General features: G+C 38.1%; 2 protein-coding genes and 1 pseudogene across 5 annotated transcripts; 2 read left to right on the top strand and 1 right to left on the bottom strand.

Annotated features, from left to right (window-relative positions):
* Nucleotides 1–59,311: 59,311 nt before the first annotated feature.
* AGTPBP1 (ATP/GTP binding carboxypeptidase 1) lies at nt 59,312–200,260 on the bottom strand (the record flags this gene model as incomplete). Of its 3 annotated transcripts, none has more annotated exons than XM_079705796.1 (25): nt 59,312–59,489; nt 83,052–83,212; nt 87,387–87,563; nt 92,893–93,024; nt 94,067–94,196; nt 95,467–95,647; nt 96,683–96,836; nt 99,481–99,625; nt 103,067–103,154; nt 124,139–124,287; nt 124,373–124,459; nt 125,562–125,645; nt 134,851–135,566; nt 145,099–145,215; nt 150,176–150,273; nt 161,871–162,048; nt 163,614–163,822; nt 166,847–166,884; nt 172,781–172,874; nt 174,632–174,763; nt 175,367–175,513; nt 175,924–175,987; nt 180,355–180,449; nt 187,822–187,946; nt 200,229–200,260. In XM_079705796.1, 25 exons carry the CDS (start codon nt 200,258–200,260, stop codon nt 59,312–59,314), a joined length of 3,711 nt encoding a protein of 1,236 aa, XP_079561922.1. The 3 variants fall into 3 exon arrangements, with proteins under 3 accessions (XP_079561922.1, XP_079561923.1, XP_079561924.1); XM_079705797.1 differs by having other exon boundaries at nt 180,355–180,422; XM_079705798.1 differs by having other exon boundaries at nt 161,871–161,928; nt 180,355–180,422.
* On the top strand, nt 133,789–134,193 carry LOC307054207 (large ribosomal subunit protein eL33-like). Its single transcript, XM_079705799.1, has one exon. It carries the CDS (start codon nt 133,835–133,837, stop codon nt 134,165–134,167), a length of 333 nt encoding a protein of 110 aa, XP_079561925.1. The 5' UTR covers nt 133,789–133,834; the 3' UTR covers nt 134,168–134,193.
* A 1,700-nt stretch (nt 200,261–201,960) lies between the features above and the next one.
* On the top strand, nt 201,961–202,433 carry LOC307054329 (NEDD8-conjugating enzyme UBE2F-like; annotated as a pseudogene). The gene has a single exon. The product of its transcript is annotated as an NEDD8-conjugating enzyme UBE2F-like (transcript).
* The last annotated feature ends 85,925 nt before the right edge of the window (nt 202,434–288,358 follow it).

The following is a 288,358-nucleotide window of genomic DNA, read 5'->3' as shown; positions in this document are numbered from 1 at the left end:
TTCTTCATCTATTCATTTGTTGATGGATGCTTAGGTGTTTCTGTGTCTTGGCTATTGTAAACAATGCTGCAATGAACATAACTGCAGTTATGATAGTGATATCATTTCCTTCAGATAAATATTCAGTAGTGGAATTGTTGGATCATATGGTAGTTCTATTTTTAGTTTCTTAAGGAAACTTCATACAGTTTTCCATAGTGGCTGCACCAATTTGCATTCCTACCAATAATGCACAAGCATTTCCTTTTCTCCTGTCCTCCCCAACACTTTCATTTCTTATCTTTTGGTAATAACTGTTCTAACAGGTGTGAGGTGATAGCTCACTGTGGTTTTGATTTGCATTTCCCTGATGATTAGTGATGTTCAGCACATTTTCATGTGCCTGTTGGCCGTTTGTATGTCTTCTTTGGAAAAACGTCTATTCAGATCCTCTGCCCATTTTTAATTGGATTTTTTTTCTGAGTTTGTATGAGTTCTTTATATATTTTAGATATTAACCCCTTGTCAGATACATGATATGCCGATATTTCCTCCCATTCCATAGGTTGCCTTTTCATTTTGTTGATTCCCTTTGCTATACAGAAGCTTTTAGTTTGATATAGTCTCACTTATTTTTGTTTTTTGTTTGTTTGTTTCATTTTTGCCTTTGTTGCTTTTTCTTTGGGTGTCAAATCCAAAAAAATCATTGTTAAGACTGATATCAAGGGTTCTGGGTTTTCTGATGTTTAATTCTCTGGTCTAATTAGATTTAAAGGCATTAATGACTCTGTTTCCAGTGGTAAAGAAGGGACTGGTCTTTAGTGAAGCAATAAAACAAAACAAAGTATTGTTTACAACACATACTCTTTCTTAGCCCTGCTCTCTGTCAACTGAAACTGTTCTGGTTCTTGAAAGGTTTGCTCCAGACCTAAGATTAGAAATTATATAATACTTCCAATCGTGTGCCTGAAGCCTACAGTTAATGTATGATTTTCATGTTTTCTTTCATTTCTTAAAACTTAAACCTTATCTTGATAAATATATACATAATTTTCTAAGCTTTTTCCTTCCCTGGTTGATCCATGCTCTTTTTTTTTTTTCGGTACGTGGCCTCTCACTGCTGTGGCCTCTCCCACTGCAGAGCACAGGCTCCGGACGCGCAGGCTCAACGGCCGTGGCTCACGGGCCCAGCCGCTCCGTGGCATGTGGGATCTTCCCGGACCGGGGCATGAACCCGCGTCCCCTGCATCGGCAGGTGGACTCTCAACCACTATGCCACCAGGGAAGCCCCTCATGCTCTTGATTAACCCCATCATGCCATGTCATTTGGTATCTGCCTACCCAGAGCCCCTTCTAAGGAAAATCACTCTACCAACAGCCCCTGCCACCTAACCTTAAAGCACTTGGCCCCTTTACACCCTCGTCTTTGCAGATTGGGCTAGGAAGGGCAGGACCCTCGGGATCAGGGTGACACTGCAGAGGGACCAGGCTGAGTCTCTCTAATCTAATCTAATTCATCTCCTGGTGTCTCCTGGGACAGAGCTGTTGGGACAGCTTTTCCCCAGGGTCCCATGTTTGGAGTGGTCCCTGATAGCTCTCCTTCTTCTACACCTTCTTACCCCCACTCTATCTTGGAACATGAACCATTTTGAAAGTTGAAAGTGAAGTTGCTGCTGTGAGAAAATGAGTGTAGCGCAACATTCAGCTATGGACCTCACCAGTCGGCCATCAACTCACCTTATCCTTCTTCCTCAAACAGAAACACCTTTCTTTTCAAGTTGCTTTTGTTACAGAATTAAGGAAATGGCTGCTAGGGCTTGGTGAGAAAATCCACCAAATGTCCCAAGCGTTGCTAATGCTCAGAAAGACGGGCTTTGTGTATGTTCTTGTGAACAAAGTTTCCTCCCATTGGTGGAAGAAATGCCAGATACACCAAGCATGGATGGTTCCAAATTTATAGTTTCAACAGAGACAAAAAAAGAAGAAATTACCAGCAGAGACATGTCCTCTGGGAAAGATTTGGTAAATACTGAAGATTCAAGTCTCATCCCCCAATCCCATCACTGTGGGACCTTGTCAGCAAATTCATTGCCCTCCAAACCACCAAAGGAACACTTCTTTCTCACAGAAGAGCCCTTAAGAACCTCAAATGCAAAGAGAAAAGCATCTCAACAACAATGGTTTCAGGGGAGCTTTTCAGAAGGAAAATCTGCTCAACTAAAGATGGGGGATGGAGCTCTTCAGGAAATCTGTGACTCTGGAAGAATACTGGGACAAGGGAACTTTGAAGTGGTCCCTGAGGTTGCAGGGGACCACTAAATGGGCAAAAGATGGCAGGCTAGAAACTCCACTATCAAGTTACTTGGACGAAAGTCAAGCTTCCTAAAAAGTGTGAAACAAGAACAGATCATATGTCAGGAGCAAGTGTTTGAGATGCCTAAGTGAATGTACCTTGTGACGGAGCTTTGTGGGGAGGGAGAACTTGAAGAAATTCTGAGAATGAGTCCAGCTTGATCATCCAAAGCCTCGCTCACGTCAGCTAGAGCATATCTTCACAACAGGATACACAGAGATCTGAAGCTGTAAAGCATGATGGTTTAAAGCAGCTTTATTGATGCCACCAACTTCAACATAAAGGCAATTGTGGCTTAGCTGTGCAGAAGCCATGCTGTGAGGCACACGTGGGACCCCTGCAGCTATCAATGCCCATGGCCAAAGCCAGCAGTGTGACACTGGGTCACAGATGCGTAAGAACATGTTATTATGTGGGAACCACACTTTTTAGCAAGTTCAGAAGAGAAATTTTTGAATTAATAAAAAAAGAGAGAACTATGTTTTGAAATCCACTTGGGGATTCGATAAGTGACTGTGCCAAAAGCATTTTGAAACAACCTACAAAAGTGGATCTTGCAACTAGAATCCTGCTTGAGGAACTGTTAGATGACCAGTGGTTAGCAGGAAACATGCTTTCTCGGGCAAGATCAACCAATGTGCTGGAAATTCTTTAAGAGTGGAAAAACAACTCAAGAACTGATGAAGAAAACACAACAGATGGAAAGAAGAGCAATTGCTCCATTCGAGGACAATAGAGAAGTTACCAACCCAGGGGAAGTGGATCTGATGTCATAACACTTTGATGGAAGAGGAAAACCAGCGCTCTGCTTGTGAAAATGTAGCTCCTGTGACCAGAAAGAAGGTAAAATGGCCTATTTGGACATGTTCTCTTCAGCCTCCACATCTTGCAAACTCTTTCCAATTGGGCTCAAGGAAGAAGTAGAGAAACCCATTGTGATTTTGAGCCAAGGAATAGCAACCAAAGGCACTATTAAATCCAATGCCCTGTGTAGAACCAGAAAGTGTATAGTTTTCTCCTATGCTGACCAGTACAATGACAGGCTGCTCTTTCTAGTGATAAGATGAAAAGATGGGAGGGGAAAGGGTGGAGCTATGCTGAGCCTGTTAACCCGCTGAGTCCTACATCTGCTTGCATCCATTTAAAAGTGAAACTAGTTATCTCCAGAGCAGCATGACCTGCATAAGGGGGGTTAAAGGACAGCCACTGATGGGCTTGATGGCAGGCTGTGGCTGGAACCCAGTTGGGACAGATACAAGGGTTGTCTAGACAGGCAGAGACCCTCAAAGCAGTAAGGCCACTTGGGAAGACTTTGGGGTATACGTGCTCAGTTTTACTTATATCAAATTGTATTTAGTCACAATTATTTATAGAGGAATACAAGTGGCCAGATATGATCAGGGAGGTCCCAGATTAGATGCACTTTGCAAAAGAAGACTTTGTTAGGAAATCCCCTATAACCTTGACATAGGCTTTACAGGAAAGTGCTCTGGCCGTTCATACATGTTCTCATGGTTTTAGGTTGCTAGAGATTGCTCAAGACAACTTATTTTAAACTTGGAAAAATATATTTTCTAACTACTTACTATTAACCAGCTGCTAAATTCCCCATACATTGATAGAATTAATTAAAAGTAGATGTTGGGCTTCCCTGGTGGCGCAGTGGTTGACAGTCTGCCTACCGATGCAGGGGACACGGGTTCGTGCCCCGGTCCGGGAAGATCCCACATGCCGCGGAGCAGCTAGGCCCGTGAGCCATGGCCACTGAGCCTGCACATCCAGAGCCTGTGCTCCGCAACGGGAGAGGCCACAACAGTGAGAGGCCCATGTACCGCAAAAAAAAAATAAAATAATAAAGATAAGGCTGCAAAGAAAAACAGGTGCAAAAAAAAAAAAATTATATGTTAAGCTTACCTCCCCTGGCCCTTCAAAAAGTGAATTCTACAAGAGCAAGGAGAGATTCACTGCTAGTGGCAATGTAAATCAGAACAAATTTTCTGAAAGTTATGGAGCATATACCAAAAGGCCTCACAACATGCATATTCTTTGCACAATCATCTTTGGCCTTGGTTTTCTCATCTGTAAAATGAGAACAATGATGTCCCCTCCTCAGATTGCCATGGGACAACTGAAATTCTGTGTTCAGATCAGCTGAAATGAATAGCTGCTCAGTAAATGCCACTTCCATTTCTCTCTTACCTGTGGTAAAACCCCATCTTGTTTGCCACTGTGTCCCTTTGCTGAGGTCCTACATATGTACGACAACTTGGTGAATACCATGACTACTTGTGTTATTAGTTAGACCTGGTGCCTTGTGGCATGCGCTCTGAGATGGCTTTTAAACAGGGATGATAAGCAAGGTAAGTCTGAGGCCAAGAAGCCAGTTGCAAGCAGCTCATGAGACATTAAATCCATGATGTCCTCACCCTGTTAGCTTTGTTAGCTTTGTGTTCTGATCAAATAAGCCTAGAAGGAGATAGAAAATGCACCATGACTATCTGTGGTGTACCCAGGACTGTCACATGTGTGATCTTATTTAATGCCTACAGCAACCAGATGGAATAAAACATTATTAACTCCACTGTAATTGGTGTTACTGTAATGTAACATGGTGGATGAGGTCCGCAGCTCAGAGGAAATGAGTGGCTCCCACAAGGCAATCAGAGGTAGATCTTGGGTTTAACCCAGGTCTTCTGACTCTGAGACCCATCCAGGGTCACCACCCCAGGAGGACTTCTGATTCCATTTCTGACCCAGTCAGCACTTCTGTGTGCAGGCATCATGCTGGTTCTGGGAAGGCAGAGGGCAGTGAGCCAAAGCCCCGGCTCAGCACACAAACTTGTGTTTCCACTGGGGAGTCGATTTGTGGGGAACAAGGAAATGCACTGAGGGGACCCCCTGGGGTTGGATGGTCAGAAGATCCAAGGAGACCGTACTTGAAATGAGACCTGGAAGTATCAACCCTGTAAAGATCTCAGGGTGGGGAAGCCCTAGCAGAAGAGCAAAGGCCTTGGGGTGGATGGGGAGTGAACAGGGAGGGGATACAGGAGAAAGAAGGCCAGTGTGGCTGGAGCAGAAGGAAGAATGGAGAGTGTGAGAGAGGCAAGGGGTGACCAAAGTCTTGATCAGCCAGGGCCACGTGGACCAGGTTGGGTTGTACTCTGAAGTGTGGAGGGAAACCTTTAAAATGTTTTTAGCAGGGAAATGACACCATCCGATTCATAGTGTTTAGAGACTTCCCTGGCTTATGTGTGGGGAGTGGAGTGAGAGCAGTACCACCAGTTTGGGGGCTGTTACTGTACTTCCAGAGTGAGCTGGTTGTGCCTGGCCAAGGGCAGAATCAGGAAAATGCAGCAACGTGGACAATTTTACTATTTTTGAGGTATCACTGAGCCAACTTGCTAATGAGTTGAGTCTGTGATGATTGGGAATAAGGGTAGGGGTAGGGGAAAGAAAGAACTTGAATAAGGTGGGTGGTGAGGCCATTAACTGAAATAGGGAGGCCAAGGGGAGAAACAGGACGCTGGAGATGAAGAACTCTATTTTGGCTGTGGCAAGTTAGAGATGCTGGTTAGATACCCAGATGAATACAGGTAGGCAGCTGAACTGACCTTTTGCCCTATGGAGTCATCAGAGTTGGGTTGTATCAACTAGGAAGTGAGTATAGAAGAGAGTGAGTCTGGGTCCGTGTTTAGAAAGTTGGAGCAATGATGCTGCCTGCTCTGCCTTAAAGATGATCTTCACTAAGACTGAATGGGGTGAGTGCAGACTTCTGTTTCAACGTCAGGGATCATCACTAAGTTGCAAACACCACACCACCATTCCTTCTTCTTAGAGATAAGATGGCTGATGAAGAAAGATGGCTTTGTGGAGAAGCTCTCCTACGGTGAAGGGTTGGAAGGGGTGCTGGGGTGATCACCACTCTCCCATCCAGCACCAGCTGGTTTCTCTGGGTCCTGGCCTCATTTCAATGAGCCTGGGACAGCTAAAAATAGTTCATCTTCTTCCCCATCCTGTCCTTCTTTCTGTGAAGCCCATCACTATTGCATAGAAATATGTAACACGACGGAGCCCATCATGTTGTTGAGATGCTCATGAAACTTTGGGACAGTTGACCTGAGAAATGTGAGTAATGCCAGTGCTTCCTTTTCTCAAACTTTATAAGCACATGTTTCTCCATGGAGAATTTAACACATGGAAGTTTTCATTTTGTAATTTCCAGATGTTCTGCTGTTATCTATGAGGAAGACAAATACCATTTATATTCTTTGTTTGCATATTAAACACACACACACAACCGTCCTCCCATCTAGCTACAAAGCAGAGAATATTTTTTTCTTTCATCTTTATCTTTCCTCTCCCTTTGAATACAGATCAAGCATGGAAAATTTCCAGTCAAAGGAATAATTCTTCCCAAAGCTGTGATGCAAATGAGGAGGGGGTGGCAATGATGTACACCTGGATACAAGGCTGACCACTCATTCTGGCATCCAGGGGGGCAAACACTGGCCTGGGAAGGCTGCCCCCACACTGTGTTCACCCCTCCACAGCTTGTCCAGCCACTCAGCCACCCTGGGCTTCATCTCCCACCCTTCCAACAAAGAGGATGAAAGCATTCATTCTCTCCCCAAGGATGCCATGGAAAGGGCGTGTGAGAATCCACTGTGTGTGCTGTGTGGTCTGGGTCACTCTAAGATGGAAAATGTAGGAACGGAAGTATGAAAGTAAAAGACATGCTTTAAGGAGAAAGTCTTCTTTGATCTCACTTGGTGATTAAATAAATCAGTATTATTCACCCAATACGTATGTTTCCGACTCATTTCCTCAAAAACACTATATACAAATAATATTATAAATGTCTACGTACATCTATCTATGTAGAGACACACATACTTCTCACACGCAATTATACAAAGGACGCTGTAGGTTGCATGTATATTAAACATCTAGAAATCTTTTCTCAACTCGTACCCTGTGCCAGGGTCTATGCTAAGTGCCATGGTTTCAAAAATGAATAATGTGCAAAATATCTTTTCTTGTGGAGTTCACTAATAGTGGATAAAGAGTTCTAAACAATCTCGGCCTGCTTATCAAGTGCAACATTAAGCATTTTGTTCAGATATAGAGAACATTCAGGGGAGATTCAGAGCACCACTATCTTTCAGAAAATAGAGGCTGAATAATGGCCCCCAAAAATATCCACGTCCTTACCCCCGAATCCTGCAAATGTGTTACCTTAAAGGCAAAGGGACTTTGCAGATGTGATTATCCACGTGGGCCCAATGTAATCACAAGCCTCCTTATATGAGGGCTGCAGGAGGATCAGATTCAGAATAAAGAGATGTGACAACAGAAGCAGAAGTTAGAGGGATATGTTTGAAGATGAAGGAAGGGGCCACAAGCTGAGGAATGTGGGTGACCTCTAGAAGCTGGAAAAGGCAAGGAGCGGATGGCTCCCTCTGAAGCCCCCAAAAAGGTATCAGCCCTCCTAATATCCTGAGTTTAGACTTCCGACCTCCAGAACTGAGAGAGAATAAATGTATGCTGTTTTAAGCCTCTAAATTTGTGGTAATTGGTTATGAGGGCGACAGGGAACTATTGTATTGATAGAAGGCTAAGAAGGGATTCCTGGAAGAGGTCAACAGCTTGGGGCAGTCAGACAGGGGAGCATCTCAGCAGTGGGTGAGAGTGTAGAAGTAGATGTGCTACAGAGGCTTCGCTTTAGTGTTTTGTTCTGTTCTGATGGAAGAGGGTAGTGGAGAGGAGGGAGAGGTGACACTAAGCAGTCTGTGAAGGCCTTGCATGGGGAATATCAGTTATCTAAGGCCACAATAATGCTGCACAATACACGATGCCAAGACTGTAGCTTTAGACACCACCCATTTCTAATTTCTCACAAATCACTGGGTCATCTGGGGGGCTGTGCTGATGTGAGCAGACTCAGCTGATTTAGTTGGGCTTCTCACGCAACTGCAGTCAGACAGCAGGTGGGCTGTGGGATGGCTGGTCCAGGTTGATCTCAGCTGGGAGGTCTTGGCTCTCCACTCATCTCTCACATCCTTCCAGGGGGGTATCTTGGCTATGTTCTCTCAGTAGTAGCAGGGTCAAAAGAGAAGAAGCAGAAATTTACAAGCACTTTTCAACCTTCCTCTTGGCATAAAGATTATTACCATCCCTGGTGACCTAAATGGGAAGGAAATCCAAAAAAGAAGGGACATATGTATACATATAGCTGATTCACTTTGCTGTACAGTAGAAACTAACACAACATTGTAAAGCAACTATACTCCAATGAAAATTAATTTTAAAAAAAAGAAATAAGGGGAATTAAGAGGTTACAAACTTCCAGTTATTAAATAAATAAATCATGGGGATATAATGTACAGAATAGGGAATATAGTCAATAATATTGTAACAACTTCATAATGTATAAAAATATCAAGTCACTATGTTGTACACCTGAAACCAATATAATATTTTATGTTAACTGTAATTTAATTTTTTAAAGTAAAAAAAAAAAAGACTATTACCGACCCATTGGCAAAAGCAAGTCACAAGGTGCAATCAGTTGCTAAGGCTGCCATAACAAAGTACCACAGACTAGGTATCTTAACACAACAGAAGTTTATTTCCTCACAATTCTGGAGGCTAGAAGCCCAAGATCAAGGTGTTGGCATGGTTGTTTGTTTCTGAGTCCTCTGTCCTTGGCTTGTAGATGGCCATCTTCTCCCTGTGTCTTCACATGGTCTTCCCTCAGTGCATGTCTGGGTCCTAATTTCCTCTTCTTAAAAGGATACCAGTCATATTGGATTAGGGCCACCCTAATGACCTCATTTTAACTTACCTGTTTAAAGGTCCTATCTCCAAATACAATTACATTCTGAAGTACTGGTGCGGGGGTTAAGACTTCAACATACGAATTTGAGGGGGGGACACAGTTCAGCCCAGAACACATGGCTTAGTCCAGAGTCAGTGTGAGAGGCGGGTACCAAAGGGTGTGGACCCGGGAAAGCATGAAAATTTGGGAACACTAATGTAATCAATCTACCACACGAGGAATTGAGAATTTTGATTGAGATTCATTACATGATTGGAAGTCTGAGGATTTTTACCTGGGGAGTATAATAATAATAAATTGCATTTAAGGAAATTATAGTTCCAAATATATTTCTTGCTAAACAGAACATTGATTTACAAAATACTAATAAAAGTGGGTTCTAAATGTCATGGCTTTGATCCAACATACTGATTTCAGTTATCTATTGCAAAGTAGCCCAAACCTTAGTGGCTTAAACAGCCATTTATTAGATTTCATAATTTTATGGATCAGGAGCTTGGGCTGGACTAGCTAGGTACCGCAAAACCCTGAGAGAGAACTTCCAAGAGAGAGAAAGTAGAGGATTGCAGTCTTTAAAGGATGGGCCTGGAAATGGGCACAGAGAACCCTCCCCTGCACTCTATTGGTCAAAAGAGTCACAAACAAGACCCCTCTATTCATTTCTAAAATCCTGTTGCTTCCTCAGAAAAACGGGGCCTGAATAGCTGGCTTTACACGTTGTCCTTTTTGTACATGTTTGAGAAGGGCTTTACAAGAACGTGAGCAACGTTTCAAACCTATGTGGAACAAACAGCACATGACCTGGAAGGCAGGTTTGTGACCTCTTCTCCGTCCTGGGGAACTAACCCACACATCTATGCATGGCATCCAGACTCAGGGTCTCCCAGCCTGGGCTCCTGTGTTCCTTGGTGCTACCAGCAGCAGTGGGCTCCATACCCACTGAAAAGCAGTGGAAAGAATGGAGGATGACCTTCTGGCCCTTTCTTCTTGGTGTTATCATTCTACTAGCCCCCTCCAACAAAGGAGTGAGGGGCCCGGGAGAGCATCGTTCCAGCGCCTCTGCCCCATGAGAGCCTGGAGGTGGGGCTGGGCTCCTGGAAGGTTTTTTCCTTCCACTCATTCCTCTCAAAAGTGCTCACTTCCTCAGAATCTCCTCAACCCACCTCCCCTGCTCAAAAGAGAGAGGCAGTTAATCTTCCCGCTACACACGCTAGAACTTATGTCTGGGATTGGCCTTCCCCAAAGCGGACCCTGAGACGAGGACTCAAGTGCAAGAACTTAACTTGGGAGGTAATGCCAAGAAGCACCAGTACAGAGTGGGAAAGGGAAGGAACCCAGGAGAGGACGTGTTAACCAGCAGATAGCTATGATAGGCAGCCAGGGCTCACCCTTGCTGACCTCTGGGGATGCCGTAGAGGGTACCTCAGAGTTGACCCATGCATATGGGGTGGAAGCCGGGATATTGACTTCCAGCCCCACCGATCCTGGCTGACGACTGCTCTCAGGCGCCAACTCCCCTGCACATTGCACCTGCCCCAGGAATGGGCCTAGCAGCCAGAGACAGCCTCAGGCAGAGCCACAGATGCTCCTGTAGGAAGCTGCCAGCATGTGCAGGGCAGGAACAATAAGTGTTGAAGGGATAAAGATGGGGCACCAACCATGTCTGCCAGCAACTCATACCCGACGACCCACATTAAACCTCACATCATGGCCTTTTTTACCAATCACATCACTGAGACGTTTTTATCAAATAAGAAGAAAATCAAATTTTGAATGTAGTATGTGTCTTCAGCAAAATAAAATATAATGAGAGAAGTTAAAACTGTACAGAAAAGTAAGGAACCAAAAATAAAAGTCAGTCTCATCTCTGTCTCCGTACCCCATTCCACAGAGGTATCCACTCTCTTAACTATTTTCTGTTTTAAATGCTTGGTTATAATCATCCCTCTAAATCATATACTTAGGCAGGAGGTCCTCATTATCCAGGGACAATTGGCACCGGAAAAAAAGCCACTTAAAGTGAACCCATTTAAAATGGAGATCAAAATTTCACAGTAAATGGTGATTAGGAGATTATCTTGGAAACTGAAACTAAAATGATAAAAATAAATGTATTTTATTTAATTAAACTTTTACTATAATGGCAACTGTGCACTAATTCTTAGAAAGAATAAAGGATAAATCAAGCATTTATAGGGTTTGGGGAGTAATTCTGCAGACAAAATTGCATAATAGCAGGACAAGACATGATTCGTTTCATATCTGACTTTCACTATTTAATCATAGTATGGTCATTTTTGCAAAGAGCATTTGAAAATTTCATAAATTCCAAGCACTTCTCTTTATTGTGTGATATTCAAATGCATTTCCTATGAATGACTGCACTGTTGTCATCCTGCTCAGCTTTTCTCTTCTCAGTTGTCAACTGGTCTCACTCCACCATGTCCTTGTTTGTCCTTGACTTTGAGTGTCATTCACAAAGCAGTCCTGTATCACTTTAGAGTTTACATAAACTCCTACATCTTATCTAAGGTTTGCAATTGACTGAATTAATGTAATAGGTGCAGATAACTGCAAGTGTCAAGAAGGGAAGATGTTTTAGTAGGAACTAATTTTACCAATATTTATATGGTTTTTTAATATATGCATACTTTGACAACTTTTGATTCCCTACACAACCTCATAAGTACAGAGACCAGCATAATGAATATTCAGATAGCAGGGAGCACTGTACCTCCATTTCTTAACTTACCAACTTTGGACAATATCCACTGACATTCCCACGGTGAAAGACGGGAAATCACTGTCCTTGAATTGCCTGCTTCATCCCCACTCTCTGTACCACTGGATTTTTGTTGTATAATCTTATTCGTTCTTCTAGGTTTGCCTTTATACTTTTAGATGTACTTAAACTTCTATTTCCTGATCCAGAAACATTAACCTTCATCTCTTGACTCTGTCCCTGAGAACCACTATCTTGAGCCACCAGCAGAGCTTGCCCAGAGGACCTAAGAATATGGAGACACGTGTAAGAAGTCATGAGCACTGCTGTGCAGGCCCTTGTAAGGCAGTTGAAATAGCAGTTGATTCTGACCAGGTCTCTAGATCTGTTCTGTTTTCAGTTTCATGGGGAAACTGAAGTGGTCGACCGTGCCAGAAACACACATCCGTGCGCAGCAGAGAAACCATCTTTTATATGACAATCTATTACGAAAATAGGAGCTAACGTCAATGATAATTTTCAAACCAATGTGTCTATCCCTTAAAGTGAATTAAACCTAAAATCTGAAAGAACAGTAACCTTGAGGGCAGAAGTTTCCAAACCTGGTAACACATCCCAAGCACCAGAGAGCCTGATTTCCCAGCCCCACTTCTGGCCTCTGGGAGGAGGGCTGGGGAATCAGGATTTTCATCAGGAATGCCAGGTTTCTGATCCTTCTGGAGCCACTGCAGCCCAGGGCCTCACAAGAGCACTTCCGGACCACCTCTGTAGAGGCGGTCAGTTGTCCTGGCTAAAGCCACAGGCACTGAAGCGGGAGGAGGAGGGGTGAGAGAGGGGAAGACACGTAGTGTGTACCTCACCCCCACCTAGTGCCAGGCCAGACTCTCCATGTGTTTTGTCCCCTTTCATCCTCACAACACTGCCATGAAGTGTTAATATCCCCATTTCACAGATAATAAAACTGAAGCTCAAAGAGGTCAGGCAAATTATTCAGGTCATTTAGCTCATAAATGGAAAAACCAAGATTCAAACTCATGTAACTTGACTAAGCAAGACCATTTCCAGCTACAGAATGGAGAAGATGGTGTGATGGGTTGAATTGGGTCCCCTCAAATTTCATATATCGAAGCCCTAACCCCCAGTACCTCAGTTTGTGACTGTACTTTGAAATAGGAGATATTAAAAGATAATTAAGGATAAATGAGGTCATAAGTGTGGGCCCCAATCCAGTAGGACTGGTGTCCTCATAGGAAGAGGAAGAGACACCAGGTATGCAGCAGTACAGAGGGGAGAACCGTGAAGACACAGGGAGAAGATGGCATCTTCAGGCCAAGGAGAGGGGCCTCAGGAGAAACCAAACCCACAGCACCTTGACCTCGGACTTCCAGCTTCCAGAGCTGTGAGAAAATAGACGTCTGCTGTTTAAGCCAGCCCATCTGTTGTATTTTGTTATGGCAGCCCTGGCAAATGAATACAGAGGGAAAATGCAAAACACAAGGAGGAAGAAGGGAAGGGAAGGGAAAATAAAAGAAAGGGAAGCAGAACAAGTAAGGAGAAAGCGTTCATTCTTGGTTGCACTTGGGATTTGGGGGAGGAGCTTGCACAGCATGAATCTGTGGAAGAGCAGCGAACAAAACTTGGAGGAAGCCTCCTTTAACCACTGACAGGGAGGCCCCTAGAATGAGCTGCACAAGGACAAGAGCTCTCCACACGTGTCCCCATCCCACCTGAGCATCTGCGGGCCCCCAACAAGGGATGACCTCTGCTCCCCTGCCTCCTGCACTTGACATGACCGGATGCCCCAAATGGAGGCATCAAGAGGAAATCGTACAGAAGTCCGACTAAACAGTCAGATTCTGTTTTTCAAATGGGTTTTCAAATTCATCATGGAGGGATGGTTCACATCTGTGTTTTTCCCAACTTTGCAGCCCTGTGTTTTCCCCATCCTCACTGCTGCTGGTTCTGACTTCAAAGGTCCAGGGAGGTTTAAAGAAGCGAATTGAAGACAAGCAGCTTTGTCTCCATCAAAAGCGGATTCCACAAAGCAGCAGCAGCCCTGCACACAGAGCGTGTTGATTGCTCCACGTTCACAGTTAACAGCCTGTCAGCTGAGGAGGGGTCCGCCCTGGTAGGGCCGAGGCACCTGCCGAGGTGTGTTCACAGCAGAGGCTTCGATCTTGCTTTAATGTCATCTAATCATTAGAGGAAGCGGAACTTAAAAGAGATTCTGTCTGAGGATGCAAAGGGCTGAGCACCTCACACTAGTAGCTGAGAAAGTAGGGTCTTCAAAGATGTGATAAACTCATGACCACAGGGAAGTATTGTTAGTGCTGGGGAGAGAGGATTATTATTATTTTTTTTACTTTGCATTAGAGATTCCAAGAAAATAGGACAGTTTGCAGTTGTTTGTTTGTTTGTTTTGGCTTATAAACAACAGGAATTTATTTCTCACAGTTCTAAGGCTGGAAATGCACGATCAGGGAGCCAGTGTGGCTAGGATATGGCAAGAACATTTTTCGGGGTTGTAGATAACCAACTTCTCACTGTGCCCTGACGTGGTGGAAGGGGTGACGGAGCTCTCGGGGGTCTCTTTTATAAGAGTGCTAGGCCCAATCATGGGGGCCCCATACTTGTGACCTAATCACCTCCCAAAGCCCACCTCCTAATACTAACACGTTGGGTGGGTTTAGGATTTCAACATATGAACTGGGGGAAGAGGGAGACACAAACAGACCACAGCACAGGGCTTAGTTGCTCTGCGGCATGCGGGATCTTCCCGGACCAGGGCTCGAACCCGTGTCCCCTGCATTGGCAGGCAGGTTCTTAACCACTGTGCAACCAGGGAAGTCCCCTCAGGCCTATTTTAAACAGAAAGTCCTGTGCCAAGTACAAGACGGTGCCAGCCAGGTTCCAAAGAACACCATGCGTGTGCTCTTGGTTATCTTGGATTAGGGCTGGAGCTGCGGAAGGGTCAGGAAGAACTCCTGTCTAATCTTCCACAGCAGCATCTGGTCCCTCCTTACTGTTCCCACAGATACAACTCACCTGAGACTGCGTGTCATCTCAATCAGTCCCCCAAAGCCGGGCAAGTTCTCCACCCTGACTTCCAGCCACCACCCAACACCCTGTCCTGGATTTTGCTACAGATTTTTCATTTGAAAACACAGCTTGAGGTGAGCCATTCCCCCCTAGCTGACCCTCCTCTGGGTTCCTGCTGCCTATTCAGAAGTTCCAAGCATTGAACCTGGACTCAAGGTAATAAAAACAACTGGTGCCCTGCAGCTTTCCTGCACTCACTTCTCCCAGTTCCAGAGTCCAAGGAACAGACCATCCCAGCCTCAGTGGGTAAAACAACAGCTCTTTAACATGCCCATGGATGCTGTGGGTCAGGAGCCAGAAAGGCACAGAAGGACAGCTTACCTCTGCTCTGACATGTCTGGGGCCTGAGAAGGCTTAGAGGCTGGGGTGACCCTGTGTCAGGAGATTGGAGTCATCTGAACACCCAGGCCTGGGTCGGGAGGACAGGAGTGCTCGTCAGGGTGCCTCCGTGCAGCCACTCCATGTAGAGCAGCTTCCTCCTGCCCTGGCAGGCTCAGCAGGGTCGGGCTCCACACACGAGGGCTCAGATGCCATTGGTGAGTGTTCTCACCCACAGGGCAGGAACGGCAACTCCTCTCATGGCCCGGCCTCAGAAGTCCTGTGATGTCACTTCCACTGCATTCTGAGGACTACATACAGGGCATGGCCACAGGATTCAAAGGGAAGGAAATTCGACTACACCTCTCGATGGGGAGAAAAATATGGGCTCATATTTGGAGCATACGATCAGCCGCGTACCTTAGAGCCAGAGGACACGTTGGCTGTTGGCCAAGCGTGCCCACTCTCCCACCCCTTGTCCCTTAGCCCCAGCTGCCTAAGTCCGACACACCCCTCAAGGCCCATCACAAATACCACCTCCTCCATGAAGCCAGTGCCCCTGCCGAAACTAAACTCCTCCTCTCCACAGCCCATGCTGTAGCTGTTCTTCTCGGGTGTCTACCCTCTCCTACCCTGCAGCCTAGGTGTCTGGGCCTGCCCTGGCTCATGCCCCAATCTCCCTCTGGCCCTTCTGTGTCTGAGCATTGGACTGACCCACAGCAGGTTCAAACTCCATACATTTTCCAAGAGTGCACTGTGCACCGTGAGGGGCCAGAGTAATGGGAACAACGTGTGCCGAACGTGTGTCTGTGGATGAAATATGTCTCTGGAAAGTTTAGCAGCCTTTGAAAGCAGCCCAAGCCTGGCCCAGCCCCAGCTGGCAAGCTCTGGAGGACAAGCTGGACATGGTCACTTGTACTATCCAGGCCCACATTCTCACCCATGGCTCCTTTAATATGATGCTCTGAAACGAGGTTCCCCAACACTAGACAGAAATCACCTCCGGGGCTGCATGGGGCAGGCTGGCACACAAAGCTCTTGGCTGTACAAATTCTCGAGTCCTTTGGAGCCTCGGGTCAATCTGAGACATCTTTTCCATCTGGCCAATGGCACTCATGTGAAAGACTGTGGCTGCTCCATCTTCTTTTTTTCCCCAGCTTTATTGAGGTATAATTGACAAATAAATTGTAAGATATTTAAAGTGTACATCATGATGATTTGATATATGTATACATTGTGAAAGGATTCCTCCCATCCAGTTAATTTCCTCCATCTTCTTGATCAAGTTCTGCGATTTATACCCAGGGGTCAGATCCAGCCCATTGCCTGCATTGGTAAAGTTTTAATGGAACACAGCCATCCCATTCATTGCATTTTGTCTATGGCTACTTTCCCACTATAGTGGCAGAGTTGAGTGGTGTGACAGAGATCATGCCACCAGCAAAGCCTAGAATATCTCCTATCTGGCCCTTTAAAGAAAAAGTTTTGCCCAGCCCTTCTCTAGATGCTCCTGGATGCCCTCACCACCCCCCAGTCTAGAGATGGGTGTCAGGGAGGAAAAGGACCAGCTGGCATATGCCACCTTTCACTCCACTCAACCAAAAACATAGCCCAGGAGTTCAAACAGGGAGGAGAAGACTCCAGAAAGCCCACGAGAGAGAGTCCCACATAATGGATCAAAGGCATAACAAGAAAGAGACCCCTGGGACCACGAGGCCACCCAGCCTCTGCTTCTCCCATCTCCCCCTATAGAGGTGGGCAAGCTCCCTTCCCCCACTTTAGTAAGAGCTGGGATTGGTATTGTACTAAGGGAAAACCCAGAAAAAGAACAAAAAAAGAGGGTTGGGGTACATCGAAGTCTCAGGAGTGAACTTGTGTACAAACGAAGGAGCATGCTGCTGAGGGAAGGAAAGTCTAGCTCCAGAACTGCCCCTAGGCTCAGGGCCTGCAGCCCCTCTCCACCAGGCTGGGGCGCAGTGGCTGGCTGGCCATGAAAGCTGGGTCCTCACATAAGATTCAGGTCCACCATACAAGGTTCTGGTTCTCTGGGGTCCTTTCTCATCCCAAATCACAGCTGTCACCACTGTGCCAGGACCCCTCTTATAGGACTAGTAGACCCATTCTTCGTCGTCACGGTGAACCATCTGCCAGACGAGTCTCTACAGAGGGACACTCTATTCTTGCCTACCTGCAGGAGACAGATGGAGACCCTCCCCTGAGCCCAGGGAATGCTCAGATGCTTTCCTTCTCAGGGGATTAACTTGTAGACTTTTCTTTAAGGAAGGAAGCTTGCTGAATCCTAGTCCATAAGGCATTCCAAATAATGAGTTCCAAGAGAGAATCTGTCACTTGCCAGCTTTGTAACCTCAAGCAAAGTACTTAAATCTCCTGAGCTTCATTTTCTTTTTCTGGAAATGGGATAATAATACCACCTGGGATGGTTAAATGATATATATGAGGCCCTTGGCACACAGGATAAATGAAGGCTTTAAACACACAAGTGGAAACAGTGGCACGTATGTGACAGGGGAAGTTTCCTTCTCTCACAGCCCCCCTTGGGAATATCGCTGTTTTCTCCCTTTTAGCCCATTTCACCCAATTTGTCCCTATTTTTCCCCACAGAAATTCCTTTCTCTTTTATTCCATTCTTAAGGCAATAAAGAAAAGGAGATACATCTGTAAATTAAATTTCTATTTGATTAATAATACTATATTGAAATTATTATACTAAACTGAAATTTTACTATATTAAAATTTGGCAGGACAGTCCTATACCCCTGCTTCCTTTCTTTCTTACCCCAGACCAAAATTAGCCCCCATATGTGGAGCCAAGTTTATTTATGAATACATATATGTGTGTGTGTGTGTGTGTGTGTGTGTGTGTGTGTGTGTGTGTGTGGACCTGGTTTGCATAAAGATGTAACTAAATAAAACTTTTAAAATATTAGAACTGAATGTCAAAAGACCAGGATTCAAGTCCCTGCTTTACCACAAAAATTTTATATAACCTTTGGAGAGTCACTTGACCTTTATGGGCCTCAGTTTCCCCATCTGCAGCATAAGGGATTTCGACTAGATTTTATTATGTCCTTGCTGTATTATAGGATATACAATGTGAGAAAGGGATTTGGACAAAAGGATCTGAAGGCTCTTCTGATTTGGAGCCAATCAGTCATTGCTGAGTCAAAGCTGGCAGGCTCCCAGAAATTAGAAAAAAAATTTTTTTTTTGCCAATGATAGAATTTATTTTATTTTTTAATTGATTTATAATTAATTAATTATAAAATAATTAAATTGTTTTTAATTTTAGTAATTAAATTAATTAAAAATAATTAAGTTTTTTATAGTTGATTTACAGTGTTGTATTGAGTTCAGGTGTACAGTAAAGTGATTCATTTATACATACTTTTTTTTCAGATTATTTTCCCTTATAGGTTATTACAAAATATTGAGTAGAGTTCCCTGTGCTGTACACTAGGTCCTTGCTGTTTATCTATTTTATATATAGTAGTGTGTATATGTTAATCCCACACTCCTAATTTATCCCTCCTCCTCCCTTTCCCCTTTGGTAACCATAAATTTGTTTCCTATGTCTGTGGGTCTATTTCTCTTTTGTATGTAAGTTCATCTGTATCATTTTAGAAACCAGATTTTAGTTTGATTTCTTCTTATGTCAGTCCTCCTCATTTTTGCTCTCTCCCCTAATCATGTAAACTTCCCCTACAAATTTGCCCTCAGTCATCCTTCAAAGAAAAGAAAGTCTAAAAGAATCTGCAAAATCCCTGATTATTGGAACTCATCATTCTGTGGGTGTTGGGCATTTTCAGAACATACGCCAAGGACTGGGACTCTCAGAGGTGATCAGCTGTCTGCCATGGAGTCAAATGTGTGTGTGTGTGTGTGTGTGTGTGTGTGTGTGTATGATAAATATATGTATGTGTCCTTGGTTTGCATAATGAAGTAGCAAAATAAAAAGGAATTATTTCTAAAGGCATCATAAACGTCATCTTCAGCAACTTCCAGAAACCACTGACTGGGTGGTGTTAGTCCCCAGCCCCCAGTTAGTAGGTCTAGGCCAAGAGCCTCAAGTCCTTTGTCTGGGGTCCAAGAGCACTGCTCGATCTTCAGAGAACTGTCATCTCTTAGCAGAAGGTCAGGGAGGCACAGCAGAGCTCAGCGGCGGTGGTGAGTGGCCTCAGTAGCCGTGCCAGGACTTCTGCTTTCCCCGCTGCATCAGCTCATCCCTGTGCTGTGGACCACAGCCCAGCACCTAATGCACCCGTGCCCTCTACTCACTGTCCTCACCTTTACAGTTGGCTCTCAGCCAGGGAGGCCAAGCCTAACCCCAAGCAAGTCCTTCCTCTCAGGCCTCTCTGCAGCCCTTCTCTCCTCCCCTCTACCTTCCACATTCCTCATCAGTGATCTCTGAATTTCAAAAATAATCTGGCCACCCCTTGTTTAAAAATACTTCCTGGTAGCTTGAAATTCATTCTATGGCACTATGACATTCAAAGATTCAACCTACCCTTGCCACCATTATTTTTATGCCATAGATGCCTTCCCCACCATACACATGCAAACACACACATGCACACACACATACACACTACACACAAAGCCAGAAACATACTCATACATGCACAAACCCACATTCATACACACACCCAAACCCTAAATACATAAAGTCACACACTCATACATACACATAACACAAACATGCACACAACACACACACTCTCATACACACACACACATACACACTCCAGAGTCACCATTTGCTCAATGAACCCTCTTTGTGTTTGCACACAGTGTTCTATGAATCTGGACTTGAGACATCATCAGTCCAATGGTGGCCCCCTCTTCTTCTCCCAACTCCTCTATGATACAATTGTCTTTCTGGGCGGTAAATTATCTATTTCTATGTCCTTTTCCATCCAGACAGAGAGCTCTTAAGGGGTAAGGACTGAATGGGTCTTAGGATTGGAGCATAACAAGTCTCTCATAACAGGTTTGCTGAGCCTGTACCTCAGGTTGGGATCTGAAGCACAGACACTTGCTCAAGTATTATCACTGCTATTGACGTAACTCATCCTGGTCCCATTTCATTAGCACCCACCATGACATCTGCCCTGTTTGGGGTAAATGCAATCCTATTGACATTTTCTAGAACTCTCCATGTCCTTATTTTGCATATCTGTGTTAATGAGCAGCTTCTCCCCATTCATTCTCACCCATGTGGTGTGCAGATGAGTGAAAGATCACTGTGTACACTCCAGGAATGTAAGTAATCCCAGCCCGAGTGGACCACACAGCCCAGTCGCCAAGTGTATCCACAGGATTATTGCTCCTCTCTTCTGACCCCAAAAGTCATTGTCACCCATCTAGAACATTCTTAATACACAAATTTCTTCAATGGGATTTTTTCTTACCTTGCATTCTCTCTTTCTCTCTCTCTCTTTTTTAACAGACTTTGTTTTTTAGAGCAGTTTTTTTTTTTTAGAGCAGTTTTGGGTTCACAGCAAAATTGAGAAAGAGGCACAGAGATGTCCTACATACTCCTGCCCCTCCCCCGCAAGTCTCTCCCATTATCAACATCTCTCAACAGAGTAGAACGTTGACACAATATTATCACCACAGTCTACAGTTTCACTAGGTTTCACTCTTGGTGTTGGACATTCTATGGGTTTAGATAAATGTATAATGACATGTATTAGTCATTATAATATCACACAGAGTGGTTTCATTACCCCATAATCTGCTTACTCATCCCTCCCTCTCCCTAACTACTAGCAACCACTGATTTTTTATTGTCTCCATAGTTTTGCCTTTTCCAGAATGTCATATAGTTGGAATCATACACTACGTACCTTTTTCAGACTGGCTTCTTTCACTTACTCATATGCATTTAAGTGTCCTTCATGTCTTTTCATCGCTTGATAGCTCATTTCTTTTCAGCACTGAATAATATTCCATTTCCTGGATGTACCACAGTTTATTTATGCCTTCACCTGATGAAGGGTATCTTGGTGGCTTCCAAGTTTTGGCAATTATAAATAAAGCTGCTATAAATATCCACACACAGGTTTCTGTGTGGACATAGGTTTTCAACTCTTTTGGGTAAATGCCAGGATCATGATAGCTGGAAAGGGTATATGTAGTCTTATAAGAAACCATCAAACTGCATTCCAAACTGGTGGTACCATTTTGCATCCCCACCAACAATGAACAAGAGCTCCTGTTGCCCCACTTCCTCGTCAGCATTTGGTTTTGTCAGTGCTCTGCGTTTTGCCCATTCTAATAGGTATGTAGTGATATCTCATTATTGTTTTTTTTTTTCCCTTTTTTTTTTTATTAGTTTCTGCTTTATAACAAAGTGAATCAGTCATACATATACATCTGTTCCCACATCCCTTCCCTCATGCATCTCCCTCCCTCCCACCCTCCCCATCCCACCCCTCCAGGCAGTCACAAAGCACCGAGCTGATCTCCCTGTGCTCTGCGGCTGCTTCCCACTATCTATCTACCTTACGTTTGGTAGTGTATATATGTCCATGCCTCTCTTTCCCTTTGTCACAGCTTACCCTTTCCCTTCCCCATATCCTCAAGTCCATTCTCAAGTAGGTCTGTGTCTTTATTCCCGTTTTACCCCTAGGTTCTTCATGACATTTTTTTTTTTTAATTCCATATATATGTGTTAGCATACGGTATTTGTCTTTCTCTTTCTGACTTACTTCACTCTATATGACAGACTCTAGGTCTATCCACCTCATTACAAATAGCTCAGTTTCGTTTCTTTTTATGGCTGAGTAATATTCCATTGTATATATGTGCCACATCTTCTTTATCCATTCATCCGATGATGGACATTTAGGTTGTTTCCAGCTCCGGGCTATTGTGAATAGAGCTGCAATGAACATTTTGGTACATGTCTCTTTTTGAATTATGGTTTTCTCAGGGTATATGCCTAGTAGTGGGATTGCTGGGTCATATGGTAGTTCTATTTTTAGTTTTTTAAGGAACCTCCATACTGTTCTCCATAGTGGCTGTACCAATTCACATTCCCACCAGCAGTGCAAGAGTGTTCCCTTTTCTCCACACCCTCTCCAGCATTTATTGTTTCTAGATTTCTTGATGATGGCCATTCTGACTGGTGTGAGATGATATCTCATTGTAGTTTTGATTTGCATTTCTCTAATGATTAATGATGTTGAGCATTCTTTCATGTGTTTGTTGGCAGTCTGTATATCTTCTTTGGAGAAATGCCTATTTAAGTCTTCTGCCCATTTTTGGATTGGGTTGTTTGTTTTTTTGCTATTGAGCTGCATGAGCTGTTTATAAATTTTGGAGATTAATCCTTTGTCAGTTGCTTCATTTGCAAATATTTTCTCCCATTCTGAGGGTTGTCTTTTGGTCTTGTTTATGGTTTCCTTTGCTGTGCAAAAGCTTTGAAGTTTCATTAGGTCCCATTTGTTTATCTTTGTTTTTAGTTCCATTTCTCTAGGAGGTGGGTCCAAAAGGATCTTGCTGTGATTTATGTCATAGAGTGTTCTACCTATGTTTTCCTCTAAGAGTTTGATAGTTTCTGGCCTTACACTTAGGTCTTTAATCCATTTTGAGCTTATTTTTGTGTATGGTGTTAGGGAATGATCTAATCTCATACTTTTACATGTCCCTGTCCAGTTTTCCCAGCACCACTTATTGAAGAGGCTGTCCTTTCTCCACTGTACATTCCTGCCTCCTTTATCAAAGATAAGTTGGCCATATGTGTGTGGGTTTATCTCTGGGCTTTCTATCCTGAGCCACTGATCTATCTTTCTGTTTTCATGCCAGTACCACACTGTCTTAATTACTGTAGCTTTGTAGTATAGTCTGAAGTCAGGCAGCCTGATTCCTCCAGCTCCGTTTTTCGTTCTCAAGATTGCTTTGGCTATTCGGGGTCTTTTGTTTTTCCAAACAAATTTTGAAATTTTTTGTTCTACTTCTGTGAAAAATGCCAGTGGTAGTTTGATAGGGATTGCATTGAATCTGTAGATTGCTTTGGGTAGTAGAGTCATTTTCACAATATTGATTCTTCCAATCCAGGAGCATGGTATATCTCTCCATCTATTTATATCATCTTTAATTTCTTTCATCAGTGTCTTATAATTTTCTGCATACAGGTCTTTTGTCTCCTTAGGTAGGTTTATTCCTAGATATTTTATTCTTTTTGTTGCAATGGTAAATGGGAGTGTTTTCTTGATTTCATTTTCAGATTTTTCATCATTAGTGTACAGGAATGCCAGAGATTTCTGTGCATTAATTTTGTATCCTGCTACTTTACCAAATTCATTGATTAGCTCTAGTAGTTTTTCGGTAGCATCTTTAGGATTCTCTATGTATAGTATCATGTCATCTGCAAACAGTGACAGCTTTACTTCTTCTTTTCCAATTTGGATTCCTTTTATTTCCTTTTCTTCTCTGATTGCTGTGGCTAAAACTTCCAAAACTAGGTTGAATAAGAGTGGTGAGAGTGGGCAGCCTTGTCTTGTTCCTGATCTTAGTGGAAATGGTTTCAGTTTTTCACCATTGAGGACAATGTTGGCTGTGGGTTTGTCATATATGGCCTTTATTATGTTGAGGAAAGTTCCCTCTATGCCTACTTTCTGCAGGGTTTTTATCATAAATGGGTGTTGAATTTTGTCGAAAGCTTTCTCTGCATCTATTGAGATGATCATATGGTTTTTCTCCTTCAACTTGTTAATATGGTGTATCACATTGATTGATTTGCGTATATTGAAGAATCCTTGCATTCCTGGAATAAACCCCACTTGATCATGGTGTATGATCCTTTTAATGTGCTGTTGGATTCTGTTTGCTAGTATTTTGTTGAGGATTTTTGCATCTATGTTCATCAGTGATATTGGCCTGTAGTTTTCTTTCTTTGTGACATCCTTGCCTGGTTTTGGTATCAAGGTGATGGTGGCCTCGTAGAATGAGTTTGGGAGTGTTCCTTCCTCTGATATTGTTTGGAAGAGTTTGAGAAGGATGGGTGTTAGCTCTTCTCTAAATGTTTGATAGAATTCGCCTGTGAAGCCATCTGGTCCTGGGCTTTTGTTTGATGGAAGATTTTTAATCACAGTTTCAATTTCAGTGCTTGTGATTGGTCTATTCATATTTTCTATTTCTTCCTGAGTCAGTCTTGGTAGGTTGTGCATTTCTAAGAATTTGTCCATTTCTTCCAGGTTGTCCATTTTATTGGCATAGAGTTGCTTATAGTAATCTCTCATGATCTTTTGTATTTCTGCGGTGTCAGTTGTTACTTCTCCTTTTTCATTTCTAATTCTACTGATTTGAGTCTTCTCCCTTCTTTTCTTGATGAGTCTGGCTAATGGTTTGTCAATTTTGTTTATCTTCTCAAAGAACCAGCTTTTAGTTTGGTTGATCTTTGCTATCGTTTCCTTCATTTCTTTTTCATTTATTTCTGATCTGATCTTTATGATTTCTTTCCTTCTGCTAACTTTGGGGGTTTTTTGTTCATCTTTCTCTAATTGCTTTAGGTGCAGGGTCAGGTTGTTTACTCGAAATGTTTCCTGTTTCTTAAGGTGGGATTGTATTGCTATAAACTTCCCCCTTAGAACTGCTTTTGCTGCGTCCCATAGGTTTTGGCTCGTCGTGTCTCCATTGTCATTTGTTTCTAAGTATTTCTTAATTTCCTCTTTGATTTCTTCAGTGATCACTTCATTATTGAGTAGTGTATTGTTTAGCCTCCATGTGTTTGTATTTTTTACAGATCTTTTCCTGTAATTGATGTCTAGTCTCATAGCATTGTGGTCGGAAAAGATACTTGATACAATTTCAATTTTCTTAAATTTACCAAGGCTTGATTTGTGACCCAAGATATGATCTATCCTGGAGAATGTTCCATGAGCACTTGAGAAAAATGTGTATTCTGTTGTTTTTGGGTGGAATGTCCTATAAATATCAATTAAGACCATCTTGTTTAATGTATCATTTAAAGCTTGTGTTTCCTTATTTATTTTCATTTTGGATGATCTGTCCATTGGTGAAAGTGGGGTGTTAAAGTCCCCTATTATGATTGTGTTACTGTCGATTTCCCCTTTTATGGCTCTTAGTATTTGCCTTATGTATTGAGGTGCTCCTATGTTGGGTGCATAAATATTTACAATTGTTATATCTTCTTCTTGGATCGATCCCTTTATCGTTATGTAGTGTCCTTCTTTGTCTCTTCTAATAGTCTTTATTTTAAAGTCTATTTTGTCTGATATAAGAATTGCTACTCCAGCTTTCTTTTGATTTCCATTTGCATGGAATATCTTTTTCCATCCCCTTACTTTCAATCTGTATGTGTCTCTAGGTCTGAAGTGGGTCTCTTGTAGACAGCATATATATGGGTCTTGTTTTTGTATCCATTCAGCCACTCTGTGTCTTTTGGTGGGAGCATTTAGTCCATTTACATTTAAGGTAATTATTGATATGTATGTTCCTATTCCCATTTCCTTAATGGCTTTGGGTTCGTTATTGTAGGTATAGTCCTTCTGTTGTGTTTCTTGCCTAGAGAAGTTCCTTTAGCATTTGTTGTAAAGCTGGTTTGGTGGTGCTGAACTCTCTCAGCTTTTGCTTGTCTGTAAACGTTTTAATTTCTCCATCAAATCTGAATGAGATCCTTGCTGGGTAGAGTAATCTTGGTTGCAGGTTCCTCTCCTTCATCACTTTAATTATGTCCTGCCACTCCCTTCTGGCTTGTAGAGTTTCTGCTGAGAGATCAGCTGTTAACATGATGGGGATTCCCTTGTGTGTTATTTGTTGTTTTTCCCTTGCTGCTTTTAATATGATTTCTTTGTGTTTAATTTTTGACAGTTTGATTAATATGTGTCTTGGCGTATTTCTTCTTGGATTTATTCTGTATGGGACTCTCTGTGCCTCCTGGACTTGATTAACTATTTCCTTTCCCATATTAGGGAAGTTTTCAACTATAATCTCTTCAAATATTTTCTCAGTCCCTTTCTTTTTCTCTTCTTCTTCTGGAACCCCTATAATTCGAATGTTGGTGCGTTTAATGTTGTCCCAGAGGTCTCTGAGACTGTCCTCTGTTCTTTTCATTCTTTTTTCTTTATTTTTCTCTGCATCAGTTATTTCCACTATTTTATCTTCCACCTCACTTATCCGTTCTTCTGCCTCAGTTATTCTGCTATTGATCCCATCTAGAGTATTTTTCATTTCATTTATTGTGTTTTTAATTGATGCTTGATTCATCTTTAGTTCTTCTAGGTCCTTGTTAACTGTTTCTTGCATATTGTCTATTCTATTTCCGAGATTTTGGATCTGGGAAATAGAATCTTGGATCAGCTTTACTATCATTATTCTGAATTCTTTTTCAGGTAGACTGCCTATTACCTCTTCATTTGTTAGGTCTGGTAGGTCTTTATCTTGCTCCTTCACCTGCTATGTGTTTTTCTGCTTTCTCATTTTGCTTATGTTACTGTGTTTGGGGTCTCCTTTTTGCAGGCTGCAGATTCGTAGTTCCCGTTGTTTTTGGTGTCTGTCCCCCGTGGCTATGGTTGTTTCAGTAGGTTGTGTAGGCTTCCTGGTGGGGGGGACTAATGCCTGTGTTCTGGTGGTTGAAGCTCGATCTTGTCTTTCTGGTGGACAGGTCCACGTCTGGTGGTGTGTTTTGGGGTGCCTGTGGCCTTATTATGTTTTTAGGTATCCTCTCTGCTAATGGGTGGGGTTGTGTTCCTGCCTTGCTAGTTGCTTGGCATAGGGTGACCAGCACTGTAGCTTGCTGGTCGTTGACTGAAGCTGGGTGCTGGTGTTGAGATGGAGATCCCTGGGAGATTTTCGCTGCTTGATATTATGTGGAGCTGGGAGGTCTCTTGTGGACCCGTGTCCTGAAGTTGGCTCTCCCACTTCAGAGGCACAGCACTAACTCCTGGCTGCAGCACCAAGAGCCTTTCATCCACCCGGCTCAGAATAACAGTGAGAAAAAGTAGAAAGAAATAATTAGTAGAAGAAAGAAAGAGAGATTGAAAGAAAGGAAGAAGGGAGGTAAGGAAGGAAGAAGGAAGAAAGAAAGAAAGGAGGGAGGGAGGAAGGATGGAAAGAAAGGAAAGAAAGGAGGGAGGGAGGGAGGAATGAAAGCAAAAGGAAGAGTGAATGGAAGAAGGGAGGGAGGGAGGGAGGAAGGAAAGAAAGAAAGAAAGACAGGAGGGAGGGAGGGAGGGAGGAAGGAAAGAAAAAGAAAGTGGAAAGAAGAAGGGTGGGAGGGAGGGAGGGATGGAGGAAAGAAAAAGAAAGAAGGAAAGGAGGAGCGGAGGGAGGGAGGGAGGAAGGGAAGGGAGGAAAAAAAGAAAGAGCAGGTAAAGTAAAATAGAATAAAGTATGAAATATAGTAGCGTTATTAAAATTAAAAAGTAATTATTGAAAAAAAACACGGACCGAAAGAACCCTGGGACATATGGTGGAAGCAAAGCTATACAGAGAGAATCTTACACAGAAGATTACACATACACATTCACAAAAAGAGAGCAGGGGGAAAAATCAAAAATCTTGCTCTCCAAGTCCACCTCCTCGATTTGGGATAATTCGTTGTAAAAAGAGGAAAAGGGCGAAAAGTCTGAAATCTTGCTAAGTCCACCTCCTTAATTTGAGATAATTCGTTGTAAAAAGAGGAAAAAAAAGGGGGGGAAAGTCTTAAATCTTGTCCTCAAGGTCCACTTCCTCAATTTGGGATGATTCGCTGTCTATTCATGCACTCCACAGACGCAGGGCACATCAAATGGACCGTGGAGCTTTAATCCGCTGCCTCGGAGGCTGCACAGAGAGATTTCCCTGTCTCTGCTCTCACAGCTCCCGGGTCTCAGCCTTGGACCTGGCCCCGCCTCTGCGCGTAGGTCGCCGGAGGGCGCCCGTTCTTCGCTCAGACAGGACGGGTTTAAAGGAGCCGCTGATTCGGGGGCTCTGGCTCACTCAGGCAGAGGGGAGGGAGGGGAATGCCCTCTCCTCGCGCACCAGGCAACAAAAGGGAAAAAAGTCTCTTGCCTCTCCGGTAGCTCCAGACCCTTTCCCCGGACTCCCTCCGGGCTAGCACTAACCCCTTCAGGCTCTCTTCCTGCCGCCAGCCCCAGACCTCTCCCTGCGCTCCGACTGAAAGCCGATACCCGAGCCTCAGCTCCCAGCCCCGCCCGCTCTGGCGGCCGAGCAGACAAGTCTCTCGGGCTGGTGTGTGCCTGAGGGCACCGATCCTCTGTGCCAAAATCTCTCTGCTTTGCCCTCCACACCCCTGTTGCTGTGCTCTCCTCCGCTACTCCAAAGCTTTCCCCCTCCGCCACCTGCAGTCTCCGCCCGCGAAGGGGCTTGTAGTGTGTAGAAACCTTCCCTCCTTCACGGCTCCCTCCCACTGGTGCAGGTCCCGTCCATATCCTATTGTCTCTGTTTATTCTTTTTTTCTTTTGACCTACCCAGGTATGTGGGGAGTTTCTTGCCTTTTGGGGGGTCTGAGGTCTTCTGTCAGCGTTCAGTAGGTGTTCTGTTGGAGTTGTTCCACGTGTAGATGAATTTCTGATGTATCTGTGGGGAGGAAGGTGATCTCCGCGTCTTACTCTTCCGCCATCTTCCTCCGGCTCTTCATTATTGTTTTAATTTGCATTTCCCTGATGACATATGCTGCTGAACATTCTTTCATATGCTTCTTTACCTACTGTATATCTTCTTTGATGAGCTATCTTTTAAGATCTTTGACCTATTTTTTAACTGGGTTGTTTGTTGTCTTATTGTTGAGTTTTGAGTGTCCTTTGTGTATTTTGGATAATAGTTTTCTTTATCAGATATGTCTCTTGCCAATATTTTCTCCCAGTCTGAGGCTTCTCTTTTATTCTCTTATAAGTGTGTTTCACAGAGCAGAAGTTTTTAATTTTAATAAAGTCCAGCTTATCAACTATTTCTGCCATTGATCATGGCTTTGGTGTTGTATATAAAAAGTCATCACCGGACTTCCCTCATGGCACAGTGGTTAAGAATCTGCCTGCCAATGCAGGGGACACAGGTTCGAGCCCTGGTCCAGGAAGATCCCACATGCCGTGGAACAACTAAGCCCATGCACCACACCTACTGAGCCTGTGCTCTAGAGCCCGCGGGCCACAACTGCTGAAGCCCGTGCGCCTAGAGCCCATGCTCCACAACAAGAGAAGCCACCACAATGAGAAGCCTGCACACCGCAACAAAGACCCAATGCAGCCAAAAATAAATTAATTAAATAAATAAATTTTGTTTTTTTTTAAATCAAGGCAAGTTTGAGAAACTGCCAAAGCTAAGAAAAGCCTAAGGAGACATGACAGCTAAATATAATGTATCCCGGATAGGATCCTGGAACAGAAAAAAAAAGTCATCACCAAATCCTAGGTCATCTAGATTTCTTCCTATGTTATCTTCTAGGAGTTTTATACTCTTAAGCTTTACATTTAGGTCTGTGATCCATTTTGAGTTGATTTTTGTGAAGGTTGTAAGGTCTTTGTTTAGATTCATTTTTTTGCATGTGGATGTCCAGTTGTTCCAGCACCACTTGTTGAAAAGACTATCTTTTCTCCACTGTACTGCCTTTGCTCCTTTATCAATATATTTTGCTGCTTTGGCTATATTTATTGGGTCTATTTCTGACCTCTCTATTCTGTTGCATTGATCTCTTTGTCTACTCTTTTGCCAATACCACACTATCTTGATTACTATAGCAATACAGTAAGTCTTAAAGTTGGGCAGTGTCAGTCCTCTGATTTTGCTCTTCTTCAATATTGTGTTAGCTATTCTGGGTCTTTTGCCTCTCCATATAAACTTTAGAATTAGTTTGCTGATACCCACAAAGTAACTTGTTAAGATTTTTATTGGGACTGCAATGATCTATAGATCAGGTTGGGAAAAACTGACATCTTATCAATATTGAATCTTCCTATCCATGAACAAGTAGATTAGTGGCTGGGGGTGCAGGACAGGGGAACTGGGAGGAACAGGGATTAACAGTAAAGGTACATGAGTGAACTTATTAGGGAAATGTGAGTTATGGTAATGATTGCACCCCTTGGTAAGTTTACCCAAAAATAAAATCATTGGGGCCTCCCTGGTGGCGCAGTGGTTCAGAGTCCGCCTGCCGATGCAGGGGACATGGGTTCGTGCCCTGGTCTGGGAAGATCCCACGTGCCGCGGAGCGGCTGGGCCCATGAGCCATGGCCGCTGAACCTGCGCGTCCAGAGCCTGTGCTCTGCAATGGGAGAGGCCACAACAGTGAGAGGCCCGTGTACCGCAAAAAAAATTTAAAAAAAAAATAATAATAAAATAAAATCATCGAATTGAACACTTGAAATGGATGAACTGTAGGATATCTATACTATACCTCATAAAGTATTGTTTTACTTCTAAAATTCACAAGTTTGTATTTTAAAATCCTTTTTGCATGACTCTGCCTCTGAGCCTCACTAAATCAGCTGGGTGAACCATACTGCATTTTCACCTGATTATTGCCAACGGCTTTACACTAAAAATGCAGAAGCTTCAAATACAGAGCTAACACTTTGAATCCTACAAGACCTACGCAGAGAGATTTTTCTTTAATTAACAAGTCTCCAGCTTTGATACACCTGCAAGGTGTTCGTATTTCTGTAGGCTGGGGTCTAATTGCTCAGGATTTTTATCATACTTTCTTCTCTCTTCCTCTAGAGCCTCCTCCTGGGGAAAGAGAGACAGCTAGAGAGTCAGAAGTGTTTGAGGGAACCTGCAATAGGGGCCCTATTCATTCCTGCACTCCCCTTCCCCTAGCACATAGTAGAAGCTCCGTAGTTATGTGCTGAATAGAAAGGCAGGGCATTTGAATTTCATTTGGGAAACATACATGGTCTACCGCCCAAGCACCTCCAAGCCAGCAGCTGGCTAAACACAGCAACAGTGAGTCAAATTTGTGTCTGCAGGGGAAACAAATAATTAAAACAGATCGAAGACTCAATGTAATAATTAGAAACATGCTCATCGCTGTTCGGTAGCCGCTGAGGATCTCCACTCTCAAAGATGGAGAAAAGGCCACAGGCAGTGTTTTAAAACTGTCTGCACTCCCTAACCCCCTTCCCTTGGGTTTAGTTCTCTTTTTCAACTGAGGGGCTGACATTTCTTCTTGCCATATTTGCAACCAAAGGATCAGTCCCCTTCTTTCTCAGCCTGTTGGCCTCTTGTACATCCTTTAAGACAACATTAAATGCCACGTCCTCTGGGAAGCTGGTCCTGGTCCCTCGGGGCTCAGGCTCACAGCTGTTGGAGCACTTCCTACTGCTCTGCTCTATGAGCAGAGATGAGGCTGCTGACTCCACCCCAGGACCTAGGCCCCATGAGGGCAAAGCCAGTGGCACTCACCTCCTTGGCCTTTTGACCTCCCACAGCATGCGGGTACCCAGCCTGTGCACAGAAAGTCTCACTCAGATACACACCACTGACTCGACAGTGACAGTGTCTCTTGCCCTCCTGGAAGGGCCCATCACACGCCCCGCTGCCTTACGTATCCAGCCTCACTCGCCTCTAGAGTCACCAAGAAGAGAAAACATTCGGACCTAATATTTGCTCTGCCTCTAAACTGTTTGAGCTAGTTTTCACCTGGTTCCTCCCCGTCCAGAAGAAGAGACACCCTTCCTCCTCTGCAAAGCCATGCCTTCCATTCCATCCTTTTCCGTTTCTTTGTTGCATCAAATATCCACCATCTCACCTGATGCCCTCCGCCTCCTTCACTTCTTAACCTCTCAGGAAACTCCAGTCAACTTTGCCCTCGCCTCCCTCTCACACGCACCAGCATGCACACATGGCACTCACTGAGAGGGGACACGATGCAGGAAGGGAGGCTGAGAAGGGGAAACCAAAGAGGGAGGATCCAGGAGGGGACACTGGCACGAACACCATGACACATTGGCAGCCCCGGGCTTCTGCCATCAGCCTTCTCTCCAGGCAATCTCATTCCCCCTCTAAGTTTCCGTTAGGAGCAGCACGACCCACAGGCCACTCCTGTCTTTGTCTTCCCCGGAAGGGTCACCAAGCATGTAAACTTTACCCTTCCCTCCCTGCCCTTTCCATCCGTCCACCCTCCATGCCCATCTCACTTAACAGCACCCCACCACCTGCCTGTGGGCCACACACGGCCGCTCAGGGGGCCCCGTCATCAGGCACCAAGGCCCAGCCGCTAAGTCTCCAGACTGATTCTTGAATCCTTCTCTCCTGCCACTACTTTCTTGGCTCTCCAAGTCCCCAACAGGCAACCTTAGAGAGCTGACTCCAGCCTCACCTTCAGGTGACATTTGGTCACATCACCTGCTCATCTGCCTTCACTGGCTCCACATCACTCAGAAATTACTGTCCCAACCTCAGTGTGGCCTTCGAGACCTTCTAAAGCCCTCACTCGGAACCTTCCTGCTACTCCCGACCCTTCCAGCCTCACCAAATGACTTGCCCCTTCTTACCCCACCATGCCCACCCTGCTCCGTGTCTCTACAAGTGGTTTTATCCCCTTCTCATCTTTCGAGATCCAGCTCCCTTTCCTTGGCGCTCACAGTGCAGTCACAAATCTAGCACTTCCTGCCCTGCCTGAGTGGTCGATCTGTGTTTGCCTGTCTGTGTCCCCATCCAAACTGTAAGGATCCTTAAAGCAGGGACTCCAATTTGCTCACCTTCACATTGCAGTGCCTCATGTAATGCCTGGCACATAGTAGGCATCTTAATAGGTTTTAATGTTATTCAGTTATGGTAAAGTCAACAGATCGGGAGAGGATTGTCATTGAAAAAAATAGTTGATTACTCCCAGTTCCTAGGAGAAGAGGGCCCACCACACGCCAGGGGCCACGTGGAGAAGCACCAGGAACCATCAGGAGGCAGAGGGAATGAGAGGAAAATATGGATGAGAGACTTTATTGTGGTTTCCACAGAAAGTAATGGGCGAGGCAAGGCAAACAGGCTTAAAATTGGCTTGTTTGAATAGTTTCAGAGCACTCAGGTGGGGGAAGGGTTTTTCCTAATTGCCTGGCATTTGGCCCTTGGGTGATAGGGTAAATGGATAGTGGCCCTAAGTGTGAAAATCCAGTAAGGGAGGTAGTTGGGAGGTAGACTCTGGATTAATCTCTTTAGAATTGGAAAGGCACCCCTGGGAGGAGGACATGGGAGGCAATGAGGGAGACAAGACAGCAAGGGCAGGTGATTCAGACATATCTTCAGTTTGTCCAGAACAATGTGTGTCTGATATATGCACGCAGGGCAGATGTTAAAGCATCAAGTTTACAAGATGGTGGAAACGTGGTTGGGTGAATGGATGGATGGATGGATGGATAGATGCTCACGTGCTAGTAGTTTCAGACAGTCTAGAGAGATCACTAAAGCATTTTGATTTTCCATCCTTTAGTTTTTTGCATATTTCAGATATAGGAGAATTATGGTTTGTCTGTAAAACAATTTTCAGAAAAACTTGAGAACTAACAACAGTTTTGTTTCATAGCCTGGCTATGGTATATATATTTTACAGATACCATTTATTCACAACTTTTTCCTTCTAATTATGGTTAAACATAAAACTCACTGTAGTTCTAAATTGGGGGAGAGGAGTGGGGTGGGGAGGGGGAGTGTGGAATCTATACACCATCCCAATAAATGCAATAAAACTGCAATATCCTGGTTTTGAAGAGCTCATTTGCGCTGATAGAGTCCCAGTCCTGAGTGGGATGTTCAAGGTCAGATGGGAAGCGGACTTTAGGAAACTGAGGCTCAGAATGGTTCAGTGGCCTCAGAAATGACTGCGCTGAGACTGACACCCCAAGTGCCCTATGCCTGATGCCCAAGGCTCTCTCTGTCTCTCTGCAGCTACAGATACAAATGTTTGCCACCAATTAACAAATTACTGATGATTTCAAACCTAGTGCAAAGATGTTTCAAAAGGAAGCCACACTCTGGACACAGAGCCGGAAATCCAACTCTCAGACGCATCCCAGAAATATCCCTGCTGTGCGTCCCCCACTTTAATCTGTTTTCTGTGATTATAAGGGGATTTAAACTTTTTTTACAATGCCATTACCAATCTCATTAAAAAAAAAAAAAACCATCCTGCCAGGGTACATAATCCAAGTTAATATAAATCCAAACAAATACAAAAGGAAGAAAGATTGTATTTATAAGATGGAAGAGAGCAAACCATCGCCATTACTGAAATCTCATTTTCAATGGCTTTGGTCCACACTCAGAATAGCATTGAAGACCATTTGAGATGCTCAGAGGCGAATGTGAAGCTGAGATATCCACGTCTCCCAAAAGAAAGGCACAGGGGCTCGTGTAGCGTGGTCTTTAGCTGGGAGCTAATAAAAAGTGGGGAAATAAAACACATTACTGCAGTCAGGACAAATGAGACGGTATTTGGTTAAGCAGGCCACACAGTTTATTGCCTATTTCTCAGGCCCCAGTTCATTAAGCATTGCTGTTGAAAACCATGGTTGATCCAAGTTCTAAATGAAGCGGACACTCTTGGCAATGAGAGGTTTGGGTAACTGCAGACTAAACCTGTTTAGTTTTTTTCCCACAGGTGACAGAGCACAGGGAACAGAGACCAAGCAGTCAGCATGCCCAGCCCCTCAATCCGGGGACATACAGCAACCCTGCTCAAACAATAAGGCGTCATCAGGGGTCTGGGGGCCCTTGTGCTGCCACCATGTATCTCCAGCCTCCAACACCAAAATCACGTCTCCCCCGGCTTTGTTAGTTCACCGCTATTTTCTCTCTGCTGGGCTAATCGCAGCAGCCCCACTGGGGCAGTCGCTGTCTTCACCAAGGTGACCATGCTTTTCTCTTTCTGCCCTGCCACTGCCCCTGCACCAGGACCCCTGGGTATCTTGCCTCTGGATAAATTTGCTAACTTGCAGGAAAACTTCCACTTAAAAAAATATATATATCCTACTCCCCACCCCGACCCCTCAAAATTCCTTGAAGAATTTCTAATTCCAGCCCCAGCACCTGTTAAAAACATAGTCCCAGGTGATTGTAATGCATACTCCAGGATGGAAAGCCCTGAATATTATCTCTACTTATTATATAGACGTAATTATACTGAAATAATACTTTGCATACACTGGATTAGTTTGAATATGGACTAGACAATTGATGATATTATGAACTTATTGGTAATTTTCTTAGGTGTGATAACAACACTATGGTTGTTAGAAAGATTTAAGTACACACTTATAGAGATAGAGAAGTCATACATAGCAAAATGTAAATCACTGAATCTAGATGGAGCATATGTGGGTGTTCATTTTACTATTATTTCAACTTGTCTCACACTTTGAACATTTTCATAAGAAAACTTTGAAATAAGGAAAAAGTCAAATACATATTATTATAAAATACTTATTATAACTACAATTTTTTTAAAATATTAATTAATTAATTAATATTAATAAGTATTAATATTAATAAGACCTGGCTGCACCAGGTCTTATTTGCAGCATGCATGTGGGATCTAGTTCCCCGACCAGGGATTGAACCCAGGCCCCCAGCACTGGGAGCATGGAGTCTTACCCACTGGACCACCAGGGAAGTCCCTATAACTACAATTTATAATAAGAAAAAATTTTAATTTTTATTACATACAGATTTCCCATTTCAAGATAGGCTAATCATTCAGAAATCTAAGAGAAAGTGACCAAAAAAAGTGTCCTCTGCACAGACTTCAGGGAAGGCAGTCAGGAATGTTCCTCAAAAGCAATTCCACTGCTAAGAGTTTAGCCTACACAAGTAAGAAAACAAAGGGAGCTCAGACGTATGAAGAAGGATATTCAATGCAGCACAGTTATAAAAGCAAAAACACCCCTCGATTGCGGGCTGACATAGCCACAGGGTGGAGTAAGACTCAGCCATCACAATTTAGGTTACATATCCATGTGTGTTAACCTGGGGGAAGATGTACACAGTTGAGAAAGGCAGGTTAGGTACAGACAGGCAGACACATACAGACAGGGAGACATTATACGTTTTTTTTTTTTTTTTCTTTTTGTCTTCAGTCTTTGTTTCCTGAAAATTTTTAAATGCTCATTTATTACTTTTGTAATTAGTGGGGGGGGAAAGGCCATTTCCATTTGGGAACCAAAAGGACTCATGCCTTGTGACCCAGAGTAAATGAGTGGGGCACAGCATGTGCCACATGGCCCTGCCAGTCCCCGGGGAGACAAAGGATCGCTCTTGACAGTTTCCTTTTTTTTTTTTTTTTGATAGTTTCCTGTCACCCTTCCTGAGGGAACACGTGCACCCGGACCCCTCCCAGGGACAAGAGGGTGGAACCAGCATCCCAGCTCTCAGGCTCCTGCGAAGGAAGAGCATAGGGTGCCATTCTTCCCCTCCTCCCTCCAGGCTGCCAGGCTGCATTTCATAGTTTGACTGAAAGTGTGCCATTCCGTCTGTCTCTCTACAAACAAATGGAATATTCTGAGCTTCCAGCATTTGGAGGCACACAGCTTGCATGTTTTTATGAAGAAAAATAAACACTGTGTATGGTAACAACGGAGTCCTGATGGAGAAAACATGCTGCCATCCAGAAGTACTGGCACAGCCCAGGCCGCAGACTCCAGGCAGGTAGGGACCGGCCTGGCAGTGAGGGGGCACAGGCCTGGGGGCGAGGGGCATTGGAGGCTGTGTGTGCACGTGCCATCGGGAGGACACACTTATCTGGTCATGTCCCCACCGCTCCTGAAGAACAAAAGGCACATGTTGTTTATTCCAGTGGCGACAGTCAGTGGAGACGTCCAACTCCCTCTGGGCACCCAGTCACGACTCCCATCATTCAGGTTCGCCCCTTCCCCCCAACCCTCTCCCCACCTCCTCCGGCTGCTCTAGGGACTGGAAGGAATCGACGTGAGCTCACACATGAGTTTCCAACCCATTCCTTAGGCTGAGCAGTGGTTCTCAAAGGGCCGTCCTGGACCAGTAGCATCCACATTGCAGGGAGCTTGTGAGAAATCCAAAGGTGTAGGCCCCGCCCTGACCTACTGGAGGGGGGATGGGCAAAGGCAAAGAGCAAGAGCGTGGGCCCGGGAATCTGTACCCACTTACAAACTGTCCAGAAGGCTCACCCAGTGGGTTCTACGGACGCCTCTTCGGCCAGCACTGTGTCCTATGGACACTGCTCCCTGCAAGGGAGACTGGGTAACGTCGCTTTTTTTTTTTTTTTTTTTTTTGCGGTACGCGGGCCTCTCACTGCTGTGGCCTCTCCCGTTGCGGAGCACAGGCCCCGGACGCGCAGGCCCAGCGGCCATGGCTCACGGGCCCAGCCGCTCCGCGGCATGTCGGATCTTCCCGGACGGGGGCACGAACCCGTGTTCCCTGCATCGGCAGGCGGACTCTCAACCACTGCACCACCAGGGAAGCCCCCTAACGTCGCTTTTTCATTGGGCCCATTTAGTTGGGGCACAAACACACGCACATACACATCCCCAATAAACCAGGCTTCAGTCGGTGAGGAAAAAGGGAAAGAAGGCTGGTGGGAGGTGAGGTGGGGGGAGCCTGCTGCCTTTTGTGTCTCTTCTTCATCTTCCCTCTCTCGGCCTCTTATAGCAAACGAACCACGGAGAATGGTCCACCATCTACACTGGCAGACTGGAGGGTGCTCGAGTTGTGGGCTTTCCTGCGGGGTTAATCCACTTCATCCCTGATCACCTTCCGTGTAAGGGCAGGAGAAGGTAACCCCCTCTCTGTACTCTCTCTTTTCTCATCTTAGGATAATACTCCCTTTGGTGGCAGCTCACTCCTGTTGTTAGAAAGATGTCCTCACCAGAGCCCTTTCCATACGAGCTACGTGCTAGCAGATCCTGGTCTCTGTCCTGAGCAGGAGCTCTGTGTGTGGTGCCCACAGGGAGGGCATCTTTATTCAGCCTGCACAGCCGTGTCTGAGCTGAGGACCAGCCGGTCCCGCCACTGCTGACCTTACCAGCCTTCTCCTTCCCGCTTTCCACCTTCTAATCTGACCACACTGAGCACCTGTATCTTCTCCAGTACCTTGCGCCTGTCTCTCTCCAGGCTTTTGCATACTCTCTTCCTGCTGCTCTGAATTCTCTTCCCTGGCTTCAGAGTCTGAAGTTCATCCCACAGGTCCCAGCTCAGACATAACTTCCTCCAGGAAGACTGACCTGACCACACAAGCCCAGATGAGATGCCCATCCTCTGAGCTCCTCTTGTCCACCCCAGCCTGCTTGGCTATCGTGCATGGATGCTCTTCCCCACATCCCGTAGACCAATGACCCAAGACTAAAGCTGGACCAGCGGATGAAGCAAGCAGGTCTGAATACAAATGCTAGCAGTAGGCAGGAGCCTCGTTCTGATAAGAATAGGGCACCCTTCTCATAAGGGTGACTGACCTAACTGTCCCCCGGCACCAGGATCACCAGAGGGGCTATTTTTTGAGACTCTTTCTTTTGTAAAAAGAAGTCATTGGGCGGTAGTTGCTAAATGAGCAGTGAGCAGAAAGAAGATGGGAGGAAGCTGAATCAGTCTCTAGATTTTGCATGAGAGTCAAGAAATCATCACCCACCCCTACCAAAGTTGACCCATATTCTCCCCCTGAGAGCAATGGGCAGCTTGACTCCCAGGCCAGGCTCTGAAAGCAGGGCCTCATCTCTTCCACTGGTGCCTGATTCCCTTCCTTCTGCCTGGGGGTTTCCTACAAAAGCCTCTTGTGTGGCCAAGAGTGATGATCAACTGTCTCCAGCCTCGCTGTTATAAACAAACGAAGAACCCCAGGCGACATGCGGCAAACGTGAAATAGGTGTTAAAGAATACAATTCTCACCCAGAGGCCAGTGGACTGCCAGAGCCTCCCAGGAAGCTTGCACCTAATGCCAAAGCTGGCTTGGGCTGTTCTGGGAGTATTGGCCCAGAGAGGGGTTGACCTTCCTCTCTCCCCAGTCAGCACACGGACTAGGTCAGGCCCTCACTTGTCTGCAGATAAAACCACCGTTTTCCGCAGAGACATGAACCCCTATTCCCAAGGGAACAGAACGATCACAATCATGTTCTCCCCCCTGCTTTACCACCCCTCCTACGACTTTATTTCTTCCGGGTGCTCTTCCTCACTTAAAGGCTGTAGGCCAGAGTAGCTTGGGGAGATCTTTGCAGCATGTGTTCCCTAGTAAACAATGGTGAAAAGTAAAACCTGATCATGGAAAAAACAATGTCAAAGGAAAGGAGAGGCAAGAACAAACACTCTTTAACCCAGTACATGCCTTGCGCGGTAATAGCTTTTCTCATTCATTATCTTAATACCCACAACCATCTTCAGAGGTAGGTGTTACCATATTACAAATGAGATGATTGAAAATCAGAGAGGTTCAGTAATTTGTCCAAGATCACACAGAAGAGGCAGGAAATCCTAAAATGATCACCTTTTTTTTTCTTTTTCTCCTGACTTTAAGGTGGCTGGCCTTCTGCTCCTCTGCAATGTGAAGTCCATCTGCCTTCAGAAGACCCCTCTTCCCCTGCCAACGGCTCACCCCCTCCCACCCAGGCCCCTGGCTTGCAGGAGCCTTTGCGTCTGTTTGACAAACCACAGGAGAGAAAGCTGGTCCAGGCACAGGTCAAGCTGCAAAGCTTTTTGGGATGAGGGGTTTAAAACCCACCTTTTTTTGAATGATCCCAATTCTGAGAGAAACAAATGCAAACCAGAATTCTTTGGCTGCAGTCTGTTGGAATATCTGGACACTTTTCCCAGCATGTGACACCATTTTCCTTCCAGACTTCAATGTTAAAAATAGACTGGCAAACCCTTTGAACTATTGTCTCCTTCAAACACAATATGGATTGTATGTGTGTTTACCACTTGGAAGAAACGCCCTGTGAGACAAGACATGCTGACAGCCTGTTCCAGTGGCTAAGGGGATCCATAGACTTGTTGGACTTACACTGAACAGACACACACACCTGCACACACACACACACACACACAAGCCATTCTTACGTGGTACAACCATTCCAAACCAGCTGCTAGTTTTAAACAACCCTATGAGGTGATCAAATTGAAAAAACTCAGCAGGAAGCCACATTTTCTCTCTCCCATTCAGGTAGATCAGGCCAAAGTGCCTGATCAGGAAGAATTTTAAGAAGGTGCCATCTTAAAATTTCTAACTGCTTTTCTGCCTGGATGGGTCCAGCAGATTTTGTTCAAGGAAGAGTCGCTAGGTGACCTTCCTGGCTCTTTAAAGGTGAGGGCATAGGCCTGCCCTGGGCCTTAACAAAGGCCACTCCTTCTAGAACCACTTTCCATGCAGAGCAGGCTGCTGGAGAGACGTGAGGACATTTGCTGTAGAGCGAGGACACCTCCTGGGAGCACAGGGATAGGGAACTGACCTGAGTCTTTGAGGTTCATGATTCTAGAGCCTCTCGGTTGGACTGGAACATTCTGGCCATGGCCAGCTGGCAGGATAGGATCAAGAGTTAGTCAGAAAACAGGCGTTTGACTGACAAACCCAGCTCAATACCAGGACCAGCTGGCTGGGCAGCCCTCCTAAACCAGTTGCCCTGAACAAAACTGGCAGAACCTTCAGCAAGCATGTTAAGTGGTTTCCCTCAGAGAACCACAGAGGCTGCCAGGGATCTGAGAGAAGGGCTTGGGGGAGAGGCCTGACATTTGGAAACAGGGCTGATCCCTTTAAACTGAACAAACCCCAGGTGGCAAGGGAGACCCCAAGAAAGGTGGCTCTGGACGTTCTGTAAGGTGGGCAAGAGGGTGATTGTGGCTCACCTTGAACGTTACAGGAAGACGTCATGCCCATCACACCACTCCTGGGTCTGTGCCCCAAGCTGGTCAAGTAGGTCATTCAGGTTACACCCCGTGCCTCACACTCAGCCTGTAGTAGAGAAAGACTGGGTGTCCCCTGCTGGACTTCTTTCCACTCCAAAGACTGAGTGCCTTGCCTGCTTCTGGGGAAAGGAGTGTCGACTACAGAAACGAGCCCCGTTGAGGGTCACCAGGGAGCGCACAAGACGCCCAGTCAGATCTGAGCTTCAGATAAACAATGAATAAGTTCTTAGTGCAAGAATGCCCCAAATATCACACTGCTGTTTATCTGAAATTCAGGTTTAACCGGGCATCGTATCTTTTTGTCTGCTAAACCTGGCGGCCCCAGTCTCACTGCAGAATCTGCTGTGGGCCTGTTTTCGTTGTATGCGTCCCATGCACCGAACACAGTCCTCTGCCTTCTTCCCGTGAATCAGAGGAAGTGATTGGGCTGAGAGAGGATGAGGGTCGCTACCCTCATGGGTGTGATTTTTTTATTTAATCAGGAGGGGAGGAGGATATAAAAGAATTGAAGCCTTAGGAAAATAGGTTTGAAGACCCAGGAGGCCCACGGAAGCTGTGGACTTGAATTCCTACCGTTCTTTGTGCCCTGCTAAGCCCTGGGGCAACTTAATGATCCCATCTGTTATGGTTTTCTTTTTGAATCTTTTTTTCCCCCAAAACTTAAATCAACAGTAAGCAGGGCCCAAAGTCCCATAACCAAGCTGTTCACTCACCTGCTAACTGCCCCTGGTGAGGGCTTCACACCCACACAAATGTCCCCGTCCATCCCACATCCACATCAGAGAGGACCAGCTGGGAGGAGGAGTGGCTGGCCCTCCTGTGAGAGCAGAGGTGGGGTGGCCTGAAGGTCTAAAGGGCGTGCAACCTGTGGGAAGCTCTCCTGGCCACACCTCCCTTTGCGTCCTTGGGCCAGACCCAGTGCACCAGCTGGTACAACTGTTTTTGAGCATCATCATGCCCAGGGCCAGCAGGAAGTAGTGCCCAGCAGAAGAGCCTGCTTGAGTCTGTGCAAAGGCAACTGGAGACCCCAGCTGGGGAGGCCAGCCTCATATAACAGTGACCTCCAGACCCAGGCCGGCCCCAGGGACCTTCGCAGTGCAGGCCATCACCAGCCTGCTCCCCTCCTGAGACACCCCCACCTACCCATCTCTCCCAAGGGTCCCAGGACAGGAGGAGAAGCCCCAGTTTTGAAGGGGCTTTAAGGAACATCTATCTCCTCCCACTTCCCATCTCTGTCCTCATCCCTGCAGAGACGGGGAACTCACTCCTCCTAAGTCAGCATATCCCCCCCCCATTCATCTCCTTACATTGAGTCCAAACCCATCAGTGCTCACAGTTCCACCCAGACCCCACAGGGGCCCATCTAGAGCCCTGTAGTCCTTCTACTGTATGAAGCCTGCACCAGTTTATTGAGCAGTTCTCAGCTCTTTGGGGGTACAAGCATGAAACAGTTTCGTTTTTCGCCAAAGATTTTTTTATTGACATATAACTGACATATAACATTATATTAGTTTCAGATGTACAACATGATTCAATATTTGTATATACTGCAAAATGATCACCATAATAAGTCTAGTTAACATCCATCACCATACATAATTACAAAAACATTTTTTTTCTTGTGACGAGAACTTTTAAGATCTACTCTTTTAGCAACTTTCAAATATGCAATACAGTATTATTAACTATAGTCATCATGCTGTACTTATATCCCCAGGACTTACTCATCTTATAACTGGAAGTTTGTACCTTTGGACCGCCTGCACCCATTTTGCCCATCCTCCATCCCCACCTCTTGCAACTACCAATCTGTTCTCTGTATCTATAAGCTTGGTTGTTCTTTGTTTTTTTTAGATTCCACATATAAGTGAGACCACACAGCATTTGCCTTTCTCTGTCTGACTTATTTGTAATAGGGAAGAACAAATCTGACTCCATATTAGATCTGTTCCTTTTCCTGTGCTTAGTCATGCTGGCTTCACACGTTTTGTAAAAGAATGTTGCCTATAGCCTGAAATATACAGGATAGCCTCTTCTCAGGGCTCTGACCTTTGAGTCCATTCATATAGAGATAAAAAGTTGCAGAACAGAGAATAACATTTGTCATGTTGGAGGTTTACCAGGAATATCCTGACCTGACATATGTGGACAGCTGCAAGAACAAAGGAGTCCGACTTCAAGAAGTTTGCAACAACTAAGTTTGCACGCCCCTCCCTCACCTGGCCTTTGAAAGTGCCTTGCTGAAACCCTTCAGAGAGTTCGGGGTTTTCTGGGCATGAGCCAGCCATCTCCTTGCATGGCCCTGCAATAAACCTTTCTCTGCTCCAAACTCAGACGTTTCGGTTTGTTTGGCCTCACTGTGTATCGGGCACATGAACTTGCGTTCCGTAACAAGTTCACGTAACATAATGGTCAATAATTATTTTCAATCATACTGTGTCAAATCTCCCATTTCCTTCCCTCGATGACATTCTGAGTTCATACATATATTTAACTTTGATCCAAGCCTCATCTTCTCCCTCCTTCAGTGCTGACTTGAGGGAGACCCTGAGCACATGCAGTGAAGAGGTCATGGTTGAAATTCGCATCACCCCTGGTCTTTGGGGCCACGCCCCTCCAGCATGTGGGGGTGAAGAGCAGGGAGAGGCAAATGAGCAAGTGTTTCTTTAGTTCACTGGGTCCCGCTGTAGCCTTCTTTCTGTTGGTTGCCTCTGCTTATCGGACTGAGAGTTAGCTACAAGATTTGGTCCAGCTGTAAACCTCCTGGTTGGGTGGCACAGCTTTTCTGGCTCACATCGAGGGGCTGTTGGTGCCCTCTGGGGGCAGGTGTTTCAGGAGGCCTGTGTCTGCAGGTTCCTCCTCATGGCACAGTTCCTGCAATCTCCTAGTGCCCTCAGCTTGATACCCACCAAGGTTCTTGGCCTTCCCCAAGCAACAGAAATTGACTAGAAGCCAAACAAGAAATTCAGGCAACGCTTTACTGGGGTCCCTGCTGCAGCACTGGTGGCGGGGCGGAGCGAGAACAAACAACAGGTTCCCTTGCTTGCTCGCTCCCTGAGGCATAGGGGTGTGTCCAGGGGTCAGACCCGAGGGGAGGCTTCGGTGTTTTGCCCACCCCTCAGGCGGTGTTGAGGGCTGGGGGCATGCTCAGTACCCTGCTTTTGCTCCCAACACCCTGTTTTTTGCTCCTGGCTCTTCGGAAATGGCAGTTCAGTTGGTTTTAGTTTTTGTTTGTTTTAGCCTTTTGTATCTTTTGGTCCAGAATTTGCCCTAACTGCGCATGCACACTGTTATTTTTAGTCCCATATAGTTTCTTTGTATTTTGTAGCTCGAGGAGAGGTGTGTCCAGGTGCAAGCACTGCAGCACTGCAGCAAAGTGTCCCAGGTCCCAGGCCTGTCTCAGGCTCATGTCACCAGCATCCAGCCCGCGGCCCTGGAGTAGGGTAGGCCCATCTGCTGGGTGGCGCCCTCGAGGAGGACGCTGGAGAAGCATCTCCACAGCTGCTCCCACAGTTCTCCCTCCCTGGTGCACCAACACCGAAGCATCCCTGTCTCACCTTGCCTATCCCATCCACTGGCTCCGAGATCTCTGTTCACTGGTAATCTCATATGTATCGAAGGCACAGGTATGACCATGCTTAGTGAAAACAGCTGGAAAATTCCACCTTTCTGATATTAAAAAGTTAAAATGGCCAAGGTCACTCCAACAGAATGTAACATTGTAGTAGATTCAAAACGCAAGGAAAATAAGACTACATGGCTGAGAGCACTGTGGAGGTGTGCAATTCTCTCTCTGCATCTTGAAAATGATGCCCCACAAATATGGACAAAAAACTGGCTGAGCTATTCAAGCCCAACTGGGTCAGGCAACTTCCCAGAGCACCCGGCAGTTATGAAAGACAGTGCTGGGCTGCTTCGTGGTTTCATCTGCTATGTTTTTATCTCTTTTTCCCCCAAACTTAAACCAAACTGTTATTCCACATTGAGAATTCATCACACGGAAAGCCTTAAAATTCAACCCATTTGCACAATTTGACTTTTCTAAGTGAGGAAAGCATATTTTCCTCATTCTTGTACTCTCATAACTCAAAGGGGGTTAAAATAAACTTTCCATGCGCTCGCAATAAATAAAAAGCAGCACCTTGAAGCTGAAGCCAAACATGAAAACGTTTAACTCAAAAGCAACAGGAAAGGTGGTTAGTGTTGTTGTTTATCCAAGAAGTTGAGTTGCAGCTTCATTAGACACACTCATCACATGGGAGCTGGAAGGCTGGTGGGTTTTGTTTGTTTTCCCTCCTCTGGATTAGTTTTCTGTTGCTACACATTTAGCAGACTAAAATCACTCCAAATGTAGCCGATTAAAACAACACAAACATGTTACCTCAGTTTCTCTCAGTCACAAGTCTGGGCCCAGGAGCTTAGAGGGCTCTGCATGGCCTGAACCCACACAAGGCTGCAGGCAAGGTGTCAGCAGGGCTGTGATGCTCTGGGCACCAGCTGGCTTCTAAGTTCATTCAAGTTGTTGGCAGATTTCCTTTTCCTGGAGAACTGGAGTCCCACTCCCTTGCTCTGGGCCAGGGTCGCTCCCAGCTTCTGGGTTCGCCCGCATTCCTCGGCTCACAGTCTCCCCACTTCCATCTCCAAAGTCATCAACGGGTGCTTCAGATCTCTCTGACGGATCTTTCTGCCTCCTTTCTCTGAGTCCTCTGCCTTCCTCTTCTGCTTTTAAGGGTTCGTGTGATTACTTTGGCACAACCAAATAATCCAGGATAATGTCCCTATTTTGAAGTCAGCTGGTTGGTAACTTTAATTACATCTGCACAACCTTTCAGCAGTACCTAGATTAGTGTTTGATTGAATAACCAGGGAATGGGAATCCTGAGCGACATAACTAGCATTTTACTGATCACACTTTTCTTCCCCTCCCATTTGCTAACTTGGTTTTTAGTTTAATTTTCTTCTTGCATAGATGGAGATCCAAGCCATTTTAATACAAATTTCACTTCCTTTCCACTCTTCTGATTTGGGGGGTATTGGGGTGGCAGCATCTCTGCCATGGCAGAAAAACCACTGGACTTACGCACCACACAATCACATACCACACAACACATACAAATACATACCACACACACAACACATACAAGACACACATACCATATACACACCCCACATACACATATATACCACGTACACACAAACATACCACATACACACCTCATCACACACGCACACGCACACGCACACACACATCCTACGTGACCCATGCACATCTCTTAACAGGAGATCAGCTAGAAACTTTTAGATCAGGAAAAAAGATTATGAAAATGGTACCATTTGTTCAAATTACTTGGTTAATGAGGGCATTCCTGTAAAGACAGGTATTTTCCACTCACCCGCAATGGGAGGTAGAGGGGCAAATGTTCCAGAGGATGAGGGGCAGTCACCCAGATCTCCGTGAGGACTACCAGTAGAACGTGTCTCTATGTATGATCAATTTGTCAACGTTATCTGCCTTAGGTAAATATTCTGTAACGTGATTGCCTAAATTAAGGTGATTGCCTAAAATACCTTCCATTCATACATGTAACAGAAAGCGGAAACACTTTGTGGAGGTTTGAAGAACGTGCATGAGTAGACAAGGGGTTCCTCACTCTCCACTTCCCCAGGCTGACCCTCCTTAGGGACTCACTCAGCAAATTCATTAATCAGGAATTTGTCTGCAGTTCTGGTGGGAAGGAAAATTATTTGTCAATTGCCGTAAGACCTGCTAGCCTCGGAGAACTGCACTCTGTGACATATTGACGTAGCCTAGAATCCTTAGTTGAAACGTCAAGATCCATAGTGCACATGCACTCGTTAAATCCAAGCCCATGATGTCAGACAGAGCACAAGTAATTTTGGTGTGACTATCTCTGTCCGTTATCCCTCCTGGACTATGGAGTAGGTTGCAGCAGACCCTGGCTCAGAGGGAGGGTGGGTTTGTTTCTGAGGACTCCTAGTGGGCCTCTCACCCAGGGGCAGCTAGTGGTCTGAGGGATCTGGGGGTCAGCTACAAACTCATCCCCAAAGAAGGGAGTTGAGAGGCAAACCTAACAAACCCAACTGGTTGTTGGATCCAGAAGTGAAATCAGGGGTTGATACCCTCCCAACGATTCTTTAGCTTTCTAAAACATAACACTAATCCCGTTGCTTATTTGCTTAAGATCCATCTGTAGCTCCCCACTGACCTATGGAAACAAACTCCATAGCATAGCTTCCAAATCCCTTCATGACCAGAGCACCTCTCCACCTCTCCTCACCTTCCCCACCTCCAGCCTCTGTATGTCTTGTTCCCTCTGCCTGGGATACCTGCACCTTCCCCCACCTGCTCTGCCTGCACTCCCCCACTGCCAGCTCCCTTCTCCACTTTTCAAGCCCCAGCATTCTTTAAGATCCAGCTGGGTCTCACATCCCTGCACGTTCCCCAGAGGCCCCCTTCGGGATTGGTTGTTCCCGTGTGCCCCCTCGGCAATTCTGTTCCTTCTCCTGGCGTCATGTTCTGTCTTGCGTTGCTGTTGTTTATTGAAACCATGCTTATCTCCTCCATGGGCTCCCAGTTCCTTGCAGATAAGAACCACACCTTACTCCCTTTCGTGTTCCTTTCACTTACCACAGTGCCATACACATCAGTACTGAATAAAATTTTGACAAACGAATGAGTGAATGAATGCTCTTGATTAAGAGCTGCCAAGCTCATAGGCAGATTTTCTATGTGTCTCAAATCCAAAGGCAGGTGGAATTTCTCCTCCAAGAATAGAACAATTAAACCACTGAGGCAATAGGAAAGAAAAACTTTTTTGTTGTTGTTTGGATAGACCTACCAACAATAGAAAGTACAACTTCTAAACAAAGGATAGGAACATAAACATAAACATAAACCTTTGGGAAAAAAAAGAAAAAGCAGTCCTGAGGGGCTTTGCTACAATTCTGCAAAATAATCAAAATCTTAACCAGTATTTGGGCAATGACTTGACATTCTGTGCCTTTCAAAATACAAAATGTACCAGCACAACCACAGACCAATGATCAGACAACTAGAGTCACTGAAAAGTCCATTACCAAATCCCATCTGCCCAAATTCTCATTTCACATGCGCTATCATCTTGCTGCTCTCCTATGCCACCACTTAAAAGCTTCATGGAGCATGGGGAGTGCATATTTGGATGGTAGAGTATTTGCAATGATCCTTTAAGGTGCTTCCCAGAGCTATAAAGTCAAAGCTATAAATGGCAAGATGGTTAATGTAACTGTCAACAGAATATGAAACAACTCTGAAATTGAGTCAGTTCTGCTCATCCTCAAATGATGTGCCAGCAGAGTGTACACATCAGAAAAGATCTGATGAGGGGGCGGTTCAGGGAGCAGAGTTAGAAAGCTGAGTGGCCTCAGGCAAGCCACTTAAGCTCTCTTGGACTGAATTCATCTTAAAAATAGTGGGGGACTCAATGACCTCTGAGGGTCTTTTCAGCACTCAAGATTTTATGGAAGGACAGAAAATTTCTGAAATACTAAGTAGAATAAATGAGAGTCAAATGGCCCACCACCCACAGAATTACACTATTTACTGAGCTGTTATTTTTGTCCCGGGCTTTATACATGACACCCTACAAATTTGGGTTTCTATAACCTCACAAGTTGTAACAGTATTTGGTGAATTAATTAAATAGACAGTAAATTCTCCACCCAACGCAAACTATTCCAAATTAGTAAAGTAGACCTATGAAAGGGCATCCTCAGCCCCATAAGTTATTTAAATCAGATTCTACTCAAACAACGATGTAAGTGACCCCTCAAGCCCACACCAGGTCCTGTGCCCCTCCCAGCGATAACCCTGATAAAGGGAAACACTCATTTTCCCAGGAATATTACCATCAGTTTCATCAATAAGGACAAGAAAATAGAGACATGGGTCTGACAAAGATGCAAAGGCTGAATTAGCCAGGTACTAAGAGCTGTTGGGTTTGCCCTGCTAGTGGTTCACTGACGAAAGTGTCTCCAATTTCCACAAAGTCTAGTGACATTTTTGACCCCAAAGGAAGAGGCAATTTCTAGACAGTTTTAAGCAATATACAAAGACGATAGAATATCTCTTGCTTTCCTTTCCTCGGTTATAAATGTGCATTATTATCTTGTGGGAATAGAGTGAACTAAATTCCTGAGTTGCATCATTTTCTTTCAGCCAGTAGGTTGCCGCTCTTACTTCGGGCCTCTATAACCTCACCAGCTGTGATAGTAGTACTTGGTGAATTAATTAAATGGACATTAAATCCTCCACCCAATGCAAACTAATCCCAAGTTAGAAAAGTAGACCCATGAAAAGGCACCCCGGCTCCTTTGAACGAAGTCAGATAATTTGAAAGAATCCACAATTAATAAGATCCCAGGCCTCTGAAACTTGGACACAAAAGCAAATGTACTGTGGACAGCTGGCGAACACAGGGGTGGTGCTGATGAGCAGGGAGGCTAAAGATGAAAACAATCATTTGAAAGATCTGTGGAGAACTCGCACCTTGGGTGTTATTTCATATGTCCCTAGTAAGTTCCTAGGCAGGTGGCTTTGACTTGGGGTGGGGGCTATTTGAATATTAACATACCAAAGATGAAAGGTAAAGTCTTGCTCTGCTATGCCCAGCTTCTACCCCTTTGTCATCTTGTGTGGACTTGTAAAATAACACAATTTTTGAAACAACTTTCCACTTCTCTAAGTCTGCAAAAGTAAGTTTCATTGTTGCTGCACAAGTTGACACTTGCATACGGTGCAAAACTGCCCTGTGAGTCACAGCCCTGTCACTGCCCCTGGTTCTGCATTTTTTGGCCCATTGATTTTACTCATTAGAGTCCATGACTGTCTCCATACACAGCCCCCCTTGCACTACCTGTACAGTGGATCCCAGGCAGGTGCCTAAGGGGTAACGGACACGCTGTAAAGTATGGAACTTCCCTCAAGAGGGAACTCTCACAATCCATCTTTATTAATCAGTGGTTTCTCATCATGTTGATCATCTAGATTTATAAACAAGTAGCATAGGAGATATTTTAGACATATATATAATTATTATATAATTATATATATAATTATAATTATATAATAATAATTTATATATATATAATTTTTCTCAGGACCTGCTTTTTTCTTTCCTTTTAACAACAACAAAAGGTTTATGATGGGTCTAATTGGGGAACTGGACCATGTAGTGGCTGAATTGCTATCTGAATTCCATCACGCTTACCCACAAGGAGGCATATGACGGGGGACAGCCCATAAACAGAGCTACTCCTGGGAAGTTAAATGTGATGGCCATCCTGCTACAGTTCCTGAGTTAGTGAGGGTCCTGAGATTGGACTCAGAAGTATTGCACTATACCTGTTCCTTGAGGGTATAAGCAAAATGGCAGGCCCATGTAAATAAGCCATGCTTGAACCATACTGGCCATGAAATGTACTCCCTGGTGAGATACTGTGGAATCTGGGATGACAACTTTGTAAAACCCCTAATGCCAGTTCTTAGGGGTCACTTTCCTGCTTGACTTGAATAAGAATCAACTGATTTTCCAACATTTATTAGCTGCGTGATCTTTAGCAAGTTAGTTTCCGCATCTGTGAAATGGGGATAATAGTACCTGCCATAGGGTTGTTGTGAAGATTAAATAGACATACACATAATACATAGATTGGTGCCTGTAGCATCGTAGGTACTCTGCAAATGCTAGCCTTTATTATCATCAAAGCGAAAAGCATTATTTTATTCACTCCAAGTATAGGACAGATCGACATGCTTTGGAGTGGTCTTACTAAAACGTTTTGTAAATTTGATGGGCTTACCTGTAAAGATATGTGAAACTTCCCACGTCACATTAACTAGAAGTAAAGCAATGTAGAAGAGTCCTAGAGCTCTCTTCCTGTTCAGGATGCTTATGCTTTTGGGTTTGGTATACAAACCCTAAGAATGACCCATGGTGGATGTCTTCTACAATGCAGGCAAGAGTGCACCTTGTCAAAGTGGTACAGCGGCAGTTACCCAGCTTTCCAGCTGCTACTATGGCACTCACACCTTTAGAATTACCAAAACTTGAGGATGATGCAAGCCAAATTTAACCAGCCAATGAATAAAAAAATCTCTATAAAAATTTGGCCAAGGGGCTTCCCTGGTGGCACAGTGGTTAAGAATCCATCTGCCAATGAAGGGGACACGGGTTTGAGCCCTGGTCCAGGAAGATCTCACATGCCACAGAGCAACTAAGCCCATGCGCCACAACTACTGAGCCTGCGCTCTAGAGTCCATGAGCCACAACTACTGAGCCCGCATGCTATAACTACTGAAGCCCGCACATCTAGAGCCCAAGCTCTGCCACAAGAGAAGCCACCGCAATGAGAAGCCCACGCACCGCAACAATGAGTAGCCCCCACTCACTGCAACTAGAGAAAGCCCGTGCACAGCAACGAAGACCCAATGTTGCCAAAAGTAAGTAAATAAAATAAATAAATTTATTTTTTAAAAAATGCTATGAACTATACTTAAAAAATATTTGGCCAAGAACTCAATCATAAACTAATACAAATATAAAGCTGGAGTGTTTGGGTTATCTTATTCTTGTTTTGTATTATAAAAAGGCTATATTCCTCTAACTAAAATTCAATCTAGAAAAACAGGTAATTGTGGGCTTATTTCTAAAGCTTATTTGTTGGCCCTGTCAGTTAAAGTGATAATGAAGCTACAGGATAAACTATCTTCTCAGTAAAAACATAAATTCTTTAAAGAAAACAAAACAAAAATGAACTTTAGGTTAAGTCTATGAGACAAAATGTACTCTAGGTAAGTATGTTAGACAAAATTCTTTTCCCTCACCATCACAGGTATAAAAGCAGCCTTGAGGGAAAGCAGAAAAGAGAGAGAAAGGCTTGTACTAAACCATTACCTATTTTGTTAAACATAAAAAGACTCCAGGGTCTTTTTCCTTTAAAAAAAATAGATATATAGATATAGATATAGATAGATAGATAAAATGGTTAGAAACAAAAACTGGATGGACTGCCTTCCTCCTAACCACTCATAAAAATACTGATTTGGAAAATAGGAGAATCATTCCATGGGCGAAAAAAGAAAATGTTTCCATTGAGATCGTTTTCATGAAGCACCCAAGAGAGTGCTTCACACACCTGATACTGTCAGGTTTCGCTCTGCCCACCTACCTTGGGGACCCTGTGGTGCGTAGTGATAAAACAGTTGCGTATTTTTCCAGTGTCATCAAACTATCTACACAAGGCTGGCGGGGATGGCTCATTTGCAGAGGTGGCACAGGCCGTCGATTACTCCCTGTGAGAGAAGCACAGGGTAGTCGGCAAAGGGGCCGAGGGTGGGTCTGAGCCCCAACTCTGCTATATACTAGAAGTCCAGGTAAGTCATATGGCCTCTCTAAGCCCCACGTTCCTCACATATTAAATGGCAATGCTAATGTATCTGTTTATTAATAGTGTTTGAGTGGTGTTCAAATGAGGTAACCTTTAGGAAAGCACTTCTTAAACTTTAGAGCTGTTGAAATGCTCTTTAATCTATGAATCTTGTGTGGATGAAAGGCAGGGATCTGTAGTTCCAATCAGTGGGTGGATGGAAATTGGTAACTGAGTAATATTAAAGCTTTATCCCATTATATTTGCTCATTGGTCTGACTGATGTAACTCAACAAAGGGATCTCTGTTCCCTCTCAGCTTGCTCCCTGGGTCCATCTTGTTATATGATGCACCACTGAGGAGGTATTCACTTTCAATATTAATATTTCACAACACTTGTGTCCTCCATTACTACTACAGAGAACTTTCAAGATGCTGAAAAGTCAGCTGTTGGGATAATATTCTTTCTGAACAAACCAATAACAGGTCTCATCACTGGAGGAAACAATTCCTGAGTTTCAAGTAGGCAATGACAAAAATATGTCTTGTTTCTGGCCCAGTAAACTTTTCTGGCAGACACAAAGTAAAAATGAGTTTGTCTGACATGTTTGAGTGGATATCTGCTGGTCTTGCCTTCCCAGAGTATCTCTTCCTTTTAACACCTCTTAGGACATATGCTTTGGGTGGAGCCAGAAGGTTGCTGGGTTTCCAGGTAGGTTTCAGACATACACACCTGTGTAACAGACATATCTTTTCCAATAACAGAAAATTCAATTTTAAACAGCCTATGGTTTGAAGGTGATTTATAACTGACGCAATTGAGATTTCACATACAGCTTGACACAGGGCTCAGGTGAGAGAAAGACCCAGTTCCCCTCAAGGTCTTGCCTCTGTTCCTTCAACACTGGCTGTCTTGGGCACACTCTTCTCTCAGGGCTGTATGGTGGCTGCCAGCAGTATATCGTTGCTTACCAAGACAGGGTCTTTGTTCCAGCACTACCTTCGCAAGTCCCGACAGTCATTCTGTTTGGATTGGCTTAGATGGTGTGCCCGCCCCAGACGCTCAGCAGAAAGAACAAGCTGGCTGGCTCAGCTCAGGTCATGGGCTCCACTCTTGAAGTGGGTACCTCAGAACACACAGATCTTGAAGGCTGGTTAGGGAATGGGGAAACTGGATGTGTGCCCACAGCATCCTGTAAGTGATCTGGGTTAAACAGTGGTGTCGTTTTTGATATTTTTTCATCTTGTGTAGCTCTTCAGGAGGGGGAAATAAAGGTTGGCAAAGGTAGTTATCATTGGACACTCCTCTATATTAAATACAAATTATAATCCTTTAACAGCAAAATTTTTAGATTCCGAAATTTATCCTGTCCAATTCATGCACTGTTTCAAGTGCCCACATTTTGAAAGAAAAAGAAAACAGATGAAATGTCAAACATTTCTAAGAATTAAAAGGAGGAAAACAGGAGAAAAAACAATCATAGATAATACGAAGAATAGGAAAGCATAAGTAGTTTTAAAAAATAATGACACTGTATGGGTCGGGGTTTCGTACATAGCAGAGCAGCTCCCTCGCTGCGATCTATTGAAAGTCAGCCCTCGACACAAGAAAAGAAAAAAAAAATAATGACACTGTAAATAGAGTACATAACTTGACTTCACTATTTTACTATGAGCACTGAACATGAAAATACATTTTCAGTCTTAAAATTCTCTACTTAATCACACCTTCAGCTAGAGAAAAAAAGCTTACAGAGAAGTCAACCTATTTTCAAAGGTGTAGACTTTACATTTATTTATTAAACACTAGCCTTTCCACTTTAATTTCCAATAATGAGCATCTTTGCCTTTTATAATTTCTTCACATTTGCCATTTATCACAGATCTTTATGTGGCCTAAAAGTACACTAAAAATATTTGGCAGATCAGCATCATAATTACCCTGACTGGATTTTTCTTGCTGCTCACCTCATCTTTGCTGGGCACTCTATCAGTGGTGTCTTTGAGATGGAGAGTAGAATCCAGTTGATATTATAAAAATAAACCTTCCTAAATATTTGGAGCCATATCTCTTCAGCCCTTTAAAGCTGTCTGGGTTTACAGGTAGGAGGGCACTACAAATCCATTTCCACTTCACAGGGCTGAGTATGTTGTGTGCAGATGCACATCCACAGAGACCCCTTTAGTACTCACCAATGACAACCATGTCCCAGACTCCCAAATACCGCTCTGACTGGCCTGCATGATGCCTCAGATGCCACCATAACAGGGCCATTCACTTAGATTTAGGTACTGCATGTTTAGCAAACTCAAATTGAAAAAAACGTTGAATGACTCAATGCCCCCAGTAACCAGCCATGCTCTGAAGACTTGATCAGATTTGACAGAGGGTGCCAGCAGGTCCAAGAGCCTGAGTATAAAGAAGGCTTAGGAGGTAGAATGGGCAGAATAAATGGCCATGGGCCTAAGTTACTGTTCAGGGTCTAGAAAGAGGAGGCCACCACAAAGGCAGACCAGTATAGGTCAGTAGAAGTGCTTTATAAGTATCATTAATAGCGGAAAACAACTGAATTGTAACATTTCGAGGACTAAATCTTCAAAACACTAAGGCTCATAAAGAAAATGAGACTTTCTTCTTAGTTTCCTTTTTTCTATGCAGGAATTTGAATATGCTTTAACCAGAGAAATATTTACTTAATAATTAATGACAATATTCTGTCATGTAAAGTAGAATAGCCTTTCAATTAAAATATTGCTTCAACAGGTTTTTTGCTAATGGAGAGAACTAGGGTTTACATACAGGTACTAAACTTTCACCAAAATAAGAGAAAAATTCACTGATTTTCAATTAATATTTCGTAATGATTAAAATACATATGGGAAAATGAAAAGATTTAGAAAGATACATTTATAGTTTCATTACAGTAATTTATTTCTGGATCATGCACAAAAACAATTCCATTAGTACACTTATTGTATTATCCATTTCAGTGCTTATATTAATACGATCATCTTAATTTGCATACTTGAAATTCAGAAGTATCATATCCATTGCGGTTCATATGCTCTCCAAAGTGGAACTACAGCTTACTTATTTGTAATTAGGATTCAGACAAATGTCCATGTTTCTAAACATCACACAAAAACTGGCAAAAGTGGCAGAGACTGATTAAGAAAGATACTTAAATGCACAACAAAATCCTGTATTCAAACAACACTATGACTGCAATAAAGGAAAAGCCATTGTGAACCATAGGTTTTTGCCAGACAAATTTTATAAGCTCAAGAAAGACCGACCCTTGAGCTTTTAATATTCCTCATTTTGGGGAGAAAGGCAAAGAACAGCATCTCCTTCTTTGGTAAGAATATGAGGCTAGTTGTCAGGAGACCTGGGCTAAAGCCCTGGCTCTGTCCCTCAGTGACCCTGTGACCTCACCTGATCTCTGCCTATTTTCTCTATTCTGCAAATTAGCTTTTGCTCTCTGCAAACTGCGATGCTGAAAGAGCATCAGGTCATACCAGTGACTCTCACAGTTTGGCTCCTGCAGCATCACCACCTGAGAATTTTTAAGAAATGCAAATTTGGGGGACCCACCCCAGAAATCTGTGTTTTGAGAAGCAAGTCCAGGTGATTCTGATGCACACAATATATACCGTATACCAGGGGTCCCCAACCCCCAGGCCGCAGACCGGTACTGGTCCCCCGCCTGTTAGGAAACAGGCCGCACAGCAGGAGGTGAGCGGCGGGCGGGCGGGCCAGCAAAGCTTCACCTGCCACTCCCCATCGCTCCCCATAGCTCCCCGTCGCTCCCCATCGCTTGCATTAATGCCTGAACCATGCCCCCACCCCACCCCCACCCCCACCCCCGGCCCGTGGAAAAACTGTCTTCCATGAAACCGGTCCCTGGTGTCAAAAAGATTGGGGACCACTGCTATATACAGTTTGAGAACCACTGCATTAGATCAAAACTACAGTTAAGAAATTCACAGTTCTGAATTCAATGTAAATTAAATAAATCTAAATTCCATAATAGACTCAGTTTGTCGGCCACATTAATTTTCAGTATTATGGCACTGAAGGCACCTCAATCATTCTTTGAAAATCTAAAAAGACATAGCCACAAAGGTAAAATTTAGGGCCTTTTTAGCTACAAATAGCCTATGAAACTTAGTTTTACCCCTAATTAGGAAAGTTAGCATTTTAAAGTATTTTTTACTTTTCCAAAGCTATTTATTGTTAAAGAAAAAAGTCATTTCCTAACGATAAAGACCTTCTCTTCAATCTTGTGAATAATTATTTAATAAAAGGCATATTCAGGTTTGTGAATATACTAAAAGATATGCTTGATCTATAGAAAACATTATAGCAGTACATGGTAAGGGGTTTTTACACTGCTAACATAAGAAACACACGTTCTGAGTTATTCTGCACATTCTAGTAGCTGCAGTTGCCTTTCATACAAGACTACCTTGGTTTTTAATGTCTAGTTTTATAAGATCCAAGAGAAGTACACATACAGACATTGTGGCTCCATAATCCACCCTCTGAAAAAATTATAATTATATATGTAATTACTTTCTATATATAGAAATAATAACTTTATGAATTATTAGATAAATTATTAAATAAACAATACTTTACCTTGCTAAGGTATCCTCATCTTTCAGGTCACCACACATTAAGAGGGCTGGTTCAGTTTCACAATCTATTTAGTCTTTATTTTCTGACATCAATAAGAATTAGGCCATTTAGAGAAAAGACCTCATTATCAAGGCCCCTTGCTATGTTTTTAAACATGGTTCCTCTGACACCAAAAAGAAGCTACACTGTGGATGAAATGCCTCAAATAAAACAATGAAAATCATTGATTTGGAAAATGCAAAACTCTGAAAAATACTCTTTTATAATTTCTTTTCCATGATTACAGCTTTTTCAAAAAGGATTTTAGGGCTTCCCTGGTGGCGCAGTGGTTGAGAGTCCGCCTGCCGATGCAGGGGACACGGGTTCGTGCCCCGGTCCGGGAGGATCCCACGTGCCGCGGAGCGGCTGGGCCCGTGAGCCATGGCCGCTGAGCCTGCGCATCCGGAGCCTGTGCTCCGCAACGGGAGAGGCCACGGCAGTGAGAGGCCCGCGTACCACACAAAAAAATAAAAATAAATAAAAAAAAAAAAAAAAAAAAAAGGATTTTAAAAAATTCTCTTCTGGAATAAGTGAAGATAATGTTCCAAAACCAAAGCACCCAAGTCCTGGCAAGAGTCTGTTCATAAGTTATCTTTTTGGATTTGTTTTGTTACAACAGAAACTTAGTTCTTAAAGCACTTATCCAAAGACCCTGGACTTGTTTTATTTTACTTGAGGACAAAGACATTCCTGCAGCAGGACAGCTTAAACTCGGGAAGATGTCACTACAAGAAAAGGCTGAAATTCACTGCCATCTTCTAGGACTCGGTTACCAGTGTCAGCATGCCCTGAATTCACTTTAGCACATCTAATAACAGCACAGCTCAGGAGGTGCTATATAAGCTTCATATACATTTAACACTGGCTCATAGCCTCACTGAATTTTTAAAGCTTTTAAACAAACTGACTGCAGTGATAGACTAGGTGCAGCCATGAGACACAATTTTACAGAAAGGAACTGTTCAAGTATATTTTTTATGATAGATAGGTATACTTATACTATAAAAAACTTAACACTAGGGCTTCCCTGGTGGTGCAGTGGTTAACAATCTGCCTGCCTAATGCAGGGGACATGGGTTCGAACCCTGGTCCGGGAAGATCCCACATGCCTTGGAGCAACTAAGCCTGCGAGCCACAACTACTGAAGCCCGCATGCCCTAGAGCCTGAGCGCCGCAACTACTGAAGCCCACGTGCCTAGAGCCTGTGCTCCGCAATAAGAGAAGCCACTGCAATGAGAAGCCCAGACACCACAATGAAGAGTAGTCCTGGCTCACTGCAACTAGAGAAAGCCCACGCACAGCAACAAAGACCCAATGCAGCCAAAAATAAAGTAAAAAAACAAACAAACAAAAAACCTTAACACTAGTAAATTAAGCTTTTTTTTTTTTTTTTTAAATTTTTATCAATGTTTTCAGATGTCAGATTATCATAATATTCCCCCAAAGATTCTATAGACCAAATAATCTGAGCTGGTTAAAAAGGATGAAAAAATGAATGCAACATTTAATAGAGCTTTTATTTGTTTAACTTGGTAAATGTAGAATGTAATGGTTTCAAGGAAAACTCTGGAGTATTTCAGTCACAACTCAACAGTTAACATGATTTTGAAGAACACTCTTATCTTCACTATCTACCCACCCTTACACAGTCACATCTATAGGAATCCATGTACATACATATTAGTTTTCAACAACCCAGGATTCTCAACAACTCTAGAATTTAGATTTTATATTCTCACACACTTCAAAATTACCCATTTGATGCAGGATATAACCATAAGGAGATAAAAATTCATGCAATGATACTCAGGTTTTGAAAAAGTAAACCCAATATTTGATACTTCAATGCTATGTAAAGTGCATTGAATATCTAAAATAAAACAAGTGCCAATTTCATCATGAATTAATAACATACTTATTGTCTTGAAACCAAACAGGCCCAAGCTGCTTTCTGTCTTTCTGAGTCACCTCTCTATACACTCCTTGCTCTCAAACTTCCTGTGTAATGAAAACCAAGATATTTCATTTCTTCTATGCAGTTCACAAGAGATGGCAAAGGGCTCAAGGTAGGTATGATCTTGATAATTCAGAGTCAGAAAGTACGTCTTCTTGTGCAGAAGGTTCATAGTCTCCTGCATTTTCAGCCAATTCAATATCTAACTCATCATTACTTTCTGCACTGTAATCGACTTCTTCAAGGAATCGAGGTTCATCTTCATCCAAAACATAAGTGGTGGGGCTGTAGCCAAAGCACATGGAACACACAGATTTTGTTAGTTTTCAAGGCTCTAATACAAGATTATTGGGCCATACTGGATTAACTTTGATTTCAATATAATACAAGTAATTTGGGTTAATTTTTAAAATGTTACCCAAATGAACAAATTAAGAAATTTATAATAGCGGAAATCTATTGCATTGATAATAAAGGGTGAAATGCTGATTTCTAATTATCTGACAAGAGTGTCAATATATATGCTACAATTAGATAGCTACAAAAAACAATGAACTCGCTCATTAGGTTACTTCTTTGAAGGATTCCATCAATTTGTAGACTCTAAAAGTGTATTTTAATCACTATAAATCAAGTAACAGATAATTTCAACAGGCTTTATAAGAAACTGTGGTCTCTAATTGGTTCCTCCAGTAATGCCCTGAAACCACTTATTCTAAGGCTGTAAAGTAATTATTTGCCATAAAAACGGCCCATATACCCATCCTCACAGTTTCCACTGATCAAGAATAAAAATGAAAAACAAGTGAACACTCCATACCCAGATTAATTACTTTCCCTTGGGACACAGAAGAAGATATTTGCTAAAAGCACTAAGTGCTTCTAAATATTTCATTAGGCAGGTTGTTTGGGATTAAGACAACCCTTCCACTAGGGTAACATATTCTTTCCTCTTCAAAAAAATCACAGTATTCTGATTTCTCCCCATTTGGGAGATTTTACACACACACACACACACACACACACACACACACCCCCATATCAAAGACACACTACAGAAACATTTCAATGTCCCCATTTTGTGACCAAAACGATCTCAGCTTCATACAGCTATGTTTGTTTATATCCCACCTACTTCCCATTGCTGATACAATTAAAAGCTATAAAATCAGACAATAAAAGGGGAACAATAATCTTGTCAAATGAGCAGAGAAAGAGATGTTATTAGGCACCTAAAATGAAAGAATTCCTGCAACTGAATATTAAATTCAGTTCAGATATCTGGAAGTTTAAACAGGAAAGACAAGTTAATGGATTATATTGTTCTAATTTTCTGAGACAAGAAGACAAAACTCATCTGGTGAGAGTATCTTTTTTCCTAGAATTGTCTTAATCTTGTTAATTAAGGAAAAGAGAGTAACACATTGCAAAACCACCTTGATCTTATATAGTAAACTTCCTCTTAAACGCTGAGAGCTTGCACCATGATACAGTAGTCCTGATAAATCAAGCTGAGTGGTTTGGAAGATTGTGTAAGACTTTACAATACATCTAACATTCACAAGAACGATTTCACCATTATGCAACTAAAATATCATCACTCTGTTAGGTTTTTAGAAAAAAAAAAGTTGGATTAAAAAATTATTTGCCGGGCTTCCCTGGTGGCGCAGTGGTTGGGAGTCCGCCTGCCAATGCAGGGGACACGGGTTCTTGCCCCGGTCCGGGAGGATCCCACATGCCGCGGAGGGGCTGGGCCCGTGAGCCATGGCCGCTGAGCCTGCGTGTCTGGAGCCTGTGCTCCGCAACGGGAGAGGCCACAGCAGTGAGAGGCCCGCATACCGCAAAAAAAAAAAAAAAAAAAAAATTATTTGCCTTTAAAATGACAATTATTCTCTTTCTTTCTTTTGAAAAACTGTTAATTCATTCCATCTTGACCTTGGTGTTTCAAATTCTCAGGGTGTCCCAGGGAAGCTAAATACTAAAAAATTAATCAATTTGAACAAAGGGAAAGAGTTTAAAGAAAAAGCCTAGTCTTATAAACTGTAAGTCAATAAGGAAACTGAGGGAGAGGTTAATTTAGGGACAATAAAGATGCCCAGGATCAAGCCACAGAAGCTTCCAGAAAACAAGGAGACTTGGAGCTGGTATCAGATGCTGGCAAGAACTTTCAGACAGAGAAGCACAACCTGGAAGGCAAGCTACTGGAAATTTAGAAGAAATCCCACAATAAAGAACGTTCAGGGCTCTGGATACAGAAAATAATTTAAGACTGTAAGTTCTTGGTTTTGGCTTATTCATATGCCACCTGTGACATGAACTCCATTCACGTTCTGGCATCACCCATTCTAAGAGCCAGGAGTGGACTAGTTTCATATTCTTAGCCCACTGCTGTAACCCACACTGGCCCTGATATTTGACTCCTGTTTCTGTGGATCCTAACAAAATCATGTTCCTAGCCCAGCTTCATTAAGGACTACACCACAGCTGAAATATTCGGTACATCCTGCAATGGTAACGGGGCCATCAGTGCTAACTTATGGTGGGGAGCGGGGCAGAGGGGACAGGAGGGGTCAGTAGATCTGGGTTTAAGGAGCTAGGGGGATACTGAGATGGGGAAAGAAAAGGAAGAATACAACCCCCATCACTCACTGAAAGCAGCCTTCTTACTGGCATTTTAGATGTTCTTTTTTTAAAGCCCACCCTGCCCTTTCTCTATACACGCCCTTTGTACCCTGCACATTCTATCTGATGCTTCTCATATGCATTTGAAACCATCTATTGAGGGCCTGTCTTCTCAGTACTAAAGCATAGGTGTCTCTTGGCACCTCCTGCCGGTCGGCTCCCAGACTACCTGATACACTGTAGCCCTGAACAAATGTTTTCTGAGCTCTATGAGAAGCCGCAAGGTTGACAAGATCATCCATTTTCATATCACCCAATCCCAGTGATTTTACCTTAGTGAAAAAACTTAAGGCACAAGATCAGTCCTAACAACTCAGCTTTACTTTTATTAATAATTCCAACATATGTTTTGAGTGCCTTACAACTCAGGAAGTTCCTGCACACACATGATCTCACAATAACCTTCACTTCAGAGAAAGACTAAGGTAATTTGCCCTAGTGTTATAAAACAATCCCTTTATATCAGCAGACAGGAATTCAAATATTATTTTAATCATAAAAAAAGAAAGTCTAATTTTTTTATTGGGGTATAGTTGTTTTACAATGTTGTGTTAGTTTCTACTGTACAGCGAAGTGGAGTTCCCTGTGCTATACAGCATGTTCTCACTAGTTGTCTATTTTATACATATGAATGTATACGTGTTAATCCCAATCTCCCAATTCATCCCACCTCACCTTTCCCCTCTTGGTGTCTAATCAACATTTAATTATTTCCCATCACTACTACGTTGCTTTTCCCACCACTACTTCCTTGTTCCCCTCATTTTCTTCACAAATGTTTACTCCTTTTGCCCTGTTTTTGTTTCATTCTAATAGCTGTTCCCTATATACCTGCCTTAATATCCTTCTATTCTGGGTTTTAGAAACATTTCATTCTAAAAGAGAAGAGCATTTTAATTCAAAAACAAATCCTCCTCATGCTGCTTCAGGGAAAATATCAAAACTTTCCCCCAAAGGGCATTCTCACAGGACAACTCATTGAAATTCTCTGTTGTATGGTATCGTTATGATGTGGAAAAGGTTTATAATTCTGCTTCATTCAGATTCAGAAAGTTTTCTGGCTATCCTTATGTTAAACTATTAAGCACTGCACAAAATTAAACCTAAAAAATTCAGTGTCTCCCTCAAACGTACACTCATCTGCTGCCATTACAGCTGTTCTGACATCCAAGACACCAGAGTGTAGACCCTCAGCTCTGTTACCTGTTACCCTCAGCTCTGTTACAAGCACAGAGGAAACATGGAGTCAGCAAGTCTGGGTTTGTGCCTCTACTCCTCTGTTAATCAGCTGTGTGATCTTGAACAAGTCACTTTCTCCAAGCACTGGTTTTTCTCAAGGGTATAGCGGCGCCACCACCTCACAAAGTGGTCTGGCTCAAATTAGATAGTAAATGGGAAAGCATTTGAAACTCCTAAGCTGCACAAATATAAAATGTTATTATGACATTAATAAAACCTACCTTGTTAAAGAAAAAAGTAAATGAATCTTTCTCAATTCCTGAAGAGTCCAGGTGATGGGCTGCCCCAAGCCCAGCAGACTAAAAACGCTGCCTTACCTTTGTAACTCAGGATCCTCCCTTAACCCTGCACTCTTTTACAATTCTGAGACCAACCTACCTGTTTTCAGACAGTAAAATTAAAAAAAAATAAATGAAGATACCCTGGGGGAGAATTTCTGAAACTTATTTACAAACAGAAAAATATTCCATTGCCCACATGGTCAGAAATTTGTGACTTGCTGACTGTGTCTTTCTTGTGTTGAAATGTTAAGTCTAAGGTGAAAGAAAATCTCTATCTGCACAAATATTGGAGAGTATTTTACTTATATAATTTGATTCCTACCCTATAGCCTCTACTAAATATCACAAAGTTAACAAAATTATCGATAAAAAACACAAATAACAACTTCTGTCAGTCTTAAGTGCCACGGCATATATATAAGTACTTGCATACACATTCACATGCAACACACACACAGAGTGTACAGAATGTTTAAAAAGAGATTATTTATCTATTCGGAAAAAAAAAAAAGAAAGTCAGTTGCTAATTTACTGATACTTTGTTGGAAAAAAAGTGTAACAGTTGCCTTTGGTTAACAGTAAGTCACTAAACTCCAACTTAGTTTGCTATTGATCTAAAAACACTCCTTGTGCATAATGAGAGCGTTAAATGGTTAATTCTCAAATAATACAGGACAGCTCCAAAAACTGAAACCATTCCCTTTCAGTAATTTTGCTTAGTCATTTGGAAGATGCAAGATATAAGGAAAGTACAGGGGAATTTTGGAGTTAGACGCAGATGCAATTCCTGGTTCTGTCAGGAATTACTAGATGGATGACCTTGATAAATTCATCTCTGAGCCTCGATTTACACACATATGTAGAGGGGTTACAATTCCATCTGTCTCTGGTCATTCTCAGTAGAACATTAAAATCTCTGATATAACAATCCAACTTAACAGAAATTCGGAATGCGCACGCATGTTGGGGATCCCAAGACCACCCCAGGTTTAGTGATTTGCTAGGAAGATTTACAGGGTTCAGCACGGAGTTGTATTCAAAGCTATGACTTATTACAGTGAAAGGATACAAAGAAAAATCAACCAAGAGAAAAGGTGCATAGGGCAAAGTCCAGAGGAAACCAAGGGCAGGCAAGGGCAGTGGCTAAGAGGCAGGGTAGTCATCAGAGCTTTCAGCAATTTCAAAAGAATGCAGGCAAAAATTGGAGTTCAACAAACACATGAAAGAATGCTCAACATCATTAATCATTAGAGAAATGCAAGTCAAAACTACAATGAGATATCATCTCACACCAGTCAGAATGGCCATCATCAAAAAATCTAGAAACAATAAATGCTGGAGAGGGTGTGGAGAAAAGGGAACACTCTTGCACTGCTGGTGGGAATGTGAATTGGTACAGCCACTATGGAGAACAGTATGGAGGTTCCTTAAAAAACTACAAATAGAACTACCATATGACCCAGAAATCCCACTACTGGGCATATACCCTGAGAAAACCATAATTCAAAAAGAGTCATGTACCAAAATGTTCATTGTAGCTCTATTTACAATAGCCCGGAGATGGAAACAACCTAAATGTCCATCATCGGATGAATGGATAAAGAAGATGTGGCACATATATACAATGGAATATTACTCAGCCATAAGAAGAAACAAAATTGAGCTATTTGTAATGAGGTGGATAGACCTAGAGTCTGTCATACAGAGTGAAGTAAGTCAGAAAGAGAAAGACAAATACCGTATGCTAACACATATATATGGAATTTAAGAAAAAAAAAATGTCATGAAGAACCTAGGGGTAAAACAGGAATAAAGACACAGACCTACTTGAGAATGGACTTGAGGATATGGGGAGTGGGAAGGGTAAGCTGTGACAAAGCGAGAGAGAGGCATGGACATAGATACACTACCAAACGTAAGGTAGATAGCTAGTGGGAAGCAGCCGCATAGCACAGGGAGACCAGCTCGGTGCTTTGTGACCGCCTGGAGGGGTGGGATAGGGAGGGTGGGAGGGAGGGAGACGCAAGAGGGAAGGGATATGGGAACAGATGAATATGTATAACTGATTCACTTTGTTATAAAGCAGAAACTAATTAAAAAAAATTGGAGTTCAGAGCTGCGAAGTTTCCTGAAGGAAGGGAGTTACAGAGGTGTGACCCCCAACAATTCTGACCTAGAGGTATTTGACAAATTCTTAAAATACACAATGCAAGAAACGGAAAAGCAAAGCAGAAAGCAGAAAAACAAATAAAACAGAAAATAATAGAATTTTTGGCAGTCTTGTGGTGCTAAGGAAAGGAGAAACACTGGGCCTTCAATTGTGACCTCTGGAGGGCTACAGCTTAGAAAGGGGGGAGGGGTGAACCGAGGATTACACAAGCTTCATAAGTTTTGCAAACCCATCTCAAGTCAGCTCAGTTCCTCACTCATTTGGGGCGATCTGCCCTATTCTACGGCCTGCCGGAGGACAGAATGAATCCTCTTTGAATGAATATGTGCTCTTCTTATTCTGATATATTATATTCTTATTTTGAAGTCTCAAATAGACACCTATGTGAGAAGAATAACTTCATTCTTTGAAGAGCCTACCAAGAATTTAACACATAAATATCTATAAATGTATCTGGTCATCAAATGTCTTGTCCAGGCAAGACTTAGAGACTAACAATGACTAACTTGACACCTACCTGAATCTCAATGATAAGGATGATCGTTGCCTCCTCTTATGATAAGCCTCAAAGCTTTCATTATAGTCAAATCTGGCCTGTGGTCCTAAGTGCTCACTTAAGTCCCAGTTATTTTTCTAGATGATTTCAATTTCCTCTGTAGTTGTGGGTACAACAGCATTTCACTGACTTAGTACAAATGCACAAATGGTTCACTTTTAGTTATAAGCAACTATGATTTCCAGGGGACTTGGAAGTTGTGATATTATCTTCAATTACATGGAATGGTTTATCTGCCTAGAAAATATTCCAATAGCAATTATAGCTATAAGAATTTTCTACGTGGTAGTAATAAATGACTCTCATATGCAAATCAGACTCAAATATGTGCATCACAGTCACTAAAAAGGAAGATCCATTTTCAAGATTAGCTTGATTAAATGGTAAACTGTACATTAAAAATGATGCACATTAATATTAGGAAGCTTTACTATACTAGATATTGCTGTGAACATTTGGCCACAAATGATCTATACTGACAGAGACTCTCCTTGACCAAACTTGAGGCAGGGTCCTCTGAGTCCTCTGACTTGGCCCTGACCTGGGTCTCTGTCCTTAGTTCAGTGGCTCTGCCTGCTTACTCCAGGTTTAGCAAGAATCTTGCTGAGTCTGTTATTCCCTTACTCTCGGTATCTGATCACCCCGGCCTGCTTTCAGCAAAAATTCTGTCATGTCCGTTTACCCAGAATCTCCCTTACCCCTGATGTTTCCTCTTAGCAATTTTCCATCCACAAATCCCCACTCCATACCTCAGCTATAAATCTCCACTTTTCCATACTGTATTCAGAGTTGAACTCAACTCACCCCTACTGCAAAACCCCACCATAGCAGTCCTCCTGAATTAAGTCTGCCTTGCTGTTCTTTAACAAGTATCATGAATAATTTTTTTTCTTTAACAATATTAATTTAACTTTCTTGGAAGAAAAAGTTCTTATATACTTACAAATAAACACTAGCTTCACATAAAGAAAGTGTGGATAATATGGAGGTTACTATTTCATTCTAATGTTAATAGTGTGCAGCAATCAATATCTTTGTATTACTTTACCAATAACTTCCAGCTATCCTCTCTTATATTTCTAAGGACAGGGTAGAGCCTTCAACCAAGAACATTATGAAGTTAACTGGTCCATAGACCTGTACTCATTCCCTGTACCTTAGTACAAATGTACTCTACATTTATCAAAACACATCAAATTAGATTTTTTTTTTTTTTTTTTTTTTTTTTTTTTTTTTTGCGGTATGCGGGCCTCTCACTGTTGTGGTCTCTCCCGTTGCAGAGCACAGGCTCCGGACGCTCAGGCTCAGTGGCCATGGCTCACGGGCCTAGCTGCTCCGCAGCATGTGGGATCTTCCCAGACCGGGGCACGAACCCGTGTCCCCTGCATCGGCAGGCGGACTCCCAACCACTGTGCCACCAGGGAAGCCCCCAAATTAGATTTTTAAAGAAGCATTCACACAAAATAGAACTAATGTTAAGCATGTTTTAAAGGCTTTCTTCAGCTTAAGTCCTATTTATTTTATTAGTTGCATTAGGAAAAATTTCTCATCAACTTTTCTTATGTCTTTGTATATGCACAAAAAGGAATTAAGTAGTGATACATGGATGAATCTCAAAAACAAAGGTAACTGAAAGAAGCCAGACACAAAAGGTCACATATTGTATGATTCCATTTATTTGAAACATCTAGAATAGGTTAATTCATAGAGGCAGAAAGCAGATTAGTGGTTCAGGGGCTGAAAATGCTGCTTAATGAGTATGAAGGTCTCCTTCGTGGGTGATTAAAAAAAGTTTTGGTACTAGACAGAGGTGATTGATGGTTGCAAAATATTGTAAACAAACTAAATATTATTAAATTGTTCACTTTAAAAATGGTAAATTTCATGCTGTGTGAATTTCACCTCAATTAAAAAAAAAACAGGTCCAAATACAGTTTGATTATAAGACAGTAAGTAGGCTTCATTTAAATATGGCTATATTTTTATTACAATAAAATACTGTATAGAGTTTGGTATTTTTCAACTTCACTTTCCCATAATGTTTCAAACATACTTAAACTTAAAACCATATGCCTATTATCCTGAAATTTAGTCACCATCACAATTTCCTAATGAGAAGTATTGTTAAATGCTTTATCAGTTCTCAAATCCTTTAAATGAGGGTCACTGAGAATACTGCTTAGTTCAGGTAACAGGTAAAGTAAAAACATTTTTGCTAAGTTCAAAAACACTATATAGCTGTGTATGGTCAGGCCACTCAAGATGGCTGTTCTCTTGCTCCCTGTACATCCCCCACTCAAGGAGTGCCTGCCTCACCCACATCCTATTGGCATGACTGACCTTCCCTCTTAATCACAGAGCCTAATAAGTAACTTGCCCCACACCCCATCCTCCCACCCCTACCCCAGCTTAGTGATCTTCTACTCTTCAGATCAGAATGGCTCCACCTGCTAGTTTATCAAAGGGGCTGTGAGGGACAGGCTCTTCTGCTGGTTTCCCTGGTAACTGGTGAGCCAACCTGATGCCAATTCTCTGTGTAACTGGTAACACCCACCCCCACCACCGGTAGCAAAGACTGTAGGCATGTCCTGCCTGCTGTCTCTTTCCAGGACCTCGCATCAGACATGTAAGAGTCACTATCCAATAAACCAAGGATGTCTCTAGCTGTCTCTGGGCTCGCTCTTTGGTTTTAAGGCTGGGCAATTACAAGGCGTGCAGGCCTGTAGGGTGTAGCCTAACAAGCTTTAAGTTTTTAAATGAGTTCTACCAACATTCCCAGCTTTGACCTAAAAGAAACACACCCCCTAGGAAAGACATAATGCAGACTTAAGTGTTGTATGAAATGGAATTTTTATTACATAACAAATACAATTGGGTAAAATTAAAATGATTTGTTCATGGCAATTTCCAACAAATGCCTTAAGAATATAAAACATAATTAATTTTCAACCACAGGCTTCACTGAGAAGCAAGTTCTATAACTTATGGTAAACATAGTGGACCTCAAAGGCCACTAAGATGATGGGAAAAAAAATAACTTTTTTAAAAATGATAAACCCATAAAAAAAGAAAACTGGAGGGGAGATAATAGCAAAGAAGAGATATCAACAAAATGTTGGAGGATGGAGGAAGATGGATGAAATTAGTAGGCTTGAGTTCCAACTTCCTCCAATTTGCTGAGCATCTACAGTAGGGGAAGCCAAGGAAAAAATGCCGATTTGTATTACAAAGCCCTAGAACAGTTCAGGAATTGAAGATAATGGTTATATGGGGGAACTGAAAACAGAATTGGTTAAAAGGTATTATAAAGAGCAATTAGATCTTTAGATCCCCTTGCTTGGGCCATGCCCTAGTTCAAAGAGATGGAAAGTTGACTTTCTAAAGACTTTTTGTCAGAGAGGCTACTCACTTAGGGCAAAAGGCAGAAATGGGGTAAAGGTGAGGAGAGTAAGTGAAAGTCTGCTCAAAATAAGTCCTACTAGGCTCCCAGAATGCTGGCTTATGCGCCTGGGCAATATTTCTCAATTTTTAAAAATCATCCTCCTGAGTTCTTTTGGGTTTTTCCCCCCTAATCCCCCCTTAATTAACTACAATTAAGAATTAAAACGATAAATTTCACATCAGATTAGACCCAGCTAAAGGAAGCATGGGTGAATTAAACGTTGGTTAGAAAAAACATCCAGAAAAAAGCAGATGGACAAAAGAATAGAAACTTATTCAAGACAGTAAAAGACACAGAGGATATAGTAAAAAGGTCAAACTTAAAAGTAAATGGAGGGGCTTACCTGGTGGCACAGTGGTTAAGAATCAACCTGCCAATGCAGGGGACATGGGTTCGAGCCCTGGTCCAGGAAGATCCCACATGCCATGGAGTAACTAAGCCCATGCACCACAACTACTGAGCCTGCAAGCCTAGAGCCCATGCTCTGCAACAAGAGAAGCCACCACAATGAGAAGCCCACGCAGCGCAAGGAAGAGTAGCTCCCGCTCACCGCAACTAGAGAAAAGCCCATGCACAGCAACAAAGACCCAGTGCAGCCAAAAATAAAATTAATTAATTAAAAAAAAAAAGTAAATGGAGTCCCAGAAAGAGGAAGATAATGGAGCAGAATCAATGTTTGAAGAGAAAATGGTTAAGAATTTCCCCAAACTGATAGAAGACATCAAGCCACAAATTTAAGAAACCTTGTGAATCCCAAGCAAAATAAATAAAACCACATCTAACATAAACCCCTAAATAACTAAAGACTAAGAGAAATTCATAAAAGCAACTTAACCTTAAAAGATAGATCACATTCAAAGGGGCAACAATCAGACTAATGGCTGACTTGACAACTCAGTGGTGGAAGATTGAAGACAATAGAATGATCCCTCAACATGCTGAAAAACCTTTCTCTATCCAAAAAAACACCCCTGAAAAATGAAGGTGAAGACTTAAGGGTATTCTATGAGTAGAAGAAAAATGACCCCAGACAAAAACTGATACAAAGAAAGAAATGAGAAAAGGGGCGGGGAGTGGTGAGGCAGTAAATGTGTGGTGAGATCCAATGACTGCATAAAACAGTAATAACAGCTACAAAGTGTACAATGCTCATAGTATACTCTATCTGACAACAGCAGTACATATATTGAGAGGGGGTTAAATGGAGTTAACATATGAAGGATCTTATATTGTTCCAAGAGACAAAAATTCACATTTATATTGAGTTTGAATATAAATACGAATATATTTTTATATAATATAAATGTAAAAAGTTTAGTTTAAATAAATCAAAAAGAAATCTTTTCAAAAACACAGCGCAAGTGGAACAAACAAAGCAAATAATAAGCAGGTAGACTGAAATCTAAATATGTCAATAATTACAGTAAATGTAAATGAACTAATGTTCCAATTAAAAGATAACTGTCAGACTAAAATTTTACAAAAACAACTATATTCTGCTTACAATATATTCACATATAAAGAGACAGAAGGTTAAAAACAAACACTAAATGAAAAGAAAGCTAGTTATAGCTTATATACATGTAATACCAACATGGTTAAAGAATCTGTCTGCTTTTTAATATAAAGTCTTATATTCAGAAGTTTTAAGCATTCCAAGTAAAATAATTTTACAGATCAGTAGTTTTTAAGCTTTGTTCAACTTCTAATTGATTTTTAGATTCCAATTATTGTTTATAAAACTAAAGTATCTTCTATTAAATGAAGCAATGGTATATATACTAAATGGAACAACTGGGAAATTATTTTTCATAATTATCAAAGATTCACTTTGAATAAGTCTCTTACCTTTTTCTTGTTTATTTAAACAAACTCAAATGCTATGTGCCAAATACCTACGGGTTTATGGTGTTGTGAAGACTAATTATTTGTCATCTATAAATGAGTCACTGATTACCTTGACAAAGGCATTTAATGTTTACTATTCTTGCTTCTGCAATTATTCCAAGCTTACTTGATATAACTTGCCTATAGAAAATAAATTAGTTCAAAACAAATAGATACTCTATCTTGAGAAACAGTTAAACCTGAGGAAGATAAAATTAAATTGAGGGCTACTATGTGGAATAAAACCATCCACATTGTACACAGAAACAAAAGCATAAATTTGACAGGGGAAGATGGGTTTGAAAGATTTTTAAGGGTCAACTCACTAAAAAAAAATGGGAAGGACTTATATTCATTCAGATGATACCTCAGGTTCACATTAAGACCAGGAAACAGAAAGTTACTAAGGACAAAGAAAGGATACAGAAGAGTACAGACAATAAAGAGAAAAGGACAGGAAGGTAATCTTAGTAAAAGTAAGTGGTTTCCTAGTTCCATCTCTAATACCATCATTTGCCTTTTTCACTCCAATATGGAAACGTGGCTTCACCTGCTTCTGATTCCATATTCAATCATCAAGACCTCTCCATTGCCACCTGATACTGTCTCCTCAAACAATCATTGCCAGTTACCTCCTTATTTGAGCTCTCATCCTCCTCTCAAACATGAATGATTCCAAACAGTTTCCTCAAGGGTTTTCTTGTCTCTACCTTCTCAGCTTCAATCAAATCTTTACACTATTTTCAGGCAAAAACTACCAATTAGCATACTCCACCCAGTGGCTTCAAAACTGCCTACTGCCTAAAGGATAAAGTCTAACATCCTTATACTGATATTTAGGGTACTGTAAGACCTTTCCCCCAACCAACAAGCAATCCAACCCAACTGAATCTGAAAATCTATGTACCAACCTACCACTTCCTCAACTCAGTATGTGACTGGCACTATGCAAGGCACCATTAGACAGTGTTGAAAGGCATAAATATGGTCCCTGAGGTTAACTAGGAGTTAGCTAGGTAGGTGTGACTGACAGACTTCTCTCAGAAGCTGGTTTAGACAAGTACATGCTTTGAGACCCTTATTATCCTTGCTCTAACCACAGAGCAATGATAGATAAGATATAAAACAGGAAAACAAAAAAGACACAGATGCATACAGAAACAAGATAAACATCTCCTTGGCCCAGAAAAAGCATAGAGGCACAAAAATAGGTCATGGGTCTCCTGAATTCCAGGTCCAAGAGCAGGCAGCAGTAGCTCCTTCAAAATAACAGGGAGGCTTAAATGTCCTAGAGCCAGGGAATTAAACCCAGACTCATGGCAATCGAGCAGCTGGAGTGAGGCTTCCCACTTTAGAAAGGAGGCTGAAAATATAAGGCTGAGACTTCTGCCTAAGGCTAAGATTTTATAAAGTTGCAATTATTAAATCAGAAAAAAAGGAGACAAAGCAGCAAAGTCAGAACCCTCATGAACACAGTCACTTATCCAGCAAAATCCCCAGTATCGTTGAAGGATGGGAAGTAGGAAATACAAGACTAATAAAATGCTAGCGTAAGCTAATATAAGCTTGGACTGGAGCCTAGAGAGGGCCAGGTAGAAGCAACACAAAATCATTAAGGGATTAAGGGCAGAAACTTGAAAGAGCTGGGGGTTTGGGGGAAGCTCTCATTTAATATGAGCTTGCAAGTTACAAAACTCTTGAGAAACCATGATGAGCTTACCAACACAAAAATAATGGCATGATCTACAAATGACTATGGAAGTGTTTAGGGTCTTCAAAGAAGAGAAGAATAGTAGCCATAAGAATAAACAAGGAATCATGAAATTTAAAAATGCAGAAACAAAAAAGAACCAATTAGACGTGAAATATATAATCTTTAAAATAAAATACTCCCATGAGATAAACTTTAGACCAGAAACAACTAAATTTAGTGAATTATAAAATGCTACTGAAGAATTTACCTAGACTGAAGTAGAGATAGAAAATGTGAAAAAGTTGTTAAGAGACATGTGTGGAGAACAGACAGAGAAGCTCCAGTGTAGGAATTCTGGAAGAACAGAATAAAGGAATTGTCAAAGAAGCAATTTTCAAAAAAAAAAAAAAAAAAGGTTGAGATTTTTTCAAAATTGAAGAGTCCTCAAATTAAAAGTACATATTAAGTGTCAACCAAGGTATATTCTTTTTAATATACCACTCCTAAACACAATGCACTGAAACTGAATAGCACTGAGGATAAGGATAAAACCTTAAACAAGTGGAGGCATAGACATTTTGGTAGAGGAAAAAGCAGATGCAAAGACGCTGGGATGATAAAAAGATTTTCATGTTCTAGAATAGCACTACTCAAGGTATGGTCCACAAATTCTTTGTTATTGGTCCATGGCAACAAAAGCCTAGGAATTAAAATGAAGTGTTCAGAAACTTTTACAACAATTTTACATAAAATTATGTGTCTGGTGACTCTAATAACAGGAAATTGGAGCTTATATTTGCATTCCTTGGGGTGCCCTCTTCCATTTGTATAGTACTTCATTCTTACTGTATTTTAGTCAATTATCAATCCATAACAAATAGGAAAATAAAAACTAGACCTTTGCTAGTTTAGGAGCACTGCCATAAAAACTGAAAGATGGTCAGTGCAGTTGGAATGGTAAGAATACAGAGAGAGAGTAGGACAAGCTAAAGGGGGAAAGAAAGGTATAGATGGCTCATTCTGGACCTCAGAGACTCTGATAATGGATATAGGCCATATATGTGGAAAATAACTGAAGGACTTTAAACAGGACAGTGACAACTTCGTACAAAGATACTGGAGGATACAAAAAAGTAGGGAAAGACCAGGGAGGGGCTATTGGAGTAGAGCAGGCAAGAGATGATGGCAGTCTGGACCAGTGTAATGGCAGAAGTGGTGGAAAGAAATAGAAAGATCTGAGAAATATTTTGGAGGAGAAATCAAAAAGCCCCAGGTGATGGATTGGATTAAGGGTAAGGGAGAGAGAAGGAGATGCCAAGAATAAGATTTCTTACAAGGGCAACTGGGTAGAGGGAGGTGGATACAGATGAATGGATTTGTTTGGGGAGAGGTAGGGGAACAGAAGTCATGAGTTGAGTTTTAGACAAGTTAATTTTGTGTCCAAGTGTACGAAACCAAGTCGGAAGCTGGATACATAAGTCTAGAGCTCAGAAGAGAGGTCTGGAAGATTATATGTATTTTGGAGTTATCAAGACACAGATGTAATTTAAAATCACTGGAATGAATATCACTTATGGAAAGTGTGTAGGGTGAGAAGAAAAGTTGAAAGAGGAGAAAAAGCAAAGAAGATAGAGAAGAAACACTCAAAGGAAAGTTTTTGAACACCACAACCCCCATTTTTGGCCTCAACAAATAAACCCAACTGATCTGTGTTACATTTACTATAGCTTTTATTTCCAAGGTAATTGTTATCAGTGATTGCCAATGCACAGCAAAACTAAAGGATGATTATCAAAAGCTAGGAGAAAGAGGGAAAGGTGAGAAATATGTACAACTTCCCTCCCACCCATTTTACCAATAATGCAAATAATGACAAGAATTTACAATGATTCTTGAAAAGTTTCCAAGAAGCAATAAAAAGGACAGCCAAATGAGTAAGCAATCATTATTAAATAAGATTTTAAAATCATAAATGACAGTAGCTATGAGGAAAAGAGCTTTGTCAGTCTTGGTGGTGGGGGGGCAGTCTTAAAAGCAATAAGTTTATACCAATAATTCCATCAGAAACTTTGGAGCTAGCTAGTTTCATCTTCAGCCAACAATCAGAACCTCTCTCGTTCCTCCTTATTCACTCTACCCATATTAGAAACTAACTAAAACAAAAGAAAATAAGAATAACAGAAATCTACATTCAAGAAGCAGCATTTTGAATAACTGGACACCAGTGGTATACATTAAAAGTATCAACCTCAAAGAACCACCCCAGAAAGCTCTGTAGTCACCTTTTCCCTCAACTTACCATAATACCTGGCGCTTACAATACAGAAGTATTACACTAGCATAAGCTGCTAAACATTTTGAATTTTAATAACACTGCATAGGATATATCAGTTATCATTCCTTGCTTAAGAACATATACAGTTACTACTTCTCTTCTATAAAATCCACACTAACCTTCCCATGAAACTGAACACCTACTCCCATAATGCCTTCTTCAACATTAGCTTTTCTAAGCTCCAAGCAATCCTTTCCACCTTACCTAAATTAGTCTACTTCTTATTGCCAACTTTGTTTTCTTCATGTTAGCTCCTATTTCTTTACCAAGCCTCACCTACTATCTTTCAAGCCCTAGCCTAAAACTTACTAATTTAAGAAATTTATTCCACATAAATCCAGGTGATTTTAAATTATTTACTCAGTAACCTTTTTCTCAATATGTCTATGCAATTTTTAAATTTTGTTTTTTAAATATATTAATGTATTTTCTGTATTTTTTATAATTACCATCATGCCCCTTCACAAATGTAAATTGTGCTTTTTCTATTATACTGTCAGCTCCTTTCAGAACACTATCTTTTGGGGAATAACAAAAGTATGAAACACAATAAAGAGCTCATGCCATGAGACCATTATGTCAGGCTGGGAGAGGTGGCTGTTCTAACTAATGTGCAGGAATGAACAGAGTCAATAAAAATGAAGAATTAGGGGAATATGTTCCAAACAAAGAACAATAAAAATATCCAGAAGCAGATCTTAATGAAATAAAGGTAAGTGATTTACATGATACAGAGTTCAAAATAATGGTCATAAAGAGGCACACCAAAGTTAGGAGAGTAATGCATGAACAAAGTAAGAACTTCAAAAAAGAGACAGAAAATATTAAAAATTCCCAAACAGAAATGATAGAGCTGAAGACTATAATAACTGCACTGAAAAATGCAATACGACAGTTTCAACAGCAGACTAGATCAAGTGGAAGAAAGGATCAGCAAACCTGAAAATGGCAGCGGAATTTTTTTCAAACACAGGTGCAAACAGAAATAACGAAAGAGTGAAAATAGCTTAAGATATGCATTATAGGGGTTCCAGAAAGAGAGCAGAGAAAAGGAGGCAGAAAGGTTATTCAAGAATTAATGGCTGAACACTTCCCTAACTTGGGGAAAAAAAGAGACGTCAGACAGTTGGATCTAGGAAGTCTAGAGAGCACTAAAAAAGATAAATCCAAAAGGACCCACACCAAAACACATTATAATTAAATCATCAAAACTTAAAGACAGGGCTTCCCTGGTGGCGCAGTGGTTGAGAGTCCGCCTGCCGATGCAGGGGACACGGGTTCGTGCCCCGGTCCGGGAGGATCCCACATGCCGCGGAGCGGCTGGGTCCGTGCGCCAAGGCCGCTGAGCCTGCGCATCCGGAGCCTGTGCTCCGCAACGGGAGAGGCCACAGCAGTGAGAAGCCCGCGTACCACAGAAAAAAAAAAAAAAAAAAAAAACTTAAAGACAAGGAGAATCTTCAAAGTAGCAAGAGAAAAAGAAACTCATTACATACACAGGAACCCAGATAAGACCATAAACAGATTTTTCAGCAGAAACCTTGTAGGCTAGAAGGGAGTAAGATGATATAATCAAAGTTCTGAAAGGAAAAAATTGCCAATCAAGAATACTCTACCTGGCAAAGTTGTCCTTCAGAACTGAAAAAGAGATATAAGTTTTCCAGATAAACAAATGATGAAGGAGTTCATCAACACTAGACCAGTCTTAAAAGAAATGCTAAAGGAAGTTCTTCAAGCTGAAACAAAAGGATACTAATTAGTAACAGGAAAATATGAAAGTATAAAACTCACAGGTAAAGGTAAATATATAGTTAAATTCAGAATATTCTAATATTGCAATGGTGATGGGTACATCACTTATAAATGTAGTTTGCAGGTTAAAAGACAAAAGTATTAAAAATAAATGTAATTACAATAATTTGTTAATGGATATACAATGTGAAAAGATGCAAATTATAACATTAAACAAAATGTGAAGGAAGGGGAAGTTTTGGTATGCATTTAAAGTTAAGTAATTATCAGATTAAAATAGACTGTTTATATTTAAAATGTTTTACATAAGGGTGGTGGCCTTGGCAAAAAAGAAAAAAAAAAAGTTTTATGTAAGCCTCAATGCACTGCCAAAACCTATAGAAGATATACAAAAGATAAAGAATTCAAAGCATACCACTACCGTAAGTCCCCTACATACAAACAAGTTCCATTCCGAGAGCACGTTTGTAAGTCCAACAAAATTAGCCTAGGTACCTAACTAGCACAATCGGCTATATAGTACTGTACTGTAATAGGTTTATAATATTTTTCACACAAATAATACATAAAAAACAAACAAACACAAAAAATAAAATATTTTTAATCTTACAGTACAGTACCTTGAAAAGTACAGTAGTACAGTAAAACAGCTGGCATACAGGGGCTGGCATCGAGTGAACAGGCAAGAAGAGTAACTGACTGGAGGAGGGAGAGGAGAGATGAGAGATGATAGAACTGAAGGATCATCAGCAATAGGAGACGGAGGGCAAGCTGCAACTTCACTCATGCCTGACGCTGATGACATAGGTTCTGGTTCCTTTCTGGATTCAATTCTATCTACCCTCTTGAAAAAATGATCCAGGGATGTCTGGGTAGTAGCTCTTTTTTTCTCATCATAGATGACACAGCAGCACTGGATTGCATTCTGAACGGCTGCTGCAAACTTCGTGTACTGTTCTACATTCAGTTCCTGTGCCTCAAAATTAACAGTGCCTCCTCAAATAAAGAAAATCCCCTTGCCATTTCCTGTGTTGTGAATCTCTTTGGTTCTTCAGTTACTTCTTCTTCTTCTTGTCTCTCTTCATCCTTTCTCTGGGTCTCCAATTCTATCAGGTCTTCATTAGTAAGCTCCTCATGTGGCACAGCAAGGAGTTCAATGAAGTTGTTCCTTTGCAGATCTAGCTTGAAATAAAGATACTGTACTACTGTACTCTATACAGTACTATACAGTAAAGTACACAAAAACACAACCACTTGTAAAGGATGCACGCAGATGACAATGTACACCAGACACATGAACTAACTTACATGATTGGACATGTGAACACACGTTTCCATCTTTGAAAGTTTGCAACTTGAAGGTTCATGTGTAGGGGACTTACTGTACAGAAAATTATCAAATCACAGAGGAAGAGAGCAAGAGAGGAAGTAAGAAACAAAGGAATTACAAAATAACCAGAAAACAATTAAAATGACAACAGTAGGCCCACACTTATCAATGATTACTTTAAATGTAAATGGACTAAATTCTCCAATCAAAAAATGGAGTGGCTGAATAAATAATAAAAGAGACCCAACTATATGTTGCCTACAAGAGACACCTCTGTTTCTCAGTTTTAAGGACACACATCAACTGAAAATGAAGTGATGAAAAAATAAATTCAATGCAAATAGAAACCAGAAGAAAGCAGGGGTAGCTATACTTATACCAGAAATAAAAGACTTTAAACCAAAGACCAACAAGAGAAAATAATAAGGTCATTATATAATAATAAAAGGACTGGACTTCCCTGGTGGCGCAGTGGTTCAGAATCCGCCTGCCAATGCAGAGGACACAGGTTTGAGCCCTGGTCCGGGAAGACCCCACATGCCATGGAGCCACTAAGCCCATGCACCACAACTACTGAGTCTGTGCTCTAGAGCCTGCGAGCCACAACTACTGAGCCCATGTGCCACAACTACAGAAGCCCATGCGCCTAGAGCCCACGCTCCACAACAAAGAGAAGTCACCACAATAAGAAGCCAGTGCACTGCACGAAGAGTAGCCCCTGCTTGCCACAACTAGAAAGGAAGCCCGCGCGCAGCAACAAAGACCCAATGCAGCCAAAAATAAATAAACAAATAAATTAACTTAAAAAAAATAATAAAAGGATCAATTCATCAGGAGAATATAACAATTGTAAATATTTATGCACCCAACATAGGAGCACCTAAATATATAAAGCAAATATTAACAGATCTGAAGGAGGGAACAGACAGCAATATAAGAATAGCAATGAACTTCAAACACCCACTTTCAACAAAGGATAGATCATCCAAGACAGAAAATCAGTCTAACAAAAACCACTGGAATTAAACTACACATTAGACCAGACGGACCTAACAGATATATAAAACATTCTATCCAACAGCAAAAGAGTACATAAACACACATGGAACATTACCCAGGGTAAATCATATCTTAGGCTACAAACAAGTCTTAATAAATTTAAGAAGACTGAAATCATATTAAGCCCAACCACAATACAAAACTAGAAATTGATTGGGAATTCCCTGGTGGTCCAGTGATTAGGACTCCGTGCCCTCACTGCTGAGGGCCTGGGTTCAATCCCTGGTCAGGGAACTAAGATTCCACAAGCCGTGTGGTGTGGCAAAAAAAAAAAAAAAAAAAAAAAAAAAAGAAAAAGAAAGAAAGAAAGAAAGAAAAGAAAAGAAAAGAAAACTAGAAATCAATTAGGAAAACTGGAAAATTCACAAGTACGTGGAGATTACATATGTTCCTGAACAACCAATGAGTGAAAGAGAAATCAAATAATATCTTGAGAGAACTAAAAATGGAAACACAACATACCAAAACTGATAATATGCAGCAAAAGCAGTTCTAAGAGGGAAGTTTATAACAGTAAATACCTGAGAAAAGAAAGATCTCAAATAAACAACATAATTTTACACCTCAAGGAACTAGGAAAATAAGAACAAACTAAGCCTAGAGTTAGCAGAAGGTAGAAAATAACAAAGATCAAAGAGACATAAATGAAATAGAGACTAAAAAGAAAAAAAAATCAATAAAATTAAGAGCTAATTTTTTAAAAGATAGAATAGACAAACAGTGAGACTTTCCAAAAAAAAAGAGAGAAATTATAAATGAAAAAGGAGACATCACATCAGATACCTCAAAAATACAAAGGATCATAAGAGACCACTATGAACAATTATACACCAACAAATTGGACAACCTAGAAGAAATGGAAAAAATTCCTAGAAACATACAAGCTACCAAGACTGAATCATGAAGAAATTAACAGAAAATCCAAACAGACCAATTACTTGTGAGGAAACTGAATCAATACTCAAAAACCTTCCAAGATAACCCCAAGACTAGATGGCTTCAATGATGAATTCTACCAAACATTTAAGCAAGAAATAATAGCAATTATTTTCAAACTCTTCCCAAATTAAAAGAGGAGGGAACAATTCCAAATTCATTTTACAAGGTCAGCATTACCCTGATACCAAAGTCAGAGAAGAAATTTTAAAAACAAGAAAATTATTGGCCAAAATCCCTCATGAACTTAGATGCAAAAATCCTCAATAAAATGTATTAGGAAATCATATTCAACAATACACTAAAAGAATCATACCTAAACCATGATCACCTTGCACCCTGAGATGCAAGGATGGTTCAACATATGCAAATCAATCAATGTGATACACCACATTAACAAAATGAAGGATAAAAATCATATAATCATCTCAATAGATGCAGAAAAGCATTTGACAAAATTCACCATCCATTCATGATAAAACTCAACAAACCAGCATAATAAAGGCAATATATGACAAGCCCACAGCTAATGTCATACTCACAATGAAATACCAAAAGCTCTTCCTCTAAGATAAGGAACAAAACAAGGATGCCCACTCTCACCACTTTTATTCAACACCGTACTGGCTTGAGCAATTAGGCAAGAAAGAGAAATAAAACACATCCAAATCAGCAAGGAAAAAGTAAATTTTCTCTATTTGCAGTAGACAAGATATCACATAGAATCCCTAAAAACAGCACAACGTTAGAAGTAATAAATGACTTCAGTAAAGCTGCAGGATACAAAATCAATATACAAAACCCAGCCGCATTTCTATACACTAACAATGAAACATCAGAAACAGAAATCAAGAAAACAAACTTCCTATAGCATCAAAAATAATCGTTAGGAATAAATTAACCAAGAAGGTGGAAGATCTGTACACTGAAAACTGTTAAGACACTCTACTCTTATGTTCAAAGCAGTATTATTCACATAGTCAAAGTATGAAAACAATCTAACTGTCCATTGATGGATGAATGGATAAAGAAAATGTGGTATATAGATATACAATGGAATATTCAGCCTTAAAAAAAAAAGAAGGAAATCCTGTCATATGCTACAGCATGGATGAAACTGGAGGGCATTATGCTAAGTGAAATAAGCCAGACAAAGACAAATACTGCATGGTGTCACTTACATATGAAATGTTAAAAAAAAAAAAAAAGAATTGGAACAACTCAGAAACAGAGAGTAGGAAAGTGGTTGCCAGGGGATATGGGGCAGGCAGAGGACGCAATAGGGAGAGGTTAGTAAGAGTGATACAAACTTTCAGGTGTTGAGATGAATAAGGTCTGCGGAAGTAATGTATAACATGGTGACTATACTAGATAACACTGGATTGTATAATTGAAATTTGCTAGGAGAGCAAAACTGAAAAATATTCCCTCACACCCAGACACAAAGGTAAACATGTGATGTGATGGATGGGTATGTTAATAACTCAATGGGGTAAATCCTTTCACAGTGTATACATATACCAAATCATCACAGTGTACACTTTAAATATCTTACAATTTTATTTGTGAATTTTACCTCAAAAAGATGGGGGGGGGGAAAGAATACATGAAATAACTTAAAAGTAGGCTTCTAAACATCAATGAAAACTTTATTTATACTTATTTACACATAAATATATTTATATTTATTTCCATTATTGTTTAGCAAGTGTTTTGAAATATAGAGAATGCAGAGGATCACTGCCTCAATTATCACGTTATATAAGAATCGAGTTCTAATTAATGTTTTACTACACTAAAAACTACTAAATTGATATATATATATAACATAGCTTGGCAATAAATGAACAAATCTGATGTCAATGTCCAACAATAAAAATCATGTAGGTTCTATAAAATGGGACTATTCCTACCCATATGTATCAAACTATAAAATGCTAAACTCTGGTACTATGATTAAGAATTGTGATACTAAATTATCTCTGAGCCAATAACTGATCAAATTTTACATACACTGAATTTTAGGAGCAAAAGTTTACCTACTCAGAAGGATACTACTTGGCAGATGTAGTTATATTTTCAGAGGGATATTAAATTAGCTGTTTCTAGTAGATGTAACCAAAAGGTGACTGGAAAGCCATCTCATATTTGTAGATTATCAACAAAATAAAATTTCTTTTGAACTATGAATCTTGGCTCCAAGCCTTCTTAATTTACATATTATCTGATATAAGTAACGCTTTCCACACTGCTTATTTTTAAGTTAAAACTAAATCATTAAGATCACTAAAACAGCATCCCAAATATAAGGATATTTCATTAGAATTTTATCCAAATACCAATGTTAAAAGAAGCAAGACTTACGTATATTAATTCTAAAAATGCTCCTGGCTGTCAAAATCTCTGTGCCTTTCCTCTGTGTAACTAATTTAATGAAGTTTAACAGTATACTACCATATAACAAAAGAATAAAACAAGTATGTCTTACCTAGTTACTTTGCAGCTCGATTCAATCAAGTCATTTTCAAAGTCAAGCAGACAAGAAGGCAGATTATATTCCAGTGGGGATGTCAGTCTTTTCAAACGCAATAGACCAACACAAAATTTTGCTCCCATCTCTTCCAATTCTCGAGTACCAATCTGTAAACCCTAAAAATAAAGAAATAATAAACATGTAACTAGGACATTTGCTATCCTCTGGCTATATCTCATTAAAATTACATAAAAGGAATTTGTAACTATATTAATAAAATAAAAGCCTGGTACTTTGTATGAACCTAGGACTCAAAAGCACAGTGTCTTAACAACATAAGATTATTTTAAGTCACAAAGGAAACTGTCTTAAAAAACCATTTATAAAATGTCTATGCTCATTCACTGCGTGCAAACTATTTTCACCAACACACTGGGGAGGAAAAAACAGATAAACATCTTGTGGTTAAGTTATTCTTGGAGTTCATGGGTGAAATTATATTTTTACAAGATCTTGCTAGTACTTCTTGTAATCTACTACTTGTATGCCAATGTTGAAATATTATAGTGCTACAATCAAGGCTCCAATTTGTATACTTGAACATTACTTTATACATACTTTTCCTGAATGATAAAAAGAAATTGCTGAGTAAAAAACAAACAAAAGAAAGGTAACTATGTCAAAAAATAATCAGACAAATCTAAGCTAATGAGGCAGCAGTAAAATAAGTTTTTATGTTCCATGTCAGTTAAGAATGCCCATTTCAAAGTTGGTCTACTAATGCAAAAACAAAATTTTACCACAACCCTTTTTTAATCAATAGTTTCTCAATAAACAATATATAAGGTTTACCAAAAGTTAAACATTACCAAATAAAAGGATAGAAATGGACTGTAAATCAAGACGTTACTTATCATTTAATTTTCAGATAAAAATGAATCTCTAAAATAAATGCAATCTTTACACCAACAAAGGTTGCAGGCATAGATGAGAGCAGACTAGACTTTCAATGACCAGAATAAAAGCACACAGTAACTGAAGAGATAAATCATAAAAACTGTTATTTACTCTATGTAACACATGCCTTCATAATAATGATTGACTGATTGTTTAAATAGTTTGGCCATCTCCAAATATTCTAAGAAATGTGACCTAACTGACTTAGAAAATGCATTTGCCTTCTTAATCTAAAAGCTTTAGAAAGGCTATGCCTATTTCTGAATTAGCTCATCAAAAATAAAAATAAAGAATATTTAAAGCCTAAAATTCAGTAATATAAGAACATTCTTGAGGGTGAAGAGATTTGTTTCTTAAAATATTATTAGACTTACACAACTTATTAGATAATATTAACAAGTTTGAAAAGTATACATTATGTGTAGGGGGGAGGATGGGGGTATATGGGAATTCTGTAGTTTCCACTCAATTTTTCTGTGAATCTAAAACTGCTCTTTAAAAAGTTTATTGGGACTTCCCTGGTGGCGCAGTGGTTAAGAATCCGCCCGTCAACGCATGGGACACGGGTTCGAGCCCTGGTCCGGGGGGATCCCACATGCCGTGGAGCAACTAAGCCCATGCGCCACAACTACTGAAGCCCGCATGCCACAACTACTGAAGCCCACAGGCCTACAGCTCGTTTTCCACAGCAAGAGAAGCCACCGCAATGAGAAGCCCATGCACTGCTATGAAAAGTAGCCCCCGCTTGCCGCAGCTAGAGAAAGCCCGGGTGCAGCAATGAAGACCCAACGCAGCCAAAAATAATAAACTTATTTTTTAAAGTTTATTAATTAAAAAAAACTTTTAAAAAGTATATGTTAGGATCAAAGCACTGAATTTTAGATGTACAAAACTTAGCTTATTAGTAGCAGTAATAGGAGTTTTAAATCAATGTAACTCTATCAATGGAAATCACGTAAAGTATATATATGTCAATGTAAATCGTATAAAAGAGAAATGACTGTATATTAGGTATCTATTTTATTTTAAAAATTTTATAAAGTAATTTTTAGAAAACTCGTCTAATGTTTTATGTTTCAAAATATATTTTAGCAATTTTTTAAATGTGGTTTTTTCAATGACTAAATAAATTTATCAAAACACAAAAAGAACACTTAAAAAAATCCAATGAAAGTCTATCAGTAGAATCCAAATATAGTAAGAAAGTGCTACTATTATTATGCAACAGATGACTTCAAGGGGAATGCAAGTCTCAGCTTCCCTGACTTCTTCTCTCCCTACTCCCAGAGACTAGTTTCACAGACACTGACACTTTAATTTACTTTCTCCAGCTGGACTGCATCTCTTTAAGAACAAATAATTTATAGTCTATTTCCCTAAATCATAGGAACTACCTATGGTCCTTTACAAAAATGACTGTCAAACTATTTTCCATCCCACACACTTACAGTCCACTAAAGCAATGATTAGGAGGCAGGGTCTGTGGGCTGGAGTGCTCATGCTCCTCTCTTACCACAATCGTGCCTTTGGTAGTCTAGAAGACACTGTTTTACAATATTTGAAGAGATTTCAAAGGATAGCACATTTTGGAAGAATAGTATACTGTGGTCAACCCAAATCTTAGGGAAGAGTCATTCTACAGAAAGTACTGAAATTTCACTAATTTCTACCCATCTAGGCCCCCAAAGTTTGAATGCCAGTTGCAAAATCTATACAATTTTCTTCTAGTTTGTTACAGACTGGAAAAATCATTTAAGCTCGCCACTTGAACATTTTGGCATCAATCATAATATGTTTACATTTTTAATACTAACCAATCGGAAGATTTTTAACTCTTTCTAAACATAAAGTTATAATCACTTTTATGTGACGTATATGAAAATCACTATGAATTCAGATTCCTCTTGCCCATGTCAAAAAAACAAAACACAACAAAACAGAATGAGTGGAATAATTAGCATGACACCTGAAAAGCTTTTTGTGGCAAGGTAAGAAAAATAAATATCCGGGTTTACAGTTGCTTACCTAAGGTCCAATTCATTGCCTTTTAAGTTCTCAATCTTTTGTGGTACATACATACAATGGAATATTACTCAGCAATAAAAAAAGAACAAAATAATACCACGTGTAGCAACATGGATGGACCTAGAGATTGTAGTACTGAGTGAAGTAAGTCAGACTGAGAAGAACAAATATTGTATGATATCACTTATACGTGGAATCTAAAAAAATGGTACAAATGAACTTATCTACAAAACAGAAATAGAGTCACAGATGTAGAAAACAATCTTATGGTTACCAGCAGGGAAATGCGAGAAGGGATAAATTGGGAGATTGGGATTGACATATACACACTACTATATATAAAATAGATTAACTAATAAGGAACTACTGTATAGCACAGGGAACTCTACACAGTACTCTGTAATGACCTATATGGGAAAAGAATCTAAAAAAGAGTTTATATATGTGTATGTATAACTGATTCACTTTGCTGTACACCTGCAAGTAACAAAACATTGTAAATCAACTATACTCCAATAAAAAAAAATTTTTTTTAAGTTCTCAAACTTTAAAATTAAAAAATTCAAAGTCGGGCCTCCCTGGTGGCGCAGTGGTTGAGAGTCCGCCTGCCGATGCAGGGGATACGGGTTCGTGCCCTGGTCCGGGAGGATCCCATATGCCGCGGAGCGGCTGGGCCCGTGAGCCATGGCCGCTGAGCCTGCGCATCCGGAACCTGTGCTCCGCAACGGGAGAGGCCACAGCAGTGAGAGGCCCGCATACCGCAAAAAAAAAAAAAAAAAAAATTCTAAGTCACCTAACATTTAATTACTCTTAAATTTCAAAAGTAAAGTCTGAACTCATTGTTTCCCATAAAAGCCTACGGTACCATAGGAGGAGGAGAAGAGGAGTCTTAGTAAAGAAAAAAAAATTAGTAAAGGAATATACATTTAAAAGTCACATACACACAAAATCTAAATTTAAAAAACTTAGTGTAATGTGTTTATTTCTAAATGCATAAAAATATATTTACAACCAATAAATTAAAATGATAGAACATTTTATTAATAATGTAGTACTTGCACAGCTCATTAAAAATTACTAACCGTTATTTAAATGTGTATTACAGCATGCTTTCTTAAAAATTATGACTGTAAGTAGACTCAACCAAGATTTCATAAGGATCCAAAGCAAGCTATTTAGTTCAGAGAAGTAAAAAAAACAACCAAAACAAAAACTGTTCTTAAGATCGCATATAATTCAATTCCATTATTGCAAGTTACATTTAGCTCAGTATAACAAACATATAATTTAATACATACTTGAAAACTACTAGAGCATATATGGAAGACTTGAAATATTTTTATGGCTGGAAGTCCTGAGATGTTTTACCTTATATTTTCCCTGATCACAGCCACACAAAGTACTCTCCATGGTATAGCTTCTTTGTACTCCTATCTCTCTCCAAACTACAACACGTGCTGTAGATTCTTTAGATTTTTCTACTACGAAGCTACAGCTGCTCATGCAAAATGCTGGGGCAATATGGCTCAGAATCTTAGGCAAAGTCTGCAAAGATAAGAATGATAAAATATTTCAAGAGCTTTCTTTTTTTGTCATTTAAAATTATTTTAATTTCTAAATTTTGAAAAATTTTTATGAAAGCATAGTCATTAGAGCAGTCATGTGGATCTTCTTCCTATATCCCTTGCTATTCAAAACACTGAAAGAATCCTCTTACTAAATTAGACTTTTCTGCTTTCCTAGACAAATATTAATCAGAAAATAGAATGAACGAAAGGATAACATTCATAGTAGCAATCAATAAGTGGAATAAAACCATGTAAAAAAAACATGTTTTAAAGTACGAAAACATATTTCAAAAACTGAAGAAACTTTAGTCATGAAGATGGCTTGACTAAGAGATTTAACACTGTAAACGTCAATCACCCCTAAATGAAACAATAAAGCTAAAACAGTCACAGTCAAAATGCCCACAACATTTTTGCAACTTAAAATTATTCTCAGGTTCATGTGAAAATGAAATATAGCAGTATACCTTGGGGAATTCTGAAAGAAAAGGCTACGACTAGAGAAATAATCTGACAGATAATTACATATCTAACATTAGTTAAAAGATGATACTGGTATAGGAATAGATGCATCTTTAGAAAGAGAGTTCAGAATTAGAACCAAAGGTATTTGTTAAAATTAGTATTATTATTAGTGAGGAACATTGATCATTCATGAAAAGCTAACACAACTGGTCAGCCACTGAGAAAAACCAGCTGAAGTCACTCTCCATTGAACTAACTCTAATTAGATTGTGAATTTAAATTTTAAATTAATAAGTTAAAATTTTAAATGAAACTACAAACAGTAAACATAGAACTCTACTTTTAAAATCTTAGAATGAGAAGTCTTTCTAAGCCTCAAAACCCAGAAGCTACTTAAAAAAAAATCAACAAATATGATAAAAGTTTTAAATCACTACACATCATAAACAAAAAATTTTAATATAGAGTATACTTATAAAGTTATTTTAAAAACAATATTAGATACTTGTACAAAAGTAAGCAGAGAATATGAGAAAAGGCTATTTTTAAAAAAGAGAGAGGTCATAATTGGCCAAACAGAAAAAGATACTTGACCTCATATATTATAATTACAGATACACAAACTAAAACCATCAGATATTTTTTTCACCTGGCAAAGATGATAGTAAGATGTTTGGAGAAACAGCACTATCATTCACTGGGAAGTATCAATTTGTACAATCCTTATGAAAAACAATTTGGCAATATTAATGAAGTGACCACCACCAAGGGACAGTGAATAAATACATTTTGGTATAGCCATACAATAATAACAAAAATACACAATGAAAATCTTGTGTGGCTATCAAAAAGATTAAGACAGATCCAGATATGAGGACCTAGAAAGATGGCCAACAAACATGTGAAAAAAAAGTTGCTGTGGAGTGTTAAAAAAAAAAAAACACAAAAACTTGATATACTATGTTTATATACATCTATGAATGAATGTGCTTAGAGGTAAATCTCACAATACACATGGTGAAAGTGATGAATTAGTGATTAATTGAGAGAAGATGACTTTCACTCACTACTCTACATTTCTGGAGTGTTTCCATTTTTTAACATAACTCTAATCATTTTATTTATTTGAGAAAGGGGAAGAAGAGAGAGGACACCAAAAAGAAAATGTGCTTTGAAGTTTTGCTAAGGGTAGTGGTATGTTACTGAAACTTTTTTTTGGAAAATAACCTGGGGTGCTTGTTTAGGCGTAAATATAGTAAGAGAGACACTGTGACAAAATGAAAAGCACACAGTACGTAAAACAATAGATCTCCCTTCAGTCCTAGGCAGACCTCAAAACACACCCATACATGTGGAAACAAAGTAACAGATGGCTTTATAAAATTGGCAGAGGAAGGAGGTGCTGTTTAATAAACGGTACTGAGACAACTGGTTATACATGGGGAAACTAAAATTAGACCTCCACACTTCATACAAAAATAAATTCCAAATCGATTAAAAATCTAAATGTGAGAAGCATTTTGAGAGGAAAAGCTTTCAGTTTTTCAAACTTGAGTATGATATTAACTGTGGGTTTGTCATAAACGGCCTTTATTATGTTGAGATATGTTCCCTCTACACCAACTTTGATGAGAGTTTTTAACATGAATGGATGAATTCTGTCAAATGCTTTTTCTGCATCTATTGAGATGATCATGTGATTTTTATCCTTCCTTTTGTTAATGAGGCATATTACAATGACCGTTTTGTGAATATGAACCATTCTTGCATCCTTAGAATAAATCCAACTTGATCATGGTGCATGATCCTTTTTATATATTGTTGGATTCAGTTTGCTAATATTTTGTTGAGGAGTTTTGCATCTATATTCATCATAGATACTGGCCTGTAATCTTTTTTGTAGTGTCTTTGGTTTTGGCTATCAGGGTAATGTTGGCCTTGTAGAATGAATTTGGGAGTGTTCCCTCATTTTCAATTTTTTGGAGTAGTTTGAGAAGGATAGGTATTAGCTCTTCTTTACATGTTTGGTAGAATTCCCCTTTGAAGCTGTTGGATCCTGGACTTTTGTTTGCTAGGAGTTATTTTATTACTGATTCAATTTCACTACTAGTGATTAGTCTGTTCAGGTTATCTATTGCTTTGGCCAAAAAGTTCCTTTGGTTTTTAAGTAAAAATAAAAGACACATTTTTCATTTTCACCAAGAACTTTATTGAACAATGTATTCACCCTCTGGTTCCACTACCATCTGCCATTTTTCAGGCAACTTCATAATTCCATCTTCCCAAAGCTTTTTATCTTTTGAGCAAAGAACTGTTCCAGGTGCCTTTTATAGTTTTGGAAGACTGTATATTTCTAGGAATTTATCCATTCCTTCCAGGTCATCCAATTTGTTGGTGTAAAACTGTTCATAGTATTCTCTTATGTTTTTTGTATCTCTGTGATACTGGTTGTAATTTCTCCTCTTTCATTTATTTTGTTTATTTGGGACCTCTCTCCTTTTCTTAATGAGCCTGGCTAAAGGCTTATCAATTTTGTTCATCTTTTCAAAAAAGAAAAACATTGATTTTTTTCTATTTTTTTTTGGGGGGTGGCTGTCTCAATTTTATTTCCACTCTGATCTTTATTATTTCCTTCCTTTTGCTGACTTTGAGCTTTGTTTGTTCTTCCTTTTCTAATTACTTTGGATGATAGGTTAGGTTGTTTACTTGGGATTTTTCTTGTACAGGATACAAGATTAAAATACAGAAATCTGTTGCTTTTTTATATACACTGATAATGAACTATCATTAGTTCAGGAATCCAAAACTAATTCCATTTAAAACTGCATCAAAAAGAATAAAATACATAGGAATAAACTGAAAGACCTATACTCTGACAATTATATAACACTGATGAAGGAAATTGAAGATGATACAAAGAAATGGAAAGATATCCCTGTTCATGTACTGGAAGAATTAATACTGTTGAAATGTCCATACTACTCAAAGCAATCTACAAAATTAATGCAATCGCTATCAAAATATCTAGAATACCCAGGACATTTCTCAGAGAAGTACAACAAATAATCCTAAAATTTATATGGAACCACAACAGACTATAAAGCAATCTGGAGGAAAAAAAAACAAAACAAAGCTGGAGGTAACACTGACTTCCTGACTTCAGACTATACTACAAAGCTACAGTAATCAAAACAGGAATGTACTGGCACACACACTAAAAAACCCTGACATATTGAGCAATGGAATAGAGAGCCCAGAAATAAATGCACTAACATATGGTCAATTAATCTATGACAAAGGAGGCAAAAATATAAAATAGGGAAAAGACAGTCTCTTCAATAAGTGGTGGTGGGAAAACCGGACAGCTACATGTAAAAGAGTGAAATTAGAAACATTTTCCATACCACATGCAAAAGTAAACTCAAAATGAATTAAAGACCTAAATGTAAGGCTGGAAACCATAAAACTCACAGAAGAAAACATACGCAGAACACTCTTTCATGTAAGTCACAGCAATATTTTTTTGATCTGTCTCCTCAGGTAAAGGAAAAAAACCAAAAGTAAATAGCTAGGACCTAATTAAATTTAAAAGCTTTTGCACATCAAAGGAAACAACTGACAAAATGAAAAGACAACCTACGTAAAGGGAGAACCTATCTGCAAATGATATGACTGAAACAGGTTAATATCCAAAATATATAAACAGCTCATACAACTCAACATCAAAAAAAAACCCCAAACCACCCAATTAAAAAATGGGCAGAAGAACTGAATAGATATTTTTCCAAAGGAGACATACAGTTGGCCAATAGGCACATGAAAAGATTCTCAACATCACTAATTATTAGAGGAATGAAAATCAAAACCACAATGAGGTATCACTTCACATTGGTCATAATGGCCATCATCAAAAAGTCTACAAATAATAAATGCTGGAGAGGGTGTGGAGAAAAGGGAACCCTCCTACACTGTTGGTGGGAATGTAAATTGGTACAACCATTATGGAGAACAGTATAGAGGTTCCTTAAAAAACTAAAAATAAAGCTACCATATGATCCAGCAATCCCACTCCTGAGCACATATCCAGAAAAGACAAAAAACTCTAATTCAAGATGATACATGCACCTCAATGTCCACAGCAGCACTATTTACAATAGCCAAGACATGGAAGCAACCTAAGTATCCACCCAACAGATGAATGGATAAAGAAGATGTGGTGTATATTATACAATGGAATACTCTCAGCCATAAAAAAGAATGAAATTTTGCCATTTGAAACATCATGAATGGATCTGGAGGGTATTATGCTTAGTGAAATAAGTCAGACAGAGAAAGACAAATACTGTATATTATCATTTATATATGGAACCTAAAAAAATAAAACAAATGTATATAACAAAAGAGAAACAGACTCACAGGTATAAGGAACAAACTAGCCATTACCAGTAGGGAGAGGGATGGGGTAGTGGCAAGATAACAGTAGGCGATTAAGAGATACATACTATGTATAAAATAAACAATGCATGAACAATACAAGGATATACTGTACAGCACAGAAAATACAGCCAACATTCTATAATAACTTTAAATGGAGTATAATCTACAAAAATAGTGAATAACTACACTGTACACCTGTAACTAACGTAATATTGTAAATCAAGTCTACTTTAATTAAAAAAAGCAAAAAAAATTAGAAGAAACATTTAAAACGAAAAATCTGAAACAAAATGGCAAAATGGTAACATTTACTGAATCTGAGTAGTTCCCGTATGTTAAATTATTCTCTGTAGTTTTATGCATGTTTGAAATTCAAAAATTCCTGCCTTATCTGTAATAATTACCCTGTATCCCCCATCTTCCACAACATCACATGAAGCTGCATTGTCATTCGTGTGCCACACTGTCTCTTTGATGCTGCAGCCATACATAAATACATTCTTCTTTCGGGAGTGGCCATGATAATCACAATAAACCTTGAAAAGATAATATATTTTAAAAATAAAATCCTTCAAATTCATATATTGCCAAGTAAAGGTAGCTAATATGAAGCCAATAAACAGTTCTGTGTTCCTTTGTCCTTTTATTGTAACTGTGCCACCATTTAACAAGTAGAATCAATAAAAGTAATAATACATATCTACTTCTGGAAAGGATCTATGATTAATCCTAGAATGGCTAAATCCTTTGCAGGTAGGTCCTGCATCAAGCCACGAGTTCCACTCTTTCTTTTGTATCTACTATTCATCACTTAAAAAATAATAAATCCAATTATAGGTCAATCTACAGCTGCACGCATCACTGCCCCAAGGGTTGTTAAAATATTTACCTAATTTAAGAGAACATAAAAAATGCTTTCACGAAAAACATTTTAAAAGGAGTATGGTTTCCCTTTAATTTTTAAGAGCATCATTTAAAAAATAGAAAATGGACAGATTTGCATGCCAATTTTGCCCCTCTGCAAAGTGTTCTATCTTTCCCAAAGGAAGATTAACTCATTTAAAGATTAAAATAATGGAAACATTCTAAACAAAAGCTGCTGAAAACAGAAGAAATACACATACACAGTTCAGGAGAGCATCCCACCATGCCTATATTACCTTTCCTATGTGTATAATCGAGACTTACCTGCTTTAGAATTAGCTAAAGAGCTCAGAAATAATTTTCTACTAGTTTGAGAATTTGGAAGATATCTATTGTACTTTTACCTTGATATTGTTCAAACAGTGAAGTTAAATAGCTAAAACTTACAGCCAGGAGTTACCACTATTCATAAACAAAACAGAAAAGTAAAGGGCTCATGAGAATTATAAAAATTAAATCTAATGAAATAAGAATATGGATACATTGTATTAATTTGACAACATAATTAATACACAAGTGATAGATAACAAAGATGTTTTAAAGAAACTGCTTCTGAAATTAACACCCAGCTTTTATAACCAGAAAATAATCTACAAAATACTAACTTACAACAAAATCACCTCTTTGACTATACAAACAAATATTGCCACTTACCAGTGGTAAACGCTTCACTGCAGCCAGATATTGCAGCAGACCCTTGGCATGATAAATTGTAGGATGTAAATCTGGATTTGGACTTTGCCACTGTCTATTCAAATCCTCTCCACTTAAAGAACAGCGGTGACTACACATATGTAAACACAATGACAAACATTGGTACCAATAAACTCTTACATACACTTGATTTAATTTTATGATTCTATTCCACTAAATATTTCAAACAGGTATAAACGGTGTGCTCACCAGAATGCATATTATAGTCAGTAAGTAAACATTTATTTAGCATTTGCTATGTGCAAGATCTTGTGTTACATGCATTTAACTGTGGTAAGCTTGCAGTTTTATAAGTCAAAATTTTCAAGCTATAGGAAAAGTTCTCCATTCATGGTCATATTTTCCATTCTGACTACATAATAATCATTTCTTATGCTAACATTCTGTATTTTGATTGTATCAGTTATTATTAAAAGTGCTATCTGGGCCCTCCTTCTAAGAAAGATAAGTATTGTATATGAAAAGCACACATTCTTGCAAAAATTCAAATACATTTTCATTAATCATAGGTATTAAGTATTAAAGCCACTGAGCAAAAATTTAAGCAAATGGTCAGAAGGTGATAACAGAAATATAAACAGAATTCTAACTGGTCAATATGTTTCTGAATTAAAATTAGACATAAAATCTCATTTTAGTTCCATAATCATACTACCTAAAAAGAAATTATTCTATTTTTTTAATTCAAAAATTTCCTAAATATGAGAAATATTCATGGTTCTTTTATTGAATAAATAAATATGGTGTCCTCGACTTTGGAGATGCTCATGACAGTTAGACTAACTCCCCCCTTTCAGAAGCATTAAAGAGACCTTGGTCTAATTGACACAATAAATGAACTGTACCAACTATAAGCCACCTCCACTTAAAAAGTAACGTTCCAGTATTTCCACTCTAAAGAATTCCTACTCATATCAAGAAGAGGTTAGCAAACGGAGCCAATATTCCATATTAGTGGAAAGAGATCCCAGAAGATTCTAAATCTTAAAACAACCTAAGATCATGCCATGTCAAATAAAAAGGACTATAAGACGATGTGCTAAAATCTTTTTCATATCCCAATACTGTGATTTTTCTAAAACAATTCAAGCAGACATACATTTTATAAAATCATATTCTCATGAATAGATACAGAATTTCTCAAAATATCATAGTACTAATAATATACAAATTATATTTTCACTTAAAAATTTATCGGATTAATTCTTCACTAAATTTTTTTTGTTCTAGAAAAATCACTAATTTGTTTTTGAAATTAACATGGATGCTATTATTTCAACAAGTTTATACAGGACAGCCACAATAATCTATAATATTTCTATAACTATTGCTTAACTTACTTTCCATTGATGACACCATCTGGATTTAGCATAGGGACAATTTTAAAAATATAGGATTCTCGTAAGCTCTGAGCAGTAGGGTTATTACTCATGAGATACTCCAATGTTCCTTTCATTACCCAACTTGCATTAGTCTCTCCAGGATGCACCCGAGCAGATAAGAAAACGTAAGGGCGATTTCCTAAAGTAGACATAAAACCTCAAATTAAAATGAACGTCTACTAAAAGTCTGTATGATGTTTGACTTTGGGGCTCTGGAAATATTTCTACTCAATTGTGAATACTGATGTAAAGTCAAAGTATAACTCACTGTGCACCTATTATATACAAGCACTATACTAGGCCCGCTAGAAAAAACAGATATAAAACCCATATAAGTCATGTCTTATATGAACATAACACATTAAATAGTATTTGAGTCATTTATTTCACAATGATTAATCTAACACATAAAATTAATTTTTTAATATTATCTTGGTTTCATAAAGAATAAGTATCTGGGGAAAATAGATGAAATATAAATTTATTTTTCATAAAGTCATGGAAAAAAGAAGGAACATATAATCTTATTCCTGTTTTATAGTCACTATGATAAGCACAGAACAGTAGGTATATCTGCTCAGAGATTTACAAAGAAAAATATTTTTCACTATACATTTAGATACACAGGGCTACAAAATAACCATTCAGTTCATCTGCTCATATTTTCATGAATAGCAAGCTCTTTCTCTTTCCTGAAAATATTTTACCTTCTTAACAAAATTAGAACAGTTTTCTTATATGTATATATATATTTTACCATAGCTGTACATTTGAGGCAATTTAAAAACATAAATGGCAGGGAAAAACAAGTAGCTATTCAGTACTAGCATCAAAATACTTGATAGGTTTATGGTAGTTTTATTTATAAATAAAATTAATTGTAAAGTCTTAAACTGATGGTATAATTTGTTATACTATACTTTGGGTATGACTTCTAAGAATAAGAACTACAGAATATTAGTATCAAGAGACCTCAGAGGTCATCTCAGGCAGCTCCCTCATATGAGGAAACTGAGGCCCAGAAGTGGGCCCAAGCTAGGCAGTAACAGGACCCAGACTAGAACCCAAGACTTCTGATGCTTATTCCTAGTACTAATGCCCTTACGAAATAGTCATGAAGCAAAGAAAAATAAGTAAGAATGATTGGTATCGTGAGTGAAGAAGACAAACTTACTGAATTGACAGATATGTTCATAATAATTAGACTCTGGCATTGCTGTTATAGTCACCAAGGGACAGCTGTTTCCAGACAGGGTTTCACATAACACATCTTTTCGAAAATAGATTTGCTGAGGATTGTGTGCTGATTCCAATTTTTGAAGATGCATCTTAATAAAAATTTAAAAGCAAAGTATATAATCATTTAAAAACTCCCTATGATAAACAGAAATAAATGCATCCAGATCTTGAACATAACTAAAAGTGAATCAGATTCCTAATCCCTTCTCCAGGGATTAGGGTCCAGATGCAGTTAAATGTCAGTATTTGGGAACTTGAGAAAGGGGATAGATACAGTTTGGATACCCTTAATAGTGTGATATAACCAGTGGGGTCAGCAGCAGCAGCCTGTAAATAAGCACATTAGTATTTCTGTAGCAAAGCATATGAAGAGTCACGCTAAGTAGAATCAATATTCTAAATAAGCTCACATCAATTCAGGCCAGGCTTTGCTGCCAAATGGGTTATGAAAATGCTTTTGGTTTTCAAAGGCTTCTGAATGTTGAAATTTTGTGACTATAGATCTGTTAACGGCAACCTAAAATATGGAGAATGAATATTATGCAGCACAAGTTTTTTAACAATCTTTCCTGATTTCAAGATTAATAAAGGCTCATCGTAAAATGTCTGGAAGACACAGAAAGTACAAGAAAAAAATTTAAACACCCATAATTGCATCACCTAGATTACTACTAACAAATGCCAATATATATAAACAAAACTGTAATTACATGTAAGACTTTTTATAATCTGATTTTATCATTTAATAATTTATACATTCACATTAAGATATTCATAATTATAAATATTATGCCATATCATTAAACATGTTGAATATATGTCTTTTGAAAACACACATTTTAATGGTTTTAGTATATGGTCACACCAAAAATAAATTGTTCAATCCCTTATTTTAAAGATACTTAGTTGGTTTCCAAACTTTTGCCTATGTTCATTCACATAATCATGATTTACCATGTGGTCACTATTTCTGGGCTAGAAACTGTGCCAGGCATTGGGGATATAACAATGAATAAATGGTCCCTACCCTAGAAAAAATATACAGTGCTATGAGAGCTTGAAATAAAGGGAAGGGAGCCTTGCAGAGTCTGGGCAGGGAGGAAAGGTCTTCTAGAAAAAAATTACATTTAAAGTGAGATCCAAAGGATGAGTGAAATGGATAGAAAGTGCACTGTAGGCAGAAGGAAAGCATACAGGAAGACCGTGAAATAAGAAAAAAGAAGGACATTTCAAAGAACTGAAGAAGATTCATTATAGCTAGACCAGAAAGAAAAGGGTAAGAAATCGAGAATTTAACACAGAAGAAAGGGCCCGGTAGACCAGTCCTTCCCAAAGCATAGTATTTGGTAATTAAGGTAACTAAGTGATATGTGGATAACCTTTAAAAAAATTTTAATAGATATGTATTTTACTGTGAATTAGAAAAAAAGTTTAGTACATTAAACCTGTAATTCCACAGATATTAACTTAGGATGAGGATAATCTTTAAAGAGTGAATTAATTTAAAGTCTATTTAAAAATGAATATTAAGTAAGTAACAGTCCAAACAGTATGAATAAATGGCCAAAACTGTGCAAAATAGTGGAGAAATGACTGAATGAGCTATGGTAAGAATTTTAGACTTCATACAAATGGCAAGAGAAATCACTAAGGAATTTTAAGGAGCAGATTTATACGATTAGATTTGCCATCAAAGAGCCCTCTTGCTACAGTGTGATAAAACAGTGATGAAGAGGAAAGGGGATACAAGTGAATTTTGGGACACCAGTTAGAAAGAGATCGGCAAAAGTCCAGGTGAGAAACAATGGTAATGCATGGAAAAGGTCGTGGTAGTGGGACTGGAAGAAAGTAGGGGCATTTAAAATATATTAAAAAGGTAACATCAGTAAAGGACAGTAACAAATACCATGTAAATAACAACACTATATTTCTGATGCTATGTTATTCAGCACAGAAAGATATCAGTTTATACCTTTACTGTAGGTTGGAACCTTACTAAAATAAAGTGAGCCTCATTTAATGTTCTCGGCCTTGACATTTCTTCTGCTCTATGGACTATGTTTTTCTCTCATTTTCTCCTCTCTCATAATTTGGAATCTTGTTTCTAATCATAGTGTTCCAATTCCTTTCTGGGTAAATTGATCATACGAAGCTTCAAGATCCTTGATCATTAGGACAGACATTCTGTTCTGAGTATAAATCTGCCACGGTAATTACTTGAATTTTTTGTTTTACAACGCAAATAATCAAAAAATCTCAAAAGAACCCACAAAACAACTCTTATACCCCATATTCTAAGCAATCTGGATCTAGGACTCCATATGAAGACTCCATATGACTCCATTAGAAGAAAAGAATTCACAACAGAAAAACTTAAATTGCATATACATTTTCTACTGTTACATTTTCTGTGAGATTCAATGCTTTTCATTAAACAAGTAGAAATCTCACCTAGTTAAAATTTATAAATTGTGATTTGTAGATTTCTACCCAAAGTGGAAAGTAAAAATCATGTCATATTTCCATAGTATTTCTATTAAATAAAAATTAAGACTATATTCCCATTTTACTTTAATGATTTCAACAAATATTGTTATTATTTTCTAAAGTCATCAACCCTGAATCTTTTTCTTATCTTATTTAGATATTTAATTAAAGCAATTTTTCTTCAATTATCTGACACATACACATACAACACAATAATGGTCACAGTACAACTTAATGAGTTCTCACCTGTAAAGTTGAATACGTATATGGATAGTGATAAGCAAAATAGCACACATCATCTTTATGTGGAAAAATGACAGTGAATGTAATTGTATAGTAGGATTTTCCCTTTTGCCCACCTGCAGCAATTGAACTTCTTGAGAAGTGATTTCTGCAACAGAAATGCATTGTTTATTTCATCCACACAAAAATTCTGATTTTTCTTGCTATTTTAGTAAACAGAATTTCAGAAAAAAAAAAAGAAAAACCATGGCTTGTAAAAAAGTTTAACTTAAATACTCTTAAAAATTAGACTTGGGGGACTTCCCTGGTGGGCTAGTGGTACAGAATCTGCCTTACAATGCAGGGGACACAGGTTTGATTCCTGGTCACAGAACTAAGATCCCACATGCCGTGGGGCAACTAAGCCCGCACGTCATAACTACTGATCTCGCGTGCCTCAACTAGAGAGCCTGAGTACCGCAAACTACAGAGCCCACGCACTCTGGAGCCCGCTTACCACAACTAGAAAGAAGCCTGCGTGCCACAATGAAAGATCCCGCGTGCCGCAACTAAGACCTGATGCAGCCAAAAATACATTAAATTAATTAAATAAATAAATAATAAATAAATCTCTACAAAAAATCAGTATGTTTTTTAAAACAAAAATTAGACTTGGTACTAAAAAAGCAGTTAATTGCTATCAGCCAACATCATGACTTTCCACTTCTGGATTTACTAATTAAATAGAGCTACTACTCTATACATCAATAGAAGTTTTAGACCCCCATTCTTTGATAGCCATACACATTACTGGATCCAGGCAGTGATCACCATGGCTGCTACAACCATTGGATGAAAGGCTGACGGATCAGACGACAATACCTGAATTCACTGATCAATTTTAAAATTACAAAAGAATAAATAACCAGAGATGATATGTTTCCTAATATGATGCAACAGGAATTCCCTGCACCATCTATGAAGTACTCTTGTCAAAAATGAAACCTGAAACTGATAAAGCTTCTACATCTAACTATGAGTTTATAGGAGATAGGTGAGATAGAAGAATTCATTAACACCACAGGGATGCAATCAGCAAAATCCAAAATATGGAAAATCCTGCATGACAAATGATCTAATTTCTTCAATAAATAAAGGAGAAAGTTAAAAATAGAGAAGAAGGAAGCCTATAAATTAAGAGACTTAAAGGACATATGTGTGATCCCTTGGTTGGTATGATTTAAACAAACCAACTATAAAGTAACATTTATGAGACAAGTAAGTCCAAACATTGACTGGATATTTTATCTTATTAAGGAATTTTCTTAGGTGTGACAACGGCCTTGTGGTTAGATTGTCTTAAATATGTATCTCAAAAAGACAAAGACCTTTGAAGCATTTATGGATAAAATATATCTGGAAAAAAATAAGGATAAAATATGTCTTAAAAAATTCAGTGTAGAGGTAGGGGTGAAAGTATAGCTAAAATGAAACCATGTGTTGATAATTGTTGAAACTCAGTGATGAATACATGGGGCCTCATTATTCTATTATCCGCTTTTGTAAATGTTTGGAGATTTCCATAATAAAAAGTTTTTTAAATACATATTACTTTCCAGACATTAAGTATCATTGAGATATGATGACCTAAAGATGCTTTGGTCTATCAACTTCATTTCTAAAATTCCAAATCACCTTGTATTATTTAAGCCATGAACTGAAGAAAAGCCAGGGCCTACAGATTACTTATTCATGCACACAGACGTTCGAGGTAGATCACAACCTTAGAACTACCCTGGGATCAGACCTTCTAATATAATCTTATAAAAATCAAGCTTGCTATTAATGAAAATAAAAGAACACTGACGTAAAAGAATGATACAGTCTTCATTAACTTAGCCACTACATCTTGAATAGATACTCAATGACAAGGTGCTAAGAGTTGAGGAAAATGCAAAATAAGGTCCGGAAGTAGATCCTGCCAACTCTTTTACTCCAAAAGCTTAACATCTAATTGTGGAGGTATTTATGTCACCACATTACAGCTACATGGCATTTTATAGGTTATATTCACTCACACACTCGTGGAAAGTAGTTTTATTCTCATTTTACAGATGAGACAAACAAGTATCAAAGGACAGTGCAAAAATAGTAGTTTTTAATCCCCACTATCTGGATTTCAGGCTTGAGGAAAGCAACTAGAACAGTGCTTGTTACATAGAAAGTGGTTAATAAATATCTGTTGAATTGGCCTGAATTCCAATTCCAAATCTGGAAGTAGCCAAAAGAAAAAATAAAAACTAAACAAACAAAAATCCTTGCCATCACCCCTTACATAAAAAAGAAAAACCACCTGAGATGCTATGACGATTCACTTTACAGTGTGAAAAAGAAAAGCATTCATTGATTGATGATTTCTATTGTGCAAAAGAAAAGCATGAAAGAAATACTTTTTGAAAAACATTGTTTCACCCTTTAACAATTTAAATCACTCTGCCAAAATCTAACCAAGCACTTCCCAGATAATCACTGCTCCACTCCAACTTATGAGAAAGAGATAAATGATAAAGTATATTTATATTAGGCTACCATTAAAAGAAATATGAAATTCATTCAGGTGAAGAAGAATTACATATAACCTTATGCTTCTTTCCCTCATTTATTTACTATTTATTTTGCTAATAAAATGGGGAAAACCCTACTGAGATTAATTCCAAGGAATGATTTCTTTCTTAGAAAGCAATAGCACTTACGATCTAGGTTTTTCCAAAATCCTATCAAAACCATTAAAAAAAGTTTAATTTAAAAATTCTTCTTCTTCTAACAGATGAAACTAAGAGAAAAGGAACATTAGTGCTAGCTAAGCACAATATAAAATATAAAAAGTCAAAATCCACTAAACAGAAATGCCAGGATTAAAATTAATAACAGAGAAAAACAGGGATGTCAAGTGCATTCAATAGAGGATAGAAGTTATCTTGAAATGTATTACATGCAGAAACAGTAAAAATGGGAAGCAAGGCATATGATAATCCTAGATTACTTAGTCATGAATTGAAGAATAATCCAATTATTCCACTGAAGCAATAAATGATTTCTAGCACTTATTTTAACTTGATAAACAGATCACCTATTTGAAGTCAAAGTTGAATTGTGAAAGCAGAAGTAATGTAATTGTGGAATACATCTCCAAGTAAAATATTTTTGAAGTTAAAATGAGGTAAACATTTGTGTGCAGAAGAGAAAAGAATTACACTTAATATCACCAGAATAATAAAAAAAAAACCACTGTAAATTATTTCCTAGAGTTTCTAATTTCAGTCTTACTCAATGAAGTTTCCAGAGTTTTAAAGCTAAAAAAGTTGAGAACACATCTAAGTGGGGGAGGCAAGATTTGGACCTAAGTCTGTTGTCTGTCTACAAAACACGTTTTATTTCCACTAAATATACCCCCACATGGATCTCAAATTTTTAAAAACTCTGTTGGAAGTAATTCTAAACCATATCACCAAATTCAAAGAACACAATAACTTTTTATCTTTGAACTTAAATAAGACGAATTAATATTTCCTTCTGTAAACTGATGTCCTATTATTGTCAGAATACTTACTTATAGTAACAAATGTCAGTCCCCACACGAATCCACCATGGTCTAGCATTTAACGCTTCCTGAACCGAATACATGAGTGGTTGCATACCTTTGACAGAGAGAAAAAAAAGAGAAAATTCTTTTCAGAATGTTTGAGTTAAAAATTAATCTTGCCATTGTAGAAAGCACCAAACATTCAGGAAAGCTAAAAGAAAATACATTTTGGTTTTTCAGTATGCATTTAAAAAATCTGAGATCTTTCTTCAAAATCTCCTAAATCAATCAATGATATGTTTTATTTCTAGTTTTAACTAAAATGGAGTTACAACTTCAATGAGTGAAAAGTCATTAAACATTTTTCTATTATCTTTTCTATATTAGATCAATTATATACATTATAATTATAATGTATAATTATATATAATATATAAAAATTATATATATGTAATACATATTACACTAAAAATTATACATATATTCCTTATAACAAGTGAAAGAGACAAAAATATATATTAAATTAAGTATGATAGCCCCTCTAACTCTCCATAGATTCCCATCTACACCAAGGTAAGGAAAACAATGCCACTAAAATGGCATGACTGTTTTCTTCCTCAGCCTTCTCGATACAAATAGGTGTTTATAGCATGGAGAAGGAGAGAGGGGATGAGGAGGAAGAGGGACTGTTAACAAAAACAGAATTAAATATATAGTATATTTTCTTAGGTAGTTTTAGAAATATACTTTCCACATGCACTTTAAAGTCATTTTAAAGGTTTCTAGGTTTCTAACAGGAATTAATGAAATTCATATGTTAATTTTGGAAAGGTTCACAATTTTTATTGAGATCTCGTTCAACTTTCATTTCTTTATTTTCTTGATACAGAACCATTATGTTAAACTTATCTCTGAGTATTTTTATTAGTCTTTAATAGTCTCTTGGGTTTTCTAGGCATGCAAATCATATCATTTGTAACTTAAAATATTTTATCTCCTTTTTTAGTATTTATAACAGTTACTTTATTTTTTACTTTTATTATATTTAGAGAAATGAAACAACCTCAAAAATGATTCTGAATATAGTGGTAAGAACAAAACTCTGTCTTCATAATTTTAATCAAAATACTTTGCCATTCAATGCTATTATTTGCCTCTTGTTTTTTAACAAATCAACTTTATCTTATTTAAATAATAGAAAGAGCTAACACTGAATAATTTCTATGTGCCAAATACTGCTCTAAGCATTTTTACATACATTAAGTCATTAAATCCTCACAACAACCCTCTGTGGTAGGTGCTATGATTATTCCTGTAACTGGAGCAGTTTCTCCCATAATTCTTATAACATTGAAGTGTTTTTAATTATTTCATCAAATGCCTTTTCAGCATCCAGCAACAGAATCACATGGCTTTTCTCCTTTAGTCTCTTGATGCAATAAATTGATAGATTTCCTATTGTGAACTATCCTTGCATTCCAAGAAAATGCTATTCTTTTACTGTTGTATGATTAAATTAGCTAAATCTCATTTAGAATTTCTATATTTAAACATTGGTCTTTAAAAAAAAACTACCTTTACCAAGCATTGGTATAATATTATACTAGCTTCAGAAAAACATAATAAAAAGCTGTCCATCACTTATTAGAATAAAAGTAAAATCTATTTTTTTAGAAGTAAATATAATTTAGCTGGAATATCATCCTGATATGGTGACTAATAAATACATTTTTTATTTCCTTTTCAACAGTTATAGTCTGTTCAGAATCTTTACTTTTTGCAACCAATTTCAGCATTTCTATGTTTTGTTCTATTTCTCATTATTTTTGGCATTTTAAAAAATTCTCTTCTCTATCCTTTTGGTTTTATTTTTTGTTTTTCTAACATCTTGAGTACTTATTTTTTGAGTACTTAAAAACTGAGTCCTTGAGCAATAACTTATTTTCAGTCTTTTTTAATTTTAAATAATACAGTTATTAAAGGCATTCAATTTTCCTCCAAATACCAGTTTAGCTATGTCCCATAAGTCTATGAAGTGTTCTCCTTTGCTATACTTTCTAGATCAGAGCCATCCAATTAAACTTTCTGCCAGAATGGAAATGTTCAATATCTGCACTGTCCAATGTGGCAGCCACTAGCCATGTATGGCTATTAAGCACAGGAAATAAGCCTAGTGCCACTAAAGAACTGAATTTTAAATTCTCACAATAACTGTCTTCTAATCAGGTTGTAATTCTCGGAGATTTTGCTCTGCCTATGTGAGTGCCATGTGGTTATGGCTATTGTATTGTATAAGAGGTTAGTGTTCTGTATAGCAAATGAAACCATCAACAAAATGAAACAGCAACCTAACAAATGGGAGAAAATATTTGCAAATCATATATCTGATAAAGGGTTAATATCCAAAATATATGAAGAACTCATACAACTCAATAGCAAAAAAACACACAATCTAATTGAAAAGTGGACAGAGGATCTGAACGGACATTTTCCAAAGAAGATATACAGATGGCCAACATGTACATGAAAAGGTACTCAACATCACTAATCATCAGGAAAATGCAAATCAAAACCACCATGAGATATCACCTCATACCTGCTAGAATGGCTATTATCAAAAAGACAGGAAATAATAAGCATTGGTGAGACTGTAGAGAAAAGAGAACCCTTGTGCACCGTTGCTGAGAATGTAAATTGGTGGAGTCCCTATGGAAAACAGTATGAAGATTCCTCAAAAAATTAAAAGTAGAACCACTGTTTGATCCAGCAGTTCTACTCCTGGGTATTTATCCTAAAAAACTAATTCAAAAAGACATGCACTGCTCCCCACATGCTCATTGCACCATTACTTACAATAGCTAACACATGGAAGCAACTTAAGTATCCATTGATGAGTGAATGGATAAAGAAGATGTGGTATGTATATAATGTATGTATGACCGTGTGTGTGTATGTGTGTGTGTACATAGTGGAATATTATTTAGCTATAAAAAAGAAGGAATTCTTGCTATTTGCAACAACATGGACAGACCTTGAGGGCATTATGCTAATAAGTCGGACAGAGAAAGACAAATACTGTATGATCTTGCATATGTGTGGAATCTTAAAAAAAGAAAAAAAAACCCAAACTCATAGATACAGAGAACAGAATGGTGGCTGCCACAGGCAGGGGCTGGAGGGGTTGGTAAAGTGGTCAAAAGGTTATGAACTTCAGGTTATAAAACAACTAAGTCATGGTGATATAATGTACAGCATGGTAACTATAGTTAATAATACTACAGTGTGTATTTGTAAGTGGCTCAGAGAATAGATCTTAAGAGTTCTCATCACAAGAAAAATAAAGTGTAGTGATGGATGTTAACTAGACTTACTGTAGTGATCACTTCACAATATATACAAACATTGAATCATTATGTTGCACACCTGAAACTAATACAATGCTATATGTCAATTATATCTCAATGGGGGGGAGATTTGCAATTATTATAGCATCTTCAAGGACTGCAACTTGTAAATACACAATATCCAGTCAGCGTTTTTAACCCTGAATTATTCTTTGTCTGACATTAATATTACCACTTTTCCTTTACTTTATTTGCATGTACCTAGTTTATCTCTGCCCAGTCATTTCTTTCAACTTTATCATTTAATTAATAAACACACACACACATATTCTCTGACCCTACAAATTGTATAATTTTTGATATCTGATTTTTGAGGATATTTTGGCTCATTCATAGTCAGTAATGACAGACAAACATTTCATTTCATTCCTTCCATCTTTCTTTCTACTATTCATTAGTTTTTTTTCCTTCTTTACAACTTATTTCACTTGCTTGGTTACATTTTTCCACATTTCCTTTTCTTCTTCTATCATTTGAAAGCTTTCTTTTGTTTTTCTCAATTCCATTTCCCATCCTAATAGTTATGATTAATTGATATTTCTCTAGTATACTATTATCATATTAAATAACTAAGCAATCCCATCAAGACACATTAGCTTTCACTTCTCCCATATCACCCCTTTTAGAACATTTTCACTTAACACATTTTATAAATTTCAAGTCTTCTATCTTGAGATCTTTTTCCTCATTTATTTTTCTCAGAGAGGGTTCAGGGTAGCAGATTTTCTGAGTTCTACATATACACAAACATGCGGTTTGTTGGCCATGACAAACAAATGACAGATTTTGCAAAAGACATTTGGCGCTCCTCTAGCTTCTAGCACCACAGATGAGAGTCCAATACTAACCTAATTTTTTCACACTCAGAACAACATAGTGATCAAGAGCATGCAGTCTGTAACCAGACTACCTGGGTTTGAATTCCCACTTTACCACATGCCACATGCATGATCCTGGTCAGATTACTAAACCACTCATGCCCCCTTTTTCTCTTCTGTGGATAACAACCATGCTAGGTTGGTTTGTTGTGTGGATTAAGAGTATCACATGTGTTAGCACTTAAAGAAGGCCTGGAACATGATAAATTTTCAATAAACATTAGCTGCTGTTATTATCAATATTATTAAAGTACTGTAACCAGTTCTTTTAAAGTGGAAGTATGTTAAGATTTTCTCTTTATATCTGAAGCTCAGGTATTTCACTGATACATATAAAAGATTCCTGTCTTCCTTATTTCTTCCTAGGAGTCAGTGAGGTATTTCAATCGAAACTTCAACCTCTTCCAGGCACACAAAACTCATAATAATGGTTAATTATAATAAGGTGGAACAAGGTTCAGGCTGAAGTCAAAGGGCATAAAAGATTTATCTGAAGTGTTCTAATTTTATAAAAGACAATGTATTCTCTTATTACTTTTAAAATGATGGTCAATTCTGGTCACAGTGAAGGGAGCTATATTTGGAAATTCTGACTATAATGAAAACCATCTGAACAAAATAGGTTGCCCCAGTAAGAATAAATCAAATGAGGTAATCAGATTGAATAAATCACAATCTACTCAACCTAATACAGAAAGGCTATATTTGAGTAACTGATTTAGTCATTAGCCAAAGGATAAACTTTTATGTGTATAAAATAAATACGTTAAGAACTGTCAAGATTGTCACCTGAACACAGACGATCAAAATATTAAACTGCCAGAGTGAAACCAACATCCAATGGCAATAGCCTCTAATAATATTTATGTAAAGGCTTAAGTTGTACTGAGTACATGCTCAGTAACAAGTGCAGATACAATGAAAGACAAGGTGTTTTAGGCCCTAATCATCAAATGTATTGTGAATCACAGACTCAAAATTTTCAAGTTGAAGCTAACACCATCATTTAACAGATGAGGGGGAGCTTGAATAACCTGAAGGTACCTATCACAAGCTGCATATATGTTATCAGTAACTGTACAGAGAAAAAAACACATGCTTTTAATATGGCTGGTATCATAGCAGAGAGTCATACTAAAAACAGGAAGATGAGATTCTTGGTCTGAAGGGTAATGGTAGACACTTGAATCAGAATCACTCCACACATCCTCACCAAGACCAAACAAATAAATTCAACAAGTAGCACAAATAAAAACTACACATGCCCAGGCCTTCAGCATTACTGGAAGACAGAATATAACAGACTTCAAGTTGCCTTTATGTAGAAAAATGGGCAAAGATATACCACAGAAGTGGAAACAATAAAGGAGGGATTGAAATCATGAGCTCAAAGTAGATTGCAGGCTAAAAAACACTAAGTGACACGAAGAAGGAATTTTATGAAGTCACAATTCACAGTGAAAATATAGCAATACACAATATCTATGCACCAGATAAGACCAACCTCTTATATAAGGCAGAAACTACAGGAAATACAGGAGAAGTATTAGAGACATACTACTGATAGCAGATGCTAACACTCCACTCTCAGTACAAGACAGGCCAATTAAACAAAAATTAAGAATATTTATATAGATCTAAATAACATAATTAACAAGGCAAATCTTATATAGATATGTTGAACACTGTATCCTGATAGTAGAGAACATACCTTCTTCTAAGAGCATGTGGAATATTCACAAAAATTGACTATATAGTAGGTCAAAAGGAAATGTCAGTTAGTTCCATAAAAGAGAAATATTACAAACTCTCTGATCATCATGTAATAAAACTAAAAATTAAAATCAAAATGAAAAACAAAACAAAAATGGAGGATACCCATGCAGAGGCAAGGGAGACAGGTTGACTTGGGTGTCAGATCTTGAAAGGGGTGAGGAGGGCATCTGCCCGAAAGTGCAAAGGACAGACTGTTATGTACACTGGAATTGATCAAATAAATATATTAAGAATAGTAGAAGCCAAAATTCTCCATGTTGGAGAAGGAAGTTGTAAATATGGAAAGAAAACTAGAATAAACCCTGTGCAAGTGAAGGTATCAGTGTAACTTCATGGAGATACTGTGTGTGTGCTTATGTGTGTGTTTGTGCATACACACACAAAAATAAACATACACATACGTATAAATTACTACCAATGAAAATTTCTATATAAACGCTTGTATATACAAATACATATTCCCTAGCTCTGTCAATGGACAGGTCCAATAACAATGTACACACTATGCATACAGATTTTATTTTTAAAATACCATTCTCCAAACCAGAGCTCTTTGAAGAAACGACTGTTGAAAGGCAAGATGAGCCCTGAGCATCTTGTGCCAAAAAGCAAGGACACCCATAAAGAATGATGGGGATATGTCAAAAGAACACACAATGCAGCATGAAGAGATCCCAATGGCCAAATCCTGGGCAATTTAAACATCAAAATAAATAATGACAGCAACAAATTACAACCCACTGAGTAAAACAGTAAACAATTCTATACTGATATTAACATGTAAAATACTAACTACAAAGAGAAAAAAGGTAACTTTACAATGGAAAAGTCTGGCAGACACCAACTTAAACAAGTGAATAAATTATTACTATCAGTAATAAAACAAAATCCTGGGTCACCAAAACACACTGTCACTTCTGTGATGTTCCTCCCGAAGATGCTTAACTTAAATCAAATCATGAGGAACATGAGACAACTCCAAACTGAGAACCATTCTACAAAATAAGTGCTATAATTTTCAAAAGTGTCAAGGTCATGACCATTAAAGACTGCAAAACTGTTCCTGACTAAAATAGTCCGAAGAGGCTTGACAACTAATTTACAACATGTGGTTTGAGCTGAATCCTTGTGCTATTAAGGTCATTAATGGCAAAATAGGTGAAACTTAAATGGGGGGGGGTCTAAGGATTAGATGGGATTCATATATCAATGATAATTTCCTGATGTTGATAGCTATCCCATAGTTACATAGAAAAATGCCATGTTTGCACAAAATATACTGAAAGTGTTCTAGGGTGATGGGGCATCACTTTCGAAGCCCAACATGTAGATAAAGGGTACAACTTTTCTGTAAGTTTGAAATTATTTCAAAAAAAATATTTAGAAAACGATGATCATAAACTGAACTACCGTCTTCTTGACATATACTTTGTGCGTGGCATTTTATGTTCCTAATAGGATCTTCATAGTTCATTCATCCATTGCCTCATTTATTTAATAAATATTTACTGAACATCTACTAAATGCCTTACTATAAATAACAGAGGTCAGCAACAGACACTGTCCCTGATCTTGTGGAATATACAAACAATTTGCGGGGAGGGGCACATAGAGAGGAAAGGTATTAATCAGCCACATACAAAAACAACATTAAACTGTGAAGAGCACCCTAAAAGGAAAAAATTACAAGCAACATTTATCAAGGGGACTAAGCCAGTCTGGGGAGTCAGGGAAGACTTCTTTAGTCAAGAGATAGCTCAACTTCCAAGTATGGAATTAACTAATGTGAGCAAGGTGGGAATGCTACAGAATTGACTCCAAAATGCTATTTTGTTGCCTGGTTCCACATATGTTCAATTTATATAAGAGAGTGGTTAAAAATCTTCATATATCTGGAAGATATGGGGGAGGAAGGGCAGGGGGAGAAAGAGCTTGCAACTAAAGCTCTAAGTTACTAAAACGCAAGACTGCCATCTAGTGGTAATTTGAGCAAACCCCTTTCAAGTAAGGGGGGGGCCCGAGAAGGGGGAGGGAGTAACGAATTACAACAGTAGTATATAGTGACATAAATTCTCATATAGAAATTTATAAATAAGATCATTCATTGTGAGAAAACTAAGAAAACTAATATTTAATAGAATCACCTAAAAATTCTCCAAGAAAAGGGCAACTTGTGAAACAAAAGAAACTATAATTCTTCTCTTTTTTGAGGGACACTGCCAAAGAACAAGACCTCTATTGGGCACATCTGCTAGAAGAACCAACATGTAAATACTCCCCCAAGCAGCATGTCCCAATGGGGAAAAAAATTTTTTTTTATAATTTCCTAATTAATATTATTTCCTGACTTCAATCATGCATGGCAATTAAATAAATTCTTCCAGCTGAAGATGCTTCCACTGCAAATATCTTCAGTCATCATTATCATCCCTGAAGTGAATTCAATATGAATCTCATGACAATTAACATTAACTACATAGCTGGTTATCATTTCTTAAAATGTTGAATTCTAATTTACTAAAATATTGGCTTCTCCCTTCTTCTAACTCTGTTGATGTTCAGAAAAACCAAGATTTGCTGTATGTTGCATTACCCTAACAAATCTAATAGTAGAGTTCATTTGAAAATTACATCTACCTAACAACTCTTTCTACAGCTTCTACCAATCTCCTAGTTAAATACTTACAAGTATAGGAAAATAAAAGACTCACAACAGACAACTTCTTGTCAGAATCTGGGAGGAATCTCTAGTAAACTTAAGACAGATGGAGCAGGACTGAAAGAAATCCAGTACAGAATATGCCTCACAAACTATTTTTATATATACATATTTTGGTTTCCCACAGCTAAAAGAAGTATTGTACTACACCTTGTAGGCCCTTAAAGAATAACACATAAAGAAAATAAAGAACAGCAAAAATAGAAAACATTAAAAAAGTATCAATTATAAAAAGAATTTTGAATAGGTTAAAATCACATTTTAAAAGGCAAGGGTCGAACAAAATGCAACCTCTATTTACAAAAACAATCAGCATAGATGTATCAAACAAATTCAAATCAATGTAATATAAAAATACAATTCTGAGCAAAAGATACTGAATGGAATGAATGTGACTATTTTATACTGTTAATGGGTATACACAAAAGGAACAGGAAAAGTTATATATGTCTATGTGCCAAATGATACAGCATTAAAATAGAAAAAAATATGTATATATTTTAAATACGTCATTTTAAATGAGGTATTGACAGAAACATAATAGAAGTGAAAGACTGTTGAGTTTTCTTAAGCCTTGGGCAAGTAGACAAGATAAAAAATAAAAAGGATACAGAAAACTGAATAAACAAATTTATATCAATAAACTTAACAATGTATGTTAAATTATGTTGCCAACAAAGAATACATATTTTCCAAGAAACTGTGAACACTAAAACTGATCAGATATTAAGCCATAAAACTTATTTCAAATCATAAATTTCACATCTATGAACAAAATTGATTAAAATCTGAATGCAATGAGAAAAATTATAGCCAAAATAATTTAACCAACTAAAAATATAACAAACCCTTTTCTAAATAATTCTTGGGCCAAAAGGGATATGAAAACCAAACACAATTAGAAGTCATCTAGAAAATTACAAGGAGGTCTTAGTATCAAAATCTGGAGGGGAGGGGATACAGAATTAAGTTGTAATCGAGAACAAATCCAAAACCTAAACGCTTGCAGGAGACTTCCCAACATGGCAGAGTAGAAAGACCCTGAGCTCACCTCCTCTCAGGGGCACACCAAAATCACAACTATCTGCAGAACCACCTATGAAAAAGACTAGAACCTACCAGAAGACATCTTCTACAACTAAAGATATAAAGAAGAACCACAATGAGACAGGTAGGAGGGGGAGAGTCATGGTATAATCAAGACACATGCCCTTCAGTGGGCAATCCACAAACAGGAGAATACAATTGCAGAGGTTCTCCCCAGGGAGCAAGGGGTCTAAGCCCCACATGAGGCTCCCTAGCCCCGGAGTCCTGTGCCAGGAAACAAGCCTTGAGAATGTTTGGCTTTGAAGGCTAGCAGGGCTTAAATTCAGGGGGGCTGGAGGGCTGTGGGAAACAGACTCTATTCCTAAAGGACACACAGAAAATCTCACACGTTCCAGGGCCCAGGGAAAAAGAAGTAATTTGAAAGGAGCCTGGGTCAGACCTAACTGCTGATCTTGAGAAGTCTCCCAGAGAGGAAAGAGGCAACTGGAGCTCACCCTAAGGACACAGACACTGGGGGCTGCCATCTTTGGGTGCTCGTTCTATCAGACACTGGTGCTGGCAAGTATCACTGTGGAATCCTCCCTCTAGCTTATTAGCCCTAGGACCCCAGGACTCAACAGCCTGTAGTCACCAGTTCTGCGACACCTGAGGCCAAGCAACTAACTGGGCCAAGACATACCCCCATCCACCAATAGGCAGGCTGCCTTAAGAACCCCTGAACAGACAGCTTCCCCAGACATGGCTGTGCCCACCAGAGGGCCCAGGACCTGGCCCCACACACCAGTGTGCAAGCACTAGATCTGGGACTCCCAGGGCCCTACAGGCAGAGATTCCAAGACCCAACTCCACCTACCAGCAGGGAGCTGACACTGGCCTCAGGACCAGGCTCACATACCACTGGACAGGCACCAGCCCCAGGACCCACTGGGCCCAGCCCCTGCCTCAAAACAAGCCTGCTCTAGCCTCAAGACCAGTCTCACCCACCAGTGGGCACTCACCAGCCCCAGGACAACCTCAGCCCTGAAGCCTGCCAGGGCAGGACCCAGCCCAACCACTAGCAGGCCAGCACCAGACCTGGGACAGTTGAGCCCTAGTCCCACCTACCAGCAAGCCAAGACAAGTTTCAGGACACCACAAACCCTGCAGCCAGCTGTATCAGGAACCAGCCCCACCCTCCAGCGGTCTGACACCAGCTCTGGGACCCCTGGGCCCTCTAGCCAGACCCCAGGACCCAGCTCTGCTTGACAGTAAGGCCAAAACCAGCTCCAAGGCCTGACTTCAGCCACCAGTAAGTGAGCACTGGCTCCAGGATCTCCTGGACCCCAACTCTGTCCACCAGTGAGCCAGCACTAGCCCTAAGGCCCCCTGGGGTCCCACAGCCAGCCACCTCACGACCCAGCCCTACCAATCAGTGGCTGGCAGCCTCCACACAAGGAAGGACTTGGCAACCAACCAGACCAGGGGCCAGCCACACCTACCAGTCCACCCACAGTGGTCAGCCCACCACAACAGAAGGACACAAAAAGCCCATATCGGAGGCACCACTAGAGCACACAGTTCTAGTGACCAGAGAGAAGTACACAGCTGGGGAGCATAGAACATCTCCTACAAAAGGGTACTTTTCTAAGGTCAGGAAACATAACCAACATACCAGATACATAAAAACAAAAACAGCAACTCAGGCAAAATAAGTTGACAGAGGAACATGTTTCAAACGAAGGAATAAGATAAAACCCCAAAAGAAGAACAAAGTGAAGTAAATATAGGCAATCTACCCAAGAAAGAGTTTAAGGTAATGATCATAAGGATGATGAAAGAACTCAGGAGAAGTAAAGATGCACAGGGCAGGAAATTATAAGTTTTTAACAAAGAATTGGAAAATATAAAGAACAACCAAACTGAGATGAAGAACAAAATAAATGAAACAAAAATTACACTATAAGGAATCAATAGAAGACTAAATGATACACAGGAAAAGGATCAGCAACCTGGAAGACAAGAATAGTGGAAATCACTGACGCTGAACAGAAAAAAGAATAAAAAGAAATAAGGACAGTTAGAGACCTCTGGGGCAACATTGAGCATACTAGGATTCACATTATAGGGGTCCCAAAAGGAAGAGACAAAGGAGCAAATAATACATTTGAAGAAATAATAGCTGAAAATTTCCCTAACCTGAGAAAGGATACAGACATCCCAGTGCAGAAAGCACAGAGAGTCCCAAACAGGATCAACCAAAAGAGGACCACACCAAGACACAATGTTATTAAAATGGCAAAAACATTTTTAAAGGACAGAATATTAAAAGGAGCAAGGAAAAAGCACTAAGTTACATAAAAGGGAACTCCCATAAGACTATCAGCTGACTTTTCAGCAGAAACTCTGCAGGCCAGAAGGGAGTGGCATGATATATTTAAAATGATGAAAGGGAAAAACCTACAATCAAGAATATTCTACCTGGCAAGGCTCTCTTTCTGATTTGCTGGAGAGATCAAATGTTTTGCAGACAAGCAAAAGCTAAAAGAGTTCAGCACCAACAAACCAGCTTTACAAGAAATGTTAAAAGGACTTCTCTAAGTGAAAAAGAAAAGACTACAACTAGGAACATGAAAATTATGAAAGGAAAAAGCTCATCAGTAAAGGCAAACATACAGTAAAGGTAGTAAAGCAACATGTAAGAGCTAGTAGGAAGGTTAAAAGACAAAAGCAGTAAAATAAGCTATATCCACAATAAGCAGTTAAGGAATACACAAAACAAACAGATGTAAAATATATGATATCGAAAATGGTAATTGTGAGAAGAGTACAAATACATGGTTGTTACAATGCATTTGAAATTAAGAGATCACCAACCTAAAATAATCATGTATATAAATACAGATTGCTACATATAAACCTCATGGTAACAACAAAACAGAAATCTATAATAGATACATACACAAAAGAAAAAGGAATCCAAACATAATACTAAAGATAGTCATCAAATCATAGGGGAAGAGAACAAAAAAAAGAAACAAAAAAGACCTACAAAAACAACTCCAAAACAATTAACACAGTGGCAGTAAGTACATAAGTATCAATAATTACTTTAAATATAAATAGAATAAATGCTGTAATCAAAAGACAGAGAGCATCTGAATGGATGCAAAAACAAGACCTGTAATATATGCTGTCTACAAGAGACTCACTTCATATCCAAAGACACAAACAGATTGAAAGTGAGGAGATGGAAAAACGTATTCCACGCAAATGGAAATCAAAAGAAAGCCAGTGTAGCAATACCTGTATGAGACAAAATAGATTTTAAAACAAAGACTGTGACAAGAGATAAAGAAGGATATCATATAATGATCAGGGGATCAATCCAAGAAGAAAATATAACAATTACAAACATATATACACCCAACATAGGAGCACCTAAACACAAAGAGCAAATATTAACAGACATAAAGGGAGAAATCAACAATAACACAATATTAGTAGTGGACATTAACACCCACTTACATCAATGGACAGATCATCTAGACAGAAAATCAATAAGGTAACACTGTCCTTAAATGACACATTAGAGCAGATGGACTTAATAGATATATATAGAACACTCTGTCCAAAAGCAGCAGATAACACACTCTTTTCAAGTGCATATGGAACATTCTCCAGGATAGATCACATGCTAGGCCACAAAACAGGCCTCGGTAAATTTAAGAAAATTGAAATCATATCAAGCATCTTTTTTGACCACAATGCCATGAGACTACAAAAAAAAAAAAAAAACCTGCCAAAAACACAAACACATGGAGGCTAAACAATATGCTCCTAAACAACCAATGGATCACTGAAGGAAAAAAAAAAAAACTGGAGACAAATGAAAACAAAACACAATAAATCCAAAATCTATACGATGCAACAAAAGCAGTTCTAAGAGGGAATTTTAAAGTGATACAGCTTACCTAAGGAAACAAGAAAAATCTCAAATAAACAACCTAACTTTAAACCAAAAAAAAAAAAAAAAAAAACACCTAACCTTACACCTAAAGGAAAAAGAACAAACAAAACCCAAAGTTAGTAGAAGGAAAGAAATCATAAACATCAAGAATTAATAAAATAGGGACTAAAAAAAAACAACAGAAAATATCAGTGAAATTAAAGCTGGTTCTCTGAAAAAATAAACAAAATTGATAAAGTTTTAGCCAGACTCATCAAGAAAAAAAGAGGGCCCAAATCAATAAAAATCAGAAATAAAAAGGGAGAATTTATAAGCAACACCACAGAAATAAAAAGAATCATAAGAGATATGCCAGTAAAATGTACAAACTAGAAGAAATGGACAAATTCCTAGAAATGTACAATCTCCCAAGATTGAACCAAGAAGGAATAGAAAACATAAACAGAGCAATTACCCATAATGAAATTGAATCAGTAATTTAAAAACTCCCAAAAAACAAAAGTCCTGGACCAGATAGCTTCACAGGTGAATCCCACCAAACATTTAGAGAAGAGCTAACACCTATCCTTCTCAAACTATTCTAAAAAGTTGCTGAGGAAGGAATACTTCTGAAATCATTCTATGAGGCTAGCATCACCCTGACACCAAAATCAGACAAAGAGATCACAAAAAAGAAAATTACAAGCTAATATCACTGATGAACATAGACTCAATAATCCTCAACAAAATATTAGCAAACTGAATCCAACAATATGTTAAAAGGAGACCGTACACCATTATCAAGCGGAATTTATTGCAGGGATGCAAGGATGGTTCAATATCCACAAATCAATCAACGTGATACACCACGATGACAAATTGAAGAATAAAAACAATATGATCATCTCAAAAGATGCAGAAAAAGCTTTTGACAAATTTCAACATCCACTTATGATAAAATCTCTATAGGAAGTGGGTACAGAGGGAACATACCTCAACATAATAAAGGCCATATATTATTAGCCCACAGCTAACATCATACTCAATGATGAAAAGCTGAAAGCATTTCCTCTAAGATCAGAAACAAGACAAGGATGCCCACTCTCCTCACTTTTATTCAATATAGTATTAGAAGTCCTAGCCACAGCTTTCAGATAACAAAGAGTAATAAAAGGAATCCAAATTGGAAAACAGAAAGTAAAAATGTCATTGTTTGCAGATGACATGACATTATACATAGAAAATCCTAAAGATGCCACCAAAAAATGACTAGAGCTCTTCAATGAATTCAGTAAAGTTGCAGGATTCAAAATTAATATATAGAAGTCTGTTGCATTTCTATACACTAACAACGAACTATCAGAAAGAGAAATTAAGGAAACAATTCCATGTACCAATGCATCAAAAAAGAATAAAATACCTAGGAATAAACCTACCTAAGGAGGTAAAAGACCTGTACTCGAAAAACAAAAGGACACTGATGAAACTGAAGAAGACACAGATGGAGAGACACATCATGTTCATGGATTGGAAGAATCAGTATTGTTAAAATAACCATACTACCCAAGGCAATCTACAGATTTAATGCAATCCCTATCAAAATACCAATGGCACTGCTCACAGAACTAGGACAAATAAATTTAAAATTTGTATGGAAACATAAAAGATGCTGAATAGCCAAAACAATCTTGAAAGAGAAGAACAGAGCTGGAGGTACCACGCTCCCTGACTTCACACTACACTACAAAGCTTCAGTAATCAAAACAGTATGGTACTAGCACAAACATGGATACACAGATCAATGGAACAGACCAGGAGCCCCGAAATAAGCATGCACCCCAATGTTCATATTATTTACAATAGCCAAGATATGGAAGCAACTTAACTGCCCATGAACAGAAGAATGGATAAAGAAGATGTGGTGTACACACACACACACACACACACACATACACACAAATGGAATACTACTCAGCCATAAGAAAGAATAAAATTTGCCATTTACAACAACATGGATGGACTAAGAGGGTATTATGCTCAGTGAAATAAGCCAGACAGAGAAAGACAAATACTGTATTTTATCATGTATATGTGGAATATAAAAAATAAAACAAACTAGTGAACATAAAAAGAAACAGAATCACAGATACTGTGAATAAACAAACTAGGTTACCAGTGTGGAGAGGGGAGGTGGGAGGGGCAAGATAGGGGCAGGGGATTAAGAGGTACAAAGTACTATGTATAAAACAATTAAGCGTCAAGGATATTGTACAACACAGGGAATAGAGCCAATATTTTTAATAACTATAAATGGATTATAATTTATAAAAATTTTGAATCACTATGTTGTACACCTAAAATTAATATAATATTGTAAATCAACTATACCTCAATTTAAAAAAAACCCTAAATGCTTGATCATCAAACAAAAATAAACTTAAATAAATTTAAGCAAATAAACTAGAAGTTAGAAAGAGAAAAAATATCAACCTGCAGGGAGGACAAGGGAGAAATTAATAAATTAAAAAAGAACTTTTAAAGGAAATAATGAATAAAACTAAGAACCAGGTTTTTAAAATAGTAAAATAAAACAAATTATGTTTTACACACACACACACAAAAAGGAAAGCAAACAAGGGGACATGCAAGTACACATACTACAGATATTGCATACAACTCTCTGCTAGTGAATTCTGAAAATCTAAATATTACCTGTGTAAGAAAAAATAAATCATCAAGACTGCCTCAGTAAAAACTAGAAAACTAGACTATATGGAGTCACATAAAACTGAAGAAGTTATCCAGATGCTCCCTCTCCCCCACAAAAAGGGGCACAGAATCAGACTACTTTAGAGGTGCATTATTTCCAAGTTTCATGAAAACATATAAATGCTATTTAAACTGCTCCAGAACACTGGGTAGGGAAATAAAAGCTGTTCATTTAAGTGTTCAATGTTAGCATTAGCCTGCTTCCAAAACTATAAAAAGATAGTCCTCCAGTCAGGAAATTGTTTTGTCTAACTTATGACCAATGATGTAAAAACCTTTAAACAAAATACTAACAAATGCAAAATATTTGTATTAAAGATTAACTCACAGGGCAAAACAGACTAATTTCTGAAGCTCAAGGATGGTTTACTATTAGAAACATTATTAAATAATTATAATACAGCATATTAACAGCTCACAGCATTATATGGTCACACTGATAAATGCAAAAAGTGAAATAAAATATTTCTGATTTTTAAAAATTCGGTAAAAATAGCAATTATTTAGTATAAGAAAGAATATGTAGCCCAAAACGAGCTGACATACATAACATAAATACTAGCAGGATTTTCCTGGCGGTCCAGCAGGTTAAGACTTCACGCTCCCAATGCAGGAGGCGCGGGTGCAATCCCTGGTCGGGGAACTAAGATCCCGCATGCCACGGGGCACCACCACACACACAAAAAATACACACACACACACACACACACACACACACACACACAGCACTCACATTAAATTCAAAATTAAACAAGGATGCCCAAAGTCTCCTTTTAGTTTAAACAATCTCAAAGTTCCAGCCAAGCAATGAAACATATACGATATAACTAGGGATAAGGAGAAATTATAGGGACCTACCAAGAAAATTCAAAATATCAACTGAGAAACTGTGAGAACTAATAAGAAACTAAGGAGTCTGATTTTCAAGTAAACATATAAAAATCCTTAGCTTTCTTAATTATAAATAATAACAAGCTTGAAAATAGGGAGAAGTACGCTTTCACAACAGAAAAGAGAAATACATAAAATACTTAAGAATGAAGGTATACTTAAGAAATATATGGAACTTACAAAAAGAAAACTAAAAAATTTAGGTGAGAACATAAAAAACTTGAGTAAACAAATACACCATGTTCCTAAGTGGCAAGATCAAATACAATATAAGAAATCCAATTTCTCCCACATTATTCTATAAGTTTAATGCAATGGAAATTTGGGGCACTTGATAAAATTACTCAGAATGATATTCAGAATAAACTATTCAGGAAAAATAAAGTTAGAAAAAGTTGTTAAACTGTTTTTGAAAAAGACTACAGGATGTTAAACTATATTATAGTCAAAATAATTTAAAAAACAAAATGGTTCTAGAGCAACAATGATGTTACACAAGACTGAAAGGTCAGAATAATTAAAATCAAGTGGTGCTAGAGCAACACACAGCCCCCAAACAAATGCTAGTATATTGTGAAGGCCACAGCTTGCGAGAGTTGTGGTGTTTCAAACCAAAAGGGATACACAGTATGACTAACAGGTCAGAATAATTCCACCCAAATTCAGAAAGTCAGAAATTATGAATAAGCAATAGTGGGATACCTTAAACCAGTTTCTAATCTGTTTTTTTTTTCTAAACTGACCGTTTTCTATAACAATTATAACAGGGGAACAATGTACAATGTCTTCTGGGTCATGTTCCCTATCCTGTTTTTACTAGTGGGTCAGGAATACAGTTGCAAATGAGTTACAAGTGTAAACGTCTGACAACTCAATGAATTCATCAACAATAGCTTAAAACTCTTTTGAGAAAGAATTAGTTCAGCTAAAGCTGCTTAACTACAAACGATAGGATTACCTTAGATCCCAATTCACAGAATATACCAAAATAAATCCTGCATGGATGAAGTTAAATATAAACACTAAAATCATACTATCAAATGCTCTTCAAAGAATCTGAACTAATTCAACACTCCCACCAACACTGTAAGGACCCATTTTCCCTAGTCTTCACCAACATAAGTTCATTTCCTTTGAGAAATTCTACTTGGAGGAATATATGGCAAAGCAATAATCAGAAACATACACACAAAAAAATAATTAAGGATATCTATTGCAACACAGCTCCTAATTTTGAAATGTTGAAAAAGACAAATTCTCATCAATCTGTTATCATTTAAATAATTATTGTACATTACTCAACAGAATACTATACAAACATTAGTAATGACGTTGCTGAAAATATGTAATGGCATGGTGAAATGTTTTTACAATATATTGTGTAGTTTAAAAATATAGTTTACAAATGAGTTTTCATATTGTGATCCCAAATCTATAAAAGGGTAAAATTTAATTTTAAAATTATGTGAGTGTGAATAACTTTAAGGATGGCTAACAAAACGCTAAACAGTGGATTTTTTTCTTCTCTTTCCTTCTTAGAGATTGTTCTCTAAAGTGTATTTCCTAAAAAAAAATAAAAAATAAAAAGAAAATCACTACTTCAAAAATAAAATAAAATAAAATAAAATGTATTTCCTTTACCAAATTCCCTAATTTGGATAGTGAATCCCATAAGATCCACTGTGCCTAATCAGAAAAAAAAAAAAAAAAAAAAACCACATTTACAACTGGCAGACAAAGAAATTCCACTTCTGTGAATGTGTAACAAAATTATTATACACACAAATATTTAGTACAATGTTTATCTCAGTAGTATTTAAAATAGAAAATAATTAGAAACAACTTAAATTATAATAGGTTCACTAAACATTGTAATCATTTCATGATATAAGTCAAACCACAATGCTGTACACTTTAAAATTATACAGTGCTGTAGGGTCAGTTATATCTCAATAAAACTGGAAGGAAAAAAAAAACAAGTCCAACAAAAGAATGTTTGGATAAATGAGTTAGAGAACTTCCATAGGATGTCCATTAAACTCTGCTTCAGATGGATATTTAATAACCAGAAAAATACTGACAATATAAATATAATGGTTGGTTAAAATATAGACTATGAAACTGCATGGGTTGTGAGCATTATTTTTTTAAATAAATACATAACTATATGTATGGAAAAATCACATACTGCATTATTTTAAAAGCTGGAAAGAAACAACAAACATTAAAATATGTTTCTCGGGCTTCCCTGGTGGCGCAGTGGTTAAGAATCTGCCTGCCAGTGCAGGGGACATGGGTTCCAGCCCTGATCCAGGAAGATCCCACATGCCGCGGAGCAGCTAAGCCTGTGTCACAACTACTGAGCCTGCACTCTAGAGCCCACATGCCACAACTAATGAAGCCCGCGCGCCTAGAGCCCGTGCTCTGCAGCAAGAGAAGTCACCGCAATAAGAAGCCCGTGCACCACAACGAAGAGTAGCCCCTGCTCACCGCAACAAGACCCAATGCAGCCATAAATAAATAAATAAATAAATAAAATTTATAAAAAATAAACAAATAAAATAAGTTTCTCTGGATGACATACTGTTGATGGTTTTAATTTCCTTAACAACACTGTGTTTTCCAAATTCTCCACAAAGTGGGTTTGGAAAGGATGATATACATACAAAAATACCCAAAGGGCAGGAGAAACTTAAAAACTAAAGCAGCCATCTGTCTCATTGTTTTGATTTAGTTTTCCAGAATTTTATTCATTTTAAATTTAAAATGACACTAAAGGAAAAAATTATCACACAGAAGTATAGTTTTTTTTTAATAGAGAAGCACTGCTCCAAAATGTGTGCTTTTAAGTGTAAAAATTAAAATATTTTAATGAAGCTTAAAGTAGTAAGTACTATTTTATAAAAGTGAATAAATAAATACAGTTAGTAAAAATGCCATCTACCTATAGCACTAGTATTTAAAACCCTGGCTTTGGTATTCCAGTACAGCTATGTAAGATGTAACCATGAGAAGAAATCTGGTGAAGAGAACATGGAACCTTTCTGCAACTTCTACAATACTGTAACTTTTTATGAATCTATTCAAAATAAACAGTTAAAAAGAGACTGCTTTATGTAATCCTCTTCTGGATGAACAGACTTTATTAAAAACTTGATTTTAAGCAGCATACATAATAAATCTTTATAGTTGTATTCAATTTGGATGAAATCAACTCACTTATTACATTTTTGTTTGTTTGTTTGTTTTGTTTTTTGGGTTTTTTTTTTGCGGTATGCAGGCCTCTCACTGTTGTGGCCACTCCCGTTGCGGAGCACAGGCTCCGGACGCGCAGGCTCAGTGGCCATGGCTCACGGGCCCAGCCGCTCCGCGGCATGTGGGATCTTCCTGGACTGGGGCACGAACCCGTGTCCCCTGCATCGGCAGGCGGACTCTCAACCACTGCGCCACCAGGGAAGCCCCACTTATTACATTTTAAAGGGCTTGCTTTTATAAGGGTAACTCTTTTCACCAACAAAGCAAAGCTTAGTTTATGTCAAATCTTGCATAAATATCTGAATTTTGAAAACTAGAAAAAACAAAAGAACACTGAAACTTTTAAAAAACATTAGTAATTTTTAAAAAACTTCTATCCTACAGTTACAATGCCTGCATGCCCTCTAAATTGGGAAAGAAAACTTTCTGTCTTACCATAATTAAATTGACTGTTGGACTTTTCACAGTTAATGATGTTGAACCTATAAGCAATGCTTGGTCGCATTCCACTGACTTCAAAGTAAAACCACTGATGATAATGATTACTATTTATATCTGAGTTCAGAATAAGGTCATATTCATTTCTGAAAACAGAAAATAAACAAATTTGATGAAAATTAGGAAAATAATCTGTGCACATACAAAATGGGAAAATTTTTAATGACTTACTTTCTAATTTGAATTACTTTGCGCAGATTCCCAGATTCAAATTTGGAGTTAAACTTCAAAATATCTCCTTCTTCTGGAATGGTATAACTAAATGAAATTTTAAAGTAAGAATAATAAGATACATTGCATTTAAACAAGTGAGAAAAAAATAAAACTACACTACAGATTAAAAACACACCATTATTGCTGCATCACCCTCCTCATTATTTTTAAACCAAAGAACAAAACCAACACAAGCAAAATACAAACTTCAGCTAATATTTATAGACAAAACAATTATAAGTACGAGTAGAGATTTGTTCCCACATTTATAGTCAGTGTTAATCACAAAAACTTTAGAAATAACTAAGAAGTTATGAATAAGGTAGATTTGTTTTTCATTTTTGAGAATATTATTTCAAATTCAGTCATTAGCTCTGACATTAACTTTACCCTAACTCTCTAACAAAAATCTTTTTTAAATGTTTTATTTCTTCCAAATGAGACTACTGAAATATGAAACTGCCCCAAAATATTAGAATGTTGAGGGAGAGGAAAAACCCACGTGCAGGCTGATTAAATTTCTTATTTGATAAATAGTAGTCACCTTCATCATTTTTTATTTTCACTTATTTATTTATATTTAAACCATAAAATACAATGGTACCAGTGATAATCCTAAATTGGAAGTGACGTTAAAACATCAAGGATCACAAACAAATGGCTTCAAAGGTCAGGCAAGTAACTTAAAGGACTGAAGCAGATTGTAAGCAGTAAGAGACAAAAGAGAGAAGTGGGGACTGTGGAGAGTTAGGAAGCATATGTTCCTTCTAAAGGGGATGGTAATTTGTTGCCCTAAGGAAGGCTCAGTATTACAGGACAAAATTGCAGCATTCATGTGATATCTCCACTCTCTTAAGTGGAGGTATTTTCAGTTTTTAAAAATAAAGCATCAGTTTGTGACCTTTCCCTTATGAAACCCATTAAAAGCCCACCTAAGATCAAATAAAAGCTTTCGATATATTCAATTTAAGTAAATAAACATGACTTACATTACCATTACATCTCTGCTAAAAGATCAAAACGTAGTGAGGGTTAACTAACTAGGTGGAAGTTAACTATATTTTTTTGTCTTTTAAAAGAACACTGAAATTTTACAGTAGGAATAAAACCAATAAAAGTAAAACAAACAAACAAAAAGCATACTTACTTTGGGTTATCTAAGTCATATACCACTCGATCTATTATATCACTCTGATGTATTAGCCTCTCAATATCTTGGGCAATTTTTGTCCTGAAATCATAAAAAAGAAATTTGACCAAAATTCATTATTATCTCCCAAGTAAGTTTTGGATAAAAAAGCATAAAATGATTTAAAAAATTTCTTAAAGTAAAAATGATCAGTCCTCTACATATTTTGTGTACAAAAAAAAATCAATTCATAACAAGACAAAAGCCAGTATTTTAAAAGTCTGAGTTACAGAAAATAACTAGCTACAAGGCCAATAGTTTTTGGCAAAAAAAATCTTGAATGTCTATTATGCTTTTCTACATAGAAATTCTTAATCTAGCAGTTACGCATAATTTATTAATTTTTATTTTACAAAAAATAACTCATCACTCACAAAGCAGTATATCAAGAAATAAACCCAGTATCAAAGGATTATGATGTAAATCCTTGATTTAGAGTCAATGTCGTAACTTGCAAAAGTCAAATTCTTTCTAAAGAAACAAACTTTTAAAAAGCTATTAATTATAATAATAACAAATCCAAAATTTATATCAACCAGATCTCCAACAATGAAAGAGATGGCACTTACATACATACTATACCAAAAATTACAAGTGTTCAAGTATGGTGAATGACTAAATACATCCATTTGTCAAAATAATCTATTAAATCTTAAGGTTGATATCTACCACAAATGTGCAAAAAATTAATACATACAAAAGTCTGGGGCTTTACTTAAGGAAAATGGTATTAAAAGGCTGATATAATAGCTCAGTTCTACAGCAATGTTCTGTAATGTAAAACAAGGTAAAAAAGCTCGACACCTACAGGGCCAGCAGGTGATGTACCTGAGGAGACCTGTGGAAAACTGGGGAACGCAGGCTCTGTCTAAAAACAACTGAATGTTGCCAGGTAGGAAACAGAGGTTAAGGATGTCATACCAATTTTCCGAGAAACAGCAGAAACTTGGATCTCTATGTGGAATCTCTCAAATGTTAACTGTTGGCATTCAGTTAAAAAACAAAAACAAAAACCTCTGCAAGTGAAGCTAAAATCACAAGCAAGTTGAATACGGCCTACAGGCTACTGGTTTTCAACCTCTGACACTGCATTTTAGGAGATATAACTCCCCATTTATATTAAATTTAGATTAGACCTAAAACTAATACCTGAGGGAAATCTTGCCCTGCCCTCAGACCTCATTAATAAAGAGGACAATTAGCCTTTTATTCATACATTTGTGTTAAGCAGCACAGCTTTCATAAAAGATATCAATCCTTCGTTACTTTACCTCAGCTGCCTATTAAAATATATGGCTCTCTAGTCAAAACAAAACAATAAGTATTTTCTAGGTACCCTTGGGGACTATAACCTCAAACTTATTGACATTCATCATCAAAGGCTTGGCTCAGAAGAAAATAATTTGTGTTGGCTCAGAAGAAAATAATTTGTGTAAGGCAGTCTGAAAAATTTACAGCCCATTCAGTCTAGTAAATACTCAAAAGTTCACATGATATGTGGCCAACACCAAAATTGTACTTTTGTTAGGTTTCAACCAATACAGAACAACATTATGAGAAACAATTTAGTACACCTCATTGCTATATTTACTCAACCATCAGGATATTATGGGATATGTTGTTCGTTACATAAGTGTTCTCTGAGGACCCGTAGAAGATATTCTTCATGAGTATGGTATAACCACATATATATGATCACTATGTATGAATGCCTAACAGGACAGGCTCATGACGTAGACCAGGCTGACTCTTGGCTCTGTCATTTGCTAGCAATGTTACCTTGGATAAGTTCCTCAAGAATCCTAAGTTTCAGCATAGTCTTCCATAAAACAGGAGAAATAATAGCAATTTCCTCATAGAGCTGTTATACCATTAAATGACATAATTTATAAGCATATACACACTGCATACAAAGTGCTTTTTACTTATTTCTGTGTCTGGCCCATAAAAACCACCCAATATAAAAATTTTTTGCTAGTGTTGCTCCTACTAATACTTCTATTATCTCCATTCCAGAAGTACATGAACCATTCTAAATGTGATATAAAGAAATCCAAGGTTTTGCTTTCCTTATTTTGCTTTTGCCACAATTCCTTCACCTATGTTTTTAATTTTAAATTTCTCAACAGGTAATATATTGACCTGGTAAAAAAATCAAATATTACATAAAAGTATAAAATGAAGACTCTCACTTTCAACACAACCCACACTGTTCACTTATCCAGTTAACTACTTTTATTACTCTCCTTCCACAGCACCTTGATTATTTTATTTAATAATACATCTTGTAGCTCTTTCTATCAGTGTACAGAGATCTTTTTGTTTTTTAATCATTGCAAAGTATTCATAGAATGGATACACCATAATTTATTTAACTAGTCTCTGATCGATGGGCATTTGAGTTGCTTCCAATCTCAAAACAATGCTACAATGAAAAACTTTGAACCTAGATGTGCAAATTACATGCATATATGTACATATATATCATATATATATATCATAAATTTTCAGATGTGGGATTAATGTGTCAAAGGAATTTAATTTTGATAAACTCTGTCAGACTGCCCTCCACAAGAGGTATTATCAATTGAAAATCCCACTATCAATGTATGTGAGAGCCTGTTTCTCCACAGCCTCATCAATAGAATATACTGTCAAGCTTCCACATTTTAGCCAATTTTTGATATGTGGGAAATGATATCTCAGTACATTTTAATTTGCATGGTGGGACGGGGGGAGGGAGGTCCACGAGAGAGGGGATATATATGTACATAGAGCTGATTCACTTCGTTGTACAGCAGAAACTAACATAACATTGTAAAGCAACTATACTCCAGTTAAAAAAAAAATGTCTCTTACTTTGAAAAATGCTGAACATATTTCTGAGGTTAAGAGTCACCATGTTTCTTTGCCATTTTTTTCATTTTATTTTGCTGAAAGTATTTTCGTAAAATACCTTAAATGCTTTTTTAAAACAAGGTAACATGAATTATATTTTATAATAAAGTATCTATTATTATAAAATACAGCTAGGCAATTTTTCTAAAACATACAGAAAAACAATGTGAAGAAAATCAAAATGCTAATTTTATGTAATATGAATACAAGGAAAATACACCAAAAAATGCCAAGCACACTTTAAACTGAGATGCTTCATTTTAATTTTTGATCCAACTTAAACCAAAAATATGGATTTCAAGTAATCATCATTATGTATTTACAATAATTTTTTTTTAAATGTCAGTGCATTATCCACATTGAGATATGAATCTTATAATGGATTTTTCCCCTTCCAAATGAGGTGAAGAGATTTTTAATGAAATTTTATTCATTTATTGTACTTTCTTTTAAAAAGATCAGTGATTACATACAAGAAAGATTATTATAAAGTAGACATTCAAAATGACAAAAAGATATTTTCACTGAATAATTTTTAGGAATCTAATGCTTTCTTTTCTGAAAATGATAAAATAGTAAATCCTCATTAATTCTGACATCAGTCATTTACAATGTTACTGCACTCAGATAGGGACTGAGCTAAAAGTTGACACTTACAAAATGTTTATCATTTGCTGAAAAAATAAGTTTCAGAAGATGAGGCAAATAAGATAAACAAACTAGAATCAATATCCTCAATGTATTTCAAAAAAAAAAGGAAGCACTTCTGAGTATTTTAGTAATACCTATTACCTGGCCCATATTTGATATTTTATTACAAATACAGAACCATAAAGCCTTCAGACTACCTAGCTACAGGGGTCAGCAAACTTTTCCTATATAGGGTCAGACAGTAAATAGTTTAGGCTTTGCAAGGCACATGGTCTCTCACTACTATTTAACCTTGTCACTGTGGTGAAAAAACAGCCATAGATGGTACATAAACAAATAGGACTGGCTGTGTTCCAATAAAACTTTATTTATGGACACAAATATGAATTTCATATAATTTTAATGTGTTACAAAATATTATTTTTCTTTGGATTTTTTTGAGCCATTTAAACATATAAAAACCATTCTTCGCTGGTGGGCTGAACATAAATAGGCAGTAAGCTGTATTTGACTTGTGGGCCATAGTTTGCTATCCCTGGTCTAGATGAATTATCAAACTTTCTTGATCATGACCTTCAAGAAATACATTAAAAAAATCACAGCCCTACATACACACACATGCACGCAAGCGTACACACACATACACACACACAGCTGAAACAAAAAGTTTATAAAACAATATCTGGCTGCACTAGATGTGACACACTGTTATTTTCTCTTTCAATACTGGCTACTAATGGACATCAACCCACAGTTTCAAAAACAGTGATCTGCTTTTAGTTAAGAAAATTGGTATCTGGAGAAATAAAGTTATTTGCTCAAATGTACACACACAAAGTCAGTGGGAGAGCCCAGTCTAGAATCCATGTGCTTCGACTTGCTTTTCAGAGTATCCTGACCTGCCAAAACGCCTCACCATGCCACATGGCCTCCGCACTCTCAAATCAAGTCCAATTGTCCAAGTATTGCCGCTACAGGCATTTGTTCTTCCAGTCTCAAATTAATGTCACCTGAAGGAACAAATAATTCTGAAGTTTTCTACCCGTTATTCAAAAATGATGGGAGAAAAGCAGCTTTGACACATTGCATCTCTCTGCATCGGGATGACACTGCCCACCACAAATTCCACATAAATACTTGACAAATATTTGCAGAGTACATAAGATAAGGAGAAAAAGAGTAACAACCCTCAAATATGAGAGTACTGCTGCCTAGTATGTATTGATAATTCAGAAACATTTTAAGTATATATTTTTTGCATTAGTTATATCTAAAGCAATTAACATTACTGGGGAAAGTCCTACACATCTAAATAAACAGAATCATAATGTTTGGTTTCATTGACATAGAGTTATATTCCTGCGTCACATCAAATATCTGACACCCATGGAAATTTTGACAAATGATATGAAAATGGAAATTATGACAAATAAGATGAAAGGTGTTCTTTGCAACACTCACAGTCACACAAAATATATAATGATGCAGCAAAAAAGACTAGCAAAGGTTAGATTACTTCATAATTTCTGACTTATTTCTGTTGCAACAAATCAGAAGGCAAAAGAATATTTTTATCAAGGTGATGAAAATCAGTGGGGTAAGAAATCTTTGAAACTTCCAGGAGAAATGGATTATCTAACCCTCCAAGCTGTTTTAGGGTCCTACTTTTCTCATTGTAAAATTTCCAGAGTGGATGCAGGAAACCAGGTTGTAAATCATTGGGTTTTCTGTATTTTCATTTCCTTGAGCTCCATCTCCTATGCACTTTAACTTGCACCAACACACCCACCTTTAAAACACATATCCCAACTCTGAGTGACCTTTTTATCATTTATCATGCTGTTTAGTTTCAAAATTATATTTTAAAGCTTTGGTTTGAATAACATAACAAACTCGGTGGTACATTACCCTGTGTAGAGAGGCAATAGAAAAAGTCAATTACTTCAGGAAAAAAAATCTGAAGGTGGACTAATATACTCAAGAGGTCGAACTTCTAATCTGTTGATTAGATGTGTAAAGCAATTGCAATGTCTGTGTTTCAGGAAAGAGGTGAAAGAATTCACCATAAATGTGAAGAAAGAGGGGAGGACTGAGAAGAGCCACAGTAATTCCAGTCGGTATAAACTTCTCCTCTACCAGGAAAGGCACAGTCCTGGGGAGACAGCAAGTAGACTATGGGACTGTGGGTGGAATAATCTTCTCTTAAAGACCCAGCCAGGCAATGACAAAGCCCAACACTAGAAACAGCTGCTCAAAGAGGACAAGAGGCCACCAGAGTTGAGGGTGTAGCTCCCCACCGGCAGCACAGACATTTTGAAAACCCACAGAGTAGGTATAACAACTATTCGTGGCCATGATACATTTATTTGCAGTACAGCTACACTTAATTAAAACAAGTTTCTTTACTTATCAATATCAATAAATGTATCAACTGAAAAGGTGATCTAATGTTAATCAGAAGCTCTGCTTAGCAGGAATTTATGTCTTTTATTAGCAAAAATGGGTAAAATACTTAAATAAGAGTCTTGACTGAGAAAAGCTTTCATAACAAAGTCCATGAGGGGAAATAAGAAGGAACCTTGGTAGTTAAATTAAGGCTGAGAATCAGAGACCTATATAATAGTTATAGCCCAATTCCACAATCTTCCTTCCTTCTAATCTTACTTCAGATATTATAGGCTAATAAGGAAAATTAAAACTTTCAGACTGAGGCAATTTAATGAGGAAACTTGCTCTCAGCATTTAAAGAACACTTAAAGTTCAGGAAGTGCCTTCTGTAGCCAAGATGACATCTTTGACTTTCAGGAGATAGAGAGGCTAAGTGGTGATGCTGAAAAGGAGAAAAATCTAGCTGCTGACTGATTCTGACTCATGCCAGGCATGTCAGTTCAGGTCCTTCAAAAAGCAAATGCCAGACACAATCACAATCTCTTGCAGCCAACTGTGCAAGAGATCTATTAGGGGAAACACATGTGAAAAACAAAGGGGAGAGGGAGCAGTAGTTAGGCGTGAAAGGCCTTCAGGTCTGTCCAAAAAGCAGATTTTATCTCTGGGAAGAGAGAGAACACTGAGTAGGAGAGCCTCACACTGCAGTGCAGATCTGCAAAAGTCTCAGCCATGCCAACAAGAAGCCACAGAGCAAAGACTGCCTATGATCAGATCCCCGCATTGGTCAGGAATGGCTCAGCTCTAGTACCACCACCATGGTCAGCCAATGGCTGAAGCAATGCAAAGAGGACATGGTCTCAGCAATAATACTGCAAGGGATCTCCAAAATACAGTGGCTGAAGGCTGGGGGCAACTACAAGCCTCACAGCAGGTTCTCTCAGGAAGGCAGAGATGAGAAACTCATTGCCATGGCTGCCACAGCCCACCCTTGTGCTGCATGGATCCACTTCTCCACCCATCTTTGGAGAGCAGATGCTCCACAGTTCCTGTGGGCCTCTACTAAGGAGACACTTAGAAGAAAAACATGAGCAGGACAAACGCTGTCCCCATGCATCACTGCAATTATTCTCAGGGCTGTAACTCATCTCCATCCTCCGATATCTATCAAAATTCCCCTCTGCCTCACCTATAACACCTCTGCAGGTCTTGGTAGCTGATGTGATTAAGTGACCCAAACATTCCTTAGATGTCTGAGACCCTGGCAATCATATCATCCTCATTCCAGGGTGGCCGTCATGTGTCCACTCACACTTAAAGTTAGTGGATCACTTGAGTGCCACCCATAGTCAACCTGTTGCCATTGTGTAGAAGCAATCCTACCTCCTTTAGCTGATCTGGGTCCTGTCTGCTGGTCCTAGACACAAGAGACTAAAGTAAATCATTGGCAACCACAGCTTGCAGTCAAACTGTACCCTTGCTATGTCCCCTGTGGAAAGACTACACCCACTTTGGGAATAGGACTACTAACGCTGCAGAGCTCAGAGGTGCAGGGACACATGCCTGCCCAAAGTTCCCCAGCGGGACACTGTGAGCTACAGTAAGTAGGACTATTTCTGTTTCCACCTTCTGCTTCCCAGACCCATTAGTCTTTCTACTGGGGATACAGAACCAAATGGAAGTTTCTAACTTAGTGGCTATACTCCATCCTGTAAGACTGCAGCCCATCCTTGCAGAGTATTTCCTCTGAGTTGGAGCTTCATCTGTGCCTTCTGAAGGCCACTCCAGCACTCCAAGAGGCCCGTCACCTCTGGATGATGCAGTCTGTGATACAACAGGTGGATGACAAGGCAAAGGCCCACCCTCTCACCCCCCTGCCCCATGTCCCAGCAAAGTCAGTCCCTTGTTCTGATGCTATGTTGCATGTGATTCCATACCTATGGATCAAGGAGTCAATTGGTAGCATTAAACATATACTAAGTTGCCAAGTAAAAATGATTAATTATATTATATATTAAATATAAAAAACAAATAAGACACAGGTGTTGCCTTAAAGGAGCTCATAGTCTAAGGAGGATCAAATATGCACAGTAATGTCTTCCTTCATCATTACATACCATACTCATATCAAGAGCATATAAATGTTCTTAAGTACTGGTAAGCCACCATCACAAACCCTTAATCATACATAATCTCTGAAAATAGTCAAGTTGCACCAAAAATGTATTTGTGTTTTTTTTCAGCTATCTTGGACCCTGCGGAGGCCTGAGGGGAACAGGACTTCTAAAACGACAATTATGTCTGGAAGGCTGTGGTCCAAGGCCATTTTTGCTGGCTATAAGCGGGGTCTACGGAACCAGAGGGAGCACACAGCTCTCCTGAAAATTGAAGGTGTATATGCTCGAGATGAAACTGAATTCTATCTAGGCAAGAGATGTGCTTACGTGTACAAAGCAAAGAACAACACAGTAACTCCTGGTGGAAAACCTAACAAAACCAGAGTAATCTGGGGAAAGATAACTCATGCTCATGGAAACAGTGGCATGGTTCGTGCCAAATTCCGAAGCAATCTTCCTGCTAAGGCCATTGGACACAGAATCCGTGTGATGCTGTACCCTTCAAGGATTTAAACTTACTGAAAAGTAAATAAATAAAAGTGTGAAAAAAATGTATTTATATGCCCAATATTCACTAGTTGGCAACAGTTAATACTAACCATAATTTTTAAAATTAATTAGCAATATTTAATAAGTTCAGTTCTATGAATCCCAAATTTTTATATTGTATATTTCCAATTCCAAAGTTTACAACAAAATAATGCTGCCCATATTGCTATTTTTAGATTATATACCTAAATCAAGTTCAAATAATAATCAAATTACTAAATTAATATATAACTAATATAATATTTTTTCAAAGATTACTAAATAATCTTTTTATATTTTCAGAATCATTCTAAATAGAAAATTTCTAAATTGTACTATGGTCAGGTTTATTACGCTGGCTTCATTTGAATAGGTAATGAAGTTAGAAAATAAAGTAAACCCATACAATTTCAAAACAATGCAAAATTTCCAAAGCAGGATAAAAAAATGACACTAACTTTATTTTTTTTCTTTTGATAGGCAAGAAGTAGATTCATTACTACAGGATGCTTGTGAGGGATACAAGCGGGCAGGTGAGGGGGCTCTGCTGACACTAACTTTAATTAAGAGTAATTTTCTTCCTAAATACCCAAAGCAGTTTTTTTTTTAGCATGCTCCATATTTTGACAATGATCTTGTTTATGAAGAAGAGGAAATCTGCAACTCACCTTTGTACACCGTAAGGCCTTTCCAAAATTGGCTCTTTGAATGGAGGAGGAATGTGACCAAAATAATCAGGATAAGCCACCTCTGAATATTCTGGGACAGACTTCGTACTTTTCACAATCTCAATATAAAGATCTGAGTCGTGGAGTGTTGGTCCATCAGGAACTTCAACTAATGCTTGTTCCACTGATGCAGTAGACTCAGTGTCTTCATCATCCTCAGTTTCGACTCCAGTACAGCAAAGCTTGCCTAGCTGAACAGTTCTTCCCTCAAACAGAACATTCCCACAAGTAGCCACGTGTGAACATGCGTTAGCGCACGTAAGGGCGGTGACAGGGAGACCGTAGTCCTTCTTCATTCCTGCAGTAAAACCTGGGGCTGTTCGAGAAGGAATATTCTGCAATGTAATTCGGTCCAAGGCCTTCACAATATCATTGTTTAAGCCATGGCCCGATGAAATAGTTCTATTTTGATCACCTAGCTGCTGTTGTAATGTTCTGTCATTATCTTTAATGTCTTCTTTTGCCAGATCCGCACAGGCTGGTTTCTTATTATCTTCATCTCCTTTAGGAGACACAGTCACCTTCATTACAACTCCTTTTCTTAAACTGCTGGAATTCCCAGATGCTTCCTCTCCTGCTGTGGGAACAACAATAGGGCCACGCACTTTTCCCTCAAATACAAAAGCTTTTGGTTCTCTGGAGATTAAATCATAGTCCTTTGAAAATAAAAAATAAGTTTAATCTTTTATATGTGAATATTTACACGTATTAACAAAACTAAGATCATATTCATTTTATATGCTGATTCAGAAACCTAACATTTGAAAATTTTAAAGATGGATAAAACAGGGTATATTTTAATTTTGCTAATAAAAGACAAAATGTTTAACTAGCACAAAATTCATTACACTTATTTTACTTTTTCTATTATAAAAATAGTGCCTATATATAAGAAATATGAGAAATTTTAGAAAAGTATAGAGACATTAAAATCATCCAAAATCTATTAAAGGAAACAGAACAGTTAAATTTTTATTCACTAATTCAATAGACATTTAGAGTGTTTGTTTTGTGCCAAGCAGTTTCAGGCACTTAAGACCCATCAGTTTAAAAAAAAAACAAAAAAACAAACAACTCTTCCCTTTTGCAGCTTATATTCTTCTACAGAAGGAGGGGAGAGGACTGTCAATAGAAAAAGTAATAAACATGATACAAATATATTTTATGGAATGTTAGAGGGGAAAGTGTTAAAGCAAAAGAAGAGGGGGAAAGTGTTAAAGCAAAAGAAGAGGGGGAAAGCGGTAATGTGGACTGGGAGTGCCAGGGGGAGGAGAGGTGGGTGGCAATATTAATGTCATTGATTAGGGAAGGCTCACTGAGCAGATATAAGCAAAGACAGAGAGGGCTGCCGGTTCCCAGACCCCCGAGTGGGAGAAGGCCTGGTGTGGTCAGAGAACAGCAAGGAGGTTAGGATGGCTGGAACAGATGGACCAAGATGAAGTCCAAGAGGTAAAGAGGACCAGATACTGTAGGGCCTTGCAGACTATTGTAAGAATTTTGCTTTTTACTCTGAATGAGACTGGGAGCCAATGGAGGGTTCTGAGAAGACGAGTGCCATGACATGACGTATTTGGGGAGGGGAGTGGGGGGAAAAGACAAAAACCAAAACTGTAGTGCAGGCTTCTTAACCACAGCATTTAGGCATTTGGGGCTATGTAATTCTTTTTTGTTTAGTTTGGTTCTGTCTTTCTGGAGAGGAGCAGGGGGGTAATAGAAGCAGGAAGACCTATTAAGAGTCCTCTGCAGTAATCTACAGAAGTTGGTAAGAAGTGGTTGGATTCTAAATGTATTGTGAGGCCAAAAAAGACATGATATACTGATAGACCAGATACAGGGTAAAAGGTACAAAGAGAGGTCACAGATGGTACCAAAGTATTTGCCTGAACAACTGAAAAGCATCAGGAGTTTAGCTTTGGAATGTTAAGTGTGAGCTAGTCACATACAGACAAGGATGTAAAGCAGGCAGCTGAATGTATGCATTGAGAATTCAGAAGAAAGGTGTATGCAGAAGATGTTACTTTGAGAGTCGTTCACATACAGATACTACTCCAAACCATGAGACTGGAGATCATCAGTGGAAAGAAACAGACAGATAAGAGAATAAGACAAAAGACTGTACACCTCGGGATACTACAGTCTTAAGAAGTTGAGGAGATGGAAAATGAAACAATAGGAGATGGAGAAGAAAAAGCTGGGCTGGAAACATGAAAACCAGGAAAGAAAAGTGTCCTGGAAGACAAGAAAAAAAAGGATGCTGCTGACAGATCAAGTAGCCTTTTCTCTTTTTATACTTTTAGACATTTTTTTGGTCTATGTAAGACTTTATAAAAAAAAAAAAAAAAAAAAAACCTCAATGGATTTAACCTTTATTCTACTGCTGGGCATTAAATCCTTCACAGAATATGGAAGGATTTAAACAAACAAATAAGATGTATATTTAAGCCATTTCCAAAATTTTGCTATTATAAAGAACTCTGCAATGAACATCCTTTTGCATAAATGTTTTGTTTAGGATAATTTCCCAAGCACTGAAATGGAATTACAGAGCCAGATACTATAATCAATTTTAATGTTTAATACAAATTGTCCAAATGCCTTCCAAAAATACTTATATTAATACTATTCCCAGTAACTGTATATGAGAGTATCTATTTCAACTTTTCTCTTCCTTGACAACATTAGGTACTATAGTTTTAAAAAATTTTTTCTAAAGTGGTAGATAAGAAGTATGGTCTTACCACCACTTTAATTTGCATTTCTTTGACTATTAGAAAAGCAAACAATTTTCCATATATCTATTAACCAGTTTATTTCTTCATAGGTAATATATTTGTTCCTGGAATATAGGGATTTTCTTGTTTTGCAGTATAAATTCTCACATTTATTTATACACACACACACATACACAGAGACACATCCCTTAACCTATTTTTGCAACAATTTTTCTGGATTTACAATTCACCTTTTAATTTTTTTTAACTTCTACACACACATTACGTAGTCAAAATTAAGACTCCTTTCTTTTGTGATTCATTCCTTAAATATCCACTGTATAAAAGCCAGGGATTCAAACATAATTCACTTTCGGCCTCTGTACTATATCTAATCCAAGGAGACAAGGAGGCACAAAGGAGGTAATGGGTAAATGTCTCTGCATTAAAAGGGCTGAAGGGAAGAAATCTGCATTTAAAAATCTGTTGTAGGAAACCTGGTGGGCTAGTTATCTACCCCACAGAAACATTTACAACTGTTGGAAAAGATATTAAAATATTTTGGAAGTTCTCTGATGGTCTAGTGGTTAGGATTCAGAGCTTTCACTGCCTTGGCCCAGGGTTCAATTCCTGGTCAGGGAACTGAGATCCTGCAAGCCACACGGCATGGCCAAAAAAAAAAAAAGATATTAAAACATTTTAAGTATGACAACAAGTGAATAAGAAAGCAAGGGTTAAAAACCAAATAGTAAGTGAAGATGGGATCCCAAAGCTGTAAGACTGAAGCTGGCTTTCACTTGAAAAATGTTTGTTAAAACAGGTGACCTAGGGTATAGGTTTTCCCATCTCAAAAAGTATAAAGAACAGGAGAGTAACCCAGAGCTTGCATAAAGTGGGGAGTCCAACAGAAGATACCCCTCCCATAAAGAGGAACCCCAGAAAACTAAACCTTCAGTATAAAGGCCCTAGAAATACCCTACCACAAAACAAATAATAGCAAGGAAAGTCAACTGTCTCAAACCTTAGCACTTAAGAGGGTGAAGAATAGCACTACTCACAAAATGGTACCAAAAGCCTGCTATCACACCACATGAGTTTACAGCCTGAATTCACATTATCTGGGTGGTCCAAAAATCCTCAATGAGGAATTTAATCTATTACAGTGCTTGTCAAAAGCAACAACAACAAAAACTTCTGGAATTTCCACAAAATTATAAAGAAAACGAGCAGCTCATGGCAAAAAATAAAAAAACTGCAAGAAATTCAGACACTAAAACTATAAGACTAAGGAATGTCTATATTTAATATGTTCAAAGAAATGAAAGACAAGAAACAAGAAGTTAAAGACTGATGAAACATTTTTTTAAACCTTCTAAAAATCAAAAACAAATTTAAATGCCTAATGTATGTTTCTAATGACAGATTAGATGGAGCAAAATTAGAACTAGGGAACTGGTAGACTGTTCTGATGAAATTACCTAAATGCAGCACAGAGAAACAAAGAGAAGGAAAACATTAAAAAAAAAGAGTTAAAAGATATGGAAGAGAGTTAGAAAACCTACATTCAATTTGAAATGCCAAAAGAGAAGAGAGAGGGAAAGAGAAAGAGGCAGTATCTGAAGAAGAGAATAAAGAGTTTTTCCAAATCCTATGAGAAAACAACACTCACAGATTCCAAAACACAATGAATCCCAAACAAGACTTAACAATACCTACACTTAACAAACATTTCTGGGAAACTGTAGAGCATTGAAGCTAAAGTCACCAGAAACAATTTCTTATAAAGTGAAAACATACACTCAACCCAGCAATTTCACTTGTAGGTATTTATCCAAGAGAAATGAAGGCATATTTCCTACAAAGCTTTCCTACAAAAAAGCTTTGTACACACATGGTAGTATCAATTGTATTCATGATAGCCCCAAACTGCCAACATTACAATACTCATCAAGAAGTGCATGAATAAAGAAATCGTGGTATATTCATAAAATGAAATATTACTCAGCAATAAGGGAAAAAAAAACACTGATAAATGCAAAACACAGGTGAATCTCAAAAACATACTGAGCAAAAGAAGCCTTACACAAAAAAGTACATACTATACGAGCCCAGTTTTGAGAAATTCCAAAACAGGCAAAATTAACCTGGAGTGACAGCAGGTCAGTAGTTACCTGGGAGAGATGAAGATATTGTCTAAAAAGAAACCCAGGCAGAATTTCTGGGGTGACAGAAACAATTCTAGATCTTGATGGGGTTGGTAGCTACACAACTGTATATATCTGTTAAAACTCATTGAACCTAAAGATTTGTAATTTATTGCATGTAAATTACACTTAAGTAAAGTTGATTTTAAAAAAGTAGCTAGAGGAAAACAGTGACTAACTTTCAAGAAGTACAAAATAAATACATTTTTGGACCAAAAAAGAGACAGACAGACAGACACTATAAAACATTTCAAGCAGGAGGAAAGCAATTCAGACAGAAAGTCTGAGAAACAAGAAGAAATAAAAAATAAAAAGGTAGTGAAAATGTACGTAAATCTTAAACACAATCTAAGCACAAAGCAGTAGCATCATATGAGTTTTTTTTTTTAAAGCTAGAGTTAAAATATAAATTCAAAGCATGTAAGTTTTGAAGGTTTGGGAGGTATATATAAAGTATCCTAAGTTTCCTTTTATAATTAAGAAGAGAAAAGAAAGATCCTAATTAACTTCAGAATTTAGTAAATACATATATTTACTATTTTATCAAGAGTAACTAGAGGGCTTCCCTAGTGGCACAGTGGTTAAGAATCCACCTGCCAATGCAGGGGACACGGGTTTGAGCCCTGGTCCAGGAAGATCTCACATGCCACAGAGCAACTAAGTCCATGCGCCACAACTACTGAGCCTGTGCTCTAGAGCCTGTGAGCCACAACTACTGAGCCCGCATGCCACAACTACTGAAGCCCACATGTCTAGAGCCCATGCTCCACAACGAGAAGCCACCACAATGAGAAGCCCGTGCACTGCAACAAAGAGTAGCCCCCGCTCGCCACGATTAGAGAAAGCCCACGTGCAGCAACGAAGACCCAACACAGCCAAAAATAAAATGAAATAAATAAAATTTAAAAAAAGAGTAACTAGAATTTTTGCATATATGTCAAACTTACACTTTAAATGAATGCAATCTGTTGCACATAAATTATACCACAAGAAAGTTGAATAAAATTAAAATAATGAGACTGTGTAGTTTTCATATAAATGTGAAAAAACTGAAACGAGGAAAAATAATCCAAACAAAGGCAAGAAAAAGACACAAAGACACAGAGATGAAACAAATGAAAATACAAAATAAGATCTCACAAATCCAAATATATGAATAATTATATGTAAGTGATCTAAACACTCCAGTTAAATAGCAAAGACTCAGACTTGAGTTTTTAAAATCTAACTATATGCTGTTTAAAAGATAAACAGCTAAGGGTAACAAGAAGTTGGTGAAAAGATTTTTAAAGATGCCAGGCAAGTAACTAAAATTTATGTAACTACATTAATATTTTTTTTAAAAAACTTTTTGCCTTAAAGTCTTACAGATAAAAACTAACTTCAATAAAAGGTTCAATCTGAGGGAATTCCCTGGTTGTCCAGTGGTTAAGAATCCACCTTCCAATTCAGGGGATGCAGGTTCAATCCCTGGTCGAGGAACTAAGATCCCACATGCCACTATTGCTGAGCCCGTATGCCTCAACTAGAGAGCCTGCACACTGAAAACTATAGAGCCCACGTGTTCTGGAGCCCGTGCGCCGCAACTAGAGAGAAGCCCGCGCGCCACAATGAAGAGCCCATGCACTGCAAGGAAAGATCCTGCATGCCGCAACTAAGACCCGACGCAGCCAAAAAAAAAAAAAAAGTTCAATTTGAAAGGAGGAGAAATCAATATACACTTATACAAAATAAATAATAAGCCTCCAAAAATATGTAACAAAAACTGACAGAGCTGCAAAAAGAAACATATTTGCAATCATAATGAGAAATCTTTAACACACTTTTATCAGTAATTGATAACATAGGAATAAAAATCCATAAGGATAGAAAAGAGCTTCTAAACACAATTAACAATCTTGTCCTATTAGGCAAATATACAACCATGACTAACTGCAGCAGAGTTCTTTTCAAAGACATGAGAAATAATAACAAAAATTGACCATATTCAAAGTTATAAGCCTCAAAAATTTCAGAAGATTATAATCATAAAGGATATGGGCTCTCATCCTACTACAATATGCTAGAAGTCAATAAAAAGATAAACAAAAAATTGGAAATTAAAAAGCCAATCTGACATTACCAATGAATCAAAGGAAAAAATCATAATGGAAAAAAAGTTTCAAAACCAAGATAATGAAAGTACTAAATTTCAAAACCTGTGTGATGCAAGTAAAACAGCAATTAGAGGGAAATTTATAGCCTCAAAATGTAAATATTAGAATAGAAGAAAAGCTGAAAATTACTGGACATCTATCTTAAGATGATAATAAAAAGAGAGAGAGAGAGAATGAAAGCAGGAAATATCAAGACATGGCACTGTAAGCATATCATTTAGAAATATGGGGATTAACTTCAAAAACATATGGAAAGGTGATTGTAGGAAACAGCAGATAGGAAGGAGACTACAGTTTTTCCTGATTAGACTATGTAAAACTATTTGCTCTTTAAACTTTGTCCATGCATAACTTTAATAAAAATTTAAAACCAAATTAAAAAGAGGGGAAAGAGGGGCTTCCCTGGTGGCACAGTGGTTGGGAGTCCGCCTGCCGATGTGGGGGACACGGGTTCGTGCCCCGGTCTGGGAGGATGCCACATGCTGTGGAGCGGCTGGGCCCGTGAGCCATGGCCACTGAGCCTGCGCGTCCAGAGCCTGTGCTCCGCAGCGGGAGAGGCCACAGCAGTGAGAGGCCCGCGTATCACACACACAAAAAAAGAGGGGAAGGAAATAAACATAACAAAAGTCCATATGGTAAATGTCATCATGCTACCACAGATATATGAAAACAGAGCTGTGAAAATGCAGGATTTTGACACTTCTAATATTCTGCTATCAAGAAACAAAAGAAAATAAAACTATACTTGTCACTACAAATAAATAATCATAGCTTTAAAAGCATGCGTAAGGTCCCCTTAAAAAAGTCTGTTGCTAACTACTTTAATAATTCTTTATGTGGACTTCAAATGCACTCATTCTGCCTCCGTCAGGCCACTGAATAGTAGCTTTAACACATCTGTAAACAAAGTGGGTGGTGTTCAGGTAAAAACAAACACATCAAGTAATTTTAAGCTTCAGTGGTTGATGTTGAAAGTGACATGCAAATCCAAGTGGAAAAAGTCATAATCAAAATTAATTCCATTTCTGATTAATATCTCATGATCTGCCATCTCATATCATTGTATCATTTGATACAATGATAGCTGAAAAAAATTCTTTCAAACACTTCCTATTTAGAGCCAACCAAATATTTTTAATTCTCAAAAAAACATCACTTAAATATCTCTGCCTATACATAGTTCCAACACACACTTAAAAAATTAGAGACTAAAGTGTTTGAACAGTGTGTTCCTCTGAAACTGAAAAATGAGAAAGAGTGCCAACACAATTACTTTAGAATGATTTTCCAATTACGTACATAGAAGAAAATGTGCTATTTCCCGCAATATATACTATATACATAGAGCTAACTATTCTACTTTAAGCTTTAAAAATATGGCATTAATAAATATGTACTATCTGAAATACTGGAAGTAACTTCTTTTGCTTAAACACAGTAAAAAGGGGTAACTCACTTGGGAAGAATCCTCAGAGCTCTTAACACTCAGACACACCTGTCTTTACCATCTGACCCTGGTCACACCAAGTCAGGCCAAAAGTAGGAGTCTGTTCTAGGAGCAGGCAAACTAAAGGACAAGTTGGCCAGCTCTTCAAAGGTGCCAAGCAGGAAACCATCACGGGTGGCCTATTCTGGTTGTTGAACTAATAGGCAAACGTACAAGTACTCATCAACATAGTCTACAAGAAAAGAACTGGCTTGTGAAATAATGAGAATCAAAATCCTGACCTTAACACCTATTAAAAAACTAGTCATCTCTATTCCCACATCAAAACTCCTACAGTTTTTACTCACATTATATAATTCTTATATGTATACAAATAGAGAAGAAAATAGGTCATTTCTTCACAGAATAATCAATTCCTTCCCCAAACCCCTTCCACAATATATTTTTTATGCTTTAAATTGGCAGTATTTGTTATTTCTGGGGTTTTATTTTAAAGTGGTTCTTAGTTGGGCACAAAAGTGTGAAAAGAGCAGCCAGATACTTCCGGTAGGTGGCATGAAAGAAAATCACCCTGTATCCTTTCCCAAATGCCTCTTCTTGTCTTCTTCTTTTTCTTTGACAAATAACCTCTCCTTCATTCCTGCCCTCTTTCTACTACCCCTGATTTCAACGTACCTTCCAACATACCCCAAATCTATGGGGAGTACCAAGACACTGGGGGAGGGGGAGAGGGAGCAACTTGCTGCTTCTTCTATTGCATCCAAAAGCTCATTAGTTCCCAAAGAGAAACCTGAATAATTAGAACTGTGAAATGTAAACATTAGCTAGCAAGTATTTCTCTGTTTTTATTTCTCACATATAGCTTCACATTTAAGTCTTTTTCTTTGAGCAACCAGGAATTAAGTGTGTGAAACTTGGCAGGGCAGCGGGGAGAGGGGAAGGGGGGCGGTTTGCAGCAAGAGCTAAATAAATCTAAGATTATCAGTTCAAACCCTTTATTTTACAGTTTAAGATTCTGGGCAGTTTCAGGGACTTACTCAAGAACCCACCACAAGTGAGTAGCAGAGCGAGCGTAAGAAACTATATTTACTACTAGCCATCAGTTCAATCAGCTTTACTTGCTGTGCAATCCAAGCTGAATACTATATTCTAGTAAATAAATGAGGGTGAGAAATGTTAACAAGAAGTCACTGTCCTTATGAAGCAACTTAGATTCAAAGACTTCCAGTTGTCCTCTTTCCCCGACGTTCCATGCTTATATGGTGACTATCAGGAAAAACAATTCAACGAGCATAGACTATGTTTTTAATTAAGCATTTTCTCAGCTCTCATCTCCCCTCAGTTGAAAGCAACTGATAAAAATAAGGCTTTAACATAAGATTCTGAAATACCATTTTAAAGATTACTTTTAAAAAGAATAAAAAACGATGTCAATTAACTTGATAAACAAAAATGATTAAAAAATTTAAAAGCTAGTCCAAAAATTAAATGGCTTACTCCCCTCGTTTTACCAACAGCAATTTGTAGCTCAGAATGCTGAAATAACTGTCCAATGTCACTCAGAAAAGCAACACTACTTTCATTTTTTAGAAGTGAAAACAGTGATTATAGGTCTAAGAAAAAAAGAACTTTTTCTTAAAATTAGTTAAGATGCTGAATTTTCTGTATACCTGAAAATCATCAACGAGCTCAGGGAAAAGGTGTTCATACATTTTAAGTTCTTCTATTGTTCGTCCTGGTTCTTGCTGGGGTTTTAGTTTGTTAATATCTGTTTCAATATCATCATTCTGAAATAATAAAAATGGTATGTCACCAATTAAGAAAAATGAAAACTTACAAAATACATTTCAGATTTAAAGCTTTCCAAATTATTAATTACATGTACATAGAGAATAATCACTGCAGAAAGGTTGTATTAATTTCATTGTAAATTAAAATTTGCTTACATTTTTTGATTGTTGTGTTATTGTTATTTTGATTGTTATGTTGTGTTTTCTTTTTATCAAAGATTATCCTAACATAGCATGGTATGTAGGCTCCTCAAGATAGAAAAACTAACATCAAGATCGAAACTAAACTATGTTCCCCCCCAATCTCCCCAACTGCCATCGTTTTGCTCAGATTAAAGGGCAGTAAACTAAATTGAAAAACGTAAGTATATGATGGTGGTGGTGATAATCAAAATAACTAACTTTTATAGAGCAATGAAAATATGTGACGGACTATGCTAAGGATTTTACATAATGATCTAATTTAATCTGCATAAGAATACTATGAAGCAGATAGTATCATGACCTCCATTTAATTAAAGAGGAAACTGAGGTACAGAGAGGTTAAGTGGCTTGCAAAGAGAGGAGCCAGAATGTGAAATCACTAATCAGTGATTTCAAAGAATACACTGTTAGTCAATATAACGCACTGCCTCAAGAGCGACTAATGGTTATCACGCACCCTTAGAAAAGCTCATTACCACCATTCACTCTGTTTTTCAGGGAAAAAAAACAATGAGGAGTGGAACAACAGCCAAAAATGATTTCCATGTCCCTTCAGGAAAAAAAGAGGGTAAATGTAAAGAAATATGACCTCGGAGGAATAGGATATTTATCCAGGATTAATTTGATCTGTGTGTATACAAAGAGCTAATGTACATCATGATGGAAAGACAAGTGTGAGTTACCAAGCTATTTTCTAGGACCCTCAACAACTCTGGCCTTACACAAATACAAATCCATCATTACCTTCACTGATGGCTAAAGAGAGATAATAAGACCACTTATTAATTTTCAATTGGTATTCATCTTCAATTTTACATTTATCTTACTATCAGAGTACTTATTTTTCAGACTTAAATTCATTCTATGTGTCAATCCTTAAAATGCTTTATATACATGTACCTGATTATATTTATATATTGTCATATTAACACATAATTTAAAAAAGAACAATATACTACATATTTCTCATATTTCATATTCAGGAATTTAGCTATTATTTCTTTAGCCAATAAAAAGATTTTCCCCATTGCCATAAATAATAAAGACTGGTTTTATTTAAAGTGTATCATATTAATTACTGTATCATAATTGTGTAATTATTATTACATGAATATATAATTTCATATATCCTTAAATTATACATTGATGAACCAAAAAAAGTAACTTTCTTGATAGCATCTATTAAAGTAGATAATACTTTCAAAATAATAAAAAAATTTTTAACGGTATTCCTTACTCTAAACATACTAGTAGTTCAATATTCATTACTATTTTATGAAGATATAGCTTTACAAAGTAGCTATTTTAAAAATTAAAAAAAAAATTTTCCTGTAAAACAGGCACAGTGAGGAAAGAAAACTATACTTTGAGAGGTCAATAGCAAGAAATTTTGTGTTTTGGTTTGGGGAAAAACAAAGATAAAGAGCTCCTGACACACTCAGAAGAAATAAACCTCCTACTACTCCTTAAAGTTCTTCTAAAATTAAGGAGAAAAAAAAAGAATACATTGAAGTTTATATACTGACAAGTCCTGGCAATCTGGAGACGACTCTTCTACAACAGAACCTCCAGGTTTCTATAAATGCTCCAAACTCTGAAAAATCTGGGGCAAAGAGAATTGAATCACTATGGTGAGGAAAAAACAGTCTCTATGACTACAGTCACATTAGAACACAGATATTATACCCACTACAATGTAGCAGGTTCACCTAAAGCATGAAAAAAGTGATGTGATTTAGATAAAAAGGAAAAACTAAGGAAAGTCCAAATGTAACAGACAACGTGAGTAAGAAGCAGAGAGTGGTAAAGAAGAAAAATAAGATAACACAGCTCAGCAGTGTCAAAGAGCCAACAATTCTGTAGCCCTTGAAAAAAAGTAATATTTAGCAGAGCAGAGTGGTAAAGAAAGCAAACATTCACACTGGAATGCTTTATGCTGCATCTTGGTCCCACCTCTTATCAGCTACACCGATAACCTTTCTGTACCTTTGGTTTCTAATTATCAGCCCTGTAAAGCAGAGGTAATAATACCACATACCTTATAGGATTACTATCAGGACTTAATGGTTACTACAGGCATACCTTGGAAATATCTCAGCTTCAATTCCAGGCCACCACAATAAAGCAAATGTCACCATAAAGAGAGTCAGACGAATTTTTGGTTTCCCAATACATACAAAAGTTATGTTTATACTATACTGTGGTCTATTAAGTGTTCAATACATTGTCTAAAAAAACAATGTAAATACCTTAATTAAAAAATACTTCATTGCTAAACACTTACAATAGTAACATCAAAGATCACTGATCACAGATCACCATAACAAATATATTAATAATGAAAAAGTTTGAAATATTGTGAGAATTACCAATGTGACACAGAGACATGAAGTGAGCCAATGCTGTTGGAAAAATGGCACCAACAGACTTGTTCCACACAGGGCTGCCACAAACCTTCTTCAATTTGTTAAAAACGCAGTATCTGCTAAGCTCAATAAAGGGAAGTGCAATAAAACAAGGTATGCCTGTATATGTAAAGTGCATGGACTAGCACAGGATTAACTGTCCAATAAATTCAATCTATTATTTTTTCTTATTATTATAACTGCTGTGTTAAGGTAAAATGGGGAAAATGTGAGCAATCTCGAATACCCCAGTGAATAATGCTGCCAATAACTGTATATTTTATAGATGTGACTGTCAAAAAAGGCAAAGAAATATGTGGAAATGTTCTAAATTAAAGGAGACTTAATAGACATGACAATTAAATGCAATACCTGATGCTAGATCCTATACTGGAGAAAGAAAAAAAAATCTTTTAAAAGGGATTATTAGATCAGCTGACAAAATGGAATGTGGATGGTAGATTAGATAAAAATGATATATCACTATAAATGTATTAAGTTGGTAATTGTATTGTGGTTATGTAACAGAATACAGTCAGTCCTCCGTATCCACAGGTTCCCATTCCTCAGATTCAACCAACCATGGATTGAAAATATTAAAAAAACAAAACTCCAACAAGTAAAACATGAATTTGAAGCACGCCAGCAACTATATACACAGCATTTACTTTGTACTTACAACTATTTACATAGCATTTACATTGTATTAGGTATTATAAGTAATCTAGAGATGAAGAGTATATGGGAGGATGTGTATAGGTTACATGCAAATACTATGTCATTTCATATAAGGAACTTGAGCATCTGTGGATTTTGGTATCTGAGGTGGGTCCTGGAACCAATTCCCCCTAGGACACTGAGAGATTACTATATCACTGTCCTTAGAGGAAATATACACTAATGTATTTAGGGGTAAATGACCATGATACATAATATACGAAACTTATCCCCATACGATTTTTAAAAAAATTTTAAATATGTATTCATGTATACACACTGACAATTTCCAAGCAGAAAAATTAGAATCACTGTTATAAATTCCTATTGAGTTCTATTTCCCTGCCAATCTCCATCTTTACATCTGTAGCAGTCACAACAGATTTTTTTTTTTTTTCGGTACGCGGGGCTCTCACTGTTGTGGCCTCTCCCGTTGCAGAGCCCAGGCTCCGGACGCACAGGCTCAGCGGCCATGGCTCACGGGCCCAGCCGCTCCGCGGCATGTGGGATCTTCCCGGACTGGGGCATGAACCCGTGTCCCCTGAATCGGCAGGCGGACTCTCAACCACAGTGCCACCAGGGAAGCCCACAACAGATAATTTTAATGAGGACCCTGAGCCATGAAGAATAAATTACACTCAACATACTTTGTTTTTAATACACATGGAAACATACATAAAAGAAAGGTTTCCATCGAAATACAAAACTTTAAATTATAAACTTAATATTAATCTAGGAAATTTTACTATCTCTAAACACTCACTTCCCAAAGAATCCAAACAGTTGATTTTAATATACCTCCTGTTATCTAAGGAACACTTTATATGCAGAATATAAACTCTTCTAACTTGGATCCTACCAGTTCTTTCACCATATCAAGTCCAGAACCACCAATACAGTTACCCCAGATTTTTTGCCTTGAACACCAGAGCCTGCACTGTTTTTCGTCTTTGTAGCTTCTTGAGGCCAGGACGCATGCCATCACGTTGTCTAGACTGGATACCATGACAATTTCGCCAAAACTTGCCTTGGTGATCACATCTGGTGATAATAAAACTGGTTCTACATCTGCTATTAAGATAGAAATCTCCTTCCTGTATCTTAGATTCTATTTCCAGAGAGAGTCAAATACTCAGTGTACCCCAACTTTGATGTAGCATTTCAAGACAAAAAGGCCCAAGCAGACAAGAGTCAAATGAACCCCCTGTGCCCCAGAAGGCATTAAGCTAAACAGTTGAAAAATAAAGGAGTTAAGATGTTTTTCTGCAGATACTAAAATGGCCCCCTCTACCACTTAACAAAGCAAAACGGGTTGCCACCTAAGAGTCTCAAAAAACACTTTCCTTCAACCTTAGATTTCCTTAGACTTTAAAATCTAAGTCAGAAAGGTTAGATAAAATCTTCCTTGTCAGAGACAGTGAAAATAACATTTTTTAAGGCCCTTTTCAGACTAATGTATTCAAAGCACCATTATTTTCCTTTCAATAGCTTAGTGTCCATAGTCATCCATGATAAAATGATGTGGACAAAACAAATTAATCTACTGTTAGCTATACATATCTACCCAATCTTTGTCCTACACCTGTGAATACAATTTATAAAGTTGACTAAACACAGAAATTTATACCAACCTTAAAATTTTTATCTAGGTCATCTTCATTTTCGGTTTCATTTTCAGCTTCTAAATCAATATCATCGTTGTCATCACTTTCATCTACTACGTCATCCACTGTGATACAAAATGTGCTATAAGTAGGTCAGAGGTAAGCATTCTATAACATGCACATCCAAAAGTAGAATGTTATATATATATATATATATATATATATATATATATATATATATATATATATAACACTGGTATTTCAATCACTAATGGAAAAGTAAATGAAATTTCCTTATAAAAAATGTCTCTAAGGTTGTTCCAGGTGTTGAAAAACCTATGAGATGAAGTGAAAGTACTTCAAAATTTGGAAAAGCACTCTAAAAATGTATGAGCTTTTTTACTAATGTTATCAAGTTCTAAAAAATTAATAATGTCTTACGTTGCAACAGCCTGAATGAAACACCTCGTTTCCTGTTTATGATAAATTTCAATAACTCTTTTCATCCATTTACAATTCACTCCCCATTTATTTCTTTCACTGACTGCCATGTACCATGCACCGTGTTGTGTGCAGGGAATTTTTTAAAAGATGTGTAAATATAGTCCCTGCCTCAGGGAGCTTATGAAGTTAAAGAGAGAAAGAGCAAAAAATAATTATAATACAAAAGGTCTACACTAATGAAGGCGTATACTTAAAAATGCCATGGGAATGGAATAATAAATGCAAACTGCCTGGGGCCAAGGTTATTAGTGATCACTTCACAAAACAGGTAATAATTAAGCAGTATCTTGGAGAAAAATATAGCAGCTTTCTGGGTGAACATAAGAGTGTGTGAGTGTGGCTTTTAAGAAGAAGAAATGATAATGTGAAAATAAAGAATTTAAATTATATCTTTGGAAAATAAGTTAATCGTGACTTAACTTGTATGCTTGAGAAAGTACTAGGAGAAGCAAATAAGAATGAGAAAATGAAGGGTATGATAGGCCAATTAGTTTAGATTGTCATCCGATGGAAGATAAGCACTGGGGATTTTAAAGAGGAGAGTGATTTAACTTACATTTTTCAAAAGATCACTCTGGCAGGTACGAGAAAGGGAGCATATATATGGAGGGGGACCAATTAACAGAGGAAAAGACAATAACTGTCTGGACCAATATAGCAGTAATGGGGATGAAGAATGAATATGCATTAGAGAAAAACCCAGGAAACAGAATGCAAAAGGACATGAGGACCATAGAGGTGGGGGACACAAGGAAAGAAGAGTAAAGGAGTATTCTGAGAGTACTCAGGTAAGCAAATGAGTGCATTAAAACAAAGTAGAGAATATTTTTAAAGGACATTTTTCTAAAGTTTGTTTTTATTTTTTGACTCTATTGAGGAATAATTGACAATATAACTGTATATATTGAAAGTGTAAAATGTGATGATATATGGTAAAATGGTAAATCATGGTAAAATGTATATACGGAAAGTGTAAAATGTGATGATATATGGTAAAATGGTAAATCATGGTAAAATGATTATCAAGATGGAGATAATTAATACGTCCATCACCTCACATGGTTAACACTGTTAACACTTTGTGTATGTGTGTGTGCGTGTGCATGTGGTGAGAATACTTAAGATTTACTCTCAGAAACTCAATACACAATGCCGTACTATTAACTATAGTCACCATGTTGTACATTAGATCCTCAGAACTTAATCTTCTTAAAACTGAAAATGTATACCCTTTAACCTTATTACCCCATTTACCATTCTCCCAGCCCTTGGAATCCAACTTTCTATTCTGTTTCTATGAAATCGGTTTTCTTTTTTTATTCAACGATTCCACATATAAGTGACACCATACAGTATTTGTCTTCCTCTGCCTTGCACATTTCACTTAGCATAAATGCCTACCAGATTCATCCATGTATCCATGTTGTTGCAAATGGCAGCATTTCCTTTTTTTAATTGGCTGAATAATATTTGTATATATGATATATGTACATCTTATATATGAATCACTTTTCCTTAGCCATTCATTCATGGAAAGACATTAAGGTTGTTTACAAATGTTGGCTGTTGTAAATAATGCTGGAATGAACATGGGTATACAGATATCTCTTTAAGATAATGACTTTGATTCCTTTGGGTATATACCCAGGAGTGGGTTTGCTGGTATGGTATTTAATTTTTTTTTTAATTTTTTTTTTTAATTTTTTAATTTTTTGAGGAATCTCCATGTCCTTTTCCATATTAGCTGTACCATGTTACATTCCCACCAACAGTGTATAAGGGTTCTGTTTTCTCCAAATCCTCGTTATTTGCTCTCTCTTCTTTTTTATAATAGCCATTCTAAGAAGTGTGAGGTAATATCTCTTTGTGGTTTTTGTTTGCATTTCCCTGATTATTGATGTAAGGCACCTTTTCATTATCTACTGGCTATTTGTACATAATTCTTTGGAAAAATGTCTATTCAAGTCCTTTGCCCACTTTTAATTGAACTGCCTTCTTTTGTACTATTCGGCTATGTGAGTTCTTTGTATTTTTTTGATATTAAACCCTTATTAGATATATGGTTTGCAATTATCTTTTCCCATTCTGTAGGTTGCCTTTTCAATATATTGTCTCCTTTGCTCTGCAGAATCTTTTTAGTTTGTTGTAGTCCCACTCATTTATTTTAGCTTCTGTTGCCTGTGCTTTTGTTATCTTACCTGAGAAATCACTGCTAAGACAAATGTCAAGGATCTTTTCCCTTAAGTTTTCTTCTAGGAGTTTTATAGTTTCAGGCCTTATATGTAAAGTCTTTTATCCATTTCGAGTCAATTTTTGAGAATGGTGTAAGACAGGGGTCCAGTTTCATTCTTTTGTGGATACATAGTTTTCCCAATACCATTTATTAGAGACTGTCCTTTCCCCATTGTGTGTTCTTGACACCCTTATCAAAAACTAGTTGACCATAATATGTTTGGGTTTATGACTGGGCTCTCTAATCTGTTTCACTGGTCTGTGTGCCCTGCTTTATTTGAGTACCATACTATTTTGATTACCATAGCTTCATAATAGCTTGAAATCAGGAGGTGTGATGCCTCCAGCTTTCTCCTTCTTTCTCAAGATTGCTTTAGCTATCTGGGGTCTTTTGTGGTTCCATACAAATTTTAGGATAGTTTTTGCATTTCTGTGAAAAATGACACTGGAATTTTGATAGGGATTGCATTGATTCTGAAGATCACTTTGGTCAGCATGAACATTTTCATATTAATTCTTCCAATTATAGAATACAGGATATCTTTCAATTTTTTTTGTGTGTCTTCAATAACTTTTAACAACGTCTTATTGATCAGTGTACAGGTCTTTCAATTCCTTGGTAAAACTTATTTGTAAGTACTTTATTGTTTTTTTTATTGTTTTTTTTTTTTTTTTTTTTTTTTTTTTTTTTTTTTTTTTTTTTTTTTTAGCAGTACGTGGGCCTCTCACTGTTGTGGCCTCTCCCGCCGCGGAGCACAGGCTCCGGACGCGCAGGCCCAGCGGCCATGGCTCACGGGCCCAGCCGCTCTGTGGCATGTGGGATCCTCCCGGACCGGGGCACGAACACGTGTCCCCCGCATTGGCAGGCATACTCTCAACCGCTGCGCCACCAGGGAAGCCCTACTTTATTGTTTTTGATGCTATTGTAAATGGGATTGCTTTCTTAATTTCTCTTTCAGATAGTTCATTATTAGTGTGTAGAAACGCAACTGATGGTTTGTATATTAACTTTGTGTCCTGTACCTTTACTGAATTCATTTACTAGTTCTAACAGTTTTTTGGTGGAGATGTTACAGCTTTCTATATATAAGATAATGTCATCTGCAAACAGAGATGATTTCATTTCTTCCTTTCTGACTTGGATGTATTTTCTTTCTTTTTTCTAGCCTAATTGCTATAATTAGGATATCTAGTACTATGCTGAGTAAAAATGGTGAGAGTGGGCATTCAGCTTTTGTTTTTCTGTTGAACTCTTTATCTCTCATTTCTGAAGGACAACTTTGATGGGTAAAGTTTTTTTTTTTAAATTAATTTATTTATTTTTGGCTGTGTTGGGTCTCCATTGCTGCACATGGGCTTTCTCTAGTTGCAGCAAGCAGGGGCTACTCTTCATTGAGGTGAGCAGGCTTCTCATTGCGGTGGCTTCTCCTGTTGCAGAGCATGGGCTCTAGGTGCACGGGCTTCAGTAGTTGTGGCACGTGGGCTCAGTAGCTGTGGCTCGCGGGCTTAGTTGCTCCGCGGCATGTGGGATCTTCCCAGAGCAGGGCTTGAACCCGTGTCCCCTGCATTAGCAGGCGGATTCTTAACCACTGTACCACCAGGAAGTCCCAGGTAAAGTGTTTTTGATTGACAGTTTTCTTCTTCAAGCAATTTGAATATATCATCCCACTCTCTCCTGGCCTGCAAGGCTTCTCCTGAGAAATCTACTAATAGGCTTATCAGTATTACCAGATAGGTAACAAGTTTTTTCTCTAGTTGCTTTCAAAATCCTCCCTTTGCCTTAAGAGCCTGATGAAAATGTCTTGGTGAAGATCTCTTAGGGATGAATCTATTTGCAGATCTCTGAGCTTGTGCACCTACATAGCCATATCTTCACCAGATTTGGTAAGTTTTCAGCCACTATGTCTTTAAATAAGTTTTCTGTCCCTTTCTCTCTTCTTCTTCTTCTGAGATTCCCATTACACAGATGTTGTTTCACTTAATCGTGTTCCACTATTCACATAGGCCTTCTTCACTCTTTTTCTTTCTGATTTCTTTTTCTCCTCTGACCTTATAATATCATGAGATCTGTCTTCGAGTTCACAGATTCTTTCTTTTGCTTGATTGAGCCTGATACTGAAGTTCTCTACTGCATTATTCATTGTATTCTTCAGGTCCAGAATTTGGTTCTTTTTATGATTTCTTTCTCTTCATTGAACTTCTCAATTTGTTCATGTATTGTTTTCCTAAGTTCACTGAATTGCTTCTGTCTTCTCTTGAAGTATCTGAGCTTCTTTACTTTGAATTCTTTTTCAGATAACTCACAGACCTCCATTTCTTTAAGTTCAGTTACTGAAAAGTTACTGTGTTCCTTTGGCAGTGTCATGTTTCCTTGCTTTTCCAGGTTTCTGAAGGTTTTGTATTGATGTCTGCACATCTGAGGATGCAGTCAACTCTTCCAGCCTTTTTGGACTGGCTTGGGTAGGGAAAAACTTTCACCTGAAGGTGACTGTAAGAGCACCAGCTGGGTAGCATGCAGCAACTTTGCTTCCTGGGAAGGCACAGTGATGGCGTCTTTATGCAGCTCCATCAGTTGAGGTCAACATCAGCACTGACTGTAGGGGTCTTCTGTGGCCTATACTATGGAGGTCCTCAGGTAGCAGTGGTGGCTAGGGCTATTGGGATCCTCAGGGGCAAAGGCTGCTAGGGTCTTCTTGTAGTCCTCTTTCCTGCCTATACGAGGAAGTTCTAGCTAAGGGGATCCCCCTTGGCACCTGATCTGGTATGCTGGATCTCACAGCAGTAACAGAGCCAGCCAGGGTCCTACAATCAGGTGCATGTGGAACCACCATAAAGTCTGAGTCCTTGGGCACTGGTACACTTGCTGTGGCAGTGGCATTGGTGTCTAAGGTGTGAGAATGTGCATATCTCTCATGAAAATGAGGTCTGGAACTCTGGGGCTCACTGTAGTGAGTCCAGCTGAGGGGAGATGCAGCAGCTATATGATCCCACAGCAAGAGCTCCATCCCCAAGGAACAAATGCAAGAGGCAGGACTCCAGGCAGCTCCGTCAGCTGAAAGCAACTTTGGTGAAGACTTGGGAAGCCTCGGAAACAAAGGCTATAAACATCCACAGCAACAAGGCTCACCAGGATTCTTCTGCTGTCCTTTTCTCCATGGGGTAAAATTCTACTGAGGGGAACTCTCTGGTACCAAGCTGCTCTGGACTGGGGGATGGGGTGATGGAGATAAAATGCTTCCTGTACTTTTCTATGTGGCCATCCTCAGGTTTTGAGTTCTGCATGGTTTCTGATGCTTCTTCATTGAAGTTCAGAGCTATCCCTGAGATATTTTCATCAGTTTGTAGTTGGTTATTTATTGTTTTTGCTGCATTTGCAGGGGAGACGAGTGTTGGGACGTCCTACCCTTCCATCTTGCTGATGTAACCTTCTTTAAACTCTTTTATACTTCCATTTCCAATGTGATTTATTATAGCAAAGATTATAAATTCCTCCCACCCAAGTATTTGTTCTCCTCTCCTTCATTTCAGTAACAGAACCTCTGAGTTTTAGCTAGAGGTTATAGATGCCAGCCTCCCTCACAGTAGTTACAGCCATATGACTAATTTTTGGCCAACAGTATGTGAGGCAAAGTTGTAAATACAAACTCCAGGTCCCATCCTTTAAAAAGAAAATTGCCCTCTCCATTTTCTTCCATTACCATTTTCCACATGCACATGAGGAAACCACCATAGGAGATGATGAAAACAAAAAGAATCTTTTTCCTTTGATGACCTGGTGGACAGAGGCCTACTGTCCAGGATCACCTACCCATCTTCTGGATGGGTATGTGAGAGAAAAAAAAAAAAAATCTATCTCATGGCAGTGTAGCAAATAGGCTCTGGAGACAGAATACCTAATTCAAATCCTGGTTCCTTGAGTTACTAACTACTTGACCTTGAGCAAGTTACATAAGTTATTTGTGTCTCAGTTTCCTCATCTATAAAATGGAGATACCCACACATACTGTTCTTGGGAGACTTAAAGGAGTTAATATATATAACGTGCCAGGCAAAGAGTATGTGCTATATGGGACTTCCCTGGTGGTGCAGTAGTTAAGAATCCGCCTGCCAATGCAGGGGACATGGGTTCAATCCCTGGTCCGGGAAGATCCCACATGCCATGGAGCAACTAAGCCCGTGTGCTACAACTACTGAGCCCATGCGCCTAGAGCTCATGCTCCGCAATAAGAGAAGCCACCACAATGAGAAGCCCATGCACCGCAACAAGGAGTAGCCTGCGCGCAGCAACAAAGACCCAGCACAGTCAATAAATAAATAAATAAATAAACTTATTTCTAAAAAAGAGAGAGTATGTGCTATAAAAATGTCTGTTATTACTATTGTTGCTTGAAGGACTGTGGTACTGTACTGGGTCACTGTGTAACAGCAGCTCAGTCTATCCTAACAAGCAGAGTTACAAAATTGCTCTAAATTCTTTCAGAAATAGACCACACAAAGTAAGTATTTATATTGCATATAGTAACTGGGTCTATTTATGTCAATGTACTAATGCCAGTTAGTCGTGGATAAACATAGGAAAAACTGACATTTGGTAAAAGAACTGTTAGGAAAAAAGAAGGCACTGATTTCAGAAAAGCCTATTGCAAACAAGAAAGACAACTCCTTGGATAGGGAGAAGGGAAAATGCAGTTCAACATCAAAGAGAAAATATGTTTTTATATTTTAGGCAAACCTGTCAAATTTCTTCCTTTATAGGTATTTTCCTTTGGTTTCATACTCCAGATGTGAAATGTCATATAGCTTAGGGTGTCTGAGACCTTCTTTTCTATTCCAATGATCTATTCTTGTACCATCACCAATAAATATCAATCATTATAACTTAATCTCACAATTAAAATCAGGGAATATAAATCATCCTTGTTGTTAGTTTTCAAAATGTCCTTGGCTCATTTATAGTGAAGACAAAAACATAGGAAAAAACTTAAATGGCTATCAATAGGAAACTAGTTAGATAAATTATACTATATCCGTATGATATAACAATTAAAAGGTACAAGTCAGCACTTTCCATAAGGTTTTGGAAAGTATATTCCAAGGGGTTTATTTTGTTCGTCCTATTGCTCCTATAAATGTGATCTTTCCCTTTGTGTTTTCTGTTACTGTTTTTTGTTGATACATACATATACATACACATGCGTGCACACACGAAGGAAAACTAGTGAATTTTATTCATCTATCTTGTAAACAGGACTTCATTGAACTTTTATCTGGTCTAAGATACATTTTATACTTGATTTGCTTGAATTTTCCATATGAGCAATAACATCCTCTGCAGACACTGATATAACTTTATCTCACTCTTTTAATGATTAATACCTTTCCTTTCCCTGTCTTACTGATTTGGCCAGAGTTTTCAAAACAATATTAACTAATAATGGTTAAGAAAGGCTTCCTCTAACACTTCATAACTATTTGTGATGTTGGTTGCTGATTTGAATTAGATAATACTCAGTTAGCAGGGAAAATATTCCTTAAGAAATTTTATCTGGAACTAATAATGATTTTTATCAAAATTCTTCATGGCATTTATTAACATAATCATTGGTTTTTGTGCTTTGACCTACTGATAAATTTTAATTAAAGTCTTAATATTACGATAAACTTACTTTCTAAAATAACCCTTACTTTGTCAAAGTGTCCTATATCTGAAAATGCAGCTCAATTCAATATGCTAGTATTTTAGATTTTTATATTTATTTTCATGAGTGACAATGATCTGTAAGTTGTCTCAGGTTATTCTTACCAGGTTTTGATTTCAGCAACATACTAGCTTCTAAACTTTTCTCTTTTTTCTATGCTCTGGAAAATAAAGCATAGGAAAATTTCTTGAAAGTTGAAAGAACTAATTTATAAAGTCATCGTTGTTTGGTGTCTTCACTGAAGGCAACTTGATTGCATATTCAATTGTGGGTTTGCTACTATTTAAGTCAATTTTAGTTATTTATATTTCCCTAAAATATTGTCCATCTCAATCATATTTTCAAATGTATTAACAGGAGCTATCTTTAGCATCCACTTAGATTGACTGGATCTCCTCTATTTAACTTGCCAAGAACTTAGAGGTATATTAAAATCACCCACTAATGCTGTGTTTCTACCAATTTCTCCATATTATCCAAATAATTATAGCTTTATCTACCTTTGTTCTAGTGCTTGGCACACTTGTTATTATCTAGCTTGCATAAAATCATCTTTGATATCTTGCTTTAAACATTTTGTTCTGTATTTATATTTTGTGGGGTAGTAATAATGTCTTCCTCACCTTTCTTGAGCTGAGAAAAACAGATACACAGTTGCCAATCTGTTCATTTTAAGCTTTCAGTCTTACTGTTTTAAGAGTTTCCAGGATGTACCAGCTACTTAGATTTTGTTTTCAACCCAACCTGAGAGTCTCTTTTTTTTTTAATGGGAGTATTTTATCCTTTTAGATATCTTATTACTGAAATTGATTTGCTTGTTCTCGCTTTGTATTCAGCATTCTCCGGATTTTGTGCATGTTGGAAATTTTCTTACTTTTCTATAGCAGTGATCAATGGACCTCTTCAAGAATTTTTTCCAAGAAGAAATATACATTATTTTATACAGAATTTCAAAGGGTTCTTAGTGTCTGAGGTCCATCCATGGATTCTTATGGTTCAGTAGATTCTAGTCTAAGGATCTCTGCTCTAGATGTTACTTTTACATTTTGAAACACATATTTGGTCCACTATTTCTATAATTACCATCTTAGAAATACAGCAATATTATAATTTAAGAAATCCATGAATATAAATTGCAAAAGACCCAGTTTACTATAGCCGTATATTATGTATCTTTCACCAAAAATTAGTTGATATATTTCAAAATAATAGTAGAGCAACTATTTAGTATTACATAATTAACAATTTGTAATGTTAAATACAATTACTCTACTACCATGTCTTCTGCATTCTTGACTTAATTCATCACTGGCCTGGCGGAAGTATTATTTCATATAATTACTTCAGAAGGGTTCCTGGGCAATATGCTTCTGTACCCTTGCATATCTAAGAATATGTCACCTTCACATATGAGTGGCTTCTAATAACGGTTCAGAAATCTTGAGTCAGAACTCTTTTCCTTCGAATCTCCAGCATCTGCTTCACTATCTTTTGGCATTAAATGTTTAAGAGAATAAGTCTTGAGGCCAGCTCAATTCATCCATTAACAAATGTTAAATGCACATTTATTATAACTCATGCAATCTAACGCATGCTGAGGATAAAATGAAGGTATAACGATAGTCCTAGCTTCGTGGAATTTACAGTCTAACTGAGGATGGTAAAAAATAATGAAAATTGTGATAAATGTAATGAAGCCTGATATGTGAGAAAATGATGGAGAGCAGGGTGTTTTCCTTGTGTCTATGCAATTGCTATTAGAACCCTGCTCTCACATCTTATTCATGAAGCCTTCTTAGTCAATTAAAGTCTCCATTTCTAGTTCAGTGATCCATCAGTCTGAAATGATGCAGAAAAGGAGCCCTCAGAAAAATATTATCTCTGTCTTTTTTTTCCCCATGTTTGATATATTCCCTGCACTACAAGTCAGCTTTCTCTATCCATGTGATTATTTTGGACACTGAACAAAGAACACTCCGGGGTATATCCTATCTCTCTCCCAGTGTTACTACCTGCCACATATAGCAAAGTTTCACAGCTTTCTACCAGTTAGACCACCACTTAAACTTCCATAATCCTACATTGAGAGGGAGAAAGAAATTCCAACAGCTCCTAGATTGTCCCTCCAAATTAGATACTAGTGGCCCTCAACCTGGAGCCAGAGATACTGCATTTCATAGAAGGGTGAATAGAGTTGACACTCTTCCTTAATCTATTCTTTTCTCCAACATGTTTGTTGCACACCCTACGTTTATTCCATGAGAATGCTCCTTTTATCTAGTTTTCAGATTCAGTACAGATTTTTCTCCTATTTTTGAAGTCTGTTGGCAATTTTAAATGGAATGAGAAGAAGCAATTAGATCACTGTTTTCACTCAGCTATGTTTAATCAAGTCCCAGACTTAGACTTTTAAACCTTTTAAAGGAAGTTTCTGAATAATCCATTTTGATATTTTGTGTAGACTAAACTTCTACTTTAATAATTAAATACTTTAGAAATGCAATCATAACAGTGAACTCTGTGATATATACCATAGGTAAATCTATATCGAGGATAATAAACTAATTATAATTACTTGAAACTTTTCTTAAGTCACTTACTTCAAAGAGTTGCTTTTAAATATAATTAAAAACCTCTTACTTCTTAAAAAAGTGATCACCTAACAAGAAAATACTTTAGATATTCTATTAATAGCCTAGACTACTTTCTCTTTTTAATTTTTCTATGTCTTATCAAAAAAATTCTGCCTTTTCCCCACATTAAGAAGTGGAAACTCTTACTTCCTTTGCTATGTACACAATATTGCACCAAAAATGACAAAGAGCCAATTTATGATAATTTCATATTTTCTATCAGGTAAGTAACTGTGCAAGTTTTGTTAAACATAAACCATAATATATTTGATGATTAGACACCTTTAACTTTAAAAAATGAAGTTCATTAAACAGGTACAAATGTAAGCTCAAATATAATTACCTAAACAGTTAATGTTTACATTCTTAGATTTTGAAAATTTATATAAATTATCAAATACTGTTCCTGTGTGGTACTTAAAGTTTTTCACAATTCACATTTCCACATATGTAGTACACCCCACATTCCTTCCCTTAATTACTCAATCTCAATTTCTTATATTTGAAGAAATATTTATTAACTAAAAAATAATATGAAAGTTTATCATGTTCATTAAAGCCTTCTTTTGCTAGGGAGATGAACAAAAGCAAAAATAGATAAAGTCACACAATTCCAATAACCACTGAAAGCCAGCAAGAAGCATGTGGTCCTACCTTCAGGGGGTAAACTGTAAAGCTGGGCCACAGGTCCAGTCACAGGAATAACTGGTAACTGGAAATGGAAAGAACTTTTAATCGTTGGGAGTGGCAGGCGATTTTTAGGGAAACACTTCCTCATTATCAGACTGGAGGTGTTGACAAGAGGATCAAGGGTCCTGACTGCCAAACATTCCTGTTTTATAAGAAAAGAAAAAAAAGATAATGTGCCTTTGGTGAATAAGTGAAACAATTTTACATGACTTCGGAAAGTAATATATTAATAATTTTCAAAAGGCAAATACCACAAAAAACAATATTTTTAACATAATTATAAAACAGCTTTGACTAATCAGAAATATCTCTTTGTAAGTAAGAACCTCATATGGCAAATTTAGCAATAATTTTCCTTAAATATTTTAACTAAGCAGAAATCAGTACCATCTTTGGTACCAGAAGTCACCAAAGCACTAAGTAATATCTATGAGTGACTTAGGGAGCATTTAGCAAGCCTAGGGTATAAAATAAAAATGAAAATTTAAGGGAAGAAGAAAAAAAGAAGAAAGATTAAGAAATTAAGAAAGGTGTAAAAAATAAAAAGAAATGTGCATTTGGCTGAGCCTTTCTCAAAATTCTATCAGTTATCATGCAATAGTACCCCTAATAAGTTAGCTGTTCAACTTATAAAAGAATAGCCTGAATATCACAATTTTAAGTTTTAAGAGTTTAATTTCCTATCCTGGTATCTAATCTTGAGAAGGACTAGTGAACAGGGAATTTGAAACTATTTCATATAACACTGTTATTATTATTGACAATTGACATCTAGATGGCTTTAGATGGCATTTTGATAACCTGTGAAATTTTCAGTAGAAATCTTCACACCTGACCTGTCAAAACAGATGAAAAACTAAGGCTCATAAATGTGAAGTGGCATAAACAAAGTCACCCAATTCTTCCTCATATATCAAATATCCATCACTGTCTACATTAGGAATAGTAAAAATAAATGCATGTGATTGATCTAGAAAAGAAAAAGCTAAGAGTTAACATAAAATATGTGTTCTTAACTACTCTCACACAGAAAAAGATTATTTGTTGTGTGTAAGACCAAGAGGGCACAACCAAGATGACTGGTTAGAATTTTCAAGACAGATTTTGTTCTAATAATTATAGCCTTGTAAAAATAAAAGGTTACTTTGCAATATCCCCACTCTCCATAACTGACAGTCTTCTACAGATGCTAGAATCTTGCTAAAGATATTGTTGAGAAGGTTTATGCATAAGATGGCTGGCAGAACCAGGATTCCTAACTCCAGGTTTCACTTCTGTACCTGCACTATTTAAAAATATTCTCTCCAGAAGAAAGACTGAGAACACTCACAAACAACATATCTGCCTTACCAGCCATAAAGGATTCGTGAATACTTATGAGGGGAACATACAAAACTGAGTACAGCCAACTGCACACCTTAGAAAATGTGGCTATATGGAATTCTTTCCTGCCCAGTGGAGAGATTTATATACATCTTCCTTTTACGTATGGGGGAAAAATCTCATATTGCAGACATACGCACTGAGCACTTTCTAGAACTCAGTCTGATGTCACATTTGAGAAACGATTGTGCCTTTTGGCTTTCGGATTTTTAAAATATATTTATCATACTTTTTGAGTATTTTTAGAAATACTAAGTATTCTTAAGAACCAAATCCTATCATTAATAGATAATCATAATAACAGGAAGAAAATTAAAAACTCACTTGTGAAGTGTTATAAAGAATTTTCATCCCATTGGCATCAATAAATGCTTTTCTTCCCAACTTGATGCTTGTAACACTTTTTAAACTCTGTAAAATTCCTTTTCGAATGAGCATGTTTCTATGCCGATTATCATGGCGGTGCCAATCTACATAAATTGTTAAAAGGACTTGGACATATCCTCTGTCTACAGCTCTCCTGGCATTTGTTTCTTTAACAAAAGAAAATTGAGAAAGAATATTTTTTAAATAATAAGAGACACTGGTAGAATAAATCAAATTAAAAACATAACCACAATACTGGAATGAAGTCTTACAAAACTTTTTTTCCAAAAAAAATGGCAACCACATATTTAAATATTTTTTAGCTAACAAAATAAATATGACAAGTTCCAAGTAATTTTCCAGAAACCTGCCCATATATTGTTTTGTGGTTAATAAATATCAAAATATCTTTAACACAACTAAGGTTGTATATTTTTAAATGTTAATACTAACAAAACTTTCATATATTTTAAAACTTATGCATATACTGACTTTCATTACACCAAAAGGAATATATAAGCCTTTAACTCACTAGCTGTGACTATGATTTTGTCAAAAGCCATTATCATTATCGCAACTTATATTACAATCTTTGTGTGAAATAAACTCCATTGGATTGTAGTTCCTATTACAAATTTTATGCATTTCTATTGAAATTATTTTAAATTTTAATTACCCCCACAATTATATAAATATCCATGCTACAACAAAGCTAAGTGAAAAGTACTTAAACAACTTTTTAGTAAGTGAAATGTAAGAAGCATTATATGATTAGAAGATAGTGCTTTATTGTCATTAATTTTTTAATATATGAAAAAACTGCATCAAAAAAATTTTTTGTAAACAGTCAATTTTATTGGGGTAAAATTAACAGAAATAAATCCATAAATTTGATGTACTTCATTTTTTTATGTTAATATTTAAGATTTTTAACCAAAAGGGTGCATTTCACTAAGATGAGCACAAGGGAATCATATCTTAGCAACATCCTGGGCCACCCAGCACCACATGGGTGGGCCAATGATAGAAGTGGAAGATAATGTGTAATACCAACCCATCTGAGGTTGTTTAATTAGAAAGAAATGCCAATCTCTTCCTCATCTACATTTACGTATAAAATGACCACCTGGCTCATGGCATGGACACTAAGATAATGCAACAGTAAGGCTGTGCTGCTTTTAGTTGCCTGAAAGAATTACTACAGTTTTAAATGTGCTAATACCCACCTAAAACATAAAGACACTGAGATCAACAAACTTATTAATGCCCTCTTAGAAATTATGTTCTGATATTTGAGAGCTGGAAGAAACTCACAGGGGCAGGAGGGGGGCACTTTCTTATGTAAAAGGTTTAATACCTTTGTTGTGTCTAGAAGAGCTAGTTTGCTAAGGCTGTGGCTATCTATAGAACAGTTCAATAGTTCTGACTAACAATAGTTTCATGTATTTTAAACAAATATACACATTTTGTTCACACCAATTGGAATATATAAGCCTTTAGCTTACTAGCTTTTTAGTATTACCAGTAATACTTAAAAAATATTACTAGCATAATGTCTTTTAAGAATCACTGTAACTCCTATTACAAACTGTGTTTCCACTGGAATTCCCAAAAGCCTAAATGGTATTTATGAGAAATATTTAAATTCTTTATTGAAGATCAAATAAAAAACTTGTGCATAACTCAAACACAGGAGCTGAGTGACTCTTAAGAGAAGTGAGCAGATCTATCTGCAATCCAGGATCATTTACTTGTCAGTTACTTTTTTACCTGATGGAGCAAACAGATATGTTTGCCCACCATCCTCCTTTGAAGGAGAAGAAGGGAGGGAGTAAAAGGAAGCTTATTATTTAAAACTGAAGATATCAGCATTTCAGTCATTTTACGTTAACTGATTTCTAAAAATACCTGAAACTTAGAGTTTGAGTTTTTACTGACTTCGAATTAGTGACTTTGTCATCAGTGATTCTGAAAATTAGTAAGCTTTAATAAGAGTTTAGTTTTAATGGCTATTTTAATCTACTCTAAATCAAAAAAATATGTCTACATTAATTTAAAAATTAATCTTTAAACAATTTGAACCACAAAGGCAGGGAGGGCACATCAAAGCAAGGCTACAGATATCTTTGAAATTAATCCAAATATTCTAATCTTGGTCTAAAGTTTATCACATCATATATGAAAACAAAGCTACATAGCTAATCTAATTGAATAACACACATTTCATTTCAAGGATAAAACTGTTAACTGAATTTTATGCACTCTAGTATATAATACTAATACCTAAGGTGATTCTTTAAATTTAATAAATCATTACCAAATATCAGATTCTCAATCAATTAATCATTTGCTACTGTCCTTCTCATCAAACTTAAGGGGAAGTTGGTCTCACCATCAACAGACAGTTTTGGGGAAAAATAACATTGAAAGCCATCAACATAGATCTTTAGGACTAAATGTTATTGTGGTTAAATGAGATGTTAATTTAATCAACTAATGGAATGGGGTAATGGGAGTGCTAACAAAAATTAATATTTAAAATACAGACACTGAGTATCATGGAGAGAAAAAAAAGCACATAATGCAGATGGTTACTCTCCAAAAGCACCATATTGTGTTAAGACATATTTCCTCCAATACTTCAATTTTGAAAATTAAAAAAATTGTGCTTTAGTCTGTAAATGCATTTAGTAAAATATAAATTTACAATTAGGTCATTTTTAATGTTATAAATTTGAATTTTATGGTAGAAATAAAACTTCTAATAAAGAGGTCCTAACTGAAAATCATATGTTATACAGAGACAGTAGTTGTCAAAGATACTCTTCATGGTAGATGTTCTCAAGGCCATGTTAGCATCACTTTTTCAAAATGATACTATATAATATTTACATATTACTTTCCCCTACTAACAAGGCTTTATGTTTATGAAAGTAACTTAGAAAAAGGAAGTCAATATACTTGAATAAATTATATGAATGTACTGATAAATTAGAGCTCAATAAACATAAATGATCTTAGTTAGATATATACCAATCAACTGTACTAAAAGATAAAATCAACTTTGACATTAAATTATTATGAACAAACTTTATAAACATAAACTAAATCTACATTTCCAGTTTCTTTAACACAGTAGATAGAATACTCAGAAAAATAGTATCTAGTATTTCTAGTATTTAAAAACTTACTTGATTTTAGCAATGCAGCAAGAGTGTCTAAAGCAACCCTGTCAACATGAGAAAACACAAACAACAACAAAACTAGTAAAATTAATCTACAATAGTAAATTCATACAATCTTTTCAGATAAGTAATTAGTATCTACTCCAAATGTCATTCCTGTTATAATCAATTACATATGGTGTTTCTCTATATGCCTCACTTCCTTCAGGTTAAAATTGGATATGAGGAAGATTGAAATATCAACTAAAAGGCACCCAAAAAAATGTTTAAGAAAGAAAAAGAAGAAAATTAACAATGTCTAAGTCTTCGTATCGGAGGTTAGGCGAATGGAATCATTGTACCTGATTGTGTCTGACTGGGACAGAGTTCACAAAGGAATAACACTAAGAATCATAGATTCTGATTCACAAAAAAATTAAAACAAAAACCAGTTTTAACACAAAGTTTGCAACTACAAAATTCTATAGATATTCGTAGCTATCTGACTTCAAAGTATTTTAGCTCTATCAAGCAATAATCCTAACATTTAATGTAATAACAAATGTAAAATATTTTGGAACTAGGAGGTTTGGGGAGAGGAAGTATGAACCCTTAACATTTTTCAGCCATACGGCACCAAAGAGAATAATGACCTAATTAACATCTCAAAAATTCTCACTGCCCATTAGAGGACTTATATATTCTTTGAATATAAATGTGCAGTTACACACAGTGAAATCAGGGGCCATTAAGCAGCTTTAAAAATATATATAACATCACTGTGGAAAACCTGTAATTCAAATATTTTTTTAAAAATGAGTTATTGAAGAAATGGAACTTTCAGGAACTTTAAAAATATAAGCCAGTATCTCTTAGTAAGATTTCAACAAGGATAATTAATTTGCATGAAAATATGTACACTGTCAAATTTAAGTATTTCACTCATCACTAAGCATTTGTTGAATGCCTACTAGATCCCCACAGTAGCAGGTTCTTCATGGGTATAAAATTAGAAAACAAAGTTATCTCTTTCACAGATAATTTTACAATCTAGATAATGTAATAAAATGTACACATCTATGGAAAAACTACTCAAGAAATTAAAACTGAAAACAAGATAATAAGGTTAATAAAGCTGCATACACATTAGTGGTACACATAGCGTGACCAGATGATGACTTCTAAGATGACTTAGAAGATTTAAAACGGATACTGATTTAAGATGGATACTGGTTCAAAATAAAACCTGAAACAATAATCCAGGACTAGGTACAGACTAAGTGCTCATTTATAATAAATGCTCATTACTGCTACCCTCTAGAGCAAGTTATTAACAGTTACATTTTGGTTTATTGACACAAATAAAGAAACCATATAAACATTTACTTATGATAACATTTGTAAAATAAAAACAACAGTATATGCGCTAAAAAATATAAACTCCTGCATGTAACTTTCTTAAAACAATATGCAGTTTTGGTAATAGCAAGTTAAAAGTAAATGAAAACTATAAAATTATAACAGAATTTTCACAGCACTGAATCATCAGTAAGAAACTTTTCATAATCTTATAATTATTCAATAAAATGCACTTAAGACTATAAAACTATCAGAAAAAGGATGACTTTTAAATTGGTCAAAATCAGAACTAAATGGATCTTCTAAGTACAATGGCAATTTTGGGGAAAAAAGAAAAGAAGACTTCATTCAGCAAGACCTGATAAACGCCAGAAATTGTTACACATGCCTTGTATATGTGTTTTCTAGTTTAATTCTTTAAAAAAAAATTCCTAGTCCATAGAATTGACACATTTTATGAATAAAGAAACTAAGGATTTCAGAATATAATATGCCTAGGGTCATAAAAACTAAGTGATAAGAAAAATAAATCATACAAGATTCTTGTTGAGAAAGAAAATTATGAAATCAGAAATGTCAGTCTCCTCCAAAAAGATATGTTGAAGTCCAAACCTCTAGCACCTCAGAACGTGGCCTTATCTGGAAACACGGTCTTTGCAGATGTAATTAGTTAAAATGAAGTCATGCTGGAGTAGACTGCCCTTAATCCATCAAGACGGATGCTCTTATAAAAAGAGGGAAGACTATTTGAAGACAGACACACAAGGAGAGAACACCATATGATGATAGAGGCAGAGACAGAAATGTTGCACCTACAACCAAGGACCATTAAAGATTGCCAGCAAACCACCAAAAGCTAGGAATAAGCAAGGAAGGATTCTCCCCTGCAGGTTACAAAGGGAACACTGGTCCTTCTGACAAGTTGATTCTGAACTTCCAGCCTTCAGAGACAATAAATTTGTTATTGTAAACTACCAACTTTGTACTAGGTACTTTGTTACAACAGTCCTAGGAAACTAATACAATCGCTTAGAGGCAATCATTTGCAATGAACTCAGAATTTTCCTATCTACAACTAAGTCTTAATTCAAAATTTAAAAAATCTTAACAGTACTTTCAGAAACAGTCTTTCTGCCTGCTGGCAGTGTCTACAACACATTTGAACCAAACAGAAGTGCTCTGACATTTTCTAAGCCTTAAACTACATGTTTTTCTCTTGATGTTTATTCTTCAACACTGCCAAAACTGGATACGCACCCAATTCCTTCTGCCCATCATGCTTGTTCCACAGCCCCATTAGAAGAAAAGAAATTATCAAGTTTGGTACAAAGTCGTCTTGACAGTTTTACCAAGATGTTTTTTAAAAGGTATTTTTAAAAACTTCAGTACAAAGGAATTTCTGCAATTCTATGTCAGTTATAAGCCAGTATGAATTTATAATATAAAAGTTACCTAACAATTACAGAATAGTATTTATTGAAAAGTACATTTTTATATGTTAATTAGAATTTCTCAGCACCAATATTTTATACTTCCTCATATATTTTTCAGTCTTCATAAGTCCCACACAGAATAACATAGCTAACAATGGCTTTAAAAGCAGCCTGTGGCTTATTCATTTGGGAGCAGTGAGGGAGGAGAAACTGAAGCCCCAGGAACTCATGAAGTTATTTAAGTTGGGGGGGGGGTGTCAATCCTTGCAATAACCTCCAAACCTGTAGTGAAACTCAGAAAGAGTTACAATAACTTTTAGAGTTGCTTCCTTCTAGTTTAACAATGTTTAAATCCAAAACCTAAAATTGGAAAGGAGAGGAAATTCTCAAGGAAAGCACTACTCTTCAAACATAAATAATAACCCTCAATCTTCTTCAACTAACTAAATGCAGGGCATTAAGGGGAGGAAGAACTGGTATACAAATGCTCTAGATGTTGAGATTGTTTAATTAAGGGGGAGATCCTACAATTATTCAAAATAATAAAGGAATCATGATATAGATGTCTGGTCAATGAATGGTTTATCCTTTTTAAAGTAAAAATAAAGTTTAAAGACTTTTTATTTTTAAAATATAGAAAAAAGAATGAAGGAATAATGTAGATAACGTACATTCCTTTCTCGGAAGTTTAAACCCACTGATTTCTACATGGTTTTGGAAATAGTCCATGTTGTATATTATACAGATACTTGTGAAATGTTCTTTTCTCCTAGCAACTTTTTATATTAGGTTTGGTAACTTGGTTACAATAGAGTAATGTAGATCTTAAGTAGGAGATCATAACCAAGATAAAGATTAATTTTAAAGTACTTTAAAGATCAAGAAGAGAAAAGGCATAAAAATTTTAAAGATAAAGAATATATTTTTAATATTAACTAGGACTCATTCACATCCACATTACTACATTACTTACCTAAACTAATTACACTGCATTAATATAGGCATTGTGCTAATTACATGAATTACCTCATTAAATCCTCAAAACAACCTTATGATGTAGGCAAAAACACTACCATTTTACAGACAGGAAACTGGGGCATAAAAAGTTAGGCAACTTACTTCATATCATGAAGCCAGTAAGAGCTAATATGCAAATCAAGTTCTGCTGGACTCCAAAGCCCACTCACTACACTACATCAATTCTGGAAGTTGGTTTTACTAATTGTGAACAATCATTTTCTTTATCTTGTCACATTTCGTCAGATGCTCTGTGTGTATGATCTTTATATAAGTAAATATGCTGTCATCCCACCAAATAATATTTAATAAATAATTATATGTGCAAGTAAGCTTCCATTTTCAAGCAGGGTAAAAGCTAAATATTTGACCTTTACTAAGTAAGGGTGAAAAGACTGGGTATGTTCTGGACATTATTCATTTGTAAAATTTAACCAAATAGTTGATGTGGACAAGTTCTTCCTTATAAAAGAATCACAGCTAATAAAAGTAGAAAGAATGAGAAAATTAGAAAAGTCACTATTTTGGAACCTTTTAAGAAATAATGGATCAGGCAATGCTATGAAATATTGCTAAGTTTTTAGGTGAAAGGGGATGGAACATTTCAACTCAATGATTTTAAGTGGTGCAAAACAGAGACCCAGCACCACCTATGAAATATTTTGACCATTAAAAAAAAAAGAAAAAACAAATCTAATCAAGCCTCAAGCTCCATCAGTCTACAGAAAATTTGAGGGATATACCTACAAATTAAGTGACCCCAGTATACAGTCATCTTAATCTATGTTGGGACATTCTGTAAGATGCCATTCAGTTCCTTCAACAAATAAACCAAACAGAACGGAAAAGTAGGGGGACTGTTATTGACTGCAAAAAATTACAAGACATCAATCAAGTAGAATGTAGAGCCCTTATTTGGATCCTGATTTGAACAAGCCAACTGTAAAAAAAAGACATTCCTCAGACAATCAGAAAATATTAGATGATCTTAAATAATTATTAATATTGTTGAACAAAGAAATGATACTTTGGTAACACTAAAAGAAAAAAACTATGTCTCATAGTGATCATACTAAAGAATTTACAGTATAAATGTCATGGCTGATATTTGCTTTAAAGGGCATTTGGAGACAAGTGGAGAAAACTAAATACACTGGATTTTAGATTGTGTTAGGGAATTAATCATTTTGTTGAGTATGATTATAGTATTATGGTTATTTTTTAGGTCCCTATTTAGCAGAGTTACATAATGAAGTATTTAGGGGAAAAGTGAGAAAATATCTGGTATTTGCTTACAGAAATTCATATATATGTGGATAACATCTGGGATTTGCTTAAAAATACCCCAGGAAAAATAAATAAAAGTCTGGAGGGGGAATAAATGAAACAAACATGGCAGAATGTTGATAACTGTTGAATATAATAAGTAATAATTAATATAATATAAATGCTGTATTTGAAAAATTCCATAAAATTTTTTTTTAAAGAATGACCATTAATTTGGCTTAAGAAAGTACTAAATATAATGAAATAACTGAAACTGCTTTCATTTTCTGAGGTTGAGTGACCTACAAATGAATATGGGCATATGTGTGTGTGTATATATTTATTTATTATTTATTTATTTATGGATGTGTGTGTGTATATATACACACACACACAAATACACACATATATAACACATATTTTGAGATATATATATACATATCTCAAAGTAAGAAAAAGAATAACATGATTTTGACAAAAAAGAAATGTATAAATTTAAAATATATCCAGATAATTGTAAGACTGAAGGAAGTAGTCATTAAAAGACTGTAAAATTGTGTAGGGAATATAGTAGGCACTCAATAAATGTTTCTGAATGAATGATACTCTATAAATGGTCTTTTTTCCTATTATAGTATCTAGGAATGTTCAAAGTCTTAATTTCCATAACACTATGTTCAATGAATTTATCTAATTTTGATATATTTTTGAAGATTAAACTTTATACTAAAGAAAATCTTTATCATAATTAAATCACTATTTAAGAACTGAGAAAGGACCCTAGATACAATTTAACTCAACCTGCTCATTGTACAGATCAAGATGGTAAGGCCCAAAATAACAAAGGGTATATATACCTCTATTTACACTTAAAACATTTACTCACTTCATAAGACTGGAATTCTTCTTACTAAATGGTCCGATGATTTTAAACATCAGTTCCACAACTCCATTTTTCCCTAAGGATACAGAATTCACAGCTGGGAAGGTGAAAAAAAAGATGTAAAGTGATTTAAAAACCTCAGTGAGTAGAAATGTATATACGTGTGATACATAGCCAAAAATATATACAAATTGTTTAGTAAATGTGAACTCAAGTCCCTCGTAAAGTCCACCTTAGTCAATACTTCAAAGGAAGGGGGGTTTTTTGTTTTATTTTTTAGTGGGGAGTTGCAGGGAAATTGCAGTTACATGTTGTTAAAACAGTGTTAGACAAAGGCATGCCAATGGGAAGATGAGGTGGGAAAAGAAGTTAAAACAAATTATGAAAGGTCCTAGAAGTTGTTAATTCTTTCAACTACAGGGAATTACCCAAAAGGAGCAACAAATCAGATCTGCATTTTACATACAGGTCAGACCTAACAGCATTGTAGGAAAGATGGATTTGAGAGACACATTAGGAGACTGTGGTCTAGGTGAGAGGTAATGAGGACCTTAACTAAAGCAACTGCAGTAGGGAAAAAAAGGTAACAACTTTAGACAGAACATGCAAATAATTACCTAACCAGAAAGTTGTGCCTAACATTTTCAATCCTGAACAAATATTATTTAAAAATTATAGATACACTGTTTACTGGCCTCCTGGTGCTTAATTAAATAAAATGCCACCGAAAATGTAGTTACTGAAGTTTTGTATGACAATTTTAATTTCCTCTATATCTGTTTATTACTCCATTATCGCTTCTAACTTTAGTCTGTTTTGTCTTCCTTTTTCCTTCATTCAGTGGTTTACCTGTTTTATTTTTAATCCAATTGTTTTATTTTTTAAATCAACTTTTGAAGATTTCATAATGTATTTTTTCTTTACTATTTCATTCCTCTGCTTTCCTTATGTTTATTGCTCTGTTCCTAATTTCTTTGTTTAAACAGCCAATTAATTCATTTCCTTATGTGCTTCTTAATTATTTAAGTGTTAATTATTTAAGTGTTCAAAACTATTTTCCTATGAGTACACCTTTAGCTATACTGTCAAAGTATAGATACAAATAAATAAATACACACACACACACATCTACCACTTTGATTATCATTATTTTGTGACGATGTTCTGCAATAATATGTACTGTACAGTCTCAAGTCTGGGTGTTTTGTTAATCATTCCAATCCCATAGTCAGAGAATAGAAGAAAATCCATACCTCAGAGGCTTGGGACCTAATATTACATTAGTGAGAGAGGGAGAGAATATGTGTGTGTGTGTGTGTGTGTGTGTGTGTGTGTGTGTGTGTGTGTGCCCATTGGGAGACACTTCATCTGAGACTCTCTCCCTGTGATTACTGTTTTCTCCAGCTTCCTCAGAAGCTCCTGTGCTATTTATTTTCGGTTCTGCTACTTCCCTATTCATTACTGAAGAGAATTAGCTCCAGGTGACTATGCCACCGCATTCCTTCCTTCTCAATTTTCCTCTCATCTGTGAAAATCCAAATAGGCATAGCAGTTTTTCCAGCTTCCAATATCCTCATATTCCTCCAAATCTTTTCCACAGGCCACCTACTCATCCCCCTTACTACATGCCTTTACATACTGGGGGAATTAATGAGAATTCTGAAGATTTTGTCAACTCAAATTCTTACCCTACCTCACTTTTGTGGTGGGGGGTTAGAATTACAAAGAGTCATATTAAATATTCTCTTTCCTTGTCCACAAATTTTAGAGACTTATGAAGTTAAAGTACAAAATTTTCATTTTGTGTTAACTTCACAACACTGAGCTAACTAAAAGCTGCTCTGAAATACTCACAGTTGGCAGAATATACTCGTAAAAGCTGAAGACAAGGCAAAACCAAGCGATGATTCTGCAAATTCTGTTTGACCAAATTCAGGGTTATATTTAGAGCTCCATTAATTCTAGCTTTCGCTCCAAATTTTTTGTCTGTTTAAAAAAAAATGAACAAACACAATTTATTCACATATAACTTCTGAATAAAATGAAATGTCATAAAACAATGAAATTTCTAAAACTAATATTGTAAATTCATATTATCAACTAAAAGTTGATCTGAGATAATTAAAGCTGTAATCACTTTCTTATATGATTATGATTAAAAGCTTAACTAGACTGTAAGCTTTTTAGGCACTGAGACGTGACTATAAGATGACTATTACTGAAAAGCAAACATATTCTACCAGCATGCTCCTCAAAGCATTCCCATCCACACTCCCTCCTTCTGGCCTCAACAATATCCATGTTATGTGTATCTTTATAACATATATATGCCAGGGACACACACACCAAGACATACTTCTGACTTTAACGCATTTTTTCTTCCTTTTTCCACCATATGCAATAGAATTACTCAGGAATTTAGGATCCTAAATTCTTGCAGGTCACTAGTTGACTGTAAAAAGCATTCCATGATGCAGACCAAGAAAAAGCAGTAGCATTTTAGATTGTAAAATTTACCAGTTTCAAGGCACACAGAATTGATGTAACAAAAACAGTTCCACCTGATAGTCATACAAACGAAACCCTTACCTTTCGGTCCAATTTTTGCAAGAATGGAATGAATCTGCACCATTAACTCCTCATTCAGGGGAGATTCTTTGCTGGCGTTCATAAGTAACTGTAATAATATTTGTGAACCACCTTTGGAGACTAAGAAACTCGCTCTTCGACCTCCACCTAAGAAGTTTTTTGAAAGAAATATGCTGAAATCGCAAATTCTTCTATAACATATTAGATATCACAACTTGTTAGCTTTAAAGAAGTATTAAAAGTGATGACTTCAGAAGGCAAACAAATAGCATCAAAATAAAATTTTATTTTATTTATGTTAGTTTAAAAAATAGTGCAGACAGTAAATAAAAGTGATGCAAAACTCTACATTCAAGGCTCTAAAACACATGGGTTTGAGGGACACCAGAAGTTGCCAAAAACAAAGCAAGAACAAGAGTATGACATTTTTGCTTCCAAATTCCAATACTCAGAATAGCCTCTGTATGAGTATCAGAAAATTCCAAAAAAAGTACACATGATGCATTTCTGATCATTGTTTACAAACAGAAATTACACCAAAGGAAACAAAAACTTACCAGCTGACACCAGCTCAACAAGAATGCTTAAGATATTAAGTGTAGTTTGAAGATCTTTCGTGTTCTGAAATAAATAGTTTATTTGCTTTATTAAAACATTGTAAATTTGTGATTCCCAAACTTTTTCTGTCTGTCGGGAACCACCTATATTTTACAGATGACCTTTTTGGTTTCTCTAAGAATAAACGTATTCAGGTTTTCACTATTCTCACACATCACTTCAGTCTCTTCTTATTGCCCTTAAAATTTTGTGGAAATCATCTGAGTTATTATTTTCTTATTATCAACAGGAATTAATTTGTGATTTGAACTCATCAACTTCTACCAAATAGACAATACAAATAAATGTATCAAAATATAAAAGGCACCACAATGTATATATGGTGACTATCCAGTGAGCTCCCCTCTCAAAAAGTAACTGCATTATCAATTTCTTATGCATCCAGCAAGATACTGTACACACATAAAAGTAATCCATGTAAATACACATGTATACATGATTTATTTCTCCAAATGGTATTACTGCTCTATAGATAACTATTTTTCATACTGATATTTTTACATGTCAATAAATAGTTTCTTTACCCTTTTTTAAGGGCCACATGATATATTCCACTGCATGGCAATACCATTGTTTATGCAACCAGTCACCTATCAATGGGATATTTAAAATTTTTAAATCTTTTGCTATTAAAAATTGCAACCGAAACTAAGTATGTACACTTACAGGGAAGCAAGTACAACTGTACATGGGATAAATTCCTAGAATTTCTGGGTCAATGATATGGGCATTTATTTTCATAGTAGATATTACTAACTTGCTCTTCACTGAGCAATTTACACTCCAACCCACAATGCAGAAAAGTAACTATTTCCCAAAGTCTGAACAACCAATCTAATAAGAGAAAATGTTTAAATACTGTACTTTGGTTATATTTCTCTTACTAAAAGCAATGCTTGGATGAAGAAAACCACATAGACAGCAGAACTGTGGCCTATTCAAGGAACTGCCTCATCCCCAGAGTAGAAGGATTTTACAGTGCTTATTTAGAGGAATTTCAGAATTGCAGTGTATCAGTGACTGGAATGGGATGCTTGTTCTTCCCCTTTCCAAAAGGGAATAAGTGTTGTCTACTTCACCATTTAAGGGCAGAGACTAATGGAAACAGAAAGTCAAATCCAGACCAGAAAAAGGACCACACATTAACCAGAGACCCTCGTCTTAGCACTGTGGGTGTTAACTGGACCACTGGCTTACTGGGGACGGAGTTGGAAGAATGAGAGACAAACATTTGTTAAAGAAAAGAATGGACTGCGGCATGAGCAGTATTGCTAAGTGTTCATCTTCTTCCTGGGTACACAGCCAAACCACATTTTCCAGCTCTTTTGCAATTAGGTTTGGGCCATGTGACTGAGTTCAGGCCACTGGAATCTGAATGGAAGTTACACTGCCATCTCATTTACCAGGGAAGTGGGATAATTTTTTTTTAATAGTTTTTTATTTTTAATTTTTAAAAATTTTTATACAATTTTAAAAGGTTACTTTCCATTTACAGTTATTAAAAAATATTGGCTATATTCCCCATGTTGTACAATACAACCTTGTACAAAACTATCTTGCACCCTATAGTTTTTTTTGGGGGGGAGGGGATATAGTTGTTTTACAATGTTGTGTTAATTTCTACTGTACAGTGGAGTTCCCTGTGCTATACAGCAGGTTCTCATTAGTTATCTATTTTATACATATTAGTGTATATATGTCAATCCCAGTCTCCCAATTCATCCCACCCCCCCTTCCCCCCTTGGTGTCCATACGTTTGTTCTCTACGTCTGTGTCTCTATTTCTGCCTTGCAAACAGGTTCATCTGTACCATTTTTCTAGATTCCACATACATGCGTTAACATATATTTGTTTTTCTCTTTCTGACTTACTTCACTCTGAATGACAGTCTCTAGGTCCATCCACATCTCTACAAATGACCCAATTTCGTTCCTATTTATGGCTGAGTAATATTCCATTGTGTATATATACTACATCTTCTTTATCCATTCGTCTGTTGATGGGCATTTAGGTTGCTTCCATGACCTGGCTATTGTAAATAGTGCTGCAATGAGCATTGGGGTGCATGTATCTTTTTGAGTTATGGTTTTCTCTGGGTATATGCCCAGTAGTGGGATTGCTGGGTTATATGGTAGTTCTATTTTTAGTTTTTTAAGGAACCTCCATACTGTTCTCCATAGTGGCTATATCAATTTACATTCCCACCAACAGTGCAAGAGGGTTCCCTTTTCTCCTCACCCTGTCCAGCATTTATTGTTTATAGATTTTTTGATGATGGCCATTCTGACCAGTGTGAGGTGATACCTCATTGTGATTTTGATTTGCATTTCTCTAATAATTCGTGATGACTAACAGACATATAGGAGAAACTGACAATAATACATAATAGTAGAAGACTTTAACACCCCACTTACATCACTGGACAGCTCATCAGACACAAAATCAAAAAGGCAACAGTAGTCTTAAATGACACCAGAGGCCAGTTGGACTTTATAGGTATCTACAGGGCATTACATCCCAAAACAGCAGAATACATAGTCTTTTCAAGTACACATGGAACCTTCTCCAGGATAGATCACATGCCAGGCCACAAAACAAGTCTCAACAAATTAAAAGGCACATGAAAAGATGTACAATAAGGATAATTATTATAGAAGTGCAAATCAAAACAATGATATATCACCTCACACCTGTCAGAATGGCTATCATCAAAAAGAACACAAAAAACAAATGTTGGCAAGGATGTGGAGAAAAAAAACCATGTACACTGTTGGTGGGAATGTATATTGGTGCAGCCACTGTGGAAAAGAGTATGGAGGTTTCTCAAAACTAAAAATAGAACTACAGAATGACCCAGCAATTCCAATCCTGAGTATATATCCAGAAAAAAACAAAAACACCAATTTGAAAAGATATATGCACCCCAATGTTCATAGCAGTACTATTTACAATAACCAAGATATGGAAGCAACCCAAGTATCCATAAACAGATGAATGGATAAAGAAGATGTGATATATATATATATATATATATATATATATAAAATAGAGTATTACTCAGCCATAATAATGAAATTCTACCATTTGTAGTAATGTGGATGGACCTAGAGAATTTTATGCTTAGTGAAACAAGTCAGACAGAGAAAGACAAATATTGTATGCTATCACTTATATGTGAACTCTAAAAAATAATACAAATGAATGTATAAAGCAAAATTGGAACATTCTCACAGATACAGAAAACTAACTAGCAGTTACCAGTGGGGAGAGAAGATGGTGGAGGGGCACATTAGGGGTACAGAATTGAGTTACAAACTACTACGTATAAAACAAATAGGCAACAAGAATATATTGTATAGCACAGGGAATTTATAGCCATTATCTTGTAATAACGTTTAATGGAGTATAAACTATAAAAATACTGAATCACTATGCCGTACATCTGAAACTATAAAATATATAATATTGTAAATCAATACTATACTTCAATTAAAGGAAAAAAAAAAAACAGAGAATTCCCTGGCAGTCCAGTGGTTAGGACTTCACGCTTTTACTGCTGAGGGCACAGGTTCCATCCCTGGTCAGGGAACTAAGATCCCACAAGCCATGTGGCATAGTCAAAAAAAAAAAAACACACACACACATGAACTTACTCCCTGCTCATTTTTTTTCCAGTTCTACTAAGATATAATCTGACATATAACATTGTTTAAGTCTAAGATATACAATGTACTCACTCACTCCTTACTTTTAACATTACACTGAATAAAATATAAAATCTTGATTCTGACTATGTCTTGCTGATCTACCCCAAACTGTTATACTAGCATTGAAACTTAATTAATATCAATATAATATAGTTATTCAACCAATGTATGAAGTAAACTTAGTCATAAATGAATAACTAACAGAATAAATGAGAATTTCCAATTTCAATCTTTTTTTTTTTTTTTTTTTTGGCCATGCCACGCATTATGCAGGATCTTAGTTCCCTGACCAGGGATCGAACCCATGGCCCCTGCAGTGGAAGCACAGAGTCTTAACCACTGGACCGCTAGGGAAGTCCCTCAATCATTTATTTTAAGCTAAAGATTTATTTCCAACTAATGCTTTATTTTCTATTACCAATTAGAATGGCATATTAAGATTTAAAATATGGTTATCATTATAATCCTAGGGAAATACACTTAGAGGTTCATCTAATATATGTTAGAATTTTTATATCCCCATTCCAAATAATTTAAAAAAGAAAACAAACTTCCATTCATTTGCTCTACCTCTAGGATAAAAATTTTGTACTTTGTAATTTTTTTTCTCTCAGTATTGGTTGCTATTAACAGCTACATAATTAAAGCATGTCAGTGACTTACCTCTAATGTTGACAGCAGAACTTCCATTCCTGTAGAACCTTTGGCTGTCATTTCTCTCCTTGTTTTTTCTGAAAAGTAGGAAAAAAAGTTTTCTTCTAAAACATGAAAGAAAAAAAATTACATATAGTTTTATCACACAGTTAACATTTACTAATATTAGGTATTATATTAGTTATAATTATATTATACTAGATAATATTCCCCATAGTATACAACATATCCTTGTGGCCTATCTTACATCAAATACTTCGTACCTCACTCCTCACCACTATATTTTCCCCCCCTCCCTCCCCACTGGTAACACTAGTTTGTTCTCTATATCTGTGAATCTGCTTCTTTGTTATATTCACTAGTTTGTTATATATTTTACATTCCACATTTAAGTGATATCATACAGTATTTTCTTTGTCTGACTTATTTCACTTAGTATAATGCCCACCAAGTCCATCCATGTTGCTGCAAACAGCAAAATTTGTTCTTTTTTATGGCTGAGTAGTACTCCATTGTGTGTGTCTGTGTGTTTGTGTGTGTATATCACATCTCTTTCATCCATTCATCTGTTGATGGAACTTAAGTTGCTTCCATATCTTGGCAATTGTAAATAATGCTGATATGAACATTGGGGTGCATATATCTTTTCAAATTAGTGTTTTTGTGGCTTTTTGGATATATACCCAGGAGTGGAACTTCTGGGTCATATGGTAGTTCTATTTTGTTTTTTGAGGAAGCTCCATACTGTTTTCCACAGTGGTTGCACCAATTTACATTCCCAACAACAGTGTACAAGGGTTTTTTCTCCACATCCTCACCAACATTTGTTATTTGTGTTCTATTTGATAATAGCCATTTTGACAGGTGTGAGGTGATAGCTCATTGTGGTTTTGAGCTACATTTTACTGATGATTAGCAGTACTGAGCATCTTTTCATATGCCTGTTGGCCACCTGCATTTTCTCTTTGGAAAAATGTTCAGTTCTTCTTCCCATTTTTTAATTAGGCTGTCTGTTTTTTTTTTTTTTTTGATGTGAAGTTGTATTAGCTGTTTATATATATTAGATATTAATCCCTTATCAGTCATATCATTTGCAAATATTTTCTCCCATTCAGTAGAAATGGAAACTAGATGATCCTTTTCATCACAATAAATAGAAAAAAAAAGGTTGTCTTTTTGTTTTGTCAATGGTGTCCTTTGCTTTTAAATTGAATTAGGTCCCATTTATTTATTTTTGCTTTTATTTACTTTACTTTAGGACATGAATCCAAAAAAATATTGCTGCGATTTATGTCAGAGTGTTCTGCCTATGTTTTCCTCTAGGAGTTTTATAGTATCCAATCTTACATTTAGATCTTTAATCCAATTTGAGTTTATTTTTGTATATGGCGTTAAAGAATGTTTTAATTTCATTCTTTCACATGCAGCTGTCCAGTTTACCCAGCACCACTTACTGAAGAGGCTGTCTTTTCTCCATCGTATATTTTTGCCTCCTTTGTCATAGATTAAGTACCTGGGTTTATTTCTGGGCTCTCTATCTTGTTCCATTGATCTATGTGTCTGTTTTTTGTGCCAATACCATACTCTTTTGATTACTGTTGCTTTGTAGTATAGTCTGAAATCTAGGTGTGTGATTCCTCCAGCTCTGTTCTTCTTTCTCAAGATTGTTTGGGCAATTTGGGGTCTTTTGTGTTTCCATACAAATTTTGAAATTATTTGTTTGAGTTCTGTGAAATATGCCATTGGTATTTTGATAGGGATTGCACTGAATCTGTACATCGCCTTGGGTAGTATGGTTATTGTAACAATACTGATTCATCCAATCCATGAACATGGTATATCTTTCCATCTATTTTTGTCATCTTCAATTTCTTTCATCAGTGTCTTATAGTTTTCAGAGTACAGGTCTTTTGCCTTCTTAGGTAGGTTTATTCCCAGGTGTTTTACTCTTTTTGATGCGATGATAAATGGGATGGTTTCCATAATTTCTGTTTCTTATATTCTGTTGTTAGTATACAGAAACTCAGCAGATTTCTGTATATTAATTTTGTATCCTGCAACTTTACCAAAATTCACTGAGGAACTCTAGTAGTTTCTGGTAGCATCTTTAGGGTTTTCTATGTATAGTATCATGTCATCTGCAAACAGTGACTATTTTACTTCTTCCTTTCCAATTTGGATCCCTTTTATTTCTTTTTCTTCTCTGATTGCTGTGGCTAGGACTTCCAAAACTATGTTGAGTAAAAGTGGTGAGAGTAGGCATCCATGTCTTTTTCCTGATTTTAGAGAAAATACTTTCAGCTTTTCATCACTGAGTATGATGTTAACTGTGGGCTTATCACATATGGCCTTTATTATGTTGAGGTATGTTCCCTCTACACCCACTTTCTGGAGAGTTTTTACCATAAGTAGATGTTGAAATTTGTCAAAAGCTTTTCTGCATCTATTGAGATGATTATATGGCTTTTATTCTTCAATTTGTTAATGTGGTGTATCACACTGTTTGATTTGTGGATACTGAAGCATCCTTACATCCCTGAGATAAATCCCACTTGATTATGGTGTATGATCCTCTTAATGTATTGTTGGATTCAATTTGCTAATATTTTGGTGAGGATTTTTGCATCTATGCTCATCAGTGAAATGGGCCTGTAATTTTCTTTCTTTGTTATATCTTTGTCTGGTTTTGCTATCAGGGTAATGCTGACCTTGTAGAATGAGTTCAGAAGCATGCCTTCCTCTGCAATTTTTTGGAGTAGTTTCACAAAGATAGGTATTAACTCTTCTCTAAATATTTGGCAGAATTCACCTGTGAAGCCATCTGGTCCAGGACTTTGGTTTGTTGGGAGTGTTTTAATTACTGATTCAGTTTCATCACTGGTAATTGGTCTGTTCATATTTTCTGTTTCTTCCTGGTTCGATCTTGGGAGACTGTACGTTTCTAAGAATTTGCACCTTTTTCCTAGGTTGTCCATTTTATTGGCATATAGGTGGTCATAGTAGTCTCTTATGAGCTTTTATATTTCTGTGGTTTCAGTTGTAATTTCTTTTTCATTTCTGATTTTATCAATTTGAGCATTCTCTCCTTTTTTTTTTTGATGTATCTGGTTATAGGCTTATCAATTTTGTTTATCTTTTCAAAGAACCAGCTCTTATTTTCACTCATTCTTTCTAATTTTTTTAAGTCATTTCATTCATTTCTGCTCTGATCTTTATGATTTCTTACCTTCTACTAACTGTGGGTTTTGTTTGTTCTTTCTTTTTCTAGTTTCTTTAGGTGTAAGGTTAGGTTGAGATTTTTGTTTCCTGGGCTAAGCTTGTATCACTATTTTGTATCACTAATTCCCTCTGAGAATTGCTTTTACTGCATCCTATAGATTTCAGACCATTATTTTCATTTCATTTGTCTCCAGGTATTTTATGATTTCCTCTTTGATTTCTTCAGTGATCCATTTCTTGTTTAGTAACGTACTGTTTAACCTCCACATATTTGTGGTTTTCGCAGGTTTTTTCCCTTGTAGTTGATTTCTAGACTCATAACATTGTGGTTATAAAAGATACATGATATGATTTCAATTTTCTTAAATTTACCAAGGCTTATTTTGTGGCCTAGCATGTGAACTATCTTGGAGAATGTTCCATGTGCACTTGAAAAGAATGTGTATTTTGCTGCTTTCAGATGGAATGTTCTACATATATTTATCAAGTCCATTTGGTTAAATGTGTCATTTAAGGCCAGTGTTTCCATATTGATTTTCTGTCTGGATGATATGTCCCTTGATGTAAGTGGAGTGTTAAAGCCCCCTACTATTATTGTGTTACTGTCCACTTCTCCCATTATGCCTGTTAATACTTGCTGTATGGATTTAGGTGCTCCTATATTGGGTGTAAATTTATTTACAATTGAATTGATCCCTTGATCATCATGTTAAGTCCTTTGTCTCTTGTAATGGTCTTTATTGTCTGATACAAATATTGCTACCCTGGCTTTCTTTTGATTTCCATTTGCATGGAATACCTTTTTCTGCAGAGGAAATGTTTGAAGCTAGCAGAGGCTGATTCATGAGGATCAATGAAAGAAGCCATCTCTATAACATAAAAGTGCAAAGTAAAGCAGCAAGTTCTGATGTAGAAGCTGCAGTGAGTTGGCTACACGAAACAGCAGATTTTCAGTGTAGACAAAATAGCCTTATACTGGAAGAGATGCCATCCAGGACTTTAATAGCTAGGGAGAAGTCAATATCTGGCTTCAAAGCTTCTCTCATTAGGGACTAATGTATCTCATGACTTGAAGTTGAAGCCAATGCTCATTTTCAATTCCAAAAATTCTAGGGCCCTTAAGAATTATGCTTAATCTACTCTGCCTGTATTGTATCAATGGAACAATGAAGCCTGGATGACAGCGCATCTGTCTGCCACATGGTTTACTGAATATTTTAAAGCCCACTGGGACCTACTGCTCAGAAAAAAAAAGATTCCTTTCAAAATGGGACTGTTCACTAACAATGCACCTTGTCACTCTGATGAAGAGCTCTGATGAAGATATACAAGATTAGTGTTGTTCTCATGCCTGCTAACACAACATCCACTCTGCAATCCATGGATCAAGGAGTAATTTTGCCTTTCAAGTCTTCTTATTTAAGAAATACACTTCATAAGGCTATAACTGTCACAGGTAGTGATTCCTCTGATGGATCTGAGCAAAGTCAGTTAAAAAGCTGTAAAGAATTCACCATTCTAGATGCCATTAAGAACATCTGTGATTCATGGGAAGAGGTCAAAACATCAACATAAATAGAAGTTTCAAAGAAGTTGATTCCAACCCTCATGGATGACTTTGAGGGATTCAAGACTTCAGAGGAGGAAATAACTGCAGATGTGGTGGAAACAGCAAGAGAACTAGAATTAGAAGTGGATCCTGATGATATGACTGAATTCCTGTAATCTCATGATAAAATATTAACAGATGAGGAGATGCTTCTTATGGATAAGCAAAGGAAGTGGTCTTGAGATGGAATCTACTCCTGGTGAAGATTGCTGAAGTGACAACAAAGGATTTAGAACACTACAAAAACTCAGTTGATAAAGCAGCAGTAGGGTTTGAGAGGATTAATTCCAGTTTTAAAAGAAGTTCTACTGTGGGTAAAATGCTATCAAACAGCACCACATGCTATAGAGAAATCATTCGTGAAAGAGTATGTGTGGCAAACTTCGCTCTTATTTTAAGAAATTGCTACAGCCAACCCAGCCTTCAGCAACCACCACCTCAATCAGTCAGCCACCTTAAATATTGAGGCAAGACACTTCAACAGCAAAAAGATTATGACTCACTGAGGGCTTACATTTTAAGCAATAAAGTATTTTTAAATTAAGGTATGTACATTTTTTTAGACATATGCTATTGCACACTTAATAGATTACAGTACAGTGTAAACGTAAGTTTAATATGCACTGGGAAACCAAAAACTTCATGTGATTCACCCTATTGCAATATTTGCTTTATTGTGGTAGTCTGAAATCGAACCTACAATATCTCTGAGGTATGCCTGCAGTTCCACATATGAACCACAGCATATATTATAAATAATTTATTATTGATAATAGTTGTATAATGTAGTTATAATGTCCCACAGTTTGGCTACATCAAAATTAATTCAACCATTCTCCACAGTTGGATATTTAAGGTTGTTTCTTTACCTTTGACTTTACAAACACTGAAATAAACACCTCCAAATATTCTTTTATATAATAAGATTTTTATTTCACTCAGATTTCTGAGAGTGAAAGTGTTAAGTAAAATAGCAGGTGCACTTTAAATTTTAATAAACATTGCCAGATTCTTTCCTCCAAAGTTTATAATAATTATTGCACCACCTACAGTGTATGAGAATACCCTATTTTCCATGCCGTCAATGGCACTGGATATTGTCATTCTCTAATTTCTGCCAATTTAAGTAGTGAGAAATATCTTAGTTGTTTTCATTAATAATTCCTGACTTTTAAGAAAGTAAAGAACCTTTTCATATGTTTACTGGTTATTTGCATTTCTTCTTCTTTGAGCTGTAAATTACTAATCTCTCTCTCTCAAATGGATAGACAACTGGATTATCCTATAAATAATGATGGGACAATCTTTCACTACTAATTTATACTGTATTAACTATAAACAGAGTCATTGTATTATACAACCCCAGGGGCCAGTATTCAGGGGCTGGCTCTCCCATTTGTGGGTGGCAGGGTGGGGAAAAGGACAATCTCTGGTAGTGGTATGACTAGGGGCATTTTCAGTAGTGATGTTGGAGTCGGGACTTCTAGACTCTGATGGGAAGAGTCTACAGTGGTGAGAGCAATTATACGCAAGTAGTATCTATAGGTCTGGAGAATTTGTTTTCTTTTTTTTTGCTGGGGTGTTTTGTTTTGTTTTAAGGAGTTATTTCATATGCGAATACAGTGAATATACTTGGTACATCTATCTGTCTTTGCACTAATACAGTGACCATCCTTATACATTTACCTTAGTTGACAAGCACAATATTTCAATGACCTACACCTCCAGAATAATGAAATAATAAAAAACTAAATAAATTAAAATAATTGTGAATTGTCTGGATCTTAATTTTAACAGAATGCCTTCAATGTGTCACTGTTAAATATAAAGGTAGCTACTGGTTTACCCTGATTTAGAAAAAGAAAAATCAAGGTTTTTTTTTAATCAAGCACAGATTTTGAAATCTTAAATTTCTTTTTTAGCTCCTATTGAGATAATCACATAGGTTTTATTCAACCGGTCCAAATAATGCTATACTGATATATTTCTTGATATTATAATTGGACTTAATTCATTAATGTTTTATTTGGGATTTTTCAAATTTAGGTTCCTGAGTGCAAAGTTAATACTTTTCTTCTCTTGTACTCCATCAAGGTTTTGATAACAACTCAGTAGTACTAGCTTCATAAAACAGATAAATTATGCCTAATTACAGATATCATTTATTGAACATTTTTAACATTATTTTTACATGCTTCTCATGTAAATTACATGATAATTACATGATATCTCTTATCTCTATTTCAGAGATGGTGCAGCTAAGTCCTAGAGATTCAAAACTTCCCTAAGGTCACCCAATCACTGAATGACAGGGCTTGCATTTCAAAGTGGGGAACAACACTAATAACCAACATAATACCTGCCATCTTTTTGTCAACATTCTAGAAAAAGTAGTACTGGAATTAGGTGTTGTCTGAAAATTGGGGAAAGGGGGGCATTCATACATAAGTAAACTCATAATCATTTTTTAGAAACAATGCTTTGAAGATCAATTTCTTCCACAGTTATTCACTTTTCTACTTCTTGAGTCTATGTGAGAAAGTTCCATTTTTACATAAAACCATGTATTTATCAAAAGTTTGAACATTCTTAGCATCTACTTTTAAAGAATTAAGAAAGCATTCCAAAAACAAGAGATTAAAGTTTACCTTGACTCTGAGCCAGATGAAGAATTTTTGATGTAACATATCTGGCAGTATCTGATTCTGTAGATTCAGTATTGATCTTCTCCAGCTGAGCCAGGAGTCCCACAATCCGAGAGTTATTGGTAAGGCTAAAAAAAGAATGTTACTTTAAATCAGGGCACATTCTACATCAATTGCAAATAAAATACTATAAAGATCAGTGTTAAAAACAAATCAAAACAAAATTCTACCCTTCTAAAAACATTAAGCATTTACACATGTCACATTTCCTTACTCTGTGTTAGAGCTTAACATTGCTATGTTCTGTTGATTTACATGAGAAACATTCTATTTCAGGAAACCACAAATGTGCATTCAACCCTATCCAGCAATCTTTTATCACATCCTGACAATTCACCTTTCCACTCTCCAAGCAGACTTTTTATACATCCTATGCTCTCCTCAAACCTCTAACCATCCCTTCAAACCCACTCCATTCTCAATTAGTACCCTGCTTCATAACTATTATAAAATCAAAAAAGAATACATTCATTTTCCCACAAATAGTTCCTTAAACCTCTCTGATTCTCTACCCACATTCTTTCTTCTTTATTCCCGTTCATTATACATTTGCACATTTGGTGCTATTCTAGGTACTGCCAACAGTAAACAAAATGAACAAAAATTCCTGCCCCTCAGAGTGAACATTCTAATGGGACAAATTAAATACATAAATAATTATATAGTACGAAGGAGGTAGGAAGCACTATGGAGAAAAGCGGGTTGTGGAAATAAAAGATGCAAGGGTGTGGAAGGTTGCAATTTTGGACAGGGTGGTCAGGGAAAACTTTGAGAGGGTACCATTTAGGGAAAGGCCTGAAAGGAGTAAGAGAGTAAACGGTGCAGATACCCACAGAAAGAGCTGACCAGAAGACAGAGTCACAATCATCAAAACATCGAGGCAGGACCATGCCTGCTGTATTCAATTAAGAGTGAGATGGCCACAGCAGACTTAAAGGAGAATAACGGTAAAAGATGAGGTCAGAGTTGAGGGTGGGGTAGAAGAGAGCACAATCATTTAGAGCCTTATAGGCCACTGTAAAAACGTTGACTTTTTGCAACTAGGTGAGACGGGAAGTTTTTGAGGAGAAGAGTGATGTGATCTGACTTGCATGCATTTATTTATTTATTCATTCATTCATTCCTTTATTTATTTATTTTTATTTTTGGCTGCGTTGGGTCTTCGTTGCTGTGGACGGGATTTTCTCTAGTTGCAGCGAGCGGGGGCCACTCTTTGTTGCGGTGCGCGGGCTTCTCGTTGTGGTGGCTTCTCTTGTTGTGGAGCATGGGCTCTAGGCACGAGGGCTTCAGTAGTTGTGGCTCACGGGCTCTAGAGCACAGGCTCAGTAGTTGTGGCGCACGGGCTTAGGTGCTCCGCGGCATGTGGGATCTTCCCGGACCAGGGCTTGAACCCGTGTCCCCTACGTTGGCAGATGGATTCTCAACCAGTGCACCACCAGGGAAGCCCTGACTTCCTTTAAAAAGGCTCTCTCTGGCCGGTATGTTGAGACTCAAAGAACAATCCCTCCACTGGCATGCCTGACCCCAGCCCTTCTTGCATTCCCAATGTATTTATTCCTTCAATTAATCTTTCTCTGATTCATCATTTAGCTCTCCCTTTCAACTGGATCATACCCATTAGCACACAATATGATCCAGGAGCTCCCACTAGTTACCACCCCATTTCTCTGCTACTCCTTGAAGGAAATGTCTGTACTTGACCTCTCCATTTCCTCACATGTTGTTCACTTTTTCAAACTACTACTTTGGCTTCTGCACTCTGAGGTCTCCCCAAAACCTCCTGTGGTCACTTCTTTCCTTGTCAGATTCAGAATCTCAGCCCTATCCCAATCAGCTCCTTCTTTCTTCACTTTCTCCCTTGGGCTTCAGTGGCTCCATATTCTCCTGATTTTCTTCCTATCACCACTTCTTTTAGATCGACTCTACTGGCTCCTCCTCCAACAAACCTCTAGATGCTGAGGACCCCCCACAGCTCTATCCCCAGCCCTCTTCCCTTCACTCTCTCCGTTCTACTGCCCCAAGCAATCTCATCTAACCCCACAGCTGGGGGTTAGATTAAAACTGATATGCTGCCTGGCTCCTACATTCAACTCCAGCCTCAAGCTGCTCCTCTTCCAAATCTTAACTTTCCCAAACTCACATGAAACCATCAGTTGCTCAAGACAAAAATCTAGACTCCCCTTCCCATGCCCAGCTCAATATTAGCTCCATCTCTAAAACACCTCAAATCCATCCACTTCTCTCCATATCTTATCATTATTACTACCCAAGTCCAAGCAATCATCATTTCTCACTTGGCAATTACAGCATCCTAAATAATCTGCTTTCATTCTTGCTGCCCTCATACTGGGATCCAAACACACTGGCCTTCTACCAAGTTCCTTGAATATAGCAAGTTTCTTCCCAATCTCAAGGTCTTTATATTTGCTGTCCTCTCAACTTAGAGGATAATTTCTGCCAGTTCTTCATATGGCTGGCTCCTTCTCATTTCAGGTTACAACCTGAAGATGTCCCCACTTCTCCGCCAGCCCCTCAGCTTCCAATATTAAAATGTGTCCAATGATGTAAGCTTCACAAAGGTAAAGACCTTGCATGTCTTATTCTATATACGTAGTATTTCGAACAGTGGCTAGCACAGAACAGGCAATACCCTATATTCAGAATGAACAAAGAAATGAAGAAGCATATGGAAAACAGTATATTTATACATTTTTTAGATTAACAACTAGACTCAATGCTTTAAATTTGGAGGTACTTCATCTGAAAAGGTATCTGGAGGATGAAAAAAACATATTGAGCATACTATTTAAGAATGTAACTAAAATAAAATAATACAATATTTCCCAATTTTGCAAATAGCCAGCATTGTATGGAAATGAAAATACATATCACTATGTATAAATCTCTAAATGAAAAAACAACTCAAAATATATACAGTATGATATTAACATAAAGTTTTTAAATATACAAATTCAATACAATATATTCTTTAGTGTGTGTGTGTGTGTGTGTGTGTGTGTACATATATTTTCCTCTCCCCAACAATGGTATCATTAATATGCTTGTCAATCTTTATTTTCTGTAAACTGGTAGTCGAATTTAAAGGCCTAACCTGATCAAGGCCTGATTTGGTGACATGAATTCTTTATAAGTGGTACTGTAATCTTCCATAAGGAAGCAAACAGGGTCTGGTTACCTTACTTTTGTAATATAAGCAGTCACTGGTTACCACTGCCTAGATCCATTACTTTAGTAGGGGTTGAAAAGCACTGATACTCTACCATTTCCATTCCTTCTACTTCTTAACTAGGACAACTCCATAAAAAGAAAAATCCCTTATTTAATTATCCAGAGGTATAATTCATCAAATAAAAGCAAAATAAATGCTGGATTTTTAATTTATCTTTATTTACCAGTTTTCAGAAGAATGAGTTCATTTCCAAAAGTCCTCCCCAAGTAATCAATGAAGTATTTTGATTTCATGTATCAATATGTACTCACAGATTTAAACGCATATGATACATTTTATCCACTGTAGTTATTAATGCTCAAATTGCCCCATCTTTGATCAATGGGAGCCTCTTCATGTGGGCTCCCAAGTCCTTTTGTTATGATCCTAGTCTTTGATAGCTTCCTGGATTTCTGATATAACAAGACTGTTATTAGGCCAGCAGTTCTCAGTATGCTCTACAAAACTGAGTACTTGAGACTTTCAGAAAATCTGTGAGGTCAAAAACTATTTTCATAAAAATACTAAGACACTATTTACCTTTGACACAGTGTTGACATTTACATTGTTGATCTGAAGGCAATGGTGGATAAAGTGCTGGCACATGATACAATCAAGACAGTGACACCAAATTGTAGTCACTGTGTGATACCTAGCAGTCACCATGTTCTTCACCAACATGCACTCACAGTTAAAAACAAAAATGCCAGTTTCACCTATGAGTATACATTTTTTTAATATTCTGTGTGCACATAAGACATTTCAGCTGCACAATGAAATAGGATGGTTGAGGGAAAACACTTGTGTGGTTGTTTAAACTGCAAGCTGAACTAGTTACTTTTTCCATAGAACATCATTTTTACTTTAAAAACACAACTGACAATGATTATTCGCACTGGGGTATTCTGGCATACATTTTCTTGGTGATAAACAAAGTGAGTCTATCATTTTAAGGAAACAACTGATAGATTTGTTACCAATGATTAAATGTGAACTTTCAAGCAAAAAATTAGAATCTTGGAAAACAAAGATCTACCATCATGACCTTGACAGCTTCCCCCTATTTAAAGAATTTTCTGATAAAATCACTGGTGATATTAGTAAATGTAATTTTTTTAAACTGTGTAATAAACATTGTCAATATTTAGAAGGTCTGCATAATGCACTGAATCAGTATGTTCCAAATACTGACCAATGTGTGATGTTACAAATTCAGACATGGAAAAAAGAACCAGTCAATATGCAAAAGAGACCAATGGATTTTAATGTAAAAGAAAACAAAAAGTTCACATATGTGGTTGCTGATTCCACAGTGCAACTAACCTTTAGGAAACTACCACTTATCAAGTTTTAGTGTAATATCAAAGAACATCCACTTCAATTTGAATTTCAAACAATATGGCTTTATTTCTAAAGTACATTGTTATCATTCAGAAATGTTTATTCCTAGCCCGGAGATGGAAACAACCTAAGTGTCCATCATCGGATGAATGGATAAAGAAGATGTGGCACATATATACAATGGAATATTACTCAGCCATAAAAAGAAACGAAATTGAGCTATTTGTAATGAGGTGGATGGACCTAGAGTCTGTCATACAGAGTGAAGTAAGTCAGAAAGAGAAAGACAAATACTGTATGCTGACACATATATATGGAATTTAAGAAAAAAAATGTCATGAAGAACATAGGGGTAAGACAGGAATAAAGACACAGACCTACTAGAGAATGGACTTGAGGATATGGGGAGGGGGAAGGGTAAGCTGTGACAAAGCGAAAGAGAGGCATGGACATATATACACTACCAAACGTAAGGTAGATAGCTAGTGGGAAGCAGCCGCACAGCACAGGGAGATCAGCTCAGTGCTTTGTGACCGCCTGGAAGGGTGGGATAGGGAGGGTGGGTGGGAGACGCAAGAGGGAGGGGATATGGGAACATATGTATATGTATAACTGATTAATTTTGTTATAAAGCAGAAACTAACACACCATTGTTAAGCAATTATACTCCAATAAAGATGTAAAATAAATTAAAAAAAAAAGAAATGTTTATTCCTCACCTATAATTATTACTCTTGCTTTAATCACATTTTTACTATTTCTCTCCGAATACTAAACACACAACTTTATTTTCCTCCATCATTAATCAAAGGACAATTAGCCACAATTATCTGAAAAGGCCTTTTATTCAACTATTCCTTCCTTTTCTAAATATATATCTATGTGAGCCCATATTGTAGTCATATAGTCATATACTTCATAGTCATATACTTCATACAACATGAATACACACAAAAACATATATGTATGTACGTATAACATATGTGTGTACTATATACAATATGTATATTGATGTATGTATGACAGTTTGAACTCAGAAGCAGATAAGAGAATCTAGTTGTCTTCCATTAAGCCAGACATTAAAGAGATTTGCAAAAATTTAATAAAGCATGCCACCTTCTAAATATTTTTGACAATTTAGTTATTTTAATATAAAATATTACTATGTTATTATGCAATGGGTTTATTACTGTTATTTTTAAATGAAGTAATAAATTTTTTTTAATTTCTCAGTTTTAATTTATAATATGGTAAATATCAATAGATAAAAAATAATGCACATTCAACAAAAGATTTTTGGAGTCATTAATTTAAGAGCACAAGGGAGTTCTTAGACAAAAAGTTTGAGAACTGTTGTTCTCAACTTATCTTGCACATTTTGTGCTCTGATCTGGAATCGACCCTTTCTCCAAAAAGCCCTGGTTCTTTTTGGTAAGAAATGGTATTAAGACACCACAGTCTGCATACTAGAGAGCAAATACATCTTTAAAAACAATTCTGTAACCTAGATTTAAGAAAAATTTGCATTATGGAAACCAGGATTCTGAAATTTAATAATTGAGTGGGTTTTTTTGTTTAGTTTTCTCCAGTTATTTTTCTCTTAAAGGTCATCTGTTAGCATTTTTCAGTAGTTAATAAAATATCTACTATTAAAAATATTCAAAAACATACAAAACACACTGATCACAACACAAGCTATGTTCCATTCCAAAGTAAGAGTTTGAATTTTAAATTAAATTATACCACTATCAAAGTAAAACAACTTGCAACTAAGTGATTTCTTTCTAAGAATCATGCTCTTACAAATTATAGATGGATAGATGCATGAATTTTTTTGAAGGACAGCAAACAAATGGAAATTAAGAACGTAGGCAAGTTGATTTCCCTATTTTTACTTTTCTTATTGACAGAATAAAAACTGAACGAAGGGCTTCCCTGGTGGTGCAGTGGTCTTCCCTGGTGGCGCAGTGGTTGAGAGTCCGCCTGCCGATGCAGGGGACACAGGTTCGTGCCCTGGTCCGGGAAGATCCCACATGCCGCGGAGCGGCTGGGCCCGTGAGCCATGGCCGCTGAGCCTGCGCGTCCGGAGCCTGTGCTCCGCAACGGGAGAGGCCACAACAGTGAGAGGCCCGCGTACCACAAAAAAATAAAAAATAAAAAATAACTGAGCGCAATGTTCCAAGCCACCCTCAACTCAGCTCTAAAACTTTAAGGCTGTTGACACTAATGTTGAGAGAACTGCAGGGTGAACACCAGAGGGCAGCTCTACCTACTGAATGATTTTTAGACTTTAGAAAATCCAAGGATAAAGGAAAAAACAAAAGCTATACAGCTATTCAATGAGCAATCTGAGCTACAGAGCAGAGCAGAAAATTGTTAAATAAAGAGGCTCAGACAAGGATTTATCTTCCCTGCCTTGCCCTATTTTTAGATGAATTGAAATGAGACCAAGACCAACCTCGGGAGGTTCCATTTATAACTGCTAATGTTAATTACTTTATAGTAAAAAAATCATGGAATTGAAAATATGATCAATGTGAAATACATCAAATCGATTTAACTTTCCAATGTATATTTTAAAGACACTATCACTCAAATATTTGTTTCACTGTAGTGGTCTCCTACTGCTTTTGATTCTTTGAGTTTACATTCAGCCTTACAGCTACTTCCCTAAAAACATAATTTTTTTGTACGTTACGAAAGTCTCAATGGTGTATAGATATTATCTTGCAACAAATGATTTCCCAAGCAAGTGCAAGGGCTAAAGAACCTATCTTCACATTATAACTAAATTTTATTACCTTTTCATCTTAAAATGTAAATTGAATACAGATAGTAAACGTCTCCATAAACAAGATATAAACATCTGACAGCAAAAAATTCATTAAAATATATCAAAGTTTTAGACTTAACCAAGACTCATAGTAATTAAGATTTAATTTCAAACAATATAGTTTTATGTCCAAAATATTCATGTTATCTTTCAGAAATGGTTGTTCCTCATTTATAACTCTTTATTTTTATTACTTTTGCTTTAATCATATTTTTATTGTTTCTCTCCAAATACTGATCACAAATCTTTATTTTTCTTTATCATACAGCAAAGGACAATGAAAAATAGAAATTTCACTATCATTCCTTTATAGAAATAGTTAAATATTTAAATATGTAAGTTTGGAAAATAATATTCTAACTGGAAGAGAACAATACTTCTCTAACGACTTCTAAGATAATAATTAAACACAATAAAGGCTTCTTTAACAATAAATGTAGCTCAATAGTATCAAGTGATTTGTTAAAGAAAACCAATAAAAGTTTGTTAAAAATTTAAATTACCTGAATTTATACCAGTGTCAACATTAATTAAAGTTATCCTCTAAATTTCTTCACCAAAGTTAACTAAATGCTAATTATTTTATATTCATTATTTTTAAAAACTTCTCCAGTCATGTTCTAGTGGGATTTTAGGTAAGTGCATATGGCTAACTTCTAACTTTAACTTTCCCCCAATATTTGTTCTCTCTTTTATAGTAACAAGAGTTTTAGCCAGGCCTATTCCAACTCTGTTAAAACCACATTTCTCAGCCTCACTTTATACTCTTAAAAATTATTAGGGACACCCCTCAAAGAGTTGTTATTTGTATGGGAAACAGGGATAAATCTGAAAAACCAGTGCACTGAAAACTACAAAATACTAGTGAGAGAAGTTAAAGAAGATCATAAATAAAAGAGAGATAAATCATGTTCAAGAGTAAGAAGACAATATTGTTAAGATATCAATTCTCCCCAAAATGATCTACAGAATCAAGGCAATCCCAATCAAAATACCAACAGGCTGCTGTGTAGAAATTGTCAGACTGATGCTAAATTCATATGGAAATGCAAAGAACCTAAAATAGGCCAAACTTTAGAATAAAGAGAAAGGTTGGCAGATCAACACTATATGCTAAATTCATATGGGAATGCAAAGAACCTAAAATAGGCCAAACTTTAGAAAAAAGAAAAGGTTGGCAGACCAACACTATCTAAATCTTGAGACTCATTATAAAGCAACAATTATCCAAGCAGTGAGGTATAGGCACTAAGATAGACATGTTGATCAACGGAACAAGACAGAGTATAAGAATAGACCTACACATCCACAAATAACTGATTTTTGATAAAGGTACAAAGGAAACTCAGTGGAGAAAGGACAGTCTTTCTAAAAATGGTGCTGAACAACCAGATATCCATATGCGCAAAAAAAAAGAACTTCTATCCATACCTCACACCACATATAAAAATTAACTCAGAAAGGAGCATAGACCTAAATGTAAAATCTAAAACTATAAAAACTTCTAGAAGAAACATAAGAGAAAACATTGGTAATATGGATTATGCAAATATTTCTTAGATGCAACTCTAAAAGCATAATCCATAAAAGAACAAATAAGCAAATGGAAATCATCTAAATTTGAAACTTCTGATCTTAAAAGATACTGCACAGAATATGAAAAGACAAGACTGGAAGAAAATGTTTGCAATTCAAATATCTGATAAAGGACTTGTATCCATAATATATAAAAAAATTCTAAAACTCAACTATTAAGAAACACTACAATTTCAAAAACTGGAAGATTTGGAAAGATATTTCACCAAATAAGTTCATGAAAAGATGCTCAACATCATGTCATTAGGGAAATGCAAATTAAAATCACAACGAGATACCAATACACCCCTATTAGAATGGCTACAATTTTAAAAGAATGATCATAAGAATTTAAGAATTTGAAAAGAATGACCATACCAAGTGTTGGTGAGAATGTAGAACTAGAACTTTCATACACTGCTGCAGGGAATAGAAGATGGTATTAATGTCTTTGTAAAACAGATTGTTGGCAGTTTCATAAAAAGAAACACAGACCTACCATATGCTTCAGCCATTTCATTCCTAGGTATTTAGCTAACAGAAAATAAAGTGTAAGTCCAAAAGTGTTCATAACAGCTTTACTTGTAACAACCAAAAACCGGAAACAACCCAAATGTCCAAAAGTTGAATGAATAAACAAATTGTGGTACATCAACACAATGGAATACTACTTACTAATCAAAAAAAAGGTATGACTGCAAGAGATGGTTATCAAAAATAATTGCGCTGAATCAAAGAAGGCATACCCACACCCCTACCTTCTACCTCCACCCCCACCCCCAAAAAAGACATACTGTATGGTCCCATTTATATTAAGTTCTAAAAAAGCCAACACGTCTGTAGTGACAGAAAGCAGATCAATGGTTGTCTGGAGTGAGGGATGGGGTGGGAGAGAAAGATTACAAGAGGGCACCAGGAGACATTTGAGCATGATAAATATTTTAAGTATTTTGAAAGAGAGGATAATTCCAGTTATACATAGGCCACACTTACCAAACTGTACTCTCTATGTACAGCTTGTTGTAAGATGATTATATCTCAATAAAGCTGTTTAAAAATTCATAGGTACTGTTGGTGTAGTGGATAAGGCAGAAACTAAAGAAGAGTGGTTAGAGAGTGTGAAATGAGATGTAGATTTCATTTATAGGCTATTTGAAATTTTTTGTCTTTTGAGGAAATCAGAGAAATTGAGTAGTAACAGAAGAGCAGAGTCTAAATATTGGAAAGCCTAGATCATGTTTAAATGATAAGGAATGGAGGAGTTAAAGATTCAATACAGAACAATACTAATGATTAAAAGACCCTGAGAAGGAAAGAGAGAGGTGAAATCTAGAACACAGGTGACAGTACTAGTCTTTAACAAAAAAACAGACACATCCTCTGTTGCAGTAAATAACAGGAGGGTAAACAGAGGATAGAATCAAGTAAAGGGGAGTATGCAAATTTTGTGTAAGAAATATAAGGATAATAAACTGTATTATCTCTATGATATCACAGAGAAGGTCAACTGCTGAGGGTATGTATATGATACATCTGAGGATTTCAAAGATTTGAAAGGTATGAAGAAAGTGTAAAACAGTCATTAAAAAAATTGAGAAAATGAGCTTTATAGAGAACCACGGTAGTAAGATTACTGATCAATAATGATCCATAATTTTTAGCAATATCTTCCAAGTTAGTTCATCCTCCAACATCATTCAGCTGCTCAGTAAAGGTCTACCCAGGGAAAGGACTTCGTCAGGTATGTGTGATGAAATAATACAAAGTGAGGTAAAAACAGTTCAGGTATTCCAAGAGTGTAATGATGAACAATGGATTCTATACTGGGTAAGAGAGGAAGAGATGATAAAAGTCAATAGCTCAGAGCTCTGGATAAGGCAGAACTCTTTGCATTACAGCCACTTGAACAAGTGAGCTAGAAAGGTAAAAGATTTTTGTTGGAAAATGAAAAGTCTGAATTAGTACTTTGAGAGTTTTGCTGGTGATAACACTTAGGGCATGAACATGATGATGGAGAGTAGGGAGTAGAGAAAAATTCTGCTTCTTGTATCTTACAAAATTTTCATTGCTTGATTTGTCTCACCACCCACTCATATGGTCTTTAAATCTGCCAATCTAATCCATCCAATTACAGTCCTTGCCTAAACTCAGCAAGTATCAATATTCCACCCACTCCTCCAGATTTGCTAAAAAGCAAAAAAGTCTCAAGCCAGCCCTGCCTCTTCAAGTCCATATCACACAATAAACACCTATGTATGAGGATCCTGTTTTCTAACTCTAAAGACCTCACAATTTAACACTTCACTGTATACTGGTTAAACCACTATACTGCATTTGTTCAGGTGTTTTCATCAGGTTACAAGCTTCGTGTAAAAAGAGAATAGGGCTCAATTCTTCAGAACATACTCAACACCCATTTTCTGCAAAGCACTGTGTTAAGTGTTATATTTATGTTTCTTTTCTACTCTCAAAGATTCAGTGCTGGGTTAGGTACATAAAAGTGTTTAATAGATATCTCACAGTTGAGAAATAAATCTAAAAGGGGCAAAAAAATAAATAAACTAAAAAGAGCATCTATAGAAGCCTTTAAAGACAGAAAGAATATAATAAGTTTTCTGTTGAAATGGATGTGCTTTGATCAAGTCTTATGTAAGGAAAAAAATTCAGTGGCCACACAATATATAAATAAGTGAGCGCAGCTGTGTTCCAGTAAAACCTTATTTACGTACACTGAAATCTGAATTTCATATAATCTTCATATGTCAGAAAATATTATTCTTCTTTTTAGTTTTATTCCCAACCATTTAGAAACGTAAAAACCACTCTTAGCTCATAGGCCACACAAAAATAAGAAGTAGGCCAGATTTGACCCATGTGTCCTAGTTTGCTGACTCCTGCTTTAACTGAAAAGTTAAACACTAATAAATATTAATAAAATAACATAAATATAACACACTATATTTAAACAAATATTTCTTAAAGTAAAAAGTTTCAAATGATCACTTCATGCATTATTTCTGTAATTTATACATACTGGTATTTAAAATTGCAGTACCAGGGCTTCCCTGGTGGCACAGTGGTTAAGAATCCACCTGCCAATGCAGGGGGACATGGGCTCAAGCCCTGGTCTGTAATATCCCACCTGCTGCGGAACAATTAAGCCCGTGCACCACAACTACTGAAGCCTGCACGCCTAGAGCCCATGCTCTGCAACAAGAGAAGCCACCACAATGAGAGGCCTGCGCACCACAATAAAGAGTAGCCCCCACTCGCTGCAACCAGAGAAAGACCACACACAGCAACAAAGACCCAACTCAGCCATAAATAAATAAATAAATAAATAAATAAATAAATAAATAAAAATTGCAGTACCTTTTCTCTGGTATCACTTTTAACTTGCTCATCTTGAATTACTTCATTTCACCATTGCAGATAATCTGAAAAGAAAAAAAAAGTTAATGATACTAAACACACAATTCTGTTTTCTATATATTAGATGTCATAAAAGCCATACAATTGAAAGTTTTTATCATGGGCAACATAAGACTGGAAACCACAGGAGAATGTTTGAGTTTTATGTGCTTCCGGCAGGTCACTTCAATGTGCAATGTGTGACTATTAAATTACCTAAAATCAGCCAGTAAAATGTTATCAAAAATCCTAGTGCTACAAAAATGCAAAAATTTAACATAACACAATTTATGATACAGTACCAAGATTTCTTTTTAGATAATTCAAATTATCCTTCCTGTTCTAATACTCCATCTTAAAATACTCAAACCAATCATAGCATCATGTGATTAGTGCATTGTCCACCATTCACACAGCAGTGCAATACTGGTAAATATGTATGATTATTTCTATATGAAAACACCTTAATCAAAAACAAATTGTTTAGACAGAGCAAAAACCTTCTAAAACATCATCTCATTTAATATACTTATGCATATTTTCCCTCAATCAGTACAGGTTTCATCTTTAGAAAGTGCATATTACACATTTAAAACCTTAAATCTTTTTTTTTTTTTAATAGAAGGAACCTAATATAGGAATTGGTTACATGGGTGTTGAAAGGCTAGCAAGCAAAAGAGGAAACCTAGGGAGGCTCAAGATAAAGAGTTGCAGGAAGCAGTCACCACCCTGGGCTGCAAGGACAAGAGGGAGAAGGGGTTTAAAACCCTAAATCTCAATTCACACCATTTTTATAATTTTTCAGATTTATTTTACAGCTATTCACCACCTCCCCAAAAAAAAACCTGGATATCTTTGAATTTTACATATCAATGCTTATTAATGAAGCAGAATTTTGCGGCATCACAAGAAGTTTAAAAATTACTGCCAATTCAACAAGTTACATTCTTATGCAGTATTTAGTAATGCTATAGTTAAAGGAAAACAAACATGCAAAAAAAGAGACCTCAAATTGTTTAATAGAATAGATTTAGAAGATATAGGGTTTCCCTGGTGGCGCAGTGGTTGAGAGTCCGCCTGCCGATTCAGGGGACACGGGTTCGTGCCCCGGTCTGGGAGGATCCCACGTGCCGCAGAGCAGCTGGGCCCGTGAGCCATGGCCGCTGAGCCTGCACGTCCAGAGCCTGTGCTCCGCAACAGGAGGGGCCACAGCAGTGAGAGGCCCGCGTACCGCAAAAAAAAAAAAAAAAAAAAAAGAAGATATAGATATTCTGGATGTAGTTCTTCAACAACAAATAACTTTTACATTAACAAAATAAACATGACTTTTTTTCATTTTTCTAATTAACTCAATTATGAAAGAGGAAACATGTATTTAGGGTTATGTACAAAAATTACATAGGCTGTTTTTAAGGTAGATAAGAAAATGTTTAAATGCTGTTTTTTCTTTTAATTGACTTTTTTAATGACTACAAAGTCAAAGTAACTTTTTCCAATTTCCAAATTAATTAAGGGGGGGAAATCTTGTGTGTCTTCAAAAGTGCTGTTGCTGCCATAAACAGAGGTTAATTAAGCTACTTCTACTTGTTGAGCAGTATGACTTTCTCTAAAACTACATTAACAGCAAGCCCACCTCAGGAGGTGAGGGGTCGCATCTTGCCTGTCTCGGGTGCCCAGGGTAAAGAGAGCAGTAATGCTGATGTTGGCAAGCATACTGAAGCGAGATAATGGGTCTCAAAGGGTCCCAGACATCAGCCATAGCCTCCAACTCTGCTCGGAGGGCTTCTATGAGAGACATGCTGCTTATTAAAGAGGTTGCAGGGCATGAAGCTAACTTATAATACATTGCACATGTAAAGTGCATTTTTCTGATCCAAACAAGCTTCACTGCTTTCAGCAAACTGTAACTCCAACCTCCCAAAGTGAAATGCTTGACTAGGATCACTGGTAAAATATGTCTAAGTTCACTGAGAGAACATTCGGTTGATGGCACCGGCTGGGCTCCCATGAGGACACGGAAGTATGTTGTTTCAGGATTAAACTCTGTTTACTGATCCTCTCAATTCTGATGCTCCACTGAATCATGAAGCTGCAGAACATCATCTGTGGGACAAGGAGGACTTGGGGAATAAAGTTGAAGACTACACGAAGCGTTACTCCAGATGATAGGAGGAGAAGGCTGCAGGGCTCATAGGCTGTGTGTTACAAGTCTGTCTCCAACTTAAAAGGAAGCCCTCCTCCCCAGTCATGAAGCTCCCTCTCAGTCCCAGTGGTTGTCCAAGTCCTGTGACCATGCTGTCCTGAGGAAGAACCTCTTCACAACTGCCCATTGTAGATGGAGAGTTCTACATAAATACAGCAAGAAAATGTGTTTGAAGTTCTAAAGGGTTGCCTCCTTACCTTAACATATTTACTTTTCTGAAACTGTACTAAATAGGCCTCTGCTGAGATTCCTGAGAAGTTGTAATGAACTCAGAATTGAGCCTAGAGCTTGCTTCTTCCCTTTTCCCCAGACAAAATCAGTTCCCTGCACAAGTGATGCTAACGATGTGCTCAGCGTAGCTTGCAGACTGGTGATAAGAAATCTGTTACAAACTGTGATTGGATGTAAATTCTTAGCCCTTTCCTAGATGTCATGAAGCTTCCCAGAATGTATAGTCATTCACTGTAGATCTCTACTGAAATGAGCATTGTATTTAATGTAAGTATATTTGGAACAGATTCGTAATTTGTACGATTTAATGCTTTAATTATTTTTTTCTATTGTGATTTAGTTTGTATTTTCATTGTATAGAGCCAACAGAAGGATGTTAGGTCAAGCAACTACTGAAGAGAAATACAAAGAAAATACAAAAGAAGAAAAAAAAGTGCATTTCACTAAGCCAATATGTCCCTTACAGTCAGTTTTTCTTGCTGAAGCCTGATGCTACAGTACTTCAGAGAAAAAGAAAAGCCTTCTTTTTGCTGTGACAGTTTGTGTTCATTACAGTATGGTGTAACAGAAAGAGCAGGAACCTAGAAGCAGACGTGTTGCATCTCACCAAGTTCTGTGGCTTTGCCAACCAAGTGTGACAAAGCAAGAAAGGGACAAAGAAGTTGAGACCTTATGCAAGGGAGGCTGGAAAGTCCGAGATCAAGGTGCTGGCAGTTATAGTGTCTGGTGAGAACTGGCTAGATGGTTCATAGACCCCCATCTTCTCACTGTGTTGTGGCATGGGGGAAGGGGCCAGGGGGCTCTCTTAGGTGTCTTATAGGAACACTCATTCCATTCCTGAGGGAGCCACCCTCATGACCTAATCACCTACGAAAGGCCCACCTCCAAACACTACTGCACTGGGCATTAGTTTTCAAAAAATAAATTTTTAGGGACACAACATTCAGTCTGTGGCACTATCTGAATCACTTTTATGATCTGACCTACCTCATATTTATTTTAAAATATTTCAGGAGGTTAGGAAAAATGGACACTTAAACAGAGCTTAACAGTGGTTACCTCTGGGCATGGGGGTGAGTGGAAGAGGGGGCTGGAAAGCAAGGTGATAGTGGAAAAAAGATCTTTGATTTCTTATGTTTTGCCATACTGTTTTACCTTCTTATTTTGAAATTATTATAAATTCACAGGAAGTTGCAAAGATAGTAGAGAGAGGTCCCGTGTTTCCTCTCTGTTTCACCCAACAGTTATATGACATTTTATGCTAACTCTAGCACAGTATCAAAGCCAGGAATTTGATATTCATACAACATGTTTCTCTAGTTCTATGTCATTTTATTACATGTGTAATTTATGTACCTACCATGTTCTGCTATATTTTTAAAATATTAGAAAGCACGGATTTACTTGAATAATTAACTTTAAAAAGATGAAAATCACTGTAATCTCAAAATTCATTCATTTAACAAACATTAATGGCTTCATAGCTTCAACGGTGTATGGCCAAAGAAAGTACTTCCAAGAAGGAGCATTTGATACAGCTGATCACTCTCTCTTCTTGCAAATACTTTATTTATATGGCCATATTTTGTTTTCTGCCTACCTCACTGCCACCCCTTCTTAAGTTTCCTTTACTAGAATGCCCCAGGGCTCAGTTCTTGTCCTTTTCAACTCCAGTCTCTTCCTTGGTGATCTCATCCAGTCTCATGACTACTCAACATCTCCACTTGGCTCTCTAATAATATCACAAACTCAACATATATAAAACTAATGCGACTTTCCCTTCCCTTCCCAGTGTGCTCTAACCTCAGCTTTCCCCAACTGTAGTTAGAGACAATTCTCTCTCTCTCCAATTGCTCAGTCTAGAACCTTAGTGTCCTTCTTGACTCCTGTTTTATTTTACACCCGACATCCAACCCATGAGGAAGTCCTGATAATTCTGCTTTCAAAATATATCCAGACTCCGATCACTTCTCCACATCTACTACCATGATTGGGCCACTGCCCTTATCAGTCTCCTTTCACTCTATTCTCAACACAGCATCCTGACTGATCCTTTTAAAACCTGAAGAGAAAAAAAAAAAAAAAAAAAACAGTAGATAAATTTTTTTTTATTAGTTTCTGCTTTATAACAAAGTGAATCAGTCATACATATACATCTGTTCCCACATCCCCTCCCTCATGCATCTCCCTCCCTCCCACCCTCCCCATCCCACCCCTCCAGGCGGTCACAAAGCACCGAGAGATAAATCTTATCAGCACTCTGCTCAAAGCCCAGCAATGCTGCCCATTTCAATGACATTAGGGACCCTAAGGGAATACCCCAGCCCTTCCCTCACTAACCTCATCTCCTACCTACAACTCTTCTCCCTCACACTGCTCTAGACACACTGGCTGGGCTTCCCTGCTTTCCACCAACATGCCAAGCTCACTCTTGCCTTACTATCTTTGCCCAACCTGTCTCCTTTGCCCAGAATGTTCTACCAGGTATCCCAATGACCAACAAACTCCCAAACTTCCCTGGCCCAAGTATCACCTTTTCAATAAAGCCTATCCCAACCATCCTATTTAATACTGTAAATCACTTCCATACCCTGGCATACCCACTGCCCCTTGCCTCAGTTTACTTTGTCTTTTCCCAGAGCACTTACCGCCTTCTATGACAGGATGGTTCAAAAGTATCAGAACACTTTGAAAATTGTACTACTCAATAATAACTGATTATAATTGAACAGGTGTCAAAACAAATTTTTAAGGGAACAGTTTATTTCCATGTACTTATAAATGCTCAATATATGGCCTTATCACACCACATACATTAATCCTGTACTCTAATTCACCCCAAACTCTTAGCAGCTTATCACCACTGGTGACTACAAAAGAACCACAATGGGTTCCTTCATTTCCTCAAGGTTTTGAGGATAGCAGCAGCAACCCAAGGTTCTTGATATAACCACATAAGTCACATAGTTTAATATCTAATATCTTGTTGGTCACTTACTTGACTCTTTTTAATCACCTTGTGAACTAGACAATTTAACTCTGTGTACTATTTATTATCTATTTCTCTCCACTGGAATTAAAGTTCCGTAAGGGCAGAAATCTTGGTTTCGCTCACTGTCTCCCAAGTACCTAGAACAGTGCCAGCACATTGCAGGTGGTAAATAAACTTCTGAATGAACAAAATTTTGAGAAAATTTTACTACACAAATAAGAAATCTTCATTTTTAAAAATCCAACAATATGGTAGATATATTGGCATGCAATATCTATCCCAATTTCTCTCCAGTGTGCCTTCCTGTACTACAGGAATGTGAAAGCTTTCCAGAATAAAAAAAAAAAGTATTTCCTAGACTCTCCTGCAGCTAGGGTTCCAGATGTTTTCCTCAATTTCATCATTTATGAAATTTATTAGACTGAAAGTCAGAAAAAGGCCACTTGATCCCACAGGTAAGTACCAACTTAAACGTGCTTAGTTCTTCTACAGCAGTGTATGGAGAGGTCCCAAAGTCTAGTCCAGGGTTTCTCAAAGTGGGGTCCACAAGCTGAATTCTTTGAGAGCTCATGATGGGGGGCAGGGAGTTCTTATTTCCTTTTCTTTTACTTTTGCGCACCAAGCAATGACAGCATAATTAATGATTTTGTTACAAATCAGCTGTGTGTGATAGTGCACAGTAGGACCATGTTCATTTGGTTAGAGTTGGCCTTGATAATTGAAGACTGCAGGACACAGGGAGAAGATAATAGGCTAATGACTATCAGCCTCTCCTTTTCAAATTGCCTCCCCTAATCTCCCCTTGTGCACTGCTAACTGCCTTATAGGAGCAAACAAACTCTACAAGTGTAATGAAAAACTGGAGGGAAATTTTAATTCTAATGAAAAAAACTTTATACCCAGTTGCCCCCATTCCTAACACTTTGCTATTGGTCTGAACATTCAAAAATGTGGACTAAATAAATTACCAGGGACTTCTACTGTGAAATGTTTGGACTTTTTGTGATTTTCTCATTTAATTGTTTGGTATGCCCTTATGTCTCACACATTAACATTTGTAATTTACAAATATGCCTGATAATCCAATGTGGCAATTTTTGAGGCTGAATTGTGAAAGGAAGGTCAGTGGACAATTCTGGTAAGATTAGTAATGAAGAGTTGTATCTTGTGAGTCATTTCACTAAATTAATGCAACAAGAGAGACACACAAAAAACATATCCTTCTAATGAAAACTACTTATCAATGGATTTATACAATGGAATATCCTATTCCATTTTGTGTTGTCTGTGGAAAACAACGTTTCAAGTGCAGCAATGGCTCCAGCAATATTCAAAAGACATAGCTGCAAATTATAGTCATTTGACACGTTAAAGATATTAATGGGATCTCAAAATAAGCATAATAAAGCTTTTGCTTTAAAAATAACATATAATGAAAAGGCTGAGGTAGCAAGTTATATAGTAGCAGATCTTATTGACCAGAAAAACGAAAGCCACCCCAATTGCTGAGAACCTAATACGGCCAGAATGTAAAATTATGCTGAGTGAAATGTTTATATGAGATGCAGTAAGAGAAATTTTTAAAGTTCTACAGTACAATAACAGTAAGGTAAGTCAATGTATTGACAGGTCATGTGATGTTGAAGACCTACGTGATAACAGGAAAACAAGTTTCTCTAACCAGATTGATGAGCCAACAGAGTTCATCATCTATAATATTTATAAGATTACATTATGTATTTATAGATTTTATAAGATTTGAAAATGGTAAAATCAAGAAAACTTTTTTTTGCTACAGAGTGCTGCCCAAAGCCAGCAAAGGACAGGATATTTAATGTTTTGTCCTCTGTCTAGAAACAAAAGGTCCATCTTGGAGGAACTATGTTGGCATCTGTGCTGAAAATGTCCCACCAATAGCTGGCTCCATGTGAAGATGTGCCACTATTGTTTAAACTCTCCCCACACCCCGAAAAAAAAAAAAAAAAAAAAAAGCCTGACTTCTCAACACAGTGTTTTCTTCACAGAGAAATGCTAGTGTCAATAGCTCTGGGAGATGCAATGAAAAAGCTCTATTTGAAGCTACAAAAAATGATTGACTTTATTAAACAAAAACCTGTTTACTCAAAAATGTTTAAAGAGCTATGTGAAAACCTGGACAAAGAGCACATAAATCTCCTGCTCCATGCAGAAGTCCAGGGGCTTAGCAGATGAAGAGTTCTCAACAGGACATCCGAGCTGAATGGTGAGCTGCAGGGGTACGTTCGCAAACACAGTAGGCCAGATTCTGCAAAGTGCTTAGAGGATGAAGAATGGCTACTGAAACTAGCCAACTTAGCAAACATTTGTTATCACATGAAACAAATGAACCACTCTCTGCAAGACCTTAAAGAAAGCATTTTGACTTCAAGTGACAAGATTCTTGGGGAAAAGATCAAGTGACAAAAGGATATCAAAAGATGCTCTTATTGCTGCTTGGACTTAAGAGTGAAAAAGGATATATCTGCAAATCTCAAGTCTTGCTGACCTAGGGGAACAAAATTTTAAAATAAAATAGAACAGTATTTTCCCTTTCTTTTCAAACAAGTATAAGGCTAAAATGAGAGACCCTTTCTCTGAATTATCTGTGCAGGCTGAGAACTTGACTTTGAGGAGGAAGAATTTTGTGCACTGCGGTCTGACTATGAAATCAAGATGGTATTTACTGATCTGCCTCTAAAAGGTGCTGGATTTCTATCAAAGAGTAGTGTCCTGAAAATCATAAGAGGGTAATGAACATTTTGCTGCCAGCTTTCAATTTCGTTATATGTGTATGGAATTTTTTGTTTAACAAGCATCAAGAGCAAGGAGGAAATCATCTTATGTCAGTTGAAAATGAAATCTGTGAATAGTTATTTAAAGTTCAACCAAAGAACACAAAAACAAGTTTCATATGAAAGACATAAACTTCACTCTTTATTTTTAGTTTTAAAAACTAATAAGTTTATTGTATAAAACCTTTTCATAAAATATCAAGTGATCAACACACATATATATACTCATTTGTAATTCCTGGACCTATATTTGAGCCTCATCATGTCAGTCAGGAAAAAATGAGTTTATTTTTTTCGAATTCTGGTATAAATTCTAATGGGCTATATTTTTATTAATATTACTTTGGCTTATAGCTTTTAGATAGCAAATATCTGCACTGTCAATAATTTTCATGTTTGTAGTAAATGCTAGTTAAAATCAGTTTACAGTGGTACTGGCAAGAAGATAGACAAAGAGACCAATGGAATAGAACTGCAAGTCTAGAAATAAACACATACATTTATGGCCTATTGATTATTGACAAGGGTGTCAAGTCCATTCCATAATGAAAGAACAGTCTCTTCTATTGCTGGGACAACTGGATTTCCACATGCAAAAGAATGAATTTGAACACCCACTCACACCATAGATAAAAATTAACTCAAAATGAATCAATGACCTAAATATAAGCACTAAAACTCTTAAAAGAAAACACGGGAGTAAATCTGTATGACCTTGAATTTGGCAATGGATTCTAAGTTATGGCAACAAAAGCATTAGGAACAAAAAATAAATAAATAAATTGAACTTCAAAATTAAAACCTTCTGCTCATCTAAGGACATTGTCAAGAAAGTGAAAAGACAACATACAGAATGGGAGAAAATATTTGCAAATCATACATCTCATAAGGGTTTAATATCCAGGGACTTCCCTGGTGGCACAGTGGTTGAGAGTCTACCTGCCAATGCAGGGGACACGGGTTCAATCCCTGGTCCAGGAAGATCCCACATGCCAGAGAGCAGCTAAGCCCGTGCGCCACAACTACTGAGCCTGCGCTCTAGAGCCCACGTGCCACAACTACTGAAGCTGGCACACCACAACTACTGAGCCCACACGCCACAACTACTGAAGCCAGCAAGCCACAACTAGTGAAGCCTGCACACCTACCAGCCCATGCTCCGCAACAAGAGAAGCCACTGCAATGAGAAGCCCACGCACCGCAACGAAGAGTAGCCCCCGCTTGCCACAACTAGAGAAAGCCTGGGTGCAGCAATGAAGACCCAGTGCAGCCAAAAATAAGTAAATAAATAAATAAATTTTAAAAATAAAAGAATGTGGATAAATTGAAACCCTCACACATTGCTGGTGGGAATGTAAAATGGCACAACCACTATGGAATAGTTCGGCGGTTCCTCAAAAAGAATTACCATATGACCCTTCAATTCTACTCGTAGGTATATACCCACAAGAATTGAAAACAGAGACTCAGATAATTGTACATCAATGTACATAGCATTCTTCACAAAACAAAAACAACCTAAGTGTCTACTGAAAGATGAATGTACAAAATGTGGTATATACACAGGATGGAATGTTATTTAGCCATTAAAAGGAATAAAGTTCTAACACATGCTACAGTATGAATTAACCTTGAAAACATTATGCTAAGTGAAATAAGTTAGAAACAAAACAATAAATATTGTATGCTTCCACTTATATACAATATCTATAACAGGCAAATTCATAGAGATATAAAGTAGATTAGTTTACTGGGGGCTAGTGGCAAGGGTGAATGGGGAGTCACTGCTTAATGGTTGCAGAGTATCTGTTTGGGGTGATGACAAATTTTGGAAATTAGATAGCAATGACTGTTGTATAACATCGTGAAAGTAATTAATGCTACTGAATTATAAGCTTAAAAATGGTTAAAATGGCAAATTGTATGTTAAATATATTTTACCACAATAAAAAGATAATTTTTTTAAAAATCAGCTTACAATATTTTTTTAAACTAAGTCTACCAAGCCTGCTTTTCAAAAAAAATTGAATCCCATTTTAGCTTAAGCCAGTTATTTAACAGAAATTTATTATCATCACCATATGTGGTTTGTTTTTTTTTTTTTGCGGTGTGTGGGCCTCACACTGTTGTGGCCTCTCCCGTTGCGGAGCACAGGCTCCAGACACGCAGGCTCAGCGGCCACAGCTCATGTGCCCAGCTGCTCCGCGGCATGTGGGATCTTCCCGGACTGGGGCACAAACCCGTGTCCCCTGCATAGGCAGGCGGACTCTCAACCACTGCGCCACCGGGGAAGCCCTCACCATATGTGTTTTTAAACATCATAAAAAGGAAAGAGATTAGTCTCCAGAACAGTAAGCTAAGTTTAACTACCTGGTTATTTTTCAAGTAAGGTTGGTTAAAGTCTTTATTTGTATAAATAAAGAAAAATAAAATTACTCTTGTACAAGCCATATACCACAAGCCATACTATTGATATCTTGTATAGTAAAAATCTGTAAGACTCCTAGGCCTACTTGGATAAAGTACAAAAATACAGTGGGAAATTTAGGAAAAGGAAAAACTGTTTTTTCTACCTGCACAATTTAGGACAGGAGATCTCTCTTTCACCAATCAAATGAAGGGAGGTGAACAGGAGGTGGTCAGACAATTACTATATCTAAACTTTCTGTTTACACTAATATCACACCTGTAACCTGAGACCTGAAAATTATTTCATGGATCCTCCAAGGTATAAAAATTGAGAAAGGCTAGTCTAGTCTCTTGTAGGCAGGGCTGGTACAGACCAGAACAGGTCCAGTGCGGTTCTAGAGCTGATTAAGTATAGCAGGAGATTCCCGATTACCATGGCCTCCTGACCACAACATTTTCCTGATTTTAAAACAGCAGTAAAGATCTAGAGGCAATTTCACAATTAGACAGGAGGCCTCTTAGTCAAAAAAAGACAATAACTCCCTGTGTTTCTCAGTTCTGTGCAGAGGTTTTGGACGTTGTTCCTTTGAAGCTCAATCAAGAGTCTCTTTCTTTAGTTGTCTAAACAATTCTGTAAACCACTTAATACCTGTGCTAGATATTGATTCATTACCCCTCCTCTCCAAATTCACCCTTTTTGCCTGTACTGTGAAAATGGATTTATGCACTTAAAATACCAATTTCTTTGCCAACTGACATGATATTAAGCTTTGTCAAGAGAGCAATGGAAAGACACTGTGGGGGGAAAGGATTCTGTTTCGTGGTTCCAATGTGCCCACTTGGCTGCAGCAGGCAAGGCTTCTCCAGGACCCACCCCGACAAGGATGGCTTCTCCAGCACCAGATTCCTGCAGCAGTGCAGCTTCTCCAACAGGAGGTTAGGCAGTTTCGTAGCAGAGTGCCGCTGGTGAGTCACCTCCCCAGGAATGCTTTCCCTGGAACCCAAGAGGGCACATATCCAGCAAATTCTCCTAGTGCCACACCTTACCTACTTGACTTGAACGTGCCCTACCTAACCAAGGATAGACATCAGTGAGCCCTCGGGTTAGAAATTGCTCTTTATATCAGCTATTCTTATATTCTTTAGCGTTACCTTGACTTCTTACTGGTAAATCCCATATTGCCCCAATCCCCTGTTATAGTCAATAATTCTTTTTTGTTGTTGTTGTTGTTGGAGTATAGTTGATTTACAATGTTGTGTTACTTTCTGCTGTATGGCAAAGTGAATCAGTTATACATATAAATATATCCATTCTTTTTTAGATTCTTTTCCCATATAGGTCATTACAGAGTACTGAGTAGAATTCCCTGTGCTATACAGTAGGTCCTTATTAGTTATCTATTTTATATATAGTAGTGTACATATGTCAATCCCAATCTCCCAATTTATCCCTCCCTCCCTTTCCCCCCAGTAACCATAAATTTGTTTTCTACATCTGTGACTCTATTTCTGTTTTGTAAATAAGTTCATTTGTACTTTTTTTAGATTACACATATAAGCAATATCATATGATATTTGTCTTTGTCTGACCTACTTCACCTAGTATGATAATCTCTAGGTCCACCCATGTTGCTGTAAATGGCATTATTTCATTCTTTTTTATGGCTGAGTAATATTCCATTATATATATATATATGTATCACATCTTCTTTATCCAATCCTCTATCAATGGACATTTAGGTTGCTTCCATGTCTTGGCTATTGTAAACAGTGCTGCAGTGAACATTGGGGTGCATGTATCCTTTCAGATTATGGTTTTCTCCAGATATATGCCCAGGAGTGGGATTGCTAGATCATATGGTAGTTCTATTTTTAGCTTTTTAAGGAACCTCCATAGTGGTTGCACCAATTTACATTCCCGCCAACAGTGTAGGAGAGTTGCCTTTCCTCCACACCCTCTCCAGCAATTATTGTTTGTAGACTTTTTGAATGATGGCCATTCTGCCCAGTGTGAGGTGATACCTCATTGTAGTTTTGATTTGCATTTCTCTGATAATTAGTGATGTTAAACATCTTTTCATGTGCTTTTTGGCCATCTGTATGTTTTCTTTGGAGAAATGTCTATCCAGATCTTCTTCCCATTTTTTGATTGCTTTGTTTTGTTTTGTTTTTTGGTTTTGGGGGGTTTTTTTGACATAGAGCTACATGAGCTGTTTGTATATTTTAGAGACTAATCCCTTGTCGGTCACTTCATTTACAAATATTTTCTCCCATTCTGTGAATTGTCTTTTCATTTTGTTTATGGTTTCCTTTGCCGTGCAGACACTTTTAAGTTTAATTAGGTCCCATTTGTTTATTTTTGTTTTTATTTTTCATTACTCTAGGAGGGACTGCCTGTCCTAAATTGTACAAGATAGGTACTACCTGACCCTGATCAGATCAAAAAGGATCTTGCTGTGATTTATGTCAAAGAGTGCTCTGCCTATGTTTTCCTCTAAGAGTTTTATAGTGTCTGCCCTTACACTTAGGTCTTTGATCCATTTCGAGTTTATTTTTGTGTATGGTGTTAGAGATCTAATTTTTTTTTTTTTACATGTAGCTGTCCAATTTTCCCAGCACCACTTCTCAGACTTTTGGTTAAGATCAAGTGTAGTCAATAATTCTTTATACTACTCTTTCCCTGTTAAATTACTGTGTGGCTTCTATCTCCTGATCAGACCCAGACTGATATATCCCAACAATTTTTTAAGCTATTTACTACCCCACAGTAAATAAATCCTCTCTGCTTAAGTTACATCAAGTGGATTCTGTTCTCTATAATTAAATCTTCACTGTTTTCTCTTTGAATAAAGAATTTTAGGGGGTGGGGGTGTGGAAAGATTTTACAATATTCATAACATCATTTTTTTTTAATTAGGAAGTGATACTAATTATACATAGCCAGAGTTAAGAATGGCTACTGAAGATTATATTCCCAGGTCAGGCTATTAAATACTTTAATTGTAATATTAACTTCATCTTAGAGTACTATCATTCCTGTAATGCCTAACCACTATTTTAAAAAATTAGTCCACAGTGAGATACCACTTCACACCTACTAGAATATCTACAATAAAAAACACAGATAATGACAAGTGTTAACAAGGATGTGGAGAAACTAGAACACATACATTGCTGATGGGAAAGTAAAATAATACAGCTGCTTTGAAAACAGTCTAGCAGTTCCTCAAAAGGCTAAACATAAAGTGGCCATAATGACTCAGTTATTCCATCTCTTGGTACATACCCAAAGAAATGAAAATTATATCCATACAAAAACCTGTACACAAATGTTTATAGCAGCATTATTCATAAAAACCAAGAAGTAGAAACAACCCAAATGCCCATCAACTGATGAATGGATAAAATGTGGTATATCCATACAATGTAATATTATTCAGTGACAAAAAGAAACAAAGTACTTATATGTGCTACCTGGATAAACCTTAAAAATATGATGTTAAGTGGAAGAAGCCAGTCAAGAAGGACCACATAATTATATAACTCCATTTATATGAAATATCCAGGATAGCTAAATCTATAGAGGCAGAAAGTAGATCAGTGGTCACCTAGGACTAGGAGAGATGGGGATGGGTGTGCGGGAAGAGGCTAAAAGGGTGTGGGGCTTCTTCGAGGGGTAATGAAAATGTTCTAAAACTGACTGTGGTGACGTCTGCACAATTCTGTGAATGTACTGAAATCCACTGAACTGCATACTTTAACTGGTGAAATTGTATGGTATGTGAGTTATATCTCAATACAACTATTTGAAAAAAAAGCTTAATCTCTGCAGGTACTTTCATAATTCAACCATTCCTAAATTAGGATTAGAGACTTAAATCCCTCTGTACCTCAGTGCCTGCTTCTCATGATGGAATACAATATCCTTTACACAAAAGCAAAACTACAGACCCACCTGGCTCTTGGGGATTTGTATTCTGAGTTACTTACCCAAAAGAGGTTTGGGGGAAAAAAAAGCTACACTATGCTGTCACATAAAAATCCACAGTATACACCTCCCTCAGTTGGGGGAAGAGTCTGTATAAATTGATTTTTATATATTTAAATGTGGCTTACACTAGAATTAAATGTGGAAATCTGGCCTTAGCAGAAAATCATACAGGCAAATAAACTTGCTCAAGCTAGCCCACACATAAGGAAAAGTAAACAATTTTGCATATTCTAGCTCAAAAGTACAAAGGTTTGGATCTTCTGAATTTCTGAGATTTTCCTGATCTTTTGCTCTCAACTAGAACTAGTTCCAGAGCCTAGAGAATCTAAAAACTGAAACCCTCAGTTCTCACTGGCTTAAGCCTGGAATCAAGCTCATCAGCCAAGTCAATAAACAGGCACACACACATAAGGCATCAGTATTTCATACATGTAAACTGTCCTAATTTTCATTCCACAAACAAGCCACAGAAGAAATTCTGACACACAGCAAAGGTAAAGCTGTATATTCTAAATATATAAAGACTTCAAATACATGTGGTTTTAAATTTATTTCAAGTCAAACTGCTAAAAAAGAAAAAACGCCAAGAACCATATACTGTTCACACTCCAAAGCCACATCTAAAATCTTTTAAAAACAATCTGAGGAAATATGATTCCCTTTGACTTGACTTGCTTAAACAGCTTGGTCCAGTTCCCATTCAGCCAGAACAACTTCACTAATTTACTCTCATCTGTTTACTAATGGGTCTCCGCACAAGGTATCATTAGACAAAAAACTTCCACTATTTAAAAACGTTTGAGGGCTTCCCTGGTGGTGCAGTGGTTGAGAGTCTGCCTGCCGATGCAGGGGACACGGGTTCGTGCCCCAGTCCGGGAAGATCCCACATGCCGCACAGCGGCTGGGCCCGTGAGCCACGGCCACTGAGCCTGCACGTCCAGAGCCTGTGCTCCGCAACGGGAGAGGCCACAACAGTGAGAGGCCTGCGTACTGCAAAAACAAAAAAAACAAAAAAAAAACAAGAGTTTGGATGGTTCACACACTACTCCACAAAAGATGCTCTGACATTTACAAAGGTCTAATTTGTTCTGCTATGTGATGTTTTAATTATACTACAATTAATAGGGTCTTATTGTTGGAGGAGCAGAATCCAACTACACTTCAATTTAATTAGTTTATTTAAAATAACTCTTCCACCCAACACTGATTCCAACTGACTATTTTTATACTTAAACAAATGCCAAAATTCCTAAATCCATATGGAAGAAATTAAAATTCTTACCTTGAAGCACATATTTTCCTTGCCTCTAATCTATGACTCTAACCCATTAAAATGATTTAAGTTTTGTTTATTTGTTTCTTTGTTTGTTTTAAGGAAAGTACCACAGCCCTAAGTCACCTCCCACTAATATCACAATAGGAATCAAAATATACAGGACATGAGGAACTCAAAAAGCTCAGGCATATAAGAAACTAATAGCAAAATGACAAAGTTCCTCCTTATGAATAATTACTTTAGATGTAAATGGATTAAACTCTCCAATAGACATTGACAAAAATGGATTTTAAAAACATGATCCCACTATATGTTCTCTACAAGAGACTTACATTAGATACAAAGGTACAAAAGGGGTTGAAAGTGAAAGGATGGAAAAAGATATGACATGCAAATAGTAACCAAAAGAGATCACAGGTGGCTGTACTAATACCAGACAAAATAGACTTTAAATCAAAGGAGGTTATAAAATACAAAGAAGAACACTATATATTAATAAAAGGCTCAAGAGAGCAAGAAGATATAACAATTATAAACATTCACCTAATAACAGACTATCAAAATATATGAAGCAAAAACTGACAGAATTAAAGGGGAAAATAGACAGTTCTATAATAACAGTTGGCAGTTTCAACACCCTACTCTCAATAATGGATAGAACAATCAGACGGAAGATAAGTAAGGAAATAGAGGACTTGAACAACACAATTAACCAACTAGAGATAACAGACATATATAGAACATTCTACCTAACAACAGATTATACATTCTTCTCAAGTACAAGTGGCACATTCTCCAGAATACATGATATATCAGGCCACAAATTATGTCTCAATAGATTTTTAAAGACAGATAATCATACAAAGTATTTTTCCTAACTACAACAGAATGAATTTAGAAATCAGTAAAAGAAAAATTAGAAAATTTACAAATTTGTGGAAATTAAACAATACGCTCTTAAACAACCACTGGGTCAAAGTAGAAATCCTAAGGGAAATTAGAAATACTTAAAAGACAAATAAAAACAAAAAACACAACATACCAAAATTTATTAGATACAATGAAAGTAGTGCTAAGGGGGAAATTTATAGCTGTAAACACATATTAAAAAATAAAGATCTCAAATCAACAACTTAACTTTACAATTTAAGGAACTAGAAAAAGCTGAAACCCAAGGCTAGCAGAAAGAAGAAAATAATAAAGAGATAAATGAAACAGTGAATAGAAAAATAATAAAGAAAAACCAACAAAAACAAAAGTTGATTCTTCAAAAAATTTACAAAATTGACGAAACTTTAGCAAGATTAAGAAAAAAGAAGCAAATTACTAATCAGAAAGTGTAGACATTACTGATTCCACAGAAATAAAAAAGATTTTATGAGAGTACTGTGAACAACTGTGCACCAACAAAGTGGATAACCTATGTAAAACTGACAAATTTCTAGAAACCTATTATGTCACAAAGAAATAGAAAATCTGAATAGACCCATAATTATTAAGGAGATTGAGCCAGTAATCAAAATGCTCCCAACAAAGAAAAGCCCCAAACCTGATGACTTCACTAGTGAACTGTACCAAACATTTAAAGAATATCAATGCTTCTCAAATTCTTCAAAAAACTGAAGTGGAGGGAACACTTCCTAACTCATTCTATGAGGCATCGCCCTGATACCAAAGCCACACAAAGACATTACAAGAAAACTACAGATCAATACCCCTTTGAACACAGATCCAAAAAATCCCCCACAAAATACCAGCAAACTGAATTCAGCAGCATAAATGCAAATCAAAAGCACAATGAGATATCACCTAACACCCATCAGGATGGCTACTATCCAAAAAAAACCAAAAAACAAAAAAAACCCACACACAGGAAATAACAAGTGTTGACAAGGATATAAAGAACTTGGAACCCTTGTTCAATGTTGGTGCTGGTGTGAATATAAAATGATGCAGCCATGATGGAAACAGTATGGTCGTTCCTCAAAAAATTAAAAATAGAATTACCATATGACCCAGCAATTCCACTTCTGAGTATGTACCCAAAAGAACTAAAAGCAGGGTCTTAAAGGAATATGTGCACACCCATGTACACAGCAGCAGCATTATTCACAACAGCCAAAAGGTAGAAGCAACCCAAGTAACTATCAATGGGTGAAAAAACAAAAAAATGAACAAATATGTTATATACATACAATGGAATGTTAGCCTTAAAAAGGAAGGAAATTCTGACACGCTACAGCATAGATGAACCTTGACGATACCATACTAAAAGAAATAAGCCAATCACAAAAGAGCAAATACTGTATGATTCCATTCATATAACGTAGATAAAGTAGTCTAATTCAGAGAGAGATAAAAAACAAATGGTAGTTGCCAGGGGCAGGTGGGAGCATAAGAAATGGGCAGCTATTATTTAATGGATCAAGAGTTTTAGTTTTTCAAGATGAAAAGCTCTAGAGATGGATGGTAATAATGGATGCACAACAATGTGAATTACTTAATGCCACCGAACTGTATATTAAAAATGATTAAGGGCTTCCCTGGTGGCGCAGTGGTTAAGAATCCGCCTGCCAATTCAGGGGACATGGGTTCGAGCCCTGGTCCGGGAAGATCCCACATGCTGCGGAGCAACTAAGCCCATGCGCCGCAACTACTGAGCCTGTGCTCTAGAGCCCACAAGCCACAACTACTGAGCCTATGTGCCACAACTACTGAAGCCCGCACGCCTAGAACCCATGCTCCAAACAAGAGAAGCCACCACAATGAGAAGCCTGTGCACCACAATGAAGAATAGACCCCGCTCACCACAACCAGAGGAAAGCCCACGTGCAGCAACGAAGGCCCAACGCAGCCAAAAAATAATAAAATAAAATCATTTATTTTAAAAAGAGATTAAAATGCTAAATTTTATGTTATATATATTTTACCATAATTTCTAAAAATAAATTTTTAAATCAAAATATGGACCAAAAATATGAATGAGTCAGTATGTTAAAAATTGGAAAAAATAAGTTTCAAATATAAACACAAAATTAAAACTGGGGGGGACTGGTTAGATGGTGGAGTAGAAGGACATGCTCTCACTCCCTCTTCTGAGAACACCAGAATCACAATTAACTGCTGAACAATCATCGACAGGAAGACACTGGAACTCACCAAAAGAGATACCCCACATCCAAACACAAAGGAGAAGCCACAATGAGATGGTAAGAGGGGCACAATCACAATAAAATCAAATCCCATAACTGCTCGGTGGGTGACTCATAAACTGGAGAACACTAATACCACAGAAGTCCACCCACTGGAGTGAAGGTTCTGAGCCCCATGTCAGGCTTCCCAACCTGGGGTCCGGCAAGGGGAGGAGGAATTCCTAGAGAATCTAACTTTGAAGGCCAGTGGGATTTGATTGCAGGACTTCGACAGGACTGGGGGAAACAGAGACTCCACTCTTGGAGGGCACACACAAAGTAGTGTGTGCATTGGGACTCAGGGGAAGGAGCCGTGACCCCATAGGAGACTGAACCAGACTTACCTGCTAGTGTTCGAGGGTCTTCTGCAGAGGTGGGGGGTGGCTGTGGCTCCCCGTGAGGACAAGGACACTGGCAGCAGAAATTCTGGGAAGTACTCCTGGGTGAGAGCCTTCCCAGAGTCCGACATTAGCACCACCAAAGAGTGCGGGTACGCTCCAGTGTTGGGTCACCCCAGGCCAAACAACGAACAAAGAGGAAACCCAGCCCCACCCATCAGCAGACAAGTGGATTAAAAGTTTTACTGGGCTCTGCCCACCAGAGCAACACCCAGCTCTACCCACCACCAGTCCCTCCCATCAGGAAACTTGCACAAGCCTCTTAGATAGGCTCATCCATCAGAGGGCAGACAGCAGAAGCAAGCAGAACTACAATCCTGCAGCCTGTGGAACAAAAACCACATTCACAGAAAGATAAACGAGATGAAAAGGCAGAGGGCTATGTACCAGATGAAGGAACAAGATAAAACCCCAGAAAAACAACTAAATGAAGTGGAGATAGGCAACCGTCCAGAAAAAGAATTCAGAATAATGATAGTGAAGATGATCCAGGACCTCAGAAAAAGAATAGAGGCAAAGGAAAAAGAATGGCGGCAAAGATCGAGAAGATGCAAGAAATGTTTAACAAAGATCTAGAAGAATTAAAGAACAAACAGAGATAACAATACAATAACTGAAATGAAAACTACACTAGAAGGAATCAATAGCAGAATAACTGAGGCAGAAGAACAGATAAGTGACCTGGAAGACAGACTGGTGGAATTCACTGCTGCGGAACAGAATAAAGAAAAAAGAGTGAAAAGAAATGAAGACAACCTAAGAGACCTCTGAGACAACATTAAACGCAACAACATTCACATTATAGCGGTCCCAGAAGGAGACGAGAGAGAAACGACCCCAGAAAATATTTGAAGAGATTACAGTCAAAAACTTCCCTAACGTGGGAAAAGAAATAGCCACCCAAGTCCAAGAAGTGCAGAGAGTCCCATACGGGATAAACGCAAGGAGAAACAAGTTGAGACACATAAAAATCAAATTGGCAAAAATTAAAGACAAAGAAAAATTACTGAAAGCAGCAAGGGAAAAATGACAAATAACGTACAAGGGAACTCCCATAAGGTTAACAGCTGATTTCTCAGCAGAAACTCTACAAGCCAGAAGGGAGTGGCAGGACATATTTAAAGTGATGAAAGGGAAGAAACCACAAGCAAGATTACTCTACCCGGCAAGGATCTCATTCAGATTCGATGGAGAAATCAAAAGCTTTACAGACAAGCAAAAGCTAAGAGAATTCAGCACCACCAAACCAGCTCTACAACAAATGCTAAAGGAACTTCTCTAAGTAGGAAACACAAGAGAAGAAAAGGACCTACAAAAATAAACCCATAACAACTAAGAAAATGGTAATAGGAACATATATATTGATAACTACCTTAAATGTGAATGGATTAAATGCTCCAACCAAAAGACACAGACAGGCTGAATGGATACAAAAACAAGACCCATATATATGCTGTCTATAAGAGACCCACTTCAGACCTAGGGACACATACAGACTGAAAGTGAGGGGATGGAAAAACATATTCCATGCAAATGGAAATCAAAAGAAAGCTAGAGTACCAATATTCATGTCAGATAAAATAGACTTTAAAATAAAGAATGTTACAAGACACAAGGAAGGACACTACATAATGATCAAGGGATCAATCCCAAAAGAAGGTATAACAATTATAAATATATATTCACCCAACATAGGAGCACCTCAATACATAAGGCAACTGCTAACAGCTATAAAAGAGGAAATTGACAGTAACACAATAATACTGGGGGACTTTAACACCTCACTTACACCAATGGACAGATGATCCAAACAGAAAATTAATAAGGAAACAGAAGCTTTAAATGATACAATAGACCAGATACATTTAATTGATATTTACAGGACATTCCATCCAAAAACAGCAGATTACACTTTCTTCTCAAGTGCACATGGAACATTCTCCAGGATAGATCACATCTTGGGCCTCAGTAAATCAAGCCTCAGTAAATTTAAGAAAATTGAAATCATATCAAGCATCTTTTTTGACCACAATGCTATGAGATTAGAAGTGAATTACAGGGGAAAAAAAGTAAAAAACACAAACACATGGAGGCTAAACAATACGTCACTAAATAACCAAGAGATCACTGAAGAAATCAAAGAGGAAATTTTAAAAAATACCTTAGACAAATGACAATGAAAACACAACAATCCAAAACCTATGGGATGCAGCAAAAGCAGTTCTAAGAAGGAAGTTTATAGCAGTACAAGCCTACCTCAAAAAATGAAAAAAATCTCAAATAAACAATCTAACCTTACACCTAAAGGAACCAGAGAAAGCAGAACAAACAAAACCCAAAGGTAGCAGAAGGAAAGATATCATAAAGATCGGAGCAGAAATAAATGAAATAGAAACAAAGAAAACAATAGCAAAGATCAATAAAACTAAAAGCTGGTTCTTTGAGAAGATAAACAAAATTGATAAACCATTAGCCAGACTCATCAAGAAAAACAGGGAGAGGACTCAAATCAATAAAATTAGAAATGAAAAAGGAGAAGTTCCTACAGACACCGCAGAAATACAAAGCATCCTAAGAGACTACTACAAGCAACTCTATGCCAATAAAATGGACAACCTGGAAGAAATGGACAAATTCTTAGAGAGGTATAACCTTCCAAGACTGAACCAGGAAGAAATAGAAAATATGAACAGACCAATCACAAGTAATGAAATTGAAACTGTGACTAAAAATCTTCCAACAAACAAAAGTCCAGGACCAGATGGCTCCACAGGTGAATTCTATCAAACATTTAGAGAAGAGCTAACACCCATCTTTCTCAAACTCTTCCAAAACATTGCAGAGGAAGGAACACTCCCAAACACATTATATGAGACCACCAGCACCCTGATAACAAAACCAGACAAAGGTACTACAAAAAAAGAAAATTAAAGACCAATATCACTGATGAATATAGATGCAAAAACCCTCAACAAAATACAACCAAACAGAATCCAACAACACATTAAAATGATCATACACCACAATCAAGTGGGATTTATCCCAGGGATGCAAGGATTCTACAATATATGCAAATAAATCAATGTGATACACCATATTAACAAATTGAATAAAAACCATATGATCATCTCAATAGATGCAGAAAAAGCTTTTGACAAAATTCAACACCTATTTATGATAAAACCTCTCCAGAAAATGGGCATGGGGGAACCTACCTCAACATAATAAAGGCCATATACGACAAACCCACAGCAAACATCGCTCTCAATGGTGAAAAACTGAAAGCATTTCCTCTAAGATCAGGAGCAAAACAAGGATGTCCATTCTCACCACTGTTACTCAACATTGTTTTGGAAGTCCTAGCCACGGCAATCAGAGAAGAAAAAGAACAAAAGGAATACAAATTGGAAAAGAAGTAAAACTGTCACTGTTAGCAGATGACATGATACTATACATAGAGAATCCTTAAGATGCCACCAGAAAACTACTAGAGCTAATCAATGAATTTGGTAACGTAGCAGGATACAAAATTAATGGACAGAAATCTCTTGCATTCCTATACACTAATGAAAAATCTGAAAGAGAAGTTAAGGAAACACTCCCATTTACCATTGCAAATACCTAGGAATAAACCTACCTAGGGAGACAAAAGACCTGTATGCAGAAAACTATAAGACACTGATGAAAGAAATTAAAGATGATACAAACAGATGGAGAGATATACCATGTTCTTGGAATGGAAGAATCAATATTGTGAAAATGACTATACTACCCAAAGCAATCTACAGATTCAATGCAATCCCTATCGAATTACCAATGGCATTTTTTACAGAGCTAGAACAAAAAATCTTAAAATTTGTATGGAGACACAAAAGACCCCGAATAGCCAAAGCAGTCTTGAAGGAAAAAAACGGAGCTGGAGGAATCAGACTCCCTGACCTCAGACTATACTACAGAGCTACAGTAATCAAGATAATATGGTACTGGCACAAAAACAGAAATATAAATCAATGGAACAAGATAGAAAGCCCAGAGATAAACCCATGCAACTGTGGTCAACTAATCTATGACAAAGGAGGCAAGGATATACAATGGAGAAAAGACAGTCTCTTCAATAAGTGGTGCTGGGAAAACAGGACAGCTACATGTAAAAGAATGAAATTAGAACACTCCATAACACCATACACAAAAATAAACTCAAAATGGATTCGAGACCTAAATGTAAGACCGGACACTATAAAACTCTTAGAGGAAAACATAGGAAGAACACTCTTTGACATAAATCAAAGCAAGATCTTTTTTGATCCACCTCCTAGAGTAATGGAAATAAAAACAAAAATAAACAAATGGGACCTAATGAAACTTAAAAGCTTTTACACAGCAAAGGAAACCATAAACAAGACAAAAAGACAACCCTCAGAATGGGAGAAAATATTTCCAAATGAGTCAACGGACAAAGGATTAATCTCCCAAATATATAAACAGCTCATGCAGCTCAACATTAAAACAACAAACAACCCAATCCAGAAATGGGCAGAAGACCTAAATAGACATTTCTCCAAAGAAGACATACAGATGGCCAAGGAGCACATGAAAACCTGCTCAACATCAGTAATTATTAGAGAAATGCAAATCAAAACTACAATGAGGTATCACCTCACACCAGTTAGAATGGGCATCATCAGAAAACCTACAAACAACAAATGCTGGAGAGGGTGTGGAGAAAAGGGAACCAGCCTGCACTGTAGGTGGGAATGTAAATTGATACAGCCACTATGGAGAACAGTATGGAGGTTCCTTAAGAAACTAAAAACAGGGCTTCCCTGGTGGCGCAGTGGTTGAGAGTCCGCCTGCCGATGCAGGGGACACGGGTTCGTGCCCCGGTTCGGGAAGATCCCACATGCTGTGGAGCAGCTGGGCCCGTGAGCCATGGCCGTTGAGCCTGCTCGTCTAGAGCCTGTGCTCCGCAACAGGAGAGGCCACAACAGTGAGAGGCCCACATACCGCAAAAAAAAAAAAAGAAACTAGTCTAGAGCCTGTGCTCCGCAACAGGAGAGGCCACAACAGTGAGAGGCCCGCATACCGCAAAAAAAAAAAAAGAAACTAAAAATAGAATTACCATACGATCCAGCAATCCCACTGCTGGGCATATACCCATAGAAAACCATAATTCAAAGACACATGCACCCCAATGTTCACTGCAGCACTATTTACAATAACAAGGTCATGGAAGCAACCTAAATGCGCATCAACAGATGAATGGATAAAGAAGATGTGGTACCTATATACAATGGAGTATTACTCAGCCATAAAAAGGAATGAAATAGGGTGATTTGTAGATATATGGATGGATCTAGAGGCTGTCATAGAGTGAAGTAAGTCAGAAGGAGAAAAACAAATATCATATATTAACGCATATATGTGGAACCTAGAAAAACTGTACAGATGAACCGATTTGCAGGACAGAAGTGGAGACACAGATGTAGAGAACAAACGTATGGACACCAAGAGGGGAAAGCGGCAGGGGGTGGGGGTGGTAGTGTGATGAATTGGGCGATTGGGATGGACATGTATACACTGATGTGTATAAAATGGAAGACTAATAAGAACCTGCTGTATAAAAAAATAAATAAAAGAGAATCTGGACCAAAAACAAAAAATCTGTTAAAAGGGAAAAAAAATTAATTTAATTTAACTAAAAAAAAAATTAAAACTGAAGAGATGAAATTAACAGATGAAAGAGACATTCTCAAGGCAAAGAAAAAAATCCCAGAACTCCAGAATTGTAGCAGGCTTCAAAGATCTCGTGGAAGTCAAATTCCTTCACTCTGTAAATTAGGAGAGAAGCTCCTCAGTGAAGTTAGCTGTCTTGCATCAACTATCATCAGTCAGTTCTGCCTACATTCAACAAGAAGCTGTGCCTACCATAAATTAACAAATCTGGAGTTTTTGTCAAAAATAGCATTCTTTTCAATTCATTAAACTCTATTATATGTAGACAGTGTTAACATTTTTATTACTATTATTCTACCATAAATCTTTCATTGACATTATTATTATTATTATTCCCAAGGTAACCTATACCCTTATAATCATAATCGTAAATCATTTTCCCCATAGGGAAAAGATGTGACACAAAGACAGCAAGTGCTGGGCACCTCTCCTTAGGATGGTTCATCCTCAGCATGAATTAAATGAGAAATGAAGGGAGCTAAGTAGTTTGTCTTTTTTTTTTTCCAGCTTATGAGCTGGGTATCAAGCGAGTTTTCCATACTGTGCCTTCACTATATTTGTCTAATATGTAAAATCCAAAAAAAATAGATTTGAACATTTCTGTGGAAATGTACTACCAAATCTTGTTGTTTTAAGATAGTATAATTTCAGAATACTAATAATATAGCCCCCTTGTATCAGCACTTGACTAAAACCCTAAGAAACCTCTCAACTTTCTATGAATAACCTTTACTCTGCTTAAATGTTTTTTTTTTAAAGAAGGCCTTTACAGGGACCCAAAAGTCTGAAGCAAAAATAGACTAGAAATAGTTACTACCACTTCCCTTCCTAATCAAAGTTTGGTAGAAATCCCCTATGATTTATACTATAAGACCTCAAAGTGTGGTCTGTGGAACCCTGGGGTCCCAACACCCTTTTAGGGGGTCCACAAGGTCAAAACTATTTTTATAATAATACTAAAACATTATTAGCCTTTTTAACTATATTAGCATTTACACTAATAGTGCAAAAGCAATGGTGTGTAAAATTTCTGGCACCTTGGAACAAATTATAATGGTGGCACCAAACTGTACTGTTATTAGTGATTGTATTTTCACCATCAAGCACAAGCAATTATAAAAAAAAGAGTCTGTTTCACTTAAGAATGTCCCTGAAATAGTAAAAAAGATATTAATTTTATTAAATCTTGGCCCTTGCATACATATTCTTTTAATGTTCTATGTGAAAAAATGGTTAAGTATGCATGAAGCCTTTCTTGCTATATACTAAATTATAATGCTTGACAGCTGTCTCAAGGAAAAGTGCTTCTGTAACTGAATTGAGAGCTTGAATTAGCCTTTTTCATTAGGCACCACCTTTACTTAAAAGAATGACTTAGGTATTTTGGCAGAGGTTTGCTCAGAAATGAATGAAGTCTATTTGTCACTTACAGGAAACAACTGACAATCATATTTGTTGCCAATGATAAAATTTGAGCCTTCAAGCAAAAATTAGATTTCTGGAAAACTCATATCCACCATCATGTCACAACTGGGACAGCTTCCCAATAACTTGTTTCTGATGGAATAGGTGGTGATATTGATATTAACAAACATGATTTTTTAAATATTTTATAATGAAAAGTAACTCACTGAACCAATATTTACAAATGACCAGGGCATGATGTTATAAATTCAGGCATGGGCATTAGGTCCACTCTAAGTTCAGACCAATGGATTTTAACATAACATTATTAAAAAGTCCAATGTTACGATTTCAGATTCCATACTGCAACTGTCAGGGAGGAAGAAAACTTTCCTCTACCCTTCTTCTAGGTTATTCTGGCTGGTCTAAGAATTAAATTGGCATGAGACAGATTAACAGGAGAAAAGCAAATTTAATTTCATATGTATGGGAATCCCATCCACATGAGGGGTCAGAGACCCTACATACATCAGAGCTTCAAAGACAGAAAGGTAAAATGAAGTGTGTACGTCATCCTGAGCTACAGAATGGGATAGGGGCCTGGGCCTTCCAAGAACTAAGGTCATTCACAGGACAATAAGAAGAGCAGATGTTTGACAATACGATGTTTGTCTGCCATATAGATGGGGCCACTAGGATAAAATTTATCTCTGGTAATAACTCTTCTTCTGGGAAAAATCCCCAATTTAAATTCTTCTAGGTAGTTAAGGAAGGGGCAGTAGTTTCCCTTGAACAGGCAGTTTCTCAACTGCCTTTAGCTCAAAATAATCCACACTCAAAAGTGGCACATTTTGGGGAGGTTCATTCCAAACCTTTATATAACTAACTAAAAACTGTCATATGCTGAGTTTTGATGTAGTACCAAACAAGTATATCCATAATTATCTGGAGGCTATCAAAATATCCCTTCCTTTTTCAGCCATTAATTGTGTGAGGCTGGATTTCTCTCTGTATATATACTTCAACCCGAACAATATATTGCAATAGACTGAATGCAGAAGCAGATATGAGAATCCCTCTGTTTCTATTAAACCAGACATTAGAGGTTTACAAAATCTAGAATGCCAGTCTTCTCACTCTTTTATTTATTCTTGAAAAATAGTCATGTTTCACTAAAAAATATGTTTATGTTAACATGTAATGGGTTTATAATGATCATTTTAAGTGAATTAATAAAAATTTTGCACCTTTGCTTTAATTTATAATATATAATCCACAAAAGCTTTTTGTGGTGCTCAATAATTTTTCAAGAGTATAAAAGGGTCCTGAGACCAAACATTTGAAAGCACCTGGTGTAAAGAACAAAGTATTAATATCAGATCCCTGCAAACCAAAAAGAATGAGAAGTACATTTTAAAAAATTTGTTTTAGTTTTCCTAGGAAAATTACATGAAAACTGAAAAGGAACACAATGGCAAATCAAAATTAACCTCATTCTAAGTAACATCAATACAGAATTTAAAAAGAAAAGAATGCTTAGATGAAAGTGATTTTGTATATCCTGGAAACATGCAATATCTTGATCAGATAAACACATAAATATATCCATTAATAGTTTGATAGATAATATTTTTGATAGCTGCACATGACAGCCAAAGAAACATGCAATGACAAACTCAGAAACAGGTGATTAAAATAGCAGCCACCACCACCATGAGGGAGACAATCCAAGGTTCTGTCAGAAGGGACAAACAGGGATACTACAGCCACTCTCCGGCAGCATCTCAGGGCACCCAGCTCAGGGTCTAGCTGTTCTAAACTAAACAAATTACATGCTTCCAAGTCAGGACAGTAACACTAAGCTTTCACTTAGCCCCAAAAGAGCAAATGGGTCATCGTGGAATTAATCTGGAATAACAGTGCTCGATCAGCCCAAAGCCCCTTTTCGGCTTACTAGATCCCTTGCACTGAGGAAAAACACTAGCAATATTTACTGAGCATTTACTATGTGCCAGGCATTGTGGGCTAAGCACTTTATATGTATTAACTCATTTAATATTCAAGATCAGCTTAAGAGTATACACCATAATTATCCCCATTTTTGGAGTTGAGAAAATTGAAGCACAAAGAAGATAAACAACTTGCTCAAAGCAAAGCCAGGATTCAAATCCAGCCTGTCTGGCTCTGAGGCCCAGCCCCTTAGCCACTACACTGTAGTACACAGAGGAACAGTAACCAACAATAATATATAAAGTTTAAATTCAGTGTCCACGGTTGACAATTTCTGTTGTTTACACTGAGACCTACTGCCTAAGAGAAGCTCCCAATTTGCAGAGAGCCCTCTGACAGGTCATCCATTACTACCCATGCACTGTTCAACTTCCAGGTATTAAGGGGCTTCGAGCAAGAAAAGTAGATTTTGGAAGGTGAAACTGTGGAAGAGATTTTTTTTTTTTGTCCAAGATATAGAATATAATACAAATTAGATGATTTCACACGTCTTGGACCTCTTTTTCTTCCACTATTGAAAATAAAACCGTTATTATATAAGAATCTAGCTAGACTATTCCAAAGAGAATAATGCCTCAATTCAAGTGAACTAAAAAAGCTTTATAAAAACTGCTTTTACAAAAGCTCAGATTACACTATACATTTAAATGTTTTGCAACGTGGCTGATTACAAGGGTAGCTCTATGTCTATACTTTTCATTTCAGTGCTCAGAGTGAGACTGCAGTTCTAAGTATGTGTTGAAGCAATTCAAGGCAGAGTTTTGAGGTCATTAAAAATGAACCTAGGGGCTTCCTTGGTGGCGCAGTGGTTGGGGGTCTGCCTGCCGATGCGGGGGACATGGGCTCGTGCCCCGGTCCGGGAAGATCCCACATGCCGCGGAGCGGCTGGGCCCGTGAGCCATGGCCGCTGAGCCTGTGCGTCCGAAGCCTGTGCTCCGCAACGGGAGAGGCTACAACAGTGAGAGGCCCGCGTACAGCAAAAAAAAAAAAAAAAAAAAAAAAAAAGAACCTAGGGCTTCCCTGGTGGCACAGTGGTGAAGAATCCGCCACAACTACTGAGCCTGCCCTCTAGAACCCACAAGCCACAACTACTGAAGCCTGCGCGCCTAGAGCCCGTGCTCTGCAACAAGAGAAGCCACCGCAATGAGAAGCCCTCGCACCGCAACGAAGAGTAGCCCCCGCTCAACGCAACTAGAGAAAGCCCCCGCACAGCAACGAAGACCCAATGCAGCCAAAAATAAAATAAATAATTTTTTTTTAAATGAACCTATAACTTCACTGTAGAAATTAATTCAAGCAAAGTGGAATGGGAAACAGAATAAGTCATGTTACAACTCAGCCTTAAGGATGAGAAATAAGGAGGGGATAAGGTACTGCTAACTATCTCACAGTAATTACATAGGAAAATGCTTACAGATCTTTCAGGGTTTTGTTTGGTTTTAACATTTGGCACACGTTTTAAATAACACGCCTTAAATAAACTACTACTTTTTTGGCCTACTGAACTGAAAACATTCCACAATACAATTATAAAAATCAGTTTCTGGTTTTCTCAGGGGGAAAAAAAAGACAATTTATAAGACGAATTCAGAGGTTAACAAAGAAAGAGATAACCGGATTTACATAAAGATTCCAACACGGGGGCTCCCTGGTGGCGCAGTGGTTGAGAGTCTGCCTGCAGGTGCAGGGGACACGGGTTCGTGCCCCGGTCCGGGCAGATCCCACATGCCGCGGAGCGGCTAGGCCCGGGAGCCATGGCCGCTCAGCCTGCGCGTCCGGAGCCTGTGCTCCGCAACGGGAGAGGCCACAACAGTGAGAGCCCAACGTACCGCAAAAAAAAAAAAAAAAAAAAAAGATTCCAACACGAACATAAATGCTAAGTGAAAATGAGTGATCCAGAAGACTGTTAAAGTCCCTTCTACCTACAAACTGTCGTACATCATAAACACTGCTACAATTTTGAATACCTGAAAGAAAAAAAAAACCACACTGAATTAATATTGCCAAAGAAAATTTCGACTGAGTCTTAACATATTAGGTCATCGGCAGTACTAGACCTGCAAGCACTTGAGGAAGCTATCTTAAAATGAGAAATGGGCTTTAAGTTATCAACATTCACAACGATGTGTAAAACTCTATTCTGTGATGAGTAAATGCCCAGGAAAGGAAACGAACCAATTCAAAACTGCACTGGTACTTTAAGAGACTTAAAGGCACAGGAGGGAAACAACCATTGAGCCCAGCAAGCCTTTGCGTTGGGTTGCAGGAGTCCCTGAACACTTGGAATGAAGAACCCGCAACTCAGGAAGGAAGGCTGGAGGGAAACTCTGCACTGTCATCTAGGGCGATCTGATTCAGGTTCAAATCAAACCCACAGGGCGCCAATTTGTAAGCAGAGAACACACGTCAGGCCAAGCTACCCACTGAGAGGGAGCAAGCCCAGCCATCGCCGACGTCACACCACAGCCCACCCTGAAGCCCGGCGCACCTAGGGGCTGGGAGTTGGGGCGGCTGGGGAGGCGGGGTGCGCGCCCGGCCCCTGCCCGCCGCCCCTCGGCTCCGCCCGGCGCTGTACCGCAGCCACCCGCGCGGTCACCACCGAGAGAAAGGAAGAGCAGGGCAGGGGGCCGTCTCCGCCTGGAGACCGCGCCGGGCACCCTCCGCGGGGACTGGAGCGGGGACGACCGAGCCTCCATGGGTGGGGGCGGGGCGTTTTCCAGAAACCGGCCAAAGGCCCCACCCATCAGGGGTTCCCCTCAAGACCCGGTCCACCCCCCGAAAGACTCGGGTTACACAACCTGACAGGTAAGGGGCGGAGGGATCGCAGGGCGCAGACCGGGGCGGGCCCGAGGTCGCTCCTCCCCGCCTCCCCAGCCCCCAGGACGCCGCGGCTGAGGAGATAGGAGGGGTGGCGGGCGGGCTAGCCGCAGCCGAGGGGCTGCCGGCCCGGACGCGCTGACGGCGACAGGGCGCTCACCGGCTCAGGATGGGGCGCTGGCAGGGACTGGGTAAAGCTGCAGCACCCGGATCGGCGTCGGCAGCGCAGGCGGCTGCTCTCCGGGGGCCCGGCGGATGCCTCGCCGCCCGCCGCCGGGTGTTTTCATACAAACCCCGGTGGCAGAAGAAGAGGCGGCGGCGGAACCTGCCCGCATCCCAGGCAACGTCAGCGCGGCGCCCCGCCCATCGCACTCCTCGGCCAGCCTGCTCGCGCGCGCCGCGGGGAGGGCGGGGCGCGCGCGGGCAGGAGCGGGGTTGGGTGTGTTGGGGAGCGCGCGTGGAGAAGGGGGGAGCGCGCGCAGGGGGAGGGCGGGGCGCACGCGCCGTTGTTTGGGGGCGGGGAAGGCCGGGCCGAGAGTCTGGAGCAGGGCTAGTGCGCGACGAAGGCTGTGGATCACTGCAACTCTCGGCCTACCCAGCCAAATGGTTCTTCGGGCGGTTTCCCATGTCCCGCAGGTCACCTTCCTGTACGCTCCCAGTTAGAGGCAACGCCTTTTCCCAGAACTAAGCCGGAGCCCACGCCCACCCTCTTAGGAGGCTTTTAGCAGCACCGGACCAGCACCATGCCACCCCGGTACCTCTGACCCACGTGGTACCGGGGTGGCATTGGACCCTGGGGACCGCGGTAAAACTTAGCCTTTTCCTAACCTCAAGGAGAGTCCATAATAAGAAGGTGAAGACAAGCAGCTATCACAGCTGGGCTCCCAGAACACAACGAAATTCCACTTTGTGGCCCTGCCTCAGTAAATCAGATACCTAGTGCTGCAGCGAACAAAATAGCATAATGATTTATTTTTTGCTTTTTTTGTAATGTGCGTACATATGTTCACAAAAATGGTAATGCTAAATGGGCCACTGAAGGCAGGACGGAATGTTTTATCTGAGCCAAAGTAATGTGTCAGAAAGGTAAAATAGTGATACACTCCCTTCTGTTTTGACTGCATGTAAACGCACTATAATATATTCTTAATACTGCCATTTACTTTTTTGCAATAGCATGGATCATGTTTGCTGCTGTTTATAGTAGCTGTTAAGGAATGTAAAATTATTACAACCAGTTAGGGAAATAAATTGAGAGCTGTGAGGTTTTAGTTTTGTTTTCTTATCATCAAGTTTAAAAGAAATTAAGCAGATGTGAAGGTCATTCAAAAGGTAACCCGAGGTGCAGCACGTGTGCTTTCTGCAGTTTGCCCTTGGCAGATGTCTTTACTCCGATAAACAAGAGACTGCCATTTTATAAATGCCACAGTTTCCTTGACTGTGAGCACCAAAAGGCAGGGTACAGTATTTTAAATAATTTTAAAACAACTACCACCCCAAACTACCCAGGCTGAAAAGCATTATCTGAGAACACCTAATTATCTAAATATTTAACACTTTACAGAAATTAAATGTAGGTAATATACATGAAACTTTATTCAAAGAGCATCTTCCTAAATGAATTAACCTGCAATGTAGAAATATAGATAAAAATGTGAATGTGTGTTTTTGCACAATTTGCATTCAACTTTAACAAAGCATTGTTAGTGTAGTTCAATAAGCATTGTTAGTGTGGTTCAATGGCCAAGACACAGACCCAGTAGATTAACCTACACAACTAAGTAAAATGCAGAACCAATCCCTGTTTGTTGTTCCCTCAGCTTTGTCAGCACACCCTATTATGATACATAAAACTTGTTGTAAATAATTGTATGATGTAGACCAGCGTCTGACCATACAATGATATTCATTTAACTGGGATTCTTCAAATCAGTCTAGCCCATACCTTGTAAGTATTCAATAAATGTTTGATTATTTTAACTTTGGACTAGACTGGGAGAGAAAGGTGAGTGTTGTAGCCCAACTATCTCTTTCTCCTCTTTTGGTGATTTCCTTACCTCCATACCTTTATTAGAGAAATATACAAAATGCCGCAAACTTTATCACGAAACTTTATAGCCATAAGGTTTAGAATAATAGTGGCCCTCTTAGGGCTTCCCTAGTGGCGCAGTGGTTGAGAGTCCGCCTGCCGATGCAGGGGACACGGGTTCGTGCCCCGGTCCGGGAAGATCCCACATGCTGCGGAGCGGCTGGACCCGTGAGCCATGGCTGCTGAGCCTGGGTGTCCAGAGCCTGTGCTCCGCAACGGGAGAGGCCACAACAGTGAGAGGCCCACGTACCACAAAAAAAAAGTGGTCCTTTCAAAGTCTACAGTCATTTCCATCTGGAAACATAAATGTTAGACATGGTTTCTGATACATATCCAATCTGGAGTTGTAACAATCATCAGTTTATTGAGCACCTCCTATGTGCCAGACACAATCCTCCTGAAATCCTCTGAGGAGTTAAACAAATGATAATACTCAACAAAATATCTAACAGCTGTTATGTGTCAAACTAAAAGGTTTCCCATAAAAAAACAGAGCAGAAGTGCAGCAAGAACAACCTGAACTGAACCTAAACCTAAACAAACATGACAAGGCTGGGAAGCAACCCCCAGCATTTCACACAATGGTGTGGTTCTGGAGGCAAAACCCTTTTACAGTGGCAAATGGTTTCCAGTGGTCAGGTGGTGGATCAAATGATATATGATTCAGGGTCAGAAAAACTGAGTTTAACGATCCATTATCTGTAAACCACTATATTCTCACTTTCTTCATTTGTGAAATGAACTTAAATATTCTTGCCAAATCTAACATTTGAAAATTTGACATACCCTTTGATCCACTTAACGAAATTTATTCTAAGGAAATAACCAGGGAAGTGGCAGAGATTTAGCTAAAAGAATGATTATCCCAGAGTGGTATTATAAACCATCTTAAGTGTTCAAGAGAAGACACCTGGATAAACATATTATTGTACATCCATGCAATAGATGACTAGGAAGCCATGAAAAATGATGTGGTAGAGAAGGAGTTTTTAACCTGGGGCCCAAAAGGTTTCATTCATTAACAGCTGTGGATTTACCTTGAGGCTAATGGAGTGAGCAGTGAAGAGAGCTCTCATAGCTCCCCACTTGTGCAGGCACCTGTGAGTGCTGAATTGCTGAGAGTTAAAGAATTTTCTAGGCATGAAGGGGAAGCCAAGTTGCAATCAAGAAGGATTTCTACTTAGCATTTCTGGTAAATTCCTGAACAGATCTCATTTAAAAAGCACCTGAGGGCTTCCCTGGTGGCACAGTGGTTGAGAGTCCGCCTGCCGATGCAGGGGACACGGGTTCGTGCCCCGGTCCGGGAAGATCCCACATGCTGCGGAGCGGCTGGGTCTGTGAGCCATGGCCACTGAGCCTGCGCGTCCGGAGCCTGTGCTCCGCAACGGGAGAGGCCACAACAGTGAGAGGCCCACGTACCGCAAAAAAAATTAAAAATAAAAAAAAATAAAGATAAAAAGCACCTGAATCTCCAAGTCTCCAGCAAGATATTGTAATTTCTCATTCTAAATAAATACATTTATATATAATTTTGTGTTTTTCCTTTTAGAGGGCTCCCCACAGTGTGAGAAGGAGGGAATTTCCCATCATTTTCATATCAGTTTCTCAATCCTACAATCTAGACAAGTGTTTTGTTTTGTTTTGTTCTTAATAACCAAAATAATAAATTTTTAACAGAAATCACAAACACTAAAAGTACTCTTTATTTCTATGTAATAAAACTGTTTAGCACTTCCAAACGACTAATAATTAACTGATTTGAAAACATTAAAGAAATAGTTTCATACCAGCTAATCATTAATTAGATTGAAATTTAGAAATGGGGAGTCAAAATTAAATTCACTTTCTCATACTTAAGAAATTCTTCAGTGTCTGATATATTGTTAAATGAGAAAAGCAAGTAGTTGAACTGTATGGATTGTATGAAGAAATTTGTATTTTTTAAAAATCAATACTACAGAAATTATTATGCATTTATAGTTTCATAAATAGGGTTCTAGAAGAGAAAATACCATTCTACTTACTAGAATTACTTGGGGCCAGGTTGGGATAGGCACTGCCATTTTATATATTTTGCATTATTTAAATGTTTTAAAAGTAAGCATGCAACCTAAGAAAAAATAAAGTTGGAAACAAAAAAATAAAAATAAAATAGCCTCTCCAAAATCATATAAACTTCAAATCCCATAAATCCTAGATCCTCCTCTATTTATTAACTGATAAATTTTTATTGTGTAATTGCATAGCTGCTTCTTTTGGGGCTTAGGGAGTATGACTTTCATTAGATTCTTAAAGAGGTCCAATTACAAAAGGATTAAGATCATGGTTTAAGAGGAATACACTTAATGACACATAAACATATTCATGATACATTGTTTTGTAAGTTAGCAGATTACATGCAACATGATTCCATTTTTATAAAAACATATGTCTTTATATGTATAAAAACAAGACTGGAACATTAAAGTTTTTTTTGTTTGTTTGTTAGGATTCTGTTTTTATTTCATATATTTGTGCTTAATTTTTCCATTATGAAAGTGAGGTCAGATCTCATTGGTCTCTTTATTTAAAAAAAGGGGGGGGAGGAATTTTATGTTGGCCAACTTATATCAACATTGGTCTGAGTGAAAGAAGATGAGTTTTTGGTAAGGTTCAGTGACAACTCTTGGACAGCTCAGCACTAACATGTAACAGTGCACAAAATATATACAAATTTATTAGTGTTTTCTCACTGCAAGCTATCACCAAATTACCAAGGAGCAGACACTAGGGATGCATGATTTTTACTTTCTATATATAATGATGTTTTTTTTTCTGCTTTATAACAAATTTAATCAGTTATACATATACATATATTCCCATATCCCCTCCCTTTTGCGTCTCCCTCCCACCCTCCCTATCCCACCCCTCCAGGCGGTCACAAAGCACCGAGCTGATCTCCCTGTGCTATGCGGCTGCTTCCCACTAGCTATCTACCTTACGTTTGGTAGTGTATATATGTCCATGCCGCTCTTTCGCTTTGTCACAGCTTACCCTTCCCCCTCCCCATATCCTCAAGTCCATTCTCTAGTAGGTCTGTGTCTTTATTCCTGTCTTACCCCTATGTTCTTCATGACATTTTTTTTTCTTAAATTCCATATATATGTGTCAGCATACAGTATTTGTCTTTCTCTTTCTGACTTACTTCACTCTGTATGATAGACTCTAGGTCCATCCACCTCATTACAAATAGCTCAGTTTCGTTCCTTTTTATGGCTGAGTAATATTCCATTGTATATATGTGCCACATCTTCTTTATCCATTCATCCGATGATGGACACTTAGGTTGTTTCCATCTCCGGGCTATTGTAAATAGAGCTGCTATGAACATTTTGGTACATGACTCTTTTTGAATTATGGTTTTCTCAGGGTATATGCCCAGTAGTGGGATTGCTGGGTCATATGGTAGTGGAACATTAAAGTTTTAACAACAGTTATCACTTGATAATGGAATTATAGATCATTTAAAATTTGTTCTTTTTATTTCTCAGTGGTTGTTAAACTTTCTGCAATAAAAATATGATATTTTAACAAAAAGGTTACATTATTTAAGTTATCATAACTAATTTTGAAAGTTGTTGAGCAGATTAGAAGTTATAGTATATGTTGGCTTCCCTGGTGGTGCAGTGGTTAAGAATCTGCCTGCCAATGCAGGGGATATGGGTTTGAGCCCTAATCGGGTAAGATCCCACATGCAGCGGAGCAACTAAGCCCGTGCACCACAACTACTGAGCCCACGCGCCTAGAACTCGTGCTGCGCAACAAGAGAAGCCACCGCAATGAGAAGTTTGCGCTCTGCAACAAAGAGTAAGCCCTGCTCGCTGCAACTAGAGAAAGCCCACGTGCAGCAATGAAGACCCAATGCAGCCAAAAATAAATAAAATTTTTTAAAAGGTATAGTATATGTAAAAGCAGATTGTAAATCATAAGGTCCCTACAAAGGTTAATTATTGTTTTCCTGGCTTTAAAGTAGCCATGGAACATGGGCACCAATAGACTGCATTAGCCTGAAACCAAAGGCAACCATTGGGAAGTCTCATTTATACATTACTCTCTTCTGTCACAATCGACTTTGTGGACAACACCTTTTAAAACAAGAGTTAATGCAAATATGAAAGATCTGGATTTTTTTTTAACTACAAAGAGAAGTCATGCAGAATTATCTTCAGCTTAAAAGTAAGAAATAATTTTTTATGAATTATTGAAGAAACATTATTTCCTATTTTTAGATATGTGAAATTTGGGCATACCTTTATACTCTTAGGGCTAGACTGGACTTTGATTCCTCTCATCAAAATGAGATGGAAATTTCAGGGCAATAATCAATCAAATTATTTGTTCTCTATCTGTATCAGTCTGCAGGTTCAAGATCCAGATCTTGCAGAGAGCACAGCAGTGACTCACAGAGATGATGGTGAAGTCTCTGTGTTACTGTGCTGGCAGAACATGCTGGAAATCTGTCCTTTGGAACTTACTAGAACTCCATCATCTAGGATGCTGGGGAAAGTTATTCATGGGGAGGCATCCCACCGAGACACTCCACTATGAAACTGCCTGAAGGGGTGCCAGCTGCTGGCTACTGGGTGCCATGCATTGGAGAAGTCACTGACTGGGACTTAATGTTGGTCTTCACTGTTTGCAGGTTAGGCACTCAGAAGTAGCGTCAGCTAAGTCAGCCTTAGTAAGCATAAGCCACGTTGCTGAGCCCATGCATAGCCTCTATCCCAGCCACTGCAGCCACTTTGCTCAGGGGTCCACTGAGCAAACACTGCAGTGGCTGGAGAAAGTGACTGACATCTCAGAGAGCATCATTTTGTCCATCTGGTAATTAACCTTCCCTGCAGTAGATGCCCTTAGGTGGGCTTTCATGTGGAGCACAAATATTTTCATGGTTTGTGCCCATTCAGAGAGGTCCATCCACATAACCTCCTTTGCAAACTTCCTCGTCACCAATCTCTCAATCCCATTTCTTCCAAGTCCCTAACTCACCAGCCCAACAATTGGCCACTGCCCAAGAAGCAACGTGGATCCATACCTATTGATCAAAATTCTGCCCATTGGAAGGATTTTCCTTCACTGTTGTCCTTCAGAGTCACCCCTGTGTGAGCTGTAATGCTGCAGCCGTCTACTTTTGTATGGTGCCAGCATATATACAGACCCATCAGTAAACCAAGTTTGATTTTTTTCTTCCTCAGACAGCTGGTCATATATACAGTGTCCCCCAAAATATCTAGGTATTATCTGTAGTGCTTTCAGTCTTCCTTCTAGGTGGGAATCTTTGATTTGCCAAAGGACTCTAGACCTGTGATTCTTCCCTGAGAAACTGAGACTTAATGAGCTTTAATTCTGGGACACTGGTAAAAATACTTTTACAACTTCCTTTTGCATTGTTTAAAATTCATAGTGACAGGCTTATGCCTTAACTATTTATAAAGGAATGCATGCCAAAAAAGTAAGAAAACAGGATTCATAAATAAGAGGGATTTTAACCAAAGGATTAGTGGATATTGCTCAAAGAGACATGAAAATATCTCACAGGGAAAGACTCAGTGGCTCTGGCCTGCATTGCTTATGAACAATGGTCACGATATGCTAGTATTTTGTTCCTATAAGAAATGAAAAATTTGCTACTTGGCTAGAGCCAGCCATTTCAGGCTCCATTTGGGGATTTTCCCAAGAATCTCGCACAACACAGAACAGCATAGAAGGAATGCTTTATTTCTCTAGAAATTCTTTTCTCCTGATCCCTGTGGAAGGCAGAATCATGCCCCCTCCCCAAAGATACCCACATCCTAATCCCCAGAACCTATTAATATATTACTTTACATGGCAAAGAGACTTTTCAGAATTTATTAAATCAAGGACCTTAAGACAGGAAGATTATTCTGGATTATCTGGATTATTCTGAATTATCTGGGCCCAATCTAATCACATGAGACCTTAAAAGCAGAGAGTCTTTCCTGGCTGTGGTCAGAGGAAGATGTGACTATAGAGGACAGATCAGACAGGTGCAACATTGCTGGCTTTGAAGGTGGAGAGAGGAGGCCATAAGCCAAGAAATGCAGTGGGCTCCAGAAGCTGAAAAAGGAAAGGAAAGGGAATCTCCCCAGACTCTAGAAAGGAATGCACCCCTGTCAAAATTTTAATTTTAACCCAGTAAGAGCTGTATTGGACTTCTAATCTACAAAACTGTAATATAATTAATGTGTGTTATTCTAAGCCACTGTGATTATGGTAATTTGTTACAGCAGCAAGAGAAAACTAATACCACCTCCATGTTGATTATTCGTAAGTAATGAGAATACTCTGTCTACTTGACTTTTTTTTTTTTTTTTTTTGCGGTACGTGGGCCTCTCCTGTTGCAGAGCACAGGCTCTGGACGCGCAGGCTCAGCGGCCATGGCTCACGGGCCCAGATGCTCCGCGGCATGTGGGATCTTCCCAGACCGGGGCACGAACCCGTGTCCCCTGCATCGGCAGGCAGACTCTCAACCACTGAGCCACCAGGGAAGCCCTACTTGACTTCTTAAACAAACATAACCTACTCAATTCTAAATGTGATTATGCTGGGGTTTTTACTTTTGAACTTTCCAGACAGAAAATGTAGATATGTTTCTTACTTCTGAATTGGAGGAAGTCTCATTATAATGCAATTATCATCTTACCAACCCCCAACCTTCACCCCCAAAGTCAGGATAGTTCATTCTCTAAATGAAGGTATTCTTACAGCAACCTGCATACACCGGGACAATTCATGTTTGCTGATGATTATGACAATAGTAATGACCACAGATGAGAAGCTTGCTCTAGCCATAAAGGAAAATAATGCATAAAAACAAAACAACAACGAAAGACTTTTTAAGAATATTTTAATAGAAGGAAAATGTTTGAGCTCTATTTCCATATATAAACCAAAAATCTTCTCTTTAAATTAGCTGTTACACTTTACAAATATGCTTGCATAGGCTCAGAGTGTCTCTGAAAAACAAACAAGGAACTGATAACAGTGGTTGCCTCTGGGGAGAGCTGGTAGACTGTGGCAGAGAGACTTACATTTATTGAACACCGTATTATGCTTTTAGATTATACTGTATGCATGTAGTATCTAGTAAAATAACTACTTGATTTTTTTAAATTTGAAGCTTTTACATTACCTTTTATTTAGAATTTTATATAGAGAAAAGGCGTTTTGTGTAGAGATCAACCTGTACCCAGGTATTACAGATACAGAAACTGTGATGAGAACCAGTCAAATGTCATTACATTGCAAACTCAAAGTTTAAAACCTCCTTTTAAAAAAAAAGTCATGTGAAAGAAAAAAAAAAGTCATGTGAAAGAAAAAAAAAAGTCATGTGGATGTGGATGAACATGTGTGTTTGTATAAATGGCTAGACTATACACCAGAAGTAATAGTGACTGTCTTTGGGTGGTGGATAAAGTGATTTCCATTTTCTTCTTTTTGCTTTTCTAATTTTCTAAAAATTTTACGGGACATCAGGTCACTTTTGTAATTAGAAGAAGAACCATTTTAATAGACAGAAACGTCCCATGACTTGAGCTCAGCTCACCTGACTGACTACATTTTCCAGTTTCCTTGTAGCAAAGAGAAAGTTTCCCAGTTGCTCCATGTAAGAAAGAGCTATCAGAGAGGAAAGTGTGCTGACCACCCTGATCGAAGTCTCAGAAGGGCAGTTCCTCAATGATGAGTCTAGTCTTCAACATGGTAAGTCAAGATATTTGAATTTTCAGTCGGTGCATCGCAAATTTATCAGTTAATAGGAAGCTGATTGAGGTTAACTAAACTCACAAGTGGCCGAATTATACCCAGAAAAATAAACTATTAACTTTAATAAGGGATGTGCTTTTCTGGCAAACAAAATCTCTGGCCTACTATTTTTGAAAGTTTTTTTTAGCGGTGGAATGCTTTCTCCAAGCAACTGTTTTGTTTTGGGTTGTGTGTGTGTGTGTGTGTCTGTGTGTGTGTGTGTGTGTGACCAATATGTAAAACAGAGAAAATGAAGCTGCTCCTGTTGAAGACAGATGAAAGGGCTGCTCAGCCTAGTGTGATCTTCTCCTCTTTCCCCAGATGTCCTCCAGAACAGTTCCTTAGAAGCCCCAGGACTTGAAGGAATACCATCTGACACCAATTCATCTACTGGTACCAAATAAATAAGTAGAAGGTTGCTTAGTTGAGCATAGACCTGAAGGAAGGAGACTTGGAGGAATACTCCATCCAGGTTCTGGGAAATGTCTGGTGAGTTTTCCCAGTTCCACACAACACATGCCTCTCTGAGAGATGGGAATGTACATTTTCCTGACAGATAGGCTCTCTTTGCTTCTAGCAGTGCTGACAGTGGTGGACTGTTAAACCAACTCTCTGAAAACTAAACAAAACTAGCAAACAAAAATCCATGGTCTATAGCAACTGCCAATTTCTGTGGTATAAACATTCCCACTGTGGCTGATTTCAAGCGACCAACAGAATTTACCTGAATATTTAACAATCAGTTCTGTAAAACCCGTACTGCCATCTCCAGTGGAACACTGCTATATTTGTGCTCTATGCAAAACACAGTTTAGTAGGCTATAGCTTTCTCTGCTAATATTCCTTGTTTGATGATATATGTAGGTCAGCTATATAAAATTTAGAGGTTTCCTGAATCTCTAATAGTCACACATCTACAAACCATCTCTGGATTGTTTCTGCCAAAGGTAAATCTACTTGTCATGTGTTCATTCTTTCTGGTTTTATTCAGAGGGCAACCAAATTCTGAAAGTTTCACTATTTACTGACAGCAGTGATTCTGACAAACTGTAGCCACCTCTTTGGCCTGGTGATGATTTCATACCTTACAGGCCTTTTCCTCCCTTATGAATCATGCTTCTGTTTATTCCTGGAAGTGAAATGGACAATTTTTAATAAATGCTGTGTTCATACAGCCACAGAAGAATTGGACCTGAATAAATAATTGAGTTAGTCTCTCTTACTATTTATTATCCATATGTTCTGGTTTCTTACTGAGGGCCTGCATGACCAGTTCTGTTTTCCAGGATAAGGTTGCTCCTGATTTAGTTTTTTGTAGATTACCATCTTGCACAGAACAATAAACACTGTAAAATATTTCTATTCACCTCCTAGGCAATGTTAGCTAGTGTCGACTGAAAAAAAAAGAAGCACAACCTAAAAATTGAGAGTTATGTTTTATTTGACAGACATTCGACTTAAACCTGGGAGACAGGACTCTCAGATCTCTCTGATGGACTGCTCTGAAGAGGCAAGGGGGGATGCCAGGATGTATAGGAGCTTTTGCAACAAAGACCAGGTAGTGGGAACATCAAAAGGTTACTGTTAATTAAAGAAAACCAGATATCTCAAGTTAAGGAATTTAGTGCTTTTCTATGTATAGGAAGATGCAAGGGTCTGGGCTCATTGAAATCATTCCTTTGATATGCACCTCAGCTATCTGGGGCCAGTATTCTGCTTTTCTCCATCCTGAATCACCTCAGGGTGCACAGTTGGGGGTGACTGCAGTGGCTCAGGGCTTGGCAGTGGGCAGCCTGTTTGTCTCCACCCTGAGTTCCCTCAGGGCTCACAGTCAGGGGGGCTGTAATGTGATGGCTTGATGGCTGCAACATCCTTTGTTTGCTGATATGGCAGGGAACATTTCTCATTCACACTAACCTGAGTGGCTGATGTGAAATAAAGAAAACTTAAATGCCTACCCCAAATATCTCTGACTACAGGTTCATCAAGTTCCCTGAAATTCTCAGCCTGGGAGTCACTCCTTTGAGGCAAATTCTAATTCTCCAGAGGAACTTAGAGCTGTGAAATATTTAATTTATGAGGGAGATGCCTTAGCAGTTAGAAATACAATTTTTAGATATTTATGAGTTTAATGAAAATAAAATAGGCCACAAAAGACAGATTACCATGAAGGAATGGGAGAAAGGTTCAGAGCTTGGAAGAATGCTATGTGTGGGCTCTGGGCAGAGCAAAACACAGTGAGCTTTGAAAGTGAGTAGAAGTCCACAGTAATGGGAGGTGAATTACTCGAAGACAGACTATAATTCTGTGACTTTTCTTGTCCTGTCTTGCTGGCTTTGATTCTAGCACATACATGATTCTGGAAAACAAAATGCAGCATTCCCTTTTCTAATTGAAGTACCTTCAGTTCCCTTGGCATTGCATCTGAAATTGAAAAGGGGATAAGAACACTATGAAGATGTACCAGCCGGTACAGAGCTCTTCCCTCTATGAATTAGCAGCAATCATGAGTATTAGTTAACAGAGTGTGCCTGGAAGGCCCCCAGAGTGTAATGGGATCAGCTATCACTAACGATTACAGGAAGATGAAAGCAGACAGTAGCTAAAGGAGGAATTTGAGCTGAGGCAGGCAGCCTGAAGCAACTGGAAAGCCAAGTCATTACATGTGCAAAATCAATCCTTCTGTTCAGTTTTTGGGAGACTCCCCTATTGCCAAGAAGGGTTTAATTCAATTAGCAAAGTGCTGTGGGGAAAAGGCTTGTGCAACCTTGAGGCTGCCTGGATATCTTTAGCTCTAAAGCAAAGTTATTTTGGGAGGATCATCATAATTCGCTTGCTTCAGCACTAAACGCATCCAGGATATGCTCCCTGAAACTCAAAGGAATGCTCTGTCTCACATCCTGTGTTTCTGCATGTAACTTTCCTTGCACTTTACTACTGCTCCCTACACCCATCTCTCCCCGGCTTCCCACCGTAAGCTCTCTTCTCCCTATATTGGATAAGAGCATTGTGAAAGGACCTTAAGTTGCGGAAGAGGAGCCATCTCTAAATGGAGCTATGAGGAGAAACTCCAATTCAGTGTGTGCCCTTGGGTAAGCCATGCCACCTCTCTGGGCCTTGGTTACCTCTTTTCTAAAACTGAAGTTCTGGAAAGCAAATGAACTGCAGGGCTGGACTAAACAATCTCTAAGGTATTATTCCAAACAAGTGTGCCAGCTAACATAAATGTGGCCGGAACAGCTTACGGGCAAGCTGACAGTCATCTGCTTGCCCCTGTCTAGCCACACTAGCATGCAGAGGTATTGAACCCCTTGGCCTTTAGGGCAGCTGGAGCCCCTGAGTCTGCCACTTATAGATGCAAACCTCCCAATCCCTTTTGATATGCAGTATATATACAGATTTCTATGGAAAACACTAGAAAACATTAAGATCCCTTTCAGAGCTAGCATTCTGCAAATCTGTAAATGTGGCATTTGCATTTCCCAGAGGGAGAGCTTCCAAAACCCTCAGGAAATATGCCTGGGAGGCCATGAAAAAGATCAGATGAGGGTTTTCTTTGGAGAGTCTCAAAAAGACAGGAAAGATGCTCACAGCAAAGGTAGAGAATTTGCCGGTAGTTATAAGAAGAGTTGGCCTTTGGAGACAAATTAATATTTTTGCACCTGAATAATAATAACAATAATAATTAAAAGGCGGTCCTTCATACAGATCTGGTATAAGGTATATACACGGTAAAAGGTGAATGAATACATGACCTTTACTAAGAAGCCACAAGATACAGTACTAGGATTATACCTGTAATCCAATAGTTCCCTTGGTTAGTCTCAAGCTTGCCAGATACATATATCTGTTGCCTCTACTAGACTTTGAGGGCCCCTTAAGCAAGGACAATTTGTCTTATAGCACTTAGCAAAGTACTTTGGATACGGTATATACTCAATGCAAATTTGCTGAATTTAATTTAATTTAGAGATACCAGCTTCAAGAAATTCCTGCTTTCAAAATATTTGCAGTGCATGGGGGGAACAAAGCTAATCAACTTTAATAATTATACACATTACAAAATTAATTATGCTTATTAATATGGAAATAATTCTAAGAATCCTTCTTAATATAAAACAGTAGAAACAATTCAGTTTTACCTTCATTAAATGCACTTTCATTTTTACCTTTCATTGCTCTCCCCTGTGGCCTAAAATTGACCTGTTTTTCCTATTTGATGGGGGAGTTCTACTCTCCTTTTCAAAACCACAGTTTTCCACTTGCTCTCTGCATGGGTAGCTCTGTCCAGCCTTTGGGTCTCAGCTGGGTTTCACTTTGATATCTCCTGGGCAGAGACTGAGATTAGGACTTAGGAAGGGATTCCTTAGAGAGAGAGTGGAGAAGAACGAGACAAGGAAGGAGGAAAATCCAATAAAGGACCCACTTATTGTCTGGGTACGGTTATGGACTACTGGGGCTCCCTCCCCCTAGGAGCCCTCTGCTGCATCACGTAGAATGTGCGTCAGAATTGTTCTCTAAAATGGTTGGAGTCTGGGGCCTTTATCCACCAACTTCTCTCCTTTTTTGGTTAACGGTTGCCCCTGGTGAATACTTCCAGTTTACCCTGTACCTGGCAGAGCAAGCTCCCAAAGAAATTCTGCCAAGAAAGCCCTGAGGCAGAATTAGTAGTGGGATGCTGTCTACGCGCAGGAGAACTGACCCCTACAGGTGCAGTGCAAATCGAACGCAGGTTAACACCCATGAGGCTTTGCTGAAATAGGCAGCCACTAAAGCATTTTGCCTAACAATATATATATATATTTTTTGCGGTACGTAGGCCTCTCACTGTTGTGGCCTCTCCCGTTGCGGAGCACAGGCTCCGGACGCGCAGGCTCAGCGGCCATGGCTCACGGGCCTAGCCGCTCCGTGGCATGTGGGATCCTCCCGGACCGGGGCACGAACCCGTGTCCCCTGCATAAGCAGGCGGACTCTCAACCTCTGCGCCACCAGGGAAGCCCTGCCTAACAATATTGATCAGCTTTAGTTTAATTATCAGGATATATCATTGTTTATCTTTGTTCATGAGCATCTAATGTTTGGGGGGCTTCTTTCTTCTGGAAACAGTACTGCAGTTTTCCTCGAGGAAAGCCACTTCTCTATTGACAGCTATTAGGCTTCAAAAGTAGAGTCCACTCCTCGTTCTAATAATGGCCAGGAAGCAGTGTGCTCTGCAGTCCATGGATGTATCTCTTGCTTCAATAGTGTTTGTACAGAACAGACCCAGAGACGCCCCTTCCTCCAGCCCCCATCCACCCTCCAACCTATTTATCACTTGCAACCTTTGGACCAACCACTCAGCTCTCCTCGGTCTCGGGCACCAGCCAACATCATTTTCTGAGCTTAGCTCCTTAATGCCAATCAACCATGAGCTCCCAGATTTGTCAAAATTATTCCACGGAGATAGAGGCTGTCATCAACCGCCCGGCCTACATGCATCTGCGGGCCTCCTACACCTACTGTTACCCGAAAAACTGGGTTTGCCTCTTGGTGGGTGTCGAGTTAAAAGATACAACTGTGGAAGAACATCACCTGCCATATCAGTAAACAAAGGATGTTGCAGCCATCAATCCCTCAGCCACTGCAGCTGCCCCGATTGTGCATCTGATTCAGTATGGAGGCCCTAGACAGTTAAGGAATGATTTCAAAGAGCCCAGACTCTTGCATCTTCCCATACATAAAAAAGTACTAAAGTAACTTAAGATGTCTGGTTTTTCTTTAATTAACAGTACTCTTTTGATGTTCCAACTACCTGGGTTTGGTTGCAAAAACTCTTTTGTATCCTGGTTCCTCCCTTACCTCTTTGGAGCAGTCCCACAGAGCTATCTGGGAGGCTGTCTTCTGGTCTTAAGTCCTCAGAAAGTCTGCTGAAATTCTCAACTTTTAGGGCCTCCCTGGTGGCGCAGTGGTTGAGAGTCCGCCTGCCGATGCAGGGGATACGGGTTCGTGCCCCGGTCCGGGAGGATCCCATATGCCGTGGAGCGGCTGGGCCTGTGAGCCATGGCCGCTGAGCCTGCGCATCCTGAGCCTGTGCTCCGCAACGGGAGAGGCCACAACAGTGAGAGGCCTGCATACCGCAAAAAAAAAAAAAAAAAAAAAAAAAAAAAAAAAGAAATTCTCAACTTTTAGATTGTGCCATTTTTTTCAGTTGACACAACCAAACCAAAGATCAAGAAAAGGAAGAATTTATTACTTGCAGCAAGTAAGGAGAACACTGGGGATCTTTCCCAAAGCAGTGTCTCCCTAAACAGTAAAATTGAGGAAGCTAAGGGTACATGCATTTTCATGAATGGACTTGGGTGGTCAAAAGACTCCAAGCTTTAGCTGACAGAAGTCACAGGGGTCCAGAAAAGGTTAACATCCTCCTCCCTTAGGTTCCAGTTGATCTGGTGGTTGAGAGCTTCAGGTTAATCTTTACCATTGAAAGAGAACTGGGAGTTTTTACAACTGATATATTATCTTTGCTATTGTTACTTCTCTTACTTGACAATAGTCATTTGTTTCTGCATTCTTTTGCTCTCTTAAGATCATTAATTACTGAAATCTGTTCAAAGGACTAGCATTGTGGCCAGGCTTAGATCACAAAATGGCTTGGGCCAGAAATGGCTTATTTATGTCAAGAAAGCCGTGATTGGTTCTTTCTCTGGGGACCCCCTACCCTATCTGCTTATACTAACTCTCTCTGGGCTTCTATTTTGACCTTGGCTATGATGTGTCTCTGCAGGGCATGGGCCACTTTTCCCACAAATTGGTGGAGGAGAATCCCAAGGGTGCTGAGTGTCTCTTGAAGATGCAACACCAGCAGTGACCTCATCCTCTTTCAGGACCTGCAGAAGCTGTCCCAAGATGAGTGGGGTAAAACCCAGGTGGCTATGGAAGCCACCGCGCTCATGGAGAAAAACCTGACCCAGGCCCTTTTGGATCTGCATGCGTTGGGTTCTGCCTGAGTAGACCCCCATCTCTGTGACTTCCTGGAGAGCCACTTCCTACAGGAGCAGGTGAAACTAATCAAGAAGATGGCAACAACCTGACTAACATCCACAGGCTGGGGGCCCCGAGTCTGGGCTGGACGTGTATCTCTTCAAAATGCTCACCCTCAAGCACGACTAGGAACCTCTGGAGCCCGGCACCCTTTGAGGAGTCCCTCTGGTGTCAGGGCTTCTGCCTGAAGCCTCTCTCTCTGCAGCCACTAGGCTGCTTTTGAACCACCCTGGAGCCCTAATCCAACCAAGCCCTGGACCAAATGGAAATAATAAAGCTTTTTGCAGCAAATAATAATAATAAGAGTGGCTAGGAGGCTCCTGCTGAGCCAATCAGAGCATCACGTTCCCAATCAGCCAATGAGAAGCAATGAAATATATTCTAGGACTCTCAGTTGTAACACATTTGCTGCACCGAGGGGGGAACTAGTTTAAGGACTGAGCCCACACATGAAAAGCAGAACCAGGGGTGTAAGAGAAATAGGTTTTGGTGACATTGCTTGAGGTCCTAGATAAAACTTCATAGGTAGTGTCAGCTGAAAAAATACACAATCTAAAATTTGAGAATTATGTTTTACTCCGTGGACAAAACTGAAGACTTAAGCCCAGGACACAGCATCTCATAGAGACTCTGAGAGAATTCTCCGAAGAGGTAAAGGAGGAGCCAGGATACACAGGAGTTTTTGCAACAAAGACCAGGTAGTCAGAACATCAAAAGTTTACTGTTGGGGGACTTCCCTGGTGGTGCAGTGGTTAAGACTTCGCCTGCCAATGCAGGGGGTTCAGGTTTGATCCCTGGTCAGGGAGCTAAGATCCCACATGCCTCACAGCCAAAAAACCAAAACATTAAAAAAAAAAAAAAGAAGCAATATCAAATTCAATAAAGACTTTAAAAATGGTCCACATCTAAATAAATAAATAAATAAAAGATTACTGTTAATTAAAGAAAACCAGATATCTCAAGTTATGGAATTTAGCGCTTTTCTGTGTATGGAAAGAAGCAAGAGTCTGGGCTCACTGAAATCATTCCTTTGACATGCACCTCAGCGATCTGGGGCCAGTATCCTGTGCTTTCTTTTTCTTTTTTTCTTTTTTACTAATGGCCTACTTGAGTTGGTTGGGGTTTTTTTTTAATTTTTATTTTATATTGGAGCGTAGTGGATTAACAACGGTGTGTTATTTCAGGTGTACAGGTAAGAGACTCAGTTATATACGTATCCTTTTTCAAACTCCCTGTGGTTTCTCATCCTGAGTCTCCTCAGGGTGCACTATCGGGTGGGGTGGGGGGATGGCGGCAGCTGCTGACTGCTAGATGGCGGCCATCCTGTTCATATCCTGAGTTCCCTCAGGGCTCACCGTGGGGGCGGCTGTAATGTAATGGCTTGATGGCTGCAACATCCTTTGTTCACTGATACCGCAGGTGATATTTTTTTTTCATTCGCAGTAGCGAGCCCAATTTCTGGATTTTTTTTTTTTAATGAGCCAATAAATTCCCCTTTTGCATGAGTCAGTTTGTGTTCAGCTTTTCTATCATTTTCAGCTTAAAGGATCTTGTATTGTCTAACTCTCCCAGTAGACTGTATGTTCCATGCGGGCGGAGACCTTATCTGTCTCAGTCACCATTGTATAAGCTGATATTGGCACAGTGCCTGGCATATAGTAAGTGCTCAAAAATTATTTGTTGACTTAAATAATTTATTCAGCTCCAACTCTGAGTAGTGTAAATTACACTACCGAAGAAAATTCTAGTGTTGAAAATAGTATGTAACTAAGGTAAGATGTATTCATTCAGGTACTGGCAGGAAATTAGGTCCAGATATTTTAACTGAGGAGGCTTTAATGAAGGGATTATTTGAAGAGTCCCTTCATGAAAGGACCACACAAGAGAAATTGGGGGCATCTAGAGCTTGCAACAGTGGGAATCCATTACCATGCCTAGGGCTGAAGGGGACAAGGGGAGGAAATACTGTCATTAAAGCTTAGGGAGAGCAGAACTAGGGAGGAAGGGCTGTGGTACAAGAGCTAGAACTGTGGAGGAAAGTTGCCACTGTCAAAACCACAGTGCCCCAGGAGGGAAGAAATGGTGGAATTAATACCCTGACCTCTACTTCCTCCTTGCAACCCTGGCAAAACCTAACCAGAAGTCAATCTATAAAGGAGCCTGGGTGACACGATCCCAAGTGGTAGCCTCCAGGAACATGGAGAAAGGCAAGAGAATGGATCTGTATGGTCAAACGGAGAACAACTAGGACAAATATAAGAGAAGATTCTCTTGAGAGAATAAAGAAAATAGACCACAGAAAAGAGTTAGTCAAATATGACAGAAACCAAGTGTCAAATCAAGTGTCAGTGCTGCTGCACTTCCTTCTTATGTTTTTATCTCCTTGTAATAGGTATATATCCCTCTTCATTTTTCCCAGTTGACGCTTATTACTGCCCTCATCTTCCTAATGTTGTCTTTATGTATGAGTATTTTTTATTGAAGTGTAATTGACATACAATATCGTACTAGTTTCAAGTGTACATCATAGTGATTTGATATTTACATACATTTTGAAATGGTCAAATCGATGTCTAATTACCATCTGAGACCATACAAAGTTAATACAGTGTTATTGAATATATTCCCTGTGCTGTACATTGCATCTCTGTGATTTAATTTTTTTATAACTCAAAGTTTGTAGCTCTTAATCCTTTTCACCTGTTTTGGCTGCCCCCCAACACCCTCTCATCTGGCAACCACTGTTTTGTTTGTTCTCTATGAGTCTGGTTTTGTATTGTTTGTTTTGTTTTTTGGATTCCACGTATGGTTTTGTATTGTTTGTTTTGTTTTTTAGATTCCACGTATATGTGAAATCATATGGTAATTGTCTTTCTCTATCTGACTTATTTCACTTAGTGTAATAAACTCTAGGTCCATCCCTGTTCTTGCAAATGGCAAGGTTTCTTTTCTTATGGCTGAATAATATTCTATTGTTTATATACACCAATATCTTCTTTATCCTTTCATCAATCAACAGACAATTAGGTTTCTATATCTTGGCTATTGTAAATAATACTGCAAAGATATATGCATAGGGTTGCATATATCTTTTCAAGTTAGTGTTTTCTTTTTTCACTATTCAACTCATTCTATGAGGCTGGTATAATTTTGGTACAAAACCAGGAAGGGAAAATAGGAGAAAGGCAAATAACAGGCCAGTTTCACACATGAGTACAGGGGCAGAGTATTCCTTAACAGAATATTAACAAAATAAATCAATCAATTTTAAAAAATAACAGTTTTACACTAAAAGCAAAAAAAAGTGAAAATAGACAAATTAGATTACAATAAAATTTAAAACTTCTTCATCAAAGAAAACTGGTTTTTTTAGAATTTTTGAATTTTATTTATTATTTTATACAGCAGGCCCTTATTAGTCATCCATTTTATACACATCAGTGTATACATGTCAATCCCAATCGCCCAATTCATCCCACCACCACCACCACCCCCCTGCCGCTTTCCCCCCCCTGGTGTCCATACGTTTCTTCTCTACATCTGTGTCTCTATTTCTGCCCTGCAAACTGGTTCATCTGTACCATTTTTCTAGGTTCCATGTATATGTGTTAATATACAATATTTGTTTTTCTCTTTCTGACTTACTTCACTCTGTATGTCAGTCTCTAGATCCCTCCACGTCTCAAAAAATGACCCAATTTCGTTCCTTTTTATAGTTGAGTAATACTCCATTGTATATATGTACCACATCTTCTTTATCCATTCGTCTGTCAATGGGCATTTAGGTTGCTTCCATGACTTGGCTATTGTAAATAGTGCCGCAATGACCATTGGGGTGCATGTGTCTTTTTGAATTATGGTTTTCTCTGGGTATATGCCCAGTAGTGGCATTGCTGGGTCATACAGTAATTCTATATTTAGATTTTTAAGGGACCTCCATACTGTTCTCCATAGTGGCTGTATCAATTTACATTCCCACCAACAGTGCAAGAGAGTTCCCTTTTCTCCACACCCTCTCCAGCATTTGTTGTTTGTAGATTTTCTGATGATGCCCATTCTAACTGGTGTGAGGTGATACCTCATTGTAGTTTTGATTTGCATTTCTCTAATAATTAGTGATGTTGAGCAGATTTTCACGTGCTTCTTGGCCATCTGTATGTCTTTGGAGAAATGTCTATTTAGGTCTTCTGCCCATTTTTGGATTGGGTTGTTTGTTTTAATATTGAGCTGCATGAGCTGTTTATATATTTTGGAAATTAATCCATTGTCCACTGATTCATTTGCAAATATTTTCTCCCATTCTGAGGGTTGTATTTTCGACTTGTTTATGCTTTCCTTTGCTGTGTAAAAGCTTTAAAGTTCCATTAGGTCCCATTTGTTTATTTTTGTTTTTATTTCCATTACTCTAGGAGGTATGTCAGAAAAGATCTTGCTGTGATTTATGTCAAAGAGGGTTCCTCCTATGTTTTCCTCTAAGAGTTTTATAGTGTCCAGTCTTACATTTAGGTCTCTAATCCATTTTGAGGGTTTTTTTGTGTGTATGGTGTTATGGAGTGTTCTAATTTCATTCTTTTACATGTAGCTGTCCTGTTTTCCCAGCACCACTTATTGAAGAGACTGTCTTTTCTCCATTGTATATCCTTGCCTCCTTTGTCATAGATTAGTTGACCATAGTTGCATGCGTTTATCTCTGGGCTTTCTATCTTGTTCCATTGATTTATATTTCTGTTTTTGTGCCAGTACCATATTGTCTTGGTTACTGTAGCTCTGTAGTATAGTCTGAAGTCAGGGAGTCTGATTCCTACAGCTCCACTTTTTTCACTCAAGACTGCTTTGGCTATTCGGGGTCTTTTGTGTCTCCATACAAACTTTAAGATTTTTTGTTCTAGTTCTGTAAAAAAAATGGCATTGGTAGTTTGATAAGGATTGCATTGAATTTGTAGATTGCTTTGGGTAGTATAGTCATTTTCACAATATTGATTCTTCCAATCCAAGAACATGGTATATCTCTCCATCTGTTTGTATCATCTTTAATTTCTTTCATCAGTGTCTTATAGTTTTCTGCATACAGGTCTTTTGTCTCCCTAGGTAAGTTTATTCCTAGGTATTTTATTCTTTTTGTTGCAGTGGTAAATGGGAGTGTTTCCTCAATTTCTTTTTCAAATTTTTCATTATTACTATATAGAAATGGAAGAGATTTCTGTCCATTAATTTTGTATCCTGCAACTTTACCAAATTCATTGATTAGCTCTAGTAGTTTTCTGGTGGCATTTTTAGGATTCTCTATGTATAGTATCATATCATCTGCAAAAGTGACAGTTTTACCTCTTCTTTTTCAATTTGTATTTTTTATTTCTTTTTCTTCTCTGATTTCTGTGGCTAGGACTTCCAAAACTATGTTGAATAATAGTGGTGAGAGTGGACATCCTTGTCTTGTTCCTGATCTTAGAGGAAATGCTTTCAGTTTTTCACCATTGAGAATGATGTTTGTTGTGTGTTTGTCATATATGGCCTTTATTATGTTGAGGTAAGTTCCCTCTATGCCCACTTTCTAGAGAGTTTTTACCATAAATGGGTATTGAATTTTGTCAAAAGCTTTTTCTGCATCTATTGAGATGATCATATGGTTTTTATTCTTCAGTTTCTTAATATGGCATATCACATTGATTGATTTGCGTATATTGAAGAATACTTGCATCCCTGGGATAAATACCAATTGATCATGGTGTATGATCATTTTAATGTGTTGTTGGATTCTGTTTGCTAGTATTTGGTTGAGGATTTTTGCATCTATATTCATCAGTGATATTGGTCTGTAATTTTATTTTTTTGTATCTTTGTCTGGTTTTGGTATCAGAGTTATGATGGCCTAACAGAATGACTTTGGGAGTGTTCCTTCCTCCAAAATTTTTTGGAAGAGTTTGAGAAGTATGGGTGTTAGCTCTTCTCTAAATGTTTCATAGAATTCACCTATGAAGCCATCTGGTCCTGGACGTTTGTTTGTTGGAAGATTTTTAATCACAGTTTCAATTTCATTACTTGTGATTGGTTTGTTCCTATTTTCTATTTCTTCCTGGTTCAGTCTTGGAAGGTTATACCTTTCTAAGAATTTGTCCATTTCTTCCAGGTTGTCCATTTTATTGGCATAGAGTTGCTTGTAGTAGTCTCTTAGGATGCTTTGTATTTCTGTGGTGTCTGTTGTAACTTCTCCTTTTTCATTTCTAATTTTATTGATTTGAGTCCTCTCCCTGTTTTTCTTGATGAGTCTGGCTAATGGTTTATCAATTTTGTTTATCTTCTCAAAGAACCAGCTTTTAGTTTTATTGATTTTTGCTATTTCTTTCTTTTTTTCTATTTCATTTGTTTCTGCTCTGATCTTTATGATTTCTTTCCTTCTGCTGCCTTTGGGTTTTGTTTTTTCTTCTTTCTCTTGTTCCTTTAGGTGTAAGGTTAGATTGTTTACTTGAGATTTTTCTTCTTTCTTGAGGTAGGCTTGTATAGCTATAAACTTCCCTCTTAGAACTGCTTTTGCTGCATCCCATAGGTTTTGGATTGTCATGTTTTCATTGTCATTTGTCTCTAGGTATTTTTTGATTTCCTCTTTGATTTCTTCAGTGATCTCTTGGTTATTTAGTAACGTATTGTTTAGCCTCCATGTGTTTGTGTTTTTTGCATTTTTTTCCCTGTAATTCATTTCTAATCTCATAGCGCTGTGGTCAGAAAAGATGCTTGATATGATTTCAATTTTCTTAAATTTACTGAGGCTTTATTTGTGACCCAAGATGTGATCTATCCTGGAGGATGTTCTGTGCTCACTTGAGAAGAAAGTGTAATCTGCTGTTTTTGGATGGAATGTCCTATAAGTATCAATTAAATCTCTCTGGTCTATTGTGTCATTTAAAGCTTCTGTTTCCTTATTTATTTTCATTTTAGATGATCTGTCCATTGGCTTAAGTGAGGTGTTAAAGTCCCGCACTATTATTGTGTTACTGTCAATTTCCTCTTTTATAGCTGTTAGCAGTTGCCTTATGTATTGAGGTGCTCCTATTTTGGGTGCATAAATATTTTCAATTGTTATATCTTTTTCTTGGATTGATCCGTTGATCATTATGTAGTGTCCTTCCTTGTCTCTTGTAACATTCTTTATTTTAAAGTCTATTTTATCTGATACGAGTGTTGGTATTCCAGTTTTCTTTTGATTTCCATTTGCATGGAATATGTTTTTCCATCCCCTCACTTTCAGTCTGTATGTGTCCCTAGGTCTGAAGTGGTCTCTTATAGACAGCATATATATGGGTCTTGTTTTTGTATCCATTCAGCAAGCCTGTGTCTTTTGGTTGGAGCATTTAATCCATTCATTTAAGGTAATTATCAATATGTATATTCCTATGACAATTTTCTTAATTGTTTTGGGTTTGTGTTTGTAGGTCCTTTTCTTCTCTTGTGTTTCCTACTTAGAGAAGTTCCTTTAGCATTTGTTGTAGAGCTGGTTTGGTGGTGCTGCATTCTCTTAGCTTTTGCTTGTCTGTAAAGCTTTTGATTTCTCCATTGAATCTGAATGAGATCCTTCCGGGTAGAGTAAGCTTGGCTGTAGGTTCTTCCCTTTCATCACTTTCATCACTTTAAGTATATCATGCCACTCCCTTCTGGCTTAATCTAATTTCTGCTGAGAAATCAGCTATTAACCTTATGGGAGGTCCCTTGTATGTTATTTGTCATTTTTCCCTTGCTGCTTTCAATAATTTTTCTTTGTCTTTAATTTTTGCCAATTTGATTACTATGTGTCTTGGCATGTTTCTCCTTGGGATTATCCTGTATGGGACTCCCTGCACTTCCTGGACTTGGGTGGCTATTTCCTTTCCCATGTTACAGAAGTTTTCGACTATAATCTCTTCAAATATTTTCTTGGGTACTTTCTCTCTCTCATCTTCTTCTGGCACCCCTATAATAAGAATGTTGTTGCGTTTAATGTTGTCTCAGAGGTCTCTTAGGTTGTCTTCCTTTCTTTTCACTCTTTTTTCTCTATTCTGTTCCATGGCAGTGAATTCCACCATTCTATCTTGCAGGTCACTTATCCGTTCTTCTCCCTCAGTTATTCTGCTATTGATTCCTTCTAGCGTAGTTTTCATTTCAGTTATTGTATTGTTCATTTCTGTTTGTTTGTTCTTTAATTCTTCTAGGTCTTTGTTATACATTTCTTGCATCTTCTCGATGTTTGCCTCCATTCTTTTTCCGAGGTCCTGGATCATCTTCACTGTCATTATTCTGAATTCTTTTTCTGGACGGTTGCCTATCTCCACTTCATTTAGTTGTTTTTCTGGGGTTTTATCTTGTTCCTTCATCTGGTACATAGCCCTCTGCCTTTTCATCTTGTCTATCTTTCTGTGAATGTGGTTTTTGTTCCACAGGCTGCAGGACTGTAGTTCTTCTTGCTTCTGCTGTCTGCCCTCTGATGGATGAGCCTATCTAAGAGGCTTGTGCAAGCTTCCTGATGGGAGGGACTGGTGGTGGGTAGAAGTGGGTGTTGCTCTGGTGGGCAAAGCTCAGTAAAACTTTAATCTGCTTGTCTGCTGATGGGTGAGGCTGGGTTCCTTCCCTGTTGGTAGTTTGGCCTGAGGCAACCCAGCACTGGAGCCTACCCAGGCTCTTTGTTGAGGTAATGGCAGAGTCTGGGAGGGCTCACGCCAAGGAGTGCTTCCCAGAACTTCTGCTGCCAGTGTCCTTGTCCTCATGATGAGACACAGCCACCCCTCGCCTCTGCAGGAGACCCTCCAACACTAGCAGGTAGGTCTGGTTCAGTCTCCTATGGGGTAAGTGCTCCTTCCCCTGGGTCCCGATGCACCCACTACTTTGTGTGTGCCCTCCAAGACTGGAGTCTCTGTTTCCCCCAGTCCTGTCAGAGTCCTGCAATCAAATCCCACTAGCCTTCAAAATCTGACTCTCTAGGATTTCCTCATCCTGTTGCCAGACCCCCAGTTTCAGAAGCCTAATGTGGGGCTCAGAACCTTCACTCCAGTGGGTGGGGTTCAGTGGTATAAGTGTTCTCCAGTTTGTGAGTCACCCACCCAGCAGTTATGGGATTTGATTTTATTGTGATTGCGCCCCTCCTACCATCTCATTTTGGCTTCTCCTTTGTCTTTGGATGTGAGGTATCTTTTTTGGTGAGTTCCAGTGTCTTCCTGTCGATGATTGTTCAGCAGTTAGCTGTGATTCTGGTGTTTTCGCAAGAGGGAGTGAGAGCACGTCCTTCTACTCTGCCATCTTGGTTTCAGCACAGTCTATTTCAACAGCATTGCCCTCCATCCTCAACACCCAACATCACAAAACTAGTTACTGGTGAAGCTCACTTCTCAGTGTTCTCCAGCCTTTTGTGGTGCCTGTCCAATAGTAGCACCATCCATGCTTGCCCTAGTCTCACTGTCAGGACACATATTTCAGTTCATCTGCATTAGCCCCATGCTCGGTTCCCCTCAAGTTAGTGTTTTCATTATCTTTGAGTAAATACCCAGAAGTATAAATGCTGGATCATATCTTAATTCTATTTTTAATTTTTTGAGGAACCTCAATATTATTTTCTATAGTGGCTGTACCAATTTACTTTCCCACCAACAGTGCACAAGGGTTCCCTTTTCTCCACATCCTCACCAAAACTTGTCATTTTTTAAAAAAATCTTTTTGATAATAACCATTCCGACAGGTGTGAGGTGGTATCTCTTTGTGGTTTTAATTTGCATTTCCCTGATGACTGGTGATGTTGTGCATCTTTTCATGTGCCTGTTGGCTATCTGTATGCCTTCTTTTCAAAAATGTCTATTCAGATCCTCTGCCCATTTTTTAATCAGGTTCTTTGTTTTTTGATATTAAATTGTATATATCCTTTATATATTTTGGATATAAACTCCTTATCGAGTATATGATTTGCACATATCTTCTCTCATTCAGTAGGTCACCTTTTCATTTTTGTTGATGGTTTCCTTAGCTGTGCAAAAGCTTTTTAGTTTGATGTAGTCTTGTTTGTTTTTGCTTTTGATGCCCTTGCCTGAGAAGACATGTCAAAAAAATATCTCTAAGAGCAGTGTCAAAGAGCTTACTGCCTGTGTTTTCTTCTAGGAGTTTTATGATTTCAGGTCTTACATCCAAGTCTTTGATCCATTTTAAAATTATTTTTGTATGTGTTATAAGATAGTGGTCCAGTTTCATTCTTTTGATGTATTTGTCTAGTTTTCCCAACACCATTTATTGAAGAGATTGCCTTTTCTCCATTGTGTAGTTTCACCTCCTTTGTCATAGATTAATTGACCATATAACCGTGGGCTTATTTATGAGCTCTCTAGTCTGTTCCATTGATCTATGTGTCTGTTTTCATGCCAGTACCATACCGTGTTGATTACTATCGCTTTGTAGTATAGTTTAAATTTTAAGGGCAAATGATACCTCCAGCTTTGTCTTCTTTCTCAAGATTGTTTTGGTTATTTGGGGTCTTTTGTGGTTCCATACAAATTTTAAGGTTCTTTGTTCTGGGTCTGTGAAAAAAATGCCACTGGTATGTTGGTAGGGATTGCACTGAATCTCTAGATTGCTTTGGGTAGGATAGACATTTTAACAATATTAATTCTTCAAATCCATAAGCACAATATATCTTACCATTTATTTGTGTCCTCTTCAATTTTTTTCATCAATGTCTTATAATTTTCAGAGTACAGGTTTTTCACCTCCCTGATTAAATTTATTCCTAGGTGTTTTATTCTTTTTGATGCAATTGTAAATGGAATTGTTTTTTTGTTTTGTTTTGTTTTAATTAATTAATTTATTTGTTTTTTGGGGCTGCATTAGGTCTTCGTTGCTGCGCACAGGCTTTCTCTAGTCGCTGTGAGTGGGGGCTACTCTTTGTTGTGGTGCGTGGGCTTTTCATTGAGGTGGCTTCTCTTGTTGCGGAGCATGGGCTCTAGGCATGCAGGCTTTAGTAATTGTGGCATGCGGGCTTCAGTAGCTGTGGCATGCAGGCTCTAGAGTGCAGGCTCAGTAATTGTGGCGCGTGGGCTTAGTTGCTCTGCGGCATGTGGGATCTTCCTGAACCAGGGCTTGAACCCGTGTTCCCTGCATTGGCAGGCTGATTCTTAACCACTGTGCCACCAGGGAAGACCAATTGTTGTATTCTTTAACTCTGGTGGGTTCTTTATTATATTTTCTAACTCTGTTGAAGTTTTCACTATGTTATTTCATTCTTCTTCCAAGTTTGGTGAGCATTTTTATGACCATTACTTTGACTTATTTCTCAGATAGATTACTTTTCTCCCTACTGGGGTCTTTTTTAAGGTTTTTGTCTTGTTCTTTCATTTAGTACATATTTCTCTGTTTCTTCATTTTGCTTAGCTCTCTGTGTCTGTTTCCATGTATCAGGAAAAACTGCTACCTCCCAGTCTTTAAGGAGTGGCCTTGTATAGGTGATGATCCTTCTCATTCAACCATAGCTGTTGGTTGCTTCTTAAATCTTTGTGGTTGTCTATACTACCTGATTTATTCTGAATATACCTCTGTTGTTGAGGGTGTATTGTCAGTGTTCCAAGTAGAGGAAACTCATTTTGCACATATTTTCAGGCTGATTGGATGACAGACCCTTAGGCAGCTCTTAAAGTGTACAGATATGTACAGTCCTGTGGGACTGTAATTGTAATCCTGCTGGACTCCAAATCAAGAGATCTGGAGGTGCCCTTGCACAAGGGTTGCAAAAATCAGGGCTCCTGACAAGTGTATATGCTCCTTTCTGGGGAGTCTTGTCAAGCTGTAGTGATGCCAAGTGAGTGTACAAGGATAGTGTCTCCCTGCTTACATTCCCCAAGAGCACCTCCTTAGCCTGTAGGCATGTGTGAGACCTATACCCTCTCCCTCAGGATAGTGTCATTATGAACTCATGGATTTTAAACATATTTGAAGTATTTTTATACCTTGCAGTTATTATCCTTATTAGTGCTCAAATTTCTCCATCTTTGGCCAGTGGAAATCTATTCAAATTGGTTTTAAGTCCCTTTGATACAACCCTAGTAGTCTTTGGTAGTTTTCCTATTGTCTGGTATTAAAAGATATTCCAGCCTTTTATTTTCCTGTCCCAAACATGGAAGCAGCCATTTCTCCAAGGAATCCTGGTGCTCTTTCCTACTCAGTTGAAAATACCTAAAAACAATAATCAACTGGATAGCAATGAGGACCTGTAGTAGACAGATCATGGTCTCAAACTAGCACTTTTCAGTACATCATTGTTTCTAGGTCTTTTAAGTAGTGATAAGAAATTATGGTAAATTGCAAAAATGGACACAAGTCCCTCCCCTTCCTGTATACCACATGTCTCTGACCTTGACACTTCTCCCATAGAGATATGGATCTATTTCTCTAACTCTAGAATTTAGGCTTGGCCATGATACTAACATTGGCTAGTGGACAACAGGAGAAGTGACAAAAACATAGACTTGAAAAGCACATGTGCAATGGGGGCTTGATCAGGTACCACTGGGAACAAGCCTGGGTTAGCTTCCTTAAGAATAAAAGACCACGTGGCGAGAAGCACCCACCATCCTGGCTGTCCCAGCTGAGAGCCCATACATGTGATTGATGCTGTCCTACCCAATCCCTCCCCAAATTGGCATCCCAAACCAGAAGAACCACCCAGCTAACCCACAGAGTCATGAGAAATAAAAACATTTGTTGTTTTAATCCCTTAAGCTTTAGAATGGTTTTGTTAAGCAGTAAAAGCCAACTGATACAAAAATATGTATTTTAAAGCTAACGTGTATCATGTGTTCACATTAATACTTTAAGCTAAAATCCAATTTTACAGGGCTTTTACTTAAGCCTTGATCTTTCACTGAAACTCCTTTCTCTTACTCCAAAACTTCTTATTTTAAACAAGATGAACATGATTAGTTATTTGTTTTATCCCAAACTATACGTCTAAAGGTCTCAGAACAATAGTATAGTCGTCCCTCGGTATCCCTGAGGGATTGGATTGGTTCCAGGAGCCCCCATGGATGCCAAAATCCACAGATACTTATATTCCTTATATAAAATAACGTAGTACAATGAATACAGTTGGTCCTCCACAACCGCAGGGTTTGCATCTGCAGATTCAGCTAACTGCAGTTGAATCCACGAATGCAAAACCTGTAGATACTAAGGGCCAACTGTACTAATGCTACCTCTGTCACAGGTTGGGTTTTCTGGAAGCAGATACTGAGATGGAGTTTAGGATACAACATGAGAAAGGAAGGGGGAGGAAACAGAATTGGGCAGAAGCCAGATCAATGTGACATGATGTGATCAAGTCCCTCCAAACCTTGGCTAATCCACAGGAAATATGGGATGGATAATGCCCATCACATATGTCTCATATTGGACTGAACTTGCCAGAACTTTATATTCCTGTCCTGCTTGGTCACCAGATGTGGGGTGCACCAGGAAGGGCATGCACCAGGCAGGGCGGCTCTGAACTTGAGGTTAACCCTGAAGGAGTTGATAGCCCAAGGCTAGCCACTGACCATACTCCCTGCTCTTAAGGGGAATCTGGGCAGCACTTCTGCATGTCTACAACAACCTCCAACAATATGATTATTGAAAACAGTTTAGGATTATGTTAATAGTTATGTCCCTAGGGTATATACTTTAGGTATATGCAATCAAATTACTATATTTTAAAGACATTTGGAATAATGTCTCTGTCTGTAGTTAATACTAATAACTGGATCTCTTTTTTAGTTTATTTGTTTATCTTTTAATTTTTACACTTAATTTTATATTATGATTATGTGGAAACATTTACATGGTTCCAAAATCAAATATATGAACAAAATGTATTTGAAAAAATCTAACTTTTTTCTCTGACCTCAGCTTACAGGTAAACAATTTTTTAAATTTAATGATTTGTCCTGCCATTTCATTGTTACTTCTAAATCACTTCACTAAGCAATTTTAAATAAATTATTTCATTGGGTAATTAGAGTAATTTTGTTAATTACATTTGCCTAGAACTTCAGTTTACAGAAGTCTTCTTTGATCCATGATTGCATGTGTAAAGGGCTTCCAGAAGACAATGTACCATTAAGTCTCCTTATGGACCTACTCTCTAGTGGTCCTAAAAGACACACATTCTCCTCTCCTGAAAATTATAAAGACTTAGGCAATTTGTACTTTTTGGATCCAAGTCATCACATAGAGGTATGCATGCCAGCATATCAGAATGAGCCCTCTGAAAAATGATGTACTGTAGGTTCACAAATCTTTTTTCCAAGTGTTATTTGGCTCAGGACCCTCTCTTGGTTCCACTCCAACAGCTATATCAAATGAATAAGAAATTGTAATTCACTTCCACAATGCAGCACATACAATTTGGAAGGTGGTCGCTTGGTACAGTGGAGATACAACCAAAAAGACAAGGAAGGCCCAGTGCCTGACTCCAGAAGCTAGGAATCAAGTGGATTTTTTTAAAATTTAACTTTATTTATGTTTGGCTGCATTGGGTCTTTGTTGCTGCGCCCGAGCTTTCTCTAGTTGCGGCAAGTGGGGACTACTCTTTGTTGCGGTGTGCGGGCTTCTCATTGCTGTGGCTTCTCTTGTTGTGGAGCATGGGCTCTAGGCTCATGGGCTCAGCAGTTGTGGCTTGCGTGCTCTAGAGCAAAGGCTCAGTACTTGTGGCGCACAGGCTTAGTCACTCTGTGGCATGTGGGATCTTCCCGGACCATGGCTCGAACCTGTGTCCCTGCCTTGGCAGGCGGATTCTTAACCACTGCGCCACCAGGGAAGCCCCTTCAAGTGGATTTTAAAAAGCAATTCCAGGGGCTTCCCCGGTGGCGCAGTGGTTGAGAGTCCACCTGCCGATGCAGGGGACACGGGTTTGTGCCCCGGTCTGGGAAGATCCCACATGCCGCGGAGCGGATGGGCCCGTGAGCCATGGCCGCTGAGCCTGCGCGTCCGGAGCCTGTGCTCCGCAACGGGAGAGGCCACATCAGTGAGAGGCCCGCATACCACAAAAAAAAAAAAAAAAAAAGCAATTCCAACAACCTCCCAGAATTTTTGTTCATTGAAAACAGTCCTGCTTCACATAGAATTTGTTTTCTAGGAAGCTTCATCAAATGTAAGACTTAGAACCAGAGTTTGGGAATATTTTTAAATGCCACTACTTCTTTATTTTTCTCCAGATTGATTGTGGAAAAACCACTTTGTGACTTTAGGATCACACCCATGGTTCTGTAAAAGCATACCTATGGGTTATCGACATTTCTGTGCAGGGTATTAGCAATAAGGTAACACAGTGGCTCCCTCCAACTCAGAATGTTCCCATTGTGAACTTAGGAAAAAACAAACTAACCATGCTATCAAAAAGACTTACATAACATTTCCACATAGCAGCAGCTGTTTTCTCTCTGTGGTTTTAGACCACAGTCTCCAGAGAAACTTCTCTAAAACAAAGCTGAGGAACTTCCCTTGTTCCCAGATACCTGGGAATCTTGTTAAACTGCTGATTCTGATTTAGGGACTTCTGATAAAATCTTGATTCTGATTCAGAAGATCTGGGGTTGGGGCCAAGAGTCTGCATTTCCCACAGGAAAAAAAGTCCATGGACTACACCTTGACAAGCTGTGTTTGACTGAATTGCAATGGAAATTCATAAGAACTTTCTACATTTGTCTGAGCTTATCTGGAAGTGTCTAGATTAAATTTTCTGATATCAGGCAGAAAGGGGGGCTTGAGATAAAAGTTCAGTTTGGGGGGAAAAAATTCCATTTTTATATACCAGATTTTATGACTTGAGAAATCCAGACTCACTTTTACTCTTCACTGTCCAATTCAAATATGCCCTCCTCCCCGAAGTCTTTCCACATATTACCATGGTTGGGATTAACTATTCTTGAAAATTCATCTCTCATATGTTAGGGACTGAACGTTTGTGTCCCCCCAAAATCCATACATTGAAATCTAACCCCCAGTGTGATGGTATTTGGAGGTAATTAAGTTATGAGGGTGAGGCCCACATGAATGGGATTAGTGTCCTTATAAGAAGAGGCCAGAGAACACAGCTTGCCCCTTTTTCAGCCATGTGAGGATACAATGAGAAGTCAGCTGTCTGCAACCCAGAAGAGGATCCTCACCAGAACTTAACCAAGCTGGCACCATTAATCTGGGGCTTCCAACCTCAAGTACTATGAGAAACAAATTTCTATTGTTGAAACATCATCGAATTGATGGCATTTTGTTATAGCAGCCCAAGCTGACTAAGACATCATGTTTCTTGTAAGACTTATTTTAGTATATATTCCACACATTTCATGCATCAGTGTTAGGGAGGAAGAATTTTCCTCTACCCCTCTAGGTTCTTCTGGCTGGTCTAAGAATTAAATTGACATAAGACAGATTAATACGAGGAAATCAAACAATCATTTAATAACATATATACAAGGGAGGGACCCAGGGAAACTGAAGTAACTCTTCCAACTGGCTGAAACCCTCACTTTAAATACCATCTTCAGCTAAAAACAAAAGAGGATGTTGGGGGTAGTGGTTTGGGACTTCAAGGGGAGGAAGGCAATTCATGTGGAAATGAAAAAGCAAATGTTTGGTAAACAAATGTTTGCTGGGCAATGCAGAGACAATGGGACACAGAAAGGAATTTTAACAAACAGACTCTGTGTGCTAGGTTCCTCCTTGTCTACACACCTAATTCACACTGTAGTTATATCTATGGTGATACTACCCTTCTGGTCCCGTATCTACATTCTTCTAGGCAGTTAGGGGGAAAGTCAAAGGTTCTTTTGGACCTTGACTGTTTTCAGTTTGAAATGATTGTTATTAATTATTATTAATTAATAACAATTAATTATTATTAATTGTTATTAGGGCAACAACAAATTTTGTTCCCCTGCAACAGTTATTTAGTATAATGGCAGAGATAGGGTTATCTCCTCTCTTCTTCCCCAAGCAAAGTGATTCACAGAAGAGTAGTTGGTGATTGCTCCTTGAATTGAAAATATTGGTTTAAAATATACTAGCAATAGAATGAGAATAGTATCGCAAAAATTAAGTACTGTGTCATGAAATCAAGCATTAATCAAAAAACATTTGAAAAGACAAAAATGAAAACAGTGACTGTTGGCTGGAAATTTCTCTAAGCAACAGAAGAAAATGTTCTCACAGTTTGGGGAAAAAGGATGATTCAGCTGAAACAAGTCCATAGTTGTTTAGGTAATAAGTATTTAACCTTTAAGACAGCTAAAAGATTTTATCTTCAGTAAATCTAAAACTGTCTTGTAAAGACTGTAAAGCTAATGACAGTTATCACATGCAAACTTAAAAAAATATATATTATCCAAGTTAGTTTATACCTTACAGAAAGCTGCCAAGCTTCAGTTTTCTTTCAGCAATCGTATTTCAAAAAATTAGGTATAGTAGAATTGTTCTATACATGAAAGTTAAGTTCTAATATAAAAGACCAAAACTGAGGTTAATCCAAATTCCTCTTTAAAATCCTTTAAGACATCAGTAAGATATATTATATGTATATAGTTGTAATCAATTTTCTTTTTTTGTCAAGTACATGTAGTTGAATTCATATAATTCAGATTCACGCAGTAAGCTAGATCTCTACTCTATAGCACTGGGAAAATAAGAATGTTAAAAATGTGTCTCATTAATATCTATTTATAATCTGTTCTGTTTTTGTTCAGAACAGCAAAGAGCTGTTAGTCATTTGGCAAGTAAATCTAGCATGGACAACAAAGAAGAAAAGCTCTTCTTGGTTAGAAAAAAATATTCCTCCATTCCCTGACATTAAGGTTATGTGCATTGGGGCATGAATTAGGTAGGCCTCAAAGGATCTGAGCAATAAATTGTATACAAATTCATGTGCTCACATAGGATGGGAAGACATGAGCTATGAAATGATCATTGAAAATCTAGAACCTGTTTTGTTGACCATGAAATCCTGCCATAATGATCACAGTCCTTATAAAAAGATAAAATATTCATTTAAATGGTTTACTAGCCTTACCAAAGTCAAGAGTGAAATTTAATTCTGCTTTTAGGATTTCCTGCTGTCCACCAGTGAGCTTTTCTGAAATCGTTACTGAACAGCTGCACCCACTAGACCATAATCTAATAGCTGGAGAGAGCCATCCATGGTTAGCCCTGACTGTTAGTAAAACCAGTTTGTTTGGTTTCTTTCCCCTGGACTTTTATTTCTTTTGATCTATTTTCTAATTCTTGTGACAATATCAGTGTCTTAATTGCAGTAGAAATAGCAGTATCTTCATAGCTGATAGAGCAGGTCCTTCCTACCTATTCTTCTAGTGCCTTTGCGATATTGGGATCTTTTATTTCTATGTAAATTTTTTTAAATTTAAAAATGTTAATACCTTTTTAAGGGTTATTTTCCATTTACAGTTATTACAAAATATTGGCTCTATTCCCTGCGTTGTACAATATATCTTTGAGCCTATCTTACATCTAATAGTTTGTACCTCCCACTCTTCCACCCTTATATTGGCCCCCCCCACCGAACCACTAATTTGTTCTCTATATCCGTGAGTCTGCTTCTTTTTTGTTTTATATTCTAGCTTGTTGTATTTTTTAGGTTCCACATATAAGTGATATCATACAGTATATGTCTTTAACCAGTTTCAATTCACTTTCAAGTGCACGCAGGAGTATGACTGACACAGTGTAGTCAAAGCGATACCTCTGAGAACCGGAAGGTGTTGAAATGAGAAACTATTGGTGAGAAGGAGCGACCTCTGGGGCTCCGGATCCACGGGTCTCCTCATCCACACAGCCTCCCACAAGCAATCTCGGGGGGCCCCAAGGCCTTGGCCGCTCAGACGAGAAAGACTTCCCGGGCTCATATCGAAACCTTGGTCGTTTGTTCTCCGGGCCCTGGAGCCCTTCTGGCAGAAGGGGAGCGACTGGGAGTCTCCACTGCCCCGCCGCCCTCCCGCAGCATGAGAACCCTGCAGACACAGCGGCTAGAAGTACTGAGCGCCTACCAGTACGTGCTCACTTTCCTCTTCATGGGCCCTTTCTTTTCCCTTCTTCTCTTCTTCCTCCTCTTCACGCCGCTCTGGTGTTTCTCTGTTCTCTACTTGGTATGGTTATTCCTGGACCGGGACACACCCCAGCAAAGCGGAAGGCGTTCCGAGTGGATAAGGAACTGGACTGTTTGGAAACACCTAAGGGATTATTATCCCATTAGGCTGGTGAAAACAGTAGAGTTGGCCCCCGACCCGAACTACGGGCTGGTCTCTCACCCACGTGGGATCATGATCATCGGAACCTTTTGTAATTTCTCCACTGAGAGCACCGGCTTCTCCCGGCAGTTCCACGGGCTTCGGCCCCCGACAACCGCCCTCTTCTAGCTTCCAGTCTATCGAGACTGCGCTCAGTGTCTGTAACCAGATAGTGGAAGTGGGAAAAGGGGACAGAAGGCACACATACACTTGCTTCTGTAGAGTTACTTCCACTCCTAAGCCACCAGCTAAATTCAGTCATGTAATCACATCTAGCCCGAGGCAGGCTGGGAAATGTAGTCTAACTGTGCCATTTAGGAGGGGAAATGCATTCTCTCTGAATAGCTAGTAGTTCCATTACGTCAGACAACCACGCACAATTACAGTGATTTGGGAGACGATTTTCTAGGGTTGAGAGTTATTCAGATTAGGATTTAGGTGAGCCTTTCACTTTGTAAGATTTGAGTCTGGGACTGTGAGTTTGCTTTCACTGTTGGAACTAGGATGCATACCGTAGAGAGACACGCAGACAGACGCGAAACCAGAGCTAATACGATTGCCATTCTTTGGTAAGAGGCACTGCTGCCACCTGGAGGATGAACACCAGAGTGAAAATCCAATTCCTGGGAAGCTCAGACAGCTGTGTGAATGCATGCTCTTTCGTTTTAAAATTTCAGGTGAAATGGTGCATAGGCACAAAGTCTTTTCCTTCCTAAACTCTACCCAAGCAACCAGGATTAAAACGGAAATATAATAATGAGCCAAGTCAAACTGTGAGGGAAGAGCTTTGAGTGCTAGTTCCAAGGCTTTGCTGTGACTTTGAAATCTTCACATTAGGACCTGGCTCTCCCACTATCTAATTGGTCAAATTCATCTTCTTTTTTTAAGTGCATAATGAAATAGAGAGCAATAAGTTCCATTATAAACTGCTCATTTAAGAATTCCCTGAGTCAGAGACCTGTACTGGGCAAGGATCCAGCTCTGATGTGCAGCTGTTGTATGCTGGTTTGTCATGTACCTGAATGTTCAGGCATCTGCCATTTACATAGTCAAACATTTTTAATATCACCCTTGCTAAGATCCCCACTCAAGGATCATTCTCCCAGACTTAGGGAAAGAGACTCCTGGCCTCAAAGGAAGGCCTCCTAAAAGTCAAATTTTGATAGGATGCCTCTGCTATGTAAATGTTTTTCCCCACCTTGGTAAGGAATCTGTTCCTCCAGGGGTGGAAGGGCTATGTCACACTTTTGGTAAAGGAAATGTTTCCCTTGAAAGCTATTTTTGAATAAGATAGGATGGCCCACCTTAACAGAGAATTAGCAAGTGAAGTTGTATAGTGTCAAATTCAGTGGAGCTCTTATTTTGATTGGTTCTAGACACTACCAAGTACACACTAAATCTAAAATAAGAGGTGTCAAAGACTCCCAGAAAACAAAAGTAAATAAAACAAATGAAGCCAAAATATGTATGCTTTATATGAGCGTAAGTTTGAGAAAAACTTTTCAGGATGATAGAAATAAAAGTGTGGACTTCATGAAACAACCAGGCAATAAATTATATGCTATAACCTGCACAAATACTTTGAAATAGATTAAAGAGTTGGGTCTTTAGAGAACTAAATTTTATAATTGTTTTATACTTGGAATATATTCCTTTTCTTTTCCATGTGAAAATCAATTACTCAGTTGAGTTATGAAACCTTTGCTTAAAGGTAAATATTATCTTTACCAAATATAAATGTAACTTTGGTTTATTAAAGTATTCCTCAGTACCCCTGCTACAGAGTTATAAGATTAGGACCAAAGAGATACAGATTGGCACCCTTGGCATTGGACAATCAGTAGCTGTAAAAATTCTTTAAAGAACTTTTCCTTGTACTAGGATCTTGAACTATAATTTACAGGGCTTTAATACTAGACTATAAAATTAATTTGAAGAATTTTGTTTTAAGCATTAGTGAAATTTACTTATATCTCCTAATGCTGAAAAACTCCTAAACAAATTTATTTTTATGAATTTGAGTAAAAGGATGGATAGACGTCTTCACCCTCACTTTTATCACAGTGCAAAAATGAAATGCAAACATGACATTGTAGTTTATGCGAAGTTTGAATTTGTTTTTGGCAAAAGGCTAATTAACTGTAACTTCCTAAATTTGTTACATTTATTCTTTACACCATTATTTAAAAGTACTATATAAAAGAAAACATGGATTCAATTAAACCGAATTTTTAAAACCATTGTTATACAATTGGCTCTGGTAAATTTCCAACACTGCTGAATTATGTGGACCTACAGAGATTTTCCATTTACACTATCCGGGTGATGTTTTAAGGTGTTTTATTTTTCTGATATGTTCTTAATATTAGCAGTGATTAAATGATTTAATGTCAACTTAGATTATAGGTTCTAACTGGCTTTGAGATCTTGGAATAACAGTAAATTGAAGTAAATAGTGAGGATTCTTAGGTTGCCAGGAAATTTTCTAAAGGTAACATTTTAAGGGACAGAGAAGATAAATTATGTCTGCTGTGTGTGTTTTAATGAACTTTTTTTGATAACTGTAGGTTCACATGCAGTTGTAGGAAAAAATAGAGGTCTCATGCACCCTTTACCCTAATGGAAACATCTTGCAAATATCAATGCAATATCTCAATTGGGATATTGACATTGATGTAGTCAAGATACAGAACAGTTCCAGCACCCTGTTGTACTTTGAAAGTCACAGCCGCTTCCCTCCAGCCCACACCCCATTCTCAACCCTGGGCAACCACTACTCTGTCCTCCCTTCCTATAATTTTGTCATTTCAAAAATGTTATATAGGGCTTCCCTGGTGGCTTAGTGGTTGGGAGTCTGCTTGCCAAAGCAGGGGACATGGGTTCGAGCTGTGATATGGGAAGATCACGCAGCTGAGCAACTGAGCCTGTGCACTGCAACTGAGCCTGTGCACCGCAGCTGCTGAGCCTGTGCTCTAGAGCCCATGCGCCACGACTACTGAAGCCCGCATGCGTGCCTAGAGCCCATGTTCTGCAGCAGGAGAGGCCACCGCAATGAGAGGCCTGTGCACCGCAACGAAGAGTGGCCCCCGCTCACCACAACTAGAGAAAGCCCACACACAGCAACGAAGACCCAACGCAGCCAAAAATAAAAAATAAATTAATTAAATAAATTAAAAATTTTATATAAATGGAGTCCTATGGTATGTAACTATTTTGGCTTCTTTCCATTCAACACAATTCTCTGGAGGTTCGTCCACATTGTTGCATGTATTAATAGTTCATTGTTTTTTTATTGCTGAGTTGTATTCTGCAGTACAGATGTATCACAGTTTAACTATTCACCTCTTGAAGGACAACTGGATTGTTTCCAGTTTGCAACTATTATGGATAAACTACTATAAATATTTATGTACAGGATTATGTGTGAACATAGGTTTTCATATCTCTGGAATAAATGCCCAGAAGTGCAAATACTAAATTGAAGGTTAGTTGCTAAATTGAAGGCTAGTTGCATTTTAAGGAACTTCCAGTTTCCCAGCGTGACTGTACCATTTTACTTTCCCACCAGCCATATCAGGTAATCTAGTTTCTCTGCATCTCCAACAGCATTTTTTATTTTAGCCATTCTGTTTAGGCGTGATTTCTAATTGTGGTTTTTATTTTCATTTCCCTAGTGGGTAATGATGTTGAACACTTTTCAAGTACTTGTTTACCATCTGTATATGTTCTTCAGTGAAATGTCTCTTTATGTCTTTTGCCCATGTTTTTACTGTATTGTTTGCTTTTTGTACTGTTGAATTTGGAGAGTTCTTTATACATTCGAAATAGTATTCTTTTTTTTTTTTTTTTTTTGCGGTACACGGGCCTCTCACTGTTGTGGCCTCTCCCGTTGCGGAGCACAGGCTCGCACAGGCTCAGTGGCGATGGCTCACAGGCCCAGCCGCTCCGCAGCATGTGGGATCTTCCCAGACCGGGGCATGAACCCGTGTCCCCTGCATCGGCAGGCGGACTCTCAACCACTGCGCCACCAGGGAAGCCCCGAAATAGTATTCTTTTGTCAGAGTTGTGGCTTGCATTTGTTTTCTCCTAGTGTTTTTGCATCCTTTTATCAGGGTCTCTCACAGAACAAAAGTTTTTAATTTTGATGGTGCACAATTTATCAATTTTTCCTTTTTTGGACCAAGTCTGAGAACTCCTTGCCTGGTCCTAAATCCCCAAAATTTTCTGCTATGCTTTTTTTCTAAAAGCTTTATAATTTTATATTTAAGTCTGTAATCCACTTAAATTCACTTTTATACAAGGTGTGAGTCTGAAGTTGAGGTTCATTTGGTTTTGCCTGTGGGTGTCTAATTGCTCCAGCTTCATTTGCCAAAGAAGCTATCATTCCTCCATTGAATTGCTCTTGTACTTTTGTCAAAAGTCAGTTGACATATCTGTGTGACTCTATTTTTAGTTTCTCTGTTCTTTTCCATTCATCCATGTGTCTGTCCCTTCTCAATATCACACCATTTTTATTACTGTAGCTATGTAATGTCTCGAAAACAAGTAGACTGAATCCTCCCATTTTACTCTTCTTTTTCAAAATTGTTTTAGCTAGTCTAGTTTCTTTGCTTTTTCATATACATTTTAGGCTAATTTGTCTATATCCACAAAAAAATTTGTGAGGTTTGGATAGAAATTATGTTAAACCTGTATATCAGTTTGGGAATAATTGACACATTTACTACGTGGACTCTTCCAATCCATGAACGCAATATGTCTCTCAATTTATTTAGATCCTCTTTGATTTCTCTTATCAGCACTGTGTAGTTTCCAGCATATGAGTCCTGTACATTTTTGCTGAATTTACACCTAAACATTTCCCTTTTTTGAGCAATTGTAAATGGTATCATATTTTTAATTTTGGTGTCTAGATGTTCACTGCTAGTATATAAAAATACAATTGATTTTTGTACATTTATCTTTTAATCTGAACTTGCCAAACTTACTTATTAGCTCTAGGAGTATTTTGATCAACTTTCTAAGGAGATGATCATGTCATCTGCATTAAGACAGTCTTATTTTTTTCTTTCCAAACTATGTAACTTTTATTTCCTTTTATTGCCTTAATTGTATTGGACTTACTACTTAGAAATTCCAGTACTATGCTGAATAAGAGTGATGAAAGCAGACATTCTTGCCTTGTTTCCCAGTCTTAGGGGAGAAAGTATTCCTTTTGATATCTGCAGGGTTTGTAGTGATATTCTCTGCTTCTTTCTTTTTTTTTTTTTTTCTTTTTTAAAATTTTGAACCTGGAGGGAATTTACAGATCATTTAATCCAACGCTTGCATTTTTTTTTTTTTTTTTTTTTTTTTTTTTTGCTGTACGCGGGCCTCTCACTCTTGTGGCCTCTCTCGTTGCGGAGCACAGGCTCCGGACGCGCAGGCCCAGCGGCCATGGCTCACGGGCCCAGCCGCTCCACGGCACGTGGGATCCTCCTGGACCGGGACACGAACCCGCGTCCCCTGCATCGGCAAGCGGACTCTCAACCACTGTGCCACCAGGGAAGCCCCGCTTCTTTCTTAATATTGGTAATTTATCAACTTTTTTGATCTTTTCAAAGAACCAGCTCTTCGTTTCTTTTATTTTCTTGCTTTTCTATTTTAAAATTTCATTGATTTCTGCCCTTATCTTTATTATCCCATTCCTTGTGCTTTCTTTAGTTTGTTTTACTCTACTTCTATATTCTTGAGGAGGGGGCTTAGGTTATTGATTTGAGACTTCCTCTTTTCTAATGTATGCATTTAGTGCTATACATTTCCCTCTCATAGTTTTAGCTATGTTTCACAAATTTGGATATTGTCATTTTCATTCAGTTCACTGCATTTTAAAATTGCTTTTGAAAACTTCCTCTTTGACTCATAGACTATTTAGAAATGTGTTTAGTTTCCAAGTGTTTGGAGATTTTCCTGTTATCTATCTGGTATTCATCTCTAACTTGATTTCATTCCGGTTAGGGAATATACTCTGTGTGGATTTTTTGTATGATTCCAACTCTTTTAAATTTGTTGATTTATGTTCCATGGACACTTGAAAAGAGGAATATATGTATTCTGCTGTTGTTTGGTGGAGTATTCTGTAAATGTTATTTAAATCCTGCTGGTTGATATGTCTTGGTGTGGATTTCTTTAGGTTTAGCCTGTTTGGGGTTCACTCAGATCTTGAATCTGTAGGTTGATGTGTCTTGTCAAATTTGGGAAGTTTTCAGTCCTTATTTCTTTCAGTAGTTTTTCAGCCCCATCTTCTTTCTCCCCTCCCTCCAGGACTCCAATGACACATATGTTAGATCTTTTCATAATCTCACAAGTCCCTGAGACGCTGCCAACTTTGTTTCAGTCTATTTTCTCTCCGTTGTTCAGAATGAGTAACTTCTATTTTTCTACCTCCCAGTTCACTCATTCTCTCCTCTGTCCCCTCCATTCTGCTGTTCAGCACCTCTACCAAGCTTTGTACTTGGTTATTGTTTTCCAGTTCCAAAATTTTCCTTTAGTTCTTTATATCTTTATCTATCTTTGCTGAGATTTTCAATTTCTTTGCTGAAGCTTTCAATCTTTTCATTTGTTTCAAATGTGTGCATAATTGCTTATTGAAGCATTTTTATCATGGCTGCTTTAAAATCTTTGTCAGATAATTCTAGCATCTCTGTCACATCATGTTGGCATCTATTGATTGTCTTTTTTCATTCAGTTGAGATCTTGGTTCTTAGTATAATAAGTGATTTTTTTGAAAACTGAATGTTCTCCTATTATGCAATAAAACTCTGGATGTAAATTAACCCCTCTGTTTTGGGAGGCTTTCTTTGCCACCCCTTCAGCAGGAGAAGGGGAAGATGCTGTCTTATTACAGCTGGATAGAAGTAGATGTCCAGATTCCCCAGTTGGCCTCCATTGACACCGGAGGAGGGGCTACCTCAGTACTACTGGGCAGGTGGGAGTTACCTCTCCTCACATGATCTCCACTGACAGTCTCCCCAGTGAGGAGGGGGAAGGGTGCCTTGTTACTGCCAGATGTGAATAGAAGTCCAGACTCCTTCTGTGGTCTCCACAGGGGTAGAGGTGGAGTTTGGTTGCTGGAATGAAATTTCCAGCTCCCTACTCAGCTTTCTCTGCTACCACCCCTGCAGGAGGTTTAGGACCCTAGCCTAGGCTTTCTCCTCAGATTTTACTGGTGTGGGTGATGGTGAGGCCACAGTTTCTTCTATGTTATTTGGCTGGAATAGATTGGTTATTGTCTAAAAGTTGTTTGTGCACATTGATGTTTCCAAGTTGCTGACTTCTTTAGCTCCAAGTCTGAGATATATGAGGCCAAAAGGAAACCCAAGGAACTTACTACCATGTTGTTCCTTGGACCCTGTGGCTCCTAGCTGGTCTGCCTTCTTCTCTCCACATATCAGAGTCTTCTCATGTTAATTTTATGTATAATTTTCAGGGTTTTTATTTGTACTTAGTGAGAGGGATCAAGAAAAGTATGCCTACTCCATCATCCCAGAAACACAAGCCTCTAGTCTGTGTTTTTCTTTTTTTTAACTATGTATTTTTGGCCAGATATAAATTTATTTCTTCTTCATAACACTTAAATTATGATGGTACAATCATTACATTTTAATCATTATCTTATATATGCTTGGAAAGATCTATTATATTTTTTGAACACTAAAGTTTTAAAGCTTTTTACTGTCATTTAAACATTGCTTGATATGACTATATACATGTTATTTATAAATACATATCAGGACATATAAAAATTAATGAATAAACTCAAACGTAATGCAGAAGAGAAGACTGGAAGTTCAGAGGATTGCAACACTGAGTTTGCAGTCTGTTTCAACATGATTTAGTGAAAAATTCGTTTTGCCTTTTGTGCAATCTTCCCAGGTGGCAGAACTTACTGTTAGACCCATATGTATAATCTCACTTTTCAAAAATCTGTTAATATTTGTACTGACTCTAGTTATGCCTCTGGGTCCTTTGCCTTCATGTCCATAAACAGTTGCCAAAAAAAAAAAAGCAAAAAAACAAAACCAAAAATCCTCTAAAGATTCCTTACTTTTGGACAAGATAAAAATTCCTAATAGCATGTCACATTCTGCTGTGGTTGTTACAAAATGTTGTTACTCTTATCAATAATCCAGTCACAGCTATAGCCATTCTTTGTTCTTAAACGTGTTAGCTGTTCTCCAAAATCAGAAAACCGACAGGCTGTCCTTGCACCCAGATTGTCTTTGGTGCACACCGATGGCCACTTGGTAACACAAACGTGTACTCCCTTCCTTGCTTAGAAGCCAAGAGGGAAATGCTAGAAATAATTACGTAAGATTGGTAGGCTCCCATCCCCAGTTTTTGTTTTTGTTTTTGTTTTTTGTAATTGCTCTACAGTATTGTCAAAGCTGCCCCACTTGTCCATGTACTGGGACCAGATGTCACAAAAATTTCTGAGGTAGCCTGATTTACTGGTAAACATTTTTTGGTCAGAAACTGATTAGTATTCATTTTCATCAGTCCTTACTGGGGAACTTTTACACAATGCCAAGACTGAACAAGATTATTAATCCTCTCTTTTGTATTGACAAAGATTGGAACAAAGATCATTACTGGAATTAAAAGTGTGTTTCAGTAATCCAGAGTAGTCCAGTACCTTGATACTTGATCAATACTAAGCAGCATTCTACCTGGACTTTAAGTTGCAATTTTAAGATGAACAGGGTTCTCTGTGAAGAAAAGAGTAAAATTGACCTTCACTAAAAATCATGGGCCCAAACTGGTAACTGTGACTGTTTGCATGATTTGGTAGCCTAAGAATACAATAATAATACATTTTTTGATTGTCATATCAGTGTACAAAAAATGTAAGTATCTCTAATTTCTGTACCTGTTTTTACACATCATTCATCACTGTGTGAAGGATCACTAAGATGTTTTGTCTTTCACCTGGGATGATGAATGTGATGACTGAGCAGATGAAGGCAAACAAGTAGCTGAATATTGAGCTGGGTATGACAGAGTTCTAACTTTGCAGACTGGCACTCCTCTGTTTTATCCCACTGAGAATATACTGGGTTCCTATATTGTTGCAAAATGTCAGTAACAGCACCAGACCCTAGGCTGTACTAAAAATATGACCCTTGCATATTTCCACATTGTTCCTGTGGTGAAACTTGCAGCTTCCCCACTTGTTTGTTTTTGCTTTTGTTGCCTGTGCTGTGGGTGTCAATTCCAAAAAAATCATTGCCAAGATCAATGTCAAGTAGCTTTTCCCCTGTGGTTTCTTCTAGGAGTTTTATGGTTTCCGTTTTACATTTAAGTCTTTAATTCATTTTGAGTTGATTTTTGTGTACGGATAATGGTTCAGTTTGATTCTTTTGCGGGTTGATATCCAGTTTTCCCAACACCATTTATTAGAGACTATCCTTTCCCATTTAATATTCTTGGGACCTTTGTTGAAAATTAGTGAAGATGGCGGAAGAGTAAGACGCGGAGATCACCTTCCTCCTCACGGATACACCAGAAATACAGCTACACGTGGAACAACTCCTACAGAACACCTACTGAACGCTGGCAGAAGACCCCAGACCTCCCAAAAGGCAAGAAACTCCCCACATACCTGGGTAGGGCAAAGCGGAGAGATTCCCGCACAGAGGATCGGTGCCGAGCGGCACTCACCAGCCCGAGAGGCTTGTCTGCTCGCCCGCCGGGGCGGGCGGCGCTGGAAGCTGAGGCTCGGGCTTCGGTCAGAGCGCAGGGAGAGGACTGGGGCTGGCGGCGAGAACTCAGCCTGAAGGGGGCTAATGTGCCACAGCTAGCCGGGAGGGAGTCCGGGAAAACTCTGGAGCTGCCGAAGAGGCAAGAGACTTGTTCTTCCCTCTTGGTTTCCTGCTGCGCGAGGAGAGGGGATTGGGAGCGCTGCTTGGGGGGGCTCCACAGACGGGCGCGAGTCGCGACTGGGAGCGCGGAGCCCAGTGACGGGCGTGGGACGCTGGGGCTGCTGCTGCCGCCGCCGAGAGGCCCGTGTGCGAGCGCAGGTCACTGTCCACGCCGCCCTTCCGGGAGCCTGAGCAGCCCGCCACTGCCGGGGTCCCGGGGTCCAGGGGCGGCTTCCCTGGGGGAACGCACGGCGCGCCTCGGGCTGGTGCGGCGTCACGCCGACCTCTGCCGCTGCAGGCTCGCCCCGCGCTCCGTGCCCCTCCCTCCCGCCCGGCCTGGGTGGGCCGGAGTTCCCGAAGAGGCTGCTCCTTTGACCCTTTCCTGTCTGAGCGAAGAGCGGACGCCCTCCGGCGACCTGCGCGCGGGGGCGGGGCCAGGTCCAGGGCTGAGACCCGGGAGCTGTGAGAACAAAGAAGAGAAAGGGAAACCTCTCCCAGCAGCCTCAGAAGCAGCGGATTAAAGCTCCACAATCAACTTGATGTACCCTGCATCTGTGGAATACATGAATAGACAACAACTCATCCCAAATTGAGGAGCCAGGAGTCAGTACTGTGCCTCTGAGGTGGGAGAGCCAACTTCAGGACACTGGTCCACAAGAGACCTCCCAGCTCCACATAATATCAAACGGCGAAAATCTTCCAGAGATCTCCATCTCAACACCAGCACCCAGCTTCACTCAACGACCAGCAAGCTACAGTGCTGGACACCCTATGCCAAACAACTAGCAAGACAGGAACACAACGCCACCCATTAGCAGAGAGGTGGCCTAAAATCATAAAAAGTCTGCAGACACCCCAAAACATACCACCAGACGTGGACCTGCCCACCAGAAAGACAAGATCCAGCCTCATCCACCAGAACACAGGCACTAGTCCCCTCGACCAGGAAGCCTACACAACCCACTAAACCAACCTTAGCCACTGGGGACAGACACCAAAAACAACAGGAACTACGAACCTGCAGCCGGCAAAAAGGAGACCCCAAACACAGTAACATAAGCAAAATGAGAAGACAGAAAAACACACAGCAGGAGAAGGAGCAAGATAAAAACCCACCAGACCTAACAAATGAAGAGGTAATAGGCAGTCTATCTGAAAAAGAATTCAGAATAATGATAGTAAAGATGATCCAAAATCTTGGAAATAGAATAGACAAAATGCAAGAAACAGTTAACAAGGACCTAGTAGAACTAAAGATGAATCAAGCATCGATTAAAAACACAATAAATGAAATGAAAAATACTCTAGATGGGATCAATAGCAGAATAACTGAGGCAGAAGAACGGATAAGTGAGGTGGAAGATAAAATAGTGGAAATAACAAATGCAGAGCAAAATAAAGAAAAAAGAATGAAAAGAACAGAGGACAATATCAGAGACCTCTGGGACAACATTAAACGCACCAACATTCGAATTATAGGGGTTCCAGAAGAAGAAGAGAAAAAGAAAGGGACTGAGAAAATATTTGAAGAGATTATAGTTGAAAACTTCCCTAATATGGGAAAGGAAATAGTTAATCAAGTCCAGGAGGCACAGAGAGTCCCATACAGAATAAATCCAAGAAGAAATACGCCAAGACACATATTAATCAAACTGTCAAAAATTAAACACAAAGAAATCATATTAAAAGCAGCAAGGCAAAAACAACAAATAACACACAAGGGAATCCCCATCAGGATAACAGCTGATCTCTCAGCAGAAACTCTACAAGCCAGAAGGGAGTGGCAGGACATAATTAAAGTGATGAAGGAGAAAAACCTGCAACCAAGATTACTCTACCCAGCAAGGATCTCATTCAGATTTGATGGAGAAATTAAAACATTTACAGACAAGCAAAAGCTGAGAGAGTTCAGCACCACCAAACCAGCTTTACAACAAATGCTAAAGGAACTTCTCTAGGCAAGAAACACAACAGAAGGAAAAGACCTACAATAACGAACCCAAAACAATTAAGAAAATGGGAATAGGAACATACATATCGATAATTACCTTAAATGTAAATGGACTAAACGCTCCCACCAAAAGACACAGATTGGCTGAATGGATACAAAAACAAGACCCATATATATGCTGTCTACAAGAGACCCACTTCAGACCTAGAGACACATACAGACTGAAAGTAAGGGGATGGAAAAAGATATTCCATGCAAATGGAAACCAAAAGAAAGCTGGAGTAGCAATTCTCATATCAGACAAAATAGACTTTAAAATAAAGACTACTAGAAGAGACAAAGAAGGACACTACATAATGATCAAGGGATCGATCCAAGAAGAAGATATAACAATTGTAAATATTTATGCACCCAACATAGGAGCACCTCAATACATAAGGCAAACACTAACAGCCATAAAAGGAGAAATCGACAGTAACACAATCATAGTAGGGGACTTTAACACCCCACTTTCACCAATGGACAGATCATCCAAAATGAAAATAAATAAGGAAACACAAGCTTTAAATGATACATTAAACAAGATGGACTTAATTGATATTTATAGGACATTCCATCCAAAAACAACAGAATACACATTTTTCTCAAGTGTTCATGGAACATTCTCCAGGATAGATCATATCTTGGGTCACAAATCAAGCCTTGGTAAATTTAAGAAAATTGAAATTGTATCAAGTATCTTTTCCGACCACAATGCTATGAGACTAGATATCAATTACAGGAAAAGAGCTATAAAAAATACAAACACATGGAGGCTAAACAATACATTACTTAATAACGAAGTGATCACTGAAGAAATCAAAGAGGAAATAAAAAAATACCTAGAAACAAATGACAATGGAGACACGACGACCCAAAACCTATGGGATGCAGCAAAAGCAGTTCTAAGAGGGAAGTTTATAGCAATACAATCCCACCTTAAGAAACAGGAAATATCTCGACTAAACAACCTAACCTTGCACCTAAAGCAATTAGAGAAAGAAGAACAAAAACATCCCAAAGTTAGCAGAAGGAAAGAAATCATAAAAATCAGATCAGAAATAAATGAAAAAGAAATGAAGGAAACAATAGCAAAGATCAATAAAACTAAAAGCTGGTTCTTTGAGAAGATAAACAAAATTGATAAACCATTAGCCAGACTCATCAAGAAAAAAAGGGAGAAGACTCAAATCAATAGAATTAGAAATGAAAAAGGAGAAGTAACAACTGACACTGCAGAAATACAAAAGATCGTGAGAGATTACTATAAGCAACTCTATGCCAATAAAATGGACAACCTGGAAGAAATGGACAAATTCTTAGAAATGCACAACCTGCCAAGACTGAATCAGGAAGAAATAGAACATATGAACAGACCAATCACAAGCACTGAAATTGAAACTGTGATAAAAAATCTTCCAACAAACAAAAGCCCAGGACCAGATGGCCTCACAGGCGAATTCTATCAAGCATTTAGAGAAGAGCTAACGCCTATCCTTCTCAAACTCTTCCAAAATATAGCAGAGGGAGGAACACTCCCAAACTCATTCTACGAGGCCACCATCACCTTGATACCAAAACCAGACAAGGATGTCACAAAGAAAGAAAACTACAGGCCAATATCACTGATGAACATAGATGCAAAAATCCTCAACAAAATACTAGCAAACAGAATCCAACAGCACATTAAAAGGATCATACACCATGATCAAGTGGGGTTTATCCCAGGAATGCAAGGATTCTTCAATATACGCAAATCAATCAACGTGATACACCATATTAACAAATTGAAGGAGAAAAACCATATGATCATCTCAATAGATGCAGAGAAAGCTTTCGACAAAATTCAACACCCATTCATGATAAAAACCCTGCAGAAAGTAGGCATAGAGGGAACTTTCCTCAACATAATAAAGGCCATATATGACAAACCCACAGCCAGCATCGTCCTCAATGGTGAAAAACTGAAACCATTTCCACTAAGATCAGGAACAAGACAAGGTTGCCCACTCTCACCACTCTTATTCAACATAGTTTTGGAAGTTTTAGCCACAGCAATCAGAGAAGAAAAGCAAATAAAAGGAATCCAAATTGGAAAAGAAGAAGTAAAGCTGTCACTGTTTGCAGATGACATGATACTATACATAGAGAATCCTAAAGATGCTACCAGAAAACTACTAGAGCTAATCAATGAATTTGGTAAAGTTGCAGGATACAAAATTAATGCACAGAAATCTCTGGCATTCCTATATACTAATGATGAAAAATCTGAAAGTGAAATCAAGGAAACACTCCCATTTACCATTGCAACAAAAAGAATAAAATATCTAGGAATAAACCTACCTAAGGAGACAAAAGACCTGTATGCAGAAAATTATAAGACACTGATGAAAGAAATTAAAGATGATACAAATAGATGGAGAGATGTACCATGTTCTTGGATTGGAAGAATCAACATTGTGAAAATGACTCTACTACCCAAAGCAATCTACAGATTCAATGCAATCCCTATCAAAATACCACTGGCATTTTTCACAGAACTAGAACAAAAAATTTCACAATTTGTATGGAAACACAAAAGACCCCGAATAGCCAAAGCAATCTTGAGAACGAAAAATGGAGCTGGAGGAATCAGGCTCCCTGACTTCAGACTATACTACAAAGCTGCAGTAATCAAGACAGTATGGTACTGGCACAAAAACAGAAAGATAGATCAATGGAACAGGATAGAAAGCCCAGAGATAAACCCACGGACATATGGTCACCTTATCTTTGATAAAGGAGGCAGGAATGTACAGTGGAGAAAGGACAGTCTCTTCAATAAGTGGTGTTGGGAAAACTGGAGAGGGACATGTAAAAGTATGAGATTCGATCACTCCCTAACACCATACACAAAAATAAGCTCAAAATGGATTAAAGACCTAAATGTAAGGCCAGACACTATCAAACTCTTAGAGGACAACATAGGCAGAACACTCTATGACATAAATCACAGCAAGATCCTTTTTGACCCACCTCCTAGAGAAATGGAAATAAAGACAAAAATAAACACATGGGACCTAATGAAACTTAAAAGCTTTTGCACAGCAAAGGAAACCATAAACAAGACCAAAAGACAACCCTCAGAATGGGAGAAAATATTTGCAAATGAAGCAACTGACAAAGGATTAATCTCCAAAATTTATAAGCAGCTCATGCAGCTCAATAACAAAAAAACAAACAACCCAATCCAAAAATGGGCAGAAGACCTAAATAGACATTTCTCCACAGAAGATATACAGACTGCCAACAAACACATGAAAGGATGCTCAACATCTTTACTAATTAGAGAAATGCAAATCAAAACTACAATGAGATATCATCTCACACCAGTCAGAATGGCCATCATCAAAAAATCTAGAAACAATAAATGCTGGAGAGGGTGTGGAAAAAAGGGAACACTCTTGCACTGCTGGTGGGAATGTGAATTGGTACAGCCACTATGGAGAACGGTATGGAGGTTCCTTAAAAAACTACAAATAGAACTACCATATGACCCTGCAATCCCACTACTGGGCATATACCCTGAGAAAACCATAATTCAAAAAGAGACATGTACCAAAATGTTCATAGCAGCCCTATTTACAATAGCCCGGAGATGGAAACAACCTAAGTGTCCATCATCGGATGAATGGGTAAAGAAGATGTGGCACATACATACAATGGAATATTACTCAGCCATAAAAAGAAATGAAATTGAACTATTTGTAATGAGGTGGATGGACCTAGAGTCTGTCATACAGAGTGAAGTAAGTCAGAAAGAGAAAGACAAATACTGTATGCTGACACATATATATGGAATTTAAGAAAAAAAAAGGTCATGAAGAACATAGGGGTAAGACAGGAATAAAGACACAGACCTACTAGAGAATGGACTTGAGGATATGGGGAGGGGGAAGGGTAAGCTGTGACAAAGTGAAAGAGCGGCATGGACATATATACACTACCAAACGTAAGGTAGATAGCTAGTGGGAAGCAGCCGCATAGCACAGGGAGATCAGCTCGGTGCTTTGTGACCGCCTGGAGGGGTGGGATAGGGAGGGTGGGAGGGAGACGCAAAAGGGAGGGGATATGGGAACATATGTATACATATAACTGATTAAATTTGTGATAAAGCAAAAAAAAAAAAAAAAAAAAAAAGAAATATCCCTAGAATTTTAACAACAAAACAAATACTGTAAATTATTTAAGGCAAATGTATCATGATATGTAGTCATATCAAACGGACTTCTCTGCTCTTCAGTACAATAAACCACAGAATGTTAAACTTTAAAAAAAAAAAAAAAAACAAAAAAAACAATACATGGTACTGGATGACATGTTTATAGCATGGCTAATAAAGATGATTTGAAATAAAAAAAAATAAAATAAAATAAAATAAAATAAAATAAAATTACATCTAAAAGAGTTGCTATTACAAAACACATTTTTTGAAACCTACTTACAGATTACATTACAGATTATTACATCGGCAGCCATAATACAATAACCTGAGACTCATTCAGCTCACATATTTCACACTCCGCCTTTGTGGGAAAACACACATGATCAATCAGCAAGACAACATGCTTTTTCTAGAAAAAGCAAGTTCCTGTGCCTTAGCCCACATTAGTCTCCATTAAGCCCTACATTCCATACCATATACTCTGTGTCTACAAACAAAACTCAAAATAACAGTATTTAATTGAGTGGTAAAGAAAACGTATATATCAATTATTTCTGAAAATTAACTTAATGAACAACATTAGAAATAAAGTTTCAGCTTAAGTGAATGAACAAGAACAGACTCTTACTTCCAGTGTTCGACTGATATTCTATGTGGTCAGCATGTCTGATTCCCCTAAAGAGCATTAGAAGACATATGGGAAGGCAAGAAAAATGTTTACAGATATTTAAAAACATAATGGACTGAGTCATTTTTAATGATTGTTAAATGTTAAAAAAATTTAAAACTTTAGTTCATTAAAAACTTAAAATATAAAAAAAAAAAAAAAAAAAAAAAAAAAAAAAAAAGAAAATTAGTTAACCATATATGCGTAAGTTTATTTCAGGTTCTCTATTCCATTGGTCAATGTGTCTCTTTTTATGCCAGTATCACCTTCGTAATATAGTTTAAAATCAGGGAGCATGATGCTTCCAGCTTTGTTCTTCTTGCTCAAGATTGCTTTAGCTATTTGGGGTCTTTTATGGTTCCATAGAAATTTTAGGATTGTTTTTTCTATTTCTGTGAAAAATGCCATTGGGATTTTGATAGGAATTTCAACTTAAAGAAAAAAAAAATTACAACTCGTAAAGGTACCTATTTTATATGTGGAACCTATGCTTTCCCATACTTGCCATGCATTTGGTCCATTTCTTGCCTTATAGGTTTAAGTTTGCACAGTACCATCCCAGTTTACACTTAATATTTCGGTATAATTATTAATAGCACCCCTTTATACTCTCAGAAGTATCCCAGTTTGGATGAGAAATTACATGTTCACCTTATACATACATGTTGTAATACCTCCAACATGAATTATCTTCCAACTCTCCATATTGAAAAGGTTCACAGCTTCCATGACATAAATAAAACACTACAGTTTGATAGAATAAAATAGTACAATTTTTACCATATGGAGTTTTACACTTTATTCAAAGATTGAGGACTAAGCTGGCCTTTATGGAACAGGGCAGCAATCCTTGGCTACATCTAAAATCTGCTCACTACTGCTATGGTGGTCATTGTCCTCTGGAATTTCATGACTCCAGATTTCACCTCTGTCAACAAAGGATGAGTATGTGCTGTTATTTGGCAAGAAATATGAGGTCAATATTCTTGTTAATTAGAATTTGTTTAGGATTATCGTGTACTCACATAGAAAAAAAGAAGCTGCTACATTGCAACAGTCTGAGAGATGGGACTTAGTTACATAGACAGGTTGACTTTTGGGGAAATTTAAGGGTAAAAATTGAATATTAGCAATATTGTGAACTATGGTAAGCCTGTATATAGTGATAATAGTGAGAAAATGTTGCATATATTGTAGTCTTGAAAGAATGCATCAAAAGCTTTCTTTTAAGGATTGAAAAGTGCCCATTTTGTATTTAAGGGAAAGCAAATCTGAAGCTCAAATGTTAAGAGATCTCATGCAGATTTAAATCTGATTAAAAAAGAAAAAACTGAGAGACTGGCAAATAAAAATGCCATAAGCTCCTTATTTCATTGTTTTGTAGGTAATATCTTATTCATCCTTTCTCTATATCTGGAAGTAAATTCAAAAAATAGGCTTTTTAAAAACATGCTAATTAATTTAAATCCTCATAATTAACTAAAAGTCTATTTAAAACATAAAAGTGATGTACCATCTCCTCTGCAGCTATAAAGAGAGAGAGAATTTTATTTTGCATCATAAATCAAATTCAAAGGATCTTATTTAATAAGATGTTAAGTTGAAACTTTCACAAAAATACCCATCTTGTTCTCCTTGTGAAATATGGAGACTTGTGTGAATTTGCATTAATATTATTTAGGTTTTGTCCTCTATGAATGTAAAGTCTTCCAGGAAATATTATTTGACCAGAGTCCTTTTGAAAAACCCACTAGAAATTATTGTCATATCCTTTGAAAATAACCTCCAAAATATTCTATATTTTTAATTATTCTTCATACTTGATAAATTGTAGCTCTGAGTGTCATGTTGACTTGAAGATGCAATGTGGCCACTGTTTTAGGAACATCTCTGTATTCCTAAAGTATAAAAATACTTGTCAGATTTCTTCATCAATGCAGAAAAAGATCATTGCCAGCTTGATTCTGTTGGCACATAACTGAGAATCTGTTTTTCACTTAATTTAGCATGAGACTGGTGATTTTGAGAGACTTTTCATTGGTAACCTACATGCATTTTATTCAATAATGTTTTATATTTAGATTTTTGTGTTATTTTAAAAATACAGTTTTAGAGAATAAACTAAATAGTACAAGGCAATAGCTCCAAAACACCAATCTGTACACCTGTGTTTCCAGATAATCAAATTTTCACTGATTCTTGATGAAAGGATAAAAATAACAACAAATTACTGAACTTTACATAATACTGATTTATCCAGTTAAAAGGATCTTCCTTTATGAGATTATGTCCTTACTGATTTTTTGTATCAGAATTCTTTCCTTTATGAAATAATGATGATGGTTAACATTAATTTTTATAATTTTTTTATGTACTTGGTAAAATAAAAATTTCCAACTTTATGTTTATTATTAAAATAGAATTTTTATGTTCTGAGAGATTAAGAAGTTCAAGTCCTCTGTTATCATCAAAAGTCACACATTACTACCCTTTTACTGTTCATAAAGTGTTTAAAATAACATACATACAGCCAAAATACCTGCACCAAGTTAAATTTACAAATCAGAAATACTGATTTTAGTCCAGAAGTGAAGATGCTCAGTGTACCTGTAGGCTAGGCTTCTCTTCTACTTGACCAATACTGCCATTGATGACCATAAAAGCTGGACAAAATATAGAAAACATCTACTTGAAAGCACCAGAAAGATAATGTAGTAAAGAATTGCTGGGCCAAAGAATTGCTTCCAAGAGAAGACAGGAATCTTGGCAGTTGGAGTCATTTCCTTCTGGTACATTTTTTTTTTTTTGTGTGTGTGTGGTTCGCGGGCCTCTCACTGCTGTGGCCTCTCCCGGCTGCGGAGCACAGGCTCCGGACGCACAGGCCCGGCGGCCATGGCTCACGGGCCCAGCTGCTCCGCGGAATGTGGGATCCTCCCGGACCGGGGCACGAACCCGTGTCCCCTGAATCGGCAGGCGGACTCTCAACCACTGCGCCACCAGGGAAACCTGGAACAACTATTTAATGTGTGAGAAAAATATAACTAGAAACATCATACAGAGGATACTTATACATTATCCCTTAACACAGAAGTTTACTTTAACTTTTTTATAACTCTTTATTGGATTACTGTATCTTAAAATACATAAAATATAAGACTTTTAATAAGGAGAATGTAAATATGATAGAACTAACTAAACTGATATTACCTATACCTAGTAAAAGATAATGCCATTTTTCTTTTTGTCACAGAAACATGGTGATACAGTAGGATATTTTTACTCTTTCTATTTCCTTTTCTTTTCTTTCTTTCTTTTCTTTTCTTTTTTTTTTTAAGAGACATCAGTGGTTTAATGGATGGGGGGAATCATGTCTGAAGCAAGGTTCTGGAGTGACACCCCACTGTGTGCAGCTGACAGCAGGGAGGACGCAGTGGCAGTCTTCGCTGGGCTCTATTTCCTTTTCTGAAAGCATTTCTCTGAACTGCCTATAGACTTTAGGACATCCTTAGCTTCTTTTATTTAGTGGTAAAACTGAATACATTCAAACATAAAATTCACTTTGGCAGCTCTTCTTTTATCAAAATCATGTTTTACTGGTTCCCGGTGTCAGTACAATGTGATGACGTCAAGTTAAATTTCCTCTCAACACAAATGTTTAAGCATGGAATACTTAGGATTATACAAGTCAAGAC

Source organism: Hyperoodon ampullatus, assembly GCF_949752795.1.
Source record: "Hyperoodon ampullatus genome assembly, chromosome: 6".
Taxonomy (NCBI): domain Eukaryota; kingdom Metazoa; phylum Chordata; class Mammalia; order Artiodactyla; family Ziphiidae; genus Hyperoodon; species Hyperoodon ampullatus.
Note: the sequence above shows the minus strand (reverse complement) of the source record. Positions and strands in the feature narration are given on the sequence as shown.

What these genes read in the sequence shown, in the direction of transcription:
- LOC307054207 (XM_079705799.1), top strand. Translation starts at nt 133,835, where the DNA reads ATGTCTGGAAGGCTGTGGTCCAAGGCCATTTTTGCTGGCTATAAGCGG.